The sequence below is a fragment of the Sminthopsis crassicaudata genome, chromosome 2 (genome assembly GCF_048593235.1).
Source record: "Sminthopsis crassicaudata isolate SCR6 chromosome 2, ASM4859323v1, whole genome shotgun sequence".
NCBI classification, from domain to species: domain Eukaryota; kingdom Metazoa; phylum Chordata; class Mammalia; order Dasyuromorphia; family Dasyuridae; genus Sminthopsis; species Sminthopsis crassicaudata.
In genome coordinates, this window is record NC_133618.1 from 42,893,422 (window position 1) to 43,143,359 (window position 249,938).

At 38.9% G+C, this 249,938-nt stretch overlaps 5 protein-coding genes across 12 annotated transcripts; 1 reads left to right on the forward strand and 4 right to left on the reverse strand.

The window, feature by feature from the left end:
* Nucleotides 1–18,695: 18,695 nt before the first annotated feature.
* On the reverse strand, nt 18,696–180,513 carry CFDP1 (craniofacial development protein 1). The gene is made up of 8 exons (XM_074286015.1): nt 180,343–180,513; nt 176,983–177,121; nt 169,760–169,988; nt 169,296–169,423; nt 139,804–139,923; nt 40,337–40,495; nt 23,143–23,276; nt 18,696–19,968 (listed from the first exon to the last, which is right to left on the reverse strand). Exons 1-7 carry the CDS (start codon nt 180,404–180,406, stop codon nt 23,186–23,188), a joined length of 930 nt encoding a protein of 309 aa, XP_074142116.1. The 5' UTR covers nt 180,407–180,513; the 3' UTR covers nt 18,696–19,968; nt 23,143–23,185.
* Nucleotides 72,410–72,770, forward strand: LOC141554272 (ATP synthase F(1) complex subunit epsilon, mitochondrial-like). The gene has a single exon (XM_074286014.1). The coding sequence runs from the start codon at nt 72,436–72,438 to the stop codon at nt 72,589–72,591; it is 156 nt and encodes a 51-aa protein (XP_074142115.1). The 5' UTR covers nt 72,410–72,435; the 3' UTR covers nt 72,592–72,770.
* A 4,382-nt stretch (nt 180,514–184,895) lies between the features above and the next one.
* Nucleotides 184,896–200,292, reverse strand: TMEM170A (transmembrane protein 170A). 6 transcript variants are annotated; one of them, XM_074286020.1, is made up of 4 exons: nt 200,050–200,152; nt 199,079–199,248; nt 191,912–192,013; nt 184,896–189,190 (listed from the first exon to the last, which is right to left on the reverse strand). In XM_074286020.1, the coding sequence occupies exons 3-4, from the start codon at nt 192,009–192,011 to the stop codon at nt 189,060–189,062; spliced, it is 231 nt and encodes a 76-aa protein (XP_074142121.1). In that variant the 5' UTR covers nt 192,012–192,013; nt 199,079–199,248; nt 200,050–200,152; the 3' UTR covers nt 184,896–189,059. The 6 variants fall into 6 exon arrangements, with proteins under 6 accessions (XP_074142121.1, XP_074142119.1, XP_074142117.1 ...); XM_074286018.1 differs by having other exon boundaries at nt 191,843–192,013; XM_074286016.1 differs by lacking the exon at nt 199,079–199,248 and having other exon boundaries at nt 191,843–192,013; nt 200,050–200,292.
* A 14,583-nt stretch (nt 200,293–214,875) lies between these two features.
* Nucleotides 214,876–224,318, reverse strand: CHST6 (carbohydrate sulfotransferase 6). 2 transcript variants are annotated; one of them, XM_074285014.1, is made up of 2 exons: nt 224,201–224,318; nt 214,876–216,641 (listed from the first exon to the last, which is right to left on the reverse strand). In XM_074285014.1, the coding sequence occupies exon 2, from the start codon at nt 216,600–216,602 to the stop codon at nt 215,406–215,408; it is 1,197 nt and encodes a 398-aa protein (XP_074141115.1). In that variant the 5' UTR covers nt 216,603–216,641; nt 224,201–224,318; the 3' UTR covers nt 214,876–215,405. The 2 variants fall into 2 exon arrangements, with proteins under 2 accessions (XP_074141115.1, XP_074141114.1); XM_074285013.1 differs by lacking the exon at nt 224,201–224,318 and having other exon boundaries at nt 214,876–216,800.
* Nucleotides 224,319–226,520: 2,202 nt separating this feature from the next.
* Nucleotides 226,521–243,065, reverse strand: TMEM231 (transmembrane protein 231). Of its 2 annotated transcripts, none has more exons than XM_074286023.1 (7): nt 242,816–243,065; nt 239,161–239,330; nt 233,653–233,781; nt 233,145–233,288; nt 231,209–231,290; nt 228,935–229,032; nt 226,521–228,553 (listed from the first exon to the last, which is right to left on the reverse strand). In XM_074286023.1, the coding sequence occupies exons 1-7, from the start codon at nt 242,952–242,954 to the stop codon at nt 228,482–228,484; spliced, it is 834 nt and encodes a 277-aa protein (XP_074142124.1). In that variant the 5' UTR covers nt 242,955–243,065; the 3' UTR covers nt 226,521–228,481. The 2 variants fall into 2 exon arrangements, with proteins under 2 accessions (XP_074142124.1, XP_074142123.1); XM_074286022.1 differs by having other exon boundaries at nt 226,521–228,546; nt 228,927–229,032; nt 242,816–243,063.
* Between the last annotated feature and the right edge of the window lie 6,873 nt (nt 243,066–249,938).

A 249,938-nucleotide genomic window follows, 5' to 3' on the forward strand; every position in this document is an offset into this window, starting at 1 on the left:
AGTAGGCTGGCTGAAGTCAGAGTAGGGACACCCTATTCAATTGGAGATGGTAGGCTTTCACAGCTTCTTAAGGGGAACATTTACTGAAAGGAAACTGGGTCTGCTCTTTGAAATGTGAAAGCTGTAAAAGGAACATTTTGTCAGCATAGAGGTGTCGGGAATATGTGTGAAAAAAGGAAGACTTGAGGGATGGGAAGGAAAGAGAAAAGCAGACCAACTTGGAAGGTTGGTTTAGAATACCAAAACATGCGAGCTCAGGGACAGACCCTCCTCAGGAGCTGCAGAGCTGCCCTTGGCTGGCCAAGCTCTGAGTGATCCGGGCATCTTCCCTTGCCAAGGTAACGCCCTCCTGCAGGAGGAGATTAGCTCACATTACGCTACCGATTTAATGAGATAGCTCTGAGGGGTGTCCACTTTCCTTATGCTGGATTCATCAAACAACCTGGCAATCTAATTCACTTTCCTAAGTAGATTTCCATCCATCCTGAGGGAAAATGCACTGGCCAGCCAGGAGAAATATTTCAGTCTGATTGGTGTGGTGCCTTCTTTCTGGTTCCCCATTGATTATGGGCTCTTTAGCCTGGCATTCAAGGCTTTTCATGCTCTGGCCCTGGTCCTTTGTCTAACGTTATCTCTCACTTGCTTATTCCATATTCCCCTAATGTAGCTTCTCAGTTTTCCGATGCTTCAGGAACTCCTTCTCATGTTGGAATACTGCTCTTTGAGGCACTCTGGGGATCTGCCAGGATGAGTAATTGTGGGGATTATAAGTTGGAGAGCTCTTTCTCAGAACGGAATCATCTCACCTTTTATTTAGGAATAAATGAGATGTAGCTGAGGCTAGGAACAGGTGGGTTTTTAATAAGTCCTTATTGATTAGTCCCTGTAGCTGCTAATGGGGAAACCTGAGTTTTAGTTCCTTCTTTTCCATGTCTCTATGATACATGTGCTTTGGTTTATCTCCAAAAAAAGGAGACTTATTCATTTACTCACTTATTCATTTAACAGGGATGTTGTAAGTAAAAAGCATTTACTGAGGACCTACTATACTTACAGCATTAAGAAACACAAACATACATGACTAGGTCCCTGTCCTCAAGGAGCCAACATCTCACCTAAAGGCAGTGTAGAAATCAACCAATCAGTGACATATAGGAGAAGGGAAAGAATTAAGACAAGGATAGCAATGAAATAGTACAAAGTGACCAGGGCCTCAAATCAGTTGGTGGCAATGTGAGCAAAGATTAGGGGACAGATGTGAGGGATATTGTGGGTGGAAAGTTAACAGTTGATTGAATGTGGGGGGTAAACAAGAGTGAGGATTACAGGATGACCCTGGGATTTTGAACCCAGGCTACTAGAAGGATGGTGGTGACCATGATAAAAACAAGAAAGGTAGGAAGAGGGCTGGGTTTGGTAGAAAAGATGATGGAAGGGGCAGCTAGGTGGCTCAGTGAATAGAGCACCAGCTCTGAAGTCAGGGGAACCTGAGTTCAAATATGGACTCAAGACACTTAACACTTCCTGGCTGTGTGACCCTGGGCAAGTCACTTAACCCCAATTGCCTCAGGGAAAAAAAAGAAAGAAAGAAAAGAAAAGAAAAAGAAAAAAGAAAAAAAAAAGATGATGAGTTTTCTTTTGGACACAGAGTTTGAGATACCCATGGGAAATTCAGATGGAAATGGTCAGAGAAAATTGGTGCTATTAAGGGCAAAGACTGCTGGATAAATAGATATGGGAGTTATCTGTATTAAACTCCTTATGAAAAGGTAATCAGGGAAGATAAGAGGACCCAGTCCAGAGCCTTGAACCATATTCCCAATTAAGGAGAAGGATGGTGAGCCCAAAGGAGACGGAGAAGAACAGTCAGAGAGTTAGGATAGCCAAGCATATGATACCGACAGACCTGGGGAGCAGTACCATGGAGGCCTGGGGCTAAGTCCTGGGTGGGCCATTTATACTCATTTGACCTGAGGCAAATAACTTGACCTTTTAAAGGCAGTTTTCTCATCTGTAAAATCAGGGAATTGCACCAGATGGCATACAAGGTCTCTTCCAACTCTACATCTACGATCATCTGTCCTTTGAAGGCCCCCTAACCACATCTGTGATCTCAGGATTCTGCCTTTCATGGTCTTTAGGAGACCACACATGCATTCAATGAGCATATAATCAAAGCCATAAGCATTTATTAAGTCCCTCCTCAGTGTTGGGGAAGATACTAAGTTCAGAGAACAGAATTATAAAGAAAGCTGAACAGGAGCAGTGAAGATAAGGCAATCTATCCATTAAGGGCATAAAAGAAATGAAAAATACAAGTTTTGTGGAAGGGAAATATGAACAGAAAGGTAATTACTCACAGGATGACAGTGGCATTTGAGTTGTGCTTTGAAGGACAGGTGGGAGTTTAAGAAGTGCATTTAGGCACAGGGAAAAGAACAAAGGGAGAAGGGAAAAAAGCACAACATATTTGAGGGGAAGGGTGAGAATAATTGAATTTAGTGTAAGTCTTGAGTGTCTGAGTGAATAGAGGGGTAATAAGTCTAAGGCTGAAAAGATAGAGGGACACCAAAGGTCCTTGCATGTCAGGCAAAGGAAGCTGAAAAGCAATAGGGAGCCACTGAAAAAAAATTTTTTTGCAGAAGATTGACATGATAATATCTATGCATAAGAAAGATTATTTTGGCAGTAGAATGATGATTGGGGAGTAGAAGGGAACCTTTTTTATTTTTCTTAGCTAAACTCCTTAAGAAAGCTGTCTACATTAGGTGCCTCTACTTCTCCTTCCATTCTTCTGTAATCTGGATTCTCACCTGAATGAATTTCAACTGAAACTCCCTCTCTAAAGTCACTGTTGATCTTGTAACTGTCTGGTCTAATGGGCTTTTCTTAATCCCAATCCTTCTTGGCCTCAGGAAAACACTGGAGACTCTGACTAGTTTATCCCAGATATTCTTTCTTCTTTGGGTTTTCATAATATTTCTCTTTCCCGGTTCTCCTCCTCCTTATCTTCATTTATTTTCTTGATTCATGTCATGTCACTCACTGTGGGTGTCTCCCAAGGTTCAGTCTTGGGCCCTCTTCTAGCTAGGGAGCACAGTGGATGGAATGCTGGGTCTGGAGTCAGGAACACCTGTGGTCAAGTCTGGTCTCAGTGTGACCTTGAACAACCTCTATCTGCCTCAACTGGAAAATGGGGATAATAGCACTTACCTCCCAGGATTGTTGGGAGGATCAAATGAGATGTTTGTAAAGTATTCAGCATAGTGGCTGACACATAGTAGATGCTTAACAAATGTAAGTTTCCTTCCTTCCTTCTTCCTTCCCTTCCTCTGTGTCTCTTTCCTCCCTCCCTCCTTTTCTTTATTCCTTCCTTCCTCTCTTTTCCTTCCTTCTTTCTTTCCTCCCTCCTTCCTTATCTCCTGTCTCCCTCCCACTTTTCTTCCTTCCTTCCTTCCTTATTTCCTTTCTCCTTTCCTCCCTCTCTGCTTGTCTCCTTCCTCCCTCCCTCCTTCTCTTCCTTCCTTCTTCTTCCCTCCTTTCCTCCTTTTGTCTTTCCTCCCTCCCTCCTTGTCTCTTTTCTCCTTCCTTCTCTTGCTTCTTTCTTTCCTTTCTTTCTTTTCTAGTAGCTCCCTTGGTGATCTCATCAACTCCCATAGGTTCAATTATCACCTCTATGCAGCTGATTCCCAGATCTAGCTCTAACTTCTATCCGAAGTTCTACTCCCACACCATCAACTCCATTTCAAATATCCTGAAGATATCTCATAGATATGTCAGACTCAGTATTTCTAAATCAGAACTCATTATTTTACCTCCACCGTCACCAATCCTCCATTCTTCCCCTTATATCTACTCTGCTGCCAAATCTTGTCATTTCTACATTCACATCTCTGGTATGTGTCCCCTTCTCTTCATTCATGTCGTTACTACCCTGGCTCTTCACCTCTCACCCATATTATTGCAATAACTCTCTAATTCATCTCCTTGCTTTTTTACTTCAATCTCCTCCATTCCACTCATCACTCAGCTGCCCAAGTCATTCTTTTAAAACTTAGATCTGAAACAACAACAACAACAACAACAACTTAGGTCTGACCATGTCAACCCTCTCTCCACTATTCATTGAGCTCCAGTGGTGCTTTTTATTGCCTGGGCCATATACAAAGCCCTCCACTTGGCTTTTAAAGCAATCTGGCCCTTTCTTAGCTTTCTGGTTTTTTGTTTTTTGGTTTTTTTTTTTTTAACACTAAATCATGGACTATGACCTTATCATGTGATCCGTGATACCTGTCTACTTAATGTTCCTTGCATCAATACTCCATCTTCTGTCATCCTTATTCCTATAATTCTTCCTTTTCCTCTTAGCTTTCCTAGCTGCCTTCGAGACTCAGCTTAAATCACCTTTTACAAGATGCTTTTCTTGTTCTCTTCAGCCCTAATACCTCCCACTCTAGAATAATCTTACATTGATGCTGTCTTGCATATATACCTGGTTATTTTCAAATAGGTCTCTTCCATTAGAATGTGAGCTCCTTGAGATCAGGGACAATTTTTGCCTTTCTTTCTAGTCCCTGTTCTTGGCACACAGTAGGCGCTTGTTAGCAAATGCGTGTTAATTGACTGGGAGCTGGAAGAACTCTTAGGAAAAGAGTGCTGTTGTGATAGTGGTAGAATAAGAATTCTTCTAGAGTCATGGTGGTAGGAATAGAGATGAGGTAATATGGATGAGACATATTCTGGAAATGAAATCAATGGGACTTGTATATTGGACTGAGTTTAAATTGGTTGAAAACTTTTATTGCATATTAGAGATGATGGAAAGAGCCAACAATAAATCTAAAGTTTTGAACTTGAAAATCTGAATGAAGGGAGATGTCAAAAATAGAAATAGTGAAGTCATGGGAGTAGCTAGATGGTACAACAGATACAGAACTGCACCTGAAGTTCGAGGGCTGTGAGTTCAAATGTGACCTCAGACAATTATTAGTTGTGTGGCTCTGGGCAAATCACTTAACCCCAGTTGCCCCCCCAAAAATGGAAAAATTAGTGATATCAGGAGGAACAGGTTCTAGAAAGACAAATGAACTAAATTTTATACACGTTCACTTTCAAGTGCCAAGGGTAGCATCCTGTAGAAGCCAGGAATTAAAAAGGCACAAGTCAGAGTAAATAGATTGAGCATTTATTAAGTACTTGGTATGTTCTAGGCACTGTGCTAAATCCTAAAAAGAAAATTACAGAACAAAATGGTCTTTACTTTCAGAGAGCTCACATTCTAATAAGTTAAACCAAAACATAATAATCATATTAATAACAAATATTTTTATAGCACTTTAAGGTTTACAAAACACCTTACAAATATTATCTCATTTTACTGTTAATAATGATAGCTAGCATTTATATAGTGCCAGGCACTGTGATAAGCACTTTACAAATATTATCTCATCCTCACAATAACCTTGGGAGGTAGGTGCTTTTATTTATTTTTATTTTACAAATGAGGAAACTGAGGCACAGAGGAGTTAAATGATTCTTCCAGGTCATGCAGCTAATACATAGCAGAGCTCAGATTTGAACTTGGATCTCCATGACTGTATATACTACATCATCTATTGCCTTGAAATGGGGATGCAAGCCAGAGAAAATGAGTGTTCCTTCGTGGGTGCCCTCTGTTGAGGAGTTGCAATAGTCTGAAGTGAAATGAGAAGCATGGCTGGGGATCCTGTAGAAAGGGTGATCCCAGACACAGATTTATCAGTAAGGGAGCGAGCTTCAGTCAATTTGAAAACTGACTGTTGTGATGAGTGACATTGATCTAAGAATGGATATAGAGTGAGAAAAAAAGAGACAAGAACAGTTCCCTGTCCAAGGAAAGGGAGACATCTCTCCAAGAGAGGCGTGATCCATCCATGGGTAGAGGTAATTATTATTAAAATCCACAGTGATGTAAAGGAGGATTGGCAAACAAGTCGGTGAAAAAGCTGTTTCAGTGAGATGATGGGGAAAATTTTTAAATTAGATGATAAGGGGTACTGGAGATAGTTAAGAAATTATAACTCAGAAATACATTAAAAAAAAAAAAAAGAACTTGGGAGTCCTGAAGACCTGAGTTCCTATCCTCCCTCAAAGCTATGTGACTGGGCAAATCACTTAAACTTTCTTGCCTCAGTTTACTTATCTGTAAAATGGGATACTAATAGCACCTACCTCCCAGGATTGTTGTGAAGATAAAATGAGATATTTGTGAAGTGCAAACATTAAAGTACTATGTAAAAGCTAGCTACTGTTAGCATTATAAGTTTTAAAGCTAGAAGGGATCTTCAGAATCTTATGTCCTACCTCATTATTTTATAGGCAAGGAAACTAAGGCATAAAGAGAGAAAAAGAGAGGCTGTTAGCTGCAGAATGATGGAGGTTCTGCAAGAATCAGTTGGGAAGTGAGCAGCAGAGCATCCAACATAGACAACAGGAAGCCCAAAATGCAATTACCTACATTGGAAATGGGCCAAGGCAGGCAGGCAGATGCTGGAGGGTAGAAGAGATGTTATGTGATTCCTAAATGCAGTTATTACTGCTCTAGTCTCAGCATCTTTCAAAGAGTGCGGCAGTGGATATTGATATTTCCTCTTACAGATAATCCCCTCAACACCTTTGGGGAATGAAAAGTCTCAAAGCATTTGAAGCTCAGATTCTCCTGGGAAATCTATACCTCCTGAGTATAGATATTACCAGAAGCATCCAAATGGCTCTTTTTCTGTAAGCACAGGTTTGTTAGTCCTTAGAAATCCAGCCAATCTCCAAACAACAGCTATTCTTGGTCTATCATTATTGATGAGGATTCCCATGTTATCAGGGGGCAGTAGAAAGAGATCTCCATATCTAGTAGAAAGATCCTCAAATTAGTCAGGAATCCCAGAATCCCAGTCCTGTCATACAAGTTAGGTCATTTGGGACAAATAGATTTCCCAAGCTTCAGGCTCCTGTAAAGGGGTCTGTAAAGGACCAGACTATTTATCTACGACTCTTTCCAGTTCCCAAATGCTAAGATAAGGTGGTAACAATGGCTCCTAACTTTCCACTCTATGAAGCAGCTCAGCTGCCTATCCCCACTTCACATACGGTGATGCAGTATGAATGGAACAATATTCAAACAGCAATAGTGGTAGAATTATCACTGGATTTCTGAGCCACGAGATCTTCACTGTAGAGAATTCTGATCACTCAAGAAACCAGAGCAAGCAAAGAGAAAGGCAAAATGGCGACCAATGCGGTAGTCACATATGGCTAAAAAGTCAGGATTCTAAAGTCTAGAAGGATAAAGGGAAGATGAACAAATGGCATGATAAAGGAGAGGCAAGGTAGTAATTGTGCAACAGTGTCAACTGCTTAGCAGCTGTGTTGCCAGTCTACTCCCAAGAGCAACCTGAACCACATTAAAATGCAATTGGGAAATATGTAACAATATATAAATAAGTAACAATAAATAAATTACAATAGAATACAGATAACATAAAAAATGGTTTTCTTTAAGCAGCAGGAATTATTAGGGTTCTGTTTGTATTTGGGTTTTTATTGTTGGTATAATCAATGGTCTAATACACACATATTTGCTGTATGACCTTAGGCAACACTACAGAATAGAGCAATGTTTCTTAAACTTTTTCCACTAGTGATCCCGAGAAATTTTTATGGGACCCTGAGTATATAGGTATATAAAATAGGTATACAGGTCAAACATTTACCAATAATAAATCAAATCAAATTATTTTAAGACAATTCTTTGGTATACATATAATTTTACTATATATTAAAGATGAAAGCAAATTTGCATACTTGTTATGGGCCAGAACTCTGAACTTGAAACAAGGATGCTTACAAGGTACTAAGTGGAATTGAGGAGACAATGGTTATCTAGTTTATCATGGTTCAGTATGATTGATTTAATCTTACAACAAATAATGGTTTCCTAGAGATATAATGATTGTTTTATACTCAAGTGTTGAGCATATAAGCTGGGAGACTCAGCCAGATTCAGATTCAGAGGCAGAGAAGACAACAGAACTGGAGGCAGGAGCTTAAGCTCTCAGAGGCACGGAGAGAGAGAGCTAGAAAAGACAAGAGGACTGGAGGCTGAAGGCTGGGGCACAAGCCCTTGGACTCAGACAGATTCATCCCATCTCACACCACCACTTGTAGATAACATACAAGTCACAGTCATAGGAAAGTTTCTTCATTGTTCTTATTGTTAATAGGTAAATTTTATTATTATAGGAAACCCCTTAGGTAAGGAAAACATTCTTACCAATATAAGTCACTACCTTCTCTGAAACTTAAGAGTATTAGGGGGTTTCCCAGCCTAGGGCATCAAGAAGGTGACTGAAGCAGAGTCACCCAGTCAGTATGTGTCAAGAAGTGAGACTAGAACCCAGATTTTTCTGATTTCTAGACCAGCTTTTACATACACAAACACACTCATATACATGTGCATACATACATATACAAATACACACACACATATACATGTGTGTTTATATATTTTACTTTTCCCCAATTATATGTAAAAACATTTTTTTCTATTTTTATCAATTGTGTCTTGCTGTTATCATTAATGATATGTCACATTTTTGTATTGTTTAATATGGTTTACTCTAATAACCCTATGAGGCATGTAGTTGAAATATTATTATTTCCATTTTACAGATGAGGAAACTGAGGCTTAGAAGGTTAAGTGACTTGACCACAGTCACATAGCTGATGATTACAGAACTGATATCAGATTCTCAGACTCCAAGTCCAGTGTTCTTTGTCCTTCACCACTTTTTCTCTTGGAACACAAAGATATAGAGTATACAATCTCTGGGGCTAACAGGATCCAAATCCAATCTAACAGGCATTTTATTTGAAATTTCACGAGTGCAAGATTTTATGTCAGACAAAAGGAAACTGATTACCTGCTCCCAAGGAGTGTAAGCTCTCTTGGGGAAGGGGAAGGGAAAGAGTAAAAAAATATGACCCATATGGCAGCAGATTGGCTGCTGATTTTCCAATGGATTTGGATGAGAACAATAGAGTAAGAAGCAATTTCTAGCTGGAAGAGGAGAAAACAATAAAAAGAGAAGAAAATAATAAAAACAAAGAGGAGAAAACAATAAAAGCAATGATAGGAATGACAAATACGGAAACTAATAGGGATGGCAATTAACAATCATTCCTTGGTGATCATTTATATATAAAGGGCATGTGGTCAGTAACTATTACCCGTAAATCAGGTATATGCAGTATATGCACATTTATCTACATGTATTTATAACTGAACATTTACTCATGAGAAAACAACTCTACAAAAGTCGTGATCCTTAAATGATTTTGCTAACGTGTACCGGTGGTGTTACATTAAGGAAAAGGATCACGTCTTTCCAAAATATTTGTCTGAGTAACTTGGTCAAGACAAAACATTGGATCATACAGACTCAGCTTGGACCCACAAAGCAATCCTTGGGCTGTTATGTCTGGGATATGGATTAACCTCAAAAAAAAAAAAAAAAAAAAAAAAGGCAGGGTTCCAGGATCCTAGGAGAAGATCCTAGCTGGACCATCTTTCTCTCTGTGCACAGTCAGCCGAGTGCAAGCACAAGGCATTTCGAGTTCACCAATACCGCTTCCTTTGCTCACACAGCTAGAGATTTGGCAAACACGGGCACTGGCTGACACCCCTCTTTTCTATAAGGGAAGAACCAGAGCTGATGAGACAGAAGATGAGCTTGAGGGGCAAGGGATTACAGATGCTATGGATGCTGTCCCGGAAGCTGTTGTAATCACTGATGCACAGAGCTTGTTTTGACAGTAATGTTGTAGGTCTGGCTTGGATTGGGTCTCCTCCAATTTGCAAAGCAACCTGGTTGACACAAATATTAACTTGGTTTGAGTGTGAACGTGTGCGTGTGCGCATACACATGTGTGTGTATACGTGCCTTGCCATCTGTTGCCATCCTGGCAGGAAAACAACTCTTTTCATCTGTGTTTGTTGGGATTTTTGTCACGTTGTTGTTTTAATTTCTCGCTTGCATCCTAGGATGTAGCTGTTTTGCTGTTCTTAGCACTAATTTTAAAGGTTAGTTAACCTTCAGGTCAAGCTTTTTCTTGGAAGGTACAGACTGCTGGAAGTAGAGATCAAGGGCCTCTTAAGTATAGATGCAATTAGAACAGCTTAACTCATTTTGAATCCAAATGTTGGTTGATTGACTGATTGATGGACTTGCTCAACATACTAACTGGTAATGTTCCAGGGTTGAGTGCCTCTTCCTCCTGATTTGGAGAAATCTATGGATGATGTCAAGAGAAAATTAAAAATAAAAGTCTTTCTAAATATACTCAAAGGGGGGAGGTTTGGAGATGAGTGACAGTAATGGGATGTAACTTTACTCATTGTTGGTGTATTTGTGAAAATGCTGGATTCCAGAGTTTTTCTATAACCCCAAAATGAAATATAGAATTCCCTAATTCAGTTGTGACGATTATAGGCTTTGGCGAGTGGATGAAGGTCTTCCAGTGACTGACAGAGGTCGAGTCAGCCCCTGGGCCTGTACAAAAGATAATCAAAACAATTGAGCCAGCTCTATGGGGAGTCCTGTGGTTGTTTAGGAAAGAGCCAGCAGTTGATGAAGAGCCCAGTTCTTTATTTCCTGGTGGGGAGGAGGAAGATTTCCCTCTCCCTCTGCTTCCCTCTGGACATGACATAGAGCAATGGAGCCGCTTCTCGCGAGCAAAACACCTCATCCAGCAGAGGAAGAATCCGATTAAGGGAGTTTAAGGCACAGTCAAAGGAGCAGGAACCCACACTGTAAACATGTGGACATGGAGAAGCAGTTAATTAAGGCTAGAGGCACCTTTAAGGAGGATGGTCTCTGATAGCAACAAAGAGAGCTAGCTACAGACTCAAGGGAGGGAGCCCTGGCAAGCGAGAGTCAAGCCATGGGAAGGAGCACACACTCCCTCATGGCAGAAATAGCAGAAAACCTGTGTCCAGGGCGTTTTGTGAGACCTGTCCGTCCCAGCACCACTGGAGAGGCGAGTCGCTTTGGTTATAGGTGCCTCCCTAGTACTGTACTCCAATTTACATCCACTCTTCTGATAGACTCTGTGTTGGTAGGAAAGTGCACCCAGATGTAAGAGAAAAGGTTTTATAGCACTTTTTTTTTTTATTTTAAACCTTTTATTTTAACCCTTTAAAGGTTTACTATGGCACATAAATATTTTTGCTAAAAGCTACTACTGAATGTTAATGTGAAGCACATCAGTGGGAGCTCGGGAACTATGTGGTTCAAGGAATGAGTAGCATAGGGTGGCAAAGTGGCCTGAAATCAGAAAGACTCACCTTTGTGAGTTCAAAACTGGCCCACTAGCCATGGGACACCGAGCAAGTCACTTTGTCTCAGTTTCTTCATCTGTCAAATAAGCTGAAAAGGAAATGGCAAATCACAAATGTATATGTGTGTGTATACACATATATGTACATCAAAAAAGGGGGAAAATTAGTCAGAAAAACTGACACATCAAATCCGATCATATATTCAAGGTTCCAAACCCATAGTATTTGACCTCTGCAAAGAGGGAGGTAGGAGATTTTTCATCTCTTTTCTGGGGCCAAGCTTGGCCATTATAATTCCATATTATTCAATTTTGTTTTCTTCTTTCTGCATACAGTATGTGTGTATATTGTTTTGCTGGTTCTGCCTGTTTTGCTCTGCATCAGTTTATATAAGTCTTTTCAAGTTTCTCTGAATTCTTCATATTCCTTGTTTCTTCTGGTCCAGTAGTAGTCCAAGTATCATCTATTAAATGCTTGGCCAGCCCCGGATTAGATGCCCCTCTACGTGGAATTTTCAGGAAGTCAAGCCAAGGAAGTGGCTCTGTTTAACTCTCACCCAGGGCTGAGTCATCCTAATGCATACAAACTTGCCTGGTTCATTCTTCTTAGCTGTCCCCAGACTAGACCAGACTGCTTCACATCCTGTCTAGCTGCTTATCCAGGCCATCTTGTCATCTGCCCTCTCTCCCTTTCTGACTCATATTCTGGGCACAGTAATTAAATCACTGGTTGGGGGGGAGAGGGAGAGAAAGGTGTGTCAATTGACTGCTCCATGGATCAACTTAGATCCCCTTGACTTCTCATTCTAAAAGTCCTTTTCCTGTCCTCTATCCCTTCTCCCCATTCCTTAAAGGACTGTCTTGCTTTTTATATTTGGATCCCCAGTGCTTGAGAGCAGGTGCCAGTTCCTCAATACTTCATTTTTTTCACTCACTCACTCCCATTCCCCAAGCAGTGGGCTTTGTTCCTAGTTCTTGGTTACCAAAAGTGTCTGTAAGTCCTTTCTGTTTTTGACTTTTGGGTATATGGCTCTTTTGGGTCAAAGTGATGAGGTCCTGGGTTACTAGGTGACAGGTTGGTAGAGTCTGGAGTGCTGATAAAATTACTTCCTGAGGCAAGCAGGGAAGGGCACTGATGGGGATCAGTTTAACCTTATAGTTTGGGGGTCGTGGGTAGCTCCACCTTGGTGAGTCCAAACCAGAGATCCAAGTTATGTCAATCCCCTATAAATCTGTCCACGGCTCACACCATCTTTGTTGAATCCTTTTGGGGTCAGACAGACATAGTGTTCTGGCTCATGTGTCTTTCTCCTTGTTTATAGGGTGCTAAATCCTTTTTAGGACTTGGCCTGCCAGTCAACAGTGTACTCCTACCTCCTGGAGCATTTCCTTTGTCCTAGTTAATTGTGAGCTCCCTTAGGGAATGTCTTTTCCATGATTAATTGTTAAGATTTCTTTCCTTGGAGATCTTACTGATCTCCTAATTCTCTTTCATATTTGCCATTCCTGATGTCTATTGTATCCCTTCATTTTTTCAGTAACTTCTTTTAAATAAATCTACCTTTTGCCAAAGAGACACATTCACTGTGAATTCTTCACGAGACTAAATCCCAACATTTGATGCCTAGGTCAACTAACTGAACCTCAACATTTGATGCCTACATCAATTAATGGAACCCCAACATTTGACGCCTACATCAAGCATTTGCTGTTGAACCCCAACCACATCATTTGGAATGAGGAATTGCTACTCTGAACACATCAAAAAAGTAGGGACCATTTTTTTGTTTACCATAATTTCTAATTGCTGGGACCAATTCTAATATTATTTTTTAAAATATATATTCTTAATGCCACATAATGATTTTTCCCATGGCTCATATTTATGTTATGTTACCTGTATCACAGGAAAAACTCAAAACCTGGTGGACTAGATAGCCCCAATTTACACAAACTTGCCTGATGCATCCAACTCCTGAAATTTCTTGTTCACTAGAAGACTTATTCCTTTGAATGAAAGCATCTCCAGAGGGCTCTTATTAAAAATGCAAATTAGTCCTCCCAGAGAGGAACACGTTAGGCCATTAGAAACATTGGTTCCTCGGAAAGCAGGGCTCTTAAAGGAACAAAGAATAGGTAAGCAGGGAAGGGAAGGTGAGGTTGAGGGTGTTGTGGGTAACCCCACAAGCAAGAACAGTTCCTGGAAAGCTGAGACGTAGGTAAGTGGGCCACAGAAATGAGAATACTTGACTCCCTCCCTCACCCTTCCCTGAAGGCCACGGGATTTGAGGCCGTGACATGTGCACTCTTAGATTCCTTGCTTAACATCCAGAAGGGAAGCATGATCACCAGCTCTCGCTGCTCTTTAGAGTCAGCCCCAAGATACTTGGAGCAAAGATCTACAGCCCAGACCAGCCCCCAGTTCTAACCTTTGGCCATTATTTGTTTTGGCATCCGCAAATTTCAGGGAACCTTGGACCAGGCGGATCACCATTCATTTTGCATCTAACAAGTCAGCTGCTGTAGGAGCATGGGTGAACATATGGCACGTGAGGGTCCTGTCTCTGGGCATCTGCTGGGGCGAGCGGGGGAGGGGAGGCTGACACAGCGGGTTTCACGCCATCAGCTGGCAAGGGCTGGTCCTGCCCCGAGAGGGGTGGGCAGGCTGCCCAAGACTCACACTCCTGCTTACCATCAGCAGTCCTCCCTCCCGGGGCTGCCTTCCTGGTGGGCCTCTCTCCTTGTCCTCGGCTCGGGCACAGATGTCTCTCCTCGGGTGAGAGGGAATAACCTGGTTCCTGTGAAAACTCCTTGGAAAGCTTGTGACCTCGCCACTGAATTCAGCCACAAAGCGAGAAATGGCCACTAAACACTACCCACCCTGCCACTCCACCTGAGGCTTGGGTTTCTGATCCTAGGGAACTGATATTAGGGGTTTTTTTGATAACTGAATTTCAATGTAGTTGGTTTCCTTTGTAATCTTTATTTATTCATTTAAAAGCATAATTCAGAAAAGGTTTCATTAGACTACTGAAGGGGTCCAGAACACAAAAAAGTCATAGAGAGAATGGTGCATTTAAACCCCTCCACTTTTCCGGAAGCAATAATGCTAAGCACTAAGTAAGCTGAGAGGACTTAATACAAAAAGGGACAAAAGACAGACTGTCTTTGAGGAGCTAAAGAGGGAGAAACTGTGCAAACAAATATATCTACAAAGCAAATTGTAGACAGGATAAACAGGAAGTAATTAACAGTTGGGGGGGACTAAAAGAAGAGGGGTTAGGGAAGGCTTCTTTAAGAAGAAAAGAGTTTATCTGGGACTTAGAGAGGAAGCCAAAGAGATCTAAAAGGAGACCCAGATTTGGAAGTCAGAAATCGTATTTGAGTCCTGGCTCTAGTATTTATTATTATGTCCCTGGGCCATTTAGTTAAAGGGACTCAGCCTGTTCCTTATAAATTTGTTCAATTTTTGTGACCTCATTTTGAGTTTTCTTGGCAGAAAAACTGCAGTGGTTTGCCATTTTCTTCTCCAGCTCACTTTGCAGAGGAGGAAACTGAGGCAAACAGGGATTTCAGTGACTTGCCCATGATCAAACAGCTAATAAATATCCCAGGCTGGATTTGAACTCAGATTTCCTAATTCTGGACCCAGTGCTCTATTCACTGTATTGCCCAGCTGCCTAATTCTCTTGCTTCTGACAATGTGAAGAACCTTGTGAAGGAGCAGAGCACCATGACCTTCAAAAAGCAGGACTGTGGCCTTTATCCTCAATAGCAAAGTCTTTGCCTGGGGTCCATAGATCACCCCTACCTCCCCAATCCTGCAAGAAGTTAGAAAATAGATTTCAAGGGGTTCATGAACTTGGATAAGAAAAAAATGGCATTTCTTTTCTTTAACTTCTGACTAAAATTGAGCATATTCAGTGACTTAAAACCATGGGATTTATTAAATTGCTGGGGAGGATCATGGCACACCACAGAGCACCAAAGGTTAAGATGCCCTGGCGAGTCAGACTAGCTCCCCTAAGTCGATCTCTATCTGGAGCTTTGGCAGCGACAGTCCTGAATTTGAATTCCACCTTTCCTGGCATTTCAACAGAGAGATGCTAAAAAGGCAGACAGCTTTCTCTCTCCGTGAGGACAACATAATTAGCAGCATGGAAGAGGGTGCATAGAACTTTCAGGCAACTCAGTGGATAAAAACAGACTTTTGCTTTCTTGCCCCTTATAATGTTACTTGGATTCTAATCTTTTTTTTTTTTTTTTTTTTTTTTTAAGTGAACCTTTTGGGCTTGCGATGGAATTCACTTTGGTAATATTTGAGCCTTAGAGTCTCATTGAGTCTGTGACATTCTGTAGCTAGAGGGAAAAGTGACTTTTTTCCTTTCCCCAAAAATTCATTCCACAATGAGCAAAGCCACTGCAATGGCCAAAGCCCACCTTTTGGAGAGGAAAGCCATCTGGGTAAATGACCTCAATCAGTTGGCTCTATTAGCATAGTTATAGTTCTCTCTTTACAGCTGGGACAAAGAACTGCTCACTTAATACTTAGTCCTTATCTGGCACTTTTCATCTCCCTGGGGCCTTATGCAGATTTTCTAATTTAACCACCCAGCTCCTCAGGAAATAGGCTAGTGGGACAGACAAAAGTGCCCGTTTTACTACCTGACCTTGAACTGCACTGCTATTGTTTATTCCCCAGAATGAAGAAAGGGACTAGATGGACTAGAGATTGGAGAAAAACTAAGTGAGGTATTCAAAGTGACTATTGAAGAGAGAAAATATTCATGGCCTTGGGGATTAATAGAGCAGCTCTAGGAAAGCCAATTTTCAAAGATTCTCTAGATCACAGCGGGCAGTGAATATTAACACGTCCTCAGGGCACCCATTCTCAATCACCCTACCACTAGTAGCAAGAAATCCTCACTACAGCTCAGTAATCAATAGAAGAGGGGGCACAGCTACTTTGATCACTGGACACAAGCACCGGATTAGAAATGGAAAGCTTCAGTCTCCCCAGGCCCCTTTCAATTCTCCCTTCCAGCCTCCCCATCAATTACTAAAAAGAATGTATTTCTTTGGGAAGTTTTGCAGTTAGCAGTATTCTTTCCCTAAATAGCAGGCAGAATATTGTCTCGGTTGAAAAAGAAAACAAGAAACTGAGTCATTTGTTGGGAGGCAGAAGACTATGCTGAGGGAAGAGGGAGTTTGAGTACGTCAAAAGTGTTTTCAGGGGCAGAAATTGGAAGAAATGGTGTTTTGGGTTGTCTGATAAGAGGAAATCAGGGGAAATGTGCAATCTGGGTATTTCTGCCTTAGTCACTTTCGGGGGCTATAAGTCAATGTCTCACGGAATTTCATTACTCATTGAATTCTATTTGTCAAATTTCTTAGTCATCTCTTATTCTCCTTTCAATTCATTTGTTATTTTTAGTTCTTCAGCACTTTGCAATGCTTGCTATTGACCTAATTTCCCCTCCCCCCCATCACTATTTGGTTAGAGGGGCTGATGTCATAGGACTCTTTGTTCCCCTTGATCTTTAGGGGAGGGGGCTCAGTCAAGAAACCCTGAATCTTTTGGCTTTGGTTCATCTCCTGTCCACTCTTAATTCTCCTGGAGATTACTCCTTAGCTTCTAGCCTGGGGAAACTCCTAAAATAATCACACCCCCCCCCCCCATAATTCACTGGGAGAGTTAGCTCACAGCCCTGGATTCATCCAGAAGTTGATCTTTAGATTCGGGTCATGGAATCAACATGTACTCCTTAGCCTTAGGGGGTAGAAGATGGGATACAGCTATATTCTGTCTCTCAATTCTCTGCTATTTTCCTAAGCAGGATCCTAGCCCATAGAGGATTCTCAGTGTCCAAACAGCCCCCCCACCTTTTTAAAAATTTTTTTTGGCCAACTTAACTTGGAGACTGGAACTGGGAATTCTTTCACAAAACATGCGACAATACCGATCTGGGGACCCCTAAATGCTGTTAGGGTGCCTCATCCCTCAACATTGCCAAACATCGTGTGCCTTGGGAACTAATTTGGTTTATGTTAACATGAAACAGTCTGATTAAATATGGTGAGACCATTCACATGGGTGGGTGCAATGGTGGGAAGGTATAATGAGCAAGAAAGCACAAAGAGAGCAAGAAATTATTTTTAAATTATTGAAAAATACATTTAAAAAAACCACTTTCACTTGAAAAGCATTTTACGATGGGAGAAATTGAGGCTCTAAGCCGAGATGGATCAGCTCTTTTTCTGGTTGTCTGATTACCCCTCTCTCCTTCCCCAAAGTAACCAAGGGCAGGTCCAGATAGCAAATGAATTCGCTATCAATGCTGTATTAAAACAAAGTCTTTATTGATAGTAAAGGAACAGACAGGCATTTGGCCTCTAGAAAGGCCAAACTGCCTGGCAAAGGGGACGCCAGAACCAAAGTTGGCGGGCACAAGGCAAGTATGAACCGAGTGCGAGGAAAACAATTTTAGAAATTCATTTTATACATAACCAGGGTCATAAAACAATGTTTGCACAGAGATGTTATCCAAGAGGTTCTGGAGATATTTGTAAATAAGACAGGAATTTCATTTGTGTCTCAAGTTATCTCCTTTATCCTCTCCTAAGACTGGCATTTTCTGTATCTTGGGCTCTCTTTTTGACCTTATCATTTTACAAGTTTAATTTTACAGTCCTCCCTCAATATAAGCATCTCCTCTTCAACATCTTTGGCAAACTGAACTTAAATGCCCAGTGACAAATAGTGAAGCAATCCATTCAACAGAAGGGCAGAACCAATTATTAGGAACTCCTTCCTTTACTCTAAACTGAAATCTGCATCTAATAGTAATTTTAAAGAATGAGTGAGAATTTGTTTTACCTGATTATGGTATATTTGTTACAAGAGCTTTTTTTTTTTTTTTTTTTTTTTTTTTTTTTTTTTTTTTTTTTTTTTTAACTATTTTGTCCCTCCCTATAGAAATCAGGGAAGTGGGGTAGGAATAAGATAGTAAAGGAAGAAAAGAAATGAGAGAAGGAAGAAAAAGGAAGGAAAAAAGAGAAAATGAGAAAAGAGAGGGAGAAAAGAAGAAAAGATAGAAAAAGAAGAAAGGCAGGTCATGGAGGCATTTATTTTTAAATGTAAAGAGAATAGAAGGAAGGTCAGAAAGAATAGACAAACAAAACAGCTGGGAAAGCTACAAGTTGAATTTACTACCAACTTGAAAAACAAGTTATAAATATTAAAGCCCTCAAGTTTCACATACAAGCCTCCTTTTCTTTTCTACTTTGTAGACCGCAATGTCAAAACAGATAGTGTTGGACTTGGATCAGGAAAATCTGAATTTTATTCTGGCCTCAGACACTAATTGTGTGACTGTGACCTTGGGCAAGACTCAGCTTCAGTGTACTGGGCTGTAAGGAGCAGCACCTATTTAACAGGGTTATTGTGAGACTCAAATCCTCATTTGAGGATTTGTACAGCACTTTGCAAACTTAGATGTTAAATAAACGCTATCTATTATCATTCTATGTGGTGTTCATTAAATCCAGAATAAAAGGAAATTTTAAATTAGACAAAAAAAAGTGTGACTAGTTTGCTTTAAAATCTGGGACTGGGTATGAAACCAAAGGAAAGGTGGCACATGGATGAATTTTCCCCACTGGCCCAGAAATGATATTGAATCCTCTCATAAAATATAAAAAGGGCATTCAGTAAATGTCCCCTAACCCCCTCAAACAACAGTAACCTAAGGGAAGTGGGGGGGAGATAAAAGAGAGAATACACACACACATACACCACACAATTTTTTTTCCTGGTAATCTTCCATTTCAAATTTCCTAGGGATAATTGAGGGGAGCTTTTATATATAAAAATCACATGGCTTCTATTAAAATGACAACCATTCCATTGGATACAGCACATGCCGCAGGACACTGAGAGTTGAATTTCTCCGACTTACTTGGGCGTGAGCCCGTTTTCTTCCTCTGGAATCCCTTGGTATCCAACAAGTCCCGGGTCTTGATGCTTTTCCTTGTCTTGAGTAAAAGTTTATGTCTTTTTGCTATGTTGGCAGCAAGTTCAGAGCCGAGAACTGCATGTGAAGGATTATCATTAAATGACTCCTCCAACTTTTACACTCACATTATTTGGGATTTTATCCACCACCCAAAGTGACTTAGCTTTTTCCTTATGTTTATGTTTGGTCAGGGTAAGCACTTCCCGCTTTAGGGGCCAGAACTATCTGAGAATTTCTGTTAATACCATCTGATATGAGAATAGGAGTGGGCAAGAGGGTGGGCTCTTCTAAGTGGCTTGGCTCTTTCACCTGGGCAGGAGGCCCTAGGAACTGGCAAGAAGCAGGCTAGGAAGGGCCACATATCAATGATGAAGATGTGACCTGACATGATTTAAAACATTAATAATAAACTATATCTTAGAAAGATCAGAGGGGCAAAATCTTTCCTTCTCTTGGTATGTTGGAGAAGGATCTGGCCTTTTTTCTTGTTTTCTGATTTCAGTCTTTCCAAGGCTTCTGCCAACTCCAGAGAAGACAAGTCAACTTTCTTTGACTTTGTCCAAATGCTGTCAAATTCGGGTCCCTAAAGTAAGGAAAGGCCACAATTGAGTAGAACCAAGAGAACATTGTACAACAAGATTATGTGCTGATCAACTGTGATGGACATGGCTCTTTTCAACAATGAGGTGATTCAAGGTGATTCCAATAGATTTGTGATAGAGCCACCTGCATCGAGAGAGAGCTCTGGGGACTGAATTTTAGTTCAAAGCATACTTCCAACTTTTGTTGTTGTTTTTAAATTTTTTTTCCTTTTCACCTTTTGCTCTGATTTTTCTTGCGTAGCATGACATATATGGAATTATGTTTGGAAGAATTGCATGTGTTTAACCTATATTGGATTGCTTGCTGTCTGTGGGAGGGGATGGAGGGATAGGGAGAGAGAAAAATTTAGAACACAAGGTTTTGCAAAGGGGAATGTAGAAGACTATCTTTTCAAATATTTAGAAAAATAAAAACTATTTTAAAAAATTTATGATTTCAACTCAATTCTACAAGTCCCTCAGATTTCTTGGCCTATAGAGTGCTATCCTGCTATTTGAAAGTCTTATAAGATAATTCTCTAAGTAGTCAGAGGAAGTCACTCATCACCCTAGTGAGTTGAAGTGAAAAGTTTAATCTGATCCAGGGGGTGGTCTTTAAAGTGGTAACATATGGATCAAGCTGATTTGAGAGTGGATGAATGCTGAAGTATGATGTCAGAATTCAAAGTGTAGAAAACATCATGATGTTGGAAGGGAGAGCATCTGTGATGGGCAAGATGCAAATTGCCACACGCTCCCTGACAAGTTACTAGAAAGATCAGCAGCAGTAGCACTGACACCAGGAGTTTTTCAAAAAACTTGATGAATGTGTAGGAGACAATGAATGGGATCAGAATCATGTTGCAAACTTGCCAACAAACAGACTCACCAAATGAGAGAACAGAGCTTGATGCTGAGTGGTAACAGTAATATACTACAAAGAGAGAGCACTGTGGAAGGTTCTTCAGATGTTGGGTACTAAAAACTCAGTAAGGCTTGGATGTGTGCAATAAACACATGGGATAATCAATGAGTTTAATTCCTTCTTCTTCCCTTGGAAGAAACGGGGATAGTGTGCCCCACTGAGTAAAAAACCAAGAGATCTCTTTGAACTATCAGTCCCTTAGGAGCCAAAGTTGCTTATAAATAGGGAGTAAAAATCTCATGAAAAAGAAAAAGCCACAATTTACATTGAGCGCAACAGCTTCCATTCTGAAGGACTCCAAGCTACATCACAAATGAGTAAGAGCCAATTAAAGCATCACTGAAAAATGGCAGTTGTGAGAAGGCATTCTCCAACAGAAATAGACGATGTGATCAAACCAAATGTTATTTGAAGATGTGGAGGACAAATGAAGTGTCTCAAACACGGCCCTGCTCTTGTGCATGGTCATAGAGTCCGCGGGAGCTGGACAGCACTCTTGGGGCCCTATGTAACTTCCTGCAGGTCCACAAGCTCTTGTTCCTCCATTATTACACTTAGGACCAGGCCTTGAAATAAGATAGTCAGAATTTTACTTTGCTTCAAATGGGACAACTTGAGTTAGGGCCATTTTAAAGAGAGAAGTATTCTCCTTTACCTTAAGAGAAATAGACAGTGTGGACTAGACCTCCCCCATCAAAGCAGAGGAAAGGGACTCCCGGGAAGAACTCCTTCAGACAAAGTACTGGGAGATTTTGTTGAACTTTTCTTTGTTGCAAGGAAAGGTTCAACTGCAGGATTGGGAAAGGGAGAAGGGGGAATTGAGGAAGAAAGGGAAAGGGATTCTCTTTGATATAAAAATGAAAAACCTCAACAAAATATTTCGAGGATGACTACAGCAGTTCAGATCATGGCACTGTGGCCCTGAGGTTTCTTAAGTCAGCTCGTCCTCATGTATCAAGGAACGAACTAGAACAGAGAAGCTGGTGTTAAATGGTGATGATAAATAGGATTTCATGGCTCTGAAGGCCACTAAAAAGGAAGACAATTACTAGCAAATACAATTTTATGGGCAACAGCAACAGGAAAAACACAGACCTTGGCTGCTACTGGCGACAACTCTGTAGGTGGACGCTCAGTCAGCCAGGCAATGCAGAACCTCTGGGAGCTTTCCCATGCACTCTTTATGTGTGAAAACAAGGACACGTGGGAGGTCTGGGCTTTAATGCTTTTATTATCATGAATGGTCTGGCCCAGCTCCCTGTTCCCATTCCACCATCAACCTATTCCAGATACCGTTTCTCCTGGCTGCTCCCAAGAGAAATCCTCAAGCCGATCTGGGTTGGGGGTGTCTTTATTTCTACTGAGGGATGGGGAAGGAAGTCTGAGGATATTCTCTGGCAAACCAAGGTGACAAGAGATTTGGTGGCAGGGTTGAGTCTAGAAAAATTGGTTTTTACTTTGGAAAGAGGAAAATACTAAAGGAAAAACAATTTTTGATTGAGCAACAACATCTCCATAATTTCAGTTTCACATTATGCTAAAGGGAGTTCCATCCTGGAAGAATGAGGGAAGAAATAGTGAGGGGGAGGGGAAGAAAGCAAGAAGGGAGGAGGAAAGGAATGATGAAGGGAGGGAGAGACCGATGGAGGAAGACATAGAGAGGGAGAGACAGAAGGAGGGAAGTAGGCAGGGAGACAGGGAGGGAGGGAGAGATGAGGAAGGGAAGAAAGGAGAAGTGAGAGAAAGAGAGGCAGGGGGAGAGGGGGAGAGGAGGAGAGAGAAAACACAGAAGAGAGCTGAACACAAAGCTGTCCGGTGACCTGGCGTTGGCCAGCAGAAGTATGTCCATATCTTTTCTTCTCAACATTGGTATCAGGGCAAAGGATGCACTCTAATGGGGAGTCAATGATTCCAGCAAGCTGAACTTGACAGTCCATGTCAAGGCTGGAGTCCTGTCTCCACCACAGGCAGAATGACACTAGGGAAAATCCCTGCCAGCTGTTAGGTCTGGACTATGCTGGCACTGGATGGGCCCTCTCTCTGCTGTAAGGAAGGTGCTATCCTCTTCGCCAGTCCCTGAACCGTTTCCCACAGTAAGAACTTATAAAAATAAAATAAATGACACCACGTGAGATCAAGATATACAGACGGAGCTTCAACATGGAGAACAGAACATTTAGCTTTCCTTTCCACGAAACAGTCAGTGAGCAGGACAGGAGAGATTTCACAGACACACACAAGTTGAGCTCACACCACAAGCAGGGATACACTGCCAGAGCATCTTTCCAATGCCCTCAAGGCTTCATTTTGCTCAGCCTGAGGTCCCGCTCAATTTCAAACTGTCTGTGATCCACTCGCTCCAGAAAAGCTTTCCTTTCAATGTACCTGGAAGGGGACAAGAAACAGTTGTGTCAACATAATCAAGGACTTGGACAAGAGAAAATTCGATTTAGAATTCAATAACAACTAAGCATTTATTAAGCACTCACTAGTCCCAGGCACTAGGGATGCAGACAAAAATGAGAATCTGTGCTCCCAAAGAGCTCATATTCTACTGGGGGAAATGGGGAGCAGGAAGAAAGGGAGGCAGGCAATATATTCAGGTAAATGTACAAAATATATACAAAGTAATTTCAGGGGACTGGCTATTGGTGAAGGTGGCTGAAAGTATCAGGAAAGACCCTCGTCTAAGAGATGGCATTTAGGCTGACTTTTATGGAGGAGTGGAGGGATTCCAAAGCTTTGTAAGACTGAACAGAGATGCAGATGTGAAGGATGAAATGTCCTGTACGGGAACAAGGAGGCCAGTTTGTCTGGAACATAGAATTCATGAAGTGATGTCGTCTAGAATCAGCCGGTGTCAGATTGGCTTTAATTTTTGGCCTTTAAGGGAAAGAACGGCTCCTACAAAACTTCTTTACATTTCAGCACATGCTCCTGGCTAACCTGAAACAGCCACTTGGCCCACATCCGAAGAACCTTTCAGAGAAATGGGTCCAATGGCAACCTTTGCCTCCTCTGTTTCCCCCAGCTAAAGGGTCAGGTACTTTTGATTTCCTAAACTGGGGGCAGTTCTTGCAGTGTTTTTCTTCATTGTTCCAGGAAAGGGGAGAAGGCAAATCTGGCACTCTAGCGGGCACAAGGAAGAAGGAGTCGTGTGTGCCCACAAAATGCTAGGCTGGCTGCTTAATGAGACACAGCTGCATTATAATGTAGCTCCTGTTGCAAAGTAAATCTCAGCTTGCCTGAGGAATGGGGGAAGGGAAAGGCTATGCTACTAATTAGCCTACTGAGAAAGCAAAATTGCCTTTGAAAAAGGAAGATGTGATGGAATCATCTCACTCATTTTTCCTTTGTTCTACCAAAGAAAACGTGCATCTTTCATTACAAGGCCATTACCTCTAGGTATCATGTTCAGTAGCCCAGGTTCCTTTGCTGAATTCACAGCCTTGGGCTTGATACCTTGTAAAAGGCAATCCCCAACATTTGCTTCACTGTCAGATTTAATTCTACTAAACCTAAATGAAATACAAGTACACAAAATAAATCCTACCTCCCCCGGGGGGTCTGGGCCTCTCAGACCCTGTATCATCTTCTATGTGGTGAGGCCCAAGTCACAACTCTATTAGGAGCGTGGGGAAAGGCTGATTTTGAAAAATAAGAAATTTATTTCATACAATGAGAGGGGGAGATACTCCTCCTGTTCCCATCTACAGAGGGTGTAGAGGATGTATACTGTATATGGACTGTATACCGATCACCAAGACTGGAAGCTCTTCCCTAACTGCTGAGGACTATTGGTAAAATGACTCTTTAGGGGACAGTGCTTGCAACTTTCTCTCAAGGGACCAGTTTGTAGGTGTCTTAATTTCTTGGAATGGGACAACTAATGGCCCTTAGACTGGGCAGAGTAAGTCCACCATGAATGCTAGAAACCTCCTGGAGGGGACGAACAAATGCTCTTTCTTGATTTTCAAAGGGATGGATTTTACCCGAGGTGACAGGAACCCAAGGGCCATTTGGGAATCCTTAGCTGGCAGTCCTTACTCAAGAGTAAGAGCTCGTGTTTGTGCTGGGGAAAGGTTAGGAGGAGTGGGAATGGTGGGTGAGGAGAGAACAGCTAGCTCTTGGAGAGAATCTTCAAAGGATTTTCTCAATGAAAACTAATTCATTTTCATTTACAGTATCTTCTGAGAGAAAAAGGAAAGACTAGGCAATGTGGAACCATGAAAAGGACACTGATGAGAGAGAGATTCAAACTCTAATTCTGATGGCGTGCCGGAAGGGGTTCTGTTATTCAGTCATTTCAGTCGTGTCTGACTTTCCATGACCCTACTTGGGGTTTTCTTGGCAGAGACACTGGAGGAGTTTGCTGTTTCCTTCTCTGGCTCATTTGACTGATGAGGAAACTGAGTCGGACAGAATGAAGTGACTTGCCCAGGGTCCCACTGAATTGAGGAAGAGGAGTCTTCTTGACTCCAGGCCCAGGACTCTACCACTAGCCAGATGTGTCCTTTCCTTTCCTGTAAAACTGAAGAGGTTGGACAGAGGTCCTTTCTGAGTTGAGAGCTATTATTCTGATATTTTATTGGCAGCTTTTTAATAACACGATCATTCCTGGAAATGACACACTTCCCCCCTCCACAATCTTCCACAATAAAGGCTATTATTCTTTTTCAATTCTTTCCTCAAGGGTTCTCCCTCTATTTATAAAACAAATTTTAAAAACTTTTTCTAAAAATCCTCTTTCTTTACTTCTTCCAAGAATACTAGGTGTACTTGTGCTCAAGCTGTGTTTCTCTCCTGTAGATGTTCTGGGTTCCTTCCCTCCCTTGCATTTGTATCTGGAGCCTTGCCTCCATCAGAGCTCACTGAAGTGGGGTTCTTTCTTTGTTGGCTCACTCTTCCAGCCACCTTTCTGATTTCAGATTTGATGTTAAGGCAGGAAGGCTGGATGGCCTAATGCTGATTTCTTGGTATATTGAATGTTGTGTTATTCCAGTATCTCAGGGACAGGCTGGAGACTGGCAAGCTTTTGGTGGTCTCAAAGAGCTTGCTCCAGACAGTCTGCTTGCTCTCCCACTGCACTGAACTCTGCAAGTTTCTGATTTGAGTTTGGGTCTGAGCAAGAGTACACTGCTGCTGCATGTAGCCCCAGTCAGCCAACTAGAAAGCTCCATCAGGTCATAATGGCAGAACTGCAAACTTCCCTTTGGGCTCACTTGGAATCAAGCAGAGCTAAGGGAGGCTTTTCCCTGTAATGTTATATATCAGGCCAATCTGTGCCCTTAAGGGGACATCCTGACATTGGTATGCCCATGACCCTTCTTTTTCTTTCCTAACAAGTTTCTATAATTAGGGCAGGTGAGCAGTAGGAGTTTTCTAAGTACAATACTAAAACTATTAATTAGTAAATTGATACTAGAACAACTCTGCATTACTATAATAGGTTGTAAGTATGAAAAAGTTTTACAATTTTAAACTATATTTGTGGTCAAATATAGGGATACCTTTCTAAAGGGTGAATCAGACAAAATAATAAGACAAAAATATGATGTAAAATTTTTCTAACTAAATGGTTTGAGAAAGTAATAGTATCAGAATTTTTTCCTTATGAACTATATACATATGTATATGACTGGCTTCCAAATGTATATAGCAAGGAAATTCAAGTTTTTAGTAATAAGATCTCAAAATTAGATTAAGGATTTTACCTATGAAATGTATTGAAATCACACTAATAATTGTAAAGAAAGTGAAACTTTTCCCATTTTAAAAATACTTGATTGATAATATTAAACATTAGAAGAGTTCATTTTACATGTTAGACCTTCATTTTTTAAAAAAGATTCTTATATCAGGTAGAGTTAAGGTAGAGATAAACAGCAAGTGACCTATAAAAATGGAAATTCTCTAAAGTTTCAAATGAATTATGGGTTCCTAAATTGAAGTTATTCTTATATGCTGTTATTAATGGATTAGCTTCATGAACATTTTGAATTTGGAACACCAAATTTAAGAGACTGAACTAAGTTGTGTTAAGTCTTGTTACTAGCAGATTTCATCAGAATTATCTAGTAATCTCTACAAGTGATTTGGAACCAGAGAAGCAGAGCCTCTTTCAGAGTTGCCCTGAGAATGTAATCTATCCCAGAATGTCCAAGAAAAGAACCCAAGGATCAGATAATTACATGAGATCTGATTAAATGGACATTGGGAGTGTGTCACTAGGATACAAGGAGACTTGATGTTGAGTTAATATTGATAATCGCTATATTGCTTTGGCCTTTTATTTCATGGTGTTTATGTTTTTCTTGGTTACCCTGGAGACATATAAATCTTCCTTCTGAAAATGAGTCCATTGTGAGCTTTAGAAGTTGTCAGATCTGTAAGCAGATTTAAGTAATTCTGAATGTAAATATATGAAAAACCTCATAAGTTTGGCTTATACATAAGTGATCCATGAATTAAAAGGGGGACTTGCGGGAAATGAGGGGATCAGAACACAAATGGGTAATTATGGGAACTGAAGGAACTACACTAACTCCATCTAGTAATTCAATTCTGGAGCCAGCTTGGTTTTCTTTCTATTCAATTATGGGTCTAATCCACTTTCTGTCTTGTGAAAAAACTTTATTTAATTGTGGGAATTGTCGAGAGGACTTTGTTGCATTGTTTGAACATAGTTTTTCCTGGTTGGGAAGCTGGATAACTTCTCGGAGACTTGTATTTTATCTGAAAACAGGTTCCATATTGATCAGTTATTGTTTCCATGTTCTTTTGAGTGTTCATAGACACTTGGGGGGAAGTGAGACACATCTTCTGATTTCAGGGAACTGTATCTGTTCAGTATTCTCCTCCCAAATTAAAGGCCCTAGTCTTTCCTCCAATTAGAAATCAGATGACCTAATGACGTGTTCTGGTTATTTCCTTTTAATTAACTGGATAGATTACTTTTAACATATAATACTCTGTCTCCCCCTGTATTCAGAATCTAATGCCAAAGCTGAAGAAGGTGACTATTTCAAATTTTTGTTATGCAATTAGCATGCATTGCTTAATAAATCGATATGCTCAGAAGCCTGGACCTCTGTTTCCTCAGTCATTTTATCTTTCACCAAGTTTTCTGAATTTCCCTATAAGGATCTGGCCTGGTGCCTTTATTAGATCTGCTTGGAGTTTATGGTGTAAAGTTCACTCCACTACTTCTTTCCCTTCCAGTATCTTGACTCTGCCCTCCTCAGAAGGCATGATTAGCATCTGTTTTCTGACACCTTCACTGATTTTCTTAGAAATCCAGAGTTCTTTCTAATTTTGGTGAGTTCTATGTTCTGTATTTACTCCAGTCTCTAATAATGAGGCAGCTCTTTAAAGTTCCCCTTTTATAAATAGGGAAATTAAGCCAAAAAAGGGAAATTATTTTATCTAAAATTATACAGCAAACTAAAGACCTGTATCACCTCATTTCCAATCTACTGTTCTGCCTATTAGACCATATTGTGCCTTCTACATTCACCCAGAGATAAAATATGTGGCTTAGAAAACCTAAAAGAAATGTATTGATATGTTCCAAAGCATGCTTTGTACTACAAGCCATTTCCCTGCCACCTGTCTGGTGGTAGAGAGCACGTAGGGGTGAGTGATTTTGAGTGCTCTGTGGTTTGTAATCCTGGATCTCATTTAAAGAAAAAGGAAGTGGTGCTTGAATTAGGATGCTCCATTAGACATGAATAACATTGCTGCAGGTTTGAGAAGCAATGTAAATCAGCTGACTTTGGGAATATTAAGGGCAAAGCATATGTCCTGGGAGCATTAAGTAGAGAGAGAAACCAGGCTCATCAACAAGCTCAGGAGGTTTCAAAGAAACACCTTGAATGGAGTGGTTATTTCAAAGGGCAACCCAGATAAACAGTTGAGACAGGGATGAGGTGCCCACAGTCTGAAGAGTTCATTTATCTCCTTGACACTTATCTGGAAACAAATGCTGTGGTTAATGGGATCTTTGTGATAGCTCTGGTTTGGTGCCAAGTGTCAACCATAAACAAAACCATTATTGAGTAAGGAGATCCCAGACTTAGGGAGTGCAGACAGCACTCATCGGCCTAACATCAGGGAGTCTGTCACTGGCTTGTGGGTTCTCCCATCAGCTGCGTTAGCACACATATGTAGTCTCACAATTTGGTGCAAGACCTCGAAGTACAACATACTTGGGGGTCTATGGAAAATGTGACCATTTAACTGTTTTCTTAGGAGCTGTTTTCTCCTAAATGAAATGGGGTTTAATGTGCGTGATGATGGTTCAGAAGGGAACTTCATATGCTTGGCTCATATAAACTGGCCATTAAAAACAGGCGTTGAGAATTTTCAAAGGAACAAGTAAAAGTAGGTTGTCCTATAAAGCAATATACTATAGACAAGTGCGCTGAGAGAATTTCTTTTACATTTGTCTTCTATGTTGATGGTTTTACACACCATTTCAAGTCATTCACAGTGACATGTGGAATGCTAAAGGATTCTAAATGCTAAACCCCCAAGAGTGACTCTTTCTTTCTTACTGACAATGACTATAAAATGTGCCCTAATTAAAAGATGGCTAGTCATCTAGGATGAATTTGACAAAGTATGCCAACTAGAACTTAATTATGTAGCAAGTGATTTATTTAGCATCTCCAATAAAAATCAGGACATATCCAGTAGGATCTGACATTATTCTGTATTCTAAATCCAAATAACAATCTTGAAGTGAAAAAACAAAACAAACAAACAAACAAAAAAACCAACCAGTTTTTCTGAAAGCTGAGCCAAAAGAAAGGATTCCCCCCCCCCCAAGTAGTTTCAGTTATGTCCAGCTCTTTGTGACCCCATTTAGACTTTTCTTGGCAAAAATATCATTTATTGGTATGGCTATTGATTGGCCATTTCTTTCTCAAGCTCATTTTACAGATGAGAAAACTGAGGCAAACAGGAGTAAGTGACTTGCCTAGGGTCACATATCTAATAAGTGCTTAAACCAGATGAACTCAAGTTTTCCTGATTCCAGGTCTGGCCCTCTATTCACTCCACCACATAGTTGTCCTAAAAAAAATTATGGAGGACAAAGAATAAGAAGACAAAATGAAAAAGGAGAATTTTTCAGTGTCTATTCTCCAGGCCCCCATGTTGCACAAAAATCAGAAACAATAGAGATGACAAAGAAAAACAAACAAAAAATACTTCCTTCTCTTCCCCAGATACTAGTAAGTAAAGGATTAATTATGCTTGTTAATCTGCGATGGTCATCTGCAGATATGAGGCAGCACTCCTAGAGAGTCTAAATCATATCTAGCTTCTATGGGTTGGTTGAGAAAAGAAAAACCCAAAGAATAATGTTGAATATACTTTTACATATTTAACATATATGGGACTGCCTGACATCTAGGGGAGGGGGTGGAGGGAAGGAGGGAAAAAGTTGGAAGAGAAGTTTTTGCAAGGATCAATGTTGAAAAATTACCCATAATAAAATAAAAAAGAAAAAAGAAAAATTACCCATGCATACATTTTGTCAATAAAAAGCTATAATAAATTAAAAAAAAGAATAAAGTTGAAAATATGAACCAAGACATACAGGCACTAGGTTTTTAGTGTCTTATTCCAAGCAAAGAAGGCTTCAATGACAATATAACAAGCAATGGTGTGGTATTATAAAGTACATTTGTAAAAGACATTTCAGTTCATGAAACTTTTGTTGTTCAGTAATTTTTCAGTCCTGAACAACTCTCTGTGACCCATTTGGGGTTTTCTCGGCAAAGATGCTGGAGTAGTTTGTCATATCCTTCTCTAGCTCATTTTACAGATGAAGAAATGGAGAAAAATAAGGTGAAGTGACTTTTTCGGGGTCACACAACTAGAAAGTGTCTGAGGACATATTTGTGTTCAAGGAAGCTGATTCCTCCTGCCTCCAGGCTTGGTACTCTATAACCAGGGCACCACCTTGCTGCCTAGTAAGACAATATCGGATCATAGCAATATTCTAGGCCCAGAATAAAGCTTCCTTCACGCCGATCAGAATGTGATATAAAGTTGTTATAAAGTTTTTAATGCAATGAATTTTAAATGAACGTGAAAGAGATAAAGGTACTGCTTTGAGAATAACCTGAAAGAAAAATTCTTCATCACTTTGAGAATTCAAGTCATCTCATTTCAGAGTACTGTGACCTTTCTGACAGAGGAGCAAACCAAGTCTGTTGCACTGTAATGCCATTCACAGAGTCTGAAGTTGAGTGAGTGGAATTTTAAAATTTATTTGCTCTCCGTTGCTTTCCTTCCAACATCTTCCCTGAGTTTATAGTTCATTTTCAGTTAGATAGGGAGAAATTTTAGAGTGAGAAAGATTTTTTCTTTGCCTCCTGTTTCCCCTCCCTTTGGGCCAAAGAAAACAGTCACCTTCTTGGCAGTCACTGACCAACATGAGCCTTCAATCTGACTGTATCTAAGCATCCAAACCCTGTGCAGTTTGTAGATGGTCTTTAAAAGCCAGCCTGTTTTTAATCCTTTCAGTGCAATAATTCCTTCCTCTGGCCTCCTTACATTTACTTGAGTATTTCTGGAAATATGCTTCTGATGATTAAAACCTCTGGGAAATTCACTTTAGTTGAATTAGGGAGCTAAACAAAATGTCCAAGAGCATGATCTTCTTACACTGACATTCCAATAAGAAAGTAGAGCAACTCAAGGTTCTGGCACAAAGGACATTATACTTAGAATAGGTGTTAGTACCAATTTTACTGATTGGTTTTTGACTCCTAGATGAGGATAATGGTTCCCAAAGGTACAGCCATCTCTAGGTTGCTAAATTTTTGAGAACTCAAAACTTCCAGATGTCATTTAGTGTGATAAAAGTTTAGTAACATCAGTCTAGTTGATTATCAGATGACGCCCTGTTGTGATTATCATCGTTATGAAAAATGTCACTCAAGGGTGTTTGATTGGTAGGTTCCCAAGGGACAAGAAAAAATTATTAGCCTTTTAGAGAAACTCTTCAATGTAGGCATAAGATAATTGATAGCAGGAAGTGGGTGAGAACAAATGCGAAGGAACAACATGTCTTTTTGATAGAGGTTATTTTGAGGAATAACCAATGGTGCCTTCAGAATCTTCAACTGCTACTGTGACCCTGCCCAGCCACTCTGACACTTAAGAGAAAAGAAGTTTAGAAATAATAGCTCTCACTTAAGTTTACAAAGTGTTCCTCTAGTTCTACAGAATGACAACAAAGATAAGACAAAAATTTATCTTAAGTCCCAACCCATGTGGACACAAAACCAAAAAGTAGAGTCTCTACTCTTCAGGACCTTAAACTCTACTGGGCAATATAAAAGAATGAAAACTAAATAGGGACTCAACAAAAAAATGGCGATTCTGAAAGGCAGAAATTGGAAAGGAGAGCATTCCAAAAATGAGGAGTAGCTTCTTTGAATGCATGGAGGTGGAAGAGAGGGAACACCATTGGAGGAATGGTTAGTGGTACAACTGAATTGTAATAAAAGTTTCTAAGGGAAAAACTATGAAATTAGGCTGGAAAAGTAGGTGAGAATCAGATCATGGAGGGCCTTAAATGGTAGACTAAGGAGTCTGTCTTATGCTATAAGCAATGGGAAGTCACATGGTTGGGTTTGTGCCTTAGGAATATTAGTCTGTTAGCTCAGTAGGGATGGACTGGAGAAGGAAGGGAGTAAAAGCAGAGAGATCAATAAAGAGACTCTTATAGCAGTCCAAGTGAGTAATAAGTGCTAAAAGTGATGGCTATGTGAATGGAGAGGACATAGGTGAAAGATCTTCCTAACAAGATTTGGGAACTTACTGGATATGAGAGACTGAGGGAAGGAAACAAAAGGTAATTAAGACTCTTAGTAATTCGAGATGCCCACATTCAGTGATGTGAGTATTCCCTCCACTAGGACAGATCACATTTGGATATATCTTTTTAGCCTTTATGATCAATGCTCATGTTTTCCCAAGAATCTGTGCCTTTTAAAATTTTAACTAAATTGGCACAGTGGAGTAGAGCACCAGTCCTGAAGTCAGGAGGACCTGAGTTCAAATTTAGCCTCAGACACATAACATTTCCTAGCTGTGTGACCCTGGGCAAGTCACTTAACCCCAATTGCCTCAGCCAAAAAAAAAAAAAAAAAAAAAATTAACTAAGTAAAATACTGACAATTGTAGTTTCCAATTTTTCTGCAGATACAACAGAAACTCTAGGTACCAGATGATGATCCATGACAGTTAAGGACCAAGTTCTCTTTCAAAAAACTTAACACTTATGAAAATAAGTCTGTTATGAGGCACTAGGGGAGAGTTCTTTTACCAGTGAGAACAGAGAGACAAAGAGAGGTTATGTAATTGTTCTAAAGTTACAAAAATCTAGAATCCACTCTAGAAAATCCTATTTCTTTGGTACACTGATGATAGCTTGATTCTCATCAGGTTCCTCTGCACATTTCAATAACTATTCCTGATTTACTTTTCTAGGTGACAGCATTTCAAAAAACCTGAAGATTGCTATTATACCATTTGTCAAGTTACGGACTCAGAATTCTTTCTGCCAATCCTCACATGGATTTCAATGTCTTACCTAAAAAAAAAAAAAATGGGGTCTAGAACTACTTCACTAGTCTGACCAAGATAGAGTACAATGGGACCATTACATCTCTAATCCCCAATACTATGCTTTCACAATAGCTTTCTTTATCAATCTCTTAATACTGGGGACTCACACTGAACTTGCCAGATGCTAAAACTCACTTTTTAAAGACAAACTGGTCTCTAGTTATGAGTCTATTCTATACCTGTGAAACTGATTTATGAACTAGCATAAGATTTTACATCTCTATTAAATTCAATCCTTTGCTGCTAGTCTATTAAGATTTTTATGAATTCTGATTCTTTTGTTCAATATATTATTTATGCCTCCCACCTCAGTATCATGTGAAAATCTAACAAATGTGCCATCTCTATCTTTATTCAAGCCACTGGTAAGTGTAAAACAGGATAGGAGCCAATGGTATTCCTTGGAACATAAGGTGGTGCTGACCTATTCTTGATTCCTCTTGGGTTCCAGCCACTCAGACATTTCTGAATCTTGTCTAGGTCACACCAGAGTCTTGCCTACAAGAATGGCACAAGCCACCCATTAAAAGCTTTGCTTCTAATCTAAGAAAACTATTTATAGCAGACAGCTATTATGGACGTGTTGGAATTACTCTCCTTTTCTAGGTCTGTATCTTGAGCAACCATAGACTCTCTCTTTTTTTTATTTTTGGTTTGGTTAGTTTTCCAAAGACCTGCTCTAGAGAACATGGTGTTGGTGACCTCGCTGAGAGCTCTGGGTGCTGAGACTGAGATCCTGGCCCCTCTGGGAGATTCCCTTGCATTGATTTATTGGGTAGGGAATGAGTCGTAAGAAATGCTCTCTGATGGGATGGGAGCACTAAGTCGGTGCTCCGCACTCCAAAGAGCTCACTGAGCCTGTGGTTCCGTCCAAAATCCTCCCTGGGGTGGTTGGAGCTGGTGGCCTAGCTCATCACTGGGGCAGTTTCTCCCTTGATCTCCTCTTATCACTTCATCCAGCAGGCTTCATTAGATTATTATTGGAAGAGCTGGTGGGGGAGCTGAGCTGCACTGCTTCCCACCATCTCATCGATCTTCCTTGCCTAATAATGTTATGGAGATCAAGTAAGAAAACTTACTGTAAAGGACTTTATAAATGTTTTTACTGATGCTATTATTATTATTCTCATCCTAATTAAGTGATGCCATGTTGAACTTTGATTTAACATAGGTCTAGACTTTCCTTCTGCCATTACTACCTGCCTCTGTTCCCCATCTATAAGAGGAGGCTTGTAAGAGCGACTAAGGCTGGAGAAAGACCATAAAGCTCTATGGGGAAGGGGCATGGAAGGTGAAGGCTGCCCCACTTGGGCCATCAGATCTGCACGTGAGACACCACATGTTCTCTGGCCACCCGGCAGTAGGAGAAGAGGAAGAGCCAAGCCTCAAATTCTATTTCATTAGTGATTCACTAAATGTGTTAGGTCTCCATGCACGGCACACATGTCTCTCCTAATCTCGTTCTCTCTTCCCAATCTGCATTTTACTCTTTGCCCACAGCTTTGCTCCTTACTTTGACCAGAGGTCACCATTAACTCTGGCATACTGACAAACTCCATACTAAGACGACGAGTGGTAAACTGGAGCCTGCACGAGTAGCTCCTCTACATTTGAGAGAAAGTGCCCAGAGTTCAACAAAGTAGTCAGGTGGGTGTGAAAAATGAGAGCAGAGGACGCAAACACCCCCACACTGTGGCTGACATTTTGCCAGTATCCTTTGTTTATACTTTTCTTGACTCTCTTTCCCAAAGAATCATTTCTTATTATAAAGTTATGTTTTGTTTTTTAAGAAAAAAAAAAAAAGAAAAAAATGCATAAAAATCAACCCACATCCCAACAAAAGAACAATCTGGTCCTTCTCCTCAACACAGGGAAGGAATCTTCTCAAACCTCGGCTATGGGGTGCTGGATCGCCCGCAGTCCCCATGTGGGTTATTTTTTGGCTCTGCTTTTTTCACTTGCATTAGTTTGTACCTATGTGCTCACCATCAGCTAACATCTTTAGCAGGAGAGCAAGATTCCTGGCACTGCAATGCTCTGCTCCTTCTAGCTCGGTGCATGTCTAAGGGTCCCAAATGTGACCTTATCCTCGGGCCTGGACTAGAGCCCTTCCCCCCCCCCCATTCAGTCACATCACTGCACCTCTGGAAAGAGGGCCCACGTCCTGTGCATTAAGAGGATGCCATTGGCTGATGACCAGCGCTGCTGGGAGAATGTCTTTGCAAAGGCTGTTCCCTCTGCTTAGAAAGCTCTCATTTCTAGACCCAACTTCAAGTCCGTAATCTCCATGAGGTCTTTCTGGGCATCCTTAGTTATCAGTTCTCCCCTAATTCACACCCCCTTCCCAAATGCTCATTTTATCCTTAGGATTTCATGATCTGTAACATATTTTTTTGCTCCAGAAGAACATGAGCTCCTTGAGGACAGAACCTATGTGGATTTCCCCTTTGTGCCTCCACTAGGCGCCCGGCACCCAGTGGGATCTCTTTTCTGCTCATCTCACAGTGCTCTGACAGCAAGGGGGAGCCCCTTCTACCCGAACCCCTCATCTCGTCCCCTCTGATCTCTTCTGGCAGACTGCTCTGTCACCACTTCTCTTTAATCTTTAGACTTTTTAATCTTCAGTCTATCACTGGCTCCCTCCCTCCTGCCTACAGCCACATCCGGGGCTTCCCAGTCCTTAAAACGCTCACTAGATCTTACCCACTAATTATCATCTTATGTCCCTCTGCTGTTTCTTAGCTAGACTCCTGGAAAAAGTGGTCTATGTTCTTTGCCTTCCTTTGCTCTCCTCTCACTCTCTCCTTAATACTCTACAATTTGGCTTCCTCCATGAAATGGAAGCTGCTCTCCCATGTTAGTCCTAGCATAGTCTCCCTAGGACTATGGCTATTGGAATCAAACTTACTACTAGACTACTACTTTTGCTATTTACTAGTTAATTGAGCACACTATCTGGAATGGATCCCGCCAGTGCAAAAACTGAAAAGCTTATCTGCATAGGAAAAAATGAAGAAGAGTATGACTCTAGGATCCCACCTCCCCACTCTCCATCTCCTCATTCATAGAGGTACCACCTAAAGATTCATTAAGCTTTATTCTTTAACCTATTTTCTATCACAAACCACATATGGACAAAGAAGGAGACCAGACTGGAGAAAGTTTTCACCCAGCCACAAAGAAAGCACCACAGCTCATGGGATAGGAGTGTGCATATCCCCTATTTTGGGGTAACCCTCAAAGCTGAAACCAAAAGGTTATAAATGTATCCAAGAGGGCCCAGGAGCAGCTTAAACTAGGACCACAATGGCACAGGCGAAAGAGCCTGTCGTGGCAACTGTTATATACATTATCTGTTCTAATTTTTAAAGTGGGATGGAGCCAAATATTGGATTAAGTACAGCCACCCAGCTGAACTCTTTCAACATTTCCCTCTAAAGAACTTTAAAATGAACTAAAAAGAACTAAAACTGTGGAATGGCAGAGTCAACAAAAGGTTGGAGTAAGAAATTTTTCTGACCTAAGAACATTTAAGAGATCATAAGTTGTCTGTGATTAGGTGGAGGCCTGCCTGGAGCCCATACAGAAGCTTTGGGAACTCAGCACAGAAATGGTAAGGTGTCAAACAAGTAGTCTGAGTTTTCAGAGAACCCTTTGCTGGCTTAGATATAGCTGCCACTGACTGGCAACTCTACTGCCCCAAAGCAGTTCTAGATCTCAGTTCCAAGGCAAAAAGGAACATTATTGCTTGCAGTTGCAGAGAACAGGAGCTCTTCCAGGTAAAGACCAGGGACCACATTTCTCCCAGGATCATACCACCATGGAAGCACCAAAGACTTGGCAAACATCCCAAACTAGCTCTGAAAACATCACTACAAAAAAAGCATAAACTTGGGGACAGTGCTTTGCCACTCTCAGGTCAACAGAGCCCAGCTTTAATATAAAGTTCAAAGTCAAGAAATAGGCTGGAAAAATAAATAAACAACAACAACAACAACAAAAGAACTTGACCATTAAAAAACTACTACAGAGCCAGAGAAGACGTAGACATAAATTCAGAAGACAACTATGTAAAAACAGGAGCAACAACAAAAAAGCTTCTAAGAATAATGCTAATTGGATCCAAGATTAACAAGAGTTCCTGGAAGAGTTAAAAGAAAGGAATAAATGGCAGAGGAAAAATTGGGAAAAGATATGAGTGATATTAAAAAAAATATGAAGAAAGAATTGACAGCTTGGTAAAAGAGGCACAAAAAATAATGAAGGAAATAATGCCTTAAAAAATAGAATTGGTCTAATAGTAAAAGAGGCACAAAAATTCACCGAAGAGAACTCCTTAAAACATAGAATAGGCCAAATAAAAAATGGATTACAAAAGTTTCATTGAAGAAAATAATTTCTTAAAAATTAGAACTGGATAAGTGGAAACTAGTGACTCCATGAGATATAAAGAAACAATAAAACAAAGTCAAAAGATTGAAAAAAATTGAAGAAAGTGTGAAATGTCTCATCACAAAAACAATTGACCTGGACAGATAGAGGAGAGAGAATTTAAGAATAATTGTACTATCTAGAATTCACAATCAAAGAAAGAGTCTAGACATCATATTTCAGAAAATTATCAAGGAAAACTGCCCAGATATCTTAGGTCCAGAGGAAAAAGTAGAAATGGAAGGAATACAATAATCACCTCCTCAAAGAGATACCCAAATGGAAACTCTTAGGATTATTATTGCCAAATTCCAGAGCTCCCAGGTCAAGGAGAAGATATTTCAAACAGCTAAAAAGAAACAATTCAAAATGTGAAGCCACAGTCAGGATCACACAACATAAAGTGGTTTCTATGTTAAAGGAGCAGAGAGCTTGGAATAAAATATTCTGGAAGGCAAAGAAACTAGGATTACAAGAAAGAATAACCTCCCAACAAAATTTAGTGCAATCTTTTGGAGAAAAAAAATGAATATTTAATGAAACAGGGGATTTTCAAGAATTCCTGATGAAAACACCAGAGCTGACTAGAAAACCTGACATTCAAATGCAAGTCTATGGAGAAGCATAAAACAGCAAACATGAAGGAATAATAATGAGGGACTCAATAAAGTCAATTTGTATAGAAGATGACACACATATAAAACAGACTTTTGAGGAAGGACAGAATAAAAAGAGAGAAGAAAAAGAAGAAAATGGGATGGAAGGAAAATATACACTTAATAATCATAACTATGAATGCAAATGGGATGAGTCCACTCCTAAAACAGAAGCTGATAGAAGAATGGGATAGGAACAATATGTTACACACACACTTGAAACTGAAACATATAAATACTTAAAGTTAAAACAAAAGGATGGAGCTGAATCTAATATGCTTTAGCTACAGTAAAAAGGCGGGCAAGAGTAGTAATCACAATCTCAAACAAAGCTGATCAGTTCTATTTTAAAGCAGTAATTAGGGAAACTACATTATGCTAAAAGACATCACAGACAATAAAGTAATATTTATAGTGAGATTCTTCGATAAAGGCCTCATTTCTCAAAGATATTCTGAGTTTAGAATTGTCAAATTTATAAAAATAAGAATTATGAAAAAAATGCTCCAAATACTATTGACTAGAGAAATGCAAATTAAAACAACTTGGAGATATTACTTCACACATGTCAGAAATCACAAATGCCAGAAGGGATGAAGGAAAAATAAGTATACCAATGATCTGCTATTGGAGTAGTAAACTGTTCCAACTATTCTGGAGAACAATTTGAAAGTATGCCCAAAGGTTGGTAAAACTTTTGACCCAGAAATACTGCCACTAGGTCTATATCCCAAAAAGATCAAAGAAAAAGGAAAAGGACCTCATGTACAAAAATATTTATAGCAGCTCCTTTGTGGTGGTAAAGAACTAGAGATTAAGGGGATGTTCATCAAATGGAGAAGGACTGAACAAGGTATGGCATATAATTGTGATGGAGTTTTATTGTGCCATAAGAAATGACGAATGGGGTGGTTTCTGAAAACATGGCAAGACTTCTATGAACTAACTCAAAGTGAAGTGAGAAGAACTAAGAGATCATTTACACAGTAACAGTAATGTTGTACTTGGCCACTCTGATCAAGACAATGACAAATGACAATTCCAAAGGATTCATGATGGAAAAATGTTATCCATCTCCAGAAAGGGAACTGTTAAACTCTGAGTGCAAATTTAAGAATAACTTTTTCATATTCTTTACTTGTCATGATTAAAAAAACAAGCTATACTTAATATGAAAATGTGGTTTGTATGATTTTTAAAAATTATATAATATGTAATTGCTCTCATTTTGCTTACCTTCTTCAGTGGATTGGGAAGGAAGAAGAAGGGAAGGAGAATTTAAGAAGAAAAAAACACCAAAAAAATAAATAATAAATGTAAATATTTAAAACTATTTTAAAAACACATTATCTGATTTCTGTTCAGATTGTAAAGCATGAACTTATATACAAACCCTATCAGAGGGACAAAAGAAGCAATCTTTCCTTTGCTTTTGCCCAGAACAACAGATATTAGAGAATCAGATTCTGCCAGATAAGTAAATGATGCCCTTTAGGAGATGCTATTTATTTTAGTGGTCGATAATTATAGCCTGAGCAAAACAAATGATACTCTTGTAACTTGAGAGGGTTTGTGCCTCTCCTCCCTACTCCCAACCTTTTAAGATGGCCAGGATGAACACACAAGGCTTCATTAAGAAACAAAAAAGCAATCATTCATCTTATCATCCTCTGAGTCGAGTCTGAGTCAGCAATCTGAAAGATATCTTACCCCTCTTTTCCTCTGTTATGGATAGCCAGTTCTTCACCAATGCCCTCCTCCTCCTTGAAGCTCTCCCAGTCCAGTTTGGATTTCTCTAGGGTGCTCATCTTCTGTTTCTTGGCTCCAATCTTCCCCAAAAGGCTGCTCATGCCACTGGGTCTTTTTAGCCTAAAGAAAGAGTCAAAATAAAGAAAGTTCCAGTGAAGAAGTGAAGTCTCCTTGTCAACTCAACTCAAACACTTGTACAGATATCTGATTCATGGACAGAGAACCACATTCCCAGGCTCTTCTAGGGCAAAAGAGACTAAAAGTGATCTAGAATTCCAGTAAGGTTTTCTTTTTTATAGTGTGACCAACTTTAGCAAGTTGGGGAAAAGAAATCACTTTTTCTTTAAAGCAATGTGTTTTGAATGGTTTTTGTAGCATCAGGTCAGAGTATCAGAATTGTAGCTAGAAATGAAGACTAAGGGTTGCAGGGGATACTTCTAGATACAATACAATGTCAGATCGCAACATTAAGAAATATTTGCAATTATCTTAGAAAGGTTCCTGAGTTCTCACTTTAGGTAAAAGATATTCCTAATTCTGAAAGCAGGAAATACTTAGTTTATGTTCTATATGCTGACGATGCTATCATTTGCATAAAACACCAAATATGTTCATTGGCAGGTAGGATGTTTTCTACTCAAGTATAGCTGAAGCAAAGAAAAAAAAACCTATAATGCAATTAGATGATAAAAATGGAAGAAATAGGTTTTGCAGGATCAGTGTATAAGTCAGCTTTGTTCTGCATGAGCCAAAACAACATGCACTCAGAATTAAAGAAAAAGAAAAACAAAAGTCATTCTATCAAAGTGCTTCAAAGGAAGAACCAAGAAAAAAAGTTTAAAATGTAGGGGGAAGATCTCAAGGTCTTTTTATAAAATTTTAGTACCATTCTTGCAGGAATCCCTTTCCAGTTAATCCTATTGTTCCCCAACCCCCAATCATCACCTGTACTTTGAACCAGATGGAGCTCTTGCCCCATTCCGAGGCTGTCTCCCCTCCACATCTAGGATCACTCCATCTCAGCCAGACTTATCATAACTGCTTAAGCTCCTTTTCCCTACTATACATTTTCTAAAATTAAAGTGCTGGGGATATAAAAACAAACCAAAAAAGTAACACTGATTTCTAGTGGCTTATATTTTCCTGAGGAATAAAGTGAGTGCAGGTACTTCTAAAAGTATATAATGAATGAATGGGGTGCAGTTAAAGAGGGAAACAATGGGGATAGCAACTAGGAAAGGGGAGGTTAAAGAATTTGGAAAGGTCTCAGAATTCACACTTGAGCTACATCTTTTTTGTGTGTGTGGTAGTATTGTTTAATGATAAATTATTACACTGATTTGTATGGACAAGCTCACCACTTATATGAGACACTTAATTTGTGAGTCTACTTGCCTCAGTGTCCTCATCTGCAAAACTGGAATAACAGCATTTGTTGAGCTGCATCTTAAAGGAAGGAGGAAAGGGGATCTATATAAGCAGGTGTGTGTATGGGGGAGTGTATTACCAGCATGAAGCAGAGTCAGTGCAAAGCCATGCCCACAGAGATGGAGTGTCATGTGTTAGAAAGAGAGGAGAGGTTAGTTTAGATGGATTATAGAGCATATGACTGACAGGGAAGAAAGCATAAGGAAGGAGCTAAGTCGTGAAGAACGTTAAGGGATAAATGCAGGACTTTATATTTTAGCCTAGAAGAAACAGGAACTATGTGAATTTACTGAATAAAGGAGTTACATAAACCTAGCCTTTCAGGAAAACCCTTTTGGCAGCTGTGTGAAGAATGACCTTGGAGAGGGGAGACACTTGAGGCAAGAGCAATCAATTAGAGAACCAGTGTAACAATATAAGAGAGAGGTAGCCAGGATCTGAACTGAGGTGGACACCCATGAGTAGAGAAAAGAGGTTGGATTTGAAAAATGTTGTGGAGACAGAAATGGCCAGATCTAGGTAACTGAATGGACATGGGGGATAGAAAAGGGGCAGGAATAGATGCTAATGCCCAGACTGATACCTGAGTCTGGAGGAAGGTGGGGCCCTCAACAGAAATAAAGATAGCTGTCTGAATGTGACTAATGACTGTATGGATGAGAGGGTACCTACTCTGAAGTAAGAGGCTGCTTTATGTTTCCTGTTCCAGCTTTCCAATTAGATCTTCCCAAATGAATGGCTGGGAGCTATGGATTCTGCACATAACAGACACTCAAATAGACAACCATAAGAGTCCAGCTCATTGCTAACTAAATAAATAAGAATCTAGGGATTCCTACAGGGCAAGTGAACCCTAATTTTTGCACTTTCTGCAAATTCCCACTTATCCTGAAAGGGTTTGCCAATTTATTCAGATTTCAACATGGCCATGCTACTCAATAACGCCCACACACAGCCTGTAGTTCCTCCAAAATCCTTATACTATTGCACCTGCTAAGGAAACATCTTTTCAACAAATCATTTTGAAAAGCCCAGGAGAAAATAATTTTGCTACAGAGCAGAGAGAAGACTCCCAAGAATGGGGGAAAAAAATAATCCTCTTTCACCCTACAAAATTCACCTATTTGACTGTACTTTTTGAGAAAGCTTCCCATTCTGTTTTTACTTGGTCATTAAGATGGTTTATGCTTCTTTAATTTGTGAGTCTCCAAAGAAAAATAACCTGCCATTTATTTGACGCTAAATCAAGGAAGATGACATGTTTATAGGTACGGTCTGGAGACTTACAGCATGAATGTGTTATTGTGACAAAGAGATCAGCAGTTTACTTTTAGAACATGGCACACTGGTCCCTTGGAGGTTTTTGAGCTCCAGATGCTGGGTTCCAGGTATATGATTCCAAGCTGCAGGTCATATAACTTCCCACTTTAAGTTTTCAGAAGGATGTAGAATCAATTTTTACATATGTTTTGTTCTGGCTGCTTCAGTCTAGCAAGAAGATGGCTGTGACAGAGACATATGTCTATGTATTCTATCACGTGTGCTGGCAGAATCATTTAAAGGGTATCTTTTAAACAAATTTCCCACGATGCATATTTCCTACGTTAAATATACCACTCTGAGGTATCCTGTCTAAAAAAAAGCATTATTTAGGAATAGAATCTCATTTGTTCAAAAATTATGAGTAAACAGAAGGGATTAAATTGTTAATGTTTTCACATAGATGGCAAGCTCTCTGCTTTCAATGTCATTCACTATCAGGAGAAACAAATGGTCAATGTGTACAGTACATTAAAACAAGGCAAGGATTGAGGTCTCAGACTCTAAGAGGAGAGTTCTGAGCTATTAAGAACTTGTATAGTACCATGGCATCCCACTATCAAGACTGCTAACTTTTACTCAGTTACTGCCTTGGAAAAATCTGATTCTATCCACTGAGAGCTTTTTCTCCCCACCCTTATGCTTCAAATGACTTCAGCAGTATTCCCCACTCTCTCTTCCTCTGTTTCAGTCACCAAAGAGGCAATGGCCCAATCCCTGCTTAGAAGGGTACTCCTTTTCTTGTATTTTAGAACTGCTCTAGAACTCATCACCTTCCTCACTGAGAAGTCCATCCCTTTTATCAACCTTCTCAGTCATGACATTTCAATTTTTTGATTAATATAATGATCCAAGACAATTCCAAAAGGCTCATGATGAAAACTACTATCCCTCTTCAGAGAAAGAATCGATGAATTGAATGCAAACTGAAGTATAATTTTTATTTTTAATTTTCTTACAACATGTTTAACATAGAAATATGTTTTGCATGATTTCACACATATAGCTGATATCTTGCTTGTCTTGTCTCAATGGTTGGGGAGGAGTTAGAGGGAAAGAGATTTTGGAAACTTAACATAAAAAAATTAATGCTAAAAATAAGCAGTAAATTTAAAAAAGGAAAAAAAAAACTACCCCCACTTTCTCACCTCCTTCTTATTTCTCAGCCCCTTGCAATCTGGCTTCCATTCCCACAATTTAAAATTGCAGCCTCTGAAGCCACCAATGATCTTTTTCTTTCTTTCTTTTTCTTCTTATGACTACATTTTATTTTTTTTATTAAAGCTGTTCATTTTCAAAACATATGCCTAGGTAATTTTCATCATTCACCCTTGCAAAATCTTGTGTTCCAAATTCTTTTTTCCTTCTCTCCTCCCCTCCCAGATGGCAAGCAATCCAATATACTAAACATGTGCAATTTTTCCATACACATTTCCACAATTAAATGATCATTTTTCTTGATAGTTTTTGTAGTTATATCACAGTGATTTCCAAGAATATCCTTCCCTCTTCCACGCTGCCCATTTTTCAGAACTTGGAGCCTGTCAGCGTGTGCAGGTTTCCACATTCACAGCTCCCAACCTCTGTCTGGCCTCCTTGAGCCTTTAAGAATGCCAACCACCCAAAGAAAGCAAACATAAGCTCCCAAACCAGCAAATAAACAAAAACAACGCAATATGCCTAAAAGACTTAAAAAATAAGAAATAGGCAGTACTATCCCTTATTTGATTAGAGCAAAGCTTGCTCCTTTACTAATCTGGTCTGTTTCTTTTTAAGTCCTGTAGGCAAGGAAAAGAATCTGTGGCAACGTAATTATTTGAAATAAGTGCCTTTATTATGAAAAACAAACTCCCAAATTGAACAGTTGTTGATTGTAAGGGAATTTCTCCCATTTGATTACTTTGCTCTCTCCTGATCTGCAGTGTTACCACAGACCCTATTCTCTGATACTGTTATTTTCCAAATCAACTCTATACTGTTCCATGGTTCTTAGAGATGTTCTGGCTTCTACTGTTTATAACTATAAGGGGAACAAGACTTAGAAAAACAGTCATGATGTCAGGTGCTAAAAACAATAACTTTACTGATACAATAAGGGACAGCTTTGTGGTGCAATGGACAGAGCATTCTGCCTGAAATTAGGGAGATCTGAGTTCAAACCTGGTCTTGGACACTTACTAGTGGAGCAAGTTATTTAACCTCTATTTGACTCAATTTCTCATCTGTAAAATGGGGATACATTGGAGAAGGAAATGGCAAACCACTAGAGTATTTCTGCCAAGAAAATCCCCAAAGAAATGGAGCTGGACACAACTGAACTACTCAATAACAACAACAACAAGGGATTATAAGGATGCTGAGTATGGTTGCTGATGAAGGTTATGGAATGTCTTTTTCCTAACTTTTGTTTTTTTTTTTAATGAGAGGCCTTATATTCCAAAAAGATCTTAAAGGAGGAAAAAGGACCTACATATGCAAAAATGTTTGTGGCAACCTCTTTGTAGTGGCCAGAAACTGGAGACTGAGTGGATGCCCATCAATTGGAGAATGGCTGAATAAATTATGGTATATGAATGCTCTGGAATATTACTGTTCTGTAAGAAATGACCAGCAGGATGATTTCAGAGAGGCCTGGAGAGATTTACATGAACTGATGCTGAGGGAAATGAGCAGAACCAAGAGAACATGGTACAAGGCAACAAAAATATTATTCTATGATCAATTCTGATGGACATGGCTCTTTCCAACAATGAGATGATTGAGGCCAGTTTCAATGATCAGTGATGAAGAGAGCCATCTACACCCAGAGAGAGGACTGTGGGAACTGAGTGTGGCTCATAACATAGCATTTTCACTCTTTTTGTTGTTCGTTTCCATTTTGTTTTCTTATTCATTTTTTCCCTTTTTGATTTGATCTTTCTTGTGCAGCAAGAGAATTATATAAATATGTTTACATATATTGGATTTCATGTTATACATTTAACATGTATAACATAGATTGGATTGCTTGACATTGGGGAGTGAGGGGAGGGAGGGGAAAATTTGGAATACAAGGCTATGCAAGGATCAATGCTGAAAAATTATCCATGCATATGTTTTAAAAATAAAAAGCTTTAATAATAAAATAAAAAAAATAAAATGAAATGAAAGACCCATTTTAGATCCTGGACACATGGAATATCATAGCCAAAAGGGTGAGAAGACTACGTGTCCATGATCACATGGCTAGTTTAACAGTAGAGCCCAGTCTTTCTGACTCTCAGTCTGATATGTTCTTTCCCCCATACAACCCTGCCTCCCTAGAGGAGATGACCTTTGAGGATTTAGAACAAAAGTCCTTTGGAAAAGCAATGTAATCACCCTAGTATCTGTCGTTTGTTTACGAGGCAGTTGTTTCTTACTGTAGCTTATAGAGGGAACACAGATTTACAGAACACTTTCTGAAAGTCAGTGCTATGGCCGAGTCAGTACTATTGTTCTCCCAGATATTTCTCTGTATAGAGCACATATTTATGAGGATAAAGAGCAAAACTCAAGTCAAAACATCTGTCCCACTTGATTAAGTTTTTATGGTAATTCATAAAAAGCCCAAAGACAAGAGAATGGATTGCCAATCAATCAATTAACTAATCAACAAGCTTTTATGAAATGCCCATTATGTGCCAGGTGCTTCAATACAAATACAAAGGTCAAACAGTCTCTGCCTACTAAAAGTTAGCCCAGGAGTAATGGGAAATTCTCAAGAATGAAATTCCAAGGACATAAAGGGAAACAATTTTCATGATGAGGAAAAATGGGATTTGTATGAGGCAACAATGTAGATGTAAAGTCACCAAGAAATGTGCAAGGGAAACAAGATAGGCAAGAGAATGACTAGTATAGTTCTATAATTATAGTATCAGAAACGTTAAACTCAGAATGAGTTGACATTGGCAAGAAAGGCAAGGATAACAAAAAGTTTTTAAAAATAGCTCTAGTGGGGGAAAAAAGAGGATCGAAGAAGGAAGCAGACCTGTGTTTGAGATGCATGGGAAGATAAGTGACAACTGAGAGAAGACAGAGTTGCCCAGTTCTGAGGCTGCTTCTGTTTTCTCTGCATAGCAGAGCAACCAAGCCAATAGAACAAAAAAGACTAAGAGAGTTGACACCCAAGATAAGTAAGGGAAGAAAAACATTCAATTGCTCTTAATGAATTCAAGCCACTTGGCCCAGTGACATCCTTAATTCTTGAAGGAACTGGCAGATACGATTATAGTCACTGGGATATCTGAAAGGTGATAGAAAAGGGGTGGGATCCCCCAAAAGATGAGAGAAGGAAAAATGAACCAATTTCCAAATAAAGGAGAAGAGCTGCTCTTAATGTCCTGCAAGTTTGACTTTGATTAGTGCCAAACTCTAGAACAATGAACACTGAGCAAAGGAAGCTGTTATAACGACAAAAGGCCAGCAGATTCCTCCAACAATAGCTCATGCCAGATTCACTTATTTCCTTTTCTGATGGGATTATTAGGTTAGATAAATGGGGAAATGTGTGGGTATCACTGACCTAGATTTTAGAAAAGTTTTGACAAAATAATTCATGCTCTTCTTGTGAAGAAAATGGAGTGATACGGATCAAAAGGTTCATACCATCAGATGAGATTCAGAACCATGCTCAAAAAGTAACTGTTCAGGGTCTGCTGTGGCAGAAGGTCTCCAGTGGATCTGTGGCCCAGATAGCTGGACTTGGCCAGGTGCTGTTTAACACTCATTTTTTCACTGATTTGCATCAAGGAATGGCTGCCCTGCTCATCAGATGTGCAGATGGCAGCTAAGCTAGAAAGAATCCCTTACACAGTGATGACAGAGCTAGGATCCAAAAGGACCTTGACAGACTGGAGCACTGGAATGAATCTAGCAAGAAGAAATTCAGCGGGGTAAATGTCAAGTCTTGCACTTGGGCCCAAAAGACACCTTCACAAGCACAAGATAGGGAAAGTATGGCTAAATAGCAGTTTGTGCAAGAGATCTGGGGGTTTTAGTGGGTTTGTCAGCAGGGAGATGTGGCAGCCCAAAGAGCCACAGCTTCCAGGAATGCAGGGATGACCATCCTCCTGCCCTCTGTCTTCCTCTGACCTCATCTGGAGCACTGTGTTCAGTTCCTAGCACCAGAGTTAAAGAATAAGATGGATAAACTGTCAGTTTATCTAGAGGAAGGCAATCAGGACATTTGAGGATCTGTTGAAGGAACTGGGAATGTTTCTCCTACAAAAGACTCAGTGGCTGGAGCCTGAGCTCCAGATTTCTTGTCGGCCCTCTGTGGGTACAGTGAAGTTATTGGGCTGAAGCTGCAGAAAGTCAAAATTAAGCTTCCTTGAGAGGTGGTGGCTACCCTCTTTTGGTAACAAACAGGGGCTCCTCGTTGGGTTTATAATGGATGTAGTGAATGAAATGGCCAGTAAGGTCCCTCCCAACTCTCAGATTCTGTGATTCTTCAAGTGAAAATAATACCCAAAATGCTATGAACTCAGACTATGGAGGATAACCATTTTGGTTCCCAACTATTCCTCTTAGAGATGAGGGAATGTGAGTTCTGAAAATTGTATTGTATGAGACACAGCAGCTATGTCAGTTAATTTTGTTTGACTGTTTTTCCTAGTTATAAATAGGGGTATTTGGAAAAGTCAGAGGAAGAGATGGGGCAAGGGAACTGTCATCTCTGCATTCCTGGAAGCTGTGGCCCACTGAATGCTGCCACACCTAACTGCTGACACCATAAAACCCACAGATTTCTTGCAGAAACAATTGCTATTTAGCTACACCTTCCCCATCTTGTGCTCCTGAAGATCACTCTTTTGGGCAAGACTTTTAATTTACCCCTAATCAATTTCTTCTTGCTAGATTAATTCCAGGGCTCCAACCTGCCAACATCCTTTTGGATCTGATGAGCAGGGCAACCATGCCTTGATGGAAGTCAGGGAAGAAATAAGTGTTAAGCAGCATCAGGCCAAGCCCAACTGCCTGGGCCACAGATCCATTGGACCTTCTGCCACAATGACAGCAGACCCTGAATAGTTACTCTTTGAGCCTGGTTCTGAATCCATCTGATGGTATGATCCTCTGATCCCTATCTCTCCATCTTCTTCACAAGAAGAGTAAGAATATCAAAATCTATGTCAATTATATCCACAGCATTTCCCATCTAATAATTTAGTAATCCCATTAAAAAAAAGATAATATTATTTGGCTTTTATTTATTCCATTATCCTAGGCTGCTTCCTTCACTCGGCATCAATTACATATTTCCAGGTTCATGGATTTCATCACTCAGTCTATTAATAAGTCTTTATTAAGCATTTATTATGTTCCAGACCCAATGCTTGCTTTTGGAGATCCAAAGAACAAAATAAGACAGTTTCTACCTTCATTTAAGGAGATAATCTACCAATGAAGATGACTGGTATACAGATAAGTGAAGTAAATGAAAAGTGATGTGGGTATGTGCTAGTGGATGAAAGGATGAAGAAGGGCCTCATGGATGGATGGCTGCTGGGGTTAAATTCCTCAGGAAGCTAGAGGTTCTAGAAGACACAGCAAAAAGGGAGGGAATTCCAGGTAAAGGGAAGTGAATCTGGAGGGTGGGACAGGAAAGGAGGGATCAGGCTGAAGAAAGACACAGACACAAGAGACAGGAAGTTACTCATGAGGAATAGCAAAGTCGGTTACTGGCACCAGGGCTATAAATGCTGAACATGAAAAATTCTGGCCTACTCAGACCTCATAGAGATAGAATGGTTTATTCTGACCATAGCGTCCAGGGAAGATAGTGCTTCTGCACAAAAGTGCTCTGGGTTTGGACTCTGAGGACTTGAATGGGAGCCCTCCTCAGTCATTTACTGCTTGGGTGACCTCTGGCAAATCACCTGACAAGCTTTAAGGCTGTTTCCTCATCCTTCGAGGATTCATGAGGAGGCTTCTAGCACATACCACATTCAATCCTTCAACAAAGATTAAGCATATACCAGGGGAAATGCATACAAGGCTTCAGAAATGCTTGCACACAGATATGAAATGGATTGAGAAATACTTCAGGAAGATGAGCAATGACACTATTATCAGTTTGGGAGGAGCCAACAAGTATTCTTCAGAGCATAAGAAAGTTCTGTTCCTGAGGTGATGTGATCTGACGGAACATGGCTCAGTTCCAAGAAAGACTGACCCCATTAGGATTGCTCTGTAGCTGATATCTAAATTTTGATTTTATTAAAATAAATTTCTAGGAGAAAATCAAGTAAAGTTCAGAGTCATTGAGTATGTACTAAATGACAGCAAACAAAGGACATTAAAATTTAATCAGTGAACCCTTCAGAATTATATGCCTTGCCTATTTGAATAGCAAGAAAGGGGGAAGAATTAATTGCATTTAATGTCAAGAAGACAAATTATTACTCCTTTGGCAGTCATTAAACATCTCTACCTAGTCTTTTGCCATTCATTAATGTAACAGTAATAAAAAGCAAATGAATTTCAGAGTAAAAGTGTATTCCAGAAATTCAAAAGGGTTCCTTAAGTGTTAGCCTATCGATGGCTAATCTGGAGGGAGAGTCCACCTGCACCTAAATATAATAGTATAATAATCCCCTGTCTTTGTGTAAATGAAAATCAGAATTGAACAAATGATTGATTATCCGTGAGTTAGTATTCTGACGCTAAGCATAGAAACCTGAACACCAATGGGATCATTTTGGAAGGATATGGGGAAGCAGAGTTTAAGAATTTGAAAATTAAAGGTGGTTACAATGAATATGGGTTATTGTGTGGCTGTGAGATAGGGACAAAATAGTAACTAAAGACTAAAAATGAATATCATCCAGAGGGCAAGGCAGAGGCATATGATGGGTGTAAATAGGTTATACTCTATAACCAATGAGGACTTTAAAAAAAAAAAAAAAAAGGGATAAAAGATGTCAGTAGAGAAATGAATGATGGGAAAAAATAAGCTGGTCACAAAGCAAGATCAAGGTCTGCATTATGGTCCCTATCAATGGGGGTAATATCCCAAGGATAGAGTCACAGATCCTGTGGAGTATTTGAATATTACAATGAATATTTTAAAATGGTTTTGAAAGAGAATTATTTTCCTCTGTCATATACAACTAGATAAGATTCTCTCCACTAATTTGTTGCCTCTGTTGGATCCATCTGTTATTTACCAAGGTCAGTCTGACCTGGCTAGGGGAGCTGAGTTAAATAAAAGAGATTCGGAAGTACAAGTGCCTGGAAGGTCCTCAAGTAGGAGGTGTAGCTTCAAAGTTACAATGAGACATTCCCTCCAGAGTCTGAAGGACAATGACAAGAAAAGAGATAAGAAATGTAGGCTTTGGGGTGGATGCTATGTGGAATATTTCTGAAATACACATCCTTTGCACAGCACCGCAAACAGACTTGGCAATGATATATTCATGAGAAGTCCAAGGACATGCCTGGCATCTGTGTCAAATTAAAGTCATCACCCAATAGACCTGCAGGAAATGAAACTTGTTCATGTTCCATTCTCTGTCCTCATCCCACTCAATCTGGCTTTGACATACCCTGGGAAAGGGAAAATATCACATCATGGTCTGCCCTTGCTCTAGTTTCTTTCTGCACTGTATATCCCCCTCTGCAAGAATGGAAAGGTTATTTTTTTCCTTCTAAAGTATTAAGCAAGTGTGAACCTCCTAAGCAAAAATGATTTAATGGGAACAGAGACTGTATCTCAAAAAAGAGAGAGAGACAGAGAGAGGGGGGGTACCCTCTTTTCTGTAGTTAGTTTAATTTGGGAAATCAGTGTGATCAGATTCAGCTGAAGAAAACAATCTATTATCCTAGAAAACAAGATATTTACATTTCTAAGAGTATATTTTAACACAGCCCATAGTGGCATTTTTTCTCATGTGAAGCACATGAGTAAAGAGCTCACAAGAGGATCCTGTTTATTGCCCTTTTGTACCACTGGCCCTATCTGGGATTCCCCCAAAATCCAGAGAGTGGCTATAGCGGCAGCCAAGAGAAAATGAGAAAGGATTAGGACTCCCAAGGACCCTCTTTATAGGAGAAATTTGGTGTGCTGTCCACAGCAGCTCTACTTAAAAAGCTTGCAAATGTTAGCATGCCTTTTACAAAGAAAAATTTACAACTATATCAAATTAAATTCTGCCTGGAAGAAACCCCCTGCACCAGATATAATCCTGAGCAATGAGCAAAATCTTTCAACTGGAAGCTAACTTGGGAAGCAACGCATGTGGCAAAGAAAATCAACTTGCCTCTTGAAAGCTTTTCCAGTCCATCTGACTAAATGTGGATTAAGGAGCTAGCATATTTTCTTTAACCTCCTGCTCTCTGACTATCTTTGATTCCAGGTTAGAACTCAAGCATCTCCTTGCAAAATCAGAGAATATAAAAATGAAATAAATGTAAAATACATGAGGATCTAGCCCAGACAGAACAAAAGTCTCTAGTCAGATCAGAAATATTTATTTTGCTTTGTCCCAGCAGGGCACCTTGATTTAAAACAGGCTGTGGCCACTCTCTAATCACTGTCACCATCTCTTTCTCCCTGGAATCTTAGGTTCTACCTTTGAGTCTTCTGCTTTCACTTTTTTTTTTTTTTTTTAGAAGAGATCAGGAATCCACGCTGCTTTGTGGCCACATCTTTACCATCCCTTTTGCTCTCTAGTTGTTATCCTCATTTTTCCCCAGCAGGACTCCTTGCCCTTGGTCCCTTGGCTCAGATATATTGTTCTCACCACATCCTGCCTAAAGCTGGGCCTCCAGAGCCGCTTCCTGGTCATCTATTCACCAGGTTGTTCTTTATGTATGGTCTTCCCCATTAGAACATAAGTTCCTTGAGGGTAGGAACTATATCACTTGATCATATTTGTATGTCTAGTGATTAACATGGTACTAGTGAAAGTGCTTAATAAGTACTTTCTTGTTTGCTGCATGTATGTGTGTGTGTATATATATATATATGTATGATTTCCTCTATGGAAAGGAATAAGCCAGCTACCCTCAATGAAACCTGCTGGAATTGGCTAGCATTCCTTTTTTAAAAAATTCAATTTTATTTTATTTTCAATTCTCTTCCTCCCACCTTCCCCTTTCCTACTCATTGAGAAGACGAGAAAAACAACATAAAATCAAACAAAACATTTCCCACATCAGATGCATCTCCACAAAAAAAAAAGAAAAGGAAGAAGAGAAAAGAAAATATGTTTGAATCTGTATTTTGAGTCCAAATATTGATTCTCTGTCCAGAAGTGGATAACATATTTTATCATGAGTTCCTCAGAACTGAGGTCAGTCATTATATTAATCATAGTTCTTAACTCATTCAAAATTATTTATCTTTACAATATTTTTTAAAACACTATTTTACTTTTTCCCTTTTAACATGTCAAGGCAATTTTTAGCATTCATTTTTATAAGATTTTGAGTTCCAAATTTTTCTCCCTCCCTCTTTCCTCTTCCATCTTCTTAAAATGGCAGGCAGTTTGATATAGTTTATGCCATGTGCTAGCATGCAAAACATATTTCTGTATTAGTCACAGTTGTGAAAGAAACAGATCAAAATGGAAAAAAAAATCATGAAAAAAAAAAAACCCAAAGTGAAATATCTTTACAATTTTTTTGTACTTTGCATCAGTTCATACAAGTCTTCCCCTGCCCTTCATTTCTTATAGCACAGCAGTGGTCTACACTTTATTGGCCACCCCTCAATTGATGGGCATCCCTTGTTTCCAGTTATTTGCCACCCTAAAAAGGGCACCAGCATTCATCTGGCAAAGCTGAATATATTATCTTCATTGCACACATAAAGTTCTTTTTTTAAAAAAATTTAATAGAGTTTTTATTTACCAGATATATGCATGGGTAATTTTACAACAATGACAATTGCCAAACCTTTTGTTCTAATTTTCCCCCTCCTTCCCCTCTCTCATGGCAGGTTGACCAATACAGGTTCAATATGTTAAAGTATAAATTAAATACAATATAACACATAAAGTTCTAATTACAGGACAGAAGGGGGATGGAGTTCTAATCTCTGACAATCTGAAGAACGCTTTCCAAGGTGGAATGCCTCTGGTTCCTTATGTCAGATCAGCTAATGCGGCAGGAAGTAATTTTCCAGCACTCACAACTCTTGCGGGACTGTCAGCTCTAAGTCCCATTTGTGCTGGCTTCTGGGACAGCAGTGACTTGCTGTGCAGCCAGGGCAGCTGAGTCCTTGGCTCCTTCACAGCCATAACCCTGCCAGCACCAAGGAGCAGCTTAATGAGGCTCCAACACTAGCCCGTTCCTCCCCAACAGAAGCTAGCATGAACCAGCAAGAGGAATTTCCTTTGAGAGGGTGGCCACATAACCCGGAGCCACTTGTAAGGGAATTGCAGCACAAAAAAGGACAACAGAAATGATCGCTCTGCAATAGCCACGCAGAGAATTGAACAGACAGAAGTATTTGTTCCTACACAGCCTGGTACAGAAAGCAGAAGATGTCTTTTATACAGGAAATGGCTTTCATAGAAGCTAACCACAACTGGGCAATCTGTGCAGCCACCGCAGAGTTGCTCTTCAATTTAAATGGGTAATTTTTGTCCATTGCATCACAGACCATCAAAAAGCCCTCCCACTCCTTGTCCCTAAGTAGAAAAAGAATGAGACTCTCTGTATGTCACAGAATCAGCCCCTCCTTCCCCAAACCACCACAAAGAGAGGGACTTTCTGCAGAGTGCAAATAACCTGGCTGCTGGCCCAGGTAAGGAAGTAGTGTTAGTGTTAGTAGTTTTCTAATACCTGTCATCTTCCAAAAGATGAAGGATGGTGGCCAAGGCCTTCTCTCACCTTGAAAAAGCCATGTTTCAGAAAACACAAACAGGATACATGGTTCTGGGAAAAGATGGTACTCCATGTGGAGTTTAAAAAGTGGAGTAGAAGCTAGTTGGTGCAAAGTTTCCTCCATCATTTAGATGCTTTCTTCCACTGGAATTAGGGGTGGGTGAAGAAAACTTTGGAAGAGGAAGCAAATTTCTGGATAATGAAAAAGCTGCTTTAGTAATCATTGGCCAACAGATGAAAGTGATGAAATGAAGCTGGCAGGCTCTTCTAAGTCTTGGAGAGCCTTGCTGGAATAAAAACTTCAAGTAAGACCACTACAGATGTGAAGAATGACTATTCAGTTTTTCCTTTAAAACTGCCATTTATATGGGGAAAACTAAGAGTAATACACTTTTGCCTCCGTCCTTATCCAGGAGGCCTTTCACCTGCTCATCACTGCCTCAAAATCAACCAGAAGATAAAGGGAGAATTTAATGTGGTTTTGACTTTCCACTCACCAGGAAGGGAAGGTCAACACTGCCAGTGTGATACTCAACTCTAAAACGGGCTCTCCTGCTAATTTCATCACCACCATGCCCCGTTCAAAACAAAGGTATGGATTGAAATACTGCTATTGTTTCAGCTAAATTCTAAATGAAGGAGGAAATGAACACCTGAGCAAAAGTGAAATTTATAGTCATATCAAGGGATAATTTCCCTTGAAAGAATTATGACAATGAAAATCTAAATTTAAATTAAAAATGTGAAGAGTTAAAAATATGCAGAGTTGGAGATTTATTTTCTAATCTCTATTGCTGAAAGAATGCAAGAAAAATATTATAAGTAAGCTCAATGGACGACCAGTGGCTTTTCAGTGTGAGTTGATGATTTTCTTTTGAATGGAAAATTTGGGGCTAGCCAGTAACTTCAGATTTGCTACATCTTCCACATGACTTTGGATGTGCACTCATTCAATGACTATTTTTTTTTTCTGACAAGAAAATAAATATTCATAGCTTGTTTTTTCTATCAGTAGAACAGCTATCATTACTAGGTTGGAGCCTTACTTTGCTTATTTCTTGATATCTTGCTTATTAAGTTGTTTCACAACTTGAAAGGATGCTCTCTAGGATGAATGGGAAAATTAAAGTTTTGTCATTACTAAGGTTAATGAACCCACTAGTGGTTTATAATAATTAGCTGATATTTCATCATTTTAAAAAAAGTTTACAAAGCACTTTATATACATACATCTCAATAGATCCTTATAATATTCCTGTGCGGTAGGCAGTAAAGATACTATTTCCATTTTAAAGAAGAAACTAAGGTTCAAAATTAATAAATAATTTACTAATGGCCACAGAGTTAGTAAGTATTGTTTTCCAAATTGGAACCCAGATCCCTCAATTCCAAATCTGGTAATGAACCCACAATATAAGAGTGGAGGCAGTTAGGTGGCGTCACAGCACTTAGAGTACTGGGCTCGAAGTCAGGAGGACCTCACAAACTTACTAGTTGTGTGACCCTGCCAAAGTCATTTCATCTGTTTGCCTCAGTTTCCTCATCTGTAAAATGGAAAGAATAATAGCATCTGCTTTCTAGGACTGTTTTGAAGACAAATGAGATAATAATTGTAAAACACTTAGCCCAGCGTCTGGCACATAGTAGGTGCTATAGGAAGGCTTATTTCCTTGCCTCTTCCCTATATAATACGTTTCCTAATTTATGTGTTATTTAATCCATTTTAGTCTCTCACTTATTTTTCTAAGGAAAATTAATCTCTGCTAAGACCTATCATTTAGTTTCAGATTTTTAAAGAATTTTCTCGAAAGACAACACAAAGGTTGTTTTCCATGAAGATTTAAGAAATGTTAAGTAGCAACAAAATCTTGTCTTGAATCAATCTCTTGGTTGCTTGCCACCACCTACGCTTAATCAAATTCCCAGGAGCAGCCCAAGGACATGGTATTCTATACCTCAGAGCCAGAGTGCTGAGAGCTTTCCCCCATCTGCTCAGTTGGTGAAGGTCCAAAGAACCATGTCATTACTCAGGGTGCCATCCCCATAAAGCCTGTTTAACACTCACCAAACTCATTCTGAGCAGATATAGGGGACATTACCTACACATAGATTATGGGTAGGGTGACTAGGGACATTATTGACTCCTTTGTACACAAAAACCCACAGATGTGTTGCCTTAAAAAAACAAACAAACAAACAAACAAAAAGTCTTACATAGAAAGAAGTATAAAGGCTTGGCCACAGCTGCTCTGAAGCTCTGTAAGAGGAACAGAAAGAAGGTCAAATGTCTGGAAAAGTGGTTGAGCACAGGTGAGGAAGGGTTTGCAAAGGCAGCCACGAATTTCCTATTTGATCTCGGCAGTACAGGGAGCTATAGGAGGTGGCTGGGTAGGGAGGTGAGACCATTTCACTTGTATCATCAGGAATTAATTTGGCAGTGGTGTAAAGGTCCGGGGTGGGGTGGGGACACTTCATGTAGGGAGCACAATGGCAGGGGTCTGCCATTTTATGGGCACAGAGAGAAAGGTACAGATTTCAGAGGTCAGGTGAAGTACAAACAGCAAAGAGTCAGGGATGGCATGGATGTGCTGAACCCCGTGCCTAAAAGATTCTTGTCACACAATTCCTGATAAGGAGATTGGGATGGGGGGGGGGGGGGAGAGCATTCATCTGCTTTTGACTTGTTAAGTTTGAGAGCTCTATGGAATACCTCATTTTAAAAATCTTGTAGTAAAGATCTCTCTTCCAAAAAGATCCCAGAAAAGGGAAAAGGGCCTGTCGCAACAAAACTATTTGTAGCAGCTCTTTTTGTGGTGGCAAAAAAACTGGAAATCAAGGGAATGGCTGAACATGCTGTGGTATATGATTGTGATGGAATACTATTGTGTTCTAAGAAATGATGAGCAGGATTCTCAGAAAAACCTGTGAAGATTCACATGAACTGATGCAAAGTTGTCAAATGCTGCAGAGAGGTGGAGAAGTATAAGAATGGAGAAAAAGCTTTTGGATTTGGGAATGAAGAATTACTGATAATTCTGGAAAGGACAGTTTTAGGATGAAGTTAGAAGTGAAATTGTAGGTGTTTTGGAAGAGGGAAGAAACAAAGCAACGGTGACGAGCACAGGCAATTTTTTCAAGGAATTCTGCTGAGAAAAGGAGGAAAGCTTACAGGAACTCCAGGGTCTAGTGAGGGTTTTAAGAATGGAGAGATGGGTGTACTTTAGGTAGCAGGGAAGGAACCAGCAGGTGGTAAAACATAGAAAATTAGAAACAGGATGAAGTGGAGAAAACCGGATGAAGACAGGAGGTGATAAGATGAAGAGCTTCATCAGGGACTCCAGTAATGGAAGAGAAAATAGGGACCAATGTTACAATTTAGGGAAATGAGAAAGGGAGAAGAGGGGGCGCTCCTGGCAAAGGATCTCACAACAGAGAACAGGTGGCATGGAGAATTGGGGAGGAAGGGTGTTATCAGTTATTGGGGGGTGAGTAAAAGGATTGCTTTGCAGCAGTGAGGAAAAGGTTAAGATTAGATCATAAATTTAGGAGAATCAGTCTGAATGATTGTGTAAAAGAAATACATGGAGGGAGTTTGGGCTGGGTTTTAGGCAGTCAACAAGCAGTTATGAAGCTCCTACAATGTGCTAGGCACAAGGAAGCAAGGTGGGGCAGTGGATAGTGTGCTGGGCTTGAAATCAGAGACTCATCTTAGTGAGACACTTCCTAGCTGTGTGATCTGTTTACCTCAGTTTCCTCATCTATAAAATGAGCTGGAGAAGGAAAACCAGCTCAACCAGTCCAGTATCTTTGCTAAGTAAACCACAAATGGGGTCCCCAGGAGTCAATCCAACTGGAATCCCTACCTCCCAGAAATGGGCTCAACAACAGCAACAACAAAAGAGGAATGATGGTCTGAAAGTTGCCAGGAATCAACCAGGTGTTGATTCGGGGATAAATCTGGATAAAGAGGAGACGTGGCTAAGTGAAGATGGCCAAGGTACTGTCTGGAATAGTAGTGGGGAGCAAGGAAGAGGCTGACTTCTTCTCCATGGGGTGAGGAGGTAGGGCAGTAATGGGCATGGCAGTCAGAAAGGCAGTGTGAGGCCTGCCTAAGAGCTAGCAAAGGGAAGGGATACGGTGAGCAGAGGCCTAAAAGGAAGGTCACAGGAACCGAGCCAAAAAAAAAAAAAAAAAAAAAAAGTTGAATTAAAAAATAAAATGAAAGACTAGAACTAAAAGTTCTCCTTCCAGTTCTCAATCTATAATCCTATGATCCTAAATTTGGAGCCTAAATTCTAGAGGACATAGTAGGAGGGTCAGGAAGAGTTAGAATGTGCATTAGAGATTAGAGTTGAAGGAGATGGGGATGAGAGAATGGGTGATAGGGATTTGTGGTGGTGGGGTGATAGGTACTCTTAAGCATTCAGAGATTTGGTATCATTGGGATTGGGAAAGTAATAGGAAATGGGAAGTTTTCCCTATGGTTACATAGGGAAAGAACAGAGAAATATGCCAACTCACTGACCACTGCTAAAGATACCCACAACCTTCAGAACACTGGTTTAAACAACAACAACCAAAACAATTTTAAGTGAAAGGGTTTCTCAGAAGAGAATTTCAGTCCTTCCCAATTTTGAACAATTATGTTTTATTACTGCTATTTTTCTTGTGAGATATCTGAAGAATCAAACATAAAAGATTTTGGTAAAGCATTTTTTATTTTTTTTAACTGACTTTTATTCCGTAACTAAAATCTTTTTCAAGAACGAACTACGATACCATGTTCATACTCAAAAGACTTCCATGTAAATACAAGCCTGCATTTAAAAGAATATAACTTTTCTTCCTAATATCGATCTATTCTAAAGTACAATGAGTTCACACAACAGAATTTTGCATTCTAATATTCTGAGCACTGTTCTGGAGTGGTGGAAGATCAGAATATAGCAAGAATCCCTTCATTAAGACAGGAAAAAAAACAAAGTATGCCTTATTCAGTTATCCCAGTTATCAGTGGTCCTCATTCAGCTGCTAGCCAGAACATACCTCCTGTTTTATTACACAGAAATACACTGGTTCTATAAAGCCTGTTAGCCTTGACTAACTGAGTGCATTACAAAGAAATATTAAAATAGCGTCTCTCTTCATCCAATCTCAGTCACCATAAAATCAAGTTTATTTTTTCCTTCTGATTAGCAAGTGAAACTGTTCTACAAATTGCCAATAAGCTAGAAGGATAAGTTCCTTCTGTTTTTCCCAGAAGGCATTTATTTAAGGAAAAGAAATGGTTATGGCTGGAAATGAACCACAAATTATGTTTGCAAGGCCAGGCCTGAAAATCTGCATGTTTTTAAAGAAAGATAACTAGATGTACCTAGAAAAGCTGCCATAATTCAGAAAGCCCAAAGTCCTGCCTGAGGAGTAGGGTCCCACCTAAGCAAAGGTGCTAAAACCCCTCCCTTGACTCTGTCTGGAACAATAAACTCTCAGCTACATTTCTGCCATATTTAATGCTTGCACCTTGGTAAGGAGTAATGGAAAAACCCTTACTTACTCATGCACCTTGCCCTACCCTTCACATGTCAGTAATTCTGAATCTGCGTAAATTATCATCCAGGCCTCGTCTCACACTCCCTATTACCCAATTCTTCATTTCTATCTCCACCACAGTACCCCACCCCAAACACCACTCGACCCTTCCTTTGTGTCCGGGGGAATGCCTGGTCACTGGGCAACAAGAGCTAACCTTATTCTCAAAATTAAGGAGATGATTTGGTCTTATCTCAAAAACTGTCAGATCCAAGAAATTAATGAGAGGAATTAAGAACATGGGAAGACAGAAAATCAGACAGATGGCTATTATTCCTTCCAACATATCAACCAACAATCAACAAGTATTGGTCAGATACTTGATGGGTGCCAAGTACCTGGCTAACTCTGGAGACAAAAGTAAAGAAGGGAAAAAATCCCTGCCTACAAATTCTATCCTAATGCAGGAACCAACAAGGGTGTATAAAACTATATACAGAAAAAATAGAAAACAAAGAAATACAAGGATAGACAAAGCAGCTGAGGAGGGAGGAAGCAGGAGAGGTTTGAGCTGTGTCTATGAAGAAGGGGAAAGAATCAGAGGCATAGGAAGGAGGCCCAATCAGATCACAAGATGGCATTCTATGTCCTAGTGCAAGACTGAAAAGTCTTCTTGCTGTGCTTTACTATCTCCCAGAATTTGTGAACTTTTACTGTGACTTTTAGGATCATAAAGTACCAGGGAAAGCAGAACACATTGGTGTTAAGAATATATGCACATGACTGTACGTGTGTAATCTTACCACAGCTTACCATTTCAGGGAGAGGGGAAAGGAAGGGAGAGAGAATTTGGGACTCAAATTTTTGAACAAAATGTTAAAAATTGCCTTTATATCAAATCAGGGGAAAATTAATTATTTAAAAAAGCACATGTGCACAAAGATGCACAGATACTCTTGTGTGCAGGTGACAATGCTGACTGTATTGATCTGTGGAACATTACCAGACCTCTTCTATAAAATCCACCTCACCATAATAACAACAGTAATTACTATTCACCCAGTGCTCTGGGAATTACAAATGATTTTCCTAAAGAGAAAGTGTGAAGTTGGCAAGTTCAAGGAAATGAAGTGATTTCTCAAATGTCATTGGCCTCTTTGTTAAGTATCAAAATCTGGATTAGTATCCTGGCTCCTGGTAGCACCTGGTACATACAACTGAGTGACCCATGAGGGAAAGCCAAGCAGACGAAAAATGTATATTGTCCATATCCTGGCACCTTACTGTGGCAGCTCACTGAATTCATCAGGGCATATCTTGGGCAAGAAAGGCTGAGCCCAGAAGATTGTATGAGGAAAAGGGTCAAGATTGTAAGGATAATTCCATCTGAGAAAGTGTCCGGCATTTTCACTGATCCCCAGCTGCTCCATGCTACAGAACGTTCTCCTGGGGTTGCTCTGTGGCTGCAGCTACACCACTCATGAAGCAAGAAGATCAATGAAGAAAACTGCAGCTTCTCCTCATGGATGACGGACACAGCCAGCTCAGACTCTTTCATGGTGCACCCTGTACCCTCTACCTCTTGCTAGGCAGGCAGCAAGGCAGGCCTCATGGAGCACCTTCCACCTGGGCCAGCACAAGGCAAACCCCACCTCCAGGCTTCCCCTCTCCTGTTGTCCCCTTCTGTTAATGCAAAGTTAATGGGCAATAGGACTTCTTTCTTCTGCTGTACCATTTCCTGCTTAATATCAGACCACCAGACCAAGCTGCATTTGTCTCCAGCCTTTTCAATCATGAACACTCGTATACCTTGCCCTACCCTTCACATGTCAGTAATTGTGAACCCTTGTAAATTTTCATCCAGGCCTCGACTCACACTCCCCATTACCCAATTCTTCATTTCTATCTCCACCACAGCCCTCCACCCCAAACACCACCCGACCCTTCCTTTGTGTGCTGGGGAATGCCTGGTCACTGGGCAACAAATTTCCCTTCATCCTAAATCTTTTTCCTCTTTCACTCCATCTATTAGATAATGTCTGGTCCTCCCTTCCTGTGCCGCATGACATCCCCTTTCCAGTACTAGCTGCACTTTCCCTCTTTTTCCTTGGCTCACTAGTGAAAGGGGGAGAGTTTGAGTACACCTTGATTTCCATTGCCACTTTCAGGTTCTCCCCTCAGTAGCCTTTTCTCCTTTGAGGTTCATGCTATTCACATCTACCATCCAATTAAAATCCTGTGGTGTTTATAGACACTACAGGTCACTCCCTTTCCTTCCTCACTGAGTTCTATACATAGATATACTCACAATTTTCCTCTCTTCAACTCCTGACTTCAAGGTACACACTTGCCTCTCCCTCAAACAATACTCATTCACTTTGTGACCTACTCTTCTTCTTCAACTCAGTCACACAAAAATGGTCATACCCTTGATCCCACTATTGCTTAAACTGAATCATCTTTGTGTTCAAGAATCCTGAAATTCTCTTATGCAACCAAAATCTATCAGCTCTTCAGCTCTTCCTCTGCTTTCCCATGCAGAACCTCCTTCTTTGTCTACACCAGGACCTCCAATCCCTTGGCCTCTGAATTGTCTCATAGGCCATCTTTCCTAAACTAGCCACTGTCTCCTCTTTTCTTTATCTTCATCCCTTGGGAAACCAATTCAATTCTAAATTTGTCTCTTCTCTCTTTAAAAAATTTTTTTAAATTACAAATTTTTTTTTCCATTTTTAACACACATTGCTTTTTGAATCATGTTTGGGAGAGAAAAATCAGAGAGGGAAAAATCATGGGATAAAGTAAAAACAAACAAAAAACAGAAAAAAAGAAGTGGACACAGCACATGAGTCTCCTTTCTTAAATCTCTATATCTCTTTCACTATATTGCCAGTTACATCAATTCGAGCCCTGGCACTGGCTCACTCCACTATTTAGTGCCTTCATTCCTACAGACAGCTGCTGAAAAAAAGTGGAGGAAAATCTCACAACTATTCTGATTATGTTTATTAATTTTAATCAATCTCATCTGGGCCCTCATTGCTCTTAGATATTTTTTCTATACCTGCCTTATCAACTCACTATCCAATTCTCCATGTATGGTCTTTGAAATCTTTTCACCCCTCCTCAAATCTTCTATGGTTTCCCTACTCCTCCCCTCTCAGCTATTTTACTGGGGGAAAAAAAAAAAATCAAAGCTATTGGTTGTGATTTTCCTCTTCCCTCTTCCTCATCTGTTGTCACTAAGATGCCTTCTGCATCTTCCTTCCTTCCCTGCTGTCTCACAGGATGAGGTGGACTTACTCCTAAACAGGGCAAACCCGCTTACCTGCTCAAGAAATCCCATCTCTTCCTAAGACTGTCTCTCCATCATCCCTGCCATTGCCTTGTTTTCAAGCTCTTTCTGTTCACTGACTTATTCCCTTCTGCCTAGAAACACCCTCATGACCCCCCATTACTTGATCCTTCTGTCCCAATAACTAACATGGCTTCTGTTTGTTGTAGTTAAACTCCTGGAAGAGGCCCTCTATGGCAGGGGCCTCCACTTGCCCTCCTCTCTCTCTGAACCCCTTACAATCTGGCTTCCAATCTCAACATTCCCTCTTCAATGAATGAAACTGCTCTCTCCTGAGTTACCAGAGATCTCTTGGTTGCTGAGTCTGATGGCTCTTCTCAGTCCCCACTCATTCTCCTTTGGTCTAACACTGCTGGCTGCCCTCTCTCCCTTGAAACTCTCTGCTTTCGGTTTTCAGAGTGCCATTCCTGGTTCTCCTCCTCCTAGGGGGCCACTCCTCCTCTGCTGGACCCTCTTCCAGATCAGACTTCCTCCTGGTTGTTTTATGACCAAGATGCTCCACCTCCTGGTTCTGGACATTTTCTCTGGCTCTTCCTTTTCAACTCTGCCTAATGACCACTCTGGCTTCCTCTGAATCCTAGCTAAAATCTCCTCTTCTCTAACCCTTCTAAATCTTTTTTTCTATTAGTCATTTCCTATTCATCCTGAACACAGCTTGTTCAGTACTGATCTCTACACGGTGTCTCCTCCATTAGTACGTGAGCTCCTTGATAAAGGGGTATCTTGTGTCTCTTTCTATTCTCTAGTACTTAGCAGGATGCCTGGCATGTTGACATATATCTAGAAAAATCGCCTGGTCAAGTAGGGAAGAGTGACGATAACAGAAGGATTGATTCACCTGAGTGCTGTGAGGCTATTTACACATGGGCAAAAGAGCTAGAGGAATGTTTCTGAAGCAGAAAAGAAAATCCTTTATTAAGAATTTATGTTAGCGTTTGCAATATTGTCTTTCTACCCAGGTTACTTATTCCGATTCTTACCGTGCAACAAGAAAATTGGATTTACACACATAAATTGTATCTAGGTTATACTGTAACACATGTAAAATGTATGGGATTGCCTGTCATCTAGGGGAGGGAGTAGAGGTAGGGAGGGGAAAATCTGGAAAAATGAATACAAGGGATAATGCTGTAAAAAAAAAAATTACTCATGCATATGTACTGTCAAAAAAAATTATAATTATAAAATTTATTTAAAAAAAAGAAAAAAAAGAATTTATGTTAGTATGTTTTAAAAAATAAAAAGCTTTAATAAAATAAATTTTAAAAAAAGAAGTATTGAATATGTTTAATCTACAGTGAATTGCTTGCTATCTAGGGGAGGGGAAGTAAGGAGGAGGTAGGGAGAAAAATTTGGAACACAAGGTTTTACAAAGGTAAATATTCAAAACTATCTTTGCATGTATTTGGAAAAAATAAAAAGCTATTATTTGTAAAAATTATGTTAATTATATTGGATTACTTGCCATCTAAAGGAGGGAGTGAGGGGAAGGGGAGAAAAATTTGGAACACAAGGTTTTTGGTTTTTTTTTCCAGCTGATTTGGAGATTTATTTTTATTTTATTTTATTTTTAATTAATTTTTATAATTATAACATTTTCTTTGACAGTACATATGCAAAGGTAATTTTTTTACAACATTATCCCTTGTACTCCCTTCTGTTCTGAATTTTTTCCCTCCAACCCCTCCCCAGATGGCAGGCATCGCCATACATATTAAATATCTTATAGTATATCCTAGGTACAATATATATATGCAGAACTGAATTTTGTTGTTGTTGTTGCAAAGGAAGAATTGTATTCGGAAGGTAAAAATAATCTGGGAAGAAAAACAAACAAACAAACAAACAAACAAAAAATACAAACAGCTTACACTCATTTCCCAGTGTTCCTTTTCTGGGTGTAGCTGATTCTGTCCATCATTGATCAATTGGAATTGGATTAGCTCTTCTCTATGTTGAAGATATCCACATCCATCAGCATACATCCTCATACAGTATCATTGTTGAAATGTATAATGATCCCCTAGTTCTGCTCGTTTCACTCAGCATCAGTTGATTTAAGTCTCTCCAAACCTCTCTGTATTCCTCCTGCCGGTCATTTCTTACAGAACAATAATATTCCATAACATTCATATACCACAATTTACCCAACCATTCTCCAATTGATGGACATCCATTCATCTTCCAGCTTCTAGCCACTATGAAAAGGGCTGCCACAAACATTTTGGCACATACAGATCCCTTTCCCTTCTCTAGTAGTTCCTTGGGATATAAGCCCAGTAGTAGCACTGCTGGGTCAAAGGGTATGCACATTTTGATAACTTTTTGGGCATAATTCCAGATTGCTCTCCAGAATGGTTGGAGTCTTTCACAACTCCACCAGCAATGCATCAGTGTCCCAGTTTTCCCACAGCCCCTCCAACATTCATCGTTATTTGTTCCTGTCATCTTAGCCAATCTGACAGGTGTGTAATGATATCTCAGAGTTGTCTTAATTTGCATTTCTCTGATCAATAGTGATTTGGAACACTCTTTCATATGAGTGGAAATAGTTTTAATTTCATCATCTGAAAATTGTCTGTTCATATCCTTTGACCATTTATCAATTGGAGAATGGCTTGATTTCTTATAAATTAAAGTCAATTCTCTGTATATTTTGGAGATGAGGCCTTTATCAGAACCTTTAACTGTAAAAATGTTTTCCCAATTTGTTACTTCCCTTCTAATCTTGTTTGTATTAGTTTTGTTTGTGCAGAAATGTTTTAATTTGGTGTACTCAAAATTTTCTATTTTGTGATCAATAATGGTCTCTAGTTCTCCCTTGGACACAAACTCCTTCCTCCTCCACAAGTCTGAGAGGTAAACCATCCCATGTTCCTCCAATTTATTTATGATTTCGTTCTTTATGCCTAAATCTTGGACCCATTTTGATCTTATCTTAGTATGTGGTGTTAAATGTGGGTCCATGCCTAGTTTCTGCCATACTAATTTCCAGTTTTCCCAGCAGTTTTTGTCAAATAATGAATTCTTATCCCAAAAGTTGGGATCTTTGGGTTTGTCAAACACTAGATTGCTATTTTTATTCACTATCTTGCCCTGTGAACCTAACCTATACTAGTCTATTTCTTAGCCAATACCAAATGGTTTTGGTAACTGCTGCTTTATAATATAGTTCTAGATCAGGTACAGCTAGACCACCTTCATTTAATTTTTTTTTTCATTACTTCCCTTGAAATTCTCGACCTTTTGTTGTTCCATATGAATTCTGTTGTTATTTTTTCTAGGTCATTAAAATAGTTTCTTGGGAGTCTGATTGGTATAGCACTAAATAAATAGATTAGTTTGGGGAGTATTGTCATCTTTATTATATTCGCTCGGCCTATCCAAGAGCACTGAATGTCTTTCCAATTATTTAAATCTGACTTTATTTTTGTGGCAAGTGTTTCATAATTTTGCTCATATAATTCCTGACTTTCCTTTGGTGTATATATTCCCAAATATTTTATACTATCGACCGCTATTTTGAATGGAATTTCTCTTTGTATCTCTTGCTGTTGGATTGTGTTGGTAATGTATAAAAATGCTGAGGATTTATGTGGATTTATTTTGTATCCTGCAACTTTGCTAAAATTCTGAATTATTTCTAATAGTTTTTTAGCAGAGTCTTTGGGGTTCTCTAAGTATACCATCATGTCACCTGGAACACAAGGTTTTGCAAGGATTAATGTTGAAAAATTATCCATGCATATGTTTTGAAAATTAAAAATTTTAATAAAATTTTAAAAAGAATATGTTACTGTTTAACATATATTAGATTACTTGCCCTCTAGGGAAGGGGGTAGGAAGAAGGGAGGGAAAAAATTGGGAACACAAGGTTTTGCAAGGATGAATGTTGAAGATTATCCATGAATATATTTTGAAAATAAAAAAAACTTTAATTAAAAAAAGAATTTATGTTAGGAATGGAATAAAAGGAAGAAGAAGGCATAAGAATTTATATAGCATTTACTATATTTGTGCTAAGGACTTTTAAAGTATCTTATTTGATCCTCCCAACAATGCAGCAAGGTAGGTAAGGCCATTGCATGATGCAAGAAAACAGACAAATAAGAGTGAAGTGACCTTCTGGAGGCCACACAGCTATTAAGTATCTGAAGCTGCACTTGAACACAGGACTTCCTCCTCGAGATGCCACACTCATTCCATGTGGCTGCCAACAACGTGACTAACACAGAATAAAAAGGCCTGGATGTGCACCGGTGGAGGAAGCATCCACGTTTAGAAGGGTTCTCTGACACATGCTTGATGCATCTGGTGCTTACACGGCTTTCTAAGCTGGCTTTCCTGGGTACCAGCTCTGAACCAAACCCGTACCCTTCCTCTCCTCGTTGCTCTGAAGCTCATGAATTAAGGCCTACAAGAGTTCTGTAAGATGTCACACCAGTATCCTCTTCTGTCTGGTCTGTGTTCATGACATCTTCCATCCCTCAGTGGGTATAAAAGCTTTAAGAATCTGGAAGCATCTTCAGAAACTGGGGAGGAAAGGTTGCTGAAATCCTGTGGAAGCCAAGATTTATGAGTCAATCAGGAAACTCTGTGTGTGTGTGTGGGGGGGTGATAAGAAAAGGGGCTTAAAGGAAAACCATCAAGCCTCCCATAACACAATCTGGTTCTTCAGAGAGTCCATTTGTTCCTGCTTTCCTCCCACAAGCAGATTAATAAACACTTGAAGAAACAAATGCTAGTTTACCAGGAGAAGGATGAAGGAATTTTTGAATTTCATTATTTTTTAAAATGAGTGGGTAGAGACACAACCTCAGGCGGATCCTTACTTCCTTCCATCTTCAGTCATGGCTCAGTGGGTCACAGTCAGCCTTTATTAAAACTGAAAGCCTGGTTAGAAGCTCCAGGGTAAGAGGCCCCATTTGACCACTTTATTCCAATTTAAAAGGGAAAATAACTCTGCCCACCAGACACAACTATTCTGGGTCTTCTTCCTGGACTCCTTTAAATTGGTCCAGGTAAGGAAGGGAGGGAGCAGAGGGTGTTGAAAGAGTGGCAGGTGGGCCATTCTGCCCAGGCACTGCCCCAGGCTGGCCCTTTCCAGAACACATCTGGGGCCCAGGAAAAGGACAGGAGGACCAGGTTACTCTAGGGAACAGATTAGATTGGGAGCAGTAGCATGGCCTATCCTAGGCCCTAGTTGGGCTGCAGAGATTCAGGTTAAAAATAAAGAGATAAATTTCTAGATATCCTTTTCTATATAGAACATCAACATTTTCCCTATACGATAGGTAGTCCTAGAGATCCGTGAAATTTTCTCTGATTCCTTATAACAAAATACACACCAAATTTCCCCTTTTTCTTACTATCACAAAGACAAATCAAATGGAGGTAACTTGTCCCTCACTAGGATAAGAAGATTAATTTAAAGAGAGGGAGAGAGGACAGGCCACTCAAATGGCAGAACAACACACAAATAATGAGAAGTCTTTGCTCTAATTTTTTACTATTCTCTTTAAACTCACAAAATAAGAATAAGAAAAAAAATGCAAAGTAGACTACTCTCAGAATTAACTCTATAAAACAAAAGAAAGTCTGGAGTAACAAAACAAAACAACAAAACAAAACAAAACAAAAAGTAACAGGTCTGAGAATGGAATAAGAAGTTTCCCAGTGGGAGGCTGCAAAATGGCCAAGGCCCCAACCAAGCTCCTTCACCTAGTCTCTGTGGGGATGAGGGCTAATGCTTAGGGGAGCCATGTGGTGGAGAGAAGGCTGAGAGCTCCTGAGGCCCTTCCAGAGGGGCCCCTCAAGTCTGGTGGCCTCCAGATGCAGATGCTGCTGCCAAAGGCTACCACAAATTTCACTCTGGGTCTGAGGGATTAGGGGGTTTCATTCTCTCTCTTCACAACTAAAAAAGGCTTCATATCTGGACTCAAAGACAGAAGAATTACTGACTAAAAGAAAAGAAAATCAAGTTTATTTCAGAAGCAAAATTTAGTCCCTCTGGAAATCCCAGAGCACGTGGGATTCTTCCTATAGAGATTTGGGACCTATGATTGATTGCAGTCATTCTCTCAGGTGAGAACACAAACTCTTAGTCCACAAATAATCAAGCATTTACTAAACACTTACTTTGTAATAGGTAGATAGCTAAGGGATACGGTGAATAGAGCACCAGGCTTGGAATCAGGAAGATTCTTCTTCCTGATTTCAAATATGGCCTCAGACATTGGCTGTGTGGCCCTGGGCAAGTCAATTAACTTTATTTGCCTCAGTTTCCTCATCTGTCAAATGAGCTAGAGAGGGAAAAGGCCAACCTCTCAAGTATCTTTACCAAGAAAAGCCCAAATGGGGTCACAAGGCGTTGAACGTGACAGAAATGACGACGACAAAAATGTATCAGGAACTTTCTAAATTTTGGAGACACAGAGAAAGGGAAAAACATGGTTCTCACCTTTAAGCTCACATTTTAATGGGGAGACAATGTGCAAACAATATAAGAAAGGCACAGGGCAGATGGAAGGTAATCTCAGAAGGAAGGCACTAGTAGTAATTAAATCAAGCCAAATGGAATCTTGACAAAATTTCTAGATATCCTTTTCTATATAGAACATCAACATTTTCCCTATCGTCCCTATACAATAGGTAGTCCTAGAGATCCGTGAAATTTTCTCTGATTCCTTATAACAAAATACACACCAAATTTCCCCTTTTTCTTACTATCACAAAGACAAATCAAATGGAGGTAACTTGTCCCTCACTAGGATAAGAAGATTAATTTAAAGAAAACATGAAAAAAATTCCCCCTACACAAAATATTAAGCAGTTAAAGTTTATTACCTAGTGCAATCTAATCTAGCAGGCAAACCTTATGGGTTTATAATCCTTATATACAGACTTATGTCTCAAACAGTCTTAAGTCTGTTAAAACAAAATAAAAATTGTGATCATTTCTTCTAGGCATCAGTATTTAGAAGTATGTAAAGAAAAAGACCTCATATTGGTATCAATATTTGTAAGGGTATAGTAACATAACAGATATTGATTATACACATTTAAATAAGTAAGATTATCTCAAAATAATTGGATTGACTTAACAGGAAACACATTGGAAAACAGACTTTATACAATTTGAAGTTTAAAATAGAAAAAAAAAATCATTTGTCTACTTTCCTTTAGTGATCACTAAAATGAAGGTATCCACTAATGAAAATCCTGGATGGAGAATTTCTTCACTCAAATCTATTCTCCACATATACAAAGGTCACTTCATTTATCCTGGGCCTATTATTTGTAGAGATGATTGAGTGCATGGAACACGGCTATTGTTTATCATCTAGGCTCTGGAGGATCCTGAGAAGCCCTGATGGGGGAAGAAAGAGGAGACCCCACTGGTTTGTTTAAGGCCATCTCTATCAGTTGAATATTAATTAGTCAGCCAAGTATAATTTAGTTTTTGGATAGGAGTTATTTGCTAAAATGATAGAGTAATAACAATTGCTATAAAATACTCCCCTAAAAGTCAGTGGTGTAATCTCCACCACAGGCCAGGGCAAAGTGGGATCAAATTTAGAGAATACATATGGCAAGTGAGCAATTCATAACTCCTAGGTGCTAAAAGTCCTTTTCCTTGCTTTGGCATGGGATAGAATGGGGCAAGGTCATGAAGGACTTTGCATATACTAAATAGAAAATTTTATATTTGATATTTGATATTTGGAGGCAACTGAGAACCACGGGGTATACTGAATAGGGATCTAACAGGGCCAATCAACAAGCAATTTACTAAGCATTTCCTATGTGCTTGGTAACTGGACTAAGCACTGGAGACAAAGAAAGGCAAAAGACAATTCCTGTCCTCAAGGAGGTTACAATCTAATGAGGGAGAACACACGTAAATGGAATGACTAACTGGCTTGGATAAAGAAAGGATGACAGAAATGAAGTGAGAGTTTTAAAAAAGTGAGAGTGAGAGAAAGGAAGAGGCCCAGAAAAGAGAATTGGAGGACATCCATAGTTAGTGGGTGTGATCTGTATTGCAAAGGAGACTAAGAAGTGGTCAGATAGGAAGAAAATCAAGAGAGTAATTATGCAGAAAGCTTAGAAGAATAAGTAACTAAGAGATGTTCAAGTGTGTGTCAGACAGGATGTCAGTAAAGGACACTGGATTTGGCACTTAAGAAATCAATAAGGATTTTAGAGAGCAGTTTCCTTCCAATAATGATTTTGCAAGCCAGAATACAGAGCTAAATAGTCTTGATATGAAACGCCATGGGGATTCCAAGGTAAGAAATAAGTATTTTCCTTGGACATTACTGAGATTCCCTGATTTTGTATTTCAAATTGTTTAGGGAGTATCTTCTTCTGACAATCAATCAATAAGGATGAACATTTGGTCCCAATAAAATGTAATCCTCCTCATGTGGCAACATTGTTTATACTGTCTGGCATTTTGGGTGTCAATGATGGCCAACTTATTTGCACACACCAGGACATTAATTTTCCTCTTGTACAATACATATCTTAAACCTGTATTTGTTCCTCCGTTGCTCGCCTTCTCATAGCCATGGTGGCCTATTGGAGACAGGCTGGACTCAGCTATATTCGATATTCCCAGATATGTGCAAAAGCAGTAAGAGATGCGCTGAAGACTGAATTCAGAGCAAATGCTGAAAAACCTTCTGGCAGCAGTGTCAAAATAGTGAAATTTAAAAAGGAGTAATGTAACCTGACTAATGTTACATTTTTGAGGTGAAGCTTTTCACTTATACATGTTGGCAGATTGGAAACTGTCTCACTTCATATTTTGTTACTAAGAGGAAAATACCTGTCTATAGATTGGCATGCTAATAAACTAAGCCCTGATTCAATATAAAAAAACCAAAAACCAAAAAACAAAAACCTGTGTTTGTTAGAACAAGTATTATCACAAACAAGTGAGGGAAGAAGAAGTAGCAAATATAAATGCCCTTTTCAAGGTTTGCTGAGAGGAGGAAGAGAAATAAGTCGACAATTATCAAGAACTGAAGGATCAAGAAGTTTTTTTGAGGATAAAGGAACATTCAGTTGTGTTTGTAGACATGAGGGAAGTAGTCAGTAGATAGAGAGAAATTGAAGATCAGAGTGGAGATGATCGAAGGAACGATCTTTTGAAGATGGAATGAGATGGAACAAAGACACAATCAGAGAGGCTTGTCTTGGCAAGGAGAAGTCATTTCTTCACGTGAAGGATGAAAGATAGTGGAGGAAGGAATGAGGAGTAGAGTGAAAAAAAGGCTGTGGTAAGAGGAGAAAATCCAGAGGGTGCAGAATAGGGCTCCGAGGCAATAGAACAGAGGCTGACCCCTGGTAGAGAATAGTGTAGACATGAAGTGATGCCCAAAGTGATTGAGATACAGAGAGAGGAGAGACAGTACAGCTAGTAAAGTGGAAAGAATTGAGGGGAGAAGGGGCTTGGAGGTCACAGTAAAGATGAAGAACAAGTTTTATGATTGTAAAGCAGACAGAAAGATGGAATGATAAAAGGTTATGATCACACAAAAACATTTTAGAGATCATTAACATGAAATTGAGTAATAACAGTGAAAATGCAGGACCACCCTTGTGGATAACTGACATGGAGTGGAATACTAGATCATGGGAAATGAGTAGACTAAGAAAATGAGAAGTTAGGATATTTAAAGAAGTATTGAGCTGTACACTGAGATCGACTAACATGAAGACAGGAACTGGGGAGGAGAGAAAGACTGTGACCCAGATAGTGAACTCAATGAGGAAGGAAAGAGATGATAGATATGCCTGATGGGATGTGGAATGGGAGATAAATTTGAATTATGTAAACCTTAAAGAAAAGGGGCAGCCAAATAATAGGGTTAGAAGGCAAGTCTTGAATTGACAATGGGAAAAAAGAAATGTTATGACTTTTCTACCACAACCTGTGAGTTGAAAATATATGAGTGAAAATGCAACTGGTATAGGAAAGGTTAGCAGAGATGAAGTGTCATCATTGATAGAGTTACTCAATCTAGTTCCATCCTTCTGTTTTGTTTCACCATGTTTGAGGTAGCAGGCAAAAGGATAGGAGGGGCTGATAATGTCTCCTGGTTATTTCACTAACAACTATAAATGAATAAGCTGGCAGGCATTCTCATTTCTAAAGAATATGAACTAGCATGAATCAATTCAGCATGGTCTGATTAATTTGGGTGAATTGGAGAAATTATGTTTCTGGACATGCAAGACTAAGAAATTACTCTTGAGCTGAGGTAACGATAGCAGTGGAAAGAGTCAGAAGACCTGAATTTCAGCCCCATTTCTTCCATCTACTCTTGGTATGACCTTGAAGAAGGGAGCTAGGCTAGAGGACCTGAGATCTCCTTCAGATCTGGTGAATACAAGTCACTTGAAGTCATCATCAGAATTTATTCTATCTGAGAGAGAGCTGATTAGGGAAAATGCAATGTTCTTGTTTGGTTTTCTGGAGGTCTTGGGGGCAGCCTTCATTTCAGTAGAATAGTCACCACATGAGTAGCCAGGGGTTAAAGTCCAAATCTTTTATTATCTCTTTCCAAGTCTTGTCTCCTTTGCCTGGTGTTCAGCTAATTTTCTCGTGGCCTTCAGACGAGATTTGGTCTCATTGGAGAAAATGCAGGAGGAAAGGCCTGCTACACAGGGTGTGAGCTGGGATGAATGAATCTGAGTCCAAGGGCTTGTGCTTCAGCCTCCAATCCGCTTGTCTTTCCTGAATGAACCTGGCTGAGGCTCCCATTTTATATGCAATACACCGAGTATAAACCAAACATTCTATCACTAGGAAACCATTATTTGTTGTAAGGTTAAATCAATAATACTGAACTAGAGAACTATTAATCACCATGCTAAACTAGCTAACCACTGTCTCATCGATTCTACAGACTTAACACTTTGTAAGAATCCTTGTTTCAGAGTTCTGGCCCATAACAGGAAAAGAAATTTATTCTTTCTGAATATCTACAGACAGCATCATAAAATCCATCCGGTAGGCTGCTTCTTTCCTCACAAAGCTAAAAAAAGGATGCACTTTCTTTTACAAATGGGTTTGCGTATAATCTTACACAGTTTAAACAAAGTCTGCCATTTTAATATCCTAACGAGATAGTTATGCAAATCTGAAGTGGAAACACAAAGAACACAACTCCTCAGCTTCCTTGGGGAGGCTTCCTTTCAGTGTATTAGATGAAGTGAGTGCCCTAAATGAAATGTCACTGCTCCAGGATCAAAGGCAAGTTATAAATTCAAGACATATGTTTTGACAAGGTTCAATAGGAATGGCAAATGATGTTCTTTTGATGAGTGAGAGTTCTTTCTTTTTCTCTTCTGAGCCAACTCGGTGTTCACGGCAAGCGTTATGAGTCCTTCTGGCAAAGCCACTGTTACGTTTCCATTCAAAAGCTCCATCTGAGCCCATTATTAGCTTCTGAGTGGGAAAGAGTTAATGCTGAAGTTGGAGGAATGTGGTTTCTTCTTTGCAAAGTTTTTCGGGATCGGGTTACCGCAAGGCCCAGATTCTTCATTAACTCATTAACTAAGACAGTAACCCTGGTCATGGGATTCATTTATCAGCAGGAAAACCCTAGTTGGCAATGTCTAGATGCTTCCTGCCCATCTGAGCACCCAGAGTGGAGCAGGAGACTCCACTGTGAGGCTGTTTCCTGATTTAGGGAGGAAAGAAAATATTTTCCTGATGACTATTCCTTTTTCAGGCTGGTGTTTAGTTTGGCCGAAAGGCAGACTAGGGGAAGCACAGGGGGCCTGGGTCCAGTGGCAGGACTTCCTTAAGCCTTCTTGCTTCTAGCTAATTATAATTTAATGATACAACGTGTTTGTACCTCACTGGGTTTTACAAAAAGGCACTGAATTTTAAGTGAGTTTCTATGTGACTGCTAGTAGCTATAAAGTATCTTCTTGTTATACCTTACTTCTCAACAGCTAGAAATTCACCTTAGCTGCTTGATGCTACTCTTTTTTTTCCGCCCCTGAGGCTGGGGTTAAATGACTTGCCCAGGGTCACACAGCTAAGAAGTGTTAAGTGTCTGAGACCAGATTTGAACTCTGGTCCTCCTGAATTCAAGTCTGGTGATCTATCCACTGCACCACCTAGCTGCTCCCTTGCTGCTACTCTTAATTCCTGCATCATCCAAGGTGGGATGCCAAGCTATTAATAATCACTTCTTTTACAACAAATGCCCAGTGGCACTTTGTTTTGTAATGTCTAATAACTTTGAGGAGGAAAATGACGGAAAACTTTTTAAAAAGTTTTTTAGCCAAAAGTTGGTGGTTTCTCCCACAAACATGGTTTACACTGGATTGTAAGAAGAGAGACTGTCAGGGAGAGGGGCAGGAGAGCCTGCAAAGACATTCCATAGTTTTTAAAAACAACAACGATAATATTTAGAATAGAACCTACTATAAGCCAGGCACTGGCTAAGATCTGTATGATTATTTTCTGGATCCTCACAACTCTGGGAAGCAGGTGTGACTAGAACACTTACTTTGCAGATGAAAGAACTAAGACAGATGTGCACCAAGTAGTTTGCTAGTAAAGTCTGAGGCTGGATTTAAACTCAGCTTTTCCTGACTCTGGTATGGTGCTCTCTTAATAGAGAATGAGTTTTGCCCAGAATTCCTGTGGTACTTGGTACCACCAACTCCAGGGAAGCTCCTCTGGCTTATCAAACACCTTCCCTACCTCCCCTACCCAACCCTGCAGTGCAACACCTGCCTCCGCTCCAGGGTGAGAGTGGAGAGAAGGTGATGGGACCCATGCAGCTTTCTCTCCCTTTCTTTTGGGGCTTACTGCTCTTTGTCAGAGCCTCTCTCTTACTAGCTCACTGCTATTGCCAAGAGGACCAGAGGGGAAACAGTGAGCTTTGGCCCCTTTCTCTACATCTAAACAGCTTCATGACCTGGTTCAAGTCACAAAATACAGTGATCCCACATCAGCTCAGGCCTTACTCCTGGACCACAGCCACAGCCTTCTCCTTGGCCTCTCTGCCTCCATCCTTCACAGAGCTGCCAAGAGGAGAAGCTGATGATGAAGATCCAGTAGATCCCTCCTGCCTCTAGGATCAAATACAAACCCCTCTGTCCAGCATATACAAACAAGACCTTCACAATGTATTATATAGGTTATTATACCTCTATCCTTCATGGAGGCTCTAGTTCAGCCCAACTGGCCTTTTTGCTGCCCCCCACCCCGGATATTTCCTCTTCTAACTCTGTCTTTGCTACTAAGAAGGTCCTAGTTTTTCTTTCAAAGCTCAGCTCAAGATCTACCTCCTCATGAAGCCATTCCTAATATTCCCATCCCTCACCTCTTACCTGCTAGGATTTTTTATTACCTTTATTATCTAATTTTTAAAACCTAATATTTCTTACCTAATATTCTTATTAGCTTTTATTTACTGTGGGCAGCTAGGTGGCATGATGGATGGAGTGCCTGGCTTGGAGACAGGAAGACTCATCTTCTTGCTATCTTTTTTTTCTTTTAATAATATTTTATTTTTCCCAATTACATGTAAAAAACAAACATTAGCAATTATTTAAAAATTTTTTCAGTTCCAAATTCCTCCTATGCCCACCGGGAAAGTAAGTAATTTGATGCAGGCTTTACATGTATAATCATGCAAAACATATTTCTATTATAGTCATGTTCTGAAAGACTAAAAAAAAAAAAAAAAAGCCCATGGGGGTGGGATAGGGTGGGAATAGTACGTTTCCATCAGCATTCAGGCTCTATCAGTTTTCTCTGGAGGTAGAGCACATTTTTCAAAGTGAGCACTATGGAACTGTCTCGGATCACTGTATTGCTAAGAAGGACTAAGTCATTCACAGCTGATCATTTTGCAATACTGCTGTTAATATGTACAATGTTCTGGTCCTGCTCGTTTCACTCTGTATCAGTTCATACAAGTCTTTCCAGATTTTTCTGAAAGCATCCTATCCTCATTTCTAATAGTACCATAGTATTCCAGCACAATGATATACCACAATTTGTTCAGTCATTCCCCAATTGAGGGAGTTCCCCTCAATTTCCAATTTTTTGCCATCACAAAAAGTCACTACAAAAGTGGGTACAACTAGGTCCTTTCCTCTTTTTATCAATCTCTTTTAAATAGAGACCTAGCAGTGGTAATGTTGGATCAAAGTGTATGCACAGTTTGCCAGCCCTTTGAATACAGTTTCAAATTGCTCTCCAGAATGGTTGGATCAGGAGAACATATCCTCCTCCAGCTCACTTTATATATGAGGAAACTGAGGCAAAAGGGTAAAGTAACTAGTCCAAGGTCATATAGCTAGTGAATGTCTAAGACTGGATTTGAACTCATATCCTCCTGATTCCTGGTCTAGTGCTCTATTCACTCTAATTTCTAGATGTCCATGGTTTTCACAGAAATGTGGGTACTTACACACATTACTCTTTGATTTTTTTAAAAAAGCATATGTCATTTTTCAGTTACTGAGTCATGTTCAACTCTTCATGGCCCCATGAACCATAGCATGTCAGGTCCTTGTATCCTTCTCTACCTCTTGGAGTCCAAATTCATGTTCATTGTTTCCATGACACTCCTCTGCCATTCTTTCTCCTTCAATTGTTCTCAATAGCAGGGACTTTTCCAATGAGTTCATCTTCTCACTATTTAGGGCAATGTATTTATGCTTCAGCTTCAGTATTTGATCTTCCAGTAAATAGAATCAAATATATACATATACATGTACATATACATATACATATATATACATATATTCATTGATTTGATCTTTTTGCTGTCCAAGGGACTCTCAAAAATCTTCTCTAGCACCACAGTTCATGTTGATTCTGTATCTTTCAAGCATTCCTTAGAGTCACAAGATCATTCTAAGATCACAGCCATACCAGGCTATTACAGAAACCCTATCTTGTATAAGGGCATTTGTTGGCAAGATGATGTCTCTGCTTTTTAATATGCTGCCAAAAAGGCACATACTTTAATTATAATAAATTGGTACCAACATTGTCCATTATATTTTATCTGAATTCCATTTAAAGTTATCTGCATTTATAGTTATAATTGTTATTTTTATACAATAATAAATTGCTTTTAAAAAAATCAGACAAATTCCTCATTCTACCAACAGTACTGTAAAATGTTAGATTTGAAAAATAATTGAATCCTAATCTACTTTTATCAAGCTTTTCTTCCTCATTTCATTCTTTGTCTTTTCAGGCAAACTGTAACTGACTGTAAAAGCGTGATAGTATTAATGGAGAGCTCTGGGCTGTTTCTAAGACTGACTCACTCCTTACCCCACTAATTTGCTGTTCCTCATTAATAAAATGGGTATAATACCCCTTTAAAAAAAAAAACCTCACAGGGATTCTATAAGAAAAGTGCTTTTTAAGCCCTAAATGCTGAATAAATATAACACGTTCTTTCTCCCAAACATCCTTTACCCTTACTCTTGTAGGCCTCTCAAATTTCTGCTCATATTCTCATTTTCATTAGTAGGTTTAGCAGGGGAAAAGTACCACAAGAACAGAAGATGGTGAACACAAAACTATGTCTTGTCTCAGCATGTTTATTCCAAACAAACCAGCAAAACAGGGCTGTCATCTTTACCTGCTGACTCATTAAGGGTAGGCAAGGCTGTCAGGGTCTGCTGAGGATAATGAGCTGCTTTCTTCAGTTCTGTCACCTCCTATCTCCTGGCTTCTTTCTTTTTCTATTATGGGTTACTGAAGACAAATACATTATCAGCAGGAACAGTTTTCATCTAGTTCTTTTAGTGGAAAATTTTATAGTTGCAAAGGGATTCATGGAGAAAGAACCTGAGAGTGGGAAGGGAAAGGTGGAGGATGGATAAGTTAAATCTTCTCAAATCAGGTCACTAGATCAAGCACCAGGGAATCTCATTGCTGTTGTTGAGTTGTTTCAGTCGGGTCCAACTATTTGTAACCCCAGTTGGAGTTTTCTTGGCAAAGATACTGAAATAGTTAATCATTTCTTTCTCCAGCTCATTTTACAAATGAGAAAACTGAGGCAAACAGGGTTAAATGATTTGCCCAGGACCATGCTTCTAGTGTCTGAGGCCAGAACTTTTAGCTATCACATCACTTAGCTGCCATCAACAATCAGGAAATCTGGGTTTTATTTCAAATCTTGCCACTGTGTTTGGATTGTGAGTTTAGGCAAGATACTTCAATCATGAAGAGAATAATATGTCCCTTCTGCCCTTCCCAGGAGAATTAGTAAAACATCCCTGATAAAGCATTCTCAACTCCTTACCAGAGGGACCAGCCAGCCAGAAGCCATGCTCCCTGGCTATCAGCTTTTCATTACTAATCTACATAAAAATAAAAATGGATTTCAGCCACAGCCACCAGTCTAGCCTTTGGAAACAATGGGGAAAATAAAGGTTTATCTTTATAGATTCCATTATATTGCTTTTCCAAAAAAGAAAAAAAAATTACTACCACTACCACTATCTCAATTGCTTTCCATTATACTATAGCTGTCTTAGTAGCTGGTTATTGAGTTTTAAAGTGCCAGCAGCCCTAGAAATTCTTCCTCTCTCTTTTCTTAAGCAATCATTTTATTCTTTTGTCTAAGGGCAGATCCTTTGTTTGGAATTTCATTTCTGAACAGCCTTGAAGTGCTCTGGGAACAGTGTGACTATGATTCCTTCAGACTGTGATGTGCTGACTCAATTTTCTCCAGCAAAAAAAGCTGCTCCATATCATGAAGAAGAGGAACAAATGCTAATGGAATTGTTCCAAGATGAAAGGGATTTTTAAAATGAATGAATGGAAAGGGCATGCCAGCTGGGATGATTCCCACAGTCCTTTAAGGAACACAGGGCAGCAAAGCACAACAGAAAATCTTGGGAATTTGTAACTTTAGGATTAGCCCAACTCAGTTTTTAAAATCCCATCAAACTCATACCCTTCAAACATAAACTGATTTGGGGAATCTATGTTAACTAGCAGGATAAAAACTGTCAAAGGCTGCCTGTGCTAAATGAAAAAGAGATGGTTAGTTTCCTGAAAGTGATGAGCTTTAATCTTTTCCTTCACATTATTCAAGAGGGATGAGTTCCTAAGATGGACGCATAGAAAAATGAATGAATAAAATGAACTGATTGCCTATTATGATAGACTGGATAACATACAAATATTCTATGTTCTGTTGTGTAATTTTCTGCTTTTTTTGAAGGTTCATGTTTTGTCAGGGTAGAGTAAGAATCTTGACAAGAACACTGATCCCACCAAAGAACTTTTAAAGCAGGGTGCTCAATTTTAAAACTCTTATTTGGTATAATTGTGTTATGAACAGTGTCCCAGACACAACAAGTTGTCATTACCTAGAACCCATACAGAAATAGTGCTCTGCTGTCACCACTGCAGTGGAAGGAGATGTGCTCCCTGAAAGGCATATCACTGGTAAAGCTACTGAGGAGCTCACTGTGCAGCCTGAAATCAGTCTTCAGGGGCCTACAGATATCTTTTCCATTGGAATTAGAAGTCAACTCTATTAAATGCTTTGAAAAAACAAAGTCATTGAGATAAAGGTTGTTAACCAGAAAAATATCTATATAAGAGTGGTTCAATTCAAGATCAAGGAACTAGACAATGTGCTCAGGTTTTCTGTGGTAGATTATGTTTGTGGGCAGTTAGTGAAAGAAGTGGATGGAATACTGGACTCGAAGTCAAGAAGACTCATCTTCCTAGGTTCAAATCTGGCCTCAGACACTTCCCAGCTATGTGATCCTGGGCAAGGCACTTCGCCCTATCTGCCTCAATGATTTAGAGAAGGAAATGACAAACCAGTCAGGTATCTATTTCTGCCAAGGATACTCTAAATGGGGTCAACAAGAGTTGGACATGAATAACAACATTATACCTCGTGAGAAGGAAAGACAGAAAGAGACTCAAAAAAAGCAGCAATCTTTTGTTGTCAACAATAATTCCCATAGAGAAAGAAACACTATGGCTTAGAGTGAATGTCCTAAATGTGCTAAGCAGAGAGGTGGATTTCCCTTCCGTGACTGATGAGGAAGTCTCAAAGTCTTTGGAAACTGGAAATGTATGGGAGATGAAATTAACTTAAAAGAAAAATAAGTTGCAAGGAAAAAGCTGGGAAGGGACTGATCTTTATTATAAGCCATGTGGGACTTGATCTCCACAGGAAGCTTAGCTGCCATGTCACCTCATCACATGCTCAGCCACAGCCTTGGGGCTGCATGAGGGAACAATCAAGAGCCTTCTTGCTCAGAAGCTATTGAATGCTTCCAGAACTCCACCCAAGAAGCCAGAGCTGGAATGAGAAAAACAACATCCTCCAAGGGTAAATTGAGTAACACTGATCAGGGATTTAAGCGTTCAAGGGCAGTGCTCAGAATTAAGTCTACCGTGAGAACTTCAGCCTTGGTGCAAACATATTCTGGATTACATAATACTTCTGAGAACAAATTGAATATCAAGGGCAGGAAAATGGGTTGTTTGGGACTCTGATGGGTTGATGGGATACATCGCTTATGTTGTGAGGTTTACACTGCTGTAAATTAACTGTTTCAGCCTACAGCTCTGGGAGGCCACCATCTTAAAATATATATGATGAACAATATCTGGAAAGGTTAAGGGTAGGTGAAGTAGAAATGAGAAAAACTGGGGCAGGGAAATATTAATATGCCAAAATTCCCTTGGTAAAAGTCACTTCTGTAACGTGCTGTTGTCTCCAGAGACTGCCAATTGCTCTCTGGTCTAGAGGAGAGACTTCTCCCTCCAGAGAGCCGCCTCAACTCTGACCTACAGCAGAGACTCTTCCTTCCTCCAGAGAGCCGCCTCAAGTCTGGTCCAGACAAGGCTCTCAATCTCTTGAGTGCCGCCCTCTTTTATCCTCCCAGAGAATGGGGGTGGGATAATGCAAGAGCTTCTGGGAAAAATTACTTCAACCAATGAACTTGCTCCTCCTAAGCATGCAAGCTCCTCCCCAGGAGGTCCCAGTAAAGGCCAGAACCAGAGAATTGTTAAGTACCAACTTAGCACTTAGTAAGAACCTAACACACTTCTAAATATATATATATTTTTTAATTAAAGCTTTTTATTTCCAAAATATATGCATGGATTAATTTTTCAAAATTGATCTTTGCAAAACTTTGTGTTCCAATTTCCCTATCTTTTCTCCCTACCCCCTCCCTTAGATGGCATGTAATCCATTATGTTAAATGTGGTTAAAATATATGCTAAATTCAATATCTATATACATATTTATACAACTATTTTGCTGCACAAGAAAAATCAGATCAAAAAGGGAAAAAAATGAAAAAAAAAAAAAAAAAGGCAAGCAAACAACAAAAAGAATGAAAATACTATGTTGTGATTCACATTCAGTTCCCACAATACTCTCTCTGTATGTAGAAGGCTCTCTTCATCACAAGACCATTGGAACTGGCCTCAATCATCTCACTGTTGGAAAGAGACACATTCATTAGAACTGATCATCATATAATATTGCTGTTGCCATGTACAATGATTTCTTCCTTCTGCTCATTTCACTCAGGCCTCTCTAAAATCATCCTGCTGATCATTTCTTACAGAACACTAATATTCCATTCATATGCCATAATTTATTCAGTCATTCTCCAATTGATGGGCATCCATTCAGTTTCCAGTTTCTAGCCACCACAAACATTTTTTTACATATGTGGGTCTCTTTCCCCTTTTTTATGATTAGGATACAAGTCTAATAGACACTGGATATGCACAATTTTATAGCCCTTTAGGCGTAGTTCCAAATTGTTTTCCAGAATGGTTGGATTCATTCACAGTTCCATCAACAATGTATCAGTGTCCTGTTTTCCCACATCCCCTCCAACATTCATCATTATCTTTTCCTGTCATCTTAGCCAATTTGAGAAGTGTGTAGTGGTACCTCAGTTGTCTTAATTTGCATTTTTCTGATCAATAGTGATTTAGAGCACCTATTCATTGGCCTAGAAATGGTTTCAATTTCTTCATCTGAAAACTGTTCATATTCTTTGACCTAAGTATATACTTTTAAAACATGGACTAATTAAAAAAAAAAAAAAAGATTATTGTATAAGGGGCATAAATAGCAAGTGAAGAATGTTTTTAAGGCAATCAGAGTAGAAGTACTTCCATGCACAAGGCATTGAGGAGGTGTCCTGGACAGAGCTGGGCCTCTAGTAAAGAAGCTGTTGCTCACTCATTTCAGTTGTGTCCGACCTCATTTGGGTCACAACAGGAGTTATATGCTATTTCCTTTTCCAGCTCATTTGACAGATGAGGAAACTAAGGCACACAGAGTTAAATGACTTATCCAGGGTCACACAGCTAGAGAGTGACTGAGGTCAGACTTGGGAAGACAAGTCTTTCTGACTCCAGACCTGGTGCTATCCACTACACCACTAGGCTGCCTGGACTCAGGAACACCTGCATTTAAGTCCAGCCTCCCACCCTTACTGGCTGGGTGAGCCCTTCTGCCTCCACCCTCTCAGCTTTCCAACTGGGATAATACCAGCATCTTCTTTATGGATTGTTGTGTGGGTCAAATGAGATCTTACATGTAAAGCCCCTGGCTCAGGGTCTGGCCCAGAATAAGGCTACAGAAATGCTTAATTCTTTCCTAATGAGGGTGAGACATGCAGGTTTTGGCCCATTTGTACCCAAATTTAGAGGGCACTGAAAGCCTCTATACTGCTAGCAGGAGGAATAAATGAAGAGACATTTTAAAAACAAGGATAATTAATTAAGAGAGAAAGCTACCAGATGACATGCTTTTCACCAGCCACCAATCCCCACATTGAAGGTAAACTCCTCCCTGGCCTGGCTACATATAGCTGTCCCAGGCTCATCTTCTTTAGCAGCTGCCTTTTAGCATTCCAGGACCCCAGGAGGTACAAGGAAGTCCAAAGTTCATCCCTCACCAAGAGGACTGGTCTGTGAAGTGACCTTCGAGTGTCTTGTGTTGGCGTACTTTTTAGCATTTGTCTTCGAGTGTTAGGAGAGCTGGTGATGCTTTGATCTATCAGTATCTCTACTGGGTCTGTAATTCCAAAGAGATCATAATAAAGGGAAAAGGACCCACATGTGCAAAAATGTTTGTAGCAGCCCTTTTTGTAGGGACCAGAAATTGGAAACTGAATGGATGCCCATCAGTTGGGGAATGGCTGAATAAGTTAATTTATGCATGTTATAGAATATTATTGTTTTATAAGAAATGAGAAGGAGGATGATTTCAGGAAGTCTGGAAAGACCCCCATGAAGTGATGCTGAGTGAAATGAACAGAACCAGGAGATCATTGTACACGGCCACAACAAGATTATGTGATGGTCAACTCCAATGGATGTGATTCTTTTCAAAAAACGAAGTGATTCAGGCCAATTCCAATAAACTTAATAAACTTGTGATGGAGAGAGCCATCTGCACCCAGAGAGAGGAATTTGGGGACTGGGTGTGGATCACAACATAGCATTTTCACCTTTGTTGTTGTTGTTTGCTTGCTTTTTGTTTTCTTTTTAATTTTTAAAAATATTTTATATCCTATTTTAATCTTAATTTTAGATCTTATTTTATTTAATCTTAAATTTAGATCTTATTTTAATCTTAATTTAATTTAAAATTTTTGGATCTTATTTTTCTTGTGTAGCCTGAGAAGTGTGGAAATATGTACAGAAAAATTAATGTATATTGGATCACTTGTTGTCTAGGGAAGGGGATTAGGGAAAGGAAGAAAAAATTTGGAACACAAGGTTTTGCAAAGATGAATGCTGAAAACTCTTTGCATGTATTTTGAAAGCAAAAAGCTAATTTTTTTTTTTAAAAAGAAGAAGAAGAACTGATGATGGCTCCAGAGCTGGTAATATCCAACCACACTATGCTAAGTTTGTGCTGAAGCTGCATTGCACTTTGGGCTTTCTTGGTTTTACTGCTTTTTTGCTGCCTGGGGCACAAGTTTATGAATGTAAACCTGGGTTAGACTTCTGGCAATGGAAGGTAGAGGAAATGTTGCATTTAATTTGACAAATTGCAAAACTGTAGCAAGCTGAAAGCTGTCTCTAATTAAATGTTGTAGTTTATTAAAAATTACTACAGACATTTAATGGGAGACAAATGTAAGTAGAGTACAACCTTAAGTTACATTAAAATATTTGCCAGTTGACTCATATTCAGGCATTTTAGTTTGTCATTTTTGAAATTGTCTACTCTTCTCCCCTTCCTCCCCCCATGCACTGGATTAGAGAAACTATTTTTAATTGCAAATTTGATGTTCATGCTCCTTTGTTGAAATTAATTACTTTTCATTCATGCTAAGGAGAAGGAAACAAACCACCCCCATAAATTCACTCATAAAAACTCAGTGTAAGCATCCTGCTATACAGTAGACTCAGTTACACAAAAAGCCTCCTCTTGTTCCCCATGTAGTACATAGTAATGATGTACAGTGTGCTCCTTTTCACCATGTTCCAGAAGCTGATTACAAACCAACATCACAAAAGACCTTTGCTTTATTTCATGATAGAAGATGGCCTAAATGATGAAAGCTTCCATATTTCATCTGATGAGTTCACAATGGCTTTCATTAAGAAAAGTCTTAACAGATGAGAAAAACCACATGTGGGCCACTTTCCAATAATCTCATTTCTCAGAGTTTCTACACTACAAGAGTGACTACTACCCTCCCTCAGCAAATAAGGGGAAAATCAGGCCTAAAGGAAGAGCTGCCCCATCTTGTTCATGTCCCCTTTCACCTACATCCCTTAGGAACTAATTCTTTTGTCAATGGAAGAACTGAAGAAGCCACCATTTTCCAGCCCGCAACTTGACTAGAAATTGTCAATATAGTCATCATATCTTAGTAATGATTATGCATTCACAAAAGTGCCCCATATTGCTTAATTACCCAAGGTCCAAGAGGAAGTCCAAATACAATTAGTTTCAAATTGTCTTGATGAATTAATGTAATCTCTCTTAAACCATGCCAAGTATAAGTCTTCTTGGTTTTCTTCTCGAATATGAATTATTGCTAAAATTATCCATAGAGAACCATATACAAAACCTGGGACTCATTTCCTTCCCTTCCAGTCTTAAGAGTCTAGTTTTCTACCTATTTCAATAAAGAAAGCTACCTCAGCTGTTCAGTTTTTCAAAATTTCCTCAGGAGATAAAAGCTCTATTTGATAAGAGAGAGCTTCATTTGTCTTTAATCTGCTATCACCTAGCACAGTGTCTGGCACATAGTAGCTTAAATGGTTGTTGAACAAATGAATGCAAACTTTAGGAATCTTTCATTCCTAAAATATTCATTACCACTTAATGGCATACTCCCAACTCATGGTATATTCCCTTTCTCCTGCTTAATCATGAGTTTCACTATAGAACTTGTCCTTTCCATTGTTAAACTATATGCTCTCCCAAATCTATTTCAAATTTACCATCCCTAGTATCTGTTGTATCCCTTCATTTTGTCTGTAACCTCTTCTCATGAATAAACCTACAATTTGCCAAAGAGAATGGCCATTATGAATTCATCGTACAATCAAACCCCGACATTTGATGTGCTCTCCTAAATCTCATTGGTGCTGAATTTCAAACATCACTTCTAAGCATACATCCTAACATATGTAGCTCCAGGTATCCTATTTTCCTCTTTAAATACTAGTGGCAAAGGGAAAGGGCAGAATCTCAGTCATAACTGGTGAAGAAGGGAAAGGGAACTTGAGCTCAGTCACGAAAAATCAACTTTCTGACTGTGTCTCTGAAGAAAGAGCAGTAAGTGTTTGGCTGGTTTGGCTCAAAAATCAAACTATCTGAAGCTCAACCAGAATTTCACTCGACTACCAGGATATGGAAACAGATGGTGTTACTTTAGTGGCTAAAAAAGACAAATATTCCAGCCCCAGTCAAATAGAGGAGGCAGAGATCTAGAATTATTATCCTCAGTTTTACTCACTCTATTAAGCGGAATTAAATCTGCTTCTTGGACTAATAGCAAGAAGGAAAAGAGGAGTCTCCTCTTTTTTGCCATTACTATTGCTATTGGTACCATCAAACACAGACTGAAATGAAATAGGCCTTTGTCAGAAGTCAAGAGTAGGATTAGTTTATGAGGGATTTCTCTATAACATACATATACTCAGTCTATTTGCAGATTGCCAGAGAAATCGAGCCCTGCACTTGGATTATCAATAACTATTGTCTTAAGTACTTAAAATTCAAAAAAATCATTTTTTAAAGATTTCAATGAAGTGTACAATTAGAGCTAACAGGTTTCTAAGAAATGGAGATCTCTGCAGATGAAATAAGGAAGAACTCATTTCTTCTCATCTGTTGTTTATATTGGGACAGGTCTGACCTGTTCCCTGATTCTCAAAGAAAACTGACTTAGGAGCTTATCCAAAGACATTATCCAAAAGTATCAAACAGGAGCACCGGAGCTGATAATGTAACTCCTATAGAAATAATGTAACTAACACTAAATATTTTTAAATTTTAATATTATTTAAATTTTAAGGGGAAAAAACAACTTCAGTTTCTGAAGTCAAGTTGATAAATTAAGAAAGCATCCAAAAAAAAAAAAAAAAAAGCCTTTTCAAAGTAAGCTCTCCTAGGTTTTTAAAAGTTAGACTTTACAATAGGGTAATTTCTTTTTTTTTTTATTCATTTTTCCAAATTATCCCCTCCCTCTCTCCACTCCCTCCCCCCGATGGCAGGTAATCCCATACATTTTACATGTGCCACAATATAACCTAGATACAATATATGTGTGTAAATACCATTTTCCTGTTGCACATTAATTATTAGCTTCCGAAGGTATAAGTAACCTGGGTAGATAGACAGTAGTGCTAACAATTTACATTCGCTTCCCAGTGTTCCTTCTCTGGGTATAGTTATTTCTGTCCATCATCGATCAGCTGGAAGTGAGTTGGATCTTCTTTATGTTGAAGATTTCCACTTCCATCAGAATACCTCTTCATACAGTATTGTTGTTGAAGTGTATAGTGATCTTCTGGTTCTGCTCATTTCACTCAGCAACAGTTGATTTAAGTCTCTCCAAGCCTCTCTGTATTCCTCCTGCTGGTCATTTCTTACAGAGCAATAATATTCCATAACCTTCATATACCACAATTTACCCAACCATTCTCCAATTGATGGACATCCATTCAACTTCCAGTTTCTAGACACAACAAAAAGAGCTGCCACAAACATTTTGGCACATACAGGTCCCTTTCCGCTCTTTAGTATTTCTTTGGGATATAATTCCAATAACAGCAATGCTGGGTCAAAGGGTATGCACAGTTTGACAACTTTTTGGGCATAGTTCCAAATTGCTCTCCAGAATGGCTGGATTCTTTCACAACTCCACCAACAATGTATCAGTATCCCAGTTTTCCCACATCCCCTCCAACATTCATCATTATTTGTTCCTGTCATTTTAGCCAATCTGACAGGTGTGTAGTGGTATCTCAGAGTTGTCTTAATTTGCATTTCTCTGATCAGTAGTGATTTGGAACACTCTTTCATGTGAGTGGAAATAGTTTCAATTTCATCATCTGAGAACAATAGGGTAATTTCTTTATAATGACATTCAAAATGTTAATAACAATAGCTAACATTTTTATAGTACTTCAAGGTTTACAAAGTGTTTTACCTTTGTTATCTCCTTTGACTCTGACAACAACCCTATAAGGCAGGTGTTCACTATTATCCCTATTTTACTCATAAAGAAACTGAGATTAGAAGGTGAAATAAGCACCTAAGACTAAGTAAAATTTGAATTCAGATCTTCCTGACACCTTCTAACATTCTCTTCACTATACTATCTACCTATTTCATTAAGTCTCACTCTACCTGAGAGTGAAAAATGGAAGAGGTGAGAGCAAGTCACAGTTACCTGGTGCTATACTTACATAAAGGGATCTTCTGCATAATATTTGCTAATGGAAAACTAGACAGAGTCAGACCCTCTGAATTCCACTCTAGGCTTTGACAAGAATTCTCAGTATGACTTCAAACCAGTATCTTAACCTCTTTATTTATAAAACAAAGGACTTGGATCTTACTATATTTCTTATAGTTACAAAACTATGTAATTCCAATTTCTGAGGAATTGCAATGATGCTTTAAGTTACCTAAACTAGAATAAAATGTGCTCCAGCCTCTCATTTTAACATTGTGTGTGTGTGTGTGTGTGTGTGAATCTTTGTTTTAAGCGCTTTTTATAAACATATTATTAGGCTCTGCTTTTTAAATAAATTTTATTACTCTTTTCCATTTCATGAGTGAATTCTTCCATTAACATCCACAATTAAATGTTAATTGGTCATTCCTTATATATATTCCTTCTTTCCTCTCTTTGTCTCTCTACAACATTTTCACATATTAAAGTAAAATAGTGAAAGAATATAATAAATGATAGTGATCTGTAATTGAATCCATTCACTTGTACATTCTTTCTGTCCCCAGACTAAACCCTATCACTGATTCATATACTTTGTTTTTCTTTTAATCCTGTAAAACTAAAGTCTGTTTTGCTTGTGACTATTTTCACCCTCTTTAAACTTAATATATTACCATAACAAATTATATCTACATGTATACAAATACACATGTCTAAATATCCTTTGTCCAGTTTAGATAAGAATGAGATTTATGTAATCCATTTCTTTCCCCTCCATGTTTATATACTTATTTAAAATACCCCAATTATGAAAACTATTTATTTACAATTCCTTCTTCATTTCCTCCCTCTCTTATTCTTTCCCGCTGAAATCATGTTTTAGATTTCTCATAACTTAGGCCTGTTTCTAGGCCCTGTTTCTCATACTTAATTCCCTTTGTAATTATTGAAGACATTAAAATTTTGAAGAGTCACTTGTTTCTTCTCCTCTCATTAGAATGTAAGCACATAATTAGCATTTAACTCATTCCAATTACTCAAATGTATTTTTATCTTGTTTACTCTTATTTTGCATTTTACTCCAGCAAGAATGTTTTCAGCAAGAATGCAGGAGATAGAAAATGCCAATTGCATCCAGAGAGACCTATGGAGACTGAATGTGGATAGAAACATAGTATTTTCACCTTTTTCTGTTTGTCTCTATTTTGTTTTTTTTTTTGTTTGTTTTGTTTTTTTCCTTTCTCTGCAATTACCCTTTTGGTTTGGTTTTGGTACAACATGACAAATATGGAAAATATATTTAAAAGGATTGCACAGATTTAACCTATATCAGATTGTTTGCAGTCTTGGAAAGAGGGGAAGTAAGGGAGAGAAGGAAAAAATGCTTTAAAGTTCTCTATTCCATTAAAGGCCCCATTTTCCCCCCAATAAAATTATACTCAGAAATGCAGGATACGTTTCTTTGTTATAAGTCTTTAGGAATATCATGTTCCTGTTAGATTCTTACTAAGTGCTAATGAGATAATGAGATATTAGGTTCTTACTAAGTGCTAAGTCGGTACTTAACAATTCTCTAGTTTCGACCTTTAAGGGGAGTTTTACCCCTTTGAACTTCTGGGGAGGAGCTTACATGTTTAAGAGGAGCAAGTTCATTGGTTTAAGTATTTCTCCCACAAGCCCCTGAGTTATTCCACACCCATTCTCTGGGAGAATAAAAGAAGAAGTTAGAGTCTGGAAAGTCAGTTCTGGATTGGGTCAAGGAGAAGACGTTCGGTAGATTCGCAAGTCCAGCAATTCCATACTTTTGGAGAGGAAGAAGAGTCTACTCTAGGTCAGAGTTGGGACGGTTCTCTACAGAAAGAAGAGTGTGGCCAGGAGATTGAGTTGGGACAGCAGATCTCCTTCCAGAGAGCGATCAGCAGTATCTGGAGGCAATAGAACATTACATGTTCCAATTTTCTTCTCCTTTACAGTAGCAATTGCGCCAAATCTTATGTGATTCTGACTATAGTTCTTTAGTATTTGAGCTCTTTCTTTTTTGGATCCTTTGAAATACCTTTTTCCCCCTTTGACAAGAAAGCTCTAGGTTTTGACTATGACAGTGGGAATTTTTATTTTGAGGTTTCTTTCAGGAACTGAAATATGAATTCTTGGTTATTTCCTTTTTGCATCCAGGTTCCAGACTTAATAAATCTGGCAGTTTTCATTTATGATTTCTTATATTATAATAATTGATGAGGTATATACCTAATGATGAGGTCTGTACCTCAATAAAATTAGGATTAATTGAGGTGTAGTGGAAGGTTCGGGTACAGGGAGTCAAATGGAGCTCCCCTGCAACCCCTTTGGATTCAGCGCAAGGATACAAAGTTAAATGAGGTCTAGTGGCGGCGAGAGTCCCCTATAAATGAATTTATAGGCCCGAAAACCTAGATTGATAAAAAGAGTTTATTGCAGTGTTTGTAAGGTTAAAGTCTGGTCAGTAAAGGTATTAGAGGAAGAAATACACCACAAGCGGCGGACAGAGAATCTGTGATGCAAAGCATGGTTGCTGGCATCTTTCAACTCTCCGCCAAGGGAGGATTCCACTTTGGCTCTTTTATTTGCTTCAAGGAGCCTAGGGCAGTGCCAAATTCTTGGTGTACTTTTCAGATAAGAAAGAAACTGTTTTGAGGAAGCCTAAGCAGATAGTGGGGGGATGAGAAAACCCAAGCCAGCTCAGATCTGGTAGGGGCTGGGTACAAGCCCAAACTGGCTCAGATAGGATCTCTCCCCTTGTAATATAAAAGGGTGGTTTTGACCAGATCTTATAAATCAAAGGTCAGCCCCAAAGGAAGTTGGAGATCAGACAAGGAATCTTAAAGGGGGCTACGCCTGCATCAATAATCAGATTTTTTTTTTTTGGTCACCCTTGGATACCCTTGGATGTTGTCCATATAGGCCCAGTGACTTGATTTGATAGTGATTTGACATGAATTCAGGCCCTCTTCACCTCTTGCCTGTTAATGAAATAGCTTCCTAATTAATCCCCTACTTATATACTCTGGGTAAAGAAATGGAGCACAAGTAAACTGTCTCTAAAAATGGCATTATAGCACTCTACAGCTGAGACAAACTTTTCTCCCTCTTGAAATAATTTTTTGAGTATTTTGTATAAACTGTGTCTTTTCTTATTTATGTACCAGTTTTCTTCTCCCCAACTTCTCACCCTCAGAAGAATGGAAGCACCTTTATGCGGGGCAGGGAATTTTGCTTGTGTCCTTATATTTCCAAAGCTAGCATGGTATCTTTCATATAACAAGCACAATTTTTAAAAAAATGGATTGGTTGAAATTACCTATAAGCCATCATAAAAGAATATAGGAGGTCTTTGGTCAAGTTGAAGCACATTATATTTTTGTTGCAGTTCAGTCCTTTCAGTGGTGTCCAAACTCTTTGTGTGTGATCTCAATTGAGTTTTCTTGGCAGATACTGAGTGGTTTGCTATTTCCTTCTCCAGCTCACTTTACAGATGAGGAAACTAAGGCAAAAATGGTTAACTGATTTGCCCAGAGTCACACAGCTTGTGCTTGAGGCCATAGTTGAACTCAGGTCTTTTCTGTCCCGGCTCAGTGCTCCATCCACTTTACCATCTTACATTATACTGAACAACTAAAAATTTAGCTGTCACTATTGAGGAGAGATGATCAGGTGTGTAGACTTTGATGTAGGATAACTTTATTCCAAGCAACTGATAATTATTTAAGATAGAGAAAAGAAATTATTAAGCAAATTTACATTTGAGAAAAAAAAATAACCAATTTTTACTATCTGGTAAAAGTTATCTCCTTCTTGAGGGCCAAAAATCTGAATGAAAAGCAATTTTCAATTACATTCCTCACTAGATTGTGAACTCCTTAAGAGCAGGAACTGTTTTTGTTTTACTTTGTGTCCCCTGTGCTTATCATATAATAGATGTTTAATAAATGGTTACTGACTCATTGTTTTAAAAAATCCATTTTAAAGTAAATGTTTCAGATAAAGGAATGCAGAGAGAGTCATCTTCTCTTCAATATGCAACAAGAAAAAGGTGATGCTGATTTTAGGTGATGCTGATTAACAAAGAATAATTCACACTGCCAGCTTGAAGATGGCAAATGTCTATATACGTTTTTGCTAGCAAAACTGTGAAAGGTATAAAGTGTTGAAGTGGGTAGTCCTTGTGATTCTTACTTTCTCGGTTTTTGAAGCAAGTCAAACCTACTAAATTAGCCCTGAGTTTGCCTTTGGTTGCCTTTGTTCTCTTTAGTGAGTACTTTTGTAAAAACATAGAGAAGGGCAATGATACTTTAAGTTTGCTATTTTTTTTCAAGCACAGTTGCAGACATATAAGAGACCCATCTCTACCCTTACATTCTACTAGGAGAAGAAAACACATCAATGACTGTTGAGGAGAAAGGAGACTATGAACAAGGAATGGTAAAGAACTGCTAGCACGTGGTAGTTTCCCAGCAAAACAAGACCAAAACTGACCTGTCAGGCAGGAGAGAGGGAGAGAGGGAGAGAGGGAGAGAGGGAGAGAGGGAGAGAGGGAGAGAGGGAGAGAGGGAGAGAGGGAGAGAGGGAGAAAGAGAAGAGAGAAGAGAGAAGAGAGAAGAGAGAGAGAGAGAGAGAGAGAGAGAGAGAGAGAGAGAGAGAGAGAGAGAGAGAGAGAGAGAGAGAGAAGGAGAGGGAGAGAGAGAGAGAGAGAAGAGGATGAAGACCAGACTGAAGGTAGCACGGTGAAAAGATGGCCAGGAAATTCAAAGAGGAGTGGTTCTGGACATGATAAGGTAAAACAATTCCTCATCAGAACACAGGGTCAGAGTGTAGAATCCAAAGTGGCAGTAAGGAGAAAGGAGGAAAGAGGAAGAGACATGAATATGATGAACTGAACTAAATTTATAAGAACAGCCATTCCCCAACAGATAAATGGTAATGGGATATGAATAGGCAGTTTTTATTTATTTTTTATTTTTCTGAACAGGCAGTTCAATCAAAGCTATCACATCATATGAAAAAAAGTTCCTAGATCATTAATAATTAGATATGCAAATTAGAACAACTCTTGAGATACCACCATACATCCATCAGATTGACTAAAATGACAGAAAGGAGAAATGACAAATACTAGAGAGGAGGTGGGAATATAGATACTAATGCATTGACTTATGAAGTAGTCCAACTATTCCAACTAACCAAGCAGAGAATCAAAACAGAAAAAGAAAATTATAGACCAATTTCCCTAATAAATATTGGTGCAAGAAATTTAAATAAAATCCTAGCAAGGAGACTGGGCAAGGAGATGGAGCAATAGATAAAGTGCTGGGCTTGGGAAGATTTGAGTTCAAAATCAGCTAAGATACTTAGGAGCTGTATGACTCTGGGCAAATCACTTAATGTCTATTGCCTATTTCCTCACCTGTAAATAGGGATAATAATAGCACCCATCTCCCAGAGTTGTGCAAAAATCATATGAGATTACAATTGTAAAGTTCTTATTAGCATTGTGCCTGGCACATATATAAATGCTAGATATTATTATTGTTGTTATTGTTATTATAACAATTATATCACAAAAGCAAATACTATGACCATGATGGATTTACATACATCAAGAGTGCAGAGCTGATTCAATATTAGGAAAACTATAAATAGAACTGACTCTATATTAATAACAAAAATAATGGGATTATTTCAACAAATGCAGAAAAAAAATGTTGACAAAATACAACTCCCATTCCTGTATTTTTTTTTAAAGGCAAGAAGGTACAAGAATAAATGGAGCATTTCTTAAAATAATAAATTGTCGTTTAATTGTTCAGTCACATCCAATTTTTTCTGACCCCCCTGGACTAGCAAACCAGGCCCTTCTTTTATCCTTCATTATCTCCCAAAATCCAACCAAGCTCTTGTTTGTCACTTCCATGACACCCTCCAGGCCTCTCATTTTCTTTCATTCCCTTCTCCTCTGGCCTTCAATCTTTCCAACATCAGGACTGTTTTCAATGAGTCCTGTCTTCTCATTGTGTAGCCAAAGTAGTTAAGCTTCCAGCTTCTGTATTTGACTTCTAAAGAGTAGTCTGAATTACATCTAATAGTTTAAAAAATTAGACCAATAAGTCAGAAAGAAAGAGACCTTCTTCTCATGAAGTTAAAGTCTAGCTTATACTAACAATTCAATTCAATAAAACATTTACTTTCTAAGCTCTAAGTTTCTAAAGTTTCTAGATATAAGATCACTTAATCTAACAAAAGGCTCTAAAGTGACTGCTAGAAGAGAACTCAAGCCATCTCCTCTTTAGGAACTGAGAAAATATAATGCCATTACATATCACTGAGAAATGTTTAAAATTTGTGGGTTTTTTCATTGGTTTCATATTGTTTTATATTTTTTAAATGAGGTTTCCCTTTTTTCACTCAGATGATAATGAGCCTCAGGGATGGCTATGCAGCAAAATAAACAAGGAAATTACCCTGAAATATGAGTTTTTTACTTGCTTCTTACCTTCTGAGGGTGATCAGATGTCTACTTCTAAATTTAGGAGTTCCTAGAAACTGAACCTTTTCATTAGTTTTAATAGCTCTTGAAGATCACTTTTTAAAACAAAGCCATCAGATATTCTGCTGTAGAAGATAGGTTCTTATTTCACTTTTATAAACTCAAAACAAACCAACCCAAACCAATTATAAAAGTTACTATAAAGATTTCTAGTACATACGAATTTGCCACAACATAATAGTATAACCAAGAATAAATTAGATTCCAAATCTAGATGAATCTAAAACCTTTAAATCTTCCCCTCCTGGCTGGAACTATAATTTTCTACACCAGTGCTTGGCATTGTAGTAGCATCAGTGTACCACATAGTAGATACTTACTAATAGATGCTTATTGATTCAATTTGACTATTTAGACTGATAATGAGACCAGCAATTGTGAACAGAAGAGTGGACCAGGCAGGGAATACTCAGTGAAGTCATGATTCAGTAGTCCTCAGACCAGATGACAGGTCTAAGGTAGAAACTAAGATAGGGTGAAATGGTATGATGGAGGGAAGAACCACAAAGTAAACTTTCCTTGAATTGCTCAGGTTTTTGTACAATGCTCTTTGCATACAGCGGATTATTGAATTTCACAGAGATAGGAATGTAAAGTTTAACTCCAACAACACTGGCAGCCATTCCAGAGATGATGTTATAGCAAAAGGTTCTGGTGAGAGTTAATGTGACTGAATTCCACCATGGATCCTATGACTATTCAAACTTCAATTCCAAAAGTTAACTAACCCTCATAATCTTTCTCAGAGAGGTATTTTCTCCATTACTTGATTCTGGCTTTTGGATTTAAGATGAATTTTTTTTTAAGTGAAAAACCTGAACATATTTATGAATCCTAACACAATTCCATTAATGAACTTGAATGGACACAACTTAAGCATAATCCATTAGTTAAATAATCTGATATCAAAACTAAAGTGAAAGAGAAAGGATTATTCATTAATTTGCCAAATGCCACAAAGATCAACTGAACCTTATCTGAATGTCCCAGGTTCCTCTTCAGCATTTCTGATTAAGGTTAGAAAGTCATGAAATTCATCTATTAAACCTTTGGAAAAGTCATACAAATATTAGGTAATTGAGGAGGATAGCTATCTCCTCCTTATGAAGGGTGACAGTAAAGACTACAGATCTTGGCTATATTTTCTTTCTCCTGATACAAAAATGCAGTCAAGCAAAACAAAATTTTGCATTGGTCATGTCTAAAAAAAAAGGTCTCCACTCTGCATTCTGAGTCTATCACCTCTGTCAGGAGTTGGGAAGCATGTTTTCATTATGAATCTTCAGGTATTATGACTGATTATCATGATGATCAGAGCTTCCAAGTTTTCTTTTCTTTTCTTTTTTTTTTTAAATTTAGTTTTAATCAGCTATCTCCTGCTTTCTTATTGTCCCCCCCCCCCCACCAGCTCCATTCTGAGGTATATTTCCAGAAGAAATCATTTTTTCCTAAGTGATAACAAATCACAAAGCTATAAAAGGCTCCAAATTCTACAATTTAACATTCTTTGCCAAAGATTTCATAATCAACATAGACATGTGACGGAAAATATATCTTCATCAAGAATGTTTGAATAAACACCCTTATTCTTGTAAAGGGTGTCACCAAAAAAAAAAAAAAATTCCTTAAGGCTTTCTCTTTACTCAATCATGAACAGTAACTGCTAGTTCTACTTACTGCTAAGAACAACAAGTAAATCTTGCAGTGTGGTACACAGTAAGAGAGTTAGATTTGATGCCAGAAATTCCAGGTTCTGACACCAACTCTGCCATTTATATCTTATATGACCTTAGGCAAGCACCTCTCTGGGTCTCAGCTTAAGATCCACTGGATAACTTTAAAAGTACATTCTAGTTTTAAATCTAAGTATTATTTTTTATTGGAATTCTATGGTTTAAAAAAAAAAAAAGGAAGGAAAGAAGGGAGACAGAAAGAGAGGAGGGGGAGGAGAAGAGAGAGAGAGAGAGAGAGAGAGAGAGAGAGAGAGAGAGAGAGAGAGAGAGAGAGAGAGAGAGAGAGAGAGGAAGAAGAAGAGAGGGAAGGAGGGAAAGAAGAAGAGAGGGAGAAGGAAGGAAAGAAGAAAGAAAGCTGCTTATAGAATTTTAGAGGTAAAAGGAGCTCAGAATCATCTCATTTTACAAATGAGGAAGTTGTGCCTGAGACAGTGCTAGGACTGAAAATTCTCTCTCTGAATCCACAGTACAGTAGACTGAATTAGGAAATGGCTTTACAATCAGGAAGACCGAAGTGTGAATCTTGCCTCAGACACTTATTAGCTGTGTGACCCTGAGAAAGCCATTTAATCTCCATCTCAGTATTTTCATTTGTAAAATGAGCACAAAAAGCACCTATCTCCCAAGGTGACAATCAAAAGAAATAACACAGCTTAAAATGCTTTGAGAACTTTTAAGTTATATGTAGGAGTCTACAATGCCTCTAGAATTCTAGTGCTAAGAAAATCTTGGATTTAAGCTTATTTCTGGCTATGCTATATGAAATATATTTTTCAGGTATCACCCCCCCCACACATCTCACATTTCTCAAACTTTTAAAAGCTGGGGTCAAATTCTGCTTCTGAGTCAAAATTTCATCTTCCTTTCTTTGCCTACCTCATTGACAATCTTTTCAAAATGGTATTGTGGAAAATTCCAGAATTTAATGCTTCAATCAGCTTTTGAAAAAACAGCTATGTTCATAAACTACAAATGTCCTCCCTGAACAGGGACACAAGACTGTAGAGCCAAATATTGTAAGTGATTAGTTAGCTCATAAAATGAAAGGAAGCTTTCAGTGCCTATAATCTAGCTCCAAGGGCATTATTAGTCTGTGGATATATTATAGAAAATAACAGGAGACAAGAGAAATGTCTCTTACTTGCCTAGTTTCTTTCTGAATTTCATAATGTTCATTTCCTCTCTAGTTCCCATGGTTTCCTTGTATTTGTCTCCCAGTCCTTTGTTACTTCTTTGCTCTCTTCCTTTGTCTATTCTATAGTGGGGAACTATGGAACAGACATAGCAGCATAGTGTAAGAGAAAAAACAGGTAGGTTTGGGACTAAAGTTCAGATTAGCTTAACACTTCCCATGCCCACAGAAAGCCATTTGTGTAAGATGAAGAGCATCAGGGAAATTCCAAGCACGAGAGTCATGAGAGCAACATTTTCCATTGACTATTTTAAATTTTCCATCAAATACTTGCAGGTCTCTACAAGTTATAAGCTGCCAAAATTTAGATAGGGCTAGTCAGATAAGCAGTACCTTATCTATAAAATGCAATCTCCTAATTTTTAAAAAATAAAATGTGTATTGATATTTTTTGTGTTTATACTACCTACATTTTCCACTGCATCTCTCCTCCAAACCCCTAGCCAGAGAGCCTTCCCTTATAATAAAGAACAAAAAAAAGAAAGGAATAAAGAAAAAAGTTCAACTAAATTAATCAACATAAAAAAGTCTCTACAATGAAGAATGTTTTATATCCACGACCTTCTGCAAAGAAGGAGGCTGTCTTCTCTAAAGACTTTCTGCAAGTCTCAATTAAAATTCTGCTTTCTACAACAAAGTTCCTCATTCCTCTTTAATGCTGTCTTCCCTCTGAGATTACATCCAATTTATTTCATAGTTATCTTGTTCATTCACAGTTGTTTTCATGTTGTTTCCCCCATTAGAATATGAGCTTCTTGAGGAAAGGGGGCTGTTTTTGTCTTTGTGTCTCTACTCTATGGTACAGTGCTTGGCTCATAGTGCCTGTTGCTTGCCTTCCTGAAAGCTCCCTTCTTTGAGATCAAGCTTGATTATAATCTCCCGGTAATCACTCTTGATTATTTCATTGTTGCTCTTTTTACTTAAGCTGTTGTAGTCACTAAGCATGTTGTTCTCTAGTTTCCTCTGGCTGTTGCTCAGTAGCAGTATAGGCAGCTTGATGTGTTGCTTTATTTCAAGACACGTTTATTGAGCATCTATTATGTGCCACTTACTGTGCTAGGTAAGAGGAATACAAATAATAACTAACATTTATATACCCCTCTGAGGTTTGTTTATATTATTTTATTTTTCAATATGAAGATAACAAACAACAGTTTCTGCCCTCAAGAAGTTTATATTCTACTTTCATTTTACTATAGCAATGGTAGAGTCTAAAAGAGCATTTTATGGTCTTGTATGTATGAGCTGTCAGCTCTCTGAAATCCAGGTACCTTTGCATTAATTAGTAGTTGGTATGGCTGCAAAGATGGCAAAGACCTCTACAGGTAAATTAAGAAACATATGTATGGACTTTTGCATTAATTCTGAACACTGAATAAAATGGACAACTGTAAGCTTCAGGGAAGTTAATCATTATCAGTTATTATCAGTTAATAAGCATTTATTTACTATGTGTCAGGCACTGTGCTAAGTGCTGGGGATACAAAAAGAGAGCAGTTCCTAACCCCAAAGGGCTTACAGTCTAATGGGAGAGACGACAAGTAAACAAACATATGAATACAATTTTCTAGAAAGAGTAAGAAATAAATTAAGAGAGAAAAGGCATTAAGATTAAAAGGATCTGAGAAAGGCTTCTGGTAGGAAGTAGGATTTTAGTTGGGCCTTAACGGAAGCCAGAAGGTGGAAGTGAGGAGAGAGAACATTACAGAAAGAGATGGAGAAGAGCCAGAGAAAATGCCTGCAGCTGAGAGATGGCTAGTCTTGCTCATGGACTAGGAAGGAGAAGAACATCCCTGGCCTGAAGAGCCTGTGTCAGGAAGGTGTAAGAAGACTGACTGGGTTGTGAATTCAAACAGAGTACCTTATATTTGATCCTTGAGGTGAAAGAAGCCACAGGAGCCTACGAGAGCGTAGGGGTGGCTGACGTGGTTGGACCTGTGCTTTAGGAAAGCAGCTAAACAGGACTAAAGAACACGAGACTGGTGATGAAGAAGGGAGGAGAGAGGGAGCTACAGGGGACAGGCCTGGGCAACAGAGTGAAGTGAAAGGTCAGAGATGTAAGGAACCGAGAACGACACTGAGCTCGTGAGCTGGAGAACTGGGGGTGATGGTGGAAGGAGTGAAGGGAGGGAGTGCTGAAGGAAGGAACTAACAGAAAAGTGAGAGAGCAAGGGTGACAGAGGGGACAATCTACTGGAGGAGATGGGATGGAATGTCAGCGCTTGTGCAGGATTTGCCTCAGTAAGGAGCAATGTTTTCAACTCTTATACCAGTGTCACATTCCGAAATGAGATTTCAGTCTTAGCTGACCCTTAAATGTAAAAGGCAAAAATTAAAACGGCAAAGAATTGGAAACTAAAAAGATGTATATCAGTTAGGGAATAGCTAAACAAATTATGGTAAATGAATATAAAGGAATACAAATTTGCTCTAAGAATGACAGAGGGGAGTTTTTGAGAAACCTAGAAAGGTCTTCGTTACCTCAACAAAAGTAAAATGACAAGGGAACAATTTATATTAAAACTATAAAAAGGAGCAATTTTGAAAGATTTAAGAACTCTCATCAATGACCAATCATGATTCCAGAGGAGATGACAAGGAACGTTACCACTTCCTAACAGAGAGATGAAGAACAAGACATTTATTTTTGGATGTGGCCAATGTAGGAATTTGCTTTGCTTGACTATGAATATTGTTACAAAAAGTTTTTTCCTTTTCTTTTCTCTTTAATTTTTCACTAGAGGTAGAGAGTTAAGTGGGAAAGGAAATAAGTGCTTATTAATTTAAAAATGTGAATTTTTAAAACTTAAAGAGTCTGTACATTTGTACAATTCAAAATGGACCCAAGTAATTCCATGGAAAAGTCTACTGCTGAGTCAGCTTTGGGCTTACATTTCTCATTATGTTCAGTATTTTTAACATGACTATAGCTTGGATAGGGAAAAGAGGGACTGGGAGAAGGGAAAGATTAGAAAGAAAAACTCTGGGAAACCAGAAAGGAATGAATTTATAAGAGCCAAACTGGAGACCTGGAAAACTTTTATTTTAATGAAAATCAGCTGGAAAAAAAAAAACACCCAAAACTCTACATTTCCACAAATGGATTTATTTATTTATTTATTTTTATGTGTGAAGTTGGGAAGCAATATGTAAAAGCTACAAGAAAAAAAAAAAAAAAAAAAAAAAAAAAAAAAAAAACTAGGATGTTTTCCTAGTAAATGAGGTTCCAAATATACATAAATCCCCAAAGTTGCCCATTTAATAGAATTTTATGACAGCAAGATAGATTTTTGTCATTTCAGAGAATTCAGAGGTAAAGGAGTAAAAGAAATGGTAGGGTCTATTAGCACCCCCAACAGGCCAAAACAAAGGCTTCTGAAGCTTTGTCTTGAAAAAAATCAATTTAGATCAATGAGACAATTTACACTTAATGCCACTTTCTTGAAAAAACAAAATAAAAGGAAAGAAGGGAGGGAGGAAATGAGAAAGGAAGAAAGAGGAGAGGGAGGGGGGGAAGCAGAAAAAGAAGGAGGAAGGGAAGGACAGAGAGAGGGAAAAGATAAAAGAAGAGTTTTCTTTAAAAGATCATTTTTTCTACATAAACAGGTCAGTAATGATACTCTTAAAATGGATCTCAAGGCAGAAAAAGGCAGCTACCAAGAGGGCCCCTTGAAGAGAAGTACAAGAGACATTTTATAAAATGCTCCTATAAAAGTATATTATAGAAGCATTTTATAAACCGTCTCTTGTACTTCTGAAATGGAATCTTGCTCATCAGAAAATATTTATAAGTCAGTCTCATATATTATAATTAACTCTCGATGACATGATGGTATACTTAGAGATGACATGATGGTATACTTAGAGAACCCCAAAGACTCTGCTAAAAAGCTATTAGAAATAATTCAGAATTTTAGCAAAGTCGCAGGATACAAAATAAATCCACAGAAATCCTCAGGATTTTTATACATTACCAACACAATCCAACAGCAAGAGATACAAAGAGAAATTCCATTCAAAATAACAGTCGATAGTATCAAATATTTGGGAATATATCTACCAAAGGAGAGTCAGGAATTATATGAGCAAAATTACAAAACACTTGCCACAAAAATAAAGTCAGATTTAAATAATTGGAAAGACATTCAGTGTTCTTGGATAGGCCAAGCGAATATAATAAAGATGACAATACTCCCCAAACTAATCTATTTATTTAGTGCTATACCAATCAGACTCCCAAGAAACTATTTTAATGACCTAGAAAAAATAACAACAAAATTCATATGGAAGAATAAAAGGTCGAGAATTGCAAGGGAACTAATGAAAAAAAAGTCAGAGGAAGGTGGTCTAAGTGTACCTGATTTAAAGCTATATTATAAAGCAGCAGTCACCAAAACCATTTGGTATTGGCTAAGAAATAGACCGGTAGATCAGTGGCATAGGTTAGGTTCACAGGGCAAGATAGTGAATAAAAATAGCAATCTAATCTTTGACAAACCCAAAGATCCCAAATTTTGGGATAAGAATTCATTATTTGACAAAAACTGCTGGGAAAACTGGAAATTAGTATGGCAGAAACTAGGCATGGACCCACATTTAACACCACATACTAAGATTAGATCAAAATGGGTCCAAGATTTAGGCATAAAGAACGAAATCATAAATAAATTGGAGGAACATGGGATGGTTTACCTCTCAGACTTGTGGAGGAGGAAGGAGTTTGTGTCCAAGGGAGAACTAGAGACCATTATTGATCACAAAATAGAACATTTTGAGTACACCAAATTAAAAAGTTTCTGCACAAACAAAACTAATGCAAACAAGATTAGAAGGGAAGTAACAAATTGGGAAAAAATTTTTACAGTTAAAGGTTCTGATAAAGGCCTCATCTCCAAAATATACAGAGAATTGACTTTAATTTATAAGAAATCAAGCCATTCTCCAATTGATAAATGGTCAAAGGATATGAACAATTTTCAGATGATGAAATTAAAACTATTTCCACTCATGAAAGAGTGTTCCAAATCACTATTGATCAGAGAAATGCAAATTAAGACAACTCTGAGGTATCATTACACACCTGTCAGATTGGCTAAGATGACAGGAACAAATAACGATGAATGTTGGAGGGGCTGTGGGAAAACTGGGACACTGGTGCATTGTTGGTGGAGTTGTGAAAGAATCCAACCATTCTGGAGAGCAATCTGGAATTATGCCCAAAAAGTTATCAAAATGTGCATACCCTTTGACCCAGCCATACTACTACTGGGCTTATACCCCAAGGAACTACTAGAGAAGGGAAAGGGACCTGTATGTGCCAAAATGTTTGTGGCAGCCCTTTTCATAGTGGCTAGAAGCTGGAAGATGAATGGATGTCCATCAATTGGAGAATGGTTGGGTAAACTATGGTATATGAATGTTATGGAATATTATTGTTCTATAAGAAATGACCAACAGGAGAAATACAGAGAGGCTTGGAGAGACTTACATCAACTGATGCTGAGTGAAACGAGCAGAACCAGAAGATCATTATACACTTCAACAATGATACTGTACGAGGAGGTATGCTGATGGAAGTGGATTTCTTCAACATAGAGAAGAGCTAATCCAATTCCAATTGATTAATGATGGACAGAACCAGCTACATCCAGAAAAGGAACACTGGGAAATGTATGTAAACTGTTATTTTTACCTTCTGAATCCAATTCTTCCTGTGCAACAAAAAATTCGGTTCTACACACATATATTGTATCTAAATTATACTGTAATATATTTAACATATATAAGACTGCTTGCCATCTGGGGGAGGGGGTTGGGGGAGGAAGGGAAAAAATCTGAATAGAAGTAAGTGCAAGGGATAATGTTGTAAAAAATTACCCATGCATATGTACTGTCAAAAAATGTTATAATTATAAAATAAAATAAAAAATTAAAAATAAATAAATAAATAAATAAAACTCCACTCAACCCCCCCCCCAAAAAAAAAAAAAAAAGAAAAGAAGTTTAGAAAAATATGGAAAGACTTAGACATGAAGGAAGATGGCTAGCCATCTTCCGAGAAACAGATGACAGTGGAAATAAGCATAGTACAGTCCTACATGTATGTGAATGTTTATATATACCTACACTTAATTGTAGCCTTCTTTGTAGAGGGGAGGGGGAAAAAAAGTAAAACATGCATAGCAAAGAACAAAAGAAAACCAACAATGAAGCAAAATTGGGCAGCTTTGAAAACAATATGCAGTATTTATTAACTAAGTTTTCTTGAAACAGAAATTTATTGTTTTATATTGAATCCCCTCTTAATTTCTTTTGTATACATGACAATTTGTTATTATTGTTGTTATTATTTTGTATTTCAAGTTTAAAATAAATTTTAAAACAAAAGACAAAAAAAAAAAATAATTAACTCTCAGAGTCTCTAATATGTTACATCACCATTTAATCAATGCCATTTATAAGTACCTCCTATGTGTCAGACATTGTGCTAAGAACTTTGCAAATATCTTCTCTGATCTGATTCTCACAACAGCTCTGTGACATAGTGACATTATGACTTCCATTTACATTTGAGGAAACTGAGGCACACAGAAGTTAACTTGCTCAGTTACACAGCTAGTAAATTTCTGAGGCTACATTACAGGTTTTAAACTACTACTTTAAAAATATACTTTAAAAAAAAAAGTGATGATTGAGTGACTGAGTCATTCAATCTTCTACCAAAATGAGTCCTGTTTGGGTGTGAGATAAAAGACATAATAAGAAAGAAAAATGGTAGGTTTTTACCTGCTTCTAGGGATTATTTCATGGAAGAACTATGATTGCTTTATACAAGACATTACAAAACTTACACAACCTCATGGGGTTGGCAAGCATCCATTCTCACAAAACACATGTATAGGAGAAAAATACTAAAGGAGCAAAGTTAGCTTACTGCTTAGCCCTTAGCTTTGCAATGGAACCAGAGTTCCATGGTTCCTGGGCTCAGAGAGGAAATGAATTCCAGAGTTGAGAATCCTCCTATTCCCATACATTCCAAATAACTTTTGTACTTCCCAGGCTGTCATCTAGTGGAGTGAAAGAAAAATGAATGTTCCCCAAGTGTGCATATACACACCCTAGTAGGGCAGCAGGTGTGGTTAGGGAACAGCATTAGGTATGATACAGTACATGATAAATCACTAAGAACTGCCACTACCTGCCAGGATCTTTCTTCCCTTGTTCTCCTCAGTCAAGAATAAGTAGGACAATGGCTTGACATAAAACCACAGAGATGGAGGATGGGTCAAGAGAGAGACATAAAAAAGGGGGGGGGGGAAGATTACAGATCTCTGAAAAGATGTTCCAATGACATCTTAATCAAATTGTAAGAGCAGAGCTCAAGTAGCCTAGAATGGTTTCTGAATCCCACCATGGAGTTAGACCTTTTTCTAACAAAGTTCTTTCTACTTTCTGCCCCTGGCTCCAATGTGTATTTTGAATGATATATGTGTCTAATTCTGAATCCTCCTAGTTTGATGCTTCAAGGCAAAAGCAACCCCTCTGGCTTTACTGCTAAGGAGATGTGGAGGAGGAAGGAAAAACAAGAGGGATGATATTGCCAGACTGTTTAAATTGTTCTCTGGGCATAGAGACTGAGTCCCCAGAAGCATCCCTGAGCCGCCTGCTGGATTAAATGGTGTCATTGGGACCCTGACTCTGCTCACCACCTAGCCCAGAGGGCTGCCCCAGGAGAAAGCAGATACTCACAGCATTACTTAATAAGAATGTTTTTTCAAAATCGTTAAACAACGAAGGATGGGAACCTTGCCAGCCTTTCCTCGGGAGTGGGGGATGGTGGACTGTAGTGCTAACCTTTTTACTTGAAATAACTAATTGTGAACTTCTGGTCCTGCTGCCAAACATCTTTTGAAGTCCACATTTACCTGGGGAGGTAGATGCTCTTCTCCCCACTCTATTCCTGATGTCATGAACAACAGAGATTTCAGGGCACTCTAACTTCTGGTAACTGTGCATAGGAATGAAAAATTGGACCTTTTAGGGAAAGGGAAGGTGGAGCCAGGCAAGAGAGAGTACTGGCTGATATTTGTAGAAACTTGAGGGGCATTCCTTAGGGCCTGTGTCCCTGCTGCTTGGTTATTCTGTAACCTCTGAATTCCTTCTCAATCTGTCATCCCCTTTACTGGCCACGTTCTTCTTGCTTCTCTAGACCCGACTTATTGGTGAGCTAGCTTGAACATGGAGAAGCAGTTCAACCTGATGGCATTCTGTCCTCTTGAATCCCTTGCCACCTTATCTTATCCCTATGCATACCTTGCCAAATCCCCATCTTGCATTGCCCCTATTTCTTTCACTCTTATGGTGTGCTACAGAACAAAACTAGAGAAGCCAACACAATGTTGATTGAGTTTGCTACAAATCGATCTGTAATTGCAACTGAGCCTTCACTGCACAGCGGCAATCCTTTTCCCCTTCCAAACAGGTTCACTATCCCACTTATAGAGAGGCTATTCCAGAGTTCTCCATCCCTCCTCTAGTCTCCCGACAACCATTCTACTGAAGAGCTTACCTCATACTTCAAAAAAAAAAAAAAAAAAATTTAAGTCATTTGCCAAAATGACTTCCACCCTTCTCTTCCTGTCATGGCAGACACATTTTTCCTCACTCTCTCATCTTCTCAGCTGTTCCACAGGAAGAGATGGCTGTTCCCCTTGTCAAGTCCAATTTTTCTACTCACCCTTAATCCCATTCTGATGGACTGCCCTTATTTGTCCCCATTCTTGCTCCAATCTTCAACATCTCTCTATCTACTGGCTATTCCCTGTTACAAATACTTCCACATCTGCCTTATCCTTATTTAAAAAAAATCCTTATTTGATCCAACTATTGCTGCTAGCTCTACCTCTTCTTGGCTAAATGCCTATTTATATTTCTAGGTGACTCCTCTTCCTCTCTTCTCATTTATAACCTCCTCACTGCCCTCTTCAGAACTACTGATGAACTCTTAATTGCCAAATTGAATACCTTTTCTCTTGGTTATCATCCTTCTTTCCCTCCCTGCCACCAGACATGAGGCTGAGCTCCATCTCCGTCTGGATGCCCTATACTTTAGCAGCTTACGTGAATTTCCCAAAGAGCAGGTCAGACCAGGTCACCCACTGTTCTGCAAACTCCAGTGGCTCCATATTACCCTCCGGACCAAAAATGAAGTCATCTGGCTGGTATTTAAAGCCCTTTGTGACCTGGCCCCTTCCTAGCTTTTCCATTTTCTTCTACTTTGTGCCCCATGACACACTCGTAAGCTCCTGCCATGTACTTGCTTCCATGTGACATCTCTGCATCCTACCTGTCTCCACACCTTTGTATATCTGGCTGCCTCTGCTCTCCCTCCCCACCTCCACCTCTTATTTTGCCTGGCTTCCTTCAAGCCTTTTTGCCAGAGACCTTTCTGATCCTTGTCCCACAACTGAATGCCTTTCCCTGGACAAAGCCTTCTACCTGCTCTTTGTACATTTTAGATATCAGGGTTATTCATGTGCTGTCTCCCCTAAGGAAATGGGAGCTCTTTGAGGGGAGGAACCACGTTTGCTTTTCTCAGTATTCCAAGTGCTTATATTTTATCTCCTCATTTAGCAGTTGGAGTCCACCTGAACCATGTGGTTTTTAGAATGCTTTTGATCCAAACTCAGACTGTGTAGCAGATAACATGTCCTTCTAAATGATACCTTCAAAAATGAGGCTTTTCACATCCAGCTGAAAGTCATTAAGAGTAAAACAATCTGTTGCATGTCATGATCTGGGCACTTAACAATTCTCTATTGCAGCAAAATTACACTCAATAAATGCCACATAAAACAAGTGGCTATCCTTAACTAGCCAGGGCTATTAGAGCAGAAATAGTGCCCATGGTGGCAACCACAGATATAAAATGAGGGTGACTGTGAAAAATCTGCATCATTCCTAACAAAGACCTTCAGAGACCAGGTTTTACTGGATTGAAGGATTCCTTCCTCTTCATTGGCACAGTGTTTTAAAAGAAAGATTTCAGAGGTAGCTGGAAGTATTTTGAATAAGAATGAAGGAAAATGGTTTACAACAAAATTTTAAGGAGCCATGGTGAAAGAAAGCTTGCTTCTGCAAAGAGAAATTGTAAAGGGCTGAAACTCTGAGTTGATGCCCTGGGGTTGGACAACCAAGCATTTAAGACTAATTACTGACTGGACAATACTCTATTAGCATAGGCTTGGAACATGGCCCTTCCCACTATTCTGTGCTGGCTCAATCTTTTGGTGTACACAGAGAATTGTAGGAGGGACTAGGGGGTGGAGTAAGACAAGCCAGAGTCACTTTGGAGGTAAATAAGGAAAAGGGAGGTCCTAGAGATCCTGCATCCATCCAATTCACTTCTACCCCTAAAGACCAAGAATAAAGCCAGAGGACTTTTGTTTATCCTGACTCTGGCTGATTCTAAGGTATCCAAGGTGCTAACTCAGTCTTCACATTTGGTGCTCAATGTGTGGATCAAGGACCGTCATTTCACTGAAGAAGTCCCTGGTGACCAGGAAATAGGGTAAGTATTTTAATAGACAAACAGGGAACTTACTTTGTTAAGGGCTAAACTAGTAACCATTTCTAGTTGAAATGGGGCAGATATTTGGAAAAGATTCTTCCCTATCCTCAGCTCCATTCCCACTCACACCCCAAGCAGGCACTATAGAAAGCATACTTAAATTGATCAAGGAACAAGGCTTAATTGCAACTCGGGAGCAGATTGCTGGACTCTTGGGTAAATTAGACTGCATATCCCCTTGGTTCTTAGAGGAAGAAGAAAGAGATGCAAATAATTGGAAACTAGTAGGAGATCAACTGTGTGAATACTACAATGATAAAGGCCCTCATTCAATTTCCAAGGAAACATTCTATATATACAACATAATACAATTGGCCTTAAAGAATCCTGCAAGTTACAGAAAAAAGAAAAGTTTTAAGAACAGCCAGATGAGAAAGTGTGAGGGAAAAGAGGAAGGCAAAGGACAGATTAATGGCGATATCACCAGAGGGTTTGGGGACTAAAATGAAGTTGAAGGGCGTGGTGATTTTCGCTCTCTCGAGGCAGCTTCAATCCCATCTAAACCGGAACTGGTTGACACATTCCCCCATCAACTTCACCTTCCGGGATTGAGGGAAGAGGAGTAGTGGGAGGGGCAGTGATATCACTAGCACATCATCTCCTCCTATGACTAGATTGCAAAAGGCACTATTTAAAGCCACAGAAGAAGGGCTGGATTTAGCTGATTTGAAAATCAATATGTATCTGGTGATTCAACAGTTTAACTCTTCAGGTCAGAAAGTAGAAGATACACTCCTTTTGATATAGAAATCCTCAAAGATCTGAAAGAGGATTGCTCTCTTTTTGAGGCTACATCAGCTTATGTCAAGATGTTATTATAGAATTTGGCTTATGAAGTCTTAACCCCTAGGGACTGGAAATCTATAGCAAAGACATGCTTAGAACCTGGACAAAACTTGTTGTGGCTTTCTGAATATAGTGAGCTCTGTAGGATACAAACCCAACAAAATAGTCATAGTGAAGTTAATCCTCCAATCACCTGTGACCAACTAACTGTTATAGGTTCTTATGCAGACATTTCAGTATAGATTAATTACCCCATAGCAACATATGAGCAAATTGCTGTTGCTACTATCAAAGCATGGGCTTTTCTCCCCAGTAAAAATGACAAGGGTGATACCTTCACAAAAATTGTACAAGGGCCAAATGAACCCTTTGCTGATTTTGTGGGACGTTTGCAGACAGCTGTCATACGTACTAATGGTGAAAATATAGTAATAGACATTATGATAAGGCAACTTACTAAAGAAAATGCTAATGAGATTTGTAGAAGGATTATACTAGGACTACACAAGGATGCTCCTTTAGAGGAGATCATAAGATGCTGTGCCACAGTGGGCACAAATACCTTTTATAGCCAGGCTATTGACAAGTCTCTCTGGAAGTCCCTTGCCAAAAGGGTCCTTTTGGCAAGGGACTTCCAGAGAGACTTGTCAATGCTTTCAATGTAGTAAAGTAGGGCATCTGAAAGCTCAATGTTGGCATAGAGACAGAGTGAGAAAACAAGGTGGGAAAACAAGACCCAATACCCCATGTCCAAAATGCAACAGAGGACTCCATTGGGCATCAGAGTGTAGACTGATTCAGAGAAACGGGATGAGGGACCCAGCCCCAGGACCCAAGGCAAATTACTTGGGGCACGATGGCAGTCGATGCCACACCCAGAGAGTACCTAGAAGTCCAATATCCAGACATGACTAATCAGCCAGGAAGCCATCTGATGAGAGAAAGGGATTACACACCCAATCAGCCAGGAAGCAACCTAATGGGAGAAAGGGATTACAATTGGGGAGGATAGAGTTGTATGCAGCTGGGACAACTGAGATAACCCCTAGAGAGGTGAAATCTGTTCCTCTTCAGCCTATGGATCCCTTGACTCCAGGCACAGTAGGCTTGACCATTTCACCTCCTGAGAGTACTTACAAAACAGTGTCCATCCATACATTGATATGGGAAACTGGGGAATGTGTAGATAATATCCCAGTCACTAATACAGGTAGACAATGTGTGACTTATCAACCAGAAGAAGTAGTAGCATCAGATTTACTGATACAGACTCTTAATAAGTAATCCGGTGATAGTCGCCCAGATTCTGATTCCAAGCAACAAAACCCAGGAATATATTGGACAGCAGCTGTGACAGCTGACCGACCTATGCTCACTATCTATATAAATGGCATACCATTAGAAGGCTTGGTAGACACTGGTACAGATTGTACAGTTATTAGAGGTGCCAACTGGCCCAGTCATTGGCCAAAGATTAAAGCAGACACCTACATGTCTGGTATAGGAGGATCAATAGCAGCTGAAGTTAGTGATACCCCTGTGAGATGGATATCTGAAGGTGAAACAGGAGTTTCCTTTTATAGTTGAAATAATTCCCATCAATCTGTGAGGAAGAGACATTTTATAACAATTAGGGTTAAAAATGAGTACTTCGGTTTTTTAGGCAGGGCTGCTGTTGAAGGCCTGCCACCACTTTCACCTATTCCTATCCAATGGAAAACTGATACATCAGTGTGGATAGAACGGTGGCCCTTAGGTAGCGATAAAATTCAGGCCTTATTAGATATAGTACAGGAGCAACTTGACCAAGGACACTTACAATCTTCTTTAAGTCCTTGGAATTCCCCAGTATTTGTTATAAGAAAGAAATCTGGAAAATGGAGGATGTTGAGGATGTTGACTGATATAAGAAAAGTAAATGAACAGATGGAAACCATGGTAACTCTTCAGCCTGGACTTCCATCTCCTACTCAGTTACCTAGAGAATGGCCTCCTTGGATTATAGACATTAAGGATTGTTTCTATTCTATCCCTCTAGATAAGGAGGGTATGAAAAGATTTGCCTTTTCAGTGCCCAGCATTAACTTAGCTGAGCCTTATAAAAGATATGAATGGACAGTTTTGCAACAGGAACAGGAATGAAAAACAGCCCTACTATGTGTCAAATGCATGTTGCTGCTGCTCTTACTCCAGTAAGAAAAGTTATGTTATTGCATTACATGGATGATATATTGGGATGTGCACCTGAGGAACAAATATTAGAAGCATGTCTAAAAAGGCCATAGAAACACTAAGGAACTACAAATTACACATAGCTCCAGAAAAAATTCAAAGACATGCTCCTTTTTAATATTCAGGATATGAAGTATATCCTAAGGTGCTTACAGTACAAAAACTCTCCTTAAGAACAGAGAAGCTAAACACCTTACATGACTTTCAGAAATTGATAGGAGATATCCAATGGATGCGTCCAGTGTTAGGCTTGACTACCTCTACCTATCAAATTCAAACATTATATGACATTTTAAGGGGAAAAGCTCAAGAGGCTTTATCCAATTTGGTTGAAAGAGTCACTCAAAAACCCTTGGAAATATCAGTCTTTGCTACACAAGAGGCACCCACAGCAGTCTTTCATCAAGGAGACAGTATAATAGAGTGGGTGAGCCTCCCAGCACAACCAGAACAAAGTCTTACTCCTTATCCAGTGCTTGTGGCTAGAATTTTATTAAAGGCCATTAAGCCAGCAGTATAATTATCTGGGATAAGACCCGACAAGATATACACCTTTTATACTAATGCTCAAATTATTGTATGCTGTGAAACCATCCCAGAGTGGCAAATTTTATTAGCATGGCTCCAAATTTTACACACGGGTCTCCATTAAAGATAACTAGACTATTACATAATTGGCGATGGATTCTTGAAGAAAAAGTTTCTAAAGTTCCTCTTAAAGGACCAACTATCTTTATAGATGCATCAAAACATAATATTTGCACTGTATACTCTCATGACTTAACTATAAAGAGAGTAGTCAGAACTCCTTTTCAGTCCACTCAGCAGAATGAATTGTAAGTAATCATTCCAGCTCTTACTTATTATCCAAGAGATATAAATATAATATCTGGTTCTGCCTAATCAATAGGTGTGGTACAAAGAATTGCCACAGCACAAATAAAATTTGTAGCCTCTAATATATATCAGCTCTTTAAGGAACTTCAAGAACAAGTGAGAAAGCATCCAGATAAGATTTGCATGTCCACTCTCATAGTAGACTTCCAGGTCCTATTTTTGATGATAATTCAAAGGCAGATAGCCTTCTAAACATGTTGGTCAATACTCTTTTATTTTAGGAAACCAATGAATCTCATTTTAAATATCATCAGGCTGCTTGAGCTTTATGTTTACAATTTGGAACAACAAGAGAGGAAGCTAGGAGCATAGTAAAAACTTGTACAGCTCGCCTTCCTTTCCACGCTCCTACACTGCCTCCAGGGAAGAACCCTTGTGATTTGAAACCCAATGAAATTTGGAAAATGGATGTGACCCATTATAAATCTTTTGGTCATCTGTCTTTTATCCACGTTGTGGTAGATACCTTTTCAGGATTCACTTTTGCAATAGTAGCAGCAAAAGAGACAGCCCGAGTGGTCACTGAATTCCTTATCCAAGCATTTGCAATTGTGGGTGTGCCACAAGAAATAAAACAGATAATGGACTTGCATATACTTCTAAATATTTTACACACTTTTGTGCACAGTATAAGATTTTATACACCACTGGCATACCTTTTAATCCTCAAGGACAGGCAATAATAGAAAGGAGAAACAGAGACATTAAGATGCTCCTCCAAAAACAAAAGAAAAGGGGAGCCACAGGTAACCCTAGAGAACTTCTAATCTAGCTTCTTGATTTTTGACAAAGATGCACTGGCTCCAGCAGACAGGTTTTATAACCCACCAGAAGGGCAGTGTCCAGTGTGAGATGCTCCATTATCTTTAGATAATCGCTAGGTGATGTGGAGAGACCCAGAAAGTGGTGAATGGATGGGACCAGATAGGTTAACTGCTTGGGGGAGAGGGTTTGCTTGTATTTCTACAGACAAAGAATTAGATGGGTGCCAACAAGCCATATTCGCCTTGTCCATCGGAGAGAGATAGAGCAGACCCTTGAAACAAAGAAGAGGACCCAGGAAACATCGGGTGGTTCCATCGCTGACTGTGCCCACCACTGAAAGAGTATGGCAGTTATGGCATTTGACCCATGGACATCAAAAATTGTTGGACTTCAAAACCCTCAGGAATCACTGAATTCCTGAGACATGAAAAGATTGTTGTAGGACTTGAAAACCCTCAGGAATCATTGGATTCTTTGAGACATGATAAGACTGTTATAGGACTTCAAAACCTTCAGGAATCATTGGATTCTCTGAGACACGAAAAGATTGTTGTAGGACTTCAAAACCCTCAGGAATCATTGGATTTTTCTGAGACATGAAAAACTGTTGTATGACTTGAAAACTCTCAGGAATCATTGGATTTTCTGAGAAATTATAAGACTGTTGCAGGTTCCAAATCACTATTGATCAGAGAAATGCAAATTAAGACAACTCTGAGATATCATTACACACCTGTCAGATTGGCTAAGATGACAGGAACAAATAATGATGAATGTTGGAGGGGCTGTGGGAAAACTGGGACACTGATGCATTGTTGGTGGAGTTGTAAAAGAATCCAACCATTCTGGAGAGCAATCTGGAATTATGCCCAAAAAGTTATCAAAATGTGAATACCCTTTGACCCAGCACTGCTACTACTGGGCTTATATCCCAAGAAAATACTAAAGAAGGGAAAGGGACCTGTATGTGCCCAAATGTTTGTGGCAGCCCTTTTTGTAGTGGCTAGAAACTGGAAAATGAACAGATGTCCATCAATTGGAGAATGGTTGAGTAAATTATGGTATATGAATGTTATGGAATATTATTGTTCTGTAAGAAATGACCAGCAGGATGAATACAGAAAGGTTTGGAGAGACTTACATGAACTGATGCTGAGTGAAATGAGCAGAACCAGGAGATCATTATACACTTCAACAATGATACTGTATGAGGATGTATTCTGATGGAAGTGGAAATCTTCAACATAGAGAAGAGCTAATCCAATTCCAATTGATCAATGATGGACAGAATCAGCTACATCCAGAAAAGGAACTCTGGGAAATGAGTGTAAACTGTGAGCTTTGTTTTTTTTGTTTTGTTTTGTTTTGTTTTGTTTTGTTTCTCTTCCCAGATTATTTTTACCTTGCGAATACAATCCTTCCTTTGCAACAACAACAACAACAACAACAACAAAATTCAGTTCTGCACATATATATTGTACCTAGGATATACTATAAGATGGTTAATATGTATGGGAATGCCTGCCATCTAGGGGAGGGGGTGGAGGGAAGGAGGGGAAAAATTTGGAACAGAAGGGAGTACAAGGGATAATGTTGTAAAAAAAAAAAAAATTTACCTATGCATATGTACTGTCAAAGAAAATGTTATAATTATAAAAATTAATAAAAAACAAAACAAAATAAAAAATAAATAAATAAATTTTTTTTAAAAAAAACAGAAAACAAAAAAAAGACTGTTGCAGGACTTCAAAATCTGTAGGAATCATTGAATTCCCTAACATATAAAAAGACTGTTGCAGGACTTCAAAAACTTGTGGGGATCAGTGGATTCCCTGACACGTGAAGCAATGGACAATAGATTGATTTTGGACTATCTCTTGGCTGCTGAAGGTGTATGGGTGATTGTTGTTTACATATACTCCTTCTAGAATTTCTGGAAATCTTTTACAACGCCATGCTGATTCATATTGTTTGTCATATCACTACTTGCATGCATAATTCATGTTTGTTATACCACATTGAGCCTGCGTTGACTGTGGGGAGAGTCATCACTAATAGCCTGTGTGTTATTGCTATGTGCTTGTTATGTAATACTTCCCATGCTGATGGGTTTGTGCATACCTGTTTCTAGTAAGACCCTTCAGCCCAGAAACCCGCTAGCAATATCTGACTTGACTCCCCACTTCCTTTTGGTGTTTTTCATCTCTCTTCCTGAGAAGTCAGGGATGGCATGACTACCTGTGTTCTAAAACAAAAGAAAGCAGGAGATGTAAAGGGCTGGCACATGCCCCAAACAGAACTCCTTCTCCCGAACGTCCTTATTACTATAGACCTCACCACCAACTTCCCAATCAGCCAGGCTCACCACTTTAGAGCTATCTCCCAGATCTCCCCTGACCCCTCATGCTGCCCTCCATCTTCATGTCCTTCAAATGGCCAAATATCCTCCCCAATCCCCAACCCAATGCCTGTTTTCTAACTTTGGCTCTCAGATTCAGAACAAATGAACATAGCCATTCTGAGAAGGGCCACATCAACTAATTCCCCCAAAACTCTAATCCAGTAACTTTCCAGCCTACCACTTCCCTATTCCCTACAGATACCATCTAACTCTAGGAGAATACAAATGTTTTAAGAGTCTTCTTTTTCAGATCTGTATTTCCAACAGCTAGCGCAGAGCCTTGTGCAATAATAAATGTTTAATAAGTACTTCTTTTATTCATTTATCCTCCACACGTCACTTTTCCTTACTCCCTACATCCAACTGATTGTCAAATTGAACTCCACAACAATGCAGCCTTTCTCCCCTCTCTCCTGGCTCACTATTACTACTGCTACTACCAATTGGTCTCCCTGCCCCAAGTCTTTGCTCTCTCTAACACATCCTCTACTCACTTGCCACAGTGATCTTCCTAAAATACCAGACTCTGATAGTTCCTCTAGGACACATGGACACATATTCAAAAACATCCCACACGGAGACTCATGAGCCCTCATGGGAGAGGGTTGGATTCATAGTTGGGACAATTTTGAGTTCCAGTCCCATTTCAGATAATGTCTGGGTGACTCTGGGCAGATCACTTAGTCACTGTTCTGAAATAACTCTCCAATTTTAAATTGCAGAGAAGCTGCTGATCTGCCTCAATCTACACAAAGTCACAAGCCTAGATCCTAATCTCCCCCCCCCCCCCCGCCAAAAAAACCCACAAACACACACAACATGCATGTGTGCATACACATAAATATATGTGAATATGGATATGTGTGAGGAAATAGTTTAGGAATCGCTGATCATTTGGATGTTTCTTCAAACAATCTGACTGATATTTCAGGACAGTCGAAGTATCTGAGGAGAAATTTCCCCCATATTGTGGGATGGACACAAAGGACTTCAGCTGTCTTCAATTGTGGTCCAAGAAGAAAGATTATAAAGAATCAGCCTCCCCTTATGGAGTCTAAATAAAGACTCTGAGAAGTTTTCTCTCAGACTTTGAGTGGACAGGTCATGTAGCTTAGCAAATCTGAATTCTTAGGGCCAATTTAGGCTCTACCTCCAAGGAGCAGTAAGCAGTGACTTGCAGTAGAAGTTTAAGGAAAAAGTAAACACAGGCTTGCAAAAGCAGGAAAGCTGATTGTGAATTCCGTAAACAGCCTAATAACAAAATCATAACCCTTAGTCCAAGAAGGGAAATTTCCACAGCAACAGCTTGGAGAACAAAGTGCAGATGCAGGAAAACAAGACTGCTTCTTCAGGAAACCTTATTTACCTTACGAATGAGTCTAAAGTCTCTACAAAGGAACCAGAATTCACCAGAATGTCAAAAGGCTGCCCTGATAGCAACCCCAAGTTCAGTTCTTTTCTGCGAATATATGGTGGGCTTGAGCACTTTATATATTTGATTTAAAAAAATCTGTTTCTGGGATCCTGTGGGTCCTTCATATCTTATGTTATCACCTTCTGAAAGGTGAAATTACTAGCTATCTTGTACCTGACATTCATTAGGAAAAATGCCTGAACAGGAGATGAAGATCCTATTACCCACATTTGAAGAATGGCAGACATGAGTGATTGTGAATATGAGATTTTCTTAGCACCTTCGGGTGGCAAAGAATAAATTTAACTCTTTCGGGAATCAGATCTGAACCTGGATGATGTGAACTTAGACTCTATGAGAGGCACTGGATATGAATGCATCCCAATACTATATAATATTAATATATACATACTATTTAGCTGGCATTCAACATTTATTAAGTATTATGTGCAAGAACTATATGAGGTACTAGAGGAAAAAGATTAAAGAGCACCATATTTTGCAAGTACTTAATTCTTTTTCACTTGAACTAATAAGATACTGTTCTGCATTTTTAGGGGTATTACAAAATCAAGTAATAGCATGCATACACAAAGCAGTGCATGCTTTATGCTGGGGGGAGGGAATGAACAAAAAACTCTGAAAGTGTGAAGAGGGGAAGGTTTTTGGGACTGGGGGAGGATCAAGAAAGGCTTCCTGGTGGACACAGCATCTGCCTAGCACAGCCCCACATACGGAAGCCTTGGAGGATGATATTGTGCTAGTGGAATGAATACCAGCTCTAAAAGCTGTTGTACAGCATAGATGTTCAAGTCCACAAATGGGGACTGCAGCTACAAAGGCATTTCTCCTCTACAGAGATGAATGAGTGCACTGGCACAAAGCTGGGTTCAAAACACAGGAAATTATAGGTTTTAAGACAAAAATGAGTGAAAATTCTGCAAACAACTTAGGTTTACCACATTCTGCTGCTAACCCAATTCAGATTATCTCCAAAGGAGACCCCCATCTGCTACAGATGGAGTCTGAGTGACATCTCTATCTTTCTCTGAGACTCCAGAAAAGCAATGACGCCTGCTCTGCAAGGTGGTTCTAGAATCTAACCGCCTACTGAAAATTAAACCTTCCAAAATTATCTATAATTTTGAATAAGAAAAAAAAAAGAAGGAAATTTGAAGACTTCCAGGACTTTCTACTGACCAAACCCGAATTTAACAGAAAATTCAACATATAAGAGCTAATGTCAAATATCAATTTTAAGGAACTCAACATGGACAAACTGTTTAAACGTAAACAAAATGTTTTTTTTTTCAATATGGGAAATATATACTTTATGTTTAAGATTTACATCATCCATAGGGTAGCTCAAAAGAAAGATTGGGGCAGAGTTAAAGTAAAAATAGTAATCAGGTTATACAAATGAGGTGCAGAAGAAGAAAAGATACAGAGGCATTAGATGGGAGAAGGAGGGCTTGTAGTTCTGAAAACCTACTCACATCAGGAATGGGTTCAATAGGCCACACTACATATATATACTATGGAGGATATAGCACCCTCTAAAATCTATAAAGAATAAGGGGGAAGGAATGGGCAGATGGGGAAACAAAGGGTTGAGAAGAAGATAAGGGAGAGATCCATGGGTGGGGAGAGATTAAGTAATAATAAGCCAAGTTATGGAGCAGAATTTAATGAAAGAGTCAGCAGGAATAGGAAAGACATGTATGTGTGTCTAGAGTATGTATATGCATGAGACATGTATATATCTACATATGTATATATAAATATATCCTTTCTTAATAATAGTCTTCTTGAGAGTGGGAAGAAAGGAGGAAAAAAAAATAAAATTTTAAAAAGTACATGGCAGAGAACAAAAGAATAATTTGTAAGGAAGTAAAGAAAAAACAGACACTTATGAATATAATTTCTTCTACTAATACATATAATTTCTTAAATTGGTATTTGTTATATAATATACACAGGGGCATATGACAATATTCTCTTTTGTGTTGCTTTTCTGTTTTTCTTTTCTCTTATTCTGTTTCTCCAAATAAAATTTTAAAATTAAAAATAAAAAAATATATATACCTTCTATATTAGCCTCATCCTATGTCTCACAAATAAAATGAGCACCCAGAAGGAAAAGGAAAGAAGTCAATTTGCATTTAACCTCAGGCGATCTATCCTCTAACATGGCACAAAATCTTTATATCTGTAGTCTGGGCAGCACAGTTGACTGTAGGCGTCTTCTACTATTCTTTTTCTCAAACTTCGATAACTATCCTGAAAAAGGAGTTGAAAAAAAAATGTTTTCCCTATAAATTCTCACCTAGATGAACAATTTAATCACTCTGCATTTCCTGCCCTCCTCTCCCCAAAACTACAAACAAACCGACCCAACCATGATACTAGCAGCCCAGATTCCAATGCACTTGTCAAGGGAGGAGAAAAAAAGTGATTCAGGAAGGAAACATTTCAGTTCTAAGTTTTCAAAGATTTATTAGTATAGCAGAGAAAAAAGACTGACTTTACTAACTAACTATACAAGAAAAAAGCATGACCTTGCTAGCTTAGAACAGCTCCCAAGAACTGGAGTTTAGCTTTAACTCCGAATGTAGGGGATTGAGGATGAAACAGCGGCTGTTCACTTAACACGCGTCTCCTACAGCAGCTGCTTCCATCTGTCCTGCTTCCCTCTTTCTTTTAAAAAAGCCACTCTTATTTGTGAATGTATCCAGCTATATGTGTTTAATTGAAAAGAAGGCACATCTCCTAGCCCACATTTAAGGAAATAGCATCAACAATCACTTTAATACTTTCACAAACAGATGTGCTAATCTTGCTAAAATATATTTGAATAATCTTATTTATTTTCTTACAAACAATTCCCTTAGCAGGCTTCTCTCCATCAGTTAAAAAAGCAGAAAACAATTTAAATTTGTTCTTTGATTCTTTTGTTCTTAAGAGGAAGACAACTGGAGAAGAAGGGGAAGCAGTTTTTCTATAAGCTATAATTCTCACAGGACAATCAGGATAAAAACTAATAAACACAAAGCACCACTTATATTGTGTTTTTAACTATAGTCAAATAACTTAACTCACTGTGCAGAATAACCATCACTACTTTTCTTTTTACATATATAGGAGTGTCTTCTATATCAGTATGAAAATAATTCTGCCTTTGATCACTGGTAATTTTAGTTACTGCTCTGATTCTGGCTACAACTAACATTTCAATTGGGGGAAGAAAATTAAACATGAACTTCATAACCTTTCTAAGAAATATGTTAATTTCCAGGAATGAAGACACCTAGAGATCATCTCCTTCATACCTTCCCAGCATCAGATCAATTAGATTTTACTTGCCTGAGGGTAAACTATCAAATCTGGCCGTTGGATAGGCCAAATGTTCTGAGAGCCAAAAGGAAAGAACATAGATTGATGGTTATTTGGCACCTTTAATAATGTAAAAGCTTCTGCAATACAAGCTATTATAATTCCTCTCCCCAAAAAAGAAAGGAAATGCAAATAATTCAAACATGCTGGATTATAGTTTTCTTTCTACCACAAACTTGTATATGGCACTGAGTAAATTTCTTTAGCTCTTTCTATTTTGGTTCTTTCCCTTATAAAGGGGTCACAGGAATACTAAATTATCAAGATAAAATTCTTATTTCCTTCTTGAAAATCCCTCCCCAGACTACAAATGGCTTCACTAAACATTTTTCAGTGACTATCTATTCATTGTGACTTTAAGCAAAGGGGAGAGAAAAAGAACAAAGAACTAGCCCAGAATAGGCAAATAGGGTGAGAGAAAGTGAACAAAGTCTATCACTCAAAAGGCCCGTATTAAATACCTACTATATGACAGGACCTAGATAACAAGCATTTATAAAGAGATTACTATGTGCCAGGCACTTAGCTCTAAGCACTGGAGAAAAACAAAAACAACCATCACAGTCTAAGGGAAGGACAGCATAACATTAACAGCATACAAATCATATCCATACAAGAGAAACTGGAGACATAAACAGGGGAAGGCATTAGCATTTAAGGGGATCGGGAAAGATCTGTACAAGTAGAATTTTAGCTGTGATTTGGCCATGGAAGCCAGGAAGCAGAGATGAGGACAGAGAATTCCAGGTATGGGGAAGAGTCAGAGAAAATGTCCAGATTCTGGAAACGCAGCATCTTGCTCAAGAAATAGCCAGGAAGCCTTTGTATCTGGATCAAAGAGTATGTAGGAGAAGGAGAATGGAGAAAGATGCCAAAAGAGTGGAAAGGTAGGAAGGAAATAGTTTATAAAGGGTTTTTTAAATCCAGCCTTTATATTTGATCCCAGAGGTGAGAGGGAGCCATAGGAGTTTATTGAACAGGAGGCGATATGATCAAATCTGAGCTTTAGGAAAATTAAGTTGACAGCTGAATGGAGAATGAACTGGAGTGGGGAGAAGCTTGAGGCAGAGAGACTCACTAGTAGGCTATTGCACAGCCCAGGAATGAGTTGATGAGGGCCTGCACTAAAGATGGGTTAATGTCACAGCTGGAGGTGAGAGATTTTAAGCAGGTCAAACACAGGATCTGACAAGAGATTGGATCTGAAGGGTGAGAATGAGGAGTCAAGGAGGACAGATAACTTGGTGGTAAGCCACAGAAATGCCCTAGGAACAATAATAAGAAAGGGAAAGGGTTTAGGGAGAAAGATGAAAGAGCTCAATCCCAAGGAAATTTACTAAAGAAGGGAAAGGGACCTATATGTGCCAAAATGTTTGTGGCAGCCCTTTTTGTAGTGGCTAGAAACTGGAAAATGAACGGATGTCCATCAATTGGAGAATGGTTGGGTAAACTATTGTATATGAAGGTTATGGAATATTATTGTTCTGTAAGAAATGACCAACAGGAGGAATACAGAAAGGTTTGGAGAGACTTACATCAACCGATGCTGAGTGAAACGAGCAGAACTAGGAGATCATTATACACTTCAATAATGATACTGTATGAGGATGTATTCTGATGGAAGTGGATCTCTTCAACATAGAGAAGAGCTAATCCAATTCCAATTGATCAATAATGGACAGAATCAGCTATATCCAGAGAAGGAACACTGGGAAATGAGTGTAAACTGTGAGCATTTTTTCTTTTTCTTCCCAGATTATTTTTACCTTCTGAATCCAATTCTTCCTTTGCAACAACAACAAAATTCGGTTCTGCACATATATATTGTACCTAGGATATACTATAAGATATTTAATATGTATGGGAATGCCTGCTATCTAGGGGAGGGGGTGGAGGGAAGGAGGGGAAAAATTCGGAACAGAAGGGAGTACAAGGGATAATGATGTAAAAAAAAAATTACCTATGCATATGTACTGTCAAAAAATGTTATAATTATAAAATTAATTTAAAAATTAAAAAAAAAGAAAAGATCAAAGAGCTCAGTTGGGAAGACACCAAATTTGATGTCTACAGGACATCCAGTTTGAGATGGCCAATAGGCAGTCCAAAAGTCAAGAGGTTGGAGACAGGTAAGGGCTGGAGAAGAGATCTAAGAATCATCTGCACAGCAATATTAACTGAATCCAATGCTGATGAGATCAACAACTGAGATGATAGAGAAGAAGAACAGAAAAAGACTTACAATAGCCCTGGAGGATATCCACAGCTGGAGGGTGTGACACAATGGGGATCCAACAAAGGAGACTGAGAAGTCAGACAGGTAAAAGGAAAGCCAGAAGTGAGAAAGGTCACCAAACCTAGAAAGAAAAGGTACCAAGGAGAAGAGGGTACCTGATGGTGTCAAAAACTGCAGATAGGTTGGGAAGAATGGGAACTGAAAAAAGGTCATCAGATTTGGCAAAGATCTCTGGTAACTTTCAGTCAAAAAATAAGGTCAGAAGCTGGGCTGCAGAAAATTTAGAAGAGAATAGAAAAGAAGTAGAAACATAGATTACAGAAGGCCTTCTCTAGGATTTTAGCCGCAACAGGGAGAAGATAAGAGACAATAGCTAGTGAGGTCGAGTGAGTTTTTTTTTTTTTGAGAATGAGAAAGACATGGGAATGTTACTAGCAGCAGGGAAGCAGCCAGGAGACAAAGAAAGACTGAAGATTAGTTAGTGGGGACGACAGGAGGATACAATCCGCCTCTTGACTAGTGAGTTTTACCATAGGAGTTTGCTTTCATTTACTACAGTTAAATTCCCTTTAGTCTGACATAAAATATGACAGGACACACGTTTGGACAAATGGCAAAAATGCTGGAATGTCTTTCTGCATAACATTATCTCCCCTAAACCTTTGGGCACACTGGAATCCTGCCTCTATGCTAGCTAGGTGAGTAGAAAATATTTTAAGTGATCTCCTTTTACCTTGCTTCTAAGGCAACAAAAAGTGAGTGCAGGAAAAGAATTAGATTTCTTGCCTGGGAAACCAGCCTCCTGAGCACATAGCAGTGTGGGTGAACTCTCTGCTGAGGGAAGTGTCATGAGATTTATTGCTGTGGAAAGACTTCTGAAACTGGAGGGCAAGTCAAGCCATAATAAGAAAAGAGCAGGAACTATAAAATGTCTTATGGAATGAGGAGCCAATTTCTTACATGTCTGCACTTGAACTGCAGTGAGATCAAGCCAAAATAAAGGACATTCCAATCACATAAAACACACACTGGTGCTATTACTCTGGTCAATACTGCTTGTTGAGCACTGGTAATATGTCAAACCTGTCTCCCATCATCAGGACTAATTGTGAACAGACTATATAGAAAAAAATACCTTTGAGAGAAGAGAAGGATTATTAATTTTCAAAAGCACAAAGTGCTATGCTCAGAAGTACTTCTGGATAATTTTTTTTAAAGTAGGTTTTCAAAGATAACAATGGATGAAAAGCCTAGGAAAAGAAGAAATTATAAGATTTTTAATAAGGACTTTAAAAGAGAAATAAATGGAAAGAAGGAAAGTGTATATAAGAACTAAATAAAATAAATAAGGTTTGGGATATAAGTAATAAATTCTACTAAGTATTCCAACATGCAAGTATATTGAAATGGATCATCGTCATTGCTGCAGCTAACATTTACATAGTACTTTAAGGTTTGTAAAGTACTTTATAAGTATTATATCATTTGATCATTACAAAGGCCCTGAAAATTAACTCTCCCATTTTGCAGATGAGGAAAGAGAGAAGTTAGGTGACTTCCCCAAAATCACACAATAAATATCTGAAGCAGAAATCAAACTCAGGACTTACAACTCCAAGGGAAGCACTCGATTCATTATACCATCTAGTCTCAGGAGAAAGATAAAGGAAGCAAAAAATGACAACCCAGATCCATGAATGAATGAAGCCTGTATTAGGCACTTACTACATGTAAAGCAAGGTTCAAAGTGCTGGGGATGTAAATAAGAAAGCAGGACAGTCCCTGCTCTCAAGGAATTCCAAGTCACTTAGACCTGTCTCATGGTCCCTAAGGTGCCGCAGCAAGGCAGATGGCAATGATTCTTCTTTGATGCCATTTCCATTCATAAATGCTACTGGCAAATGTAGATAGAGAACCTTAAAGAATCTTGATGCAGGACCACGATCTTAAGAGAGTGAATATCTGAATGAAGAAGGAAATCCATCATCTTCAGGGAAAGAAAAAGTTTATATTTGATGTTAAGAGTTTTAAGACAACAGGTATAATTCTATGGTCAGAACATCAAGGAAGGAAAATGACTCCATTTAATTTAGAAGAATCAGGTACTACTATAACTGAAAAGAAAAAAAAGTGACATATTCATTCATTCAACATTTGTGAGTTAGACAGTTCTAGAAGCTGGAGGGGACTGAATGATAACCCTTCACAGCATTTACAGTAGAACAAGGGGGTGAAACGCACAGTACAAACGATCAGAAGAGGAGACTTCAGCTGTAATTATCAAAGAAAATTTCATGATTTAAGATGGGTCTGGAAGGATAAGTCAGATGTCAAAAAGCAGAACAGGACTTGATTTGTCTGTTGCCCATAAGTAGCTAATTTCCTTAACCATTATGAAAATTACATAATAGATGAAATTTAATTAAAACAAAAGCCTGAGTCATGGACCTTCTCCTTGCTGGGTCAGGAAACAGCACCACAGCTTTTAGCATGGAGCAAACCCAAGCCTTATTTCAAACAGCTTTTAAACACTCTCATACCCATTTTATAAAGACAGATGCTTTATGGAGTCTAAGTTTTCACATAGCTGAGATTCCATCCAGCTCAGCTTGCACGACACTGGAAAACAAACAGCTGATCCTAGTTAGTCCAACAGGAGAGCTGACTTTACCACATCAAGGCGAAGAAATGGAGGTCCAGACTGGTCCAGCCTGGGCTAAGTCAGAATGGCTTTCTGAAATAGCACCAGAAACCAGGACGAAGTTCACTACAATACAACCCAGAAATATGGCTGGGAAGCAGACGTTCTTGTGGTTTCTCTTCTGAAAGGAAATTGCCTCCTGTCTTTGTCTTCAACCCTGAGAATGCCCAACAAAGACTCAGGCCACGAGTGCTTTTTAAACTCCAGTTCTGGTCTAGACAAATTACGCCATTAACACCTAGCGCGCCGAAGAAAAGGGGGAGAGGGAAAAGTTTTCTCATTCTTGTGTTTTCACCTTCTGGACTATGCTTCCAAAAGCAAATGAATTAAAGCTTATGTGAGTAATAGTTCAAAGCAGAAAACTAATGTCGAGGCCTAGTTTCTATTGCTCACTCTTAAATGAGCAGCTTCTGAAATGATCCTCATATTCTAATTCAAGTGAAAGCCTTGTTTCTCAGAAAGATGTGCTATTTTATAGTTCAGAACACCAGAACAACTGGCTAAGCAGAAGGCTTGATATTACTGGAAGAAGCAGAGATTCCTCTATTTTCCTGATGGCAAGGAAGCATTCTGACTGCTGCAATCTGGGAGACATTTCAGCTCAAAATCACCGTGGGCTCTTTGCGGCTAAGTGCTCTGGCAACGGGCCAGGGTTAAGCAGCACAAAGTAATGAGTGAGGACTTGGGACCAGCTTGATTTCCAATCCCTGCCTAAAATAAAGAGTGCACAGCTGCCCAACCTCTCCCATAAGAAAAATCTCGACTCCAAATTAAGACATGTATCTGTGTGAATATCTTCATTCAGTTATTGTACCATTTCTTCATCACTTGGTCCTCAGATCAGACATCATGGGTAGCATTGGCTGGGGTGCACCAGTGTAGCCTGGTGGCTGTGGTGAGGGACAATTGACATTCTTTGAGGGGCTCAAACTGTGGAATAACAATTTCTAATAAGGAGAAAGGTGATAGAAAACAAACACTTTATCAAATGCAAATACTTTCTTCAAGTATTAACAAATTAAACTGATATACAACTGCTCTTAATAATCTGTTAAACTCATCTGAAAATCAAGTTGTCTGAAATACTGGTTTTGCATAAACTATCTGACAAAACTGCATTAATGTTATGGGAAAAATGTATTTTGGTAAGTTTTGTTTTTTTCTTTAAAAGTCTATTTAGAGGGAAAAGAAGAAAGGAATTCAGAAATCTCAACTACAACAGAAGTTATTGACAAGATGATAATTATTAAGACTACTCAGATGGAAAACCTAGCACTTTTATTTGTGTTGCAAAAAGGCAGTGCTTAAAACATGCAACTTTAGCAAAGCATGTTTTTATTAACAGAAAATATGTAAAAATTGTGCCATATATACAAGTCTCATATCAAGCTACTAATCTAATTATGCAAAGAAAAATATAAACAATCTATCACTCAAGCAGTTTTGAAAATGCCTCTAGATTATAGTTCTCCATAGAAAGATTCTTATAAGGGGTACTCTGCCCTCTAGAGCCCTATCAAGGAACTTAGGAAAAATCCAATTCAATCATTTGTACAATCCAAAAATTAAACTAGTTCTACTTCATTCCCATGGAAAAATCATTATTTTAATATACTAATTCCTTTTTAAAATACAAGTCTTTTTTTTTTTAGAATTTTTTCCCACAGTATATATGCATGAGTAATTTTTTTTTATAATATTATCCCTTGTATTCATTTTTCCAAATTATCCCCCCCTCCCTCCACACCCTCCCCCCCGATGACAGGCAATCCCATACATTTTACATATGTTACAATATAACCCAGATACAATATATGTGTGTAAATACCATTTTCTTGTTGCACATTAAGTATTAGATTCCGAAGGTATAAGTAACCTGGGTAGATAGACAGTAGTGCTAACAATTTGCATTCACTTCCCAGTGTTCCTTCTCTGAGTGTAGTTACTTCTGTCCATCATAAAATACAAGTCTTTATATTTTTGGACAAATTATCTATATGTCTACTTTAAATTCAACATGTTCCCAACAAATTTTAAGCTCTCTCAAAACCAAATCTTCCCTTTCTTTTAAAAACACTTCTAGGGGCAGCTAGGTGGCGCAGTGGTTAGAGCACCAGCCCTGAATTCGGGAGGACCTGAGTTCAAATCTGGTCTCAGACACTTAACACTTCCTAGCTGTGTGACCCTGGGCAAGTCACTTAACCCCAGCCTCAAAAAAAAACAAAACAAAACAAAAAAAAAACCCAACACTTCTAGCCTCTTAGTTATACAAGACTAAAGATTTGGGGTCACTTTGGATTATTTCCTTGCTCTTAGTTCCAGCATCTAATCAGCTGCCAAATCCTATTAATTTTCAGGCATTCTTTCCCTTCTACACACTTCTATTATCTATCCCCACTCTAGTTCAAGCTTTCATTACACCTTTCAGCTATACCAGTGGTTCTCCCAAAATTATTTTTATAACAACTCTATGACACTGGATACTTATTAAAATATTAATATATACCTTTTCTAACTATATAATCTATATAAGGACATATTTTCTTTATATACTTCAACCAAGCAATATAACTCAACAGATTGAATACAGAAGCCGATATTAAAAATTAAAAAGATTTGTAAAAAATATGTAAAACAATGCCAGTCTTCTTACCAAATTTGTTAGAAAATAGTTATTTTTCATGAAAAATATTTGTCAATATGTAACTGATTTATTATTGTTGTTTTAAACAATATAAAGAGAATATAATAACTAATATATATGTTATCCACAATATAAAGTGAATTAATAGATACTTTAAAAATTTATCCATTTTTGAATTCCAATATGGTAAATACGAATAGATACAACATATAAAAAAATCTTTAGAGTCTTCAATGGCTTTGCAATATTTTATTTATTCCCCAATCATACGTAAAGACAACTTTTAATATTCATTTTTTAAAGTTTTGACTTCCAAAGTTTCTCTCTTTACCCCAAAAGCACTTTGATAGATTATAATGTAATCATGCAAAACATTTCCATATTAGTCATGTTATGAAAGAAGTCATAAGAAAAAACAAAAACAAAAACCACTCCACAAAACAATAAAGTGAAAAAGCGGCATGCTTTGATTTGTGTTCAGTCTCTGTTAGTTCTTTCTTTGGAAGTGGAAAGCATTTTTATCATGAATCCTATGGAACTGACTTGAATCTCTGTATTGACATGAACAATTAAGTCATTCATAGTTCATCATCATACAACACTGCTGTGACTGTGTACAATGTCTGCCCCTCAATTAACTTCAAAGAATTTGAAGGGTTCCTATAGCCAGAAGTGTTGAGAAACAATGATTTCAACTACTAACCATTTTCTCCAACATCAGAGTCTTCCAATTTATACTTCTACATACTTTACTGTTTCCATAAGCATAACTCAAAACTCATTACTGCCACATTGATTCCTCATCAATTCTGAACAAGACTGCCTTCTTGTCTTCATGATTCGCTCATGCTATTCCCTTCTCTGTTTGTAATTTCTTCTCTGGGCATATCAAAAACCTTACCTATCCTCAGATCCAGCTCAAATGTCATCTGCTTCATGAAGCCTTCCCTAATTCCACTGACCACAAGCGATCCCTCTCTCAAAATTTCTCTTAATCTCAGAAGCTTTTTGTAACTCTTAAGCTACATACTATATTTTACCTTATTTTGTATTTATCTTATCTATTCTGTATTATCTTTCAAAGTCTTCTTCATCCTTGTATCCCCAAGACCCATGTCTTAGATTTGGTAGATAATTATTAAGTATTGAATTGAATTTGTCACTTCTAAAGAATAAGTGCTTCCTATCCTTGCTTCTAATTAACATGGTATTCAAACCCAAGAAGATTCTGACCCCTTTCTCAGCTTTAAAAGAGCATCAAAGGAACCTGCTGTGCCAGAGACAGAAGTTGACCAATGTGTGAATTAAAATTTGAAACTGCAGTATCTATAACTTGGAGCCAAATAGTATAATCATACAGCATAACTATTGTGTTAAAGAAATGGGCATTTATTTCAAGAAGAAATAGACCTAAAGAAAGGTCAATATATTAGAAGGCAGATTAAGAATTGGGTCCTAAATCCATAGTTTTAAAATACTGTACTGTTTCTAAGAAGAAATTTACTTCTCTTTCAAAGAAGAGAGAAAAGTTAGTTTATATCTAAAGTATGTAATTTCACTGGAAAATTCTAAAGAACATAACCTGGTAGGGAAAATTGCTCTTTCTTTCTTTGAGTATGTATCTTTGCTACTTATGTAGCAATTGTAAGATATTAAAAACAATTCTATTAACCAATTTCCTCTGAAATCTTGAATTATCTAGCCACATAAGTCAATATTTATTTCTCCATCCTAACCCTGAATGACACTATATAGCTCCAGGAGGAATTTTCAGTAGGCCACAGTACTTACTGGCAGTATTTAGACTGTATTGACAGAAGCCAGGTGGCAATATAAAGCATTTAACTGCCATGGTAACAGCCTTCTTCCACTGAAGGTTTATCATTTGATCTAATTTATTAGCCCTGATGAGATTTCATCCGTGTTCTGAGTGACAAGTAAAGTTTCAGGCACAATTTCTCTTTTTCCTTTAGGTCAGGAGAGGAAAGATCATCAGAAAGAAAAACAAACAAACAAACAAAAAAAACAGCAATTCTTTGGAATTATCCCAAATCTTCATCTTTCATCAACATCTCTCTGTGAAAAAATGAAGTCAGAATTTCCTCCCTTGATTTCTCCAGTGTACACTGGCTCAGCCACTGTTCAGGGTTCAGAATGTGAACTTTCTACATCTATCAGATCCAGCCTTCTTCAAACAAATTAAGAAAAATCCTTCCTAGGGAAGGAGGGGAAATCTTTTTTAAATTTTAGGATGTGAACAGCCAATTCTCAGATGATTAAATTAAAGCCCTCTATAGTCATATGAAAAAATGTTCCAAATCACTATGCATTAGAAAAATGCAAATTAAGACAACTCTGAGTTATCACTTCACACCTGTCAGATTGGCTAAGAGGATAGCAAAAGATAATGATAAATGTTGGAGGGGATGTATGAAAACTGTGACACTAATGCATTGCTGAGGAAGTTGTGAAATGATCCAACCATTCTGGAGAGCAATTTGGAGCTATGCCCAAAGGGCTATCAAACTGTGCATACCCTTTCATCCAGCTCTATTTAAAAAAATGAGGACAAGGTGCTTTTAGAAAGGCTTGGATTTACATGAACTGATGTTGAGTGAAACAAGCAGAAGCAGGAATGCATTGTATACAGTAATAATAAAATTATGCTATAGTTAGCTATGAAAAGACTTGGTTCTTCTCAACAGTTCAATAAACCAAGGCAATCCCAATAAAATTTGGATAGACAATGCCATTTGCATGCAGAAAGAGAACTATGGAGATTGAATACAAATCAACATATTCTATGTTCACTTTTTTGTTGTGGTTTTCTTCTGTCATGGTTTTTTACTTTTTTTCTAATTTTTCTTTCTCAACATGATTCATAAAGAAATGTGCATTAAAAAAAAATTAATACAGGGGCAGCTACATGGCTCAGTAGATAGAGTACCAGCACTGAAGTCAGAAAGACTTGAGGTTCAAATCTGGTCACTTCCTAGCTGTGTGACCCTGGGTAAGTCACTTACCCCCAATTGCCTGGGTGGGTGGGGAATAATACATATGTACAATCAGAAAAAAAAAAAAAAAAAAAAATTAAAAATTTAAAAATAAATAAATAAAAATTTCCTTCTATTTCTAATTCATTTAATTTTCAAGTACAACAGCCCCAAAAGGCAAAGTAAAAAAGTTAGAAACAAGCCAAACAGACCAATGTATCTAATATATCATAGAATTTAGAGTTGGGAGGAAAACACAGGCCCTTATAATCCCATCAGGAAGCTCACAGTTTCAAAATAATTAAGTTCATACTAATACAATTGGAGTTTCATTTAATTTGTACAGATAAGTATCTAAAACATCTGTACTCTACAAACAAGATTTGTACTCTAATCAGGTAGACTCACAGAATCTCAAGAATGGGGAAGAACCTCTGAACTGAACTTTTATCAGAACAGAAATTCCCTCTACATCCTCCTGACAAGCAGTCAACCAGGTACTCAATCTCCTGGAGACCTCCAGTGATGGGGAACCCTTTACTCCCAAGGTAGCACACTCTACTTTTGGCCAGTCCTGAAATCCAGTTGAGACCTGCCTCCATAATTTCAACCCACTGCTCATATCTCTGTCCTCTGGGGCCAAGAAAAGCAAAACTTTTCCACATCTGAAGATAATTAGTATGTCCCCTTTCGGGCTTTTTTTCTCCAGACTTAAGCATTCTAGTCATGGTCTCCAATTCTTTCACCAGAGCTCACAAATTTCTTCTGGATGCAATCCTGTGTGTCAATGTCTTTCCTAAACTATAGTGCCCAGAACTCAATACAACATTACAGAGTGCAACACAATGAAAGGGACCATCATATCCCTTCCTTTGGACACTTAAATGGATCAGTGATCTCATCAATTTAGACACTCCTTCTCAATATAGAATATGGCCCACTCACAATGTCCCATTCTATGCCTTGTCCTTCTAACAAATATTAAGAGGTTCTGCCCAAAAGGCTGGAGTGAGGGTGGTCAAGAAGTTTTATCTCTTTCTCTTGACATTACATAGATACAGAAAGAAAAAGTAGGCTATCCATTTCTTTTAGTTTACTTTTCCTACATTACTGGCTCACTTCTTTTCTGATCTTCAATCTACCTTTCTGATGATATCCTTCATGCTGATTCTCACATTAAATTTTCACTTATAAAATAATTCATTGCAGCCTGCTCATATTTACCATAAGCCTCTCTATTGACCTATGTATGAATTAGAACTAAGTATTTCAAAACTGTGATCTATACCTTGGAGCCAGCTGCCCTGATAACTTACATTTTAAAAAACTATAAAAGGGGCAGCTAGGTGGCACAGTGGATGAAGCACCAGCCCTGAAGTCAGGAGGACCTGAGTTCAAATCTGATCTCAGATATTTAATACTTCCTGGTCGTGTGACCCTGGGCAAGTCACTCAACTCCAATTGCTTCAGCACACACACACAAAAAAAAGGAAAGACAAAGGGAAAGGAGAGACAGAAAAAGGAAGGACTTTTTACCCTGGTTGTGTGTGTGTGTGTATGTGTGTGTGTGTGGTTTATCCTCTTCAATTCTCATGGAGCCAGCTAAACACTGAACCCTTAATTAAAACAAGTCAAAGCCACAGCTGGGATCATAAGTCTTAACAAGGGATACCAATCCAGTAGCTCACTGGTGGAATAAGGGAAAAGCTGGGCTGAAGCCTCTAGCCATTTGAGACTCTTAAAAATTGTTACAAGTTACTAAGCGATAGGCTAATAATACTTATGGGGCACATCCTCACAAGCACAGCTTGGTTATACCTGTAGCCACATTTCATAGATCAGTTTGAACATATGTATCTTATCTTTCCCAAAGTTGGCTTTTGAACTTATTCCAATATTCCGGTTTATCTAAAGCTTTCTTTATTTCTCTACTCCCAGCACTTTTCCATCCAAAAACTCAGCACTTTATAGCTAGTCCCAGACTAGACCATGCTTCACTATCCCATCCCAAACTCTCAGTGACTTAGAACCCATGGTAAGTGAGCATCTGGGAGCCACGGGATCATGGGAACCCAGAGACAAACCAGAGTGTTGCTTTTTCTATTGCCAAAACAGAGAGAGAACATCATTACTGCCTTTGACTCCTGCCTCTAATTAGAGTCGGGTGTTTGGCTCTCTCCATTCCCAAGCATAAACCTTGGCTTTTTATAGCCCAACTAGTGTTCTATGCTAAACATTTCTAGCTACAAACATTTGCTCTTCTCAAAGTGCTGTCCTTGTTCATTAGCAAGAGATGAAGAACAGGATGTTTTATCCCCCTGTTCTGTTTTTACAGTATTGCTTAAATCTGTTTAGAGAGACAAAAAGTAAACAAATACGGTGCTCTTGCTGGCCAATTCTGAAAAAGACAGTTTCCTAAAGTGAAGATGATAAAAGCAGGCAGAGAATTTTTCACTGAATTAGAATAATTTCTACCTAATAAATTGAATTATTCATGAAAATTCTTCCTTTGAAAAGCTTTTCCATGCTCTGATCATTCACAGCCAGGGACAAACACTATATTTTTTGCAATGACAGAGCATGCCAGTTTGGACAGCTCAGCAAACTCCCAGAGAAGTCAAGCTGGGCCCTGTACCTTTCTCAAGCACAGACACACCTAAAAGATCTCAGAGTTCAATTCAAACATATGCTGCTCAGCCCTTTAGAGAGTCAGCTTCTGGACTTATTTCAAAAGTCAGTGTTAGCCAAATGCAACCATTCTTGAGAACAATTTGGGACTATGCTCAAAAAGTTATCCAACTGTACATACCCTTTGGCCCAGCAGTGTTACTACTGGGCTTATATCCTCAAGAGATCTTAAAGAAGGGAAAGGGACCCAAATGTGCAAACATGTTCGTGGCAGTCCTTTTTGTAGTGGCCAGAAATTGGAAACTGAGTGGATACTCATGCCCATCAGTTGGAGAATGGCTGAATAAATTGTGGTATATGAATATTATGGAATATTACTGTTCTATAAGAAATGACCAGCAGGATGATTTCAGGGAGGCCTGGAGAAACTTACATGAAGTGATGCTGAGTGAAACGAGCAGAATCAGGAGAACATTATCGGCAACAACAAGATTATACAATGATTAACTCTGATAGAAGCGACTCTTTTCAACAATGAGATGATTCAAACCAGTTCCAATTGTTCAGTAATGAAGAAAATCAGGTACACCCAGAGAGAGAACTATGGGAAATGAGTGTGAACCATAATACAGCATTTAAACTCTTTCTGTTATTGTTTGCTTACATTCTATTTTAACTTTTCAGATTTTTTTCTTTCAAGATCTGATTTTTCTTGTGCAGCATGATAACTGTATAAATATGTATGCATATATTGGATTTAACATATACTTTAACATATTTAACATGTATTGGACTACCTGCCATCTAGGGGAGAGGGCAAAAGTTGGAACAGAAGGTTTTGCAATTGTCAATACTGAAAAATTACCCATCATATGTTTTGTAAATAAAAGAAAATTTAAATTAAATTTTAAAAAATCTGAGTAGGTCATTTTGCCAATTGTTTTTCTGACTTGTAGACCCTTCTCTTCCCTCTCCTAGTTATAACCCTGGGTTTTCTCCTTCTGTCCTGAGTACAGCAGTCTGAAAAGGTCATATCTGTCCTTTGGATCAACTCACCATTCCTGCATCATACCCCTCAAAGTCATCAATTATTTTCTAACTATCTAATGTGGGCCAGTGTAATGGAGCGAGAAATGCAAAGAATGAAACAATATCTATTCTCCAGAATTTACAGTCAATTAGGGAGACAACACATACAAATATCAGGATGAGCAGAACAAGTACAGGTTCACTGGTGATTGAGATCAGAAAATTTTCATTCATGTAGAGGTGATGAATGAGCTGAATCTTGGAAGAAGAGGGATTTTATGAGCTAGGCTCATCACAGAGTGTGGCCAAGACATGATGGACAACCAGGGGCAAATGTGCACGAATAACAGAGGAGGGAGGATTGTAACTATGAGGCTATGAAGATGGGGTCATGGCATCAGAAATTCAGATATAGAGGGAAGGGAACTCTCAAGTCCAAACCCTTCACATTACAGATAATACATGGGTAGAGAGGTTATGTACCTTGGCAATTTTAGAAAATTTTGGCCTGAGATTATATTACTAATAAATATCTGAGCTGGGCCTTAAATCTAACTCTAACTCCAAGTCTTGGGCCTTACTCAAGTTGTGAGTTGGAGCTAGGTTGTGAAGAACATTAAAAGCCAAACAAGGGCCTTTATACCATATCCTAAAAACATTAGAAAGTCATGGGAGTTTATTGTGTAAGGGATGTTAAGTTCAGATTTGTGTTTAAAGAAAATCTCTTTATATAAATAGGCAATTATCAGACAAACAAATCAAAACAATCTTATTGTTTCTAAATCACTACCAACTGCAGATTAAAATGGATATGAATGCAAATTAAAACAACCTATCATATTGACTAATATGACAAAAAAAGAAAAATTATCAATGTTGGGGAGGATATAAGAAAACTGGAACCACTGTTGGTGGAGCATTATGAACTGATCCAACTATTCTGGAGAACAATGTAGAACTATGGCCAAAATGCTATCTGCAAATTCCAGAGGTTTAGAGGGGGAGGGGGGAGGGAAACCTATCTATATAAATGTATTTATAGAGCTCTTTTTGAGGTAGCTAAGAATTGGAAATCAAAGGAATGCCCATCATCTGGAGAATGACTGAACAAGCTGTGGTATGTGATTATGATGGAATATTATTGTGCTATAAGAAATAAGCAATTTCAGAAAAAATCTGGACAGACTTAAATGAACTGATACAAAGTGAAGTAAGCAGGACCAGGAAAACATTGTACACAGTAACAGTACTGTAAAATGAAGAATTATAAATGACTTAGCTATTCTTACCAATACAACGATCCAAGACAATCTCAAAGGACTCATGATGCTATTTGTCTCCAGAGAAAGAAGTGATAACATTCTAAACAAACCAAAACATATTTTCTTTCTTTCTTTTCTTCCTTCCTTCCTTTTTCACACACTCTTTCTCATAGAAAATTACTAATATGGAAATAAGTGTTTTTGTTTTATATGATTGCACATGTAAAACCTATATCAGATTGCTTATCGTCTCAAGAAGGGGTTAGGGAAAAGACAAAATTTGGAACTCAAAATTTTAAAAGCAAAAAAAAATGTTTAAAATTGTTTTAATATCATATAACTGAAGAAAAAAATAAATTATTATTTAAAAAACATAAAAAAGTCACTTTGGCAGCTGAACAAAGGATGGAGAAATGTGAAGCAAAAACAACCAGTTAGGAAGCCGCTGTAATAGCGTAGGTCAGCAACGATGAACAAGGGATGTGGATATGGGAGCAGAGAGAAGAGATCAGACGTAAAAAGTGTTGGGGAGATCAGGATGGATAAGTGACCGGCTAGGGAAGGTGAGGGGGAGTCAGGCGTGGAAGAAAACCCAAGGCTCCTAGCCTGCAGGATCAGAAGAATGCTAGAGTCTAGAAGGAAGATAGTGGGCTTGGCTTGGGCCACCCTGAGTTCATGAGGTCTTTGGGTATCCAGCCTGAAATGTTTACTGGGCACTGATGGAATGAGGCTGTGCCCACCCACCCTCCCTCTTGCACACTTTCGGGCTTCCTTGCTGTGTCTTTAACTAGACCCCATCTTCCAACTCTGGGCATTTTCTCTGGCCATCTCCTGAACCTGGAATGTTCTCCATTTTCATCTCTGCCTCCTAGATTTCCTGGTTTCCTTTAAGTTCCAGCTCAAATCTCACCAACAGGAAATCTTTCCCAGTCCCTTTTAATTTTATCTCCTTACCTCTCTGGTTCACCATCCAATTTATCCTTTAAATAGCCTGTTTGTACACAGCTGTTTGCACATTGCCTCCAATAATAGACTGTGACACACTTCTTGAGAACGGGCACTGTCTTCTGCTTTTCTTTGTATCCTCAGGTTAGCCCACTGTCTAGCACATAGTAGGTGCTTAATATATAAAGGCTGACTGAAGCTCAAGGAAAAAATTGGAGCTATGTGTGTCAGCTATATAAATACACACACATAAACATAGCTCAACAAATGAACAGAGAGAAAGAACCTCTTCTTTTAGGCACATTGTCTCTACAGTAACAGCAAGGGCAAGCCTTTTTACCTTTGAAATTTCTATATAGCCATTACACTGTAGGTTTGCCATGGACAAGGACTCCTGTCAATGAGGCTACACTACTGAAACAAAATCTTTCTAAAAACAGAATAAATACTTCTACCATACCAGACTGAGACTACTGCTATAATATTTAAGTTCTATCTGCAACCTGACAAGTTGTTAAAGTGCTCATAACTAAAGAAAATATCACATAAACTTGGGATGATTCTTCCCTGAAAGGAGATGACACTATCATTTAAGTATCTGAATTATTACCCATTATAACTATAAGTTTGCAGTTCAAAGAACTGGAGAGCAAAATAGCTAACATGCTTTTTTTTTTTTAAACTAAAGCTTTTTATTTTCAAAGCATATGGATGGATAATTTTTCAACATTGACCCTTGCAAAACCCTGTGTTCCAAATTTTCTCCTCCTTCCTCCAATCCCTCCCCAGAAAGCAAGTAATCCAATATATGCTATACATGTTAAAATACAAAACATCATTCTTTCTTTATGTCATCTGTCAAGACACCTGGAATATGTTTTGCCTGAAACCATCAAATATATCATTAAAGCCTAATTCTTTGTAAGACATGGCCACAGGTTTCTCAAATGGCATTATAGCTATCTCCTTCTTACAAAGGAATTAGAACTCTGAACTGAAAGCTAAATGGAAGGAGAAGAGGTTTTCCATTTCTTTGGAAGAAATATTATTCATTTTTACAGGCAGAAATAGTGTTCATGAAAACCAGAGGGGAGAAAAACATTAGATTCTTGAAAACAATATATCTGATATTGTGTCTCATTGAATTTTTCTTTTCCCTAACTTCCCATGAGGTGGACCAGCTACACTTAGATCTTTACAGCCAAGAGAAAGGGGAGTCTAAGGAATACCTATTTTAGATTAATTAAGTACTAACTGATCATCTACTTTGTGTTCAGTGTTGTGCTTGGTAATGAAAACCTGTACCTTCTTTGGGCCAAAAAGGATTGAAAAATCTATCTCAGCTTTTTTTCCCAATTTCTGTTTGCCCGGTATTTTAGGTCCCAGACATCATGAAGGTAAATTTATAGAATAACAACCTTTTAAGAATCATGACAGCTAAAGATGAGGCAGGTAATGACTACAAAGACCACTTTGTTTCCTTCACCCTCCAAGAAGTCAAGGTCATCACATGAAATCCAAACCCAGGTACTCACCCCGAGCCTGTTGGAAGTGCTGATGGTGCTGAAGGGACTCCAGCCTGTGGCTTTTCTTTCTCGTTCTGTTTAAAAAAGGATTTGGCTTCTTTCGATGCTGCGTCCACTTCCTTAGTCACCCTATTTCACAGAAAGAAGAGAAACATCAGTCAAATTAATAGCTCCTTCAAATGGGGAAAGAAGTAGAAAAGAGTCACAAAATATTAGAAATGAGGCCTCAAAAATCATTTTTCATTCAAACTCTTCATTTTACAGATGAGAAAGCAGATATCCAAATAATTAAAAAACCATGGGCAAGTCTATAGTTGTCAGACTTGGCTGAACCAGAGCAAAAACTCAGGTTTTCTGACTCTCAATCTTCTATTTTCTTAATATACAACACTATATCTTTAGGGGACAAAAGAGTTCAATTCAGTTTTAAGTGTTAAGTTCTCAACTGATCTCAAGGAAGTTTAGGCTTACATATTCAACTCTCAGATACTTCTGGTCTCACGAGATTAAAATGGCTTACAAGTATCTGAATCTGCCATGCTAACAAAATATATTCCAGATATTCAATGTAAAGTCCATCCCAATTTGCAGCCAAATCAACAAAAGACATTTAGCAAGTCAAAAAAATAATAATAATACAATTATTTATCTTGATTAAATACCAATTCTTCCTATACTCTTCAGCCTGCCACACATTTTGTATTTATGCTCCACCAGGTTCTAATTTCATGGAACAGGATGCCCCTCTCATCACCAAGCTGCCAACTCAAGCCTTCCCACCATCTCCCTTTAATTGAAGGGCTGGAGGGTAGAGTACCAATCTCCCCCAAGAGTCTTCCTTTATCATGGTAGAAACTGGATTGCCAACTCACCCCACCCTGCACCTGCAGCTTTGCCTGGTTTTCACTAGATGGAACGAAGAGATTGTTCCCTTTTGTCTCCTTTCCTGTCTTCCTATAAGACTGTAAGCTCCTCAAGGGCAGCAACTATCTATTTCTTATTGGGATTCCCGGTGCTTATTACAGTGCTAGTATATAGTAGGCATAAGTATTTACTGAATTAAATTAATAACCAATTTCATTTGCATCTTCTCCTCGATAATCTTCTTTCAGTTGTCTTTCACATTCAGAAACACATGCTATAATGGGCCTTTTCTCGCATGGCTCTTTTCAAGCGGAATGCATTCTATTAACTCTTCTTTACTTTCCCAAAAGTTTGTTTACCTTTCAAAGCCTAATTCAATTCTATCTTTATTAAATTCCTTGCCTATTTCACCCCACAGTGATGTCTCTTCTCTAGATTCTTTATAGCATTTGCTGCCTTCACACAATTTAGTATTTAAGTATATATTGCACTGTTTTTTCCTCTAATCATTTTAATAGCTATATCTTTTGTTTCTATAAGCAAATGACAAAATGTCTGAAAAGCTGAAATTATGTGGTGTACTTCTTATATATCAACTACAAAGACTATGTACTATGTCTTTTTTTTTCCCGAGGCTGGGATTCAGTGACTTGCCCAGGGTCACACAGCTAGAAAGTGTTAAGTGTCTGAGACCACATTTGAACTCGGGTCCTTCTGAATTCAGGGCTGGTGCTCTATCCACTGTGCCACCTAGCTGCCCCCTATCCCAAATGTTAATGTGTAATTGCTAGATTACAACCGGAGCAAGGTAAAGAAAAAACAAAACAAAACATTTCTTTTTGCTGACAAGAAGTTCTCAAAATTGGAGACAGAAATTTCAGTTTAATATGACAGAATGAAAAGTTTTATGGGCACCCAGTTCTCCCTTTATATGAGAAAAAAAGGCACCAGACTGAATAATGATCAAGAAATCTAAAGAAACCATCATCCTCTCATTTCCCCCTCAAGAAATCAAAACTACATAAACACAGTCTGAAGTTTATGTGAACCCTGCCACTAGAGAAGTCAGTGAAAGTACTGGTAAGCGATAGCAAAACTATTTTTAATTTAAAATTTTAGCATATGTATCATGAAAAGGTTTGTAAAGTGTTTTTCATATATTTTCATATATTATCTCCTTTGATCCTTACAACAAGGAGGTAGGTATTATTATCACCATCCCCAGTTTATAGATAAGGAAACTAAGACAGACAATATTTAAGTGACAAGTGTCCAAGGTCAGGCTTAAACTCTAAGCTGCCTCTCACATGCCAGCCCCCGGGGGGTGAGGTGTTGAGGGTATGGAACAAATGCTCTCTTCCCCAGGAATAAGAAGCCTGGGAAGTGAAGTTCCAAGGGAGTGGGATCTGCAGCACTCACTCATCCTGAGCTTGCAGACCAAAGACGCTCAAGTTAAACCCTTAAAAGAGCTTGTTTGTGATAAAAAGCCAATATTCATGCCTTTTTTTGAATCTAATTTTGTTCTACTGATAATTCTACAAAACTTCTCTACAGCCAGATTTTAGGGAATGGAGTTAATTCCTAGAGTACTACGAAGTCTAACCTCCCCAAAAGCTATTTACCTGCTGTCTACCCACCTGGCATCAACTTAGTGGTGCTCTACATCAAAGGGTGGCTCATTCCTCTTTATCAAGTAAAATGCTTTGCTTCTGTGATAACGACTTTCTTCTATGTTTAGAGGCTGTTTCCCACTTATTCCTTCTGCACTGATCTCTATATTCCTGGTTACTAAGACTCTTCGTCTCAGCTAAAAGTCTGACTGACAGGTAAAGGAGGCCTTACTGTAAATGCTCACAAACTTCTGAGTTGTTCTTTTAATGATGATCATGACAGATTTTCATTGGAGCATCCAGATTCTTTATTTCTCAATCATTTTTTAAAATTTAAAGCTTCAAATTCTATCCCTCTTTCCCACTCCTACCCTTCACCCCTGAGAAGGACAGCAGTTTGACAGCAATTATAGATGTGAAGTCAAACAAAACATTTTCATATTAGCCATGTTGAAAAAGAAAAAACAACATAGAACAATAAAAATAAAGATAGTAAAAAGGAACATGCTTTAATCTGCATTCAGAGTTCACCAGTTCTTTCTCTAAAGGTACCTGGCATTCATCATAGGTCTTTTGGAATTGTCTTGATCAGAGTAGCAATATCTGTTATAGGTGATCATTGCACAATATTGTTATTACTATGTACAATGTTCTCCTGGTTCTACTCACTTCACTTTATGGAGCTCATATAAATCCTCCCAGGCTTTTCAAAACCATGTGAGCAGCCAAATTCTTGGCTGGTTTCCCCCAGTCACCAATGTATCACCAATGTATTTGCAAGATGGCTCCTTGAAGATGAAGACTGAGGGTGCCCATGGCCATGGATCATAGCAAAGGGAACTCTGTGATACTTCTCAAATTTTTTTGACTTCAAGATCCTTTTATATTTTAAAAAATTCCCCAATATATTGGAAGAAAAGAAGGAAAAAAAGAAATGAAGGAAGGAATGAATGAACAAATGGAGGAAGGAAAGAATGAAGGAAGGAAAGGAGAGAAAAGGAGGAAGGGAGGGAAGGAAGGAAAGATAGGGAGACAGAAAGGGGGAAGAAAGAGAGGGAGAGAGAGAAGGAGGAAGCTGTGATGTGCTTTAGAAATATTATATCATTTGATATATATATAATATATTTTATATATGTAATATAATAAATATATTATATATATGTATATATATAATAAGTATATTATATATATGTATGTATATATAACACATTATATATATATATATATATATATATAAATAAATAAAATATCCTGGGAACTATTGCTCATTTAACAGTTGAGGAAAATGAGACAGATAGAGATTAAGCGACTTGCTCTGAGTCAAACAATTATTAAGTATCTGAGGTAGAATGCAAATTCAAGTCTTCATGATTCCAGGCCCAGCAATCACTGAACTGCTTAAGAATTTTCAAAAATGTTCTCTCTGAATGCATATGCTTCACATATGCCTACATGTCTCACTCACACACACACACACGACACACGACACACACACACACACACACACAACACATTATCTTCCCCACTGCAACATTACCTCTCTGAAGGCAGGGACTGCTTCACCTTTGCCTCTTTATCCCCAGGGCCTCTCAACCGGGTGACTTCTCCTTCATGGAGCTTGCAGAGGGAGGACAGGTACTCCAAGCCTTCACCACCCAAACCAGTTTCCAATACAAAGCCCACGGCTCGGGGCTTCTCCAAACTGAGAACATCTGTGAGGGGCTGAAAGACTGAGTGGGTCCCCTGCTGCCAGGCCCTGCATGGCCCTTCCGATCTGTGACAGTCTAGCCTGCCTTTGTCACACACGCCACCTTTTCACCTAACCATGCTGACCACCTGGGCTTCCGTGCCTGGAATCCTAACTCCCTTTGGGCTCCCTCTCGCAGGAGAAGGCTTCCTTTTTCCATGGTTCTTAGAGTACTCTCCCTTTGCATATGACCAGTTGATAGATTCCATTGTCTTATCCACATGGAGAGTCCATTTTGGGGGTAGGGTGGGGAAGATCTAGCCCTGTGATTTCATTGGTATAGGAAATACCTGGTGAAGGAATTTACATGAACAATGAAATTATTCTGCAATTTATTAAATAAGTCTGCAGTAAGCCTTAGTTAAATGCCTGTGTGTCAGGCCTTTGCTTGGGACTGGAAACATATAAATCAAAAGCAAACAGCCTCAACCTTCAGAGACTTACACTGTATTGGGGAAGCAACTAAATTAAATGGAGGCAGGAGGAGGGTAGGGCATTAGCAACAAGGGGAAGGGGAAATCAGGGAAAATTTTCCCAGAGAACAGTGGTGCCAACTGACCTAATGCTTGATTAAAATGTAATTGAAAAATATTAATAAAATAAATGAAAATAGAATAAAACATTAAAATATTGCATCTAAAAACTAAGTCAAGATGTGAGATCCTTGTGTACATTTTGAGGCCCCATTTCTGCCTGAGCCTGGCCCCACTGGCCTAGAAGATGGCACTGGCGGAGTTTTGAAGGAAATGAGGGGTTCTCAAGGATTGAGATGAAGATTCCAAGCACAATGGGCAATGAGGGAAGAGCCGTGCAACCAAGAGGAGGATCAATAAGGAGGTCAGTTTGGATGGACTGCATACTGAAGGGAAGAATACAGTATAAGCAAAAAAGGCAAATGTCCAGGCTGTAAAGAGATTGAGGTGTCCACCAGTGGGGTTCTAAGTGAGCCTGGAGATAGCTGGGAAATAGTGGGAGTAACCTAATCAGACCAAATACCAGGGCACCTCAAAGGCGGGGGCCCACAGTGACGGAGGTTAGACGGGTCTTCCTGACTTGAGCCTCTCATCTTGGGCACAGCAGAAACATACTAAATATCTGCTGAATTAGACTAAATGTCTAAGAGGAAAAGGACAAAAATGTTCCTATTGCTACAAGCTCCAACCACTCTGGGTGCCGTGTTTTGTACATAATCATTTTTCCCACTCTCAGCTTGATGACAGTTGTTACAATCCAATTGAAAACCATTACCCATCACCCCATGAACTGCCCATGCTGTCTGCAACCTGTTCTACCGGAGTCGCACAGCTGGCGACATCTATCTATGTAAGGAGCCACTAATTAACTTTGGCCTCTGGTGAAGAGCCTCACTTCCCAGGGACTGACTGCCAATCTGGATCCATCCAAGAAACTCTGTAACAAGTATATTTCAGGGCTCATCTCCACCCTTCTATTGGGCCCGTAGTGCTCTTAAGCAGTACATCATCTTTTCTGATCATGCATTTCCTGAATATGTTCTTTGACCACGGAAATTCAGGAAATAGCCAACCTTTTTTATTTTAAGAAAACTTCTTTATTTAAACTAATGATAAATAATTAACTGTCCAAATGTTTAGCACTTCAGAGGTTTGTATATATAGCAGACCGGCTATTACTTAAGTTTGTTTCTGGACTTTGAATTTTTCTTTTTTAAAATTTGTGTTGATTTTTTTGTTGTTGTTTTTACATATCTTAATTTCCCAATATATCACTTTACCATTCAGAGCCAGCCTTAAATCAACAACAAAAAGGAGAAAAATATTTAATTCAGCAAACCTGGCCAACAACACATTAACCAAATCCAATAGCATATGCGGTATCTGTACTCTCAATTTTCAAAGAATTTTACTACACTGTATTATATTTAAACCATGTGGTGAAAGTACACAAATTATTCTTCTATTAAATGAATGACACAGACATCAATGAGTAGAAATGAGTAGAATTTCTAAAGTCAGAACATAGATCCCATGTTTAAGGGACTTAAATGACTAGTTCTAGTAGGAATAAAATAAACCTGAAATTCAATTTTTCATCAAATTTTCAAAAATCAGACTAAAGATTGAATTTATACTAAGTTTTGGAGCATAGTATTTGTATAGACTTAAGAGAAGCAAAAGGGTTGATATAACTTTTTTAAAAATAAATTAAGGGTAGCTGGATGGAGCAGTGGAGAGTTCAACTCTAGTTTCAAACACTTAACAATTAAGTGACCCCAGGCAAATCACTTAACCCTAACTGTCTCATCCAAAAAAGCAAAAATAAATGAAGGAAAAAAAGAATAAAAGGAAAAAGTCAACATAAAGAACCAAATGCAATCTCCATTTTAAAAAAAGTTTTACCAATGTGTTTATTTTTATATCTTAGTCATTTCTGGAACTACTACCTCCTCACTTCTATAAGCACTATAAGCAATGGAGAGAATGCTGAATCTGGAGTCATGAAAACTTATCTTCTCAAGTTCAAATCCAGTCTCAGACACTTTCTGGCTGTGTGACCCTGGGGCAAGTCCTTTAAGCCTCTTTGCCTCTGTTTCCTCATCTGTCAAATGAGCTGCAGAGGGAAATGGCAGAATGTTAGGATATGTCAGGGACTTTCCTTCTGAGAACTGCCATGTATGCCATGTCAGCTGGTAGGATGGACCCAGGAGGTAAAAAGGGGCTTGGCCTCTGAGGCAGGAGGTTGTTGAGCTTACAGATGTCAGATCTTTCCTTAGGACACAGCGCTAACTCCAGATGTCTCCCTTCTGCAGATCCATCTACAGTGCTGAGTGGGTTAGGCAAAGGGTAATCTCAGAGGAGAGTGGAAATAAATGGTCAGTTCTGAGTCCATAGGCAAAGAAGGATGTGGAGAGAAGTAGAAAGAGGCAGAGATGTAGGGAGATGCAGAGACATACATACACCTGCTCTTGCTTCCTGCTGACCCCTGCTGAGATTACCAATAAAGAAAGGCTATTTGCACCTTAACATCGGCTTGTCTCCATATCTATCAGAGAAGATTGGTATGTATGGCCCTGACAATTAATAGCCTCAGAGGGAGAGGTTACAGCAGACCACTCCAGCATCTTTACCAAGAAAATCCAAATGGGGTCATGAAGACTCAGGCAAGACTGAAACAACTGAACTTTTCCAAAATGAAACCTTTCTTGTAATAAAGAAAAATCACTAAGTAAAAAACATCACCTGCGATGCCCAGCCAAAGCACAGTCTTCTATCAGAATTTCCTCACACTGCTTCCCTAGACAAAATTTTGCTCTAGTATTCCCTGTGATAATCATTGTTTTGATTTTTGAGCTGTTCAGGTTATTTCTTAATGACCCTCTCCTTTAACATTTTTGTAGTCACTGTTTACATTTTTTTGGTTCTGCTTATTTTATTCTAAATCAGTTCTCATGTTTCTCATATTGAATATATGTCATCTTCATAATAATATTTTTTAACTAAACAACATCCCAGTATATGGCAGTTCAGTTATTTTCCAAATGGTGGGCATTCACTTTGCTTCCACTCTTTCCTATTCCAAAAAAAGATAAAACACTTTGCTATGATTTGGAATTGTTTGTCTCTTTGGTCTATATGGGATTATGTGTCAAGTTGTGGGCACTGTTTTGTCACTTTGCTTACATAATTACAAAGCGATATCCAGCATTGTTGGACCAATTCTTCACCAACAGAACAACATATGACTGTGTCTGTAGTCTCAATGTATAACAGACTGTTCTCATTTTTGGTCCACTCTGCCAATTTGCAAAGCATGAGGTGAAACCTTGATTGTTTTTTAATTAGCACTCTTTTAGTGATTTGAAGGAGATTTTCATATGGTCAATTACAGCCTTTAATCCTATTAAAAAACAGTATAGATAGTATAGTGAATGAAATGATAGATTTGAAGAAAAAAAAGATATGACTTACTAAGTGTGTGACCCTGAACAAATCATTTAACCTCACTTAGCCTTAGTTTCCTCCTCTGTAAAATAAGGATAATAACAGCACCAACCTCAAAGAATTGTTGTGAGGCTCAAAGAAAATAATATATGGAAAATACTTTGCAAATCTCAAAAAAAAAAAAAAACTTATTAAAGTGCCAGCTATTGTGATCACTCTTTAAATTTATCTACTGATAAATAAAAAAAATACTGATTTTTAAAAATTTTCTTCTTGAAAAAAGAATTTGAAGGAATTAGAGTAGGTAATAAATAAAATTATCACTCTTTGCAGATGATATGATGATATACTTAAGAAAACTCTAGAGAATTAACTAAAAAATTATTAGAAACAACTAACAACTTTAGCAAAGTTGTAAGATATAAAATAAATCCACACAAATTGCATGTTTTTTACATATTGCCAACAAAGTATAGCAGCAAGAGATGATCAACTGTGATGGACTTAGAATGAGGTGATTCAGACCAATTCCAATAGACTTGTGATGGAGAAAGCCATCTGTATCCAGAGGGAAGGACTATGTGAATATGGATTACAACATAGTATTTTCACCTTTTTTGCTGTTATTGTTGTTGTTTGCTTCTTTGTTGTTGTTTTTTTTTTCCTATTTTGATCTGGGTTTTTTGTACAGCATGATATATGTAGAAATATGTTTAGAAAAATTGCACATGTTTAACCTATATTGGGTTGCTTGTTGTCTAGGGGAAGGGGGAAGAAGGAGAAAAATATGGCACACAAGATTTTGCAAGGATAAATGTTGAAGATTATCTTTGCATGTATTTTGAAAAATAAAGTTATCATAAAAATATTAATAAAATTAAAATCTCAAAAAATATATTGCTTTCTTCTTCACTAAATTATATACTTATAGCTTAGAGATGTACTTTGATATTTTTTTAAATCCCTATTATGAGCCTAACATAGCTCTGTCATTGTTATATGACCTACCTTTGTTTCCGAAGAGCATCATGATCTCAGAGACATGATGCCATGGCATGCAAGTGACAGGTTTAAGTGAGAAAGGGCTGTGCAAAGTCACCTCCCCCACTCTCTCCTCCAGAGCCATCTGGGTCCAGTGGCCACAGAGAGATCCATATGACTGGAGAAGGGCCTGGATGCAGTGGGAGACCTTGGAGGTTTTAAGCTCAAGACTTTCCCTAAGCCTCAGTTTATTTGAGGCAATGCCCAATTGGTGATTAAAGCTGGGTTTAAAAAAAAAAATTAAAAACAAAAACAAAAAACAAAATCAGAGAATGAACTCTTTCATCATAACCAGTAGAAGATTAATAAAAGTATATTGAATGAATGCACACAAGTATGAGCCAACCAGTCAAACGAATTTGCATAGAGATATAGTGACCACCTGCTTTCTTTACCACTGGGGTTGCTCCCCTAGAAGAGGGCAAAGAGAGACTTCTAATGCTGATCAGCATTAGATTCTACAGATTAATAGCTTCTGGCCTCACATATTTGTATAATTCTCCATCTTCTATTATTTAAAAATTAAAATTTGACAATTCAGGTTAAACATTAAGAGAAGTTCAAAGCCAGTAGAAGAACTCTATTGTCACATCCTATCAAATACAGAACAATATCAAAAGTGTCTTTGAAATCTTCACAAGCCTCTAATCTCAATAAGCTTCTCTCTCACTTTACCTCTCTCTCCAAATCAAGAAAATTCTTCTTCTGATAGCCTTTGGCAACACAGATTTGACAATTAAGATGCAGCAATTAATCTGCACTGAAAGTTGGCCTCATTGGGAAAATGGAAATAAAGCAGCTCTTCTGGCATGGACATCACTCTGAATGGAAAGTAGCTCTCTGATGGTCAATAAGAAGCTCAGAGCAGCCTGAGAAATGTCATCCTTTATTTAACCTTCATGTTCTCTTGGGTGAGCGCTGTAGGAGTCATAATTGTTTCAACGGGGCAAAGATATTAGGGTCATCAGTACAAACACACTATTTATATCAATAACAGAAGAGTCACTTTCCTAGATGCTTTTCCCAATCTGGATAATGCTAACGGAAATCCTACTGCAAAACTGATAGGGATAGAGGAGCTGGCACTGAATGATCTCAGTTTTACTTAGTGGTTCTACCTGTCATTATTAACCACTATTGGACTCTCCACTGAATTCTCTCAGATTTCCATTTCCTGATATTCCAAGAAATATTAGCCATGTCAGCCTAAGCAATATATCTTTTATCAAACATATTATGTTTTCACTTACTCAGGTAAAAAAAATCAATAGCTACTTTTCAGATGGGAAAAAGCTTCCACAAACAGGCACACAAAAAATGAAGTTTTGACCTTGACTAGTAAGGGAAAAAAATAAAACGAAAAAAGCAGCAACTTATAATCTGTATCTATATATGTATATAAATTAGTGCTTTGTATCTCTGCTGTCTTTTCTCACTGAAAAAGGGGTTACTAACCAATCTGTCATCCCCAAATCAAACAAATCTGGAATTAACATATTTTTTTATTCCAGAATGCCCCTGGTACAAGACACCATCTTGCTAAAAAACAGATATTGCTCTTCTTGTAGAATATCTCTGAAATAAAAGAAATGAGCAATTTCTTTATATGCCAGCATTAGATTCTTCTCTCTCTGCCCTGCAGAGCTAGTTTCCAACTTTGCCACTAGGTATAGGGGAACAGGGGGGCTATTACACCCCCAACAGTAAAGAAACCAAGATCTGGCATAGGCAGGTTAGCTGATTGGTTAATTCATGCATGTATGTATGCATTCAATATTTATTAACCATCAAATGGTATCCAAAACCATATGAGCCTAAATGGGTCAAAAAAGAAAATTAAAGGTACATTTCTGGGTTATGAGATTATAAAATAAGTCAAGAAGAAAATGTTTTTAAATTTTTTTTTAGCCCACCAATTAATACTTAGTTTATTTAAGTAAGCAATTCTTTCTTTTTTAAAATTTAATATTTTTATTTTCCCCAGTTATGCTGCAAACAATTTTTACATTTGTTTTTAAAACTTTGAGTTCTAGATTTAGTCCTTAATTCCCAATCCCAGCCACCATTAAGAAAGCACATGTGAAGTTATGCAAAACATTTCCATAAAAGTCATGCTGTGAAAGAAAATATAGATCTCTACACCCTCCCACCCCCCCAAAAAAAAATGCTCAAGAAAAATAAAGTAAAAAAGAGAGATGGAGAGAGAAACAGAGGCGGGGGAGAGGGGAGAGAAAAAGAGAGAGAGAGAGAATGTTTTAACTTAAATAATATTCAACTACAATAGGGTTTTTTCTCTGGATATGGATAGGATTTTTCATAGTCCTTCAGAGTAGTCATTGTATTGTTGAGAACAGCAAAGTCATTCATAGTTGATCATTCCACAACATTACTATTACTTTGTATCCAGTACATTTTTCTTTGCTTCAGTTCATGGAGGACTGAGAAAGTATCCTGCTCATCATTTCCCATAAAACAATAATATTCCATCATAATCACATGCCACAATTTATTTAGCCATTCTCCAATTGATAGGCATTTCTTCCTTGGTTTTCTTTTTTTGCCCTGAGAACATAGCTATTATAAATATTTTTGTACATACAAGTTCCTTTTCCTTTTATTTTTTTTTTAATTTTCTTTTGAGATTCATGGTAGTGATATTATTAGGTCAAAGAATATGCATGATTTAAAGCCTTTGCACATAGTTTATATTTTTTGATAATTTATCAACTAGGGCATGGCTTTTATTTATATTTATCTATTATTCATATTTATTTATTTATTTATTTGCATTTTTGGCTCACTTCCCTTTATGCTTGAGAAATGAGGCCTTATCATTTCTAAAATATGTAGAGAATTGACTAAAATTCATAAGAATACAAGTCATTCTCCAACTGATAATGGTCAACGGATATGAACAATTTTCAGACAAAGAAACTAAAGGTATTTCTAGTCATATGAAAAAATACTCAATCACTATTGATCAGAGAAATACCAATTAAGACAACTCTGAGTTACCACTACATACCACACGACACACCTCTCAGACTGGCTAAGATGATAGGAAAAGATAATGATGAATGTTGGAAGGGATGTGGGAAAACTGGGACACTAATACATTATTGGTGGAGTTATGAACTGATCCAACCATTCTGCAGAACAACTTGGAACTATGCTCAAATGGCTATCAAACTGCACATAGCTTTTGATCCAATAATGTTTCTACTGAGCCTGTATCCAAAGAGATCATAAAAAAGGGAAAAGGACCCACATGTGCAAAAATGTTTGTAGCAGCCCTCTTTATAGTGGCAAGGAACTGGAAGGGGAATGGCTGAATGTTATGGTATACAAATGTTATGGAATATTATTGTTCTATAAATCAGCAGGATAATTTCAGAAAGATCTAGAAAGACTTTCATGAACTGATCCTAAGTGAAGTGAGTAGGACCAAGAGATCATTGTACATGGCAGCAAGAATATTAGGTGATGATCAACTCTGATGGACTTGGCTTTTTTCAACAATTCAGAGTAATTCCAATAGACTTTGGTAGGGAGAGCCATCTGTATTCAGAGAGAAGGACTATGGGGACTGAATGTGGATCACAGAACAGTATTTTCACCTTTGTTGGTGTTTTTTTCCCTTTTGATCTGATTTTTCTTGTGCAACATGATAAATGTGGAACTATGTTTAGAAGAATTGCACATGTTTAATCTATATTGGATTACTTGCTGTTTAAAGAAGAGAGGGAGAAAAATTTGGAACACAAAAGTTTTGCAGGGGTGAATGAGGAAAAGTATGGATACATTTTGGAAATAAAAAGCTATTATTAAGAAAAAGAATAAGATCATTAAAAGGTCATGGCATACCACCATTAATTATAGATGATGAAGAAATTCTACAAACATAACAAAATCTTGCAAAGCAAGATTTATTTGTTTCTCAGGTACTTCCAGACGAAGTTGGGCACAGTGAAGAAAACTGAGAAAGGATAGTGGCCAACAACTTTAGGTTAATAGGAAGACTCAGGACTAGATATCATAAACAAGTTCTTCCAGGAGGAAGCTGAAATTCTTAGCCATGAGCACAGCCAGGGCTAAAAGCTGGTCCTAAACCACAGACCACACATGAACTTCCCAGTACCAATGGCCATCCCTCCATGACAATCCCACTGTTAGAATCCTTTCTCCTTTCCTTCCCTCACCCTGCACCTTCCCAAAACAAAAACCTTTTCCCTGATCAAACCTCCTTGAAGCATGTGATCTTCTCTTATTGGAATATAACTCCTAGAGAGCAGGATTTATCTTTAAAATCCATCAACTGATCAGCTTTGATAGTCTTAATTCTCAGCAATGCAATGATCCAAGATAATTCTAATAGACTTGGGATGGAAAATTCCATCTGCAACCAGAGAAAGAACTACGGAGACAGAATGCAGATCAAAGCATCTTATACATGGCTTTTTGTTTTCTTTTTTTCTTTCTTGTGATTTTTCCCTTTTGTTCTGATTTTTCTTTCCCAACATGACTAATATGGAAATTCATTAAAAATGATTGTACATGTATAACCTATTATCAGATTGCTTGCTGTCTTGGGGAAGAGAGAGGTAAGGGAAGGAAGGGAAAAAATTTGTAATGCAAAATCATTCAAAAAATAATGTTGAAAACTATCTCTACATGTATTTGGAAAAATAAAATACTATTAAATGAAAAAATCTGTCACCTATTAAAAAAAAATCCATCACTAATCTTTAGCACAATGTCTTGCACACAGTATGTGATCAATAAATATCTTTCTTTCTATATTCAGCCATTATTCTATTAACGCTTAAATATTACTTTGAGGAAGCAGGCATAATGATTTCTTTATAAGCTAGGAAAATGGAACTAAGAGAAAGGACTTGTCCAATGCTAAGCAAGGAGTAAGTCAGCAGCTGAGCTAGAAACAGGCCGCTGGTCTCCTCAATGTTCAGAATGTGAAAGCACTTTAGAAAGTTCTGAGAATATGGAGATTAGGTCAGAAAACTTTTGGCTCTCCATATTTCCCCCACAAAAAAAGCCTGAAAGCAACAGAGATAAAATCAGAGAAGACTAAAGGAAAGGTCGGACCTCCAGGAGCAGAGGGTCAGCCACAGCAAAGCACAAACAGCCAGGCCAGCTCTGCAGAATCATTGAGAGAAAAGCTCATCTCCCAAACCATGGAGGGTCTGTGGCTGAGTAGGAGAAGCTGTGAGGAAGTAGTAGGCTGTGGCTGCTGGGAGAAGGAGCTTGCACACACCTGGGGAGGGCAGTAGCAGAGGGGCACTGGCAGGAGAGTAGAGTCCCTGGTTTTGATTCTGGGCAGAAAGGACACCTGTAGTTTGCAGCCAGCAGAGAAGATCATATCCATAACAGCATGACCAAGAACTGTAGCCATGGCTTAGAAATGGAGAGGAGAGCTCAAGGTTGAGTCCCAGAATAAACCTCAGAAAATAACAGTGAAAAGAACCTGAGGCTTGAAGCATTATCCCCCATACCCAGGACTGGAACTTGCTCATTGCTAATAGCTGCTAAAAAATGAAACAAAACAAAAACAAACAAATAAATAAATAAAAATGAGTGCCCAAAGGAGAAAGAATCCAAGCAAAGATAGTTACTATGGAGATACAAAAGATTTAGGTTCATATTCGGAGGAAAATAATGGAGTTTAAAAAGTCATTGTTTCTCAATGAGAAATACCAAATAAGTCCAAGCACAAAAAAATTTCTTAGGAGAATTTTAAAGGCCTTTCAAAATCAAATAAGAGAGATTGAGGGGGGAAAAAAATAAGAGTAATTAAAAAAAATAAAGAAAATTATGAAAAGTAAGTCAATCAACCTGAAACAGAATTAAAGACATATGAAGAAAATAATTCCTTGAAAACTAAAATTGGATAAAGGGAAGCTAATGATGTTCTAAGACACCAAAATTATCCATGCATATGTTTTGTAAATAAAAAGCTATAATAATAATTTTAAAAAGAAACTAGAAAAAAAAAGAACAAATACAAAATACTTTGCACACAAATAAGATTAGAGCTAAACAATTGGAAGAATACAAGTGCTCATGAGCAGACAATTTTACATAAATAGTTGAAGTAATTTTTATTGTCCATGGCTATGTAAAGCCAATATAATTTCAAAAATAAAAATTTTACCTAATTAATCTATTATATTTAACATTATCCCAATTAAATTACTAGAAAATTATTTTACTGAATTAGAAAAAATAATAACAAAGTTCATCTGGAAGAAGAAAAGGTTAGAAATTTCCAAGAAACCAAGGAAAAAAGATGTAAAGGAAGTAGATTCAACAGTACTGAACCTTAAACTATATTAGAAGGTGAAACCATTATTGAAGTATGAAAATATGAAGTATAAAATCATTTTGATTATTTTGAATTAAAATAATCTTGTATAAATAAAACCTATGTAGGGGGGAGCTAGATGGTACAGGGGATAGAACACCAGCTCTGGAGTCATGAGGACCTGAGTTCAAATCCAGCCTCAGACACTTAATGCTTATTAGCTGTGTGACCCTAGACAAATCACTTAATCTCAATTGCCTCACCATTAAAAAAAAAAAAAGGAAAGAAAGAAAAGAAAAGAAAAGAAAAGAAAAGAAAAGAAAAGAAAAGAAAAGAAAAGAAAAGAAAAGAAAAGAAAAGAAAACTTATATGGACAAAAATAGAAGGAATGCAGAAAATTGGGGGAGGGGGAGAAGAGAAATGTTCATAAACAATCTCTCAGGATGTGAATGGTTCCTGGTGTAGGAAATGATGAGCTGATTGATTTAGAACAACATGAAAAGACTTGGATATATGAATGAAGATGCTACAGTCTTATATATGTGTGTTTCAATGTATATATATGTATGCTTGTGGATAACTTGCTACATATATCCAACCTTGATTATAGCCTTCTTGAGAGTTGTGAGGGAGGGAAAAAAATAATGTAAAAAGTTCACAGCATAAAGCAAAAGAAAACCAACAATGAAGCAAGGAAAAGCTGGGCAGCTTTTGAAAACAATGTGTAGTATTTATTATAAAGGTTTTCTTTAAATGGAAATTTATTGTTTTTTATTGAATCATCTCCTATGATCCTATGGCCTGCTGTATACATGGCAACAGGCTTTTTTTTCTTCTTTTCTTTTCTCATTTTAAATTTAAGTTTAAAAGAAAAAAAAATTTTTTTTTAAAAAAGGAACTTTATCTCTGCCATCCTGTCTTTTTTCTCTTCCAAATTAAAATGCATGATTTTATAAATATATGAGATTTTTAAAAAATCTTTTAAAATTCCTTTCCATAGCTTCAAATTATTTGTCCAGTTTTCTTGGCAAACTGAACTTGAATAAATCAGGACTACAGATGGTTATAAGGATACACTTGCATATTTTCTGCAGTTAAAGATACATGATAATAGGTAAGGGAGAAATCATCAGTACTTAGCTTAAGTAGGTTGATTAAAGGAATTACAAGCTTATAAATCGAGGCAGCTAGGTGGCAAGATGGACCCAGTATTGGGTCTGGAGTCAGAAAGTCCTGAGTTTGAATTCAACCTTAGACACAGCTTTGGGATTTCACATCTATAAAATAAGATTCATTACAACTGCAATTATCTCCCAATTGTGCTGATGATCAAATGAAATAAAATTTGTAAAGTGTTTAGTACAGTGCCTGGGCACAATGTAGGTGCTTTTTAAAAATCTATTTTAAAAATCTATATTTCTATTTGGTAAACTAGGATATCAAGAACACAGTCTATTAAGATGAGTCTATCACTTTAAATCAAAATTTTATAATATGTTCTAGGGTAGCATCTATATCTCAAGTCTATTTCCAAGATTAAGAGAAAAATTTAAGAAAAGGGGTCAGTAAAATAACAGGCTATCAGATCAAATTCTTAAAAAGTGTTGTAATTTATTTTGCCCAGAGTTCTTTATTTATTTTTTTTTTTTAACACATGTATTTATTTACTGTTTCTATATCTTGGATACCAAACCCTTATCAGAGAAATTTAATACAAAGCCATTTCCCCCTCCACTGGACAACTTTCTTATCTTAGGTACATTAATTTTGTCTATTTAGAAGTTTTTCTCTTTCAAATAAATCAAACATATCTATTTTACTTCTGACAATTGCGGCTAATTCTTGCTTAATATAATCCTTGAACAACTTGGAAGGCCATAAAACTACAAATATCCCATCCTCCGCATCCACCACTGGGTCCAAATTCCAAAGAATTCACAAAAGAGGGAAAAGTGGCCCAAAATTTTAAAGAAAAGTAAATCTCAGTTTCTAGAGACACTGTAGAAAGTTGGCATTTGGTCAAATGCAAGACTACTGGAGGTCCACAGACAGCTGCAGAACTTGACCAAGCATTTCTAACTCAGACTAATCAATCAATCAACAAGTGCCTTCTATGTGCCCTGAAATGAGCCTAGGGACACAAGTACAAAGAATGAATGAACACTATTTGCAATGAGCTTGAATTCAAGGGAGGAGACAAGGACCTATAAAAAACATAAAGTGGAAACTCTTAATAGTTTCACATCATGGGCCCTTGTGGTAATCTGGTAAAATCTGTGGACCTCTTTTCAAAATAATTTTTAAAACATATGAGGACAGAGGCCATCTATTAAAAGTTACCGGAACTTTTAAAAATAAGTTCATAGACTTTAGGTTAAGAATTTCTTACATAAAGAAAACATTAATACAAAGTGAATAAATACAAACACTCACAGAGTAGTTAAATACAGAATAGTCTAGGAGGCAGCTGGAGAGATCATGAAGGATTTCATGCAGAAGATGGTATCAGAGCTACATCTTAAAGGAAAAGGAGGCTCTGGGTGACAGAGGAAGAGTATTTCAGGCACAGGGAATGCCAAAGCAAAAGCATGGCAATGGAAGATGGAGGGTCTGGAGGGAGCCACAGAGAGGGCAGTCTGGCTGATTTGTGGGAGAAAGGGAGGAGAAACGGAGCTTGAAGAAGACTTTGGGGGAGAGGGGCTGCCCCTTGAAGCTAAGCAGAAGGTGACAGGGAAATCTAATGAGGGGAAATTGGACTGCAGAGATCAGCATTAAGCTAAGGAGAAGAGAAGAGGAATGGAACACTGGGAGGAAGGCTGGGCCAGCCCTCCTAGACTCCCGACAGGGTACAGATAGGAAAAATGGCCTAATGGGTACTCAGCTAACAGATTGGACTAGTATGATCAGATTACCAAACTCAGAATGGCTTTCAGTGCCATTAGAAAATAAATGTATTTTGCTTTCCTCACTGGAAGATGGCAGGTACTCTCAAGATGCACTTGAGGCATACTCCCGAGCTAGTAAAACAAAACTGTGCAGATAAAACCACCTATTCTTTGTCATTTTCTATCAAAGGAATCTGAGAAAAGCTGCTAAGTAAAAGCTTGAAACCCACTGTCCTACCTAACTGAATCCTGAGCATCTCCAACTCTTGGCTGATTTCTCAAGAAGACACTCTCCCTTCTCTTTCTTTGTTTCCTCTCGCTTCTCTCCAGCCCTGACAGGAAAAGTAACATCTACAAAATGAGAATTCCAATGGCCATTTCTACATTTCATCTATAGCACTGGATGCTAGGGGCTTTGGGAAACTGTTTCTGTGGAAGTTCATCCCCCCCCCAACCTCTTCTCTCACTGGAGCTCCTAACTCAACATGTCCAAAATCAACTCCTTAACTTTCCATGAATCCTGTCCCTTAAAAATTAACAGTCACTATAACCTCAGCAGAAGCTTCTGAAGCATTTTGAGTTATACGAATTTAAGGGAGAAAAGGAGAATCTGCTCGCCTGATCTGCAGTGCAGAGACACTGGTCTTCCCGCATTCCCTGCACAGAAGACTCCCTTCCCTACTTCTGAGCATTTGCACTGGCTGGCCCAGGCCAGAAATCCCACCTTCTACAAGAAACCTTTCCTCATATTTCTCAAATGTCAGGGCCTTCTCTCTGTTAATGATTTTTAATTTTTCCTGTCTAGAGCTTTTTTGGTAACCAGTTACTTGCATGTTGCCTTTCCAACAAGACTAAGAACTCCTTGCTCTCAAAGACTATCTTCTGCTTTTCTTTGTAATTCCCAACACTTGGTAAGAGACTTAGCAAGTGCTTAGTGACTTTACCATTCAGAGGTCATCCAAAAACATGGACAATTTGGGGAAAGTTTAAAATAAAGAATGTGGCGTTTCCTTGTGTTACTTGTTAAATTCAAGCAAGAATGCTGATGTACGCTAAATATTTTTCTGCTTCCAAAGAAAAACTGTTTTCAACAGAGGAAGAGCTAGGAATATTTCTGTAAGCAGAAAAATAATTTTTAAAAATTATTTGATTAATCTGTAATTTTAAAACTGGAAAAGGAAATGACAAACCGCTTCAGCATCTGTGCCAAGAAAACATCAAATGGGATTACACGGGGCTGGACATGAATGAAAAAAAACAATTGAACAACAAATTTTAAAACATTTTCCTTTAGATTCCTTGCCCTAATATATTGTCCTAGACATCTGTAACCTGTCTCAATAACACATTACATTTGTTCTCCATGCATCCTACTGGTTTTACCACAACTATTTTAATCTTCCTGATTATTTTCTCATTTGAGGAAAAGAAAAGAACATGGGAAGCTTCAGATCTATTAAGTTCAAAGAGAAATCATGAGAATTAGCTAAATATAGCTTCAAACTTCAGAAAAATACAGGAATAAGATTTCTATTCTGTTCATCTTGATCCAGACAAGTACTCTATAAATTGAAAAAATATATGAGTGAAGATGTGCAGGACACCCATATAAACTAGCATGAATTTGGCACAAGTGACAAATGACAAAACTAACAATTCTAAGGAGAAACTTTTTTCTTAGGACTGTTATTAACACTTAGTGAGTGGGAGAACTAGAGACCATTATTGATCACAAAATAGAACATTTTGATTACACCAAATTAAAAAGTTTCTGCACAAACAAAACTAATGCAAACAAGATTAGAAGGGAAGTAACAAATTGGGAAAAAATTTTTACAGTTAAAGGTTCTGATAAAGGCCTCATCTCCAAAATATACAGAGAATTGACTTTAATTTATAAGAAATCAAGCCATTCTCCAATTGATAAATGGTCAAAGGATATGAACAGACAATTTTCAGATGATGAAATTAAAACTATTTCCACTCATACGAAAGAGTGTTCCAAATCACTATTGATCAGAGAAATGCAAATTAAGACAACTCTGAGGTATCATTACACACCTGTCAGATTGGCTAAAATGACAGGAACAAATAACGATGAATGTTGGAGGGGCTGTGGGAAAACTGGGACACTGATGCATTGTTGGTGGAATTGTGAAAGAATCCAACCATTCTGGAGAGCAATCTGGAATTATGCCCAAAAAGTTATCAAAATGTGCATACCCTTTGACCCAGCCATACTACTACTGGGCTTATACCCCAAGGAACTACTAGAGAAGGGAAAGGGTCCTGTATGTGCCAAAATGTTTGTGGCAGCCCTTTTCATAGTGGCTAGAAGCTGGAAGATGAATGGATGTCCATCAATTGGAGAATGGTTGGGTAAACTATGGTATATGAATGTTATGGAATATTACTGTTCTATAAGAAATGACCAACAGGAGAAATACAGAGAGGCTTGGAGAGACTTACATCAACTGATGCTGAGTGAAACGAGCAGAACCAGAAGATCATTATACACTTCAACAATGATACTGTACGAGGATGTATGCTGATGGAAGTGGATTTCTTCAACATAGAGAAGAGCTAATCCAATTCCAATTGATTAATGATGGACAGAACCAGCTACATCCAGAAAAGGACTGGGAAATGAATGTAAACTGTTATTTTTACCTTCTGAATCCAATTCTTCCTGTGCAACAAAAAATTCGGTTCTACACACATATATTGTATCTAAATTATACTGTAATATATTTAACATATATAAGACTGCTTGCCATCAGGGGGAGGGGGTTGGGGGAGGAAGGGAAAAAATCTGAATAGAAGTAAGTGCAAGGGATAATGTTGTAAAAAATTACCCATGCATATGTACTGTCAAAAAATGTTATAATTATAAAATAAAATAAAAAATTAAAAAAAAAAAAAAAAAAAAAAAAAAAAAAAACACTTAGTGAGTGCCCATATTTTCCCTCCTTCCTTCCTGTATGTTCATGGGCTCACAAGCACAATGCAAACAATACTTATTCTAGATGAGTGTAATAGGACATAGGATGAAGTAGTGTCTTAACAGAAAAAAACAGATCCCTTGGGGGTGGGGGGGGGCGCGGAAAACCAGTAAACCTTCCTAGCGCTGAGATGTTGCATATGACTGAATTATTACCCACTGCCTCAGAAAGCAGAGCTGAGAAGGGTTTGAAACTTGAGAACATCAGATCAGCTTTTACTGAGATGGTAAATGCTGTCACTGACTTAAGAGCATCAATAATCCAGAGGCAATTGGACAGAAGAACCTCTCTTCTCACTCTTGCCAGGTGCTCCTAATGAACTACCTGGCAAAGAATTGTCCCTAAGTTACCAGTAAGAAACAAGGATCAGGACCTCAGAGCAGCATTGTAAAGACCTAATCTGGGAATAGCAATAGCACTTACCTCACAGGGTTGTCATGAGGATAAAATAAAGGGACTTAGGAAGTGCTTTACCAACCTCAAAGTGCTCTATGCATGCTAGCTATTGCTATTTCAATAATCCCAGCTCTTCTATTTAATAGTTGTTTAGTTGTAATGACAAACAAGTCATTAACTTCTCAAAGGCTCCTTCTAAATAAAAAATCCTCATGTTAATTTTTTAGAATCATGATGAGAATGCATCAGATATGAAGAGCCTATCCTGAGTTATGTCCTCTTGGTGGTGAGAAATGACAAACACATAAAATCCCAGGCCCCCCTTAATGATCTCCACAGTTACTTTAAAGAGAATGGCCTCCTTATTTCTAAAATATGTAGAAAAATGATTCAAATTTATAAGAATATGAGCCATTCTTTAAATGTTAAATGGTTAAAGGATATAAACAGAAATTAGAAATTAAAGTCATTTCTGATCATATGAAAAAATGCTCTAAATCACTATTGATTGAAGAAATGCAAATTAAGATAACTCAGAGGTACTACTTCACACCTTTCAGATTGGCCAAACTGACAGGAAAATATAATGATAAATGTTGGAGAGATGTGGGGAAAATGGAATATTAACACATCGTTGGTGGAGTTGTGAACTGATCCAATCATTCTGCAGAGCAATTTGGAACTATACCCAAAGGACTATAAAATTATATATACACTCTTTGATCCAGTAGTGTCTCCATTGGGCCTGTATTTCAAAGAGATCATAAAAAAGGGAAAAGGACCCAAATCCAAATATTCAAAAATGTTTGTAGCAGCCCTTTTATAGTGGCAAGAAACTAGAAACTGAGTGGATGCCCATTAGTTGGGGAATGCTGAATAAAGTTATGGTATATGAATGCTATGGAATATTATCCTTATGTAAGAAATGATCAGCAGGATGATTTCAGAGCTCTGGAGAGACTTATGTGAACTGATGCTAAGTGAAGTGAGTGGAATCAAGAAAACACTGTACACAGTAACAAGAAGATTATGCAATGATCAATTCTGATGGACATGGCTGCATAAATTTTCAGACTTTCTCAATGTGTCAATTGATTATACTTCTTTTTTTTTTCCTCTCTTTAAAAAACACTATTTGCCATAAGGGATGGCTCTTGGGGGAAAGAGAAGGAGTGAGATAAATGAGATATTATGGTGATGTGAGACACAACCCCCCCCCAAAAAAAACAACCACCCCCAAAAAAATTATTTAAAAAAGAGATAAAGAATGGCCTAGAAACCCCATACAGGAAAAAAACAATCTAAATTGGATAAAGCATTACCCAGATGATAATATGGCAAGGAGATGGACTACCTACAATTTGTCCTTAAGTACATATATTCCAGATAGGCTGATCCCAGAACCAAATAAAGAGGATAATATCAGACTAGATTGAATTTGGGATTTACTCAGTCCCAGACATAAAACTCTACCTTTTTTAACACCAAAACTCTCCTGATAATATCCTATAGCCATGAGGCCCACCATATGAATAATGACATAATTTCAGAAATGGAAAGTGACCCATGAACAAAGTTACCCATGGAAGGGAAAACTATAGGCTGAGTCCCTCAGGCTTACAGAACAGAGCTAACAGAGAAGAAGAGATGGTCAGGCACGTAGCCAGAGTGTCAAATGAAGAATGAACTGAGTGCAGCACTGTACCCCCAATGTGGGAAAGGAGCCAGAGAAAAGCCCCCAAGTTCTCAGTAGATTCTTGGGAAGGGTTCATTGAAGACAGGATAAGAATATCAGAAGATGAAAGAGCAAGTTTAGGTTAAGAGATGTGTCAGAAAGAGTATTCCTTCAGACATTTCCAATTCAATTTGGTATAAGTTTATATGACTATGCTGTTGTAAATTCCTTCGACTCAAGGTTCCAAGCAACACGCTTAGGACTAAATGTTGTAAACATACGTTCTAATGTTACCATACACAGGATCTCTGCGGGTGTTTGGTCCAGAAATGCAGGCTGAGATTCCATCCTTCCTGCTCCAGAGGGGCGAAGCGAGCCTGCACTTGTTTTAGATCAGTCTATTTTTTGAGCCACGTGAAATGGATTTAGAGAGAGATCAAACCAAGAGTTTAATAGGCAAAAGGACAAATAATCTGGTCTTAACCTACATAAATTTCAGTTTTCATTAGTTCATAAAGATTAAAAAATGTGATGAATTTTAAATAAAAGGGACATCTGAGTGAAAGCTCAGAAATGAGCCTGGGCCTGGTTAGACAAAATTTCATACAGAAAAGTTGGATTCAATGCAATTTTCCTCTTTTTATCTATCTCTCTCTCTCTTCTTTTTTTTTTTTTTTAAACTAAGATCAGGAAACTCTAATTCTAAAAATGTGCATACTGCTGGCAGTTTATTTGATTCTTAATTTTTCTATTTTCAGAAAGTAAAAAAACTGTATACCAGATTTTAAACAGCTTGTAGATCCTGTTATAACAAAAAAAAAAATTTTAATTTGAAGTAAATTTGATTAGTAAAATTGTAACTTACTCTAGTTAACTCATGAGAGTGATCACGGGCCAGTGGTTAGAGGCTGACTGTAGAACCAGGAAAACCCACCTTTGACTCATGCTGGCTGCATGACCTGACACAAATTCTTGCTTTACAGGGCACAAGTCACATTGTTTCAGGCAACTTCAAGTCTGTCAGGGGCAGAGAAGGTGCCAATTTGCACTAGAAGAAGGATGTTCCTTACCTTGAAATTCCCTATACCAATGAAATCACAAGTCCAGTCCTGATCTCAGAGAGTCACCATATGCCTAACAAGGTAACTTTAAGAGGAAATCAATTTTATACATTACTACATACAAAGCTCCTATCCTAATAACATGATTTTAGATTTATGAAGACTACTATATGAGCAAAATCAGTATTTACCATATTTTCATTCCTACTTTGACCCCAAAGTTTCCCATTTTTTCTCAGGCCCCTTTTTTTTAATGGTTTAAAGCTTCTGAGATGTTTCATTTCTCTTCAAAAGCAAAAAGATCCAGGTTCTGTGATAAAAGTTCCAATGATCCAGCACATCCATGACCAGGATGACAATCCATGACAAGCCATGACACATAAAGCAGCAAGCAGGCAGGTGAACCCAGTGAGTAATTAACATTGCTCTACCTGAGAGCTGATAGAGAAGATATTCTCATCTTTCCTTTGGTAGCTTTTTCAGGCTGGTCACATTTGACAATATTCACACTCCTTTTTCTCAGTCCTATCTATTAGAAACCTTCCGAACATTAGCATTATACAAGAAAAACTTACTTTCCAGAAGAAATACCTTTACGTCCCCAGAGGCCTGAACATGAATTAAGACAGAATAGGAAAACAGCTTCTAACAGCCAGCTTTAAAATGTCCAATGTGATAAGGAAGATTGAGTTCTTGACTGGATAATGAGAAGTAAAAAGCATACTGAAGAGTAAATCATTCAAGAACCCTAAGATAAAGGCACCCCCGAAACCAACCACTTTGTAAAATAAGGGACTTAGATAAATACTGTCAAGGTGAAAAAACAATTAAATTGTGCTCAGGCCACAGGAGCCATAGGGGTTATGCCCAGCATCATGTGGTCTGTTCAAGGCCAAAATTTTGTTCTGATTTTTTTTTTCTGTGTCCTGACTTGTTGTCCAGATCACATTAAGTCAAAAAATGCAGATCTCTGCCATAACAAGTCCATGCCACTCACAGAAAGCTCCTTCTAAGCTGTTTTAAAGGGAGAAAACCAACTGGCAAGATTTCCATTGCTTGCTCCCCAAAATTACAGGATTTCTCAAATGAGGATTACCTCATGCAAAACTGTTTTCTTTCTTTCTTTCTTTCTTTCTTTCTTTCTTTCTTTCTTTCTTTCTTTCTTTCTTTCTTTCTTTCTTTCTTTCTTTCTTTCTTTCTTTCTTTCTTTCTTTCTTTCTTTCTTTCTTTCTTTCTTTCTTTCTTTCTTTCTTTCTTTCTTTCTTTCTTTCTTTCTTTCTTTCTTTCTTTCTTTCTTTCTTTCTTTCTTTCTTTCTTTCTTTCTTTCTTTCTTTCTTTCTTTCTTTCTTTCTTTCTTTCTTATATAACTATAAAACATTATTATAAAATTATAAAACATTCAAATCACTAGAAATGCTTTCCTAGTTCATTTGTGTAAGGATAGAAATGGACCTGAAATTTCACCTGTAGAGGGAGCTTCTCTGGATGAAGACTCTACAATATAGAGTGGTGCCAGGCAGGATGTGTCTAAGCTGGCTTCCAGGCTAAGTCCCACCTAACATTCCATGCTAACTCTACATACTCACAAAAGATAAGTCAGTACCACCTGCAGTTTGAATTTGTTCGACTGAGGCTTCCTCTTATTCTTTCTCTCTAAGAATATAGAACACAGTCCCTCCCTCATACAAAGCACAGCCAGAGCAGGCCCACAACGTATCGTGTTGTGTAAAAACACAGCTATAGCTTGCCAGCCCTCCCTGTGATTTTGAGGAGAATCCACTGCTCACTTCCCTGGTTTTTGATTTTCTACTTCAAGGCAGAAATCTCCCAAGGAAAGTTCTAAAGAAGTCTGCTCTACAGCAAAGGATGGAGCTCACTTAAGGTTGATTCCTGGAGCAGTCTTACCAGAGTAGCAGTCTACAGGGTGGCTAAGAAGCGGTTGGAGTGGGGAAAAGCCCCCTTTTCTTCCTCCTGATGTCCTTGTTGACACCCATGGGTCTAAGCATCAGCTCTCTGCAGAAGCCACTCAGCTCTGCATTCAATCCTGCTTTATTTCCTATGTCTCAGATCAACTACCTATGACACATTTCAACCAGACATCCTGGAGGCGCATACAAAGGAAAGATTCATCCCCTCCCCTGCTGCACACACCCCTCCAGTAGCCAGAGCATCATGTCTGTTCCTCACTGTTCCCCATGGCCCACATCCAGGCACCACTTAAGTCCATGGCTGCCCCTCTCTCTCTCACCACTGCCTCAATGGAGATGCTCCAGCAGCCTGCTTCACTCAGTCAATGGTCCAGCCAAAGTGGCCTTCGTCCTGCTCCTCACAGCCAATATCCTGCCCCGTGCCTCCCTTCTCACTGCTGCCGCATTCCAAACCCAATCTGGTCCTTGTGAGGTCCAGCCTTATCCCTCTAGCTTTCGCAGGGCCTCCTGAGCAGGAACCACCAAGCATCTACTTCATGATGTGGAATGCGTGCTTATTTTGCATCTCATTGTACACACTGTTCCTCCACACAGAGAGTAAGTTTCTTGAGGACAGAGGACAGAGACTGTCCCTTCTGTTCTTGATATTCCTAGTGTCTACCTAGCACAATGCCTGGCATGCAGGAGAAGCAAAATAAATACCAATCCAGCTCTGATGTTTATTACTTAGATGAGCTTAGGTAAATGGCTTAACCATTCTGAGCCTCAGTTTCTCCATCTGCTAAATGACAGTATTACACCAGCTGACCTCAAGATCCTCTTCTAGCTTTAAATCTAAGATCCTATTGATCTTTGAGTCTTCAAAGTTATTTTTCACCCAAATACAGAGAGAGGATTCAGCTATAAAAATATCCATGTGATTCAATTCTGGTTCCAATGCCTGTTCAAGAGTCAACATTAAAGCAAAAGATTCCACCAATCAAAGCTGTTCACACATGTGTTTTCAACAGAAATCCTATTTTAATCTCATTTTCACTACCTCAGAACTTCCTGCAAAATCATGATTTAGGAAAGCATTAAGGAAAACTAGCCTGTGCCAAAAAGGTGAATCATTTAAGGAAAGTTTGTGCTAACAGACTCAACTAGGTTTTAAAGAGGGAAAGATAAAAATACCGATTTTCTGAGTCCTTCAGTAAGATATTTGGAAATATGATTTTTCAAGATAAAAGAAAAAAAAAAAAAAAGCAGGAAAAAGTCAAAGTAGTATTTAAAATATGAGACAAGACTTGATATACCAAGCCTAATCACCAAACCATTTAGAATTACCCAAATTCAGGCAAGTCAGAGATGAAAACTCAGTATTCCTTTGTGTTGCCTGGATTTGGAAGTTTTGCTTTTCTTTGTATTTCCAGAGCTAGCATATAGAAGGCATTTCTGACTTGCCTTTTTTTCTTTTGACCGATTTTTTTTCCTCTTATTCCATTTTTCTTCTCTTCCCCACCTTTCCACCCCCCTCCAGTTCCTTTTTTAAGGAAAACTCTTTGTTATAAGGGAGAGAACTCTGAAAGAGGAGAGAATACATATGGGAGTTATTAAAACACAAACTATATCAATAATTTTTTTTAATTCAGCATTATTGATTCCTAGGAAAGTACTTACTAACAGTCTATATTCAATTTGAACTAAAGTACTAAAAACTCAAGATAAAATTTTTTAAAGATTTTTTTTTTTTTGCCATGTTCTCATATATTTTTGGATGGATGAAGGAACATATGCTGCCCCCTTCTGGTTGAATGTGTATTAGCAGACATTAGTTAAAGCCTGGGAACTAGCCTTGTTTAACTGTTTATGAATAAAATTAGTTTCCTTTGTATCTATTTTTTGTTATTTATTTTATTGCATTTTAGAACACAGAAAAGTCTAAGAGCCCTTGTTCTAGACGCTCACCCTGTTTTTTAAAAAAATTATAGAGAAAACTAGTGGCAGACAGAAAAGTATATTAAGACAAACAGAAGATACACAATACTGAAGAGGCAAGAAGCCCAATGTTCTCTAAAAGCAACAGGAATTCGCCAGGCTCCATCTTCTCTATGAATGGTTTTCAGTCCCTGGTAAAGCTACCGAGAGGTCTCGCTAAGCTATCACAGATGCTCAGAGGTGAGCAAATGAGGCCGTGTGAACCATGACTTCGGAGGCAAGTGTCCATGAAAGCATTTGACATAATGTAATGCTGTATTAATATAACTCTTTTCACTAGACTAGGGGTTCTCAAAATACGGCCCGCAAGCCAGATGCGGCTGCTAAGGACGTTTATGCGGCCCACCGGGTTATGGGAAATAGGCTGAGAGGTGGAGACAGAGTATGAGCTTTTGTTTTTACTATAGTCCGGCCCCCCCAACAGTCTGAGGGAAAGTGAACTGGCCCCTGTTTAAAAAGTTTGAGGACCACTGACCTAAACTATCACTACTGGTTAACTCGATACACCAAACTGACAAAATTCAAACTTGCTTACTGATAATCATTAAAAAATACAGCTCTTCATTAAGACCACTCTGACTTCTCAACATGCAGCGCCACAGCTATTAGGACTAATGAAATTTGCTTGAACTGCAAACAACCTAGGAAATCAGCTCTTACCTACACCTAACAGGCTTTCAGGTAATTCAGCAAGTACGATGCCTAAAGTACATCTGAGTTATGGTAAATAATTTCCATCCATTAACTCAAAACCAAGAATAAGATCAAATTCCTTTTTGTGAACAAGAGGCTGGAGCCTCTGCCCTGGTTCAAAACCTTCTCAGATGCTTCTATTGCAGAAGAGGGGAAAGACCTAGCTCGAAGCCAGAAAGGCTCAGCAATGAACGAGCACGGCTTCTATTGGCAGGCCACGTCCTGGGCCTACCTGCCTAGCCTGCTGCCCCTGAGGATGTTCTTGTAGGTCCCTGCGGACACAGACAAGCGTGCTCACACTGCATAGGCTGCAGTCAGGAGGATGGACTACTAACTCTCATCTGAAGGCCTCAGGGTTTCAAATACAGTGATGGTCTTCTTACCTGACCTCTTCACCAGCAAAATCAAACACCTTGGTGATTTTAACTTTTTCTCTTTCGCTAGGTTTTTCTGACTCTTTCGCTGTCACAAGGGATTTGTCCGAACTCTTCTCTTGGCTTTCTCCTTCTGTCTACAAAACACAGCAAAAAATCCAATCAGTTCCATTAGGTGATGACAAACCCGACAGCTGGGTCCCAGCAGGCAGACACAGCTGCTTCCCCTCTCACATAAATAAAACCTCACAAAGGAATTTTGTTCTTACAAAGAAGCTGCCTCTTCGACAAGGCCAACAGAGTGATGTGACCTCCCCCATTGGGTGTCACTAGGAGGGGACGATTTACTTCCCTTTGTGGTAGAACTAGAGAACACATCAATTTGACCACCCACAATTTTACACCCCAATTTGGGGTCACCAGCACCGGAACAATTCTGGGGGAACATTTGCTTCCACTTTCTCTGCTCTCACCTTTGTTTGGCTTTTCAGAGGCCGAGGCTGGGATCTTGGTCCCACGTCACTGAGGAAGCTTGCCCAAAGAGCATCATCTTGTCTCTTCTTCTCCTCTTCCGATGGAATGCTTTTTTCTGGTTCTATCGTTTTCTCTTCCTCTTCATCACTATTTCCTTCTGTTTCTGCTTCCACCTTGTCTTCTCTCTCTTCCTTGTCTTCCATTAGTAGTCCACCTTTTTTTCTCTTCCTGAGTGCCAACAGAGTCAGAAAGGAAAAGGAGAGACGATATGAGAAAATGGAGCAAAACTTGTCTCACTCTCTTACCAATTCTTACAGTTACCTTAAAGAATTCTGTGATACGCAAGTTTGGGGGAAACTGATATCACAAAGTTGTTTTGAAGATTCTCAGTTCATACTAAGAATTGACCCCATTAGAAATGATGTGATTTTTCTGAAGTATAGATTCAACACTGTCACCCTAATAGCTCCTCAGTACCCGTCGGATCAAATGTCAATGCTTCCTGCCTGGTCCTTTTCTGTAGGTGACACCTTTTTTTTTTTTTTTTTTTTTTTTGTATTCATTTTTCCAAATTACCCCCCCTCCCTCTATTCCCTCCCCCCGATGACAGGCAATCCCATACATTTTACATGTGTTACAATATAACCTAGATACAATACATGTGTGTAAATACCATTTTCTTGTTGCACAATAAACATTAGAATCCGAAGGTACATGCAACCTGGGCAGACAGATATTAGTGCTAACAATTTACATTCACTTCCCAGTGTTTCTTCTCTGGGTGCAGCTACCTCTGTCCATCATTGATCAACTGGAAGTGAGTTGGATCTTCTTTATGTTGAAGATTTCCACTTCCATCAGAATACATCCTCATACAGTATTGTTGTTGAAGTGTACAGTGATCTTCTGGTTCTGCTCATTTCACTCAGCATCAGTTGATTTAAGTCTCTCCAGGCCTCTCTGTATTCCTCCTGCTGGTCATTTCTTACAGAGCAATAATATTCCATAACCTTCATATACCACAATTTACCCAACCATTCTCCAACTGATGGACATCCATTCATCTTCCAGTTTCTAGCTACAACAAAAAGAGCTGCCACAAACATTCTGGCACATACAGGTCCCTTTCCGCTCTTTAGTATTTCTTTGGGATATAATCCCAGTAGTAGCGCTGCTGCGTCAAAGGGTATGCACAGTTTGATAACCTTTTGGGCATAATTCCAGATTGCTCTCCAGAATGGCTGGATCCTTTCGCAACTCCACCAGCAATGTATTAGTGTCCCAATTTCCCCACATCCCCTCCAACATTTATCATTATTTGTTCCTGTCATCTTAGCCAATCTGACAGGTGTGTAGTGGTATCTCAGAGTGGTCTTAATTTGCATTTCTCTGATCAGTAGTGATTTGGAACACTCTTTCATGTGAGTGGATATAGTTTCAATTTCTCCCTCTGAGAATTGTCTGTTCATATCCTTTGACCATTTATCAATTGGAGAATGGTTCGGTTTCTTATAAATTAGGGTCAGTTCTCTATATATTTTGGAAATGAGACCTTTGTCAGAACCTTTGTTTTTAAAAATATTTTCCCAATTTGTTACTTCCCTTCTAATCTTGTTTGCATTAGTATTATTTGTACAGAAACTTTTTAGTTTGATGTAATGAAAATCTTCTATTTTGTGATCAATAATGATCTCTAGTTCTCCTCTGGTCATAAATTCCTTCCTCCTCCACAAGTCTGAGAGGTAGATTATCCTCTGTTCCTCTAATCTATTTATTATCTCCCTCTTTATGCCTAAATCATGGATCCATTTTGATCTTATCTTGGTATATGGTGTTAAGTGTGGATCCATATCTAATTTCTGCCATACTAATTTCCAGTTTTCCCAACAGTTTTTTCCGAATAATGAATTTTTATCCCTAATGTTGGAATCTTTGGGTTTGTCAAAGATTAGATTGCTATAGATGTACCCTTTTTTGTCCTTTGTATCTAATCTGTTCCACTGATCTACCGGTCTATTTCTTAGCCAATACCAAATGGTTTTGGTGACTGCTGCTATATAATATAGCTTTAGATCAGGTACACTTAGACCACCTTCCTCTGAGTTTTTTTTCATTAGTTCCCTTGCAATTCTCGACCTTTTATTCTTCCATATGAATTTTGTTGTTATTTTTTCTAGGTCATTGAAATAGTTTCTTGGGAGTCTGATTGGTATAGCACTAAATAAATAGATTAGTTTGGGGAGTATTGTCATCTTTATTATATTCGCTCGGCCTATCCAAGAGCACTGAATGTCTTTCCAATTATTTAAATCTGATTTTATTTTTGTGGCAAGTGTTTTGTAATTTTTCTCATATAATTCCTGACTTTTCTTTGGTAGATGTATTCCCAAATATTTTATACTCTCAACATTTGTTTGGAATGGAATTTCTCTTTGTATCTCTTGCTGTTGCATTTTGTTAGTGATATATAAAAATGCCGAGGATTTATGTGGATTTATTTTGTATCCTGCCACTTTGCTGAAATTTTGAATTATTTCTAGTAGCTTTTTAGCAGAGTCTTTGGGGTTCTCTAAGTATACCATCATGTCATCTGCAAAAAGTGATAGTTTAATTTCCTCATTTCCTACTCTAATTCCTTGAATCTCTTTCTCGGCTCTTATTGCCGAGGCTAGCGTTTCTAGTACTATATTGAATAGTAATGGTGATAGTGGGCAACCTTGTTTCACTCCTGATCTTACTGGGAAAGGTTGCAGTTTATTTCTATTGCATATTATGCTTACTGAAGGTCTTAAATATATGCTCCTGATTATTCTAAGGAATAGTCCATTTATTCCTATACTCTCAAGAGTTTTTAGTAGGAATGGATGTTGGATTTTGTCAAATGCTTTTTCTGCATCTATTGAGATGATCATATGGTTCTTATTAATTTGATTATTAATATGGTCAATTATATTAATAGTTTTCCTAATATTAAACCAGCCCTGCATTCCTGGAATAAATCCTACTTGATCATAGTGTATTATCTTGGAGATGATTTTCTGAAGTCTTTTTGCTAATATCTTATTTAAGATTTTAGCATCAATATTCATTAAGGAGATTGGTCTATAATTTTCTTTCTCAGTTTTCGATCTACCTGGTTTAGGTATCAGTACCTTATTTTTTAATATTAACTCGTCAGTCAACAAACATTTCTTACACATAATCCTAATGACAACTAGCATTTTAAAGCACTTTATGTGACCTCATTTTATGTTCAAAACAACTTTGACAAATGAGTGCAATCCCCAGGCAGGGTTCTGAGTAAGGGTCTATCTAAGGCCCAATCCAGCTCTCTACCTACTGTACCCCTTAGGAACATCTGGTGCGTTCCTATAGTCCAGACACAATGCTGAGTACTGGAGACACAAATACAAAAGTAACCTCTGCCTTCAAGGAGTTTACAATCTAATTGGGAAGAGAACAGGGACCTGAGCTGGCAATAAAAGACAAACAGCAGGTAGGACACCATCCTGGGGAGAAAGAAAACATAAGGGGGAACCAGCAAAGGCCTCCTTTCTGCAAGGCCAGGACTTACGCTGAGTCTGAAGTTAAGGATTCTCCAGGTGAGGAGGGAAAGTGTCCCAGGCAGAGGGAGAAGAGATGGGGTGGCCAGCCCAGTGGGATGGCAGAGAACATGGAGAGAGTAAAATATTAGAAGGCCAAAAAGATAGAAAAGGACCAGGCAGGAAGCATTGACATTTGATCTGAGGGGTACTGGAGAGCTATTAGGGTGACAGTGTTGAATCTATACTTCAGAAAAATCACCTTATCATCTCTCATGGGGTCAATTCTTAGGCCCATGCAAGTGAATCCCAGGCCAACTTCTCCATCCCTGTTCTCTGCTGGGCTGTGGTTCTGTCCCAACAACTATCTCCTGAACATTCTGGGCCCGCTACTTCAAATGTACAGGTCCAAAACAGAACATGCCGATTCTCTTCCCAGACCACCCCCTCCTAAGCTTATGTTGGAGGCTGCCAGCCACCTTGCCATCACCCACAGTCATGGCTTTGACATCCTTCCCATTTCTCTCTCACCTTTGTCTTTTGTCCCTTCTCTTGTTTACCTCTCCTCTCTACTTATACAGCTACCAACCTAGCTCAGACCCTCAACACTTCTATCTGGACTACGAAAATAGCCTTTAATTTTTTTCCTTAACTTTAAAAAATGTAATCTTTAATGCTATCTTTTGTTTTTACATCAACTAATCACCTCTGTGCAACTTCCCCTTCCTCCCCACAAACAACCATTTTATATAACAAAGAATATTTTTAAAAGGAAAATAGGAAGAGAAAGAGAAGATTACTGAGGGCAAAGCCTTGGGCATACCTGCAGCTGGACATGGACGGAAGAGTCAGCAAGAAGACTGAGAAGGAAGGGACAGCCAGGTAGGTTAACTCAAAGCTTCTTAAACTATGGTTCTTGAACCCTATATGGGGTCGTATAACTAAATGTGGGAAGGTTGTGAAATTATAATTTATTATCAGTAAATGTTTGATTTAGCCAGAATATATATAGCCAGAATTGTGTAAAAATTTCTTAGGCGAAAAGGTATCACAAGTGGAAAAAGTTTAAGCTCTGGAATAACTCAAACTAACCTATGCTGATCTGCTCTGTCCTGAAAATTTATCTTTTCAAATAAAAGAGAATAAATGGGTAGAGAATCTTGCTGTAGACTGAAAAGGAAGTGAAAAAGTATTGAAATTTTATGAACTAAAAGAGGTTAATTTTAATGTAAACAATAACTAGGTAAGTATAGTTGTTTGTATGTTTGATTATACAACAAATATAATAACAAATATATGATAAAAATAAAATTTATTTTTTTATTTTAATATTTCTGTTTTGAGAATATTTATTCATCTATGAGAATGAGTGATAAAAACTGAATCCCAAAGTATTGTCTTATTACAGGCATTTGAGAAGAGAGGAGAGAGAAAAGCCAACCCCTCCCCCTCCAGATGAAACTTTTCCTTATAATCTGATACAGTGCTTGAATAATAGCATGATACAGCTTATACTACAATCTGTCTCAGAGGTTCCCATAATGATGGATCTTTTCAGAATAGAGTCACTATTCATATAAATCACCCCAATGCCCTTAGATTCAAGGTCTATTTCTCCCTTCTTTTCCTGGTCTTAAGTGTTTTCATTCAATGTCATCTCAGAAGTAATTTGTCAGGTTTTAATATTTTTTAAAAAGATACACGGTCAAATGGCTGAACAAGCTGTGGTACATGAAGGTAATAGAATATTATCGTTCCATAAAAAATGATGAGCAAGCTGATTTTAGAAAGGCCTGGAAAGATTGACATGAACTGATGCTGAGCGAAACAAGCAGAATCAGAAATACATTGTACACTATAACAGCAAGAATGTGCGATGATCAACTATGAAAGACTTGGTACTCAGTCGTTCTGTGATCCAAAGCAATCCCAATAGACTTTGAATAGAAAATGCCATCTGCATCTAGGAAAAACTATGGAGATGGAATGTAAATCAACACATGCCAGCTTCACTTCTTTCTTTTTTCTGTTTATCTGTCCATTTGGTTTTTCCCTTTTGCTCTGATTTTTTTCTCCCAATATGATTCATAAAGCAATATGTATTAAAAACAAATAAATAAATAGATTTACAAGAAAAGAAAAAGATACGTGGTGGACAGAAGGATGTGAGCTTTTAAACACATCCACTAGCAATATGCGAGGGAACAGAAATTGTTTGGAGACTATGCAAGGCACTCAGACTTGAGTTTAAGCTTGTCCAACTTCAAGATATCCCATGCTCTCTCAGGCCTCCTGGTTCATGGTTGGCCAGGCCCAACTTACAGGGCTAAAAGGCTCAAATAAAATTTCCTGCATATCAAACTCTTAAAAGTCAGCTGTGAAGAACAACAGCAGGCCCAAGTGCAGAAAGGATTGGAGTCCAAATGAAAGCAGAATACTGGGCAGTGGGAGTAGCTGAAGAGGATGAACTCAGAGAAGCATGAGATGTGTATGAACTGCTATAAAGCTCCAAAACAAGCAGAATTAAAAGAACATCATTCATGGTGATTGCAACAATGCAAATGAAAACCAGGTACTAAATCAAGACAAAGTCTGAGTGAGTTAAAAAAAAAAAAAAAAAAAAAAAAAAGAGGATCCCAGACAACTGCTAATGCAATAGATGCCTCCTTTCCCACAAGAGAAAATAGGGGCTAAGACCATGGCACAATGTACATCATACAATTCAAGTACCATATCATGTCACAAGGGATGGTTCCATCTACAAGTGAGGGAAAGGTGTTGAATTTCCCCCTTCAAAAATGTCTGTGATAGGAAGACAAACTATATCAAAGCATACTTTAAAAAAAAAAAAAAATCTTGCTTAAAAAAATTAGTGGGCAAGTCTCTTAATCTTTCACCACCTCAGTTTTCTCATCTATAAAATAGGAAACTAACAGCATCTACCTCACAGGATTGTTGTGAAAATCAAATGAGACTAGATGTGAAGAGTTCTGCAAATCTCAGCACACTTTAATAAATAAACATCAGGTATTTAGAGAATACTTTCCACTTCTGGAGTATATGAAAGTTATATTAATTATTGATCCTTTAAGAGATCTTTCTTGATCTTCCCAGTTGTGGGTACCTCTACTCCCAAATCACTGTGTATTTATTTTGTAAAGATCTTGAATTTACTTATTTATGAATATTATTTCCACCCCCTCCCCAGTAAGGGCTGCCTCACTTCTGTATTTGTATCTCTAGCACTAAGCACAATGCCTACCACATAAAAAAGAATTTAATAAATGCTTTCCCCCAAAATCCTCAGAGTAAATCAATAGCCCACTGACATATAAAAGTTGGGAATAAAAGTTCTATACTATATTCATTGTAAAAAAAAAAAAAAAAAAAAAAAAAAGATTAAACCAGGGGTCTCATATAAATAAGATGATTTCATTCCAGATCAGGAATCCCTTATACTTGAAATCTTATTCTCCTTTCTATTAATTAGATTTGTTCTTTTGCTCCACACAATTAAAGAGAAAGCAAAAGGATAGCTGTTTTTCAAGCACAAACCCCTAACAAAAAAGCAACTGAAAGCCTGGGAGGGGACTGGTTTCAGAACCAAAAACACAAGTGAATGAGGGAAGGGCCAAATTCCAGGAGCTATGCTGGAGTCAGGCCACAAGGAAGGGAGTTACCTGGGGGCAATGCCCAGAGACTTTGTTTTGGTGTCTTTGGAATTCCTTTTTTTGCCTTTGTTTTCCTGTGGCTCCTCTTCATTTTCCACTTCATCTTCCTTCACTAATTCATTCACGTCATCTTCACTATATTCTCCACCTGAAACCACACAATGTAACTAAAAGTCAGTAACCAATTTGGTACAAGAATGATGGTTTCACTCATTCTCCAGCAAAAAAAAAAAAAAAAAAAAAAAAAAAATCAGAGATAATTGAAGATGACAGGGGGAGGAAACAGGACAGTCTAGATCTTTCATATAACTATTCCAACAAAAATTGAGGAAGAAGAGCATCAGACCAAATAGTTATTGGGAAATCCAAGGGGAAACTACAGTGGATACTTTTTTTCTCATCAAAAGAGAAACCCAGGGACCTGCAGATACTAGAGAAGGGGACAGGCAAGAAAATCCAAGGTTTCGAGTATGCTGACTGGGGCTGAGACCCAGCACACAGACCAAGAGGAAGCAGCATCTGGGAAGCCTGGATGCCTGATTGTGAACATGGAGCCTTTTCAGTATGAGAAAAGGCTGAAATCTATAATTGTCTAGCAGAGTCAAGACAAATCTGTAGTATTCTGTTCCAACTCAGTGGAGCCTTAAAGTACACTCACAAAAGATGGGCAGAAGCTGTTTACTTCAGTTCCAATCAGGTATTAGCCTGTTGCTAGGTCAGTAAGATCCCAAACTGGGGTCAGGAATATGAAAAACTAAAAGTGGGAGAACAGGAAGCCCATTGTACCTAGATCAAACCACAGAGGGAATTAAATATTTGCAGCTATCCTAAGGTTCTCAAACATGGCATTCAATACTCCAAAACATCTGAAGGACCTCAGGTAGTATAAAGCCAAGACTAAACAAGGTTCCACCATTCCCACCATAAGGTCTGGCCAAGAGTGAAACTCTCAATTCAGAAAGACTGAAAAAATGAATAAACAAAAGATGCTAATAAAAAAGAAAAAATATGGGAATAGCCAAGATATAAAGCTAAAATAAAATAGCTATTAGTTTGACTACTTTATTGGTTTTTCAAAAAACAGATCAAACTTTTTTGTTGTTGTTGCTTCAATGAGAGTGTTACTTTCAACTGTTAATTTCTTCTTTGATTTTTGAGCTTTCTATTTCGATTTTATTTGTTTTGTTTTTCATTTTTTTAATTGGAGTCATTTTTGTAGCTTTTTTATTTTGAACCCAATTCATTGTTCTTTCTCTCCTTCATGGTTGATCATGTTGAGATATATGAATTTTCTCTTAAGTTCTACTTGGGTACATCCCCAAAATTCTGGTCTGTTATCCCACTTTGAACAAAATTAATTCAATTAAAGTTAGAAAGGAGTTAGTCAATTGGGAAGTCTTAATAAGTTTCTGGAATAAATGCTTCATATCCAAGATATATAAGGAACTGATGAGACATCTACATTCTTACACACACACATATATTACACATATACAGACACACACAAACGCATCCATGGAGATCATACACATATATATGTAATATATGTATATAAACTCACCTTTTCTAATGCATAAATAAATAATCAAAAAACATAAGTAGGCAGTTTTTGAAAGGAAGAAATCCAAATCATCAACAGATGTATGAAAAAATGCTTACAATTAGAGAAATGTAAATTCAAATAACTATGACTGGCAAATAAAAACCCAAAAAAAGGATATCCAAACGAGAAGACTATACAGACCATATCTTACTATAACACAACTTTGCCATCTGCATGATCTTTTTGAGAAGAACATGGAGAATATCCTTGGCCAGGGTATCAGTAGGAAATATACAGGTTTTCACAACTGATCTTATCTTTACCATCACACAATTGACTAAAGATGTAAAAGAAACAAAGTATCAGTGCACTGATCAGTTTTAATTCGAATAAGGGGCCTCCCACATATACATGGAACTTACACATGATTCCTTTGTGGGACAGTGGAGAGAATCCTCACTCTTCCAATCCCAAGGCCCGATTTTAGTCCTATCTTTGGATCTCACCTTATAAAATGATGGGTAAGAATGCCTAAAATGATATCTAAAGTTGCTAAATCTTATTTATCCCAGTTACCATCCTTTCCACAAATGACTCCCCGGTTCCCCTTAGAGGCAACAGAGCATAATGGAAAGAATGCTGGGATATAGAGATAAAAAGACCTGGTTCAAATGACCACATAGGTGGTCAAATGCCCGTTTCCTCCTCTGGATCTCCTTAGCTCAACTCAGGAAGCATTTCCTCCATTTCCCCACTCACCCCCCTCAGCTTAGTAACCTCAGCATGCCCCATTCTGGTTTATATTTACTGTGTATGTATTTCGTATTTGGTTATCTTTGTCCATGTTTGTTCTCTTCTACAGTAGAATGTAAATCATAATAAAAGCCTGCTGTTACAATGAAGTTGCTGAACCGCCATTTCTGCTTGTTAAAAGGAAGAGTAACACGCATCACCATAATAGCACACGGTATTTGCGTGTTGCTTTAGGCTCGCGGGTACTTTACAACTATCACCTCATGTTAGGCAGTCACTAGCACAGGTGGGCCCCGAGTTCCTTATGCTACTTACCAGGGTTTAGCAATGCTCAGCACGAGCTGCCTATCCTGATTTATTAACTTTACAATAAGGGAGTTCTAACTTCTAAGGTGCCTGTTACACACTAGAAGGCCCAGGCACTATATGCAAAAACGTTATTATACAGTTTACTTTGAAATAGATTCGGTTATCCTTTGGTTTTCTTTGTCTTATGGACTTAAAAAAAAAAAATACTGCATCAGCTGCCGCAGCTGAGTCCTTGGGGCTCTAGCGCGGACAGTCGTGGCAAGAATTCCTCCAGTGAAAGAATGAATGAATGAATAGCTGGTGAGCGACCGGGCGGCTGTCCCGGCTCGGAGAGTCCGGGATTCTTTTCAGGCTCAGCCCGCCTACATGGGTCTGGCTCGCGCGGCGTGGGGACGCTGGGATGGGACGCTGCAAGGGTGCTCCCTCCGCCCCAGGGCCGCCGCCCCTCGGGAAGCGCAGGTGGGGAGCGCCCGACTCCGAGCACGCGCCTCCCGGGAGACCGGCCAGAGTTAGAGGAAAGAAACAAACTCCCTGGGGAGAGGCGGGGGAGGGGGGCAGGCGGGGAGAGCGCATGGGACGCAGAGGTGGGATGCCGCGCGTGCGCGAGAGGAGCCGGGCACGCGCTCCGGGCGGGGCAGCAGCAGAGGGGAGAGAGGGAGGCGGTGAGAGAGGCGGCCGAAGCCCGAGGGGGCGGAGCGGGCCAGACCGGGCCGCCGTTCTCTCTCTATCCTCGGGTCGCGCGCAAGCCGGCGACGATCCCTCACCGGAGGGCACGTAGTCTTCGTCTTCCTCGGATGACGAGAAATCCTCTGAGTCGTAACCGTCCATGGTGTCGCAACCTGGAGTCCGCCCGCTGGACCGAAAGCGCCGCCACCGAGAGGCCGAATCCCGAGGGAGGAACCATAGAGAGGGTGGTGGTGGGAAAACTCGTGGCTAGAGAGGCTCGTTAAGCCCTGCGCGTGCGCAGCATGAACCTGCGCCGGCCGATTGCGTCACTTCCGGGGCGGAAGTCGGTGGTCTGGCCCGGCTTGGAGGGATTTAATAGTATAAAGTTGGGCCTTGGTGGTCATTTTATGCTGCATATTGTACCCTTGAGTGGGGGAGGGAGGGAGAAATTATGAGGAGAGCACGAGCTTCGACTTCGGGAGGGCAGGGCTTGACATTTTCTTGGGCGTGACCCGGGATGGTACCTTATTTGAGGCATCTTACGGAGCCAACCCGAATTAACAAATTGTAAAAGCTGGGGGTGAAATTGGCAAAGAGTTAAGAGGGAGCGGACTTGAGATGTCATTGGTGAAGGAAGGGGCGTAGACGCGCCCCTAGATCGCTCCTCTGCCGACTCCTTGCACTTTATAGGCTGAAGGCTCTGAGTTGATTGCCTGGTCTTGCAATCAAGCAGTTAGCACTTATTTACAGCCTGCTAGGTACCGAACACCGTGGGGAACAAAGAGAGTGCCCTCCTTCGGGAGCGCCCAGCCTCTGGGGAGACGTGCTGCCACCCGGCACGGACGAGATGAGAGGGGATGACCTGGCGCAAAGGAGGCTCGCTGCCCATTCCCCACACCGATCCGGAATATTAGTTATATTTAATTTATTTATGTATATAGGCTGGGTCCATGATTTCAGACTGATCGAGCTTACCCAGGTCCTCAAAGCAAGTTTCTCTGGAAGGCAGGGACACGGCCCCGAGGCTGGTTTTATCCACTACCGTCACCCCACGTGCCCGTGGCTTTTCTTTTGCTCGTAGGCCGCAAATCGACCTGCCCACTGAGCCCTCCCACTGATCCGAGGTCCGAAACCTACCTACCGCTGTCTGTTGCCCAGGAGGCTCTCCTCCTCCGCCCAGTGGGCCTCAAACTTTTTAAACAGGGGCCAGTTCACTGTCCCAACGACTGTGGAGGGCCGGACTATAGTAAAAACAGAACCTCACAGTCTCCGCCCCTCAGCCCATTTGCCAAGACCCCTCGCGTTCTCCTGCATCTGGCCCCGGAAGATTACTTAACTATTTACATTATATTCATTACATACTTTGTATATGTTATACCTTTATTATACCTTGTTTTCTCCTCCTGGATGTGGTCCTCTAGGATACTTTGTTTTGCCCTTTGTGTCTTTCATGGAGCTTAATAAATGTTGACTGATTGCACTTACAAGTCATATTTTAAAGGAGGAAAGTATCCTTAGCTATTAAAAATTTTTAATAGCACAATGTATCCAGACTTGTTTTTTTATATTGACATCATCTCTTGGTGCTATGTTCCTCCCTATAGATTTTCCCTAGTAAGACTTTTCTGAGCTAAGGAGAGCAGCCCTTCCCCTCTAGAGACTAGCAACTAGATTCAAACAGCACATTACTATGGATTCCTCCTAGTTCCGGACCAGATTGTAAACTTGAGAATAGGCATTGTCTACACTTCAAGTACTCTGTATTCCGATGTCTGCATTAGCTGGCAATAGTTTTTATCAACTTTTAACATTAGGGTAACACTTAAAAATAATATTCCATCATCTTTCCTCAAATTTTATTCCCAGAAGTTGAAATATAAGAGAAATAAGGGTGCATTTCCTAATGCCAGGAAAGGTGAGTTTCTACCAAAACAAAAAGGAGTGAGGATTTTGAGTCACTGCAATTCAAATCCTGTTACCTCAGGCAAGTCAATTTACTTCTGGGTCTCTGTTTCTTTATAAAATGAAAGGGTTGGACTTTACAGCTGTTAAGTTTTCTCCCAGATCTAAAATCTGTGAAAGACAAATGTCAGAAGTCAAGTGCTGGGTTGGACTTGGAAAGGGTTTGAATCCTGTCTATTTCTTTTACTTTTATTGCCTCATCTATAAAATGAGATGGGTTTCAGTGACCTCTCAGGTCTCTTCTAACTCTTTGATCCTTTCAGCTCTAAATCTGTGATCCATGGAAAAATCCTAAGTGCTTACCATATGCCAGGCACTGTTATATAAGTACTAAAATACAAGACATTCTAATGGGAGGACAATCTATGTAGGGCAGCAGTGGTCAAAAGGGTGGTTCTGATCTGGAACATCACAAGACGGTGAATAAGAGGATAAATAGTAAAGAGTTTATTTGATTTCTGTACCCAGATCTAGAAAATGGAAAGAGTTGAGGGTTACAGTTGCCCTGCAGCAAAGTAGAACAAGAAGTAATTATTGAGTAGTGTCAGTCATCCAACTCTCCTGTCCTCATTTGGGGTTTTCTTTGCAGAGATCCAGAAGTGGTTTGACATTTCCTTCTCTAGCTCTTTATACAGATGAGGAAATTTGCTCGGGGACACACAGTATCTGAGGCTGGGACTCTACTCACTATATCCATTTAGCTGTTCCAAAGCAAATAGTAGCAATAAGAACTTTTTAATGGGGGTGGGGAGATTACCTTGAAGAAAACAAGTTAGGTTTTAAAATAATTGCTTAACAATAAACTGGGAAAACATTTTTTCAAAGGCTCTGATAAAGGCCTCATTTCCAAAATACATAGAGAATTGACTCAAATTTGTAAGAAATTAAGCCATTCTCCAATTGATAAATGGTCAAAGGATATGAACAATTTTCAGATGAAATTGAAACTATTTGTAATCACAAGTAATCACATCCAAATCACTTGATCAGAGAAATGCAAATGAAGACAACTGAGATACTACTACACACCTCTCAGACTGGCTAGGATGACAGGAAAAGATAATGTTGGAGGGGATGTGGGAAAACTGGGACACTGACACATTGTTGGTGGAATTGTAAATGCATACAACCATTCTGGAGAGCGATTTGGAACTATGCTGAAAAAGTTATCAAACTGTGCATACCCTTTGATCCAGCAGTGTTTCTATTGGGCTTACATTCCAAAGAGATATTAAAGAAGGGACCCATATATGCAAAAATGTTTGTGGCAGCCCTTTTTGTAGTGGCTGAAACTGGAAACTAAGTGGATGCCCATCAATTGGTGAATGGCTGAATAACTTGTAGTATATGAATGTTATGGCATATTATTGTTCTGTAAGAAATGGCCAGCAGGATGAATACAGAGAGGCTTAGAGAGACTTAACATGAACTCATGCTAAGTGAAGTGAGCAGAACTAGGGAGATCATTATAGGCTTCAACAACAATACCATATGAGGATCAATTCTGATGGAAGTAGATATCTTCCACAAAGAGATGAACCAAATCAGTTCCAATTGTTCAGTAATGAAGAGAACCAGCTACACCCAGTGAAAGAACTATGGGAAATATTGTAGACCCCAATATAGCATTTCCACTCCTTCTGTTATTGTTTACTTGCATTTTTGTTTTCCTTCTCAGGTTACTTTCATTTTATTTCTAAATCCGATTTTTTTTTTGTGCAGCAAGATAACTGTATAAGTATGTATACATATAGTGTATTATATTTAATATGTACTTTATTTAACATGTATTGAACTACCTGCCATCTAGGGGAAGGGAAAAGTTGGAACAGAAGGTTTTGCAAGGGTCAATGTTGAAAAATTGCCCATGCATACATCTTGTAAATAAAAAGCTATAAAAAAAGATAATTGCTTAACCATTTCCATTTCTATAAGATGGAAATAATTCCTACTTCATACTTATTATGAGGCTCAAATGAAATAATGTAAGTAAAGCATTCTGCAAATCTTAAAGTTCTAAATGAATAAATCATCTCTGCAGATTTTTATGTATCTATTTATTGGCCTGTGATGTAGGCTAATTACTTCCAAATTAATCCATTTTTAAACTCTGAAATACATATTTTCGTTCATATCTTGGCAGATTGATTGATTAGAATCCTGGCCTTGGAATCAGGGCACTAATGCAAGTAAAGAACTTTGCAAACTTTTCAAGCCCTAAAGAAATGAGATTGACTATTCCTGACCATTCAGAAGTGGGTGGAAAGAATGAAAGTTCCAGTTTGTATATATAATGCTTCATTCCATCATCACTATATCCTTCCACATCTAGCAGTTTGTCTCACTACTAAGAATACTGTTTTAAAAAATTCAAAAAGGTTCAATATTTGGTTCAAGTTGAAGCTAATAAATGCTATGTGACAATCATATGACAGCAGTGTTAATTTTCCATCTCATATTTAGTATAGTCACATCTCTGAACAACAGCCAAGAAACTCAAAGAGAAAATACAAACACACAATAGTACAAGACAAGAGTGATAAAAAGTATTGTTAAGTGAAGTAGAAAAACCCATATTAACATTTTTGGGGGTGAAATCTGCATTGGTCAGGTCACTTTGCAGCAATCATAAAAACTATTAAACAGTACACTCATTCTCTACACCAAAGAAATAAAGTTCCAGTCAGAATAATGTAATTAATTTTTATTGGTAAATGTTGACACCAGATTAGAAATGTCAGTAGAAAAATAAAATTTTAGTTGCTTTCTCTCATACAAAGATTTGATCTTATTGACTGTAGCAGTTGGTGAAATAATTTTAATACAAAAGGGTAAGCTGATTTGAATTACAATCAGCATACACAGTGTGCGCACAAGGGTGAAGAGCCTTCTAATGTGGACAGTTAATGGCACCAGTGCTTTTACTACATTCAACAAACTATTCCTTGATGTGTTTTTTAAAAATTAGGCTTTATAACATAACAAAACTATAATGTAAACCACAGCAATTAGAAAATAAAGTTGGATCAAAGTTTTTTAAAGCTTGAAAGATGAATCAATTTAAATGCATAAGAGGAAAATTTAGAAGGTAATTCTGTGTATGAACAAAATGTATCTCACTGGCTCCATGTTTCACAAAAGGTTAGGGTCTTGTTGCTTTAAAAAAAAAAAAAAAAGTAGAAGGCTGTGCTGATGATCCTAGAATAAAGATATGTTTCGATCCCATGTTCTCCTTTATTCTGGAATTCATTTCTGTACATTTAAAAACATTTCCATGAAAACTTATTTTCCACTCCACAGTGCCACAATAAAGACATGAAAGATCAGCTTTGGTTGTACATGAAAGGGAGGAAAAAACCCAAGGAAGAGGCACAACATTGGTTTTATCAGCTTTTTGATGTAGAAGGAATTAAACAGAGGAAATTATCATTTGTTCTCGGGAAATTCAGTTTTGAGGGCAAAATAAAAACATAACATATAATATATGAAAGTGGTGTTCAAACCAAGCATCAATTTCTTTCTCCCTAAATAACTGCATTTCTAATAGTGGAATAAAAGAGGAGTTCCATTATTTATCTTTACATGAATAAATACTCCCTGAAAACTTAATTCAAGCTACACACATTTGACATAAAATCTATGTACAGCACTCATAACCACTCAAAAGAGAGCATATCACATATTGGGACTGGTCATATGAACACTGAATATGCAGTAATTTGAGGAAACATGCTATATACTGATAAAAGAGCAGCTGAACCAAAAAGATGAAAGACAGAAACTAGGAGGCCTTTCCAGATGCCCTATTCTCTGTGCTTTGATACAAACATAACTAAACCCCAGAACCATAACAGTAATTATATTTAGTGATATGTTTATATTTGTAATATTCACATATCTCTTTGAATATAACAACTGTTATGGATATATTCTATGGAACAACAGAATCAAAATAATCTCTTACTACCCTGTTAATTGAGTCCAATATTATGCTGCAACATAGATAAAATTTCTCAACTTGAAATGAACAATTATGAGTATTTTTGCAAGTAGAAGTCTCCTGAAATGGACTAATGCACTCAACCAAAAAGCTCCTTCAGAAAAAAAGCCTAAAGATTAAATATTTTTATGATTTAAAAGAAAGCCTCAAGTATACTGGGTCAACTCCCTAGGGTAGGGTTTATGAGAAATCATGGCCAAGAGTCCCATGGATGGGCTGCAATCTGCATCACTGGACAGAAGACCCACATCTTTGACATCAAAGATCCACTAAAATATTAGTCTAAGTGTAGCTATAAGAATACTTTTCTTAATGTCACTATTATCTTTATCCAGGTAGAAATGATTTTTATTTGAAGGGTACCAGCAATGAGCAGGGTAGTAAGAAATAAGATGGCCCAATCTTAGGACAAAATGATTTTGAGAGTAATGTAGGTGACGTTTGTTCAACACAAAGTAGTATTAGTAGCTTTTTTGCCTTAAGATCTAATAGCCCCTTCAACTTGTAAAGCCCAACTAGTGGTTGACTGATTACATGAAGAAAACCTGGGATTCAATCCTAATTCAAAAGTGTAAAGGCAACACTTCGGCTCAGTTTAAATTTAAACATAAAACTCTACACTATGACAAAGGTGTTAACTATATGAGACTAGGAAAAAAAAAATCAAAATACATTCAGAAGCTTGAGAACCTTAATGGCCGAATATAAGAAATTGGCTTCTATTCACTTTTATTCATGCCCATCCCAAGGTCCACTGAAACTTTTCAAAGCTAATGTCAAATACTACTTGAATGGCAGCTATTATATTACATGGCAATATCTGTCTAAAGATGAGAAGAAAAGCACTCACACAACGTCCAAAACACAATTTCCAGAAGGAACCTGCAAAATCTTGATAAGGTTATATTATATGATACTTGGGATGATTCCCCAAATTAAATTTACATTTGCTATCTTTCAGTGAATCTAAACAAAATCCTTAAGTGGTCTCAAGATAAATTATGATTCTCTCTGTGCAACAGACATAGTAACTATTGGATTGTGTGGGAAAATTTATCCACTGAATAACACTGCCTACCACAAGATTTTAATAATGGCTATAAATTGTGTGTGAATTTAAAACTGTCAGATTAGAATACTTTTTGTTTTCACTTCTCTCAAGGATATGGCATTTATGATTTAGATAAGTGTTCTGCTAGTGATAAATCAGTTTTCATTCTGTGTGTAATGCCTTCATGATTTTTCTGTATAGTTCTCTTATTAGTGTTATCTGTTAGTTTTAGAGGCATGTGTACGTCTTTTTAAGCAGATGCATATTACCACATTGTGTTAATGTGGTAATATTACTAGTAGTAGTAATAATTCCCTAACTTTACATTTTTTTCATTTACAGCTCAACATTTAGTTATCTCAAGTAACCTAAATTATTCCAGAACCAGATCAAAAAAGCCTAAAATTGACTGCATTCTGTGCCATGACCAATTAGGTAGTAAAGATCAACCTGGATATAATTTCTATAAATCCTATGATTAAGCCTCTCATCTTTAAGGTCACAGTTTTCAGGCCTATAATGAATGAAGATAAACTTCTAATTTTTATCAAATTAACAAGCAATAAAAGAACAAAAATTTAGCTAAAATAATTCTGAGTTTTATTCCTGGCATGGTAAAAAATAAATTTTGTTGAGGGGATTGTGATCTAATTTAAAAAGAGCAAAATGTAAGATAAAGGAAAGAATTAAGCAGAATAAACTAAAGTTAATTTTAGGCACTTTCTGGAATAAAACAGCTCTCATACAACTAGATAATATGAAAATTTGTTGAAAATTTAAGACTAAACAATCAAAAGCACCAACCTTACATCAAGCTGAACTTCTATAAGCCAACATCTTGTAAGGGGCACCCCACTTAGAATAAGCTTTCTTGAGAGCAAACTTGGAGAATCCCCTTCTCTGCAATAATAAAGTGCATTTTGACTAATCAAGAGAAAAATTTTTTCAGTTCAAGTTGCTTTCTACTGGACACCTCATCAATAAAATCAAGTAAAGCTAACAGAATGAGAAGGAAGGTACAAGTGACAGATATTCAGAAAAAAAAATAGCAACTAACAAGCATATTTTGAGAATACAAAACTGCATTTTCACATTAAAAAAACTTAGAAGTTCTCATTAGCTCTTTACAAAGTGTTAAAGTTAGAGGTCAAAATATTTAACTCACTTATTATCATCATCCAGTAGTTGTTACTTTTTTTTCCTTTAAACAAGGGGAAGCAATGTTATTCCCATTGTTACATTTTATATTGATTCCTCTGTTATAACATTTCACCACATTTGTTCTCAGCTATCATCTTCAAACAAAAACCTACTTGGCACTTAACTGTCACAAAAACGTAACAAAATAAACGTTGCAAAAGCTAACTTCAATAAAACCTAATTCCCCTCAGACATCAGTATATTTTGCTCTATAATTTTGTATCGATCTAAAACACTCAACTCTCATAGCTCTCACAGAATACTGGCACAAAAAAACTTATCCAAATGTATTGCTGGGCAGACTTGTATACAATTCCAAAGAGCTCAAATGCTTGACATTTCTTCAAAGAGGAAAGTTGATGAACCCTATGATTTTTTTTTAAAAATAAGAAATCTGGACGTCTTCAAAAAGGTCTTTGGCTCATGGAGCTCTGTCTTCAAACTGAAGGGACCAAGTTAGCAGGTCTTCACAAACTCTTGTTCAAGCTGTTTCTATTTGGAAAAACTTTAAATAAATTAGCACTTTTAACAATGCCCTTCCTTAATAAATATTCTGAAATCCTCTCTTCATGGTCTGTTCTATCACAGTCTGTAAGCAGATGCTATAGTGTTGCTAAAATCCGTAAAAAAGAAACCACCACTACACAAAATGTCTGACCAACACCTAAGGTGAGGGCTTCGAAAGGGATCATTTCTTTGCCTGCAGCTCGATAAACTCCAGCAATGGCTGCACCTGTTTTAAAAAGAGGGGGAGTGGGAGAATAAAGGTTAATAAGGAAGACAATATAGGATTTGAGATTCTACTATAATTACAATTCATATTTTACTTAGTTTTGCAGATGAAAGAGTAAGTTTTGTAAAAACAGCCTTTTGTCTCTATTCCTTCCGCTATCTGATTAGTCAACAAGATTTTAACTACTATGTACATGATTTACAAATCACTAATGTGAGTTAACATTTGTATGAGATTTTGGGAAGTAACTTCTTGAAACTAGATATTGCTGTGATTTAGTCAATCTTTCTGGAAGCAACCTATAAGGCCATGTCCCTGGTCTCAAATCAGAGGCACAGGAATGACCTCTGCTTGGCTTAGTTAGTATTTCTAGAATGTTTTATTGAAGACAGGGATTCTTCACTGTTTCCGAAAAGGTTTCTCCATCACATGTTTATTTTCCCACTAATCCTTGCAATACCTTGAAGAATGCAAGAAAATAAGCCTTTGATTTATGCAGATTTTCTTTTCATTAAAACCATATCTCTCCTGTTGAAGGGAGATAGATCCAAGATTCTTCCCAACATTTCCATTAAACACCAAAATAGGATTTGGGGCTCACAGAGCGAGGATTTCTCTGGCCCCATTTTGTTCATTCGTAAAATAGTTATGATTATCTACTATGTGCAAAGCATTCTACAAATATAAATTATGGTTTCTGTTCACAAAAAACCTTAGAATCTAGCTGAAATAATAGTACAAACTCATTCCATACAAACTCAAACCATTCAGACAATTATACAATTAAGTGCTAAGATGAATGGAACAATGAGTAAGTATTTTAAATAGCAGAAAATAAAAGTTCAACATGGGCATAGTGGTGAAAGGAGGTTTACAAGCACTTCGAAGGTTCTATATAGGAGAATCATATATGAAAAAAGGTGTTAAACCAGATGACCTTTAGGGCTCCTTCCAATTCAAAATCCTTAACTCTTCCTATGAGATCAGAAAAATAAGGTAGAAACATAAGCCCTTTGAATCCTTAATGAAGGACCTGGACAATTGAGAATCAACATTCATGATGGAGGAGATCAGCTAGTCTAGGCCCCTTTGACATAACACTGTTCTTCAGGGATCTGGCATATGCATAACTACCACCAAAAACTCATTCATTGTTTGGAGAGTTATAAAAGAACACTTCATTGTACATGGTTAGATTGTTTCTGGTGAAAGGAGGAAAAAATCTAGCCAAAGCCTTATTTTGCTTGGGAAGTTAAATCTGTGCCACAACTCTCTGTAACTATATGTCAGGAATCTTGGATCATAGATTTAGAACTGAAGGGTCCCTTAGAACTCATCTAGTCCAAGCCCTCATTAAAAGGTGAGACAACTGCAGCCCAAAGAGAGCCAAAGCCTCAGTGTCAGAAACAGGATTCCAGCCACATCTTCCAGCTCCCAAAGTAGCTCTTCATCACTGTGGCTGTCATACTGATTCACAAATCCTGAGTACTTACCATTTCAATAGGCTCTCACATATATTATCTCATTTGATCGTCACAGAAATACTGTGAGAGAGGCAAATTAATACATCTATTTTAAAGAAAATACCAATGCTTGACATGGTAAATAGCTTGCCCAGGGTCACAAAGCTAGAAAAGAATAGGGCTCAGACTTGGACCAGTGTCTTCTATCACTGAAGTCCAAAATCCTTCCATTTCAAGGCTGCCTTTTAAAAGGAATATCCACAAATAGCAAGTTAAATTTAAAAGAATTTCTATTTCCTAAAAACAAAACCGATCGACCTCTCCTCCCTAAACACCAACAGAAACAGAAATCTCTTAATTGTGTGAAGAGTTCTTGATTTTGTGATTAGCCTTCCATTCCTAGCAACAGGACAATATATGGAAGTAATTAATTACTGTACAATGCACAGAATATTCAGTTGGTGACTTGATGGATAGAGCATTGGGCCTCAAGTCAGGAAGATGTTTAAATCATTTCCAGACATTTACTAGTTGTGTGACCCTGAACAAGTAACCTGCCTCAACAGTTTCCTTAACTGTAAATAGAAATAATAATGCTTATTTCCCAAGGTTACTGTCAGAATCAAGAGAGATAATAATTGTAAAGAAGCATTTATTAGCCCTGGACCTGGCACATAGTAGACATCATATAAATACACATTCCTTTCCACAATACCAGTTCATACAGAAACAGCAGCTAACTGTAGTAGAACGAAGTGATAACTTCCATTAAAATATGTGTTGTTTTAGGGCAGCTAGTGGATTGAGCACCAGTCCTGAAATCAGGAAGATCTGAGTTCAAATCTGGTCTCAGACACGTAACACTTCCTCACTATGTGACCCTGGGCAAGTCATTTAACCCCAATTGCCTGAGCAAAAATAAATAAAGAAATATGTGTTATTGTTGCCTTTTCTTTCTTAAAAGATCTTAATTCATGAGATGGGGGGAACTTTCAGAAACAGTGCCCAACAGTAAAAAGACAAAATACACCAGGAAACAGGAAATAAGATCCCAGTCAAATCAGGGGATCTCTTTAAATTGTATTCTTTTTGTTAGTCCCATTTAACCAAGTTTTTAAAATGATCCTTAAAGTTAGTTGATTAGACATATCAAACTTGTTCAACCAATATTTTTTAATATCTAACATACTTGTCAAGATTCCAGCAGTAATTGGTCCCACGATGCCCATCAACAGGATGCTTACAGACATGAACCTACCATATTTGTGATGCCTGAGGGTGAATAGTGCCAATAATCCAGCAGGGACGTGGAAGGAGAGAGAAGATACCAATGCCCACAGGAACACACCATACCACATTTCTAGAGGGAAAATTAAAAGTCTGAAATTGAATTTCTCACTATAATAATTGGAAAAAAAAAAAGTCTCATAAAACTTCAAATTCAAATTTGAAAGCAATTTAAATGCATCAGTGTTTGTACAGCTCAATCTTAAATATAAAAATATTTTACCCTCATTTCTAAAACATATAGAGTATAAGAACATAAACCATTCTCCAATGGATAGTCAAAGGATATGAACAATTTTCAGAAAAATTAAAGCCATTTCTAGTCATATGAAAAAATGTTCTGTATCATTATTAAAGAAATGAAAATTAAGACAACTCTGAGGTACTTCTGCACACCTCTCAAATTGGCTAAGGTGAAAGATAATGATAAATGTTAGAGGGGATGTAGGGAAACTGGGACACTTACACTGTTGGTGGAATTGTGAAGCAATCCAACCATTCTAGAGAGCAATTTGGAACTATGCCCAAAGGGCTATCAAACTGTGCATATCTTTGATCCAACAATGTCTCTGCTAACCTGTATCCCAAAGAGATCATAAAAAAGAGAAAAGAATCCACATGTGTAAAAATGTTTGTGGCAGCTCTTTTTGTAGAGGCAAGGAACTGGAAACTGAATGGATGCTCATTAGTTGGAGAATGGCTGAATAAGTTATGATACATGAATGTTATGGAATATTATCTATAAGAAACGATCAGCAGGATAATATCAGAAAGATCAGAAGAGACAAGAATTGATGCTAAGTGAAGTGAGTAGAATCAAGAGAACACCATCCAAAACAACAATAAAATTATGTGATGATCAATTGTGATGGACTTGGCTCTTTTCAACAATGAGGTGATTCAGGCCAATTTCAATAAATGTGATGGAGAGAGCCATCTGCATCCAGAGATGCAGATTACAACTGAATGTAGATTACAAGAAGTATCTTCACCTTTTTTATAATTGTTTGCTTGTTTTTTCTTTCAATTTTTTCCCTTTTGATCTGATTTTTCTTGTATAGCATAATGAATATAGAAATATGTTTAGAAGAATTGTACATGTTTAATCTACATGGGATAACTTCTGTTTATGGAGAAATAGGAGGTGGGAAGAAAGGGAGAAAAATTTGGAACATAAGGTTTTGCAAGGATGAATGTTGAAAACTATCACCTTTGCATAGCATAGCATAATAATAGCATAAAAAGCTATTATTATAAATTATAAGTAAAATAAATAGTGAAATACTACATAGCTACCACCAACTCAAACTCTAAGGAAAAGAGTCAACTCCAGATGAGTCAAATCCAAAAAATTCAATTTGAGAAATATACCCATCCCACTTGGGATCTCCAGAACAACGGGTAGAACAGAAGCACCTCATCCTAGATTTTGCATTATAGTGAGTAATGAAGGTTGCATGGGACCTGTCCAAATGCACAAATCAAAAGCAAAATCAATAAATCCTTGAATCTGAGCTTAAAAAACAACTTGCTTTTGAAAAAATCAAAAATGTCTTTCTTGAGTGAAAAATTGTACTTCATTTGAAACCCACTCTCCATAAACTCGATAGGCTTTAAATTTCACAATTTAATTAAGGATTGCTTCAATTTCCTCTTTGCACTGGGGTACTTTTGTGCTTTACCACATAGTAGATAATTAATAAATGTATGTTTTTTTCCTTCCTATCTCAGTAAAGAGGTGATGGATAGTCATTCAATAAGCATGTACTAGGCACCAACCATATGCCAGGTATTGTGCTAAGAGAGTCTGGGTGAGATGCAAAACAAAAATGAAGCAGTGACTATCCCCAAGAAAGTCACATTCTAATGGGGAAACAACACAGAAGAGCCACAAAGTAGTTTTGGAAAAGAAGCAGCACTGGTACAGGGCAGGGAGAAGTATGGAATTTCAGGAATATTTTGGATGTGCTGGGTCTTAAAAGAAACTAAAAGGTGCTGATGAGGAAGGAGAGCTTTTCTGGAGGGGAGGGAAGGAAGGAAGCCAAAGAGATCCCAGAGTTGGAGATGGAGTAGTCTACATAGGAAACCACAGAGAGGCCAACATTACAAGACCAAAGAACACCCAGAGGGCAATGCCAAAACATGCGCTTTTTTTTTAAATTAAAGCTTTTAATTTTCAAAACATATGCATAGATAATGTTCAACATTCACCCTTACAAAACTTTGTATTCCAAATTTTTCCCTCCTTCCCCAACTCTCTCTCCTAAGATGGCAAGTAATCCAATATGTGTTAAACATGTACAATTCTTCTATACAAATTTCCACAGTATCATGCTGCACAAGAACAATCAGATCAAAAAGGAAAAAAAAATGAGAAAGAAAACAAAATGGCAACAAATAACAACAAAAAAGTGAAAATACTATGTTGTGATCCACATTCAGTCCCCATGCTCCTCTTGGCTCTTTCCATCACAAGTTTATTGGAATTGCCAATTGCTGAAAAGGCCATGCCCATCATCATATAATCCTTCTTGTTGCTGTGTACAAAGATCTTCTGGTTTTACTTACTTCACTCAGCATCAGTTGATATAAGTCTCTCTGTACGTCTATAAAATAATCTTCCTGATCACTTCTTAAAGAACAATAACATTCCATAACATTCATATACCATAACTTATTCAGCCATTCTCCAGCTGATGGGCTCCACTCAGCTTCCAGTTTCTTGTCACTATAAAAAGGGCTGCCACAAACTTTTTGCACATGTGGGTTCCTTTCTCTCTTTTAGGATCTCTTTGGGATATAAGCCTAGGAGAGACACTGCTGGACCAAAGCAGTTTTATATCCCTTTGAGCGTGATTTCAAATTACTCTCCAGAATGGTTGGATCAGTTCACAACTCCATCAACAATGCATTAATGACCCAGTTTTCCCACATCCCCTCCAACATTCATTATCTTTTTCTGTCTTCTTGGCCAATCTGAGGTGTGTAATGATACCTCTGAGTTGTCTTTTTAATTTGCATTTCTCTGAACAATAGTGATTTAGAGCATTTTTTCATATAAGTAGAAATGGTTTTGATTTCTTTGTCAGAAAATCGTTTATATTATTTCTCAATTGGAGATTTTTTCCCCTAGTGTATTGCTTCGTTTCTGATCTTGTCTGCATTGGTTCAAAACATACATTTTTGTTTCAATAAATTTTTTTTTAAAGGAAAATATAGCAAAAAATAAAAGGAACCTCAGCCCCAAGTTTATTCTTTTGCTTACGGCTTTTGGAGAAGCCCTGTGATTTTATTAATGTCAAGGCAGATTTGCAGCTGCTCTGCAATTTCCAAGCTCAGAGAGCTGCCAGGGAGGTCTAAAAGGTTCAAAGTAAATGCCTTCCTACATGTGTCAAAAGCTAAAATTAAAAAGTGGGAAGTACCAGTTAATGTTCAACAAACTGATTAAGTATCTACCTTGTATCAGACAATATACTAAATAAGCACTGGGGATATAAAAAGAAAAAGATAAGCCCTCTGTCCTCAAGGAACTCACAATCTCATGGAGGAAACAATATGCCAAAAAAAAAAACTTACAAAGCAAGTTATTATGGGATATACTGGAATAATTAATGGCAGTAAGACACTAGTGTTAAGGGAGGTTGGGAAAAGCTTCCTGTAAAAATCAGGGAGGTAGAGATGAGGAAGAGCATTCCAGAACTGGGGGACAGTCAGAGAAGATATCTAGAGCCAGAAGGTGGGGTCAATGGATGCAAGAGGTGGTGGGGAATGAGGTATTAAGAGGACTAGAAAGATAGGAGGAGGCTAGGTTTTTTGTTTTAGGTTGGGTTTTTTTGGATACTGGAGACAATAGGGAGTCACTGGAATTTACTGAGTAAATGCAGCGGGGAAGGTTATATGTGACATGATAAGACCTGTGACTGATGAAGATCATCACTCTGGCGTCTGAATGGAGGCTGAAGCAGATGGAGACTGACCTGAAGCAGGCAGACCCACCTCCAACTTGTTGCATTAGTTCTAGGGTTTAATAAGAGGAACCTGTACCAGGGGTATGGCAGTTTCAGAGGAAAGAAGGAAGCATACAGGAGAGATGGGGCAGAATTGAAACAGATAGGCCTTGGAAAGAGATTGGTGGAATCCAGACTGGCTCCTAGGTTTTGAGCTTGAGGGACTGAGATGATGTAGTTGCTCACTGGAATAACAGGGAAGGCAGATTTAATGGCATGAAACATTTTTGCTACACTCAAACCAATTTCATTAGAATTAGATTCATATATATTCCACAAAGCTTTTACTTTTTTTTAAATCAGGAAGTCATCGCACCTTCTCAAAGAAGTAAAATTTTAATCAGTCATTAAAATAAAGCCTTGAGATATTTAACAAGAGCTCTGATAACAACAACAAGCAGACATACAGCATATTTTTACCCACTAAGGACATAAGGAAGAAGAATAAGCCAAGAAGTTCTAAATCATCACGTCAGAATTTCAAATCCTACCAACAGTCCCCCATAAGGCATAAATGAGGGCTGAATTATAAATGAAAACAAAGTAAACTAAGGATTTGTAGAGTTAACAGTGAATCATATTTAAACTTTTTCTAGATCTAAATTCAGACACCAAATATAATAAAATACTACATGCAATAAAAATCACATAACTTAGTGCTTCCTCCAAAAGTTACAATCACTAAACACAATAGTTTTGATACAGTCTAGGGTGGTTTGAGTTTTTTGAACTGTGTGTGCGTGGGTGGTGGAAAAATTTAAGTAGCTTCAAATATAAATATATAAGTGGCTATGTTTCTGGCTACTGACTTCATGTCCCCAAATCCCACTTTTACAGGAAGCTTTTCCCAACCCCTCTTTAGTGCGGTCTCTATTATTTCCTATATATCCTATAATAACTTGCTTTGTAATTATTATTTTTGCATCTTGTCTCCTCCTTGAGATTGTGAGTTTCTTGAGGGCAAGGGGCCTACCTTTTGCTTCTTTTTGTATCCCCAGGGTTATCACATGTATGCCTTAAAATAGGAAGGCTTAGGACTCAAATTGTTAAACAGGAAAAAAAAAAAGTATTATAATATAAACAATTCATAATACAATATATATACTTTTTGATCGATAGGACTATTAAAGAGCTCTCAACAGTAATAATAATAATAATAATAATAAAATAAACCCCATTCCATAGGGCACATTTGAAAAAAACTAAGCCATTTCACTACTCTCTATTGTACATTAAGTTTGCTTTCTACTTAAGAGCTCTCTATTGATTGCTATATAATTCAAATCCTGTCAATATCATCCTGTCATCTTGACTCCTTTGCTTTAGCCTCCAAGGATAAGGTGGCTCTTCCTTTGGCTAAGGAAAGTCTCTACTTATGTCCTTGATCCCTGTCTTAATATATCTCCCCTCATCATAAAATGGAAGTTCCTTGGGGTCAGGGACTGCTTTGTGTTGCCTTTGTATCCCCAGCCCCTAAGATGATTCCAAGTTCATAATAAAAGCTTAATAAATACTTGTTTAACAAAATAAGATTTAGTACTAGGAGTTTTAATGTGTGATAAAAAACTTTTAGGAATGATTTTTCCAGAGTGGCAGCAAATTTTAGCTAAAGAAAAGTAGGTGGTATGTTATGTCCTATTGGAGAGAATATCCATAGTTATAAAACATAGAAATATTTTTAAAAGGCAGCCATACTTCCCCAATCTGTAGGATAAGATTTGTGCTCGATTCTTGCATCTCCCTCATCTCATACCCAATCAGTTCCCAAATCTTAGTGATACCATCTCTACAACGCTTCTATATCACAAAGTTATCAGGTTAATCAAGCACTCATCACCTGCTGCCTGCACTTCCCTGCTCTCCCAGCTTGTGCTCTCTGCCTTCTCTAACCCTTCTAGGTGGGGACACAAATGACAAACTGCTATTCCTGAAGAACAGGCCTGATCACATCACCCCTGTTCAACAACATTCCATGATTCCCCATTGCTCAGAGGCTCTTGGGCAGGCACTTCAGCCCCTCTGGAACAGGCTCCCGCCTCTTCTGTCAGTCTGTTTTCATAGTATTCCACTTTGGGAACTCAAGCCAAATTTCCCCAAGTGGATATCCTAACCGATACCTCCATACAGAGTGTCTTAAGAAATGTTAATAGAATGACTCAGATGGATTTGGAGTAGGAAATTAACCCAAACATTCAGCATTTGATAGGATTTTGGGTGATTTGGGTCATATTATTTTACCTAGCTGGGTCTCAGTTCCTTTCACTCTTAGATTTGTTTGGGTTTGGGCTCAATTTTAGACTAAAATCTATAAATAATCCAAGAGAAAACCTTCTCCATAAAAGAAAAGAGAAATAAATTTAGTCCACCAAATATATAGTATTCATATAATTTATAAAGCCTTTCCCCTATTGAAATCCTTCTCTCCCTTTACCAACACTAGTTCAAATCTTCCCTTGTCTCCAATCCTTCCTTCTGGAAGAAATTAATTTTTCTACCTAAAACTTCACACTTCTTTCTTGTTCAATTCCATAAGCATTTATTAAAAACCTACTGTGTACACAGCATCATACTAGTGATGAAAACTAAAAATAAAAATAAAAATAATAAAAATTAAAAAAAAAACCTTCAATTTAAAAAAAAGTGTCTGAGGTTTGAACTGGATTCATGTCTTCCTGACTCCATGTTGGGCACTCAATTCACTGAAGGCTTTCAAAAAGGCTAAATGAATACTGATCAGTAAGTAGCTCAGTGTGAATACTTCTTTTGGGTATGGCCACTGAAGGCTCCTCCAGCTACAAAAGGTGAAAATTCTGAGATGGAAAGTTTCATCTCTCATAGACTCAAAGGACAGCCTGGGTGAGAGGAAAGAGTACGTGTAAAGAGAGTTAAGCTAAAGACCAAGAGTCAAATTCAAGTGCAAGTAGGAAAAAAAATCAATTTATAATTTCCTGAGTGATAAACCTCAGAATATTCAAAGCACCAACTTCCATGCTGAGAGAGAATAACACCCAAGTAACCTTTTCGAGGGGACCAGAATGGGAACTATGTGAGGATGCCTGGTAGAAGCTAAACTGAAGCAGGTTTTGGAATTTCAATCAAGATGAAAATCTAAAGGCTCTCACTATACTTACTTTATTCATAGCCACCCAAACCCCAATAGAATCGCTTGTTAGAAATGCTTCTTAAGAGGCACGTGAGGGATTCCTCTGTATCCGGAATCATTACACCGTTCAGCACCAGCAGCAGACCAGGGTGACCACAGCAGCTTCAGCGCCCAGGATTCCCTCCCCCTGGAGAACTCCTGTATGGAAATGGCCGTGCTTGGGGAAACTTTTAAATGCACTCACAGGGTCATTCAGCTAGTGTTACTAGAGGCGGGCCTCGAACCTATCTCCTCCCCCCATGGAGACCGGCTTTCTGTCCCCTTCTTCCCACTAGCCCACAGACAGATCGGTAAAAGCACTGGACCCGGAAGGCGGTAATAGTATTTTTTTCAAATACACGTAAAGATACTTTTCAACCATTCACCTTGTTCCAGATTTTTCTCCCTTTCCCCCTTCCCAACCCAGCAAGCAATTCCAATACAGAGGGGCTTGAGATCAGATCCGGCCTCAGACACTTGGGGTTTCACCGCCCCTGCCTCAGTTTCCCCGCGTGTCAGAGAGACCGCGGACCTCCAGGGTTTTGTAAGGAACAGAAGAAGCACTTGGGAAGCGCTCAGTGAGCCTTAGAGAGCGACGCGGACGAGAGCCATTGTTATAGAAGCCGGTCAGAGGGCCGAGGTCCGGTAAATGGACACTCTAATCAAAGACAACTGTCCGGCTCCCAGGCCCCGGGCAGAAAACGGGGAGAGGCAGCTCCGCCCTCGCCTAGGCAAGCCCTCGGCGCCCGAAACAGAAGAGGCTCCGGGCAGCAGCCAGAGAGGACCGAAGTCCTGCCTCCGCTCAGGACGCCACAGGTCCCGGGTCAGGGGGCGGCCAAGGCCGGAGGGACTCGGACCGCCGGCTTTGGAGTGGGCGGCGCCGGATTAACGTCACGTGACAGAAGGGGAGGGGCACCACTCCCCGCCCCCCCTTGGCGCAGGCGCAGGCGCGGCCGGTACCTGGAAAGGAGCAGAGGGAGGTGGAGTTGGGGCAGAGCGTCCCGTTGCCCACCCGCGGCACCAGTTTCAGGCTCAGGATCTGCTGCAGGAGCCCGGCCGAGCCCCCGCTCCCGCCGCTCCCCTCGCTCTCCATCCCGCAGCCATTCACCTGCGCGAGAAGACGGCGAGAGGATCCGAGGGGGCGGCCGCCACCACAGTCGCTGCTGCCACCGCCTTCGCGTCACCCACTCCCCTCCCCACCCAGACGCAGCCCTCTTCCTCCCTCCGCCAACAGGCGCTGTTTAGTGATGGCCTCCCACCAATCGCCACACGCTCCTGGCGGAGGGGGCGTGGTCACAGATGAGCCCGCCTCTGACGTTAAACGCTCCGCCCCCTACAGAATGAGCTTTGCCCATACCTGCTGGGTCCCCGCTGCAGAGCAAACGCCGCTACTCTGCACTGCCCTCTACAGAGGATAAAGGGAATTGCACGCACCAGCATAGGCTCTGGTCTCTCCGAATGTCACAAAAGTATTAGTGGGTTTTGAGCTTTACTGTATTTTGGGGTCACCTTGTATACATTTAAAGATATATTTTTTATCCAACTGATCAATGATGGACAGAACCAGCTGCACGCAGAGAAGGAACACTGGGAAATGAGTGTAAATTGTTTGCATTTTTGTTTTTCTTCCCAGGTTATCTTTACCTTCTGAATCCAATTCTTACCATGCAACAAGAAATTCGTTTCTGCACACATATATTGTACTATAACATATTTAACATGTATGGGAATGTCTGCCATCTAGGGGAGGGGGCGGAGAGAAGGAGGGGAAATTCAGCACAGAAGGGAGTGCAAGGGATAATGTAAAAAATTACCCATGCATATGTACTGTTAAAAAAAATGCTAAAATAAATTTTAAAAAGATGTATTTTTGTGAGTCCTCTTATCATTTATGCTGAAAGCAAACTACCCATTCCCTAGAGAACCTGGTTATCAAAGCACTGCCCTAAAAAAAATCCGACCGGACACTCGAGAGCATCTTGTGGGTCAGCTCACCCCCACAGGTCATCATCACAAGGTCTGACCTTCCAGATTTTCACATGCACAATGCAGAAGCGAGGGGACGTCAGGTGGATGGACTTGTCCTGAGTGAATTTGTTTCCCAGCTAATGTAATTAGCAAAGTAACCAAAGGATCCCAAAACCTTCACTTTTTCTTCTTCACTTTTTTTTTGTCTCCTGTGCTCCTGATGATTTTAAGTCCAGAGAAATGAAACGACTTCCTGCTTTCCCCACTACACTGGGCAGCTCTGACAAGGAAGAAATGCTAATAATAAATAGGAGTGTTTTTTGGTTTGAACATGAGAAAATAAAGAATCAGGGTGAGAGGTTCAGAGTCAGGTCCACAAGTGACTGGACTTCGAGATGTCAGACAAGCTGCTGCTGCTGCTGGGATGATTACCTGACACTTAGGTGTATGTGTGTTCTATTTCTCCTCCTAGACCAGTGGTCCTCAAACTTTTTAAACAGGGGCCAGTTCCCTGTCCCTTAGACTGTGGGAGGGCCGGGCTATAGTAAAAACAAAAGCTCCCACTGTTTCCGCCCCTCAGCTTAGTTGCCATAACCTATAAATGTCCTCTTCAGGCTGCAGTTTGAGAACCCCTGTGATCTAGGTTGTGGACTCGGAAGGGAAAGGGCTGCTTGTCACTCCTGTTTCTTTCCTATGTTTCTAAAGATAGGATTCTTGCTTTTATTACTAACTTTCTCTAAGATTCCATCTCAGTAAACTGCCGGTTTTCTTCCTGGATTTGTAAAATAGGGACAATAATACCTCACAGGGCTATAGGATCAAATGACATTATGTAGGTAAAAGTGCTTTGAAAAGTATTGTTTTTAATGACACTTTCTCCCCCTTCAAAAAGCCCCCACAATCTTTCATCTTAAAAAAAAAAATCATCTTTTAAACAAGATTTTTCCAGGAGGTGATGCTATATGGAATACTAGAGTGGACAGATAATTAAACTTGAGCACCATCCAGTGGGGAACAGAGAGCTACGTTGCAGGTGCAGGTACCAATACACACACTGAGAAGAACTGAGCAAGGGAAACAGTATAAAAGGATACCATCATTATACTGTAACACATGTAATATGTATGGGATTGCCTGTCATCTAGGGGAGGGAGTAGAGGGAGGGAGGGGAAAATTTGGAAAAATGAACACAAGGGATAATGTTATAAAAAAAATTACCCATGCATATATACTGTCAAAAAAACTATAATTATAAAATTAATTTTTAAAAAAAGGATCCCATCAGAGAGACATTTGATTGGGAAAGGGAAGAGTTCTGTCACTTGGTATGAACAAAAGAGCATTGATAGACAGCACTCACATCAAAAGAGCTAAAGGAAGGAATACCCAGTAGATTGGTGAGACTCCTTGTGGAGGTTTTATGAGAGGAGGTGCACACAAGAGTTACACAAGATGAGAGGACCATGGATGGGTTGAGATGTGCATCATGGGAAAAAGTACCTCCACTGAGGAGATCACAGACTCATTGAAGTATCTTTGAACTTTTGTGGGGACAGCAAAGAAAAGAGAATAAACATTTATATATTGTTGTTCAGTCGTTTTAGTCATGTCCAACTCTTCATAACCCCACTTGGGATTTTCTTGGCAAAGATTGTGGAGGTAGGGCGGTTTGTCATTTCCTTCTCCCAGCTCCTTTTACAGATGAGAAAACTAAAGGAAACAGGATAAAGTGACTTGTTCAAGGTTACACAGCTCATGAATGTATGAAGACAGATTTAAACTCAGTTCATCTAGACACCAGGCCTAGAGCTCTATCCATTGCACCACCTAGCTGCCCCAAAACATTTATATGGCACCAAGTACTTAGTAAACACTTTATATTGTCTCATTTGATCATTGAATTATTATTGAAACAATAATTACCATGAGGAATAATATGCATTGACTAAATTAGGGGTCACCGAGAATAAATAAAGAGCAACACTGACTTTTCTGAACAATGACATTTTAAGTTTGTGTACTTTATAAATCACTGGCTGACAGCCTTCCAATTCCTCCACATAGCCACATGCACTCAAATGCATTAGTCTCTAACTCCTGCTGCCTCAGCAAGTCTGTACTGCCAAAGCTTGGGTTGATCCCATCCATTTTGGCTGCCCACAAAAAGTAATATGGCCTTGCACTGTGGATAGAGCACTGGGCCTGGCATCCGGAACACTGGTCTCAGCTTACTAATTCTGTGACTCTAGGCAAGTCACTTAGCTTTGGTTTTCTTAGGGCTAATAATAGAGCTGCTGTAAGGCTCAAATGAGATAACATTTCTAAAGTATTTTTCAAGTCATCGTGAAGTGCTCTTTTAATGATGTATGTTGTGAGTTGGGATCATATAGGGGGCTTTTGCTCCTGTTTCTTTCCTATGCTTCTAAAGATAAGATTTTTGTCTTTTTTAAAAGTTTTATTACTAACTTATTCTGAGACCCCAAGTCGGTAAACTGCCAGACTTTCTTGATTTGTGAAATGGGGACAAAAATACATTACAGGGCTGTAGGATCAAATGACATTATATAAGTAAAAGTGCTTTGAAAATCATAGGATATTATTGTTATTAACGATTATGGATTGTTTTTAATGACTCTTCCTCCCCCCACAACCTTTCACCTTTAATAAATGCTCATCTAAAATGAAGAAACTGTCCACTCTCAGCAAAGTGAACTTATTTCATTGAGGACTAGAAAAGATTAGTAGTTTACATAACCAGGATATTTAATTTTATATATTTATGGTGAATCAACAGTAATAATACCTTTATTTTGACACTAGAGGGCGTGAAGAACATTATGATAAAAGAGCTCTACTCTTCTTATAAGTTTTATTTTGTATTCATAGAATCACAGTCCTTCAGTGTGTAACGCATGATTCTGTGAATGTTTGGACACTTCTCAAGTCCTCAGGACATTGCTGCATCTTGCTTACTCCACTATTTACAGATTACACAGCCAAAAAAACTAAGCTCTAGGTTCCCATTTCAAGATTTACAAACCCCTTGGGGAGTTATGGTCCAGGAATCTGAGGCTAAAAATTCATTAATGGCGCCTTAAGCAGTAAATGATTGCAGAATAATAGAAGCAGTACATGAAATGACAAGAATTCAAACACAATTTTTTTGGTGTATGGTTGAAACATTGGGACCCACTGAATTGGACAACTGACTTCAAGCGGGGTATAGCCCATGGGATCAGAGCACCATTGATTCAAAACTGGAAAGATCCTTAGAAACCATAAATTGAAAGTATACAGCCTAGCAGAAAAAATGGGGCATACCCTACCTTTTCTTCCAACTTGGAGGCAGAGTCCAAGGGGAGTTCCCTCTTGATCCTCCATCCCCAACCCCAGGCTAGTCTAAGTCTAGCTCCTCAAAGAAGAGAAATGGGTGTCATACTCCTCAGTTTTGGGCCACCTACTCATTAGCCTCCCCTCCACCCACACATATATGGGGGGGGGAAGCAGATAGAGACTTCCATTGGCCCTTCTTTTATCAAACTTTCATGAGTCAGTTTACATAAATTAGAGTGAAAAGAACTAAAGCATATACACCGAGACTTCATAAAGACCAGAGCCATTCCTCTGCCTTCGCCTGCTTTCCTCCCACCCATGCAAACTTTTTCTAGGCAGGAAAGAAGTGGGAGAAAGGGGCCTTATTTTTCCATTCACTGGAGAGAGGCCTAATATAGATGATTAACCACATATCCTGCTGGCTGAGCCTCCATACTTATTGGGCTGGCTGACTCCCAAATAAGGGCCTGCTCAGAGGCTGAGTTGAAGGGAAAGAAGAGGATAAGGGAGAGCCACATTGGATCTGGAACAGGCACTGAATCCTCCCCTCCAGACAACTGCCTGAACAATATTTAAGTAAGATTATCTGATCTTCAGCTATGGACAAGCTTTGGAGGGCCTGATGTCCACACTGGCTATGGCCTGGGCTATATGATCAGAGGTTACTTCTGGTCCAGGCTGTAATACAGAGAGGAATATGGCACCTTCTCACATGCTACCTCCCCTCACACATCCTCTGGCTCAGTGTTAGCCCAGTGGAAGGCGAAGATGTCACCTCTGGTAACAGGTGCATTTGGTACTCTTGGGTCAAGAATACTCTGGGTAGTTGCTTCATTCCACACTTAGAGAAAGCAGGGTCATCTACCAGAGACCTTGAGCATATGTTGGGAAAATACTTCAGATGATCCAAGACCTCTTAGTCCCTCCAGTGATTTAGATCATAACCCCATCCTTGGATTCTTCTCTTGTACAATTAATTCTCCTCCATGTCTTCCCTCCCATACATTCACTATAAAGGATCTACCATCTTTCCTTGAGGTAACCCTGTACCAAAATAATCCAAGGTCCAGTCACAGACTTTTGCTTGATTTCTTGCACAAAAATCATCACTGTTTGTATGCTACAGCCTGGCAGCTTTCACCATTCATTCCCTTTTTGTCTCTTGGATCACCTGTAATTCTATTTTTGAGAAACTATGGAATTTCATAGGCATATAACATCTTAGATTTTTTTAAGATTAATTTTAACTTCCTATCTCTCAAGGCCGGTTGCTATTAATAGCTGAATCCTACTACTGATTGCCATAGGAATTTTGACCTGCTCCATTTCTGACACAGACTAATTCATCTCTCTTTAGGCAGCCTGGTAGCTTCTCATCCTCGATGACTCACTAGATTGATGAAGAATTTAGAGCAGATACCTGATTGGCTTAGTCCACTGCATCACAGAACCCTTGAGCTCAAGAGATCTGTCAGCTCCAGCTTCCCCAGTAACTTGGATTACAGGGATGTGTATCCTACCTGGCTAGAAATCTGGTATTTAAAGGATGGGCATTCAGGAGCAACTTGAGATCATTGGAAGTATTTCACAGTTTTCCAATGCAATCCTACCTGCTTTATTCTTCTACTGAATTTTGGGTTTAACTTATTTATCTGTAATACCTAATATTTTGTTAAACTGGACAATGCTAAAAAAAAAAATGAACTATTATTAAAGAATCTTCCATTCAGCAAAGATTTATATGCTTTCCATGTGTTAAGTATATACATACATACATATGTGTATGAACATGTATACACACACATATATATGCCAACTATATATATTTAGTATTTACATTTATTAACAAAATAAATTTCCCATCCAACTCCTATGTAGTAGTTGGAGCATTAAGCATTTTTCAGCCACTTAGTTTTTCCTGTGTGGATTGTTAGTGTGATCCCTCAAATAGCTTTGGAATTAATTGAGAAGAAAGTCTGAAAGGCATTCTGGGACTTGAAATAAAAATAATCTGTAAATAGAAGTATTTAGTAGACTTTACCACTTCTAGGGAATCCCTCTTCTATTAAGAATATTTTCTATGACAGTTGCAAACACTGTTGCCAAGCATACTTTTACCTATTTTATACCTCACTTGACATTGATAATCAGTGGTCCATTTGAAAAAGTTATCACTGTGGCAAAATCTATCAAGGAATATTGTATGATCTTAACACATGCATAGGAAGCACCTAGTTGTAGAAGAACCTTTCTGGACAGCTTTTTGCCCTGCCAAATAAAATATCTTTCTTATAGTCAACAAATAATAAAGTTTATAGGATCTTGTCTTTTCTACACCTTTTAGTCAATTGTATTCCAGTCCCAGATTTTCATCAAGGATGCCCTTAATACCTGTATAAATGAAGATTTTATAGAGAAGAAAAAGTGATATCAAACTGGAATGATATGGTATCTTAATCTTTTGGGGTAATAATTTGACTTTTGATGTTTAGTCATTTTTCAGTCCTATCCAACTCTTTGTGATCCATTTACAGTTTTCCTGGCAAAGATATTGGAGCCATTTCCTTCTCCAGCTCATTTTACAGAGAAGGAAACAGAGGCAAACAGAGTTAAGTGACTTGTCTACCACACAGCTAGTATTTTTTCGAAGCCATATTTGAACTCAGGAAGATGAGTCTTCCTGACTCCAGTCCTGATGTTCTATCCACTGTACTGTCTAATAATATGATTTTTCCTTATTCATTTATTATAGGCTAAACAATGTTACAGTTAGGGAGATTCAGAACTTGTCTAAGCAGGTGTCATCTTCTAAGATTTGGAATAAAAAAAATTAACAATAAATAGACAATGGGGAGAGGTGGCTAGATAGTTATTTATCTGAAAAAATCTAGGAGTTTTAAGAATATAAATCCTATATTCATATCAATGTAAATATTATATTAGTCAACAGTGTATTATGAAAAAAAGCTAGAATCTACATAGTGACTTAAAGTTTACAAATCCCCCTACAAATAATCTCTCATTTATTTCTCACAACAACTCTGTGATATAGATTCAGTCATTAATGCAATTAGGCTAAGCCTTGGAGTAAAAGAAACTGAGTTTAAATATGGCCTTAGACACGCTTACTAGGTGTATGATCTGGGGCAAGTCACTTAACTATTGCCTGCCTCAGTTTACTCTCTATAAAATGAAAATAGCACCGATCTCCAGTTGTTGTAAGAATGCAGTGAGATATTATATGTAAAGCACTTTGCAAATCTTAAAGTGCTATGTAAAGATTAGTTATTAACCTCATTTTACAAATGAGGAGATTAGAGAGAACTAATTGATTAGGTCAGCATCACACAGTAAATATATGAGGCAGAAATTGGACTCAGGTCTTCTTGATTAAAAGTCCGGCTCTCTATCTACTGAAATAGCTAGTCAAAGGTAATAATAATAATAATGCAGTCTTAGCCTACATTAAAATATATAAAATGCCCTACCATATTGAGGGGGTCATCATCCCATTGTACTATGTCTTTGTCAGATCCTACTTATGGTTGCCATATTTTAGAAAGGGTATTGCGGTCAGAATAACCCTAAACAAGAAGGAATCAAGAACATGACTGACCTTGGGTTCTTCTCATACAAGGATTGGTTAAAGAAATTAGAGATGGTTAAACTGGAGAAGAGGAGATTTTTTTGGAAGCTATCAAGTATTTGAAGGTCTGGCTAATTGAGGATGAATTACATATATTCTGCCGTGCTCTAATGTGAGAACTGATAGAGTTAGGCAAATGGAATGTGGTAGGTTTCCCATCACTGAATGTCTTTCAGTGGAGACTCACCACATATTGAAGAAAAAGGGAATTCTCATTCAGATCCAAATTGGACTAAATCTACTGGATGACCTTTTAACTATGAGATTCTATAATTTTGAGATATTTCCCCTTCTGTGAGAAATATTGAAAGTTGGTCTCTTGGTACTTTTGAAATTATGTCACCTCCAGTATGGGTTTTCTTTGTCTACTGAGTTTGGCCCAGGAGTTCTTATCAACCATACCTTTGTGTCGTTTTTGCTTCCTCATATAATATTATGTTGCATGTCCAAGTGCAGTTGTTCTGCAGATCTCAGGATAGGGCCAACTGGTTCCTTTTTCTATAGTTTTTGTTCTTTTTTCCTTCTGGCTTAGCTAGATATTTACCCAAAGCTTCCTACAAGCTTACGTTTACATGGTTTATTTTTCATTTTTGTAATATGATACTACTCATTCTCTTGTATAACATTTTGCCAAATGAGTATTTTCTTTCCCCCCTCAATAGTAACTTTTTTTCCCAATTACATGTAAAGATAGTTTTCAACATTCATTTTTGTAAGATTTTAAGTTCCAAAGTTCCTTTTCCTCCCCCCCTCCCAAAGAAGGCAAGCAATTAGATATAGATTATACATATATAATCAATTAAAACATTAGTCATGTTGTTTTAGAAAAATCAGAACAAAAGGGGAAAAATAAGGAAGAAAAAAAAAACAAATTAAAAAATACTTAGATCCATATTTAGCCTCCATACCTATTTCTCTTTTCCATCCCAAGTTTATTGGAATTATCTTGGATCATTGTATTGCTGAGAAGAGTTAATTCTATCATAGTTGATGATCATACAACCTTCTTGTTACTGTGTAACTCCCTGTATTACAATTACAATTCTCCTGGTTCTGCTCACTTCACTCAGCTTCAGTTCATATAAGTCCTTCCTAGCTTCTCCAAAACCAGGCTGCTCCAAATGAATATTCTCCAAACGAAAGGTGGAGTCCATGAGTTCATGGTTTTTTTAGATTTTTCAGATTCTCTGAATCTTAGTGTCTTCCCTCTGTGGGGGAAAACTCTAGTTTTTTCTATATTCTATTATTTCTCTCTCTCTCTCTCTCTCTCTCTCTCTCTCTCTCTCTCTCTCTCTCTCTCTCTCTCTCTCTCTCTCTCTCTCTCTCTCTTTCTCTCTCCACACACACACACTTTCTCTCTCTCCTTCTTCTCCTATATAAGTATAAAAGAGAGAGAGTGAGCAGCACAGGGCTTGAGAGCAAGGACTATTTTTGGCTTTCCCATGAATCTCCAATGTTAATGCAATACAAGGCCACGGGAGGTACTTAATAGATGCTATTGACTTGACTATCAACTTTCAACATTATTAGTTGGTTTGCTTTCTAATCCTAGATATTTTATTTTATGTATTTAAAACCATTATTCTGAGAATGGGTCTATAGACTTCACCAGATTGCCAAGGGTATCCATGACACACACAAAAAAAGTTAAGAACCCTTCTCTTTATGTTTAATTAATTAATTATTTATATAATATATTTTATTATAATATATTATTTATATAATATACAATTATGTATTATTTATATAATATATTAATATAATTATTAATTATTACTATTTAATTAATAATTAATTAATTTAATTGATGTCACTCTACTTGATAAATGGCACTTTCTAGGTTCTTTTGGCTTCTTTATCATCACTGCTTACATTAATAAAACTTCCATAGGAATGGTAGTAATGAGAATCAGTGTATTACTTTATACATTTTTTCTTTTTTTTTTCCCTCCCTACTCCCTTCTTTCCTTCCTTTTTTCTTTTCTTCTTCCCTCCTTCCCTTTATTTCTTTCTTTTTTGGGGAAGAAGGTAATCTGGGTTGAATGACTTGTTCCAGCTCATACAACTAGTAAATGCCAAATTGTGTCTCTGAATTTGAATTCAGGTTCTCCTGATTAAAGAGCTGGTGCTCTATTCACTAGCTGCTCCACCCTTTATCCATTTCCTATTTTTCAACACCAATAGTTTTGTTGAATTGAATTGGAGCTATTTTCTTAAGATAAAGCTTTTTTTCTTCTTATCTTTTTACTTACTTTTAACTTAGTGTTGATTTTTACTTTTGCTATAACTAGTTAATGGTCTGGAGTCCACAGCTGATCCAAATATATCAATAGTCAGTCACTTTCTATCTTTTAAATTATTGTCAAAATCAATTTTGGAGATTTTTTTTTTCTTTTGGTGTTCACTCTATCCAGTGCCTTATGAATGATTTCTTTCAAAAAAAAAAAAAAAATACATTTATTATTTTTTTTTTTTTTTTTTTTTTCTTCTGAGACTGGGGTTAACTGACTTGCCCAGGATCACACAGCTAGGAAGTCTTAAGTGTCTGAGATCAAATTTGAACTCTGGTCCTCCTGAATTCAAGGCTGGTGCTCTAGCCACTGCACCACCTAGCTGCCCCTATTATTTATTTTTAACATTACAATTTTAAAGTACCATTCTTTCCCTCCTTCCCATTTCTCCCCCAACTATTGAGAAGGCAAACAGTGTGACATCAATTACAAGTGTGAAATTATGCAAAACATATTTCTATATTAGCCATGTTAAAAAAAAAGAAAAGCAAGAAAAATAAAGTGAAAAAATTATGATTCAATTTGTAGTCAGACTTCATCAGCTCCCTCTCTGGAGGCAAATAGCATTTTTCATTATGAGTCCTTTGGAATTGTCTTTTTCCATATTATTTTGTAAGACAATCAGAGTCAAGTGACTTGCCTAGAGTCACACAGCTAATAAGTGTCAAGGATCTGAGGTGGGAGTTGAACTCAGTCCTCCTGATTCCAGAGCTAATACTCTACCTGTTCCACCACCTAAATGTCCCCAAATTGTTTCTTAAAGAAAATTTTCATAATGTGTAGTCACAAGGCTTCTGAGCAATTTTAAAACCCCTGATATTTTTCATTTATTGATCCCAAACTATATATTTTCCATTACTTTTTGCTACTCTTCACTGAGCTCACTCTCACATTAAATCATTTGTTTCCTTGGAGGGTATTATGAAATCCTTTGTGCAATTTGTTCTACTTCTTCATTTGTTGGGTCATTTCAGTTGTGTCCAACTCTTTGTGACCCTATTTGGGATTTTCCCAGCAGAGATACTGAAATGGTTTGCCATTTCCTTCTCCAGCTCATTTTACAGATGAGAAAATTGAGGCAAACAGAATTAAGTGACTTGCCCAGGGTCATACAACTAGTATTTGTCTGAGACCATATTTGAACTTGGGAAGAGGAGTTTTCCTGACCTAGGTTTTGCTCTCTAGTCACTGAGACAATTAGTTACATTATGGAATTGAATCCCTCAGTGTGGATTAGTTTATCAGATCTTTTCTTTTCTTTTTTTTTTTTATTTTATTTAGAATTTTTTTCCACAGTATATATGCATGAGTAATTTTTTAAAATAATATTATCCCTTGTATTCATTTTTCCAAATTATCCCCCCCCTCCTCTACTCCCTCCCCTTGATGACAGGCAATCCCATACATTTTACATATGTTACAATATAACCTAGATACAATATATGTGTGTAAATACCATTTTCTTGTTGCACATTAAGTATTAGATTCCGAAGGTATAAGTAACCTGGGTAGATAGACAGTAGTGCTAACAATTTACATTCAATTCCCAGTGTTCCTTCTCTGGGTGTAGTTGTTTCTGTCCATCATTGATCAACTGGAAGTGAGTTGGATCTTCTTTATGTTGAAGATTTCCACTTCCATCAGAATACATATCAGATCTTTTCTAAGGTGCTAGTTGAGAGCTAGGAAAGGAGCTGAAAGCTTTGAAAAGAGGGATAAAAGTATTAGGTAAGTAGCAGGATGAATACAGAGAGGCTTGGAGAGACTTACATGAACTGATGCTGAGTGAAATGAGCAGAACCAGGAGATCATTATACACTTTATGAAGATGTATTCTGATTGAAGTGGATATCTTCAACAAAGAGAAGATCTAATTCAGTTCCAGTTGATCAGTGATGGACAGAATCAGCTACACCCAGAGAAGGAACACTGGGAAATGAGTGTAAACTGTTTGCACTATTGTCTTTCTACCCAGGTTACTTTTACCTTCTGAATCCAATTCGTACCATGCAACAAGAAACTCGGTTTTACACACATATATTGTATCTAGGATATACATGTAACATGTATGTGATTGCCTGTCATATAGGGGAGGGGGTAGAGGGAGGGAGGAAAAAATTCGGAAAAGAAGTGAGTACAAGGGATAATGCTGTAAAAAAATTACCCATGCATATGTAATGTCAAAAAATTATAATTATAAAATTAATTTTAAATATATATGTATATATATATGCATATATATATATATATATATATATATATATATATATATATAAAGTATTAGGTAAGTTTAGGTGTGGAAGAAGGGAAGATGGAGAGGAAAGGGGTTTGCTAAAAGAGAGACTGAAAGAAGAAAGAGAAATTTGAGACTGTAATTTTGCTTCAGGCCAGTCCTGCAGTGATGAGTGAAGGCAGGGGGAGGAGGAAGGAGGGAGAGAAAGGGAAAGGAAGGGAGGAAAGGGAGGGAAGAGAGGGAGAGAGGGAGGGAAATAGAGAGGGAGAAAGAAAGAAAGATCCTTAAAAAGTTACAGAATGATTTGGATGTGAAACTGTGTTATTAAGAATGAGGATGGGATACTAAGACCAATAAAGTCTTTTCATACAGCATCTAAATCATGAGTTTAAGCAAGTGAACACATGCTTGCATATACTTCTAAATTATGACTGCAGAAAAATCAATCGATGGACCAGAATAGAAATTCCAGAAAGAGCACCAAAGATATATTAAAAATTCATGTTTGCTAAACCTCTATATATTAACACTAGGGAGAAGAAATTATACTGTTCAATTATATTGTTGGGAAACTTAGTTATGTCTCACACACACACATATACAGAAACATACCCCAAATTTAGTTCTATACCTCATACCATAAATCACAAAATAAATTTCAGCAAGATCAATAAATTAATTATTTTTAAACCACACAGAAAGGTTAGAAGAAAATGTAATAATATATTTGGCTCTGTTTTAGAAAGTAGATAAATTCTGGTCTATCTAGCAAAAGATAAATGGATTTGATTCTATTCATATAAAAAACAAAACAATTCTGTACAATGAGAAATAATACAACCAAGATTAAAAAAAAACAATTATTTGGGGAAATATATATTTTTACTAAGATAAAAACCTGACATCCAGAACACAGGGGTACATAAGACTTCGCCTCATTTCCAATAGGAAAAGAATATGGATAGAAAATTTACATAAGAAGTTATATAACTACATAAATAATTGCTTGGAAAAAAATCTCATTAATTTTAAAAGTGTGAATCAAAGAAAGGTAATTTTTATATCTAGAAAAACATACAATAACAAAATTAAATGCTGGTGGAAATGTAAAGAAATAGATATTGTTGGTGATGCTGAAAAAATAGATCTTTATGCAAAAAGAATTATAAAATTGATCATATTTTCAATTCAGTAATCTCATTACTAGGAATTTGTATCAAGAATATATATTTTTAAAAGCATTGTTTTTGTAAAGATATTCAAAGTTATGTTATACATGATGAAAAATTTAAAAAGCAAAATGTTGAATGATTGAGGAGCTAAACCGGTTGTGGTATATTAATGTAAAGAAATATTATATTTTAATTACTTGTGAATTCATCAGCATGAGAGGATATGGAATTCTCCACATCGACATAGAGCACAACTCACCTATAATTTATAGTAAAGAGGTTGCCTAAGACTCAGTGAGCTTAAAGAAGTAGCCCATTGTCTATAGCTTTGCTGCTTTTGAGTTTTGTTTTTTTTTAAGTCCTGTCTGATTCTTTTATATCCCATTTGGGGTTTTCTGGGCAAAGATACTACACTGTTTTGCCATTGCCTTCTACAGCTCATTTGACAGGTGAGGAATTGAGGCAAACAGGATTAAATGACTTGTCCAGGGTCATACAACTAGTATCTGAAGCCGAATTTGAATTCACAAAGAAGAGTACCTTCCAACTCCAGGCCTGCAATTCTATCCACTGGGCCACTTAGCTGATCTCACAACTTTCAAGTGTCCATCCTGGCAACGAGGTCAGCAATCTATCCACTACTCCACAGTACAGACAGGATAATTTGAATGCCATTAAAAATGACAAATACAAAGAACACAAATAAATATGAGAAGACATGAAATAGCAAAGAAAAGAAGTTAGAACTAGCAATGCAATTCATATATTGACTAAAGCTACATAAAATATATACATAAAAGACATATGCCAATGAACAAAGACATGGTGTGGGGACAGAGGGGAAATGACTAAATAATACTTTTATATAGAGGCAGCTGGTGGTGCAGTGCCAAACTTAGAACTGGAAAGATCAGAATTCGAGTCTAGCCTCTGATAGTTAGTAGTTGTATGACTGAGAAAGGAGCTATTAAACCTTTCTTAGCCTCAGCTGTGAAAGGAACTACTTAACTTTTCTTATTCTCAGTTTCCTCATCTGTAAAATAGAGATGATAATAGTACCCATCTGCCAGGATTTGGCAATTGAATGAGATAACGAATGAGACAACATATAACATAAAAAGTTCTTTACAAACCTTAACTCTATAATTGCCAGTTACTATTATTTATTGGACATGAAAATGGGTTCATTATTGAAATGATTTAAAATATGTGTTCAATTTTTTCATTCATCAAAGTTAAATTTATAATTAAAATACATCATATAACTCATCCCTTCCTCCTCTCCCCATGCTACAGCTAGATAGATTGGCCAGGATCAGGAGAAAGAGGATGAGGACTGGTAGGAAGAAAATAAAAGATTTGGTCCACTGAAAAGTAACCAAAGAAAAATTATAATAAAGAGAGAAAAATCAATGGTGTTTTGGAACTTAAAAATATCCATTCAATTATAAATCAATTGGGTATTATTTGTATAAAACTGTTCCCAGCATTAGCAAATCTGAGTATTAGTGGAGAAATCCTCATCCATTGTCGAGATCATCCAGTTTTTCTCTCGAAGATGGCCCCTCCTTCCATTTAGGCAACTAGGGAACAATCCAGGTAGCTGATGATTTTACAACGTGCATAAATAAAAGCTTCCCAGGGGCCCAGGAAGTGCAGACCGGCTTTGAGTCCTAATTTTCTCCAGCATCAGAGGATGCAAAGGAGGTCCACCTGAATTTGCTCTTTCCCTGGGGAAGCACTAAATCCAAAGTGAGGTCCTTCTGTTCCTTCTCAGAGTCAACCGGCCGGTACCCCAGCACCCTCAGGGCCCCGGCACACAGCTCTTGTACCCTGTGGATCTTTGGGAAGGGGAGAGCTTGGCGCCAGGCCTGGGAGACGTTGAGAGCGTCTCGAGAGGTGATCTGGAAGGCCTCTTTAAGCTGACCAGGCCCCTGGCCGTGCGTAATGTTGTAGATCCAGCCCTCCAGCTGCGGGGTGATGCGAAGGCCAGCGAAGTCATACATGCCTCGGATCTCGACCAGTGGGTTCCGCACCAAGTCCTCAAAGCGCACCAGGCGATAGCGGCCCTGCAGAAAGGGCGGTGGCTTCTGCATGGCCACCTCGGTGATGCGCACGTGGCTACGACACACCTCCTGCACCACCCGCAGCCCGGGGTCGGCTTCCACCCACGAACCGTTGGTGCCCAGCACGATGCCGTTGTCCCGTGCCAAGGCCTTGGCCGACTGCTCTCGGGACTTGAGCACGGCTCGGGGATCCCGGACCAGGTGGATGATGTGCAGGTTGAGGGAGGGGTCGGTCAGCAGCGGGTACAGAACCTGCAGGTTGAAGAAGCGTACCTCCTTGAGCACCACGTGGCTGTAGGAGCGGCAGGCCTTTGCCAGGGCCTGGAAGGGCTGCTGCCCACAACGGCTCTTACAGGCAGCCTCAGTCGTGATGTCCTCTCTCCGGAAGGCGCTGCAGGCTGGCGGGGAGCACAGGGCTCTGCTGACAGCCCACTGGAAGAGGTCCGACAGGGTTCGGTACCAGGGCAGGTAGGCGCTGAAGACGTTCATGTCACAGAGGAATACGGAGCGCACCAGGTCCCGCACAGCCATGTGGAGCACCTCAGCGTTGCTCTTGGAGAGGGTCACCCACACGTGCCAGGCCGGCTCCATCAGGTAAAAGACGTCCGGGTGCTGGCTGAAGAGCTGGCCCACAAAGGAGGAGCCCGAGCGCCAAGAGGACAGGATTAGCACGTGGACGTGGGCCGGCTTCTCCTTGAAGGAGGGCAGCAAGTGGTTGTGGTGTGTACACAGGTAGAGCAGGAGGCCCGTCTGGACTATGAAGAGGACAGCCATGGCACTGCTGGAAATGCGTGGCCAAGCCATGGTGCCACAGGGGCCAGGAAGACCACAGGCACAGATGGCCTGCAGAAGAAATAAGGGCCAGTCAGCCTCCAAAGCCATCTCATGCCCCCTTATCCTTAACCCAACTTCTTAGGGAAGTTTAGGATCAACCCATCATCTCCAGGGCTGCCTGGCACCCGGAGCACATCATATTCCTTTCCTCCCCTTTACCTTACCTTTACCTGTGACTGAGAGAGAAGTTACCTAATTGTCCAAGTCTACTGGAATGTATGATCTATGCTGTTAGTATAGATATTATTTTGTGTTATATTGCTATATTATCTATACTGTTAGTAAAGAAAACCAATCCACATAAAGAAGAGCCTAACAATTCATAACTGCATTTAAATTAGAATGAAGAAAGTAAATGCCATTTAAGAGGAGAGAGTAAGGCCCAGAAAAGCATCCCAGAAACTATTCCTAAGAAAACACTAGGGACATGAGTACCATAGAAACTCAGTCCTTAACAAGAATATACATTTTTTATGGTCTGTAATATATTTTATGATTTTTATTTAATTAAATTTTAATATAATTTAATATATTTTTAATTTAAAATATTCATTTTAATTATTATACTTCTTTTTTCTAGTAAATTTATTTATTTTTAATACACATTACTTTATGAATCATATTGGGAGAGAAAAATCAAAACAAAAGGGAAAAATCATGGGAGAGATTAAAAAAAAACAACCCCCCCCAAAAAAAGTGAATATAACATGTGTTGATTTACATTCAGTCTCCTTAGTTCTTCTTCTGGATGCAGATGGCATCTTCTGTCCAAAGTCTATTGGGTTTGCTTTGGATCACTGACCCACTGAGAAGAACCAAGTCTTTCATACTTGATTATTGCACATTGTTGCTGTTACTGTGTACAATGTATTCCTGGTTCTGCTTGTTTCGCTCAGCATCAGTTTATGTTGTTATATTTCTTTTAGAACATACTGTCTCCCCAATAAATGAGAGTATAAACTGCATAAGATCAGGGAAACGTGTTCTCTTCTCTACTCAGAGGGGTCCTTGGACACAGAAATGATACTCAATAAACTTGATTAATTTAAATGAGTAGAATTCATTAGTTCTACAAGATGAATAAAGGAATGAATGAGTTGGAAACATAAAAATGAGTTCTTTGCCCAGTTTCAACTCCCTGAGCTAACTAACTTGCAAAGGAGTAGGGGATAACTGAAGTCCTAGCTTACCTTGACCATGTGGTATAGGAAGAATTATTGTATTCTCATCTCTGTTCCATTTTAGGTCAGGCTCTCAGCCTTCCCTCTGCCATTTCTATCACTCAGTTGTGTCATGTTAACCAGGTGCTTCAGTGAATAGAGAATGCACCTGGAATCAAAGAAACCTAAATTCAAATCCAAGCTCAGGTATTTAAAGCACTTTAAAGCACTGCATGGATGTTATTTGCTATTATTATATAGGGCTCCTGTTTCTTAAAGTCTTCCAAACATGCTATATTTAATCCAAACTCCTAGCTAGCTCTCCTACCATTTCTGTCTTTCCCTCTCCAAATTCTGCTTATCCTTCAGGAATCAATTCATGTCTCATCTTCCCTGTGAAACCCTTCCAGATCATTACAACCTTCGATGAAGTATTATTTTCCTTTTCTTACAAAGCTCTCCATTTAGGACATAATCATATTATCTTACAATGTTTATTTAACCATGTCACGTGTGTATGTTTCGGCTTTTCAACTAGTTAGTGATCTTGGAGACAGGCACTGTCTTCTTTGATATCTCCCTTAACACAATACTTGGTATGAAGTATGCATTCAATAAATATTTGCTTCTCTTTAGTTTTATCAAAACTGCCCTGTCTACTAATCATCCAATCTAATGTCCTTTTTTAAATTCTCTTCCTTGACCTCTCTGCAGCCTTTGATCCTGTTGATCATCCTCTTCTTGATGTTCTCTTTTCTCAAAGTTTTTGGGACACCAGCGTCCTGGTTCCCCTCTTATCTATCCCTCTCCTCCTTTCATCTCTTTTGCTAGATTCTCTTCCAGATTGGGTCCATGATATCTCACAGGATACTACCCTGGACATTCTTCTCTTCTCCTTTTATATCACTTCACTTGGGGATCTCATCAGTTCCCTTGGGTCTAATTACCACCCCTGTGCTGATGAGTCTATCCTACCCTAACCTTCCTACTGATCTGCAATCTTTCAATTTCACATTTCTGCCTTTCAGACATCTCAGACTGGATTCCAATAGTCATGTCTAAATTTGGCCTTGTATTTTTTCTCTAAACTCTCTCCAGCTTCTATTTTCCCTGTTACTTTGGAAGACAACACCATCCTCCCAGTCCCTTTGGCTCACAGTCTGAAAGTCATCCTTCACTATCTCCCAAAGCCCATATACAATCTTTTGCCAAGGGGTTCTATTTCATCTTTGCAATAGCTCTTGAATATGCCTTCTTCTCTCCATGGACACTGATGCCATCCTGGTGTAGGCCCTCATCACCCACACTTGGACTATTGAAATAACCTGCGGTTAGGCCAGTCCACTTCTAGTCTCTTCCCCACTCTTCCCAAAGCACAAGTCTGATCACATCAGCTCATTCATTACTCAATATCCTCAAATGACTTCTGTCATCTCCAGGATCAAATATAAAATTCTCTGTGTGGCCTGAAAGGCCCTTCTGAAACCAGCCTTCTCTTAAACCTTCCTCCCCAACATGAACTCCTGATCCAGTGACATTGATTTCCTAGTTGGCTCTCCATCTTTCAACTCTGAGCATTTTCTCTGTCTCTCATGCCTGGAAAGCTCTACTTCCTCATTTCCATCTACTGGCTTTCCTGGCCTCCTTTAAGACCCAACTAAAATCCCATCTTATACACAAGCCTTTCCCAACTCCTCTTAATTTCACTGTCTTTCTTCCTTTAATTATTTTCTATTTATCCTGCACATAACTTGTTTGTACATTTGTGTTTGCCTGTCATCTTCCCCCTATAGGATGTGAAATCCTTAAAAACAGGTACTGTCTTTAACTTTTTTTTGTACTTCCAGTGTCTAGCACAGTACCTGGTTCATAGTAGGTGCTGAATAAATATGTATTTGACAATTGAACTGACTTGTCGCATTCTGTTGGAAACAGCGCTGGCTTTGAAAACAGAGACCAGTGTAACAATTTTCCTCTCTGAAGCCAGTTTTCTCATCTGTTAAATGAAAGGATTAGACCAAATCATCTCTAAGTTCTCTTATAATTATAAATCTATAATACTAGAAAGCCAGAGATACTACACTTAGTAAGTTAGAGGGTGAGAAATAGAAAGGGGAAATAGTCCTTTTATTTAACAGCAAAAGGATTCCTATTTAGCCAGACTTGTAAAACTTTAAAGCATCTTCCAAACAACATTCCTCGCCATTATTCTCACCTAGGAGATAGGGAAGCGGTGAGATAGTGCTCCTCCTATTTTATAGATGGGAAATTTGAGTCATGGAAAAAGGGTTGATTTTTGATAAGCAACAGCTTGAAGAGCAAATCTGTGAATTTTTCTTCCTAAAACTCGAGACAGCTAGATGGTAAAAGTAGGATCAAGAAGCCTTGAACTCAAATCTAGCCTCAGATACTAGTTATTACCCTAGCAAGTCACTTATCCACCTGCTTGGGTTTCCTCATCCATAAAATGGTGATAATAACAGCACCTACATCTCAGAGTTTTTGTAAAGGTAAAATGAGATATTTATAAAGCACTTAGCAAACCTTAAGGTGTTACATCAGTGCTAGCTGTTATTATATTAGAGACTCCCTTGTTCCTCAGTAAAGCTCTGCTCTTGTCAGTTTCTATGGTTCTGTCTGTCTCTTTGAGCCCTGGCTCAGAATCTGAGGGAGTGGAATACAATGCATGCTGGACTCTGATTTCCCTCATCTTGGTGTCAGTGGGCAGGTAGATCTCCTAGTTCAGGAGTTCCAAAGCTTAGAGAAGGAGGAGGATTGAATCTAAGAAAGCAGCAGCCTCTAAAGGTCATAGTAGGAGCAAATCACTATCCAAAGTGGGCTATGCCAATAAGACTAAGGAATAAGGAGAAAAAGAAAAGAGGGATAGAAGAGGAAGACAGAAAAGAAAGTGGGAAGAAAAGATGGAATAGAGTCAGGAAGCCAAGGGGGAGTAGGTGGAATGAAGCAGGAGAAAAAGTTGCTTAAGATGAGGTAGTGTCAACCCAATGGCTTTGGGTGCCACTAAGACCCACCCAATCTTTGTCTCTAAGAAATCTAATGGAAAGAGGATTTTTCTATGCCAGGAAGCTGGGAGGAATCAGAGATCTGTAAGGGTTAGCCAGGAAGTAGGGCTCAGTAAAGACAGAAGAGGGATATTACTGCAGGTCTAGGTTACAGACTTATTGAAAAGAAAATGTAAAGAAAGTCTCTGGTAGGACAGTCTTTGGTGTTTGGTTGGGAGTACTGTCCCCTTTCCTTCCTTGAATAATTTCTTTATAGACCTTATCTACGGCAGCTGGATACAAATAGATTTCTCCTTCTAGCTACTCTTTCTAATTCTGATGTTTATTTAGGGCCTAAGAAACAAATCTCTGGCCACTAAAAATCCTAGAGAGAGGGATAACTCATCCTAAACAGCAACATTCTTCTACTCTTCCCCCTTCTCTCTACTCAGTACACACACACACGCAAATCAGTGCCCAGGATCCATGATCCAATGTCCACAGATGCAGATACTGCAGTACCAGATTCAGAAGTCAGCATACCAGAACTGTCTCCTTCTTAGCTCTGGCACTTGTCTCAGTGGCTTGAAGTAAGACTTTCTCTTTCCTTTTTCTGGGTGTCATTTTTCCCATTATTGGGAAATTTTGCTTTCCTTACCTATTTCTCCCACTTTATTACCTTTCCCAACCTGACCTTCCTTCCTTATGTAGAGATTTTTTTCAGGATCCCAATCAACATTTGTAAGATCTCTTTAAAGTATGTATGGATATAAACCATATTGTTTTGAAATTTCATTTCCAGTGAAACCTGGTATACAGAAACATCAAGAAAGTCTCTTTAAGTGTCCATAAGCCACTCTGCTTTGGCTGACACAGCTCCCAAGGTAAGCTTGTTTCAAGAACTGCTAACCCTCCTAGGACCACAGTTCTTGAATCTCCCCTTATTAATTCCACACTTCCTGGTGGGAAACTTACAGAATTGTTATTTATGGTTGATTCCCTTCACCCAACATAGCAACCTGGGAAAAAGTGCTGACCATGTATATCATTGCTATGAACTAAAGAGAAAGCACATGGGGCACCCCTCGAATGCACCAGGATTCAGTTCTGGACACTTAGATGGTTTCATGAAGATCCATCCAATCTATGTAAAATGCCCAGGGAGAAGTAACAGCCTTGTCCTACTTTGGGAGTGAAGGGGATTAGACTGGTACTTGATAGTATAAACAGGAATAGCCTTAGTCATATTTTTAGATGAAATCTAATTAGCCCAGTCTTGGGGCTGGTTCTTTTCTGTAATTCATCCTTCTAGCCACCTTAACCAGTTCTGGCATCTTCCCCATTTCTACACTGAGCAGTGTGGCTCCTACACAAATATTTCCATTCTCATTAAAATATAAAAAAGTTTATGTTGTGCCAGTAATAATGAGTGCACACACATGAGCTGGGAAAAAGAAAGAAGGAAAGAAAGAAAGAAAGAAAAAAAGAAAGAAAGAAAGGAAGAAAGAAGGAAAGAAAGAAGGAAAGAAAGAAGGAAAGAAGGAAAGAAGGAAAGAAAGAAAGAAGGAAAGAAGGAAAGAAGGAAAGAAAGAAAGAAAGAAGAAAGAAAGAAAGAAAGAAAGAAAGAAAGAAAGAAAGAAAGAAAGAAAAGAAAGAAAGAAGAAAGAAAGAAGGAAAGAAGAAGGAAAGAAAGAAGGAAAGAAGGAAGAAGGAAAGAAGGAAAGAAGGAAAGAAGAAAGAAAGAAAGAAAGAGAAGAAAGAAAGAAAGAAAGAAAGAAAGAAAGAAAGAAAGAAGAAGAAGGAAGGAAGGAAGGAAGGAAGGAAGGAAGGAGAAGGAAGGAAGGAAGGAAGGAAGGAAGGAAGGAAGGAAGGAAGGAAAGGAAAGAAAGAAAGAAAGAAAGGAAAGAAAGAAGGGAAGGAAGGAAGGAAGGAAGGAAGGAAGGAAGGAAGGAAGGAAGGAAGGAAGGAAGGAAGGAAGGAAGGAAGGAAGGAAGGAAGGAAGGAAGAAAGGAAAGAAAGAAAGAAAGAAAGAAAGAAAGAAAGAAAGGAAGGAAGGAAGGAAGGAAGGAAGGAAGGAAGGAAGGAAGGAAGGAAGGAAGGAAAGAAAGAAAGAAAGAAAGAAAGAAAGAAAGAAAGAAAGAAAGAAAGAAAGAAAGAAAGAAAGAAAGAAAGAAAGAAAGAAAGAAAGAAAGAAAGAAAGAGAGAAAGAAAGAAAGAAAGAAAGAAAGAAAGAAGAAAGAAAGAAAGAAAGAAAGAAAGAAAGAGAAAGAGAGAAAGAAAGAAAGAAGGGAAGAAGGAAGAAGAGAGAGAGAGAGAGAGAGAGAGGAGAGAGAGAGAGAGATGGAAGGAAGGAAGAAAAGAAAAGAAAATGAAATAAATGATTTTGAAGATTCATTCCTGTGGAAAGTAAAATCCTCATGGACAAGTAACTTGTAATTTGTCTTTGTGTTTTCAGAGGAGGCACTCATAATAACTTATTGAATTGGCAGCCATCTCTAACTGTAGTAATGCCACAGTCTCCTTGAACTGCCCTACCTCAGTCATTCTGCCCCAAACCTCAGGCTATCATGCCACCCTTCTCTCTTGATCATCAGAATAATTGATAAGAATAAAAGATCTTATATTTTAGAATATCAGATAATCTTCCCATCTCCAGTGCCTCCCCAGCATGTCATCCCCATTTGCTCCCCATTATATCAATGTTTCTGTCTCCCTATAAAGAATCTCTATCTCACATTCGAGACTAGATACTTGGAGACCAGAGTCGGATCCAGTCAAGTGACTTACTCTCCAATAAATTAAATTATTATAACTCTCTAATCTTTATCTTGCCTCAGTTTCTCCAGCATTACATAACATCCTACCCATTCTTTTGTAATTCTAAGAAGTAGAATGTATGGACAGTCCCTATCATTAAATACCCAAACCCTCCTATATATTTACAGCCATCGTAGCTGTGGGCTCTCTTTCCCCAAATGAACGGATTAGGAGGGAAAGACTGGGGCATTCTCCAGGTATGGCAAGGACAGAACTCCAGAACTCAGAGATGGAGAGATTCTGGATTATGGGAGAGCAGGGAGAAGGGAGAGGATCTTAGTGGACCCAGAGACTGAAGAAGGCTCTTGGTCCTTAAAGGGGAGCAGAGAGAGCAATCAGAAGGTCCCAGAAGCACAAGGAGAAGCGATCTTGGGATAGAGGGAAATAAAGTGACGAGGGAGAGGTGCCAAAAGGCTGTCCCGAGACTCCGGGCGCCCGGGGGACAGGCACGTGAAGGTGCCTGAAGTGAATCCGAGAGGAGGGATCCCGGGGACCCCGGAGGCTGCCGCTCCTCCTGGATGAGCGATGGGTGCCCGGTACCGGGAGGTGCGCTGACCCCTCCACCCCAGTCCCAGCACTGCAGCCGTACCTGCTTGTAGCCCCGGGCTGCACCCCTCTGCTCTTGCCTCCACTGACGGGAACCGGGACGCCGTCTCTGCCGTCCCGGAGCTCAGCTAGCACAAGTGGCTCCCAGACGTGGCCGCGGCACCGGCCGGGAGGGGCGGGGACAGGAGGCAAGGGAAGCCTGAACCCCTCCCTGCTCCTCCACCCCCTGTCACCCCCCCACACGCCAGCCCACAGCGAGACGGGGGTGGGATTCAGCCGGGGCAGTGAGGGGACCGAGGGCGGCAGTGCTGGACAGATCACCTAGTCCAAATTTGTAACTGAGGAAACTGAGGCCGAAGGAGGAAAAAGTGATTGGCAAATAGCAGAGCCAGACTTTCTGGACCAAAGCCAAGGCGTCCGCCACTGTGGAAGCGCCTCTCCTACACTGGAGGTGCGGCGGCGCCGGGAAGATGTGCCAGCCACAAGGCGAGAGGCTCCGTCCCCAGACCAGAGACACCCGGAATTTCTCCCCTCCCATTCAGCGCCAGCAGAGCTGGCCCGCTGAGAACAAGGGATTTGGCCGCTGGCCTGACATGGGCTCTGACGCTTTAGATCAGTCACTCCTGTCAGTAAGATGGGAGAGCTAGTGGATGTTGTCCCATTCTGTCTGACATTCTATGCTGCCCCGGAAAGGGAGCATACATTTTAGAGCTGCAGTGGACCTTGGAGACAAATCCCCGCATCTTACAAACAGGGAAATCGAGGCACAGAAACATCTAAATCACTTGCACATGACAGCATGGCTAATAATTGAATCCAGGTTTAACAGCGTTCATTAGGGCGTTTACCTCCCAGGTCCAGGCACTTGTCCATTCATTCAGCAAATTTACTGAGTGCCTACTATGTGAAATGTGTCCTTCTCTATTACTATTTTCCTAGGGAACCAGGTGTGTTGGGATGAACGTGCTCCCCAATGGGAGTATGGGGAGTATGGGGGGGCACACTCACCCCAACACACCTCAGACAAAGCAGGGAAGGGGAGAGCTGTGGAAAGATTATAAAGACAGCTGGAGAGTACAAAAAGGCCCTTGTGAATGAAATAGAAACTCAGGAGCAGTCACTCTAAAGTTCTAAGCCAAGGTGACCTGGAAGAGGAGCTGCCTTCCAAATTCAGATCCAGCCTTCAAAACTAAACAAGTGGCTCAAGCAGAAAAAAAAAAATCTTGTTTTTGATTCCCTGCCCACCCCTTGCCCTATCCCAGGCCTATTCCCTCATTTCTCAAGGGGGGAAAGAACAAAACAGCAAACCTAACATAATTGATCCCCAGAAGATATCTCCTGGAAGAATAAGACCAATCATGGAAGGAAGGGGAGGGAACTACTTAGCATCTAGTCACTTTGGCTCCCAATGAAGGGGTCAGTTCTTGGACTGTTGAACCATCAGCTCAGATCATTAACCACCCACTCTAGCACATGCTCTAAGAGTGTCAAGAACTGTGTCTTACACTCATCTCATATTTCTTAGCACAACCTTTAGTGCAAACAAGATGCCAGCTACAAACTTGTTTTTGTTTGAATAAAGGAAACTCCTTTTCCTGTGAATTAAAGGGCAGGCCCCTACTATTTCCATAAGATGGATAATTTAAATTTCTTTTAAGAAGTCATTTCCTCTCAGAATGCTACTCTTCCATAGCTGGAGTTTAGAGCAGCATGATATAATTAGTGCTAAGGCGACAGATGCAGACACTGGAGTCTCTAATTATTAGACTATGACTAGGAACAAATCACTTTCCTTAGCCTGAAGATGGAGGCCTTCATATTTCACAAAGGCTATTGTGAATAATGTATATAAAATACCTTGTAACCAGAAAGTGCTTAATAAATGCTTTCTTAATAAGACAATTACTCAGGTGAATTAGATCAAACACGATGCCCCTAAATTTGGGAGGTATTTTAAACAAAATCAGATTGGGTGATCTAATTTTTCTTAAATTACCAAGCAACTGCCTTAAATGTTGGCTTTGCCTGTGGAAACAGTCTTTGAAGTCGATTTCACTTTTTTTCCTCTTAACTCAAATCTACCATGTTTCAGAAGCAGAGTTGTTCCTTCCTTTAAATAATCAAATGCTTCCAAAACAAAGTTGTAATTTTCCAGGCTGTGACTAGAACATGCCATCAAGTGAATTTAGCTAAAAACTCCCGTTTGTTTGGTTGTACCTCACTGCTTTTGCTACAGCGCCAATGAATAAACTCCATGGCTGTGAGCAATGCCTTAACAAAGGAAGCTTAACACAAAATTTAAGTAAGATTGCAGAGAAGGGTTTACTGGAGGGAAAGAAAAAAATTCCACAATTCTTGACATATATATTTTGAACATTTTAATCATAAAGATACAAAACCAAGGAATATTTACATAGTTCTTTATAAACCATACAAATTTTGCATTAAATCTAATTAACAATTTTAAGCAAAGTTCATAATTCATCACTTAAACAGGTCCCTTCCTCTCTCCCCTCTCCCAATGTCTTGCTACCTTTTTTCTTAGTTGGTTTGAATCCCAGAAGTTATTTTTAGGTTAAATTTAAAGAAAGTCTATTCTGGCATTTTCACATTCCTGGATGTTAAAAGAAGAAAAGAAACAGTTCCCAACATTCATAAAGTTGTTCAGACATTTCTGTGCTTGAATAAATTGAAACAGCTTTGTTTTCCCGGACTCCCATCTTGGCCAGGTCAGACTCCTGAAAAGATCGGCTTCTGAAATGAGAACCCATCAATCTTCCCAATAAAGTGACAAGTGTTGAACAGTTGGTACATCAAAGCAGGAGCTTCAGGTAACAGTGGGGGTAATAATTGAGAGGGGAGGACATCGTCACTTGGTCGGTGGATGTCTCTTCAGTGCCATAAAGTAAATTCCTTTACCCTTTAAAGTGTTTGTCTGTTCTCAGGATGAATGGGCAGCAGGCAATCCAATAAGCCAGGCTCTCTCCTTGTCTGTTTCCATGCCAACATGTTGAAGGGAGGTTCATTTTTTCTCTTGTCCTTGGGCAATGGGGAACCAGAGCTGACAACAATGACTCTTCTGTCTTACCTTCTCATAGAGAAGCAGGATCTATGTTCCAGAGAGCACCTGCCCTTGGTCAAAGCTTCTCCTTCACTGAAGTGCACAGGGTTGTGAATTTACAACGGAAAGGTATCTTAGAGATCATCTGCCTAACCTTTTCCCCACAAACACTTATACAGCTGAGCAAAATGAGGCACACAGATATTAAGTTATTTGCCTAAGATCACACCGGTAGAAGTAATTGAGTCTAGGTGTTTGACTCCCATCTGGGGTTCTTTCCATCCCCTTCTGCTGCTGGTTTTTTCTTCTTCCCTCTTCTGTCCCTATGCCTCTGCTCTCAATACCCATCTGAGATCTCACACCCTCCAAATTCCCACAGCACTCTGCCTGGGCTTCTCCTGGGCACTTACCATATTCTCCCTTGAATCACAGTTATTGGAATACTTGTCTTTTTCCCATTAGATCAAGTTCCTTGAAAGCAAGGCCCTTGTTGAACCTTATCTTTGTACCGGATACTTTGTGCTGAAAAGAAACTTAACTGTTTCATTAAACTGATCTGAGATCAGACCCCGATCACGGGAGGCCAAAGATGGGTGGTGGTCAAATCAATGTTCATGCTGTGAGGTATCAACTGGAAAGAAAAAAAGCAGCCATTACAATACTAGTCTCTACAGCAACATCTTGTGGAAGTATTTTGTCTTCAATTCCAAAATTCAGAGAGAAACAAAATAATGGGCAGAAGATGATGTGAATAAAAGTGAGGTCATTAAAGGCATTTAGTTCCTCGGTGAACCAAGGATAGGTAGGTACCATTCCTGTCCCCAAATCTCTTACATACAGGCATCTATTTCTAGTTAAAAATCTAAATGGCAAATGCATATGAAAAAATGAGTGTCAAGAATTTGCATGTCTATCATAAGATAGTCCTACAGTGATAAAGGATTTTCAATAGGGAAAAATGCATAATATGTGACCTTCAGTCATCAAAAAATGGAACACTTTCCAAGATGTCAAAATGGTCTGTTGTCAGCTCTTCCTCGTATTTGTGACTACTACAAAATGGTGGCAGTCTCTTTTTCCAAAGAGTGATAATGCAGTTTTCTGAAGCTCACAGTGAGATCGATGTGGCTGTCATTTTTAGAGGAGTTGCTTCTTAAGACAAGTGCTCTTTATAACTTTCCTCTTGGGTCATTATAGGGACTGTGGTAACCACTTGATTCTGAAACACAAAGATCTTGATTCTTTCAAATATCCAAACAAAGACTAGCAGAATACTGACATACTGAATCCAGGCAAACTTGATTGTCTCCCAGAAACCTGGATAATAGGTACCAACTGTTAAGGAACCATGCATCAATAACAGAGCCCTAAGGCTTTGTTCCAACAGGAAATAGCCAAAATGTTTCAAATATCCTTATTAAAAGGGGTAAGGCAGGGAAGGTCAAGATATAAACATGGATGATTCTGGCCTGAAAAAGCTGTTGGGGGGGAAAGGAAATTGAGGTGTTTCCCCCCCTTAGGGAAAAGTTGGTAGAAACCAAGTTATTTTAGTGGGACTGTAAAGCATGCAGCTCAACAGGACTCCATCATTTTGAGCATCTGCCTCCACTTAGCATAACTTATTTTTTTCCTTTCACTTATTATCAAAATAGTAAGTCCAGGCCAGTGCTAACCTCTGCTATCTTATTTGGTAATTATCAAAGGATATGAAATGACCTCCATGGGATATCGAATGATAACATTAATTATAAATGGTGCTTCTGCAGCTCTTCCCACCAGCCAAATCGGGTTGGAATCAGTCAAGATTGTAGTTACTGCAATGAAACCAAGAAAAGACATTCTTTAAAATGGAATATCCCCCCACCAAAAGCTCAAATCCGTTCTCATAGAGGATTCACTACATGTCTGTGTATGGTGCTTGCTGTGTCTGGAAGCTATGGTAACAGTAGAAACACCACTGGAAAAAACATCAGCCCTTCAGTAAGGCTCCATATGCTGAGCTAAACAAAAAGGAATGGTCCCACAATCCCATCCTCTCTAACAAAAATCTTGATATCCTGCCATAGTGGAGAAATTTTACATCATTCTATTTGTACTATTAATGTTAGAAGATCCCGAATGAGTATTTATGTTCCTTTTATCCATTTGTGAAATACAAAAAGTAGATTTTATTCCCTTCCTTTATTTTATATAAAATTTCCAGGAACATGTTAACTGTACTTATAAAACCAAACTTTATTTTTTATTCCTACTCTTCAGCTCCAAATTTTCGGCTCCTCAATTTCCTCCCTCTATTAATGGCACTCCTAATCTCTTCTAGTTACTTGTGCTTGCCTGATCTCTCCATCTTTATCTGCTATTTCCTCCCTTTCCCTTGGATCCAAGCAACCCTTAAATCCTGTTCATTCTATCTTTATAAAATATTTCATAGTCAGCCCCTCTTTTCCCTTCCTGTCGATATCACCCTAGTTCAGGATCTCATTACCTGACTTAAGATTACTTCAATAGCCCCCAATCTCTCTCACAATTTCATTCAATACAATTGATTAAGTGCCTACTATATGAAAAGTACTACCATGTTAATCTTCCTCATAAACAATTTAGCATATAGCACATACCCCTACTAAAAATTCTTCCTCATTGCCTAATAGGTCAGATTCTATACCCCGGGATCCAAAGCTCTTTGTGAGCAGGCTGCAGCTAACCCTTCCAGCCTTTATTGGCCTGTATTGTGTACAATTCCCTCCTATATACTATCCCTCTCAAATTAGATTATCCACCTTGCCCTAAGTACAGCCCCTGACTTTCCTTCTGCCTGCCATTCCCTGTGCTTATAGCCAAAATCCTTTCACTTTTTCCTATGGAAATCTTATCCATTCTTCAAGAGAAAACTCACCAATTCCTTCTGCCTTTTGTAATTAACTCCTAAAATGCTCTGTCCATCTTTTGAACTCCTGTCAGTCAGTAAGTCAAGCAACATTTATTAAGCACTTACTATGTGTACAAACTACTGGGAATACAAAGAAAGGCACTCTTATAAGTTGCATATGGCGTTGTGAAGGTAACTTTATGGGACCTTTTGCCTCCAGTCCTTCACAAGCCAACCCTTTCCTGACTTTCTCATTGTTTCATCCTTCACTCCTCTCCATGTACACTATAGTTCAGCTCCACTGGCCTGCTGCTGCTTTTAATATCTTAGCCTTCATCTCCCCATAATGAGCATTTGCACAGGCTACTCCTCCTGCTGCAGTGCTCTTCCTCTTGACCTGGGCCTCCATTTCCCTAGCTTTGTTTAAGGCTCAGCTCAAATCTCCTCTACTTTTCGGATTAAATTTCATTTTCTCTGTTTACACTATATGTGTATATGTGTGTAAGTATGTATGCACAGGCAGATATATGTGTATCCACATAGATATATAACTATGTATATAAATATAACTCTTTATGTGTGTTTATATTTTCATATACACAGTTATTTACATGTTGCCTCGACTACAATGTTAAGTACGTTGAGGGCAGGACGGAATGTTTTTTGCTTGTTTTGCCTTTCTTTGTATCTCTAGAGCTCAGCACAGTAATAAATACAAATTAACTGACAGATTAAAGTCCTGTTGAGCAGGGAACACCTCTTATTCATTTTCAGTCATCATCTATAGGTAATGCAGTGCTTCAAACATAGCAGGTGTCAAATAAGTTCTTGGTAAATGAATAAAAATCCTTAGGAATCAAATAAATACAGGGAATTATTATCATTAACCCAAGCAAGGCTTTAATCTTGGAGCTGTGGTGACAGCTTTGAGTTCAGACTAGGAAGAAGAGAAAGGGAAAGGATAACCAGGACCCATTCGCAGCCTCTGGGCCAGCCCTCTCCAGCTGCCCTGAAGTGGCCACTCCCAGAATCCTCACTGCCTTTTTCTTCTTGAGCTGTAAGGACCCTCTCTGAAGGGTGCCACCCCTTACCAAAACCCTGGAATGAGACTCATGACTCACCATTCCTTTCATAGTATGCAGCAGCAATACTCTTCAAGTTATAGTCACTTGCAAAAATGCTCGTCCCATTGATCACAGACACCTGTGATACAACAGGTGATGTAAATGTGAGCACCAGTCTTCATCCCCAATCTTCTTCCCCTTTCCCTTCTCCCTCTTTAGGCTGTGAATGATCGAGAGTGACCCTGTCAGTGTGAAACAACAATGTCCAGTACAGGGCTTGCCATTTGTGGTGGGCAGAGGACTTTTTTCCTCGTCCTTCTTATTGCACATACTAAAAATAAAATCTATCTAGATAGCAAAACTCCTCAGCTTTGAGGATTTTTTGGTTCTGAAAGAAATATGGAGCCCTTGAACTGAAGGGACTAGGTATCACATGACCAAATGCTCTTTCTGAATCCATGGTCACACACCCTCCTTTGGAAGGTCTCCAGTGATGGAGATTCCCCAACTGCCCTCATGGCCTGTTGGACAGCTGAATTACACTGATCATCAAGAAGTTTTTCCTTATGTTGAAGTGAACTCTTGCTACCATTTAAATCCCTTTCCTTTCAGTCTCTCCTTTGCTGAGACAAGAAAAAAAATGATTAGCTTGCCTCTCATGGGGTCACAGATTTTTAGCTGCATGGGGTCAAATTCCCTCCTTTTGCAGATAGAGAAATTGAAGCCCAGAGAGGTCAACTTGCCCAAGCTAGCTCCATGTGGTAGGGTAGAAGCTCATGGTTTCTGATGGTCTGCCTTACTTCCTGCAATGCCTCTCTAAACAAAATCAATCCCTTTACTTTCCCTAATGAATTTATTTCCCAGGTTCTTGATCATATTTCTGGATCTTCTTTGAATGCTTCCCAATTTCTTCATATCACTTTTAAAATGAAAAGATCAAAACTCACTGATAATTAAACACAGAATTTTTGAGCAAACAAAAATGCCATTTTAAAGATTAAGAATGTGAAGTCCACAGGGCTGGTAGCTGGGCCTGGAACAGCCCTGCAAGGTTTCTCTCTCCCTGTGGGAGGGCTCCCCATCTCACCTGTTTCCAGGCTGAGCTCCCCCACCCCACCCCCCCTATCTATAACATCTCATAGCCAAATACTTTGTAGCCCCCATAAATATACAAAGGGTGGAGGGAAGGAAACTGAGGCAACCAAGAGAGTTTATTGCTTAGAATACCCTTCGGGGTATTTGCTTTGTTGTATTTTCAAACTGGAAAATTCAATTCTATTAAAAGTAAATGAAAAAAAAAAAAAAAAAACAAACACCTGGAGCCCAGATGGCAGCTATCCCTTGTCCAAGGTTACACAATCAGTCGAGGGCAGAACAAGACTAGAATGCTGGTCTTTCGATTCCCAGGCCAGAGCCCTACCCATGGCATTACACTGTCTTCCACAGGCATATAACATCAAAGGGCAAAGGGTCCGCCTGCTTCCCTGTTGTTTCAAGGTACAGGTGTCCTGCTGACATAAGAATCTGTACCAAGTGAGCTTTTTAAAATAGTGATTTTATGCTCTTTACTCCTATTCTGGTTGTGCTCACAACAACCTCATTTCTCCATGTCCAGGGTCACGCTGATAGGCCTGAGGTGCCTAGACAGATTCTTGACTATCACTGGCTGGAATTTCTCTTTAACATTATCACAGAATGCTTCGTTTTAAAAATATCCACTAAGCACTGTCTTCCCTAATTTAATCTGGGTTTCTAAAAGGTAGATCTCATTCTGGTTACCTGTTTATAGCTTTTTAGTAAATGCATAGGTGTCCCACTCCACTACCGCCTTGTCTAGTCATACTGTGTAAAGCAATTGTTGGGGAGAATTCTAGACTGCTTCATGTCACTGAAAGGACAATATTTGCAACATTCATTTTCTCCCTCTTTAAAGCAATTTATAAACAGTAACTACAAAGGCAGTGAAACTCAAAAAGAAAGAGAAACAGCTTACATTATATCTGGTATCTACCCCACGATATTTCAAAGGCTGCTTCTGTTGCAGCTTCAGGTCTCCATTCACATGCAGTTGGGCACCTGGGACAGGGAAGGATGACTGGACAAAGGCCATGCTCTGCATCACAAATCTTGACATCCTCTGAAAGAATGATTTACAAGAGACAACTAAACTGGGGCCAAATCTTCAGGGCCTTGACCAGTGAATGTTCTGAACTCAGGACTCTGAGCTCAGATGATCTATAGAACCAAATGGGACACATTCAAGCTATCAAAGCCCACACTAAGCCAGAAAATAGGCTCAGAACATTTTAGAACCTTCGAACAAGGAGCCAGAGAGGTGTCCCGGTCCCTCAGACCCTATGTCCCACAGACATTCTTTTTCTCTACTCTATAGAGGGTGTGGATAAAGTGGGAAATGCAGCAGAAATGGGGTTCCCTAAGGCCTTCCTTCTCCCCTTCCTTCCTGCCTCCCAAAGCAAAGGCATCACAACAAAGTCACTTACAGTCAGCTGGTAAGAAAACGTCAAAATAAGCTGGACTCCCAGGACATGTTCAGTAGGCTTCAGAGGAAGCTCTAATCTGAAATGTAGCATGTCCATTTTCCCGTCTTGGTTCTTGTCTTCTTCTCTGGCCTGGAAGACATTACAATTCATTTAAGAGAAATCACAAATATATGTACACAAATATGTCCAAATTCTACTTTTGCTCCTCTAGTCACCCCCTCTATCCAGCAGTATCCCATAAGAAAACAGAATAAAATTGTATTTTTCCCTATAACAAAATATTAAAAAAAAAAAATAGATAATGTCTATTGGCCACACCATTCACTGAAATCCACTGATATGCTACCTTCTAGGTACCAAGAACTAGCAAAGGTCAAAAGATCTTTAAAAAGAGATATATACTGATATATAAAAATGATATATAGCTAGATTTCTGAAGTGGTCCCCAGAGAGATGTCAGTGCTACCAAAAAGGGAATGTTTAAAGATGTGTAAGTTATGTTCTAAGGCCTTTGCAGACAGAGATTTGATTTGTATAGAGTACAGCTTACATCACTAGCAGACAAGCATCAAATAAATCGATAATCATGCTATTTCTATGTGCTGTATAAATGTAACTCCTCCTATGAATAACCAAACACTAAGCTGGACTCAAACCTTTACCTGGGATGTTCATTGTCTCTCTAATTTAACACTATTATTATTTAAAAAAAAAAAAAAAAAAGTTTCACACCAGAGAATGGAAAATTGACAAAAGCTTCAGTTCTAATTGGTTCAAATCAAAGTGATTCCTTTACTCTCCTTTATTAAGCATAATCAGGTCAGTCAGTTTCTGAGACTGTTTACTTAGCATTTTTAAAAACAGTTACAATAACCTTCTGGGAAATTCCCACATTACAGAGAATGATGGATGAGAAGCTACAACTCATTTGGCTTTTTCATTGTTAGTATTTCAACCACCATAGGAAATCTAAGTTTCCCAGATTTATCTTTGGGATAGTTTCAGCATCTCAAAACACTTTCTTGTTACTTCCTAGATCCTGCTCCATCCCCTCCTCTGTCTTTCAGAGCTATAAATCTGTGTTTTCCCAAACCAAATGATTTATTCAATATGGAGATGAATAATTACTAGTAAGACCAAAATTAATTATAAGTGAGAAGTAGATTAAGATTAATTTTGGTCTTCTACACTTCTATTTATGTTTTGAAACAGCAATGTCAAAATTCATTTTTAAATTATAAAGAACTAAATGTCTTCCACTCATCTTCATCTTTGTCTGCATTTATATATTCCTCCCTCACTCATCATAGATTCTTTAACTCCAAATCCCTGCTCTTTTCACTTTCCCACACTGCCTCCTACTGACTGAGGTCTAACACCAAACGATGAGACTCAGGAGAGCAATTGGCACCAAATGAGGAAGCTGATGTAGGTACCAAATGTTGGGGTTTGGTTATGTGAAGAATTCATAATGGCCCTTCTCTTTGACAAAGGTTAGTTTATTTACTAGAAGAGGTTGCAGTTGCAGACAAAGTGAAGAGATATAATAGACACAAGGAATGGTAAATATGGAATTGATTTGGGAGAGCATATAGTTAGCAAGGAAAGGAGTTTTAACAACTAACAATGGAAAAGACAACTTCCTTAGTGGAACTCACAATCAAGCAGGAGAAAGGAAATACTACATGAGGTGGAAGTATGTTATTAACTGGCAAGCTAACTGCATAGAGGAGTTGAGCTCCTTAATAAAGTGAGTTAACTATAATATAGCATAAAGCATGGGGGAGGGCTGAGAAGAAAGCCACCAGGAGGCAGAACACTGTCCTGGGCAAAATGCAAAAGGGATTAAGCAAAGAAGGGGGGGCCACTGGCAGATTTATAGGGAAATTTAACCTTAGGGGTTTGACATCATAAATTGGCTTTCTTTTGGATACATAAGGGGAGGTTACCCAATACCTCTACAAGGGGTGGGCCTGTAAGGTTGAGCTGATTCCCAGTAGAGCCTTACCCTGTTGGCCTCAGGCAATAATCTTATCAAGACTTCCGCCTTTCTTTGCTAATCTCCCCTAATAAACCAAGACCTCTTCAACACTAGTCTCCAGTAGATTTCTTTTGTTCATCACTCATTCCTTTTTAGTCTATAAGTTCTACCAGTTCCATATTCCAATAGTTGTGAAAAAAAACCATGATACAAAAATTCTAGGAGAAAATTTAAGTGAAATAATTCAATATCTACAAAACAGAAAATATTTAATAAAATAGGGGATAGACAAATACATATCGCAAAGAAAAATTAAAGAGGCAATAAATAAATTTCCAAAAGAAAAAATTCCAACAGTAGAAACCAAATCTATTCATAAATGAGTCCCATCAAACATTTAAGTCTTTGCTACATATATTGTTCTCCAAAATGAAGAAAGAAACTTCTTTGAAACTTTTATTTGGAAGTATGGTTCTGATGGCTAAACCAGAGAGGGATAAACCAGTGAAGAAAAAGGATACTGATTAATATCATTAATATTGATATGAAAATATTAAAAATATATATATATACATATAAATTTCTGTATAGTAGTATATAAAAATTTATTCATTATGATCAAGCTAGATTAATATTAGGGACACTCAGGGCTAGGTCACAAATGATATAATTAATCACACAAATAACAAAAACAATACAATTATATAATTGATGTATTTTAAAGATGTATTTTGTTATCAAAAATACACCAAAAAAAATTGTATTTGATGAGGTCCTGAATGGTGAGTATGGTGAGCAGAGAGAAACTGAAGTACTGACAAAAATTATTGATACAAAATACATCTTTAAAATACATCAATTATATACGTATTGTTTTTGTTATTTGCAGGAAGGCTTTGATGGATTATAAATTCAGTTCTGTGGTCCCACCTACTTACAGGCATTTTCAATGCCCTTTCTTGGGTCAGTCCATCACAGCACTATGCCTCACAGTGTCTTTCCCCTTACCCCTACCCTATGCCACATGGTGTCTCTCCTAACTCCACTATGCTTCTCAATCCTCCTTCTCCTCCTTACAGCTAACTAACTTTTTTAGGATCTAAATCCTTTTCAAGATTTAACCTGCCAAGAAAGGCCTGGAGGGACTTACATGAACAGCTGTGGAATGAAACGAGCAGGACCAAGAGATCATTATACACTTCAACAACAATACTATATGATGATCAACTCTGATGGACGAGGCTCTCTCCAACAATGAGATGAACCAAATCAGTTCCAACAGAGCAGTAATGAACTGAACCAGCTACACCCAGTGAAAGAACTCTGGGAGATGACTATGAACCACTACATAGAATTCCCAATCCCTCTATTTTTTTCTGCCTGCATTTTTTATTTCCTTCACAGGCTAATTGTACACTATTTAAAGTCCGATTCTTTTTGTACAGCAAAACAACTGTTTGGACATGTATACATATATTGTATTTAACTTATACTTTAACATATTTAACATGTATTGGTCAACCTGCCATCTGGGTGGGGGGAAGGAGGGGAAAATTTGGAACAAAAGGATTGGCAATTGTCAATGTTGTAAAATTATCCATGCAAATATCCGGTAAGTAAAAACTATTAAAAAAAAAAAAAAAAAAAAAGATCTAGCCTGCCAGCTAAGGGCATGCCTCAACCTCATGGGGTATTTTCTTTCTCCAGATCAAGTTCTACAGGGACCTTGCCCTTTCCATAAAACCTTTTTCTATGGTCTCCCAACTCTATTTTATATTTAGCATTCCTGGTGTCTACTGTAACTTTTATCTGTAACCTTTTCTCCTAAATAAATCTACCTTTTGCCAAAGAGAATAGTCAATGTGAATTCCTCACAGGGTTGAAGCCTAATATTTGGCTTCTCCTAAAGCACATATTCTGGTGCCTACATCAGCCACATCAGTATTTATCTCAAACAAAGGGCTAGTATTTTTACCTGTACTGTAGAAAGACTAGAATATTCCCAAATAATATTAGTATTAAATTAGCAAGGATTCTCTCAGTCTCCATTATGATTGGACAATGTACTAGAAATGTACACTATAGCAATATGACAGAATAAATAAATTATGTGACTAAACATTAGCCAAAAAAGGGGGGGGAGGGTTTGAGGGAAAAAAAATTATTCTTTTTTGCAGATAACTGGTTGGTTACTAGGAAACCTTAGAGAATCAACAAAGAAGCTAATGGAGACTGTTGAGATCTAGAGGACCAGGATTGAAATCCATGTGAACTTAATGTTCTTGGATCCAGGTTTCCACATCTGCAAGAGAGGGATAAAAGCACCATCTCATAGAGTTGGTGTGAGAACCAAATGTGTGACCATATGTAAAACACTCCACCAAACCTTAAAGTACTATATTAGTGTCAACTGTTTTACTACCCATGATTTTGATAGAGGCAAGGACCAGAGGTACAGAATGAAACATACATTTTCAGAAATGGTCAATGTGTTGATGTGTTTGGCTTGACCATACAATAGGTATATCCTTACCAGGGAATTTCCTAAACCATTGAAACGATAGCCTCTATCCCAAAGCTAAATCAAAGTGCAACAAGATGCTCTCCAAAGTCAAATTTAATAGAATATAAAGCAGAATTTATATACAGGAACAAAAAGTCAAGAATTTTAAGAGACATAATAAAACAAGTTATGAATATCTGGAGCATTACACTATCTTAAAGATGATCATAAAGCAATAATTCTCAAAACCACCTGATACCGGTTATCTAGGAAGCTTTTCTTGATTGCCTCAATTCCTAGTACCCTTTCCCAAATATTTCGTATTTAATGGTATTTATTCTTTTCATACTAATTCTACATATACTTATGTAGGTATTTGTGTTCCCAGCAATTCAATGGTTGCTCTTCATGCCTCAAAGATACTCTAAACTCAGTTCCATCTCACAAAATCTCTCTTTCTTCAACACTCAACACAAACACCATTTTCTACATTTCTCAACTACACACATTCCCTACCTCTCAAACTATGTTTTTTCTCCCACCTGTCTCATACTCATACTCAGGACTTGCCCATGTCAAGTCCTTATATTTATATATGTCTTTATTGTAGCCCCCGCTAAAATATAAGCTCCATGAGAGTTGGGATTATTTCATGTACGATTCCCTGTGCCTAGCACAGTTTCTGGCATACAGTGAATGCCTGAGTTGATTAAATGACTGTCACCTAAATACATTAAGTGAATGAAGTCAACACTAAAAGGTGAAAGAATTCAGGTCAAGTCCAATGGACTTTTGTGGGGAAAAGAGAGCTGAAATATCCTTCCTTTGTGTCAAGAAATGGTAAACTATAAGAGTGGGAAAATCACATTTTTTGGCAATTATGAAATTAGATGGTTTGCTTAACTGATTTTCTTTTCATGGGAAGATATTATTATGAGAAGTTATTTACTGGGAAATGATCAATATGTCAAAACAAAATGTCAATAACAAATTCTGCTTTAGGAAGAGTATAGAAGCCACCTACCATCATCATTGACACCCGAACATTATCTCCATGCAGGTGATTAAAAGTGGGAAATGTGCTCCAGGTTAGGTATTCTCCAGACAAGGAGCTCAAGAACGCCACAAGCAGCACCTCATGTTGGAAGTGGACAGTTGGTTGCTCTTCATAGGTACTGCGCTTCAACCAAAAACCTAGACAGAGTACAGAAGTCAGAACCAAGTCTCAGAGAAGGAAGTTCCGAGCCCAAGGCCTGCTTTAACACCAAGAAGCAAATAGAGGCGACCAAGGAAGCCATCGTGCCAAAGAAAGAGGCACAAGACACGGGGAGATGTGAAGGGACACCACTGAGAATAGGAACTGAGAGAAGAAATGGGCAGTGAGGGAAGGCCAAGAGTAAGGGAGGTGGTCCTTGCTTGGGGACCCAGAATTGGAAGATGAGAAGGGCAGTTTCCAAATCCATTGGGAATTCAGAATTAGCACAAGCATCTCAAGGATGGAGAGATAAAGAAAAGAATGCAAGGGGTCCTGCATGGAGGGAGTACCTGGTACCTAGTGGGCTTTTAACAAATGTTTATTGCTTGTCCATAAAGGAGTCTCAGTCTGGAATGTAATATGTCTGTCTGATTGTATTAATATGCTTTTTCTTTCTCACTTTCTAATTGTAAATGTGCTCTTGGTACACACACTACACATATATACATATACACACACATACAAATAAAACTATAACCATGCTCTCTATACATATAAGTGTACATACTGTATGTAACACATTATGTTGTATATGACACAAAACATATTATTATATTATAATATATTAAATTACAATATAATTATGTTATATAGTATATTACAACAAAATACCCATAATTGTAAATATTCTTTATATATGTGTAGAAAACATATTTATAATATATTGAAGGATGCACATGAATGTATACACACATGTGACATAGGTGCTTATGCATGCATGTGAGTGCAACCCATACATATAACATGTGTGAAAATTAGTCCAAAGTAAAGATATATCCATATATTTGCACGTTTGTTCATAACTCTGAGGACATGGGCTGTCTTTTATCCCTTTTTATATTCCTAGAATTTAGCAGTGCCTGGCACATAGTAGGGACTTAATAATGCTTGACTTTAACGTTTATTGACTGATATACATCCTCTGTGTGTGTGTGTGTGTGTGTGTGTGTATAAAATTCTGGAAAATGGGAAGTTGGGTAAGGACAGAAATCAGATTCTTGGGTAAATGGTACAGACTGCATAAAAGAAGTTCTTATGCATAAAAGAAGTCTCTTGCATGTGTGTTTTTAATTTTGGAGGACTAGATATTTCTGTCAAATGGGTTTGGTGTATAAAGCTGGTAGCCCAGTCAGTAAACATTTTTTTACAAAGCACCTACTATGTGCCTGCCACTGCTCTCTGTGATGGAGAATACAAAGATAAAACATGGAATCCTTCTCCTCAAGGAGTTCAGAATGTAAATAAACCCTGTGCTTCCTTTAGGAGTGTCCCATCTCTGAAGTTAGAATAAATGTGTCATTTTGCAAGGAGATCGGGCCGGAGGGGAGCCAAAAGGCTGTGGGTGGTCCCGTTAGGAGGACAAGGTCTGGGGATGCATGCTAAGGTTCCGGGCACTGAGGTATCCCCCAATTATGGGGTAGAGAGCGGTGTGGGTGGGGTTTGGAGCGCCAGAATGGGAGGGTGGGTGTCTGGGCGACCCGGTCGGGAGGGACCACCACATGGGAGGCATTTGAGAGACCTGGGCTTGGAGAGCACCAAATGGGGGGGCGTCTGGGAGGCCTGGGTCTGGGGGCGCCACATGGGGGCGTCTGGGAGTCCTGGGTCTGGGGGTACCACATGGGAGGCATTTGAGAGACCTGGGCTTGGAGAGCACCAAATGGGGGGGCGTCTGGGAGGCCTGGGTCTGGGGGCGCCACATGGGGGGCGTCTGGGAGTCCTGGGTCTGGGGAGTGCCACATGGGGGGCGTCTGGGAGTCCTGGGTCTGGGGGCACCACATGGGGGGCGTCTGGGAGTCCTGGTCTGGGGGTACCACACGGGGGCGTCTGGGAGTCCTGGGTCTGGGGGCACCACATGGGGGGCGTCTGGGAGGCCTGGGTCTGGGGGCGCCACATGGGGGCGAATGGGAGTCCTGGGTCTGGGGGCACCACATGGGGGGCGTCTGGGAGGCCTGGGTCTGGGGGCACCACATGGGGGGCGTCTGGGAGTCCTGGGTCTGGGGGCACCACATGGGGGGCGTCTGGGAGGCCTGGGTCTGGGGGCGCCACATGGGGGGCGTCTGGGAGTCCTGGGTCTGGGGGCACCACATGGGGGGCGTCTGGGAGGCCTGGGTCTGGGGGCACCACATGGGGGGCGTCTGGGAGTCCTGGGTCTGGGGGCACCACATGGGGGGCGTCTGGGAGTCCTGGGTCTGGGGGGGCGCCACATGGGGGGCGTCTGGGAGTCCTGGGTCTGGGGGTACCACATGGGGGCGTCTGGGAGTCCTGGGTCTGGGGGCACCACATGGGGGGCGTCTGGGAGGCCTGGGTCTGGGGGCGCCACATGGGGGGTGTCTGGGAGGCCTGGGTCTGGGGGCGCCACATGGGGGCGTCTGGGAGGCCTGGGTCTGGGGGCACCACATGGGGGGCGTCTGGGAGGCCTGGGTCTGGGGGCGCCACATGGGGGGCGTCTGGGAGTCCTGGGTCTGGGGGTACCACACGGGGGCGTCTGGGAGTCCTGGGTCTGGGGGCGCCACATGGGGGCGTCTGGGAGTCCTGGGTCTGGGGGTACCACATGGGGGCGTCTGGGAGTCCTGGGTCTGGGGGCACCACATGGGGGGCGTCTGGGAGGCCTGGGTCTGGGGGCACCACATGGGGGGCGTCTGGGAGGCCTGGGTCTGGGGGCACCACATGGGGGGCGTCTGGGAGGCCTGGGTCTGGGGGCACCACATGGGGGGCGTCTGGGAGTCCTGGGTCTGGGGGTACCACACGGGGGCGTCTGGGAGTCCTGGTCTGGGGGGCGCCACATGGGGGGCGTCTGGGAGTCCTGGGTCTGGGGGTACCACATGGGGGCGTCTGGGAGTCCTGGGTCTGGGGGTACCACATGGGGGCGTCTGGGAGGCCTGGGTCTGGGGGTGCCACATGGGGGGCGTCTGGGAGTCCTGGGTCTAGGGGTACCACACGGGGGCGTCTGGGAGTCCTGGGTCTGGGGGCGCCACATGGGGGCGTCTGGGAGTCCTGGGTCTGGGGGTACCACATGGGGGCGTCTGGGAGTCCTGGGTCTGGGGGCACCACATGGGGGGCGTCTGGGAGGCCTGGGTCTGGGGGCACCACATGGGGGGCGTCTGGGAGGCCTGGGTCTGGGGGCGCCACATGGGGGCGTCTGGGAGGCCTGGTCTGGGGGGCGCCACATGGGGGGGCGTCTGGGAGGCCTGGGTCTGGGGGCGCCACATGGGGGCGTCTGGGAGTCCTGGGTCTGGGGGCGCCACATGGGGGCGTCTGGGAGTCCTGGGTCTGGGGGCGCCACATGGGGGCGTCTGGGAGTCCTGGGTCTGGGGGCGCCACATGGGGGCGTCTGGCCGGACAGGCTCAGGAGAGGGCGGCGGGGGTACTCCACGGGCCGGGGACGGGGCCGCCTCCCGGGAGGGCTCGGCAGGGCGGGGCTCACCGTGACTCCGGAAGGCCACGAGCAGCGGCGGGATGTAGGTGAGGGCGGTGACCAGCACCAGGAACAAGGCGGCCTTGGAGCAGAGCCCCGCGCGGTAGCTGCGCTCCGTCGGGTGCGAGAACAGCTGGTAGAGGGCCATGGCCGCGGCCGCCGCGCTCCCGGATGCGCCTCTGCTTGAGGCCTGCGCTGCCGCACGAGTCACCGCAGCCTACGGAGTTTGGCTTCTCTCGGTTGCCATAGCCTTGGTCTCCACGGAAACCGCGCCACCTCGGCAACGAACCAATAGCAAGGCCGCGTGTGTTTCAGCCAATCATATGGCGCGTGAGGGGGCGGGGACGGGGCGGGACCAATAGCTGTTAGTGACTAATGTTTTTTCCTAAAATATCTTGTTGTTCTTTGCCGAGGACCCGTTTTTGAAACTGAGTGTAAATGGAACCGTCTTTTATTTACTTTTTTCCGGATAAACAGCGCGGGGGTTATGTTTTTGTCGGCCCCCCACCCCCCACCCTGTAAGGCAACATCTAGAGCTTTATAAGAGGAAATGAAATTCACGAATGTTCCAACTCTTATCAAATCAACAGTTGACTTTATAAAGTATTTTAGAAACGAATTCTAGCAAATACTTCCATTTACTTACTTCCGGTTTACTATAAAGCACCGAGTATGCCATTGTCTGTGAGGAGTCAATAAGCATGAGGTGCCTACTATGTGCCGGACACGGTTCTAACGGGAGATACACAAGACTCCCTCAGAGTCTAATGGGAAAACAGCATGAAAAAGCAGTTTCAGCAAAACGTTCTCAGCAGCGCTATTTGTCATAGCACCGAGTGAGGTACAGGTTTTACACCGAGGTTCAGAAGCGGAATTACCCGTTTGGAAAACAACGCCTCCAGGTTGTTTTCAGCGACTTGGCACAACAATGACTCATATTCTTAAGAACTTTTTTCCTGACAAATTTGCTCCAGAAAGATGACAGTTTTGTGTTTGCAAATCCTGAATTATCTCCATCTCCAAAGAATAAAACTTGTCTGCGGACCCAAGAGAAGACAGGAAACTTTCAAAAATGATTAGTGCATAAATTGCATAGAAAGGGCCACCAGGGCATTCAGTAAATAACTGGAAAAGACAGTAGCATGTGACAAGAGCAAGTGTGATGACTCAGATGCCGAACTGTTACTAAAGAAATCTGAGAAGATCCAAGAAAAAGACATTTCTCCTGACACCAAACCTAAATGTACTTATTTCCACACATTGCTCTTGGTTCTGAGCTCTGGGACCGCCAAACTAGTATAATGTCAGGGCCTGACAGCTCACATTCCCTCCCCCACCCTCAGTCTTAACATAGGCATATATTAACATATTACATTATATATATTCCATTACGTTACACATTACATTATATATGCATAACACATAACATAAATTGTTGAGTTTGATGGCTTTTTGGAAATGACCGTTCAATCTTGTCATTGCCCATGTACACAGCCAGCCATTGAGAAGTGGTATAAAAAGAGCCCAACTGGGAAAGAAGCCAAACTAAGGCTGTTACCTGGAAACTGAGGGTTTGTGTGTTTTTTTCTTTTTTAATTAAAGAGTTCATCCAATTTTACACAATTACAATTTTACATAATGATAGCTTCAAAGAATAATCATTTGAATACATGTGACCACTCCAAAGGAAGACATATTTATAAAGAATCTACTACGTGACACTCATTGTATGAAACATTTGATTATCATTGTTTTACTAATAGCATCTCATTTGATACTCACAACCCCCCCAGGAGGCAGGTGTTATTTTCCATTTTTATGTTCTTGTTAATATGATTCTCCTTCTTCTGCTGAATGAAGTGAGCTGTGAAAGCTATCTCCCAAGATGGAGAGAGTATTATTCTAAAAACTGAGTGCCCCAGGGCCAGGTTTCTTTCTCCAGAGATCATGTGGTTTACAAAGAGTGGAAACCCTTTTCCTTGTGAGATTAAATAAGGGCCACCTTGGTACTGGAACTCCCATATAAGGTAATTTAGTTACCCTAAAGATGTGTTTGGGTGGTAAGTTTTTCCTCATTTATGACTTAAAATGTGAGGTCGTTTGTTCTGACTAATAAGGGCATGGTGCTAGCATGTTTGGAACCTCTGCAAAGAGAGGATGCCAGCTTGGCTCTTTTATAAGGACCGATTTAGCTAAAGGGGCCTATGGCTGGAGTCCCAGGTTGGCTCCTCCATGGGTTTCAGAGAGGGCTACAATTTGCTAGATGGGGGTTGGAAAACCTGAGCAGATCATTAGAATGGGGGCTGGGGCAGCCCAGATATCACCCATTGGAATTCAAAGAATATTTTTGACCAGGATTTGTGAATCAAAGGTCCTAGCTTCTTCACCTATGAGGGGTTGGGAATCAGAAAGGAATAAATCAATCTGAAAGGACTCTTCTTAAAAGGACCACAACCCGCATCATTCCCCCATTAAGCAGTTAAAACTTAAATTCGTTTAAGAAAAAAAATAAAACTTGGGGCAGAGTCTCTTATTGAGGCAGAATTGAAGATTTTCTCCAAAGATCTTCAGAGTAGCGGGGTCCCCTCTTCACATCCTATCTGAAGAGAATTAAAGAATATCTTAAGTCAATACAAGTTGAGAAGTTGAGTGGGAATGACCTGGATTATTTAATTGAGCATGCTTAATAAGCCTCATGCATATAAGCCAACATACCCTGCATAAAATTAGAGCCTCATTAACAGAACATATGATCTAGCAAGGGGAGTGGGAAACATGGAAACATCAAGGAGTACATGTAATAGGAGTATCATGAAATAAGATTTTGGAATGGTCTGCTTCAATCGAAATTCTGAGGAGGGAATGAAGTGGCAGGGCTGACGAAGGGAGACCCCGAAACTCCTTGAAGGACAGCTTCTCCTTGAATCCTGTCCTCTATAAAAGCCCCAGCCTAGGGACACAGGATATAATAGCTTCATTCTGTTATCCTGATGGGCACTACCCCCATTGATAACACTACTGATTAAGCTTCCCATTGAATTAAAGATCAAACCTAGAGACACTCATTTAATTCTATTCAAATTCCAGCTCGAGCTGAACCCAGCCCTCATCAAGATCAAACCCCAGCTTGTCCAAGGCTTCTATTATAAAAAGAGCCAATTTTGGACTCGGTCCTTGCAAAGGACCTAATATGCCATCCTTAGCATAGCAGCAACCTCTGCCCATTGAAATATTCTCTTTCAGCATTACTCTCTCTTAACTCTCTCACCTAAGACTTTATATCTCTCTGTCGGGATTTCTCTATTAGAAATTTTATTTCTCTGTCAGGACCTTGCCACTAAGGAATTCAGTCTTTCTATTCATGCATAGCAAAGACTGACTTCCCAATGCCAACAATAAACTTCTTTTTACCAGTCTAGCTTTTCAGGTTCGTAAATTCCTTTACAAAGGATCTCTGTATCCCCAGAAGGGGGGGTCTCCACAGCTCCCTACTTTGTGCCAAATCCTAAGGGGATATAGGGAAGCCAAACCTCTTCATTTGGTTCCCTGAATCCTGAACTTGCCATTAACCTCATCATTTACCTCCCTGATCACCAGGAATCAACCCTAATATAATCATTTGGTTCCCTGACTTGGGACGAAATTCAGACCTCATTAGGGCGAGAGTATAAAATGTAACTGCTCCTTATGGCTTCTGTAAATTGCATTTATACCCCCTCAAAGCGGTATGGCACTTGCTTTTTGCAAGCCTTTCTCCACTTGATGAGGTTTGTATCCCCTCAATTCCCAGTGGTGATGAGGTTAATGGCAATAAGAGAGTTGTTAAAATCCCCCTTTTTGGTTGGCCAGTTTGCTAAGAGACTGACTTCTATATATAGTGGCAGAGTCCTATTAGGGAAATGGAGTCTTGCATTGAGAATGCCTTCTCAGCAGGCAGAATCCTAGCAGCTAAGCAAGCTACTTTAGGCCTTCTGCAAAGAATGAGTACAGATACCACCTTTTTTAAAGAGTTCTGAGGCTTCAGGAGCCAAGGTTCCCAGGCTTAGATACTTATCAGCTTTCAGCCCAGATCTCCTATTGGAATTAACACTTCAAAAGGTGCTTTTTGACCAGGTTTTCTAACTGAACCAAAGGCTCTGGCATCCCCAAGAGATAACTTACCTGGGCAGATATCCCTTCCCCAGGAGGGGCTAAGCTTCCAAAAGGGATCACAGATCAAAAGGAAATAGTTTCTTAAAGGGACCACAACTTCCATAAAGGGAACAGTTTCCCTCCCACTTCATACTCACTCCAAAAATATGGGTCTGAAGTTTTCATTTCTTTTTCTTCTTATTTTTTGAATGCAGGAAAGATTTTTTTTACATTCTTGCAAGAATGGGTACCTAGGTGAATAGACCCATCTTCCTGAAACACAAGTCCCTCCCCTGATTTCTCATTCATTGGATGTTACAGAAGTTAAAGGCATGAATCTCCATGCCCTGCCCCAAAGGATCTTGTATTCTAGAAGGAGAAGATAATAGGGGAGGGTTAAGTGCAAAGAACAAAAGATTCTTTTCAAATCTCAGGCTACCACCCCTGCTTACAAAAATCAGATTCTGTCCCCAGGGAGTTATATTCTTTTGGAAGATAACCTCCACTCTTGATTATTCTTTGATGTTATTGTAGGTTTCAGTCTTCTAATTTGTTTCATTTATTCAATTTAATTTTCCTAAGCATGGAAACCAAATAAATGCCCATTTCTTGTAATGCTGGAGAAACAGGCAGAATAGATATTAGAGAACAATTTAATATTTTATTTGAAAGAGAGAGATTTACTGGGACCAAATGGATCCATGGTTTGGTCCCAGGGCTGAATGAGACTATTGTCTCCAAGAATCCAGAAGTGAATGTCGGATACAAGATTCTTTTATAGGGTAACAAGAGGGGTGACATTATGGGGGAGGTACTTGGGATGGGGATGACATAATGGGTGGAGGCACCTAGGATGAGGATAAATGTAATGTTGTCTTGTTGGGTTTTCTTGTGGTTTCTGGGAGCAGCCTTCCTTTCAGTTCAGTAATCACCACAAACACAGCCAGGGATTAAAGTCCAAATCCTTTATTGCCTCTTTCAAGGTCTTGTCTCCTTTCCTGGGACCCGGTTAGCTTTCTTAAAGTCCTATCTCTTTCCTTGGTTCCGAGAGTTTAAGCACCTGCTACCAGTCCTTTGTGTTCTCTGCCTCTACCAGCTTCTTGAAGTCCTCCTGAATGTGTCTTAGTTTCTGTGGGGGAGGCAGGAGGACTGCCACCAAGTTCTTTGTCTTCCAGTTCTGATTCTGGCTGAGTTTGTCCGAGCTTATATGCTTTCTCATCATAGGTGTGAATCTTATGGAACTATATTAAGTACTAAGCGCAACTGAGATGTAAGTGGACCAATGGTCTTTATCCCCAGGAGTACTTAGGGACTTCCTTCGTGGATGGGACCTCCATCTCGCTCTGAAGTTTGGGTCAAGTTTGGGATGTAATCTTCATCGTTGATTGGCTTGTGTCTGTGTCCTCGTTGACCCTATTTAAGTTCTGGACAGGAAGAGCTCTTTCCTCTTTTCCTCCCCTCTTACCATCTGGAGACTGGACTGGGAGGTCGCTTCTAAGGTATGTGCAGGAGGTCACAGAGTAGATGTGATTTATGGGAATAAAATCTAAGTTATTCATTTAAACTCTTGGGTGCTCTGTTGTGCTTCAAGCTACTTCCATATGAAATATAACCGGAGGATTCTGAGGACCTCAAAACAGAGGTGAGATTGATAATATTATATTTGCCAGTTTTTCTCTGATAGGCCTAGAAATAAGGACAGATTAGCATTAATTAGGGAGAGCAAAAACCATTAACAGTTAAGGTTCCGTTTGGTCACCAAATTATGTCTAGTTTTTGGAGATTTTGGTCAGGGAACCAAATGATGAGCTCTAGATAAGGGGTAACTAAATGAAATTAGGGTTAATTGAGGTCTAATGGCAGGTTCAGGGTACAGGAAGTCAAATGGAGCTCCCCTGCAACCCCTTTGGATTCGGCACAAGGATACAAAGTTAAATGAGGTCTAGTAGCAGTGCAGAGTCCCCTGTAAAGGAATTTGCAGGCCCAAAAACCTAGATTGATAAAAGAGATTTATTGTGGGGTTTGGAAGTAAGGTTAAAGTCTGGTTAGTGAAAGGTGTTAAGATAAAGAGAGAAATATACCAGAAGGTCCGGTGGACAGAGAGTCTGTGGTCCAAAGCATGGTGCTAGCATGTTTCAAGCCTCTGCAAAGAGATGATTCCAGCTTGGCTCTTTTATTTGGTTAAAGGGGCCTATGGGTGGAGTCTCAGATTGGTTCCTTGCTGGGTTTCATTGAGGGCTAGAATTTGCTAGGTGGGGGTTGGGAAACCTGAGCAGATTATTAGAATGGGGGCTGGGACAGCCCAAGTTAGCTCAGATCCAATGGGCACTGGGAGAGTCCGGATAATAGCTCCCATTGGAATTCAAAAGGGTGCTTTTGACCAGGACTTGTGAATCAAAGGTCAGCCATGGAGATTGGGAATCAGAAAGGAATCTTAGAGGGGCCACAACCCACATCATTGATAAGATGGACTTTCATTTCCCTACACTGAAGCACACAGTAATTCTGTCTCATTATCATGAAGGAGAAGCAAAAGGGGGATGACAAAGTGGGTTTTTTTTTTCTTTGTTGATTTTTAAAAATTTAATTAATTTTTTTTATTAAAGCTTTTTATTTATAAAACATATGCATGGGTAATTGGATGACAAAATGTTATATCAGTCTTTTTGTATGCTTTTGTTCTGTGCTGGCTCAGAAATTTGAGTCATTAGTCCTTTCAATTCCTCAGCCCACCAGCCTACTTTCCATTGCTATACTATTCCAGCCACTCTGCTACTCATCAAAGGAAGCAAGTTCTCTCAACTTCCATGTATTGGATTAGAATGAAATAGGGAATATCTATCATGTTTTGTATAACTGAGTAGGAAAGTCAAATACCAGAAAGCTCTAAAGATTGGCTCTTCATTGGCTAGTCCCTCTGTTTCATTCAACTTACCATATAAAGAAGTAGGAATCATCTTGAAGCTTATATTCATGTTTTTAAAAATTGTATATATTTAGC

Coding starts and splice junctions, on each gene's coding strand:
- LOC141554272 (XM_074286014.1), top strand. CDS start 72,436: ATGGTGGCCTATTGGAGACAGGCTGGACTCAGCTATATTCGATATTCC.
- CFDP1 (XM_074286015.1), bottom strand. CDS start 180,406: ATGGACGGTTACGACTCAGAGGATTTCTCGTCATCCGAGGAAGACGAA. Junction 169,989..176,982: donor TCTCTGGGCATTGCCCCCAG/GTAACTCCCTTC, acceptor GTTGGCACTCAG/GAAGAGAAAAAAAGGTGGAC. Junction 169,424..169,759: donor CTCTGAAAAGCCAAACAAAG/GTGAGAGCAGAG, acceptor TGTGTTTTGTAG/ACAGAAGGAGAAAGCCAAGA.
- TMEM170A (XM_074286016.1), bottom strand. CDS start 200,182: ATGGAGAGCGAGGGGAGCGGCGGGAGCGGGGGCTCGGCCGGGCTCCTG. Junction 192,014..200,049: donor CTCCCTCTGCTCCTTTCCAG/GTACCGGCCGCG, acceptor TTTTCCCTCTAG/AAATGTGGTATGGTGTGTTC. Junction 189,191..191,842: donor TACTGCTGGAATCTTGACAA/GTATGTTAGATA, acceptor TTTTTAAAACAG/GTGCAGCCATTGCTGGAGTT.
- CHST6 (XM_074285013.1), bottom strand. CDS start 216,680: ATGGCTTTGGAGGCTGACTGGCCCTTATTTCTTCTGCAGGCCATCTGT.
- TMEM231 (XM_074286022.1), bottom strand. CDS start 242,954: ATGGCCCTCTACCAGCTGTTCTCGCACCCGACGGAGCGCAGCTACCGC. Junction 233,289..233,652: donor CGTTTTCTTACCAGCTGACT/GTAAGTGACTTT, acceptor TCATTCTTTCAG/AGGATGTCAAGATTTGTGAT. Junction 228,547..228,926: donor TATCCCATGGAGGTCATTTC/ATATCCTTTGAT, acceptor AACAGTTGGTAC/CTATTATCCAGGTTTCTGGG.